We start from the raw sequence: 284,150 nt of genomic DNA, 5'->3' as shown, positions 1-284,150 counted from the left end.
GTGGCTTTTGAATGTCTCCAGAGAAGGAGACTCCTCAGCCTCCCTGGGCAGCCTGTTCCAGTGCTCTGTCAGCCTCACTGAGAAGAAGTTTCTTCTCCTATTTAAGTGGAACCTCCTGTGTTCCAGTTTGTACCCATTGCCCCGTGTCGTATCATTGGTTGTCAGTGAGAAGAGCCTGGCTCCATCCTCATGACACTCACCCTTTACATATTTATAAACATTAATGAGGTCACCCCTCAATCTCCTCCAAACTAAAGAGACCCAGCTCCCTCAGCCTTTCCTCAGTAGGGAGATGTTCCACTCCCTTAATCAACTTTGTTGCCCTGCGCTGGACTCTCTCCAGCAGTTCCCTGTCCTTCTTGAACTGAGGGGCCCAGAACTGGACACAATATTCCAGATGCGGTCTCACCAGTGCATCACCTCCTTCACTCAGTGCTGTGAATGCTGTGCTTGATGCACACCAGGACACAGCTGGCCATCTTGGCTGCCAGGGCACAGTGTTGTCTCATGTTTGACTTGCTGTCCACCAGAACCGCCAGATTCCTCTCTGCAGAGCTGCTTTCCAGCCTCTCAGTCCCCACTCTGTACAGCCAGGGTTGCTGTGTCCCAAGTGCAAAATCCAGCACTTGCCCTTGTTTGACTTCATGTGGTTGGTGATTGCCCAATTTTCCAATTTGTCCAGATCACTCTGCAGGTCTTCTCTGCCCTCGAGAGTGTCAACAGCTCTCCCCAGTCTTGTGTCATCAGCAAACTTACTTAGTGTTCCCTCAATTCATGAGTCTAAGTCATTTATGAAGACACTGAAGAATGCTTGCCATAACATGGATCCCTGTGGAACCCCAGCCACCAGCCAAACATAACCCAGTTTACTAGAACACTTTGAGCCTGGCCCATCAGCCACTTGCTCACCCACTGCATTGTGTGTTTACTCAGGTGTATGCTGGACATCTTGTCCAGGAGGATACTGTGAGAGACAATATCAAAGGCTTTACTGAAATCCAAAAAGATCATGTCAACAGGTTTCCCTTGGTCAACTAGGTGGGTACCCTTACCATAGAAATAAATTAAGTTCGTTAACCAGGACTTTGCCCTCATGAACCTGTGCTGACTGGGACCAATGACTGCATTGTCATTCAAATGTTTTTCGATATCTCCCAGAACAATTTTCTCCATGATTTTGCCAGGAACAGAAGTGAACCTTACAGGTCTGTAGTTGCCACGGTCATCCTTGTTGCCCTTCTTGTCGATTGAGACAACGTTTGCCAGCTTTCAGTCTTCTTAGACCTCTCCAGATTCCTGACAGCATTGAAAAATCAGAGAGAGGTCTCACTATGACATCAGCCAGCTCTTTAAGCACCCTTGGATGAATCCCATCAGATCCTATTGACTTGTAGGGATCTAGTTGGAGTAGCAAATCCAGTATAAGTTCCAGATTGATTGTGAGTTTATAATTCTCACAGCCATGTTTCTCTAATCTTAGGTTATGGGGGCCCCCAAGTCCATCTTTGGTGTTGAAGACTGAGATGGAGAAAGCATTAATGTCTCAGCTTTGTCTGTGTCCCTGTTTATAAGGTGACAATGCTCATCAATTAATTGGCCAATGTTATTTCTAGTTTGCCTTTTGCCATAAACATATTTTAAAAAGTCTTTTTTTTAAGTTTTCCTTCACAGTACTGGCCAGTCCTTCACAGTACTTCAGTTCTAATGGAGCTTTGGTAGCATGAATTTCCTCTCTACAGTGGTGAGCATCATCTCAGTAGTCCTTCCGTGATGCCTGGCCTTGCTTCCACTGACCATATAATATCTTTTTTCTCCATATTTCAAGAAGAAGAATATCCCTGCTCAACTAACCTGGCTTTTTGCCTTGCCTACTAGATTTTCGGCATTTTGGAATTGCCTAGTCCTGTGCTTTTAGTAGGTGGTCCTTAAAAAGCGATCAACACTGATGGACCCCAACACCTTCAAGAGCTTCTTCTCAGGGAATCTTACTAAGTAGCTCTCTGCCTTCTTTGCCACAAGGGCATACTCTTGGCTTGTGGTTAATTTGGTGTCCACTAGAACTCCAGATCCTTTTTTGTGAAGCTTTTTTCTACATGGCCAGCTACCAGCATGTACTGGTGCATGGGGCTGTTCCTCTGCAGCTGCATGACTTTCCATGTCTCCTTACTGAATAAGCTCCTCTCAGCCCATTTCTCCAGCCTGTTGAGGTCCCTCTGGATGGTAGTACAATCACCTGGTGTATTATCCACTCCTCCCACTTTTGTGTCCCTAGCAAACTCTGCACTGTCATCCTGGTCATTAATGAGTATGTTGAATCAGGTCAGACCCACTATTGACTCCTGGGGTACATCACTAGTGACCGGCCTCCAGCTGTAGACTTCATGCCACTGATCACCACCCTCTGGGTGCATTTGTTTGGCCAGTTTCAGTCTACCTAATGGTCTGCTCATCCAGCCTGCAGATCAGCAGCTTCTCCACGAGGATCTTAAGGGAGAAAGTGTTGAAAGATTACTGAAGTCTAGGTCAACAATATTCACAGTTCTCTCACTGTCTACCAAGCCTGTCATCTCATCATAAAAGGTTATGAGGTTGGTCAAGCATGACTTCGCATTGGTGAATCCATGCTGGCTACTCCCAATCACCTTCTTGTCCTTCATGTGCCTGGAAATGGTTTCTGGAATTAGTTGTTCCATCATCTTCTTAGGGACTGAGGTGAAACTGACTGGCCTGTAGATTCCTGAGTCCTCCTTCCTGCCCTTACTGAAGATAGGAATGACATTTACTTTCTTACAGTCCTTGGGCACTTCTCCCATTTGCCATGATCAATGAAAAAATATTGAGAGTTGCCTTGCAATGACGTCTGCCAACTCCTTCAGCACTCATGGGTGTGTCCCATCAGGGCCTGTGGACTTACACATATCTAGCATGTTTAAGTATTCCCTGACCCAATCCTCTTTCACCTCTTTCTGGCTCCAGGCTTTTCCCTGGTCTCTGGGACCTCCTATTCCTTGAAGACTGATGTTGCTAGTAAAGACTGAGGCAAAGGCAGCATTCAATACCTCAGCCTTTACCAGATCCTATGTCACCAGGTCCCTGGTCAGATTCAGCAGTGGGCCCACATTTTTCCTAATCTTCCTTTCATCACTATGTACTTGTAGAAAGCTTCCTTGTTACCTTTGACATGCCTCACCAGATTCAATTGCTTTTGGGCTTTGGCTTTTCTAACCTTATCTCTGCATTCTCAGACAGAGTCTCTGTGTTCTTTTCAGGTTACGGGTCCCTGCTTCCACCCTGTGTATACTTCCTGTTTGTGCCCAATTATTGTGAAGATCAGCTTGTTCGTCCATGTAGGCCTTCCTGGCATTTCTGTCTGACTTCCTACTCATTGGGACAGACTGCTCTGTAGCTTGGAGGAGGTAATCCTTGAATATTAACCAACTTTCTTGGGCATCTGTTCCTTCCAAGACTCTTATCGCATGGGACTTTTCTGAGCATGTCCTTGAAGAGGCCAAAGTCTGCTCTCCTGAAGTCGAGGGTTGTGAGCTTGCTTTTTATCCTTCTCCCTCCCCTCAGGATTCTGAGCAAGACACACCAGCTACAGTTACTTAGATTTAGAAAATCATCCATTCCAAAAGACAATTAATATATAATACCAAAAAAATGTGGTTTCTAATACATTGGAAAATTCAGTTCCCCATTCAGCAATTAACACTCTTCTGAATACCATTACAGCATTCCAGCTATAAGCACAGCTAGCTATTCATGCCACATTCAATCAGTGTGCAGCCATTCATGCCAGATATCCATCCTTTCATATGATGAGATGCATTAGGTAAAGGGGTGGGCATATTCTATGTTAGGTGGAGACTAATGGCCCTCAGATGACGTTCTTGTAAAAATCCAATCATTATTCCCATTCTCCCTCCATGACTGCAATGGTGATTATGATATTAGCATACTGTTTATTAAAACTCATTTAACCCTGACTACTAGGTGTTCTTGGAAAATCGTAGTATTGCATGTGAAGGAAAGCACTATTATCTGGAAGTAAAATGTGAACATATCTAGAATTTATATACTCTACCCAGTCAAGAAGAGGATTAAGATGCTGAGTGGTGCTTCACTGCCAAGCAGTGAACAAGGGAGCCACATGTCTTTGAGTAATAAAGGAGAGGAAAGCTTGTCTTAGAGTTTTAGAGGAATATAGAATAATTGAAAGTGAGTATGCTGTAGAGAAGGCTGGAAATAGTTAAGAGTTACTGAAGGTTAGTATATCTTTACAAACAGAAGTGAGAGAAGATTCATCTGAGTAATGTAAAATGAACTAAAGGGAGAGCCTTGGTAGAAATGGATATACATCAAATTCCAATCAGAGTGACAAGAAGTGGTCCCACAGGCCTTCACACTTTTTATCTCTTTGGCTGTAGGTATGCTTAAGGCATCATTAAGGTAGAAGTTTCTGAACTAGAACAATGAGACTAATATCTCATCTCTGATTTTTAGGTATTTGTTACTGCTGGTTCTTTTTATCTGTAAAGGCTTTCTGTCTCTTTTCCATTTCTGTGTTTGTGTGAATACACTAGGAAGAGAGTTAGCACTCTGCTCTGAATTTGTTTTAAACATTATTTTTTATCCCTTTGAAAAATCTGAACCTCAAAATCTTCTGCATACTCTTCCAGTTCTTTTTCTGCTGATAGTCTCTTTAGATCAACTGGACTGCTGCCTTCTCACAGATCCAGGGATGTTGCTTATAACAATTCTCACTGTAAACTCTTGAGTTAAGATAAAACAGGTACGCACAGTTCTGCTTAGAGAACAAAGAAATCCTAGAAAACAAAAAACAAACAAACAAAAACAACAAAAAACCAAAGAACTAAACCATCTTCTTAAAAACTGTCATGTACAAATTAAAAGAAAAAAAAAAACCCACAAAAAAAAACCCCACAACAATAACAACAACACAAAGTTCTTTTGGACTATCATACATAACTGCAAAATTTTCTTAGTAATTTTAAGGTTTGTATAAAATATTGAAAAACATAACAGCTCATATAATTCAAGTCTGAAGAATCACTCTCCCACCTGCCTTCAGGTCAAAGATGTAAAAAGGAAAGTCTACATATGGGGCCTCATCAAAGCAGAAAATAGCAGTAGTTCCTCATCAGTGGTTTTGTCACTCCAGACATTGCTGGAGTGGTAATTTGGGTCTGGAAACTGAAAGGCAGTGGTTTGCCCAAACAGAAGCCAGGTCGTTCTTCCTAATGTCTGCTAGCCTTGGGAAGTGTAAGAGTTTGCAAGACAAAATGAGCGTGTTTCCAAGGAGACAGTGGAGAATCTTCACTCAAATAAGGTTTTCCAGACCCTGAAGAGGCATCAGTGATCACTTCACAAAGAATAGAATGGGAATTTCCTTTTTTTTCTCCACACTTGGTAAAGGAGAAATACACCAGGTAAGCTGATGAGATTTTACAGAAAAATTAAACGGGTATTCTCCACCTACTGTTGATTATTTTTGTGTAATAAAGATTTTTAAATGTTCGTGCAAGAGAAAAGTGAATTTGGAATAATCATGGCTGAGTAGAAGAGGCAGGTGTAGACAGGCTTTGCAGGAGGTAGGCTGTCTTGAAACAAGTGTTGGTGGCTTCCTGGAGAATTGTGGGACATTTCATAAAGTGAATGGGTTTAAATAGTAAAGCAGTCACTGGTTTCACTAATTTGTTGATTCCTTCTCCTGCTCATACTTCCAGTTTTCTGAGACTCTTTATCTGTTTCGGAGACTCCACACCTAAAAGAGTAATGTAACTCTAAATTTATCTGTGGCTGTATTCTGCCTTGAAGGTTTGCCATTAATGGGATTTTGGTTCCCTTCTCCTTCAGTTCACAGGAAAGATAATGTACAAGAAGACATTAAAAACCACCAGCTGTTTAAGTTCAGAAAACTTACCAGTCCATTCTCTTTGTAGAAAGCTTTGTGTCATCTGTCCAAGACCAACCATCAACTCCATATGATAATCCAATCCGATAAGATTGTTTTTTTTTGATATTTGAGACATACTAATCTATAAAAAATGCAAAACATTTACCACCAAGGAGCTTGTTTTTGTTTGTTTTGGTTTTTTTGGTTTGGTTTGTTTTTTTTTCTGTATCCAAGATCAAGAAAGAACCAAAGGAGGTAATTTGACAACAAACCTCTGAACTCCTCATCAGGCCCACAAACAGGAATATTTTGTGTCTGGCGTCTCTACTAAACATAAGACCAGTGCAACAACTCTTTTCAGACTCTATCTCTCTGACTATTCAAAAACATTTATTGAATGAAAGACTCACTGTTTATAACTTTCACAGGATACATGACACCCATGTCCACTGTTTGGCTGAATAATGTCATCATCACATGTTTGTGGTTAAGTGTTCTGCAGGTCTGCATTGCCTCAGACCTTGAGAACAATACCTCTGTTACTATGTAACATCAAGAGGTACTTACTAACTGCTGAGGAGTTTTAAGTAGTTGATATCAATGCAAAGAAATACCTGTATGACTGGAAACGTACCAACTTGCTTTTCATTTTCAGCATAAGAAGGGTGGCATTCAGGGAGAAGCAAAAGTCTTCACTTTCCTGCCATGTGACCCCTGTTTCTGAAAGGTAGAAACAGGTGTCACCTCCAACCCATCTCCAGTTTACAGGGCAGAGTGAACATGCAGGTCCTAGAATAGAGAGAAACCATCAGTTCCTTATAAAAAAGCCAAAGGAAAAGTAGAGGCCTCTACACCCATAGGCCTGGAAAGTCAAAGTTATGCGGAGCTGAAATGTGTATGGCACTTTGTGGGCCACATCTACACGGATTCTTTTTTTTTTTTTTTTTTAAACTCATTATTTAATCTGATGTAGCATATAACACCCTTGTTTAATCTGATATAAAGCCTGACATAGATTTCAGACTGTGTGAACTGTAGCTCTGCTTACTGTCATTGTCATTGTTTGCGCCACCCATCAAGCATAATTTCTCCTTTAGTCCTTGCAAGTTTTCATTATATCCAGTAGGTGCCTTAGAACCTCTGAGACCTGCAATTTGTAAAGATACTCTTCATGAGACAAATAGGCTGTGATGATGCTACTAAGTGATACATGCTTCATCATATATTGCAAATTCACTTTTTACAACACTGTGCTCACATGCAACTCTGGTCCTACAGTGTCACATATTGTGAGGATATTAGCAGATGAGAAAATGATGGATAAAGAGATTTCCAAATTTTAAATGCAGTTTAATCACAGTGCCTTTGCAAGCCACTTGGTAACCTAATAAAAGTCTAAAATAATGCAAAAAAAGTTATGCTTATGAAGGAGTATCTTGAACAAATCATGCTGATCTTAAAGGAAGTTTTATAAGCCTTTGAAAAAACCTAAAATTCTCAACATACTTCAGGTTGAAAACACATTTTAGTCCTAAAGGCTGGTAAAACTTCACTGAAGAAAGTGAGAAGGGTTCCTCAACAGTATTTAGATATTGGCTTTTGATAGCAATGGCTCAGAATGACTACTTCCAGGCTCAGTGACAGAAAGTATAGGTACAGTCATGTCACACATTATAAAAGCTAATATTAATACGACAGTCTTCAGTTCTCTTGCACATCTTAGATAAACTGGGATGACTGAGTGAAACAGACAGAAAAAGTGACATTTCTTCATGAATGCGAGTGCTAGAAGCATGTCCATTTTTAACCTAGTAGTATGATCTGCTTCAAGACAGTGTTCTACAAACATGAAAGGTTAGTCTCCGAACTTGAGAGATTTATCAAAGGAAGGAGACAAGAAGTGCTGTTTCAGTAGAGTAAAGAGACTCAAACAACAAGAGGAGAAGGGAAACAACAAAATTACTTATGAAAGTCAACAAATAATTTTATAATTTAATTTGAATTACAAATACGTGAGTAATAGATGGATGACGACAGAATCCACTCCTCCCACTTTTTCCAAAATACATCATCTTGACTTCTATATCCTTGATCTGGGCACAGGTCTAGACTTAAAAAAAATGCTTCCCTTAAAGCCTTATGTGCACCAAGATGCACAGTGTTCATCGCAGGCAATTAGGAGGAGAGCAAAGCACAGAATATGTGGGGAGGATGAGCTATAACTCTCCTTGTTGCAGTCGGTCTGCCACCTTTCTTCAATGCAGTTGTTCCCAAGGTGTTAATATGAGTAAAGGAACACCATATATTTCAGCACTTACCTAAAACTATCATTCCGATAGTGAGGGCCAGGCACAGCGCAAACAAAGTGAAGATAGCTGGCCCCCACACAGCAAAGGGAATAGAGCGCCCTGGGAGAAAACAACAATTTACATGAGGGCAGGCACTCTGTTCAGCAGCACTGCCAAACCTCCACCCCTCCATGAAGAGCCATCTGGTGGCTCTCAAAAGAGTTCATCATCCAGTCTGTGTTATATTTTAAGGATCAACCCAAATTCAAGTTGAGAAGATGTGGTTCCTCTGTTAAAGAGGTTTGTTTGAAAGGAAACACTGGACATGGTTTAAACAGAGCAGGTGGGAGATTCCTTGTCTTTGACAAAGGATGGAACCATGAAGCATTGCAGTGATCCTTTGGCTTAGAAGTAGGTGATGCTCCTGTTTTCTTTTGGCAGTACTGTATTACTCTGCTCTGTCCAAACAGAATAAGGAAGCATTTGCATACCATCTTACACTTTGCACAAATCCTTCCTGCTCTCAGGGCAGACAGTGCTCAGGTTGTGTGACAGCTCCAGACTGAATCCCAGTTCAGGAAAATTCTGGAGTCCAAAATATCCACTGAGGTTTGCCTGGATTCAAAAGTTCTTGAGAGTTTCCGTCACCAAATGGTCACGGCAATGCAGTATGATGGACCTTCAGCTGAAGAAATACTTAACTGAGACTGGACGCCATCTTGAAGTACACGGTTTAGCCCAAGCAGAGTGTGGCACTTGAAGATGGGAAATGACACAATCTTTGCATTCAGGCTTGAATTCAGTGCTGCCTCACTCTTTCTGGCTTTAAAGGGTATGAATAGTAAGCGGATTCTTAAAAATTGAGGTCCAGAGGGCAAAGTGTAAAAGTTTTTTTTCCCTATAATATTGAAGTCAGATTGTCCTGTCTCTATAGCCATTTCCTGTGATAATAAATAAACAACAAACGAGAGTAACCACATTAAAGCTGTTTCCTACATTCCAGAGTGTGATCCTGAAGCCACCTGTCTTTTCCTACAGAAATTTAGGGCAAGAAATTGCAGTGGTTCCACCCTGTGCATTTTTACATTCATGGGTACTGGTTTTTATTGGACAGAACAATACAAATAGTGCATTAAACCTATAACATTAAACCTGTAAGTACATATTTTTCTTATTTACTGAGCTGGCCAAGAGAGATTGTTCCTATTGTCATTGTCTACCATAGTACAGAAATTTCAAAGAGCAAGTATCAGTCATGCCTTGGTTGATGTTCAGGGACATGTAGTGTCTGGTTGGATGCTGTGGCAGGTGATTTAAATTAGTGTATCCATCCTCTTCCTCTATATTTGTATGCATTATCTGAAGACTTATTTGTGGTTCAGTCCCCTAAGACAGGCTGAATGATTTGTGAAGGAGAAGCAAAAAGAAAAGCAGAAAGAGGGAGGGGATAGGAGAATGAATCACACTTCAAATACCCTAAGGCAAGATATTAATATTCAAGTGTTACATGTGACTCTTCCTCCCTCAGGGGAAGAACTCCTCTGTTCCCACCCATCACATCTCAGCCTGGATCTGCATCCCCAGCTCTAGAGACACAGCTTTGACATGAGTAAATATATGGTCTGGTAGTTCTCCTCTTTTCCATTTAGCCTTCCTGTGACTTTCATCTCCTTTAAACTTTCCATATTTTAAACCAGAACAAACACCTTTGATTCATCTCAGAGACATGAAGCTCAACTTCAGCGCTGTGCCTTTTGCATTATTCAGTGTTAAGGGTTAAGAATCTAGATGTCTTTATTCAACTGAGAGCTTTATTCAATTTTGTTCAACTAAGAGCAAAGCTTGCAGCTGCAAAAAGCCGCTGAAGGTATTTAATCACACAGAGTAAGTAGGAAATTATGTCCACAGTCTAATGTCATCTTCTTAGAAGGAGAAATGTGAAATTAGTGTGTGGTAAAAGAGACACAGACAGGCTTTAACAAAAAAGAGAAGTGATCCCTTGTGGCAAAGGCTAACCAAGTACTGGACATGACCTAGCAAGACTGTAACTAACAGGCAGAGGTGTGATGATTCTCTTGTCTCCATCCCTTGTGAGTAAGCAGCTGCAGTACTATGTCCAGCTTTGGGCTCCCCAGTGAAAAACCAAAACCATAAACCACATAAAACTAAAACTGGTGAATGGGAGACCCACCAAGATGCTAGGGAGCTGGTGCATTTGATTTATGGAGACAGATTCTGACAACAGAATTTGTTCATCCTGGAGAAGACAAAGCTAAGGAGAATCCAATTACAGTCTCTCACTGCATCAAAGGGCTATGGAGAAGACGGAAACAGACCTTAAGAGGTAGATGGTGAAAGGACATAGAGCAATGGTTGTAAGTTACAGGTAGGGTGGTCAAATATTGGAAGAGGTGCCCAGAGAGGCTGTGTCATCTCCATCCTTGGATATTTTCTGAACTTGACCGGACAGGGACTGGGCTTGTCTGATATAACTTTGAAATTAGACCAGCTGAGTAGGAGTTTGAACCAGATGGTACTCAGAGGTCCATTCCAAAATAAATCTTTCCATGACTCTGTGATCTGTGATCGTGAAGGGAAGATGCACTGCTATTTTTAGGGGAGACAGCCCAAGAGAACGATGGTAGACCACCTAAAATAGCATCATCTGTTCCCCTTTCTTGTAGCTTGGAGATAAAGATTTAGAAAGTAAGAAACAGACTGGATAGTACTTTCTTTAGAAACTCAGATTCTCTGTACCTCCCAGCTACAGTAGGAACTCATTTTTCTTTTTTGCAAAGCTTAGGTTACAGCTTGCTGGCTATTCTGCACAGTGCTGTCCATGGTTTCCTTTTTCCTCTCGAAGTTCCCCTAACAGGAGAGTATAGGATGTATCAAAGTTGTCATATCAAGAGAGAAGGTTCTGAAAGTCTAGCACCTCACCTACTGCATCAGATGTTTCAGATGAGTAGAAGTTTATTTAATTTAACACAAAACAAATACAAAAACTGACCAAGCAAAGGCAGGGACAAAGTGAAGGACCGTGACCCATGGACAAGATAATGCCAGTTGAAAGATGCTGTTAAGGACAGAAGACAGTGTGGGAAAGACCAGACAGGCTTAGAGTGATGTGAATCTGTAACGGAGATAGTGAGATTGTGTAGCTGGAAGCCTGTCATTAGAGATGCATGAGCCAGAGCTGAGACTTGTGTCAAGGAGTCCAGGCACCTCCAAGAAAAGATTAATGGCAGAATCATGGTGTCTTAAGACTTAAGACTCATGTCTTAAGTGTCATTGTTTGGAAGGAACTTCTGGAAGTCATGTGGTTCAACCTCCTGTTCAAAACTAGGGCAGTTTTGAACTCTCATGGAGTTGCCCAAGGACTTGTTCAGTCAAGTTCATGCAGCCTCCAAGGACAGAGATCTCCCAGCCTCTCTGGATACATTTTGCTGTGTTTGGCCACCCCAGCTGTGAAGAATGTTCTCTGTGTGTCTAACTGGGATTTCCCTTGCTACAGTTCCTGTTAGTTGCCTCCATTAGTGCTATAATCAGCCTGGGCGGAGCTTAAGTATGTATATGGGGACAAGATAGAGGGTTCCAAAGCAGCACTTGCTGATAAACAGGTGGACCCATGTCTGCCATTGTAGTTGTGCTCCTGGGCACCTTCTTGTAGTCTTTTAGTCACCTTTTACTGATTTAAAAGCATATCAGTGAAAGATGTTATAATGATTAAATGTTTTAAGGTTCTGATTTGAAACAGAAAATAGAAACAGAGAAGGAAGGTACAGGGACAGATAAGCATCAAATTCTTTGGTAAACTGGCTGACTGATGAATGGTTGGGATATTTGTCTTTGCTGCTTTCTGTAGACAGTGTCTGTGAACATGGATTGACACCATCTTGCTGAGAGTACATTTCAGCCTGTGATCACCAGCATCTACTGGCAAGTGTGAACCCCTCCAGGGCAGTGGGTGTGCTTGTAACAAGGATGATGGAGGCTATTGGGAATGAGAGAGGCTGCACTCGGTGCAGGGCCTGGAGCAGAGAGTGTAGTGTGGGACATGAATATGCACCGTGCAGCAGGGAGTTTGATTCAACTATTTTATTTCTGAACCCACTTTCCTGGCACCCATGAACTCTGCTTTTTTCTGTTCTGTGGCTGACATTTAGGCTCCTCTCATTTCACTGTCTTGGTAATCTCATAGTAGATGGGCAAATGTGAAGCTGTTATGCTCCTTCCACTTCAGAATGGCACTGCAGGGCTCCTTCCCCCTTTATTCACTTCACCTCTAGCTTCTTCACTGTCCATGTCCTGTTTGAAGGGATGTTGAAGATGACAACTTCTCTTTAGTTCCCAAACCTTTCGAGATTTATGATTTCTCAGTTTCTACCAAGGCTTTGGTACTCTCACACTTAATACACAATACTAGGTTTTATTTTCCATACAACACATGCTTCAGATGAACTGCTTCTCTGAACTTCCCAGTGCCATGGAGAGATTGTGGTCCTCCACTGTCCCCAGAGACAGTGGACCTCCTTGAGCAGCTTGTGTCTTGGGCTCCATACGTGTGTAGTCAGCAGAATGCTGACAGCATCTGAGATAGAAGGCAGACTGGATGAAATAGTGGATTTGATTGAATTTCCAGTACTACATACTATAAATTCTTCCCTGTGAAATAAGTCACTGGTAATAGGGAAAAAGCTCTTTTCAAGCTGCTGGGGCCAAGATTTGAGCTGAAACCAAATGGAGTTTACTATATAAAGTTATGGAAATAGTCTATAAAGATCATCCAGCCATAGAAACTAAAGAAATGTACACTGCAAGTTATCACCACTGACCTGACCTTGCTGCAATAATAGTGAATGCTCCCTAAAAAGTCACATCCAGCAGTCAGCAAGAAACCCAGACACTAACATTTCTTTTAACAATGCAGCCACCAAGCCAAGGTGTGTAGCAGATCACCAGAAAAAAAATCAAGTGTTAATTTATGGGAAGAAAAATGAGTAAAATGTGCCAGCTTAGATGCCTGCTGTTAATTATTATTTTTTTCCAAGTTAAATGGGTTGAAACACATGAAACATACCTTTCTTGCATTGTACCTTGCACTTCTAACTGCAATAGAAAGGAATTCTAGATAGTTTAACCAGTACTTGTGCCCATCGGTCATGTCTTGGCTCTGCTGAGTATAATGAATTTCTTCAGTTCAAAAACATATTTTGGCACATTAGGAAGAAGGATTCACCTTTTACCAAGGAAATGCTTCAGTCTTTGAAAATATTTTCCAGGGAAATACTGAATATTAAAGACACCTTATTATTTTTTTCATTTATTTTATGGAAAGTCTCCAGATACTAAGGTGTATACACATGGATGCAAGGTGTGTATACACATAAAAAATATATGTATATGCAATACAAAACAGATGCTGACATACAAAGCTTCAAAGAACTCATGCAATGGAACTTCATCAAGAAAAGTGACTGCATAATTTTATTTCAAGAAGCATGACAAATGCTTTAATAACACACGCGTAGTATGTACCTTGGGTTCCAGAGATCCCAAACAGTGTGGATATAATGCAAGAGCTCAACTACGATCTGTGGAAATAGATTCTGCATCAGTTTGAGTACTGATTGTGTGTAACTCTGAATGGAGCACATAATTATTATCCTCACTGCTATTTTTATCACAATCGATGTTATGACATCACTGAAGTTATTCAGGTAATGTTTTAATCTAACCATGATATTTGACTCTAATTTTCACAGAGATTGTTTCTAGGGATTCCCTGTAGTCTTCTCACAAATGTCCTTTTATCTCTGTAAATATTAATGCATATATGAAAATAATTTTATGGATAAATAGACCTTGTGTTATTTCTGTATCCCTGTAGCTCAAACAGGGGAACAGTTGGAAGACTGGATTTAGGAAAGAAGGCATGCCTAGGCAAACTAATCTAGAAGAGGATTATGTGTGGATGGTAGTTAGTGTGTACAGTACATAATTCAGTAAGTAGAACTATCAAGGATGTAGTTGGACTGGTTTATGACTGGCAGGTGTTAGTGTAAAAAACTGACTGAAGCTCAAGAAATATAGAGATCTGTGAGAATGCGTGGTTGTCAATCTGGAGAGTCATGGAAGGATCATTGTTTGACTGTAGCTAATTCTTTAAAGCTTCTTCCCAGGCATGTAGTTTTTAGCTTTGTAGCTTATTTTCCCTCTCATTTGTGAGCCTGTGAGGGAGAATGCAGACAAAGAAGATTTAGTCCCTAATGACCTGTCCATTTGTGTCACGATTCTGAGAAAATTGCATGACAAACAAACAAAAATATATCTAAAACTTGCAGTTCCTAATGTTGGTATCTCACAGTGGCAAATCCCACATCCCTTCTTGCAATGCTTCTTCAGGTGAAATGAACAGCCCCTTTCTCACAGATCCATAATTGCTTTGTTGAACAGGAGTGGCTGGCATAAATAAACTGTCCGTATAGGGAGGCACAGAAGAAGTTGTCATATAACACAACCCTAGCAAATTAAAAGATATGGGTTAATTATGTCCTGATAAAATAATGTGATCTATATTTGGACCATTTGTAATCATACGTATTTGACACTGGAATGTAGAATTATTTCCCCCCTTAGAGCTATTTTATCTGTGCTAGGTGCTCCTTTTGGGTCTGGTGCCTGTGATAGAGCTGTATTTTGCCACCCATTGTTCCTTATACAGGACACTAATTTGGAGCTCCATAGGAGATACTATGGTCTCCATGCTCCTTTGTCATTGCATGTATGACAAACATGGGAAAGTAAGAGGAAACACAAGTTTCGTATAATTTATGGGGCCCATTGGATAGACCCTCACTGGTCTTAAGTTATGAATGCTTACCAATTTGTCACTTCTTTTGAAAAAGATGTTCCATCCTCCCAGTACCAACTGTTCCTTTCGGATATGTATGATAATCCAACCCAGTAAAACTGTGAATCCTGTGGCAGAGAAATCTGTAGGTATGAGAAAATCATCACAACAATATTTCAAAAATAAGACCTAAGCTCCTGTATCTTCCAGCTGTGAAGGTTCTGCAACCAAAGGAAGTAATTCTTACTCAATAGGAGGGTAACCTGTTGTTTGTGCTTGTATTCCATGAGGCAGTGCTGACTGCTCTGATTACAGGATCATTTGAATCCCATTGTTTATTGAATTGTCACAAGACAAATGTAACACGGATGTGTAAAAACACTGCTTCTTTAAAGAAAAAAACAACCAAACAAAAAAACCCCACCCAGCTTTTTCTAGTCTGCCTTTAGGTGTCTACACTGCCCTTAGTTATCTGTGGTTCAGATGTAGACATGCGAGTGCTGTTTAAGCCCTAATTAGAGTCGGCAGAGATCTGGCCAACAGATCCAGTGGAGCCTCAGAAGTGGTTCATCTCACCCCGTGGGATGTTACTGAACAGTGACTGGCCAGATCTCCCACCGGCTGTAACGGAGCCTGAGGAAGTAGGTCTGAAGTTGCAAATCACTTACACTGTAGGTGCTTGAAGGTAGGTGAGATGAATCCCAGCCTAGAGGACAGAGCCTATTGCCTAAATACAGGCCCCTAGCACCTTTTGAGATTCTCCAACCTGTCTGAGGTCTTTACATATGGCTGACAGACAAGACCCAGAACCTATGGGACAGCTGTGCCTTGCTGAGGCATTATTTGGAGGTCAAAGAGAATACCCCTGGGCATTTCAGATCACCCTGGAAACCTGTGCTTAGGCACCTAGCTGTCTAAGTGCTACCCAAGAGGTTTCTCAGCATCTTAGCCTGTTCAGATCCTCCAGACACTCTACTGTTGCTCAGTAGCATGTTTAGGGACTCATCCAAAATATAGGAACCCTATCTGGCTTAAATTGATCTGGCCTCAGTCTGGCTGCAGCCACATATACAAAACACAGAAGAAAAAGCAAGCACCCAGACATCTGGAATCAAACTAGTCAAAGACTCATATAGCATACCAAAATCACCTCTGGAATTCAGCATTGAAGATGTAGTGTTCAGGTGTCTCCCAACAGTGTGATCTGTGATTCTGTCCTCAGGATGCTGCTAAATTCGATAATAAACTGTTTCTCCCCTTTCAATTTTTCCCTTCCCATCTGATTTTCACTTAAATAAAATAATCCAAAAGGACAGCCTTTGTGCCTTAAAATAAAAATGCTGAGAACCCTCAACTGAAATTAACTTCACCTGGAAAAAGGAGGCAGATTTCCAAGGAAACTTCTTTCCTTTTGAAAGTTTTAGGTAGCAACAAGAAAATAAGAATATTTGGGCTTTGTGTAGGCTTAACAGCTGTTGAAAAAGAGGTTGCCATATATCTGTGTACAAAAAGGGAAATATGGTTGACAGCAAATTACAGATTTTTCATTAGTCAGAAAAATACACCCAAATTAGCAAGTCTAATTAAAATTATTAATTTCATAAACCTTTCCCAGTCATCACAATATAATTCTCTGCTGTCTAGCCTTTATGCCGTCATTACCACCACTCTTTGAGGGTCTAACACAAGGCCAGAAAGCAACCTTTTGTAGTCACATTGCACTGCGATGTGCGAACAGGACCATGGTGAATCATCCGCTCTCCAGATTTTGACACTGGGACCCCTCAGTAATAAAACTTGTGGAAAGAGATAACAAAAACATGCATTCTGTGTGCTGGGTCTCTCCCTCATGCTAATAATATGCATTTTATTTTCTCTGTGAAGTATTAACTAACTAAGGTGTTTTGTACAATGGCTTATTCTGTTTATCTTAATAGATAATTTCACTGCTTCTCACAGCACACAATTTAGGAAGTGTTGCAAGTCATTACAATCTTGCGACTTGCAGGAGGGCTACTTGATTCAGAGAAAACTAAATACAGGCACTGTAAATGACTAAACTATTTTCTGCCTGCAGGATTGCTGTAAGTTAAAACACATGACATAAAAGAATGCATGAAGTTAAGACTGTACCATCTTTGCTTTGTCTTTTAGTACAAGAAGAGTGGAGTTTCTTGAGGAACAGAACTCCTGGCTTTGCTTCCATGTTTTCTTCTGCTTTGAAATGTAGAAGCAGTTGTCAGCTCCGCTGTTTTGCCAGCTTGCTGGACAGAGAGCACAGCTTGTTTCTAAAAATCAGAGAGAGTATTATGCAGAGCTGCAAGGAATACAGGGCCTTTAGCTACTGGTTTGACTGAAAAAAGATTAAGTGCAGCCATGAGTCAGCTGAGCTCTTAAGGGATGAGAGACAAGTTGTTTTGCATGTCAGTGTTCACATATCCATATCTCAAATATTACCACAGTTAAAAAAGATACTAACTGATGAGGCCTTTCCCCTGTGATTCTATAGTCTTTCAGTCAGTGGGCTCTGAAAAGAGGGAGATTTATATTTATTTACATAACAACAACATTTACCATTTTTCTCCTTCCTTTCAAAACACAATGCTTCCCTCATTTCCTGCAGCTTTTTTCCTTCCTCAGGATCTTTGGAAATCTGAAAAACTGAAAGGCATGGAAGTGTTTATCAAAGATTGTTTTTTAAAAATTGTAGTTTTAATTCTAGCTTTAATTTGTAGCTTTTGGCATTTTAATTTTTTTTTGTCTACTTCATATGTATGCCCACCATTGTGCGTACATCATACATTTTCTTCACCAGGAGAGCTGTGCAGCTCTGGAAAAGGTCACCTGGGAAGGTGAGGGCCCTTGAAGATTTTCAATAGTCAGCTGCACAAAGCTACAGATGAGTTTATCTGGGATTGGTGGTAGTCCAGCTTTGAATGGTGGGGAAGAAAGGGCAGGTGTCAGATTAGAAATATGAAGAACTGCTTCTGAGCTAACATTTCTGTGATGACACAGGCCACCTTGAGTGTTTATCTTGGGTACTTACAACTGCTTCCCTCCTGCCAAAAAAGAGAAGCCAGATACAGCCTTTCTCTCCTTCCAAATGTAATGTGTCATCAGCTTTGTTTTTTAATTAAAATGTTGCTGTGGAAAATCTGCTGTAATCGTTAGGCAAATGCATCAGTCAGTCACCACACTTTGATGTCAGGTTTTCCTTCCCTGCAAAAAGCTTGCAATCCAAGAAAAAGAGGGAACTGTAATTACGAAATATTCCGGTATCAGCCACAGGGGGGCACTGTTACCCAGACAGTACGGCCAATGAGGTTAGCTTCTAGCTGTGAAAGCGAAGTGTTTCAGCCATGGGTTAGGGTCAGGGTTTAGAGTTAGGTTTAGGGTTAGGATTAGTCAGCAGTTAGGGTTAGAGCTAGTGTTAGGGTTAGGTTAGTGTTAGGGTTAGGTTTTAGGGCAAGGTTTAGGGGTTTAAGATTAGGACTAGGGTTGGGGTTAGGTTTATGATTAAGGATAGGAATAGGGTTGGGGATTATCTTTAGTGTTAGAATTAGTGTCATTGAGGTTAGGGTTAAGGTTAGAGGTTAGGCTTAGTTAGGTTTAGGTCTTGCATTAGTGTAACCCTTAGGGTTATGGTAGCTGTAAATGCAGATATTACTGAGTGCAAGTTATGTGTGCTGACACTCAGCTGTGGGACAACTGCTGCGGGAGAGCCACACTATTGCCCTTCTTGCTGTATTATTTCTGTTGTGGGAAGAGGGACACCAGGGACAGTCTGCAGGGGCAGTAGAAGCAGTTGTACAGCTGGAAATCGCTCCCACAGCAGCAGTTTGGGACTCTACAGTACTTACACAAGGCCAGCAGGGCTACCAGCCCTATCAGCAGCACCAGGCACAAAGCGAGGAAAGTAAAGGCCACTGGTTGCCATATAGGAGATGTGGCAGAGGCTCCTGAAACAAACCAAAACCACATTCAGCAACAAAACCAGTATCTCTCCTCACCACACAGTGGTATTACCTCCTCTTCGACATTGCCAGTTCATCTTTTTCCCATCTGCAGAGCCTCTTTTTTTTTTTTACTACAGTTTTTGTTATTGCTGTTCTGAATTTCATGCAGTCATTTCGAGAAATATCTATTTATTCTCTGAGAATGTCTATTAACAGTGGCTTTAGTATTTTAAAGTAAAACTTCTCATGAAGGAGGTAAACAGATTAGATTTTGCAGTTTCCACAGTATCTAAGATTTCTCCAACTTGAGAGGGAAAAATTACCGTCTAGCTTTGGATAATTAATTCTGGAACCTGTGATTGGGATTTCTAAATGATTGCAATGTTTGAACACTAAACTGTGCCTATTTCTTCAGGCTCTTTCTCCAGTTTTTCATTGAGGTTCAATGTCAAATCAAGAATAGAGTTCTCAAGAATTTTATAGCTGATTTTCAGCTGATTTTCCCCTGATTAAAATATTTTCTTTTTATATACATATACATATACATATACATATACATATACATATACATATACATATACATATACATATACATATACATATACATATACATATACATATACATATACACATACTGCTGTTTGACAAGAAAAGGAAGAATCTCAAATGGGATCAATTTTGCAAATGACTTGCTTCTATAAAACACCGTAGAGTGTAGCTCACAGAAACAAAATAACAATAAGAAGTCAAACCCAAGAACAAAGTCCTAGAGGCTCTGCTGTGTCATTGATGCAAATAACTTGAAGATCCAAGGCTTATGGAAATTAAAATGTCATGGTTCAGTTCAGTTGTAGTGCTTAAAGTTATGTTTATTTCCTGTTATTTGTTCATGCAATCTTTAATATACTCACAAATGTCAAGGTAAGTGCTATTCTTGTTCATTAAAACATTTTGTGCAACAATGCTTTCATGATACGCAAGGAGAAAACAATCTTCTCCATTATTTTCTGTTTTGACTGACAAATTAACTTGCATACACCTTCAAAGAGATTTGATTATAACAGACACATATCTCTTTTACCATATATTATAAATATTCATTAGAAGACATGAACACACAGTAGTTGTTCATGAGGCAAACCCTTATTAGAGCAATAATTGCAGTGAGAAATATCAGTTAGCCAGTTACTTTATCTGTCTTTTTAACCTGTTACACTTGGAGCTTGGTAGCTCTATAGCAGATCCTCTTCATTATTTTCTTGTGTAGATGTGTATATATATATATATATATATACATGCTTTTTTCCCTTTCATGAAGCAGTGCTCTGAAACTTTTTGTAATACAATTTCACAGGTATTTAGAGTGTTCAAGTTAATTGAAAAGTATTACTTGAGTCCAGTGCATCAGAGCAAGGACCTCCAGAGAACTAACCTTTTGTTAGGTCAGAAGAATTGCCCTCCAGAGGTTCCTAGAAGTCCAGATAGACTTGGCAACTAAAATTTACATTGCCCAAGTTAAGGGAGATTACCTTAACCCTCACCAGTTAAGGTACTTTGAAGAAACTGCAGATAACATCACATCATGGTGGTGATTGATATGCCAAGAGGGTAGGTCTTCCTTTTAAAGTGACCTAAAAATCCTAGGAATGAAAGCAAATGTGAAGACCAGCACCTTTAGTCTCTCTGCACCAGTATCTCTCTGTACCAGCATCTCTCTGCACCAGTACAGGCAGGGGACCGACTGGGTTGAGAGCAGCTACGGTCCTGGAGGGACCTGGAGGGTCCTGGAGGACAAGTTTAATGTGAGTCCTCAAGTGTGTCCTTGCAGCAGTGAAAGCTGATCAGCATTGGGCTGCATCGACACGACTGCAGCCAGTAGATCGAGAGAAGTGACTATTCCACTCTACTTGACAATCATGAAGCCACATCTGGGATACTGTGTCCAGTACTGAGCTTCCCAGTTCAAGAGAAACGTCAGCTAACTGCAAGGAGTCCATCAGAGGAACAATGAGTTCGTCAGGGCCATATAGAGAGGCTGAAGGACCTAGGCTTGTTTAGTCTTTAGAAGAGGGTGCTAAGAGAGAACCTAATTTCAGCCCTCCACTACCTAAAAGGGCTTTATAGATGGAGCCAGACTCTTCTCACAGAGGCACAGCAAAAGGACGCAATATAACAGTCACGTGTTGCTTCAGGGAAACTTCTGATTAGATGTAAGGAGAAAGAATTCTTCCCCTGCAACAATGGAACAAGTCCCAGAGAGGCTGTGAGATCTTCATCCCTGGAGGTTTCCAAAACTCAAGTGGACGAGGCCCTGAGTGACTTGATCAGACGTTAGAGCTGGCCCTTTTGAGCAAAAGATTGGAAAAGATGAACCATAAAGGTCCCTCCCAACCTGATTTGGTCGTAAGACTGTCTACTATACGTGTTCTCTGTGCAAATCAAAAGACCATTTAGAAAGTTTTCTGAGCTTGCCAACCAGTTTCTTTCTGAGAAGCTCTGTCCCTAGATCACACTCCCTAATATTTTATCCTTGGTTTTCTGGCTGCTGCTTCTCAACAGTTTCTCCTCCACCCTCTTCGTTCAAGTCGTCTTCCTCAACATATAGCCCTAGATCTTTTCCAGACAGCACCAGAGTGATGTCACTTTAGTCTTTGCTCTATTCAACCTGCAAATAGCAGAAATGATATTTATATCACCAGTAAGCCTTGTGGTGAATTTATGAGCAGGAGTAACAGTACTCAAGTCATCATTTTACAGTCTCAGGCATTCTATGGGCATAATCCACTACCTTAGTTAACACTCAGGCTCTTTATCAGGAAACGTTAAGTATAAACAAGTAAAAATATATGCCCCTATCAGAGCTTATATTAACTGTTAAGACTGATAAACAAAGCACCTTTCTACTCCCCATAGCTAAGGAAATTGCTTCCATTTCCAGGGCCTACATTATTTCATAAAAATATAGTGCCTTCCTTCCAAAAAGAAAAAAAAAAAAAAAAGTAGGAAGGTGTGATTTGTCATTTGTGTTGAAGCAAATGGACAAAAATAATTGGAGTAAAGATAGGCTTTGGAAAGAAATATCACCTGTCATCATAAACAGCACACAAGACATAATGATTTTTCTCTCTGCTGTTTCTATGTACATTTATCTAAGAACATACTATGAAGTTTAGAAAGATTTTAAAGCAACCATCATGAACCTGCAAATGCATGTTATACCCTGATATAGATAGAAAAGTTAATTTCCATCTGTACTTACTGTCTACTGTAACACAACTGGCTGGAGCCTTAAATGCAGAACATTTCTTGCTGCTCAAGTATCCAGGAGTAATAACTGAAGCTGTGGGTCGTAAATTTAAAGCAGTGTAACCTTCCTCATCCTCCATCTCCAGCCTGTCACACTTCTTTCCTGCAATAGCAGTACTTTGGGAGTAGGGGCACACTGCAGTGAGACCAATGCTGAGGCGATGGGAATGGTTCACATTTCAGCATTTTCAGTGAAACCACAGAGGAAGCTGGCCCTGTCCTGATTACCGTGTCATAGTAAAACTGTAGTATATTGAAATCACATCAAAGAGTTAAAGTGGAACTGTCAAGAATGGGTGTTCTCTTCCCAAATATGAAGATCAGGAGTCTTTGTTCCTGGTTGGAACCTAAGACTATTTCATTTAAAAATGCACCTGATCTGACCCTATAAATACAGCAAACATCAGGATTTTCTACCTCCTAAAAATAAGATGTTCTATAAATAATCACTGTTTTGAGTTAAGGTATGAAAGATATCTCTTGATGTATCAGCTGCACTGAAAGCAATAGGCTACAATTCCATACAGTGCTATGAAAAAAAATTAAATTATTTTACAAAAATTAACTGAAATAAATGCTAAAAGGGGAAAAGCTGAGCTAAAAGGTTGGTGAGGGCAAGAACTTGGCAGGATTCATGCGATCACTCAGCCTGTGTCAGAGAAACCTCTCTGAGGTTCTGAGGACCTCTCTGCTGCTGCGCTGTGTGCAGAAGTGGCTTATCCATCCCCATTCTCCATCTCTGTCTCTTCGCAGTGCCTTGATCCAGTGCTGAGCTGTAGTTCTTAAACATCTCCAGTGACCCACACTCCTTAACAGAGCACTTGCCCAGACATGATGAGTCACGTCATGGTGACAGGCTTGAGTCACAAGGAAATTGCAAGATAGGAATTTCTGGAGTAACTGTTCTTGCTCTTTTGTGTAAAGCTTAGAGTCTCCCGTTTGCAAAATAATATCAACAGACTGGAAATACACTCTAATGACTGGGATATTCTTTCTGCCTTGCTGTGCAGATTATAGATATTTTCCAGAGCAGAAATATATCCGATTGCATGCATTTTTTTAATTATATTTTATCCATATCCAAAGAGAAGGCATGAGGTAAGGGTTGGGAATTAAGGGTGCAAGGAGTAGCATTCACTGTGTATTCATGGTGTATCTATAATATACTCATAAACTCATGCTAAATATGGTGCAAAAATCTTTGTCTATTGAGCCCGAAAACTGTATGTTGGAACTTCAGTGTAAAGAGGGCTTTTCTGCAGAGAGCTGGTAGTCAAGCAAATTTGTTGTACGTTTTTGTGACAGTAACCTCTTCAGTCTTAGCAACAACTTCTCAAGCAGGTAATGAATCTCCTTTGGGGGAAACTTTTCTCCAACATGATTTTACTTCTGAAGAGAAAACAGGAGGTAGAATAATTTTCTTGTATTATTTTTCTAACTCTGAATTCTATAAGGAGTTTTGTTGTGTGGTTGATTCGTTGTTCTGTTTTTTGGTTTTTGTTGGGTTTTTTTTGTTTGTTTTTTTTGTTTGTTTTGTTTTGTTTTGTTTTTAGCTTTTTGGTTTTTGTTTTTTTTGGTAATATTTTAAAACAGATCCTGCTGCAAGAACAGAAGTAGCAAAAGGGTTAAGATGGAGTTTCACCATCATATTCTCTCTCTGTTCTTGCAACGGTCCAGGGCAGACAAAATTTCTTGTTCTTTCAGACTAAAGTTATAAGAAAGGTAAACTAAAGCAGGAAGTTTGGGTCTCCATTTGAACACAGCCTGTATATAAATGTCATCAGGCTGGACAAAACAGCTGTGTTTATTAACCAAAATGTGATCTTGCAAATTGCATTAGATAGAGTTTATGACTGTAGTGGAGGGGATGCTGGGAGGAGTGGATTTTAGACTTGGGAAACGCACTGTTGTATGGAACTGTGACTCAAAAATGCCATCTCAGCCAACACACAAACGATACATTTCTATGTCTCTTCCCCTGTAAGGAAAAGCTCATTTCAATGGAAAAGGGGACACAGTCAGCACATCCTTAAACCCTACCTGGTTGCATCCCTTGCTAGTTGCTAGTCCCTTGCTGGACAAGGTTTTTTGCTGCAGCACTCAAATGCCTGTAGTGAATGGTAGGACACTGCTTGATTTCTCTCTTTCCTTCCTTTCTTCTCTGGGGTGAATTTTGTGTGTGTGTGTGTGTTTCAGTCATTATTTTTGGAGGAGGACAAGAAGTTACCTCTTTCTGTTCCAGTAGCATGGTGCACTGTGAAACTGTACTCAGACCCCACCTGCCTTTAGAGTTACAAATACATTCACTGCACCAGAGATTGCTTTTGGGCTGACTGTAAATTGACCCAAAATGTCAAGGCCACAGCAAGATATGATGTAGCCTTGTGCCTGCCTATCAGTGCAGGGAGATGTCAATCTCAGTTTATGTTTGTTTTCAACAAACTGCTGAAACACCTAGGATTCATGCCTCTGCTCTTAGGCATGCCTTATTAATGAAAAAAACATCCTGGAAATATCTTTCCTGTTTCCTCACAGTCACTGTAATGTAAAAGAGAAGAAGATCAGAGTGCTGTTGTTGTTTTTTTTAATTTTTCTTCCAAATTACAGCAAAGCCATTCATTATCAAGAAAGAATGAGCCATGAATACCACTCAGGATACCTTCCACATGAGATTTCTTACATCAGTGTACCTGGTATGAATGCTGTGAGACACTCTGGGAAGTCACCAAGGCTGTGTCTGCACTGCAGGACAGAAGCAATCTGCATTTTCACCCCAAAAGACAGCAACCACTGGGAGATGAACTGAGAGGAGCAGCTAGGACATGTTACATTAGACATGCAAGTCATGAGTGTAAACAGCAGAGAGGAAGAGAAATCCAGTAAGGTTTACGGAGCATGAAATTGGTATTCGAAAATAACACCAGAAATGCTCGTGTGGGTGATCAGAAACTGCTGTGTAGTGCTGAGATCACTGAGACACTAGAACAGCACTTGAAGGGAAGGACTAACACTTTAGAAGCCCAGCTGTTACACCAGTGGTACATGATCTACGATAAATAATCTGGGATGAAATTCACAAAGAATACACAAGCCTCCAGAGGGGACCAAGCTAGGAGCTCGTGGACTTCTTTCTCAAATCAAAACACTCTTATGGAACAGAGGTGTCTTATTTCAGCTTGACTGTCATTGTTTTATGGAGATGTGGAGGGAGACATTCTGCTCTTTAACAGTGCTTGGGGTATTTTCACCATGGTTGAGTTTGTAGACCTTTGCTCAGTGCATTAAGGTAGAAGTATGGCATTCCAGGAAATATCACAAAAATACATAAGAGGAGGTTCTGTTCATACCTTTGGCTGAACCCTAGTGTAATTCCTGCAATCTTGCAACAGACCAATAAAGTAGAAAATTAGAAAAGAAGAGCAGAAAAACTAAAAAAAAAGAAAAAAGAGAACTAACAGTGCCAGGAAGAATTATAGATCATGGAAGAGAACTAGACATGCGCAGATGAAGGATACTGAAGGATATCTTATCATGTGAAACATGCACAAGTACTTGTGAGAACTATGAATCCCTGCACTTCAGAGCAAATGCAAGAATATTAATACAGTTTGGGAACACCTTGGCCCACCTGAGGATAACTGTGTTTGTGTGTTGTATTATTTGGTCTAGTAGTGTATCAAAGTAATCAGATCAACAATCCATCAGAAGTGTCTCCTAAATAGAGATGTTTAATCCACATAACTTGTGTTATGTGACAGCTGTACAGTTTTTATGACTGTATCATTGGACGCTGGGAGAGGAGCAGTACCTTTACATGTTTGTATAGTCACTGTGCTTTTTTTCCTGGCCATCACTTTTGGTCATTTTGTCCATCACTTGTATTGGTTAAAACTGAGTAATCATTTGGCAGTTTTGTATCTGGAACAACAGACTTGGGTCACTCCTGGAGTCCATCACCATGCCCATTTCTTTAGTATGAAGATATTTTTACGTATGTCTGAAAGAGAATTAAAAGGGGAAATACAATAGGTCCGATCCAACATATTTACATTCTCATGTGATAGTCCTGAAATACAAAATAATATATTCCAAACTTGCAGAATGTCTTCTAGCTTCTCATAGTCATTTTGATCTAATAAACCAGTCCTCCTGCCAATGGTTGTCATGTCGCTGTAATCGGATGGCAGGCTTTTCACAGATATAGTAGAGCTCTTGTTTACATCGTTGGCTATATATGGTATGATAATAAAAATATCCACAGTATTGAAAGACGCTATCCAGTCTTGTCCTAAGAAAGAAAAATCTTCACTGTTACATCTTACCTCATCCAAATGGTGCTCCTTTGTCCCTTCCAAAAAGAGCTGTCTTTGCAAGAATTATTTATGTGGCTTTCACGAAGAATATATACTTCCAAGAAAGAAATAAAGTGTTCAGTGACATTGTGCACCAACTCCTAGGAGGGTGACGCTGTCCTGAACATGCCAACAAGCACCCCTTGCAGACTCTACAGTGGATCCTAAACCGTTTCTTGTACCTGACAGTAAGAAACGCCAACTCCTGGGTACTGACTGGAGACTGTCAGTGGCTGTTTCAACAGAAATGTTAAGAGGAGACTGCCTAATAATGAAAAGGAAAATTGCGAAAGCAGGTTTGGAAGTGAGAAGAAAAATATATTGTATTTCTGAAATAACATGATAAACCAAAGTGAAACTATTCCAGAGAGTGAACGGTGTCTTATATAAAAATAAAGGAGTATAAAATCAGAAAGCATGAAATGAAACACCTTTCCATTGGGGTTTTTTCCATGTGTTCTCACTGAAACAAGATGTCAAATACAAGAGAATCATACAACATCTATGGTCAATCTGAAACTAAATTGCAAAAATAAACATTTCCCACCCCCTGCCCAGTAGTATTGCTTAGATCACCCTCCAAGCAGTCCTGGCTGCATAAAAGTTGGCTGCTCAATGGTCCCTTTGTGTCGGAGAAACTGGGAGTTCCATATGGGCAAGGACCAACTTTATGTACTTCAGGAAAGCTGCCCACTTACCAAGACTTTTGTTCTTTTGTAAGAGCTGTGTTGTCTTCCCAATACCAGTCTCTCTGTTTGTCTCTAAATGTTAATCCAAACAAGAATTGGCTTTCAGGATTTTTTTTTTTTGCCAGTTCCTACGTAGAGTAAGCACAATTCAAAAGAGATATTCAGTAAGATATAACAAATACATGTTTAGGCTCAGAAGTTGCAAACATTGATGGAAATTGCTTAAAGAACATAAGTGCTGTGGGAAACTGCAGCGGGTCTGTGGAATCCTTGACAGAAAATATGAGAGTAGAGATCAGCCTTGAGATATTAAGATTTACCCTTGAGAAGGATGGGAGTAAAGGAGTATCCGGAGAGAGGAGAGATGTACCCGTGAGAAAGAAGGGGATAGAAGAATAACATGGATGATAGAAAAATTAACCAATGAGATGTTAGTGCTGTAACTTGTAACCAATAATGAAAAGACACATGAACTGGTAGAATTGTATAAAAATGCACTTGTAGCAATAAATGGCATCCATTACTTTCATCTTGAAAGAACTTGGTCCATGTCGCTTGTCCGTCTCAACCGCGACAAAGTGCCAAAAATTGTTAATCTGTCAGAACAATATCTACTCTTAGTGGAAAAGTCTAGTATGAAAGGAGAAGGGATAGTAGAGCTGTTTTTAATGGAAGAGAAGATACATTTATAGCTCTGAAGGGCAACATCATCCTCATCAACCTGATCTAAGCCCCCTGGGTGAAACACTGGATTGTTCTCCCCCCTTTCTGTCCTTAGCATTTGTCAACAGTGAAAAGGAAGCCTCTGCAGGAAGCTGTTTGGTTTGATTTGCTAAACTTTCACACTTGGTTCTAGCATCGTTTACTTATTGCCGAAACCTGGACCATGGCAACCAGAGGACATCTTAAAATTAAGCATTTAATGATATCTTGTTGTTAAAAAATACTCTGAGCAGAACAGGTAAGAACGTAATCTTAAATAATGCTGTCTTTCTTACTGCTGATTGAGGGAATTATCTGAAGATAGGAATTGGTTTTTTTCCCTGTTTTTCTCCTCCTTCCTTATTGTCACTGCCAGTGCACTTCTCCATTTTCTCTTTTCCCTCATGCCTCTCAATGCTGTGATTAAGTAAGCTAGAACGGACTGCACCTCACAACCTTTACTGTTGCCAGTTTGGTAGGGTGAGAATAAAGCTGGTCCTCTTTTCTTTCAGGAGAAAACAGCCTGCAGCTCAGTGAGAGGGGAACTGGCATTTGTCAAGTGCTGGAGAGCAGACAGGCCCATCCCTGACTTCTAGCTCCTGGTGCATCTTTTTTGCCTTCGGCCTGCCAATATGTCTGCTGGCATCCAAAGGCAAAAGTGCTATTTCGCTCTATACCTGGCATTTTCTCTTCCCACCTCAGTTTGTTTTCATTTATTAAAAGATTGAGCCAGATTTCAGCAACTCTCTCCCAAGTGTTTTAGTTTTGATTTAAAAGATGAGATCAACTTTTGTGCAAAGAAGTTGCACAAAATGGGGAGGACTATGGTTTGCCTATGGAGAGACCAGGTTTTCACGCTGATGTCTTACCAAGTCCTTGTATGGAACTCTAATACTTGCTAAATTAGTGAAATCATTGCCCTCAACAAAGCAACCATGAACCTGCATTCTCCAGTCATCCCAGTAAGTAGGCAGTCACGGCAAGCCGTGGCAAGATGAGCTGTCTCCAGCTGCCATGGGCTTGAAGGGCAGTGACTTGTGTGGTGATGACCCTAGTCCTAGCACTGCCCAGGACAACCCAATCACTGTAGAAAAACTCCTGCCCGCAGTGCCATTTAAGAACATTGCATGTGAATTGAGTAGCTGATAGGGTGCACAAATTTCGTCCATGCTAAACAGAGTAAGAAGCCAGTCCATACCAGCTTCTCTGCCTCTTTTATCAGAAGAAGAGTAGAGTTTTGTGCGGAACAAAACTGGCGACTCTGTTCCCATGACTTTGCTTCCTTGCCGTAGTAGTAACATGTATTGCCACCTTCCCAATTCCAGTTTGTAGGGCAGAGTACACAGTTCTGGCCTGGAAAAGAAAAACCATTACCTCATTTCTGTTCCCAGGCTGTCCCTCCAAGAACATCACTGTTGGCCTGTGACAACAAGATCTGTAGGGACTGTAGATGTTTGAGACAATCTTCATTCAGTCAAAATCCCACTGTGGTCCAAGAAGGTGAAAGTAATGAAAGAGATGAAAACTGAATCATCCCACTATCTCTCCCATTCCTTTAGCACTGAGAGGATATTCAGGAGTTGCAAATGGGATTTATTTTGCCTCATTTTAGGAGTCTACAAAGGTGATACAAGTCAACTTATCAGGTTGCCCATTTTAGTCAATGGATAGAAGTAGACGTGTTTCACGCATGCTTTTTCTGTCATTTCGGGTGTCTTTCTTGGGAGGAAACAGACTGTATCTTTGCATTACTAATTTCTCTTCATTGACTAAAAGGGAGACCTATAGGCAATTAACTTGTCTGTGGAACAATGTCCAGACAAATGAAATCACCTCTCCTAACAGTCACAGTAGGATGCCTTTGTCCGATGTCCTACTCCTCAGACTATAACTTCTGAAGAGAACTAATTCTGTGGCTGGCTCATTGCCAGATGCCACTTAAATAACCAAGCTGGGCAAACTGACTTCAGAAACAGACCTGCACTGGACACAGTCAAGAGACAGGGAGTGAACTCCCTGGTTGATTTAGCTATGCTTCAGCACACATCACTTCTAACTTTGAGAGACTCCAGTCTTACCTGAGGTGGGTACTAGCATACTTTGTGTGTGGATTGCTGTTCCCAGAGTGCAGTAAGTTGTTTAACTCCCAGGCATCACTGTAAAATTGTCTATGAGATGCAAATGAGCATGTTGTAGAGTTCTCTGAATGAGTGCTGTCAGGAACTGGCATGTCCAGAAGGCAACCCACAGAACCCTTTTCTTATGGAAACTAAATCCTGAAACCCTGGTACCACTGCCAGGCCCCACACCAGTGCACATGTGGCCAGGCTGGGCACCTCTTTCCAGGCACTGTATGAGGCAGAGATGCTCATCGCCTGCTTTCTATGCAGTCACATCCGAGAAGACACAAGCTCACCTCAGGAGACAGACCTGAATAGTTACAGTAGACACATCTCATTTCCTTCCTTGCCATGTTGAAAGATAAGCCCTCATCAAAACTTGTTGATTTACCATTATTTTTAAGGTTGGTTTCCCCTTCCAAGCACAGTTGATTTCCTATTGCCAGTAGCATGCTTGAGAAATTTGCATGCAGTTCATTCTTTGTCATTTTGAGGTCTCTAAGTTGTGTCTTGTAATACTTGGGAATCTGGAAAACTGAAATTCACAATAAGAAATTTTCAGTGCTGTCCTTCAGAAAGGGTGGGACACAGATAGACATGGCAGTTTGATGTTATAGATAGACACAGAAAGAGATGTCAGTCCGATGTTATTTGATAGCTTGAGCCCCGCCCCACCCCCCGCCCCCCGCAAACAGAAACACATTAGTACTTATGTAAAACTGCCAGGGTCACCAGAGCCGCCAACAATGCCAGGCACAATGTGAGCAAAATCAGGACTATTGGCCAGCAAGAACGGGACGAAGTAGAAGGCCCTGGGAATAATTCAGTCATGACAGGGATGTGCAATTCTAAGCCAACAGTGAACACATTAGCTTCATTAAATCACAGCCATCTCTGTGGTGCACTGGTCAATAAATAACTGTTTTTACTTTACAGTTGTATATTTTTGTTGAAGAATCTCTGCACCAGCAAAAGATGCCCAAACAAAGAGAGTGAGAGATCACAACAGCTTAGTGGAGAATGTGGACAGCCTGGGTCCTTTCAAAGGTAAGAAGGACTGTGATAAAAAAGATACCGGGAAAGCAAGATATTGCAAAATCTAGAAAGCTGATTGTTGAAAGCCGAAAACAAATATGTACTGTATGGTTGTAATTTTTTATGTGTGTCATGTATCTGTGGTAATCTGGTTAAACTGAAGGCTATAGTAAACTCCTCCAGTCCCTTATGGTAGCTTGAGATTTCTAGCTAGGAATTCACAGCAAATTTTTCTGTATTAAGGGTTATAGCCTAGATACATAAATTAGCACTCAATGAGGAGAAAAAAGAACAATCTTTTCCTGAGCAAAAGAAATTTTAAGCATGGGGGCCATCCAAAAGATACTTTGTTTATAGGACCTGTAAGATTTCATGGGTTAAGATGCATTGAAGGAGGGAGAAAAAGCATTCCTTTTGTCAGGGAAGCACTAAATCTCACGCACATATTAAAATTGCCACTATATGGACATTGTGGAGAGCTGCAACCAGATTGAGTTAATCCAATAAAGGCAGTAGAATGGGAATGTGGAGAGGAAGTAGCTAGTCTAGAAAAAGTGATTTAAAACTGGAGACTGTATTCCTGAAGGAGTAGAAAGTGAAATATAGTGTGCCAAGCTGAAGGAACAGGAATGGAAACTGTAGTGTGCCTCTTCTACAAATAATCTGTGGTTAGCTTCTGTACTGAAGTGATCCTGGCAGAATGCTGTACAAGACCTCTCTTAATGGAAACTCAAGTTGATGAATTTCACCTGATGAACAGGTGAAAAAAGATTGAGCAATGGATGTTGTCTTGAATGGGGACACAGATCACTGCTGGTTTATATTCAACCTCCCACTCACCATAAAACCCAGGTTCTTCCCAGCAGAGGCCTTTGAAGCCTGCCTGTTCCCAGTCTGTACCAAGGCCTGGGATTAGTCGATCCTCAGTGCCCAAAAACTTGTGGAGCTTCATGGGATTTCTGCTCACCCAGTCCTCAAGTTTCTCAGGGTTCCTTTGTACTGAAGCTCTACCACTTGGTAACATCAGCTGCCACCCCTAGTTTAGTGTAATTATAAATGTGCTGAAGACACACTTTGTGTCATTGTTCAGGTCGTTGTTGAGGATATTAAACAATATAGGCTCAGTATTAAGCCCCAGGAACCGCTGAGAGACTCTGCCACCAAACAGACATTGAACCGTTAGTCCTCTTCGAGCCTAGTAGTCCAGTCAGTTTTCAACCCACCTAACAGTCTACCATCCAGCCCATACTTCCTCAGCTTTAAAACGACAATGCTGTAAGCGACACTGACAAAACTCTCGCTAAATAAGTATTACATCTGTCACTCTCCCTGCAACTGCATTTCATCACAGTATGCAACCCCAGCCTAAGGAAAGTGCTCCAACTGCTTTGTATTGCATAAAAGAGAAATACCTAGACTCATCAGGAAGAGAAAGAACACCTCCCTTGTGCATTATTTTCCCAGGTTATTCTCACAGTTATATGACAGGTACACTCCGAGATAAAGCCTGCACAGGAGAATCACATACCTTATAGAATCTAACAACACTTCAGGATACGTTGACTGCTGGGCTATGTGGACATTTTTAGGGTCAAAGTGCTTCTGTACATGCTCTGAATACTGAATATTAGGTGCCTGGTGAACAACGGTAAGAGAAATCTGACTCCTTGAGGCAGGCTGTTGAATAGACTCATATGAATTGGAACTAAAGGGCAAAAATAAATTGTTCCAACTGCTACAAAGTCCCAGGCCAAGCTCAAGACTGAAAGCTTAGTCCATGCTTCCTGGAGCTTTTAGATGAGAAAAGAAAAAGATTCTGTAATTTGACAGTGAAATTTCATAAACAAATACAAAATATTTTCTGGGCAGCAATATGAATCAAGACCAAGCACTGGTTTTTAGTTTTAGCTGTGGCTGTTTTATTTGAAGTATAGTATAAATAAATCAAGTATTTCTTTAAATTGTTTACCTATTCTTTAGGTAAAAGTTAGGAAACTTTTACTGTACTGTACTTCGTAACCTCTCACTGCTTGTGCTAGATCTAGCACAGCAGAAGGGGCCTTGGTCTGTACTCCTTCATGTACAGTACTCCCATGGTCCAGAAATGGATATATTTATTCATTGTTGTTTTTTCAATTTGTTGTTTATGAAACGATGCACAGACTGTTCTGTGCCCTCTCAGAATGGTGCTTTCTCATAATGAAATATGTGTTGTCTGCCCTGGAACACAGACATGGGATATCTGGAGACATGAGGATACTGGTATTATTGAACGCTACAGGAAAAGAAACCCAGAGCTTAACACAAAGACAGTTCAGATTTATTTTTACCTTTTTTTTTTTTTTTTTTTTTTTTTTAGCCCCAGAGTTATATTTCATCAATGTTCAAACCCATTACTTAACATAATGTTGAAAACACATAGTGTTCAATGACATAGCAGCATTCAAAACCATTCTTTGACACAGAACTGCCCAGACAATTCCTTCTGAACCACAAGCAAGTTGTCCTCTTGCCTGTAAACCTCTTCTCCAGAGTGTGATCCCCACAAACATGTAGTACTTTCTATGGTCTCTTTTCCCATGAGTTGCACCGCTCAAATCTAGAGCTCTTCTTCACAGGTACTCTTTAGCAATTTAACACAAATTAAGTAAAATTAATTTTAAATTAGTATTGAAAATACAGTATTTAAAAAGCATTCAGTCCTTTAACAGATATAGCCATTTCAAAGACCAGTGCCTTAATTGTGGCTAGAACTTCAGAAGTGAAATAAAGTGAGTCAGTTAAAGCTAATTCAGTTCTAAACTTGAATGTAAAAGCACAGAGAAATTAAATGGAACACATTCACTTTTAAAATTAGTTCAAGTTAATTCTTTTGAGGTTTAGACAATTAGGACTATTTGTGGAGATTACAATAACTCTCAGTAATATGGTTTTCCCTGAAATAATAAGATTACTATTTTAGGTATGCCTTTCAAACCCTAAAAAGTTCAGGCAGAAATTATAGCAACAAGAACCAGAATACATTTATAACTAGTATAATTTTTCTGAGAGTAACAAAGTTAATAAAGGCCCTTTGAGCATCTAATTAAAAGTATTTCCCTTCCCATCCCATCCCATCCCATCCCATCCCATCCCATCCCATCCCATCCCATCTACTTTAGCAGGAATAAAATATAAAAGCTTCACAGATACTATACCTTTTTCCTTAGTATTTCCAGGCTCTCTGATATTATCCAGCTCATGACTGTTTTCAAATTTCAGATTGGCATATATTATTTCTTCTGTCATAGCTGGTAGAAAGCATCAGAACAAAAAGGCAGAAAAAGATCTGGCATTTGCAGCTAGCAAGCTAGGAAGAAAATCTACTCCTTTGCAAAGTTTCCTTATAAATTAGCAGACACAAATGAAGCAGCAGAGACATCAAGATACATCTGAGCTTCCTCAGTCACAGTATTGCCAAGAAAATGTTCATCTCTCACTCATTGCTATATTCTCTTTCTTCCTCTTTACCTCACTTCTGCCCTTTCTGACGGTCATTACTGAAGAAAATGCAGCCACTTCTGTATAACTTCTTTTTTCATTAGAACTCTTCTTTTGTATAGACAACATTTAATCCCCGATTATATCAAGTTCAGGCATGAAACACAGAATTTAATAAAATGATTTACAGCTTTGAGGCAGCTGTCCTTTAGTATGAGCATCCATGTTCAGCAGCAGATTTGTGATGATACTCTGGTTTCTGTTTCCTAACAAAATGTGCTCAAAGCAAACCAGAAGGTCAACTTGCATCTTAAAGCTGGCAAATTGTGCTCCCATCCAAAAGAAATAAGCACTTGTGCTTGAGGTTGGCACTTCATCTAGGTTATGTCAGGGTGTTGGCTCTTGCCTTCCATGCCAACTTCCTAAGTGATTGTTTGGCCTGTGAGCTCACAGCTACAAGCCAGAAGGACCTGTTGACAAAGGCTACACCTCAGAATATATTTTCTTCCACTCATTTTTCTGACATTAATGTTTTATTTCCATTTCTGGAATAATTTTCTTTTCTCTTCATTTCTTCTTCAGATCTATGGCATGAGGAAAAGCATACACTAATACTCAGAACTTGAGACTGCACAGAAAAGTGAGTATTCAAGAAAATACATTTCATATCTGTCCCTCACAGAGATGGACACAGCTGTAGAAACTACCCTTCTCTGAGGTGAACGAACAATGCTACAGAGGAAAAAAAAAATGACAGGGAGATTTGGTTAGCCAAGCAGGGAGTCCATGTTTCCTTGCATGAGAAATTGGGCACCTGCTCTACTGCTGTGTGCCTCCTGTGAGTCTATTGGTCACTGCATTTCTCTGGAGAACAGCAGTTCTTTGTTATCCCGGTAGGGCAGGGCTTTGCTGAACTATTGCTATTATCTGAAGAATTGTCTAGGGCAAGTTTTATAACAGCTGGCATAATTGTGACCATGAGACAGGATCTTCTTGAGCAAGAGCAAAATATTCTCTTGATGCCCAAATGTCAGTGATTCTACCTGGAGTAGAAAGGCAGACAGACATACTCCTTAACGAAGACAGGAGCAGGAGTCTAGATATCCAAGGAGTTTTAAACCCCTCTTCATGAGATTTTTCAGCACAATTTCCACAATTTCACAATTTCCACCATTATGAAACCTTAAATGTGCATGATGAAAGCAGGATGTCTGGAGTTTCTGGTACAATTTGTACAATTTAGCAAAAACGATGAATGGAACAGAAGCAGATTACACATGCACATTACTGCCTGAGTGATTAGTATTAACGGATGTGAGGCTTACATACGCTATTCTACCCTACGTTAGAAGTGTAAAGCATTCTAAAAATGAGCAGGAATATAAACTAATCCTCTTTTGTACTTCTGGACCTGCATAACTGAGACTTAGGCCTTCATTTTCCATTTTACTGAGAAAACTAACCAAGCATTATTCTTTATATCAAAGCCAAAATCAGAATGACTAGTCTAAATTAACAAAAGAGACTTAGATTGCTAAAATACTATGTAGATTGAATATGTATTTTACTATGTAAAAGCTATGTAGATGGAACATTTAAAAAATTATTTAATTTAAAATATCCAAAAACTAGCCAAGGTTTCCAGAAACCAAACTCTACTAAAAATCACCCTGTCTTGGGTTTGTTTGTTGGATTTTTTTTGTTTCTTTGTTGTTTTGTTTCTGTTTGTTTGTTTGTTTTTGTTCCACAAGTGTGCTTGTTTACAAAGTGTCATTGGTAAGACAAGTTTATTTGTAAATACCTAAAATGATCCATCAGCTTTGCAAATAATTCTGGAGATTTTGAAAGTTTCACTCTACATCCTCTCTTAGGATTTCAGCTTTCAGAGGATCTTTATTGACTGAAGGGAGGCAAGCCAGCACCCATCACCTCTGAACACTATAACGTTTTCATGTAGTCATTAAGAAAAACAAGAATCAGTATAATTATATCCTGCTTAATTTTTTATTGTGTATTATAATTTAATATTTGACTATTGCTTCAGAAAATCAGAAATTATACTGTTTAAGAAAAAACGTATGTAAGGTCTTAAATGAAGAAAGTAGATAAGATTCTAACAGAAACCCCATGTAGTCATCCTATTGTAGTATGAGTCCTTGTCAGCTGTGTCAACTGACCCTTATACAGAGTGAGAAAACTTCTGTCTGTTTGAAGCATTAAAAAAATGGCATAAATGTGAGAATTTCAGCATTGGTTTGATTTAGGCAGCTTACTCCAACATGAGCTTGGAATAGTCAGAGATAAAGTGACTGCTTGGAACAACAATTTCACGTTGTGGAAATGACTGTGAAATTGGTCACAGGATGTGTATGGACCATTTGCATCCTGTGAGCACGATAAACTTTGGGAAATGTGTTCCTAGCAGAAATAGAGACAAGCTGGTGCTCAGGCTTGGCTCATCTAGAATGCCTTTACGGCTAGAGCATTTCTGTTCAGAAAAGGTAAATGAAAACTAGAGTGCAGAAAAATGCTGTGCTAGTGACAGGAATGTGAGTCCTCTCTTACAGGAGAAAGACTAAAAGTCTTATCTCATTTAGTTTGACAGAATGCTGTCTGGAAAAGGAAAAGGTTGGTCTCTCATAGAGAAAGGAGGACTAAACATCAGTGGAGAATGAGATGTTTAGGTCTGTGTGATCTGACATCTATACAGGCAGTGACCACAGCTGGAGGAGCAGGAGAGGACACTTTCAGCTCTTCTGCTTCTCACTCCCTCTAAGGGCACCACAGTGTGACATGGGCAGTTTATTAGAGCAGACAGAGTCATTGTTATTTCTGGTTTATTCTATCATATGGAAAAGAACCAACGGTAGAGAGAAAGGGTTTCAGTCCTTACTGCTAAGGTTGGCCTTGTATTTCTGAACACTGCTTAATAGCAAGAACATATTTCATCCTGCTCTTCAGTTCTAGAAGACAATTCAGCAAGTGTGAGGCCCTGCTGCCATTTAAAATAACCCTGTTGCAAATTACCAAATCACATTATGACTTTCCAAGGTTCTAAAGGCTTGAAGCCACAGCTCTAATGATGTTCGAGTCTGAGAAACCAAGACTAACAATCAAAGGCTGGAACTTAACGGTTGTAAAGTTTGAGGGCTTCCAGCTCTGATGATTGACCTGTTGATTAACTACTTCAGTTGATGTTTTCTCTTGTACATCTGGGTTACTCTGTATGTTGTAGGCACTGGTGTGTACTGTTAGCTTTATTCTTCACCACGTTTTAAACTAAAAATTGTATTATGCAAGAATATATTTTACAAGGCTGAGACAGAAAGTAAGCAAAGAAAGCAATTCTCAGATCAGTCACACCAGAAAAGAAAGTCAGGAAAGACAAAACCCACAAAGAAATATCAAGACGAGCTGAAGAAAGTATGATTACAGAGCACTATCTTGCAAAACACCCGAGAAGGAGACAGGACATGAAACTGCCTTTTGCAGGTCATTTTGAAGAGAGAGAAGACCAAGATGAGCAGCTCCTCCAGGGCTGTGTGACCCACAAAGACAGGCAGCTGTGCAAAGGGAAACAGGCAGCAGGTATAGGGCCTGGGGCCCAGTGTGTCTGTCTGGTTGCTGTGCTCTAGTATTTGACATATGAGACTGTAGACACAAACAAGGAAGTTTCAAAGCAAAGCAAACCAGTGCAGTTCTCCATGGCATATTCTACAGATTGTTAAAATATATTCCACACTTAAGAAACAGATGGTAGGCATCACCATCTGCAAGGCAGGAGTACACCAAAGAAAGAAATCAGTTGCCTCACCTCTCAGGAAGAGGAATATTAAACAGTCAGCCATAAGAAGGATTGCACATAAGAGTATCACCTTCAAGTGCAAAGAAAGCAGAAACTCTTGTCCCACATCAGCAAGGCAAGGCAAGGCAAAAGCTGTCCCATGTGCAAGGCCTTTGCCAAATCCAGGAGTATGGTCTAAGGGCACAATAAAAGCTCTTGCAATACCATATTCTGTCTGAGGCATGCCCTGTGTGTTTTCAGTAGTGAAGTGTGAAGAGGAAGCCCAGGAGACAGCAACTGGCTCTTGGCCACTGGGAGAGTGCACCCTGGAGTGGGGCAATTCACTTAAACAGCAACACTTGCGCACTGCCCTGGCAGGGAAGTATCTGCAGAGGGACTGCTCAGGGTCCATGGATTTGTTTTGGTATTTGAACACTTGAGCCCCAGAGCAGAAGCAATGTTCTTTTACTCTTGGACTACTGCAGCCTGTTCTGCCAGCTGGAAGGTCCTCTTTGGGGTCCTTCAAGTTGCAGTCTAGTTGTACCCCATAGCAAGCAGCTTCCCTGGGCCTTGGGGGACAGGCAGGAAGAGGGAAGGCGGAATGGGACATGTGGGCAGGAAACATCCTGCCAGATCAAAGGTGGATGTCCTCCTCTCAGGGCACGCATGCATGCTAGCCCTCCCTGGACCCTGTCTAGAGAGTGCTACAAGAAATCAATGACATCATATTGCTGTGGCCAGGACATGACACCTTTTGTGCTGTGTGTTGGACTAGCATCTCCTGGCTGGACAAGGGCACACAGCTGGGCATGGGCATAAAGCTCTTCAAAGTGAGGCTGCGGGCTGCCCCTGCTGAGAAAGAGGGCAGCAACCTGCTTGGAGGGCAACTGGTCCTGACAGGCACCACCTGCTTCCAGCTCTGGTTTGCACTTCGTCTGAAAGCAGCTGAGAGAGGAAGAAGGGATCTGCCCCCAAAAGGGTGGGCAGCCTCAGCCTTCTGCACCATCAGGCTGTGAGGGATGGTGAGGGTAAATGTTTCTGGAGGAGCAAAGGAACCTTCATGTCCTTCCTGCACAGTCCCGAGGGGGAATAGGAGACAATATCTGAAAGAAAATTAGTTCTTCTAATGTTATGTTGATGCAGGCAGGCCCTGGCAACCATTACCATATGGTTATTACAATAAGGGGAGTGCAAGTGGGAGCACCTTGGAAAGGCTCAGGACAAAGCAGGCTCTCAGAAACCTTGTTTTCTCCTTGAACAAACCACAAGTAGCAAGAAGTAGCACTGGAGGACCTGAGGAACACAGAAAGGAGAAGGGAGGCAATACCTCAGACATGTGAGAACAACCCAAGTTCTGCATCCCCACTGGTAGATACCCTTGAAGGTTCCTGGTTTTCTGCCAAAGTCTTTGCTACTCTTCTGTTTGGTGAGGGTTCCTGGCTGGCTGAGCACATTGCTTTCAGATGGATAAAGGGAGATGAAATGGCTTCTCATTGGTACCTCAGCTTTTTGCACCATCAGTCTGGCCATGAGCCCCATTGATCTAAGCCAGTGCCCTGCCTTCCCAGCCTGACCTTGCACCTGCCTCATCACTGTAGACTTGCTTGATGATCACTGTACAGTGTCTGACCCTGGTTGCTGCCTCTGGACCTGCCCTGCTCACACTGCTTGGGTACTTCAGGACTGAGCCATGCTGGCACAGTCATCCCCTCTGCCAGCCGTGTTCCTGCTCTCAGCTCCCGGTACCCTGGCCCTTGCAGAGTGGCTGGCCCTTGCTGCTCCCTGACAGTTTGCACCAGCTGAATTCAGAATCAAGTGTGGTTTTGACACTGGGGTTGCTGACTCTGGCAACCCAATAGAGCCTAGGCTACTAGAGTTCCATGTCCCCAGGTCCAGGCAGTAGGAACACTGAGAATGGATTATTAGCAGGAACACCTACACATGTATACATGATACATACATACCTGTATGCACAGGTGGCAACAGATTCGCACAAACAGAAAACAGCACTCACATAAACATGAGCAGCACCTATGGCCTCATCCTATTCCCCTCTGTGGCAGCTGTACCAGCCCTGGTAAGGTCCAGGGCTTTCAACATGGCAGCCACTGGCTCTTTCATGCCCTTATTTTCATGCCTTCTTCACCCCACCATGGCTGCTGTCACATATGCACTTTGGTGGGTTGCCAACCTCCATGTAACTCTCAGGGCACAGTGACTCCAGGCACGCACACCCCTCAGCTGGGGGAGCAGGAGAGGCAGGACCCTCTGGTCAAAAAACAGAGTCCTCAGACAATGAGGCACCTCATCCCAGGGAAGCTTCTGGACCATGCCCATATATGACCACAGCTTAGATCCAACCTGCTTGTAAATGGGGCCCCTGCTGGAGAACCCCTTTGACTGGTTTGCCTTGGAGCAGTAGGGCTGTGATAAAAAGTTCTCCCTTTGGAACTGGGACACCATCCAAGGAAATGTCCCGGGACTGAGTGTCTTCACCAGCCCCTGTCCCACTCCTCTTGGTGAGTGGTGGTTTCTTCTGAATATATCTTTGAGTGAGCCCTCGAGTCCCCCTGGATGCTCCGTCACCACCCACACCACCAGGTGAGTGATTCTATCTTCTGGGTACCCTAGAGTGAGAGTTTCCCTTTGAGAGCGAGTACATGCACACTTTGGATCATCATTCTTGTGAGCTGTTGTGCAGCAATAATCTCCCTGACTGGTACGCCAAACTTGTAGTGTGTTAAAAGTTGTCGGAGTGTTGTTTGAGTTTGGATTACTCCCTTTATTCATTGGTTTCTGTTTGGTTTCAGTTTTGTGATGAAATAAAGTTTGTTTGAGTTTACCCTTTCTTTGGGTTAGTTTTGATGTACATCTGTGACAACCTCTCGAGCTGGTCAGGCTGAAAACTTGTTAGTGGAAATAGGTGTTTGTGTGTAAAATATTAATATTTATAATATTTACATATTTTCATATACATACATATGAAAACATAGATTTCTTCAGTAGCTGATCTGAGACAGCCAGTCTAATCAGTAGTTGGCTCGGGGATCTCCTGGTCTCCTCAGTTTCTGGTATCTCAACAGAAAAGACCCCATGAGCTGCAGTGCCATTCCAGTTGCTGGTATTCAGACCTACACACATGTATGCACGGACACCATATGGATCCCTCTAATAACTGGCCTCAATCTATGCTTAATCTATTCAGTAACTGGCTCCTGGATCTCCTGGTCTCCTGGTTTCATCCACACACATACACAAACAAGTGGCCTTCCCAGTAGCTGACCAGTCTCTCCGTTAGGTGGCTTGGACCTCTTAATTCGTCCAGTATCTGGCTCTCAGACCCTCTGGCCTCTCCAGTATCCAGTTCAGACTTAGAGCCACTCCAATACCTGGCTGTCAAACCTCTTATCCTCCTTGATGGCTGGTCCAGCCCGATATCAGCTAGTGACTACACACTGACATGCACACAGCCACACCCACGCCATAGGCACACTCTCCAGTCTCCCTAGTTGCTGGCATCTGACACTCAAGACCCTTTTTGACCCAGGGGTCACTCACCAGTGACTGGCACTCAGACCTCCACACACATAGGTGCACACAGAATAGACAGCAAATCACCCAGAAGAGTCAGGAACAAGAGTTTAATAAGATGACAGAAGAGACTGCAGTGACCTGGCATGGCCAGACAGGTGTACTGTTCACAAACAACCAGCCCCTTTTATCCCATTTTTCCTTTGTGGCAGATGCAGTTCCCTCCCATCCCTGAAAGCAACAGGCTGATGGACCACTATAGTCATGCACATGCCCCTTGGTTGACAGACAGGGCCTTTGACCAATTAGATGCCTTGACTGAGAAAAGTTTCTGGACAACTAAAATAAATGGCCACAGCTCAGATTCAACTAGGGTATAAATGGAGCCCACACTGGAGACCCCTATTGAGGTGGTCTTCCTCAAAGCAGTGGGTCTTCAGTGAAAGACTGTCCTCCTTAGTCTGTCCATCTAAGGATCAATCTGTGAGGACTGATACACATTGCCAAACTGGTAAGCAATCTTCTGGGTACCCTTGACAGTCCTCACTTTGTAAGAGCGCGAAGATGCGCATTTTGAATCATTACCCTAGAGTTTTGGGATCTGATCCCCTGACTTTGAATCAGCTGTGTAGTAACTGAACTCCTAACTGGTATCTGAACCTGTGTTTTGTAATGTTGTTGGAGTGCTGAATAATTTTGTATAAACCTAGTTTCTAGTTGTTTATCTGCTAAACAGCTCTGGTTAAAATGAAGTCTGTTTGGAGCTTATTGTCTGCCTAAATTGACTTTTGGGGTGCCTTCATGACACCTTTTCTTTTCCAATTGTTCCTCCCTAAAGCACCTTGATTCCTCCATTAACACCTTTGATTCTTACCCTAAATATCCTGTAAAATGTCTCACACAATCTCAAAATGCTCTTCCCATGATCCAGTAATGAGTTCTGTAGCCCTAGGCAGTCTGTGAGTCCCTACCACTGACTCACCTGGTGGGTCTCAGTCCTCCACAATGGTCACTGTGGCAGCTCTGGGAGGACCCAGGTCAAGGTGCTTTGTGTAGCCGTTGTCAGGTTACCAGGGTTTCCCCACCTGCTCTTGTTCCTTCTTCTTAATTCCATTCATTGTGTTTGTGGGGATGAGTGTTTAATCACACAACTTTTCTACAAGGCAATGCTTTATCTTTCAGCCTAGGGAAGACAGCAGTAATACACCTACCTGGCTGCACTGTGAATCAGTCATGCAGGATGCCTATCTGTGAGACATGAATTAGCCACTATACATGCCTCAACAGATCTGTTTTACCCATTTTCTTTGTCTCAGGCTGTGTGGAAGCAGGACCTGACACCTCCCCTCCCTCCCCAGATACTCTGCAGATGGAAAGCTGCCCACTGCTGCTTCTGACCCGTACTGTGGAAGACCACCGTAGGTCTCTGCTGCCCATTTCTACTACACTGCTTCTCTGCCTTCTCCACACAGCTTTCCTTTGTTTGTCTCAAAAGTTTTGGTCAGGAAAAAGATTGCATCACACCTCTCAGCTAACTGAAATACAGGTTTTCCATCTGTACGGATTTTTCAAATTTACTCCCTGCTAAATTTCATGGGCTCCAAAGATTTGTTTTTCACAAGAAAGCTTTTTTTGGGGGATGCTACTTGTGCATCTTTCTTCCACAGGCTGTACACTGGTGGTTTCAGCAAGTGAGTTACCACTGCGTAGGTGATAGAAATCAGAACACCCTCATTCAGGATATACCCGGGGTTTGAGCTGCAAGTAGATGATGGAGGCACGTCCAAAGTGCTAAATAACCACAGTTAAGTTAGACACACAAGTGGAGAAGGCTTTCCACCTTCTCTCAATGGAAGGATCTTTAGAATGCTGTTGAGAATTAGAAGGGAAGAAAGCAGAATGAAGCAGAAGGACCAAAATACAGGCAAAGCACAAATGAGAAAAATAAGTGTTTATGCAGTTCCTGGCACACACCAGCTTAAGATGTGCTGCCAGAACACAGACGAAATGGATAGTTTTATTCTACTTGCAGAAAGATAAATGATGCATGTCTCTGTTACTGAGAACAGAAATTCAGTCCATGCTGAAAAAGTTGCAAGCAGAAGGCGGAAGCTGTGGTTTATGATGACATAATTGCAAGGGCCTGGATACTGACAAAGATCGTAACCAACTGGTGCTCAAGAGTATGCAATTGGTGGTGTACCAAAAGCCGAGGCAAAAAAAAAATCTAGATAGGATGTCCCATGAAGGAAAGGACCTTTTGGTTTCTTACAAAGTATGCTGGGGGTGGTGACAAAGGTATACTATGTCTCTGAGAAGGGCAGAGCAGAGGGGAAGGAGTACATGGAGAAATGAGGGAACAATCTACCCTTATTATCACCACTATATGAATACTGCCAGTGAGAGCACATGGAGAACACCAAAACCAGCAGAATTTGTGCAATGAAGAAATGAGGAAATCCAGTTTCCAGGAAGAAATCAGGAAGAATTCTGTCATACTGGTTTGGGGGGAGGCTGAGAAACTGTTCCCTCTGCTGCATCCTCAGATTGCAGATGTGGTGGACTCTCAGCCCAGGACCTGTGCTGCCTCTTCTTGGGGGCGCGTTTATGTTTGAAAAACTCTCATGTCAACTGCTAGGGCTGCAGGCACATGCAGGCTGCTGACTATGCCCTGCCCTGAGGTTAAACTAACAACCAAGGCATCAGAAACTACTGGCTATGGCATGAGAAATTGCCCGACATAGCAAGAAACAGCGTGGGAGGTTGAGAAGAGTTACAGACATCACCATGAAGAATGGTTGGATTTCTCAGGTTATTAAGGGGCAGTTTAAGTGAGAAATCATTGCACTTCACCGATAATTGGAGGGAAGCACTGGTGGCAAGAATTTTGCAAAGCCAGCCATCATTAGATTATATCAGTAATAACATATAAGGCAAAAATTACCTAGATAACAGTATCATAAATCTAAAGTTAGGTAACACACATATTAATATTGGGATCAGTGAGAAAAAGTGAGAAAAAGTAATTAGGAGCAGGAGGAAGCAGGCATCTCCATGGAGACCTATGGAGGAAATTGCAGCGGAGAATGGGATGGACAAGGAATGGGATAATCAAGTATGCAAATCATTATTTGGGCTGCCCAAGAGTACCTGATGGGCATCCCTCCCCTCGATTACCACAACCTAATCAGGACCATAAAGTAAACATGTTGTTCTGACACATGTCAAAACAACTTGTTCAGTCGGAAAGATACGGAAAGAGCAGGGTGCTTTCAATGGGTAACAGGAGGATATCTGAGGCAGACGTATCAAGCATACTGGTATCACCATACTGATGCCTGTTGCAGGTCTGACTGCGTCGGCATCCTCCTAATCACTTCTTAAAAAACACCATAAGGAGCTGGAAATCCTAGAAAGATTACGTTCTAGAGGGGACAAAAATGGCACAGTAGAAGGAAATCTGTGTTCAAGCAGTTGCCTAGGAAGGAGAGTTCCAAATACTGCTATCCTGTATGGATTTCTGAAGTCATGCTTCTACTGTCCTCCGTTCACTGGAAGTTGTCTTGCATGACAGTGATTCCTGAGGAGCACTTAATTTGCAGAACATGCTGAACAGGCAAGATTTTGCCATTATGCATTTGATACCACAGCCTTTTCTTTCCATGACATTGTTAGATTGGGTCAGGAGTTCTCAAAAGGTTAAACTAGCTTTCTAAATGAGCCCTAAATATGCTCTCAGTAAACTATTTTTAGCCAAAGGTCTTAAGGGCCAGTTGCATGTTCTTGTTTGTTCAGGATACAATCTACAGAGTTTAACAAGTAAGTTGTTACAGTATAAGTAACTGTCCTGGTTTTAGCTGGGATAGAGTTAATTATCTACCTAGTAGCTGGTATAGTACTGTGTTTTGGATCTAGAATGAGAATAATGTTGATAATACACTGGCGTTTTAGTTGTTGCTAAGTAGTCAAGGACTTTTCAGCTTCTCATTGTCCTGGATTTGTTAAAAAACAAGTTTCTCTTTTAGTGAATCTGCCTGTCAGCTAAAGCCTTCATATTAGCTGCATTTTCCTGGAGAACCAGATACATGTTTTGGTAAACATAGCAATGGAATGCGAAGTTATTGATAAGCATGGATGGACATCTCGTGAGAGGGGCAACGAGAAACAGGTGACCAAGAAACTGACCAGCTGTGTATAACATTCCGTTCACGTGAATACTTCATATAAAAGTGGGAGATCACGAGGATCTCGTCCCTTTTTCCCTTTTTGCTTATGGCTGACATTTGGAGAGGACCTTGCTAGTCTTCCCTGCAAAATGAGGCCTAGTGACAGACTGAATCCAGCTCCGGTTGGCTGCAGAGTCCAATCCAGGACTTTGGGTGCTGGCTCTGCAGTTGCTGAGACTTTCAAGATTGGTTTTGTATATTTTGTATTATTTCTCTATTCTTATTAGTAGCATTAGTAAAATATTTTTAATTTTTCCAACTCTCTTCTCTTTGTCCTTCTTTTTCTCCCGATCGCCTGTCCTTAGTAGGAAGCGGGGAGAGGGAGGGGCGAAAGGGGGAAGTGGGGGGAGGAGAGGAGGTTAACAATACATCTACCAGGGTTTTATTGTCACCCCGCAATCAAAACCTTCGACACATGCTGTGTCACGTGCGCAAGAAGCTGAGAGGGGGTGCCGCGGACAGCTGACCCAAACTGGTCAAAGGGATATTCCATACTGTATGAAGTCATGCTCAATATACATTTTTGGGAAAGCTGGCTGGGGAACCACTGCTCAGGAACTAGCTGGAACACGAGGAACACAGGAACAAGGAACACAGGAACAAGGAACACAGGAACAAGCTGGAACACAAGAGGTTCCACTTAAATTTGAGAAAAAACTTCTTCTCAGTAAGGGTGACAGAGCACTGGAACAGGCTGCCCAGGGAGGTTGTGGAGTCCCTTTCTCTGGAGACATTCAAAACCCACCTGGACATGTTCCTGTGCGACCTCACCTAGGCGTTCCTGCTCCAGCAGGGGGATTGGACTAGATGATCTTTTGAGGTCCCTTCCAATCCCAAACATACTGTGATACTGCGTGTGATACTGTGAATATTGGATGGCAGGCGGAAACCTGGGAAATTTAAACAGGATTAATTCTGTTGTGAGGATTTGATTTCCTTTTCTCATGTATGCAACAAAGTTCTGCTGGAAAGAATGATCATAAGAAATGAAATCATACTATCACAAGTAAATCAATTAGAAAAGCTGCTCTTTTCCCAAATACATCATTGTACCTTGAAATACTACAAGGTTTGAAAATATTTCACACTCTCAAAGAGTCTTCACATAAAAATAGCTCTATGAGTATTAATAGTAATAATAAATTAATATAGTTTCTTATTTACCTGCTGTCCAACTAAGACTCCAGGGGAGTTTAAGCCATGTACCTAATAGCTTTGTGACATGAAGGTCTACATACAAAGATAAAAACTGGGAAACTTCAATGAAAATCAAAGGAAATGAGAAAAACAAAGGCCAATATCTTCTGGGAAGAGAAGGTATTCTTCCCTTTACCCAAAGATTTGTTTTTAAACATCCTTCATCACAGTATCTGTCACATAAGTGCAACTTCTCAGACACAATGTCAACGACTCGTTGAAACTTAACTCACATGGGGAGTCTCTGCATTTCTCTCTCACACACTTGACACAAATAATAGAAACATAGAATAGTTTGGGTTGGAAGGGACCTTCAAAGGCCATCTAGTCCAACCCCCCTGCAATGATTAGGGACGTCTTCAACTAGATCAGGTTGCTCAGAGCCCCCTCCAGCCTGGCCTTGAATGTTTTCAGGGATGGGCAATTTGCCACTTTTCTGGGCAACATGTTCCAGTGTTTCTCAACCCTCCCTGTAAAAAAAATTTCTTATATCTAGTCCAAATCTCCCCTTTTTTAATTTAAAGCCATTATTTCTTGTCCTATTGCTACAGGCCCTGATAAAAAGTTTGTTCCCGTCTTTCCTATTGACTGTCTTGAAGTACTAACAGACTACAATAACATCTCCCCAGAGCATTCTCTTCTCCAGGCTGAAGAACCCCAACTCCTTCAGCCTTTCCTCATAGGAGAGGTGTTCCAGTCCTCTGATCATTTTCGTGGCCCTGCTCTGCACCTCCTCCAACAGGTCCATGTCTTTCCTGTACTGAGGTCTCCAGAGTTGGACACAGGACTCCAGGTAGGGTCTCACAAGAACACAGTAGGGGGGCAGAATCATCTCCCTTGACCTTCTGGCTGTGGTCCTTTGGATGCAGCCTAAGATATGATTCGCCTTCTGGTCTGCAAGAGCACATTGCCAGCTCACGTCCAGCTTTTCATCCACCAGCACCCAAAGTCTTTCTCTGCAGGGCTGCTCTCAATCCCTTTATCCCCCAGCCTGTGTTGATACTGGGGATTGTCCTAACCAAGGTGCAGGACCTTACACTCGACCGTGTTGAACCTCGTGAGGTTCGCATGGGCCCACTTCTCAAGCTTGTCCAGGTCCCTCTGGATGGCATTCCATCCCTCAGGCATGTCAACTGTGCCACTTAGCTTGGTGCTATCCACAAACTTGCTGAGGGTGCACTCGATCCCATTTTCTATGTCATTGATGAAGATACTGAACAGTACTGGTCCCAATACAGACCCCCGAGGAACACCATTTGTCACCCATGTCCATCCAGACATTGAGTTATTGACCACTACTCTCTGCATACAACAATCCAGTCAGCTCCTCATCCACCAAACAGTCCACCTATCAAATATGTACCTCTCCAATTTAGAGAGAAATTGTGGAGGACCGTGTCAAAGGCTTTGCAAAAGGCCAGATATATGACACCTGTAGCTCTTCCCTTGTCCATTGATGTAGCCATTTCATCACAGAAGGCCACTAGGTTGGTCAGGCAGGACTTGCCCTTGATGAAGCCGTGCTGGCTGTCTTAAATCACCTCCCTGTCCCCCATGTGTCTTAGCATAGTTTCTAGGAGAATCTGTTCCCAGGCACAGAGGTGAGGATGACAAGTCAGTAATTCCTGGGGTCTTCCCTTCTACCATTTAAAAAAATGAGTGCAATGTTTCCCTTTTTCCAGTCACCAGGGGCTTCATATAACTGCCATTGGTTTTACATCAGCCAGTTCCCTCAGGACTCTGGGATGCATCTCATCAGGTCCCATGTTCATTTTCCTCAAGTGGTCACAAACCAGATATTCTCTTAGTGTGGGAGGGACTTTGTTCCCCCAGTCTCCATCTTGCAGTTCGTCCACTCGAGAAGTGTGGAAAGAAGCTTGCCAGTGAAGACTGAGGCAAAAAAAGTTATTGAGTACCTCAGCCTCTCCTCGTCCACTGTTACCAGTTTGCCAGTCTTGCTAATTGGGGGGGTTACACCTTCTCTGACCTTTCTTTTCTGGTTGACACATTTCTGGTTGACATACCTGTAGAAATCTTTCATGTTATTCTTTGCATCCCTTGCTAAGTTCAGCTCCAGCTGCACCTTGGCCTTCCTGGCCTTATCTCTGCACAACAGAGCAGTGTCCCTATCTCTTCCCAGGATACCTGTTCCTGCTTCCAGTGCCTGCACATTTCCTTCCTGCCCTTTAGTTGGACCAGCAGGTCTGGACTCAGCCATGCCAGCTTCTTGCCTTCCTTACCTGATTTCTTACACCTGGGAATCTAGAGTTCTTGTGCTCTATGGAAAGCATCTCTTAAAATCTGCCCATCTGTTCTGCTCCCTCATCCTGGGAGCAGTTTCCCAGGGGGTCCTATTGACTAATTCCTTGAACAGCTGGAAGTTGGTTTTCCTAAAATTCAGGGTCCTGACTTTACTCTTTGCCTGACACATATTCCTCAGATCTGCAAACTCCACTGCTGCCTGACCACTGAAGCCCAGGCTGCCTCCAATCTGGATGTCACCAGTTAGCTCACTTGCATTGGTGACCATCATGTGCAGTTATACATCCCCCCCTGGTAGGGCTCTTTATTACCTGGCTTAGGAAGTTATCCCCAATGCACTCCAGGATTGCCTACAGCTCATCGTGCTACTTTACCAGCAGATGTCAGGGTGGTTGAAGTCCTCCAGCAGAAGAGCCTGTGAGCACGATACCTCCTGTAGCTGGAGGAAGGAGGCTTTGTCAATAGGTTCCCCTTGACAGGGTGGCCTGTAGCAGATACCAAATGCAAGGTTCCCTTGTTGCCTAGGTCTCTAACTCTTGACCATAAGCTTTCAACCTGTTTGTGGCTATTCTTCAGAGACATCTCTTTGCACTCTATCCATCTCTTGGTGTAGAGGGCAACTGCTCCACCCTTCCTTCCTTGCCTGTCCCTTCAGAACAGCCTGTAGCCATTGATAGCCACACTACAGTCATGGGATTCATCCCAAAAAATTTCAGTAACAGTGACTAGGCCATAGCTTTCTAGCAGCATGGTGGCTTCCAACTCCTCCTGTTTGTTCCCCATGCTGTGTGCATTGGCGTAGAGGCACTACAGCTGGACTGTTGGCCACGTCACCTTCTCAGAGGAAAACCACTTAATTTCTTTGAGGTGTTTCACTGGTGTTTCCCTGTTGGCTTCAATTACAAGGTATTTTTACAGGAAAGGGGCAAGACTGGAATGGAAGAGGGGAGAATGGATACTGGCACTGAAACTTTTGAAGTCTAGGCTTTGTTACTGCTTAATAAGCCTCTACAAATGACACTTCGGGGGTGATATGTCTTGAAAGGTGGGACCCATGACAGCCTGTGGCTCTGGTATCCCATGACATGGGGAAGGAGATCTTCTCCCCAGGGGTGGCAATATGGGTTTTGGTTGGAGGCGACAGGCAAGTGCTGAAGGAGAGCTGTCACTGGGTAGAGCCAGGGAGAAAAGCAATAAGTGAGAGGAGAGGAGAGGAGAGGAGAGGAGAGGAGAGGAGAGGAGAGGAGAGGAGAGGAGAGGAGAGGAGAGGAGAGGAGAGGAGAGGAGAGGAGAGGAGAGGAGAGGAGAGGAGAGGAGAGGAGAGGAGAGGAGAGGAGAGGAGAGGAGAGGAGAGGAGAGGAGAGGAGAGGAGAGGAGAGGAGAGGAGAGGAGAGGAGAGGAGAGGAGAGGAGAGGAGAGATGGCTATGTAGCAGCTCCTCCCATGCCAAGCCTCTCCCATGCAAAACAGGAGTGGAGCTGCTCCCTGAGCTCACCCACAAAGGGCAGAGGCAGCAGGGAGGATGTCACAAGCGGGGAGGTGATGTCATAGAGCAAGTCCTTTCCTATTGGTCTCTGCCCTAGTAGAACGCTTGTTCCTGCTGCCCAGGTGAGCAAAGGGCCTGAGCCTGCACAGGAGAGGGGCTCAGCCTGAGCTCTTCTTCCAAGGGTCTCGGCCAAAGCGGGGTCTGTCCTGTCCAGAGCCCGTGGGGACGTCCTGCCCAGACAAGGCTTGGCCAGGCCAGCAAGGACAGGTGCAGGCAGCCTGAGCCCAGAGGCAGGAGCCACCAGCAAAGGCCAGCAAGGAGGACAGGTGGGCAAGGAAGCAGGGCACGGGAAGACGCAACAGGGACATACCTGCGGGAGCAAGCTGCAAGCAGCATGTCCGGAGAACAGGAGGTCTGCACAGTGTCTGAGCAGGCGAGGGAGCCTGAAGTGACACGTTCTGAGGAGCCCTCCAAAGGCACTGAAGCCAAGGCCAAAAAGAGCCGCTCCTCACGGTCCTCCCGGGCTGGGCTGCTCTTCCCTGTGAGCCGTGTAGACAGGCAGCTGCGCAGAGGCCACTTTGCTGAGCGCCTTGGAGCCAGGGCCCCCGTCTATCTGGCTGCAGTGCTGCAGTGTGTGACACACAAGACCATGGACGAGGCTGCAAAGATTTCCAAGGAGAAAAAGCAGCAGCGCATATCTCCATTGCACTTGAAGATGGCAATGCAAAGGAGCTTTGTGCTCAAGAAGCTCACGCGAGGCAGCATGCGCAGGCAGCATGGCAAGGCTGGCCCCCAAAGCCAGCGCCTGGCCGCACGCTCCGGAAAGAAGACAACCAAGAGTACAAAGAGGTGCCCCAGGCAAAGGGCTGCACCTGCCACTGCCACCGCTGTTGTCAACTAAGGAGAAAGCAGAAGCTCTTGCCGCACACCAACCAGGCAAGGCAAGGGCTATCTTGTTTGAAATGCTCTTGGCAAATCCATCTCTATGGTCTAAGTGTGTAATAAAAGCTTTTGCAAGGCCATGTGGGTCTTGGGGCCTTTCATGCTGTGTGTCAGACTAATGTCTTCTGGCTGGACAAGGGCACACAGCTGGGCATGGGCATAAAGCTCTGCAAAGTGAGGCTGCAGGCTACCCCTGCTGAGAAGGAGGGCTGCAACCTGCCTGGAGGGCAACTGGTCCTGACAGGCACCACTATGTATCCTATACATTTAGACTGAAGTTAGTTTTCCCTGGAACTCCAGGAGAGTAGAAGGAAGAGAGAGGAAGTGCACATATGCCATAGGAAGCCTGTTGTCTAGTTTCCATAGGTGAGTGCATCCCATTCAAAGCTGTTACAAACAGGTGACACAACTCGTTGAGGGATTTTATAGAAACTCAGGGCACGACGAGCTTTGATTCAAGAATCGTTGAAACACATTCCCCTTTCAATCTTGTTCTACTAACGTGTTCGAGAAGTGGTTTCCCATGGAGACAAAGAAAGACACACATCCATCATCTCCCATTGTCTTTAAGCCTCAGAGACAATGCGTAGCACATAAACATCTCTAGGCAGCAGGGAAATTATCCCAGTGGCACCAGAAACTTCTTCTTACTCATGTCAATGGTACTGACATAAATACTGATACCAAGGGGAATTTACAAAACAGGTATTCCTGACTATTAATGAGTGCTCCAGATGTGACAAAGTCATCGGCTACAACACTGGGAGATTGAAAGTATTTTCAGTATTTAGAGTCAGCCAAAGGATATAAAGAAAACACTCCACACCTAGAAATCTGAAAATAAGCCATGGATAACCCATGTTTTGGTGCTCTCCTTTCCTGATACCTGGAGCAAGGTAACCTGGTATATCCTTTGAGGTGTGTTAAATAACTACACTAAGATTTCTGTCCCGTAAAAGGAGTTTTCAAATTTTTCAAGAGAGAGTAAGTCTCTGACCATTTATTCCTGACAAGGATTTGCTTTCTCCTTTGCTTTACAACCATTTTCTGCACTTGTTTAGTTGCAAGGTATATTTCCTAGCTATGGGGCAAGACTGGAGTAGAGGATGGGAGAACAGATGCTGTCTCTCAGACTTGCAAAGTCCAGGCTTGTCACTGCTTCCAAGGTCTCTGCTAATGGCCCTGTTGGCTCAGTGGCTTCTAGTCCTCTCCCTGAGTTCAGCCCCATTCTATCTTCCTCCAGCATGGCTGTGACAGGAGGAAGCAGGCTTCTCCAAATTAGTGGGCTTGTTCCCAGTGCACGGGGCACTGTGGGAGAACACATGACAGTGGGACTGGGCAGTGAATGGGGCATGTGGGCTTAGACAGTTTGGCAGAGCATAGGGACTCTGAGGGGGCACTTGCAGATGTGCTGTAAATGGCATCAGGCATTTTCAGAGCCTTCAAGGCAGGTGAGGGGAGAGGAAACAGATGCAAAAAGAAGAAGGAAGCAACTTCAGAGAGGAAAAGGGGTCAGAAATGGCACACAGCTGTAGATTCAAGGTTTTGGATGAAAGGGGACCCTGAAGCTATAGAGAGAATTATCACGGCCAACATGGGAAAGTGGGAGAGGACAAGATCCCATATTTGCTGGGGCAAGACAGAGGAAGAGCTAGAGATAATGACTGGGAAGAGCCCTCTGTCTTACCCTTCTCATGCATAATGAAATGTAACGGGGCAGTTTTGGTCTTTCCAAAAGAGTGACCCTTGCTTCTTGATCCTGATTACAGTCCAGTAATCCCAATGACAGTAACACAGCTTTGGATTCAGCATAACACCAGCACGAGCTGAGCTTTTATTCCTGACATGTTGCCATTAAAATAAATGTGTAGATGCATTTGTGCATGTGTGTGCAAACAGAAGAAGGGTTACATTTATTACAGACATGAGAGTGGACGAGGCCAATGTTGAGGTGTGTTTGCACTCTGCACAGGCATCATGAGATCAATAAGGGTCACTGGGAAGGTAAACAAGGAGGAGCTACAGCAAAAGCTGGGGGCTTTCTTCCCCCACCTTGTCTGCCATGCCCACGATCCCTGCACCCATGCCTGCAGCAGCTGTGCTGAGAGACCCTTGGGCTGTGGCAGGAGGAGAAAGCTGCAGAGCAGGTGGTGCTGGCTGTGCATGGCCAAAGAAGGTCAAGAAGCAGAGGTCATCATCTGTCCTTGTCTTGGGGAAGGAACTGTCTGCTGTTGCGCTGGCTTTGCTCACATCCCAGGGTCTTCACCTAGTAATGTCTGGTGGCCCTGTGTGGTCAGCCAGTAACATCGTCACCAGCAGACGGGTAAATGCTTTGCAATAGAAGTCTTAACTTTTAACAACCCCCACTGTGGTTTGTGTCCCAGCAAGACAACAGCACTGGGTATTCACCTGCACCACTTGCAGAAGCCCCATCAGACTTGTTAGCATTGAAACACTGGCTCCTTAATGACACTTTGTGAAGCTCCTCTTGGGTGCCGTGGGACCCTCCCCTGTGCCGTTTGGGCAGGCAGAGCCTCAGCCTGCTGGCTTCACTGCCCCAAGTGCTGAGTAGGGCTGTGAGACCCACACGCTAGGTTCAGGCTCTGGCAGGGTGTTGCCTGCATGGCTGGTCAGGCACAGCCACCGCTACTGCTGTAGCATTTGTTACCCGTTTGCTGTCAGATAGAAGCCGGGATTTTACCCTTTACTTAGCTCAGGTCCAGTTCCCTTCCTAGCCATTGCCTTCTGTGTTCTTCCATCCACTTCTCCATCTATAACTGCTCCCTGGAAAAGCCATTGTCACCTGCTCCTCCCTTCCCTGTTGTGCTCTTCAGCTCTGCCTCCCGTGACATCCTAGTGATGAAGTGACTCCTATCAGATACCCACACTGAAATCCCTCCCCAGTTCCAAACCCTAGGCCCCAGAGGATGGCCCATAAGGAGCAAAACAAACAAGAGATTACTGCTGAGAAAACCACAATGGACTGTGGGATGTAGAGATTGGAAAAAAACACCTGATCACTCAGCATACCAAAAATAAGCTGCAAGTTGCATGCTCAGATGCTCTCGTGGACCTGGCCTTTGTTGAAATATGACAGGTGAAGTTCCTGTAGACCTCGCCTGTGATGGCGATTATGCCCTGTGGTTTGGTGGAAGGTCTGGAAAGAAAGAGGCCAGCATTTTGTGCACTTGGCTTGGATCAGCCATAAGGAGTCCACTGGGACATAATGGCAGGGTGGAGCACAGGCTCACATTTTGTGGCCAAAGGGAGACACACTGTCAAGGATGAAAGCTCAGGAGGGATTAAGCTCACAGTTACTTTCAGAAGAAAATGTCATTAAAGATAAACTTCCTTTTAGTGATGCCTGTCACTTATCCTAATGAGTCAAGGCTAAGTTGTGCGGCAGTCTTTAAAATGGAACAGGCAAAATCTTGAGGGATGCTTGGAGCTAGCAGAAGTGCATGCTCTGAGAGAGTTATTCTAATGTGTTTTGCACTGTGGTTAGAAGGGCATTTTAGCTGGGCTTAGATTGCAGGTGTGCAGGAAGGAAGAAATTCGGATTCAAACACCCCTGTTCTCAAATGAGAAAAAGGTACTTACACAGGTGCCAAATGACTTGATGTTTGCTCGTAATCTTGCTGAATCTGACCAGCAAGGAAGATATGAGGGAGAGAAGTGGAAATAAGCCTTGGGAATGAGCAGGAAAAGATCCAGCCCCTGAGCAAGATTTTGGATCCACATCCTGCAGATACATACTGCTCCCTCAAGCTCTATGATGGGTGTATGCAGGACAGTGTTTTGCTGGGTGGTGTAAATAGGGCAGATGCTTTCCTGTTGAGGAGCATCAGAGATACATCAGCTCCCTGGCTGGACTTAACAACAACTTAGTCTCTCTCTCACCAAGACAATGGGCACAAATCATAATAGCAAGACCAAGTCACAGTCATCATTGTCCTTTTCTCTGGCTGTGTTTCATTTGTTGACTGTAAACTACTGACATAGAATGGAAGGGTATAGGAGAGCCCATTTGTTGAGAGAACCGGTACGCTCCAGATGAACAAGGTGTTCCTTGATCTCACACCAAGAGCCAAGAGGAGAAAAGTCACAAACTTAGTCGTGTTGTCCAACTTCCTCAGCTTGAATGGAGCAAAAAAGGACATGGACCTAATAGCCACCAGCTTGAGGGCCCAGGGGCACACTGTGGTCTGATGAAACAGCAGGAGCTTTTGTTCCTGGAGGAGAGGCCATCATCAGCTGTGCTGAAGCAGAGTTGTTCTTCACTGAAAAGCTCGACACCCACCTAGGCTGTAAAACAAGACCATTCCTCTTCCCTACACAGGGTGGTACAAAATGAGGAACTGGATAATGTTCTTCAGGACCACGGTGGTGTTGTCAGGGCCTGGCAAGAATGACACAGACATGCAAAGGAGTGTGAGTCAGGGGGTACCCTGCTTCTGAAGTGGGAAGCTGGGCCAGGTGACTCCCAGAGGTCCCTTGCAGTCAAACTTCCTCTATGGGTCTGTGTGTGCAGGAATTCTCTCTGGATCTGAGGAGAAGGCAAATGCAGGGATAAGGAAGGACAATAAAGGCCATGCAACTCTCTTACAGGCCAAGTTATCCAAGTGTTGTAGGTACCATCTTGATGCTGCACTGTGAGGGGAATGACAGAAGGAGGTGGTGTGGGGTTCTTTCTGTATCTTGGTTAGAATGATTTAACAAACGACTTCTTCTGTTTTAATAAGATAGAAGAAGAAGAGGCAGGTAGGCAGCAAGTAAATCTTACGTCCCTTCAGATGCTGGGAAGATCCTGACTGGTAGAAATATCCTGGAACTGGGGAAGATTCAATATGAATGCATTTCAATAAGGTAAGCAAGGGATTAGAAATGCTAGTCGGTTTAATAGTAGAACTGGAATTATTTTGTGAACTGTGCGTTCATTTTAATGTAGACTTAATTTAAAATAACTGTTTTCAAGACATTCTGTTTTCACCCTAATTGACACTTGTCAACTTCATCATGACGGAAAGTTGTTATTTTGTCCAACACATAACCTCCCCCCCAAAAAAAAAGAACCCCACAACAACCCAGAAAAAGAAAGACAATAAGGGCAAGCTATACAGTAAAGTTCTGGAAAATTATTCAAAACTCCTCAAAGTTTGTGCAGATATTAGAGAGATTAGATCTCGCAATTCAGATCTACATTGCTCACTATGGTGAATATGGGTAGTATTCACCTTCCACTGGAGTCAGAGGGAAAAAGAGGGAGAACAGAACTGCAGTGTGAAAAGTAAAGGGAGGAACATTCTTAAGAAAACTTTCAATTTTCTTTCTTCCAGATCTCTATGGTTGCACTTTGTGCTGCCTTGCCTCCAGCACAGCATGCAGAATGAAACATCTGTCACAGAATTCATCCTGCTGGGGTTCTCCAGCAACCCAGCCCTGCGACTCTGCCTCTTTGGCCTTTTCTCTGTACTCTATTCTGCCACTCTGATGGAAAATGTACTTGTCTTTGTGCTTATCTGCCCGGACTACTGACTCCACAGTCCCATGTATTTCTTCTTCTGCCACCTCTCCATTGTGGACATCTGCTGTGTCTCCAACAATGTCCCCCGTATGCTGAGGAACCTCCTTGGACAAGGCAGAACCATCTCCTTTGCTGGGTGTGGGACACAGATACATCTTTATTTAATCTTTGCACTTACAGAGTGCATACTGCTGGCCATGATGTCTTATGATCGCTATGTGGCAATCTATCATCCCCTCTGCTATGCCCTCATCATGAACCGAAGGGTGTGCCTCACCCTCGCCACAGTTTCGTGGGCTTTGGGGTTCATATTTGGTACACTACAAGCCTCTCTGGCTTTACACCTGCCTTTCTGTGGCCTCTGTGAGGTTGACCACTTCTTCTGTGAAATTCTTGCTGTCTTACGGCTGGCCTGCACTGACACTACTGCCAATAAAATCCTGATCTTTGCTGTTTGCATATGCTTTCTGCTCTTCCCTTTAGCCTTAATTCTAATTTCCTACCTGCACATCCTGTCCACCGTTCTGCCCATCCACTCTGCAGCAGGATGGCACAAAGCCTTCAACACCTGTGCCTCCCACCTGACCGTGGTGAGTCTGTTTTATGGAAATGCCATCTTTATGTACATGTGGCCTGGGAGCAGTAACTCACCTGGGCAGGAGAAAGTTCTTTCCCTTTTCTACAGTCTCGTCAGCCCCAGTGTGAACCCGCTGATTTACAGTCTGAGGAACAAGCAGGTGAAGGAAGCCTTGCTGAAGCTTCAAATGAGGAAAAGAGTGTTTCGTTCCATGTAGTTCCAGCTCTAGGCTTTCACCTGTCTCTTGTCTCTCTGCTTTTTCTTCCTGAGCCCTTTGGGTATTCCTCACTGAGTTTTAAGGGGTTAAAATGTAACACAAGATATGTATCTCTATACGGTCTAATGAATACCACAACACAAAATGTCTAATTATTATTCCTTTTATCAGAGATAACTAGTTTTTCTTCCTCATATGTGGCCATCCTAGGTAGGTTGTGTGTCTTACCAGAACTATTGACTGATCTGGGAAAAAACAGTCTATCTTCTTGTTTCTAACTAGCACTCAGAATAAAAATACTGTTGTAGTGGGATTTTTTTTCTGAGTATATCAGTTGACCTAATTTCTATTAGGGTGAGAGGAAATGGCCTCAAGTTTCAGCAGGAGAGGTTTAGACTGGATAACAGGAAAAAATTCTTCACGGAAAGGGTTATCAAACATTGGAATAGGCTGCCCAGGAAAGTGGTTGAGTCACTATCCCTGAAAGTATTTAGAAGACATGTAGCCGTGGTGCTTAGGGATATGGTTTAATGGTGGACCTGGCAGTGCTGGGTTAACAGTTGGACTCCATTATCTTAAAGGACTTTCCAAGCAAGACAATGCTATGCTTCTAATAAGACATTATTTTTTCCTATCATATTTGTATTTCCTATATCCTTAGGATGCTACATCTTCAAGTCTATTTTTAGAAAGAAAATAGGGAGAAAATAGAGAAAAACCCAGTTCACAAAATAATTCCAGTTCTACCATTAAACCAACTAGCATTTCTAATCCCTTGCTTACCTTACTGAAATGCATTCGTATTGAATCTTCGGTTGTTTCATCCATTATTCTATACCTAACTGCACTTCAGATTGCTGAACAAAGGATGCCTTGTGTAGGATGGCAAAAGGCTGAACTAAAGAAAGCCCCAAACAGAACTCCACCAAACAGGTCTCCATCCCAGCTCTGACAAAGAGAGCATGAGAGCGCAAGAAGATCCTGACTGTCCTTCAATAGGAAGCATGATGCTAATGGCATGGATTATTATTATTGATCAGTCTGGATGTCAGTCAAGCTCTGCCCCATCTATGCCCCCCTTCCCAGCTGCCTCACACCTCTGGGCAGAGTGCTCAGTATGTCCTTGGCTCTCAGACCAGAGCAATTAAAAACATTAACTCTGTCCTGGGGTATTATCTTTTTCTCTCAAACTAAATTCAAACAACAACTGTGCTAGCTATGGAAAAGAAAGGTCTCTAACTGCATGAAGAAAATTAACTCATTTTAGTCAAACCAGCACAGAACATTACTAACATTTATACAGAAGAGTTCCCTTACCTGTAGCATTTGGAGAAACGTGATTTGTTTAGCTCTCTGTTTTTGATCAGGGAAACCTTTATAGAAAGTTATGTGTATTTTCTCAAAAAACAGGCAAAACAAAGAGCTGTTCCACTCCTTATATTCGTTTGTTTTTAAAAGCAAAGTTTTCTGTATAATATGTCTGAAGGGACACTGTTTTGATTGCCCACAGGCAATATGAAAATCAATCTCGAGTATAAATCCCCAGAGTTCTATACCTGAACTCTGGAGATCCTTCCTGAAGTAAACACCACTTTATTCTGAAATGGGCATGGCATTGTACTTACTGGCCCTTCATTCATATGGGTTTCTTTTCTGTTAAACACAGTCTCCTCCATCACTTTCCCCTTTATGCCTTGGCTGACTCTCAGAATTTCCCTGCCTCCAACAGCACACAGAGCTTTTTGTTTCTGACATATTAGCATAGGATAAATCCTACTGTTAGGAGTTAACAAATCCAGTATCTAGATGCAGTACAACACTCCTGCAGCTCCATGTCCCCATATTCAGCCAAGAAGAGAGGCTGAGCAGGTTATCCAACTGGCACACATACACATGAATACATATACCCTGTCACATAGATGCATATTGATTGAAAAAAAAGCACTCACACAAATACAAACAGCACAAAAAGCCTTGATGATGTCCCCTCTCAGGCTAATCAGGATGAAGATCACTCAGTGGAAAATACATACATACGGATACACAAAGTCATATGGGTCCCATCAGACAGTTGAACTATTCAGTACTTGTCCCCAGGATCCAATTGGTCTCCCAGTTGCCTCAAGTTCAAAAACACATCCATACAAAATGGTCTCTTCAGTAGCTGTTCCAGAACTTTAACCTTACCAGATCCTCTGGTCTCTCCTATAGCTGGCTTGGGCCTCCCAGTCCCTCTAGTATCTGACTCTCAAACCCTCTGTTTTCTTCAGTGTGTGTCCCAGACCTATGATCACTCCAGTCCCTGGGTCCCAAGCCCCTTATTCTACTTGCTGACTAGTCCAGCTTGATGCTTACTAGCAATTGCACACACTGACATACACATCCTCACAATATGCACACACTGCAGTCTCCACAGCTGCTAGTGCCTCAGGTCCATGGTCTCCTGTTGCCCAGGGTCCCCTTCCCGTCACTGGCACTTAGACATTACACACTGTGCTGGTTTGAATGAAAGCGAGTTAATTTTCTTCATGTAGTTAGAAAACTTCCTTTTTCCTAGCTAGCAGGGTCATTTTTTGGATTTATTTTGAGAACAAGAAGATATTGCCCCAGGACAGAGTTAAAGTTTTTAATTGTCGTTTTCTGGGAGCCAAGATCTTTCTGAGCACTCTGCCCACAGGTGTGAGGCAGCTGGGAAGAGGGGCATAGATGAGGCAGAGCTTGACTGACATCCAGACTGAACAATAAGAGTATTCCATCCCATTAGCGTCATGCTTCATATTGAAAGAAAGTCAGGATATTCCAGATAGGGGTGTAGTCAGGATACACAGAGACCTGTTCTGGTTCTGCTGCATTTCAGTGGAGTTCTGCTCATGGCTTTCTTTAGTTTGGTCTTTTGCCATCCTGCTGTTTTGCAGAGGCCTCTGGGCCTTTCTGCCTTTTTCTTTCCTCTCTCTCTGGGATCAGGCACTGCTTTCTGGGACTGGATGCTCAGAGCAGACGGAGCTTGTGAGGAATTGCATTGAGTATCTTTTTTTTATATTCTGTTTCCATTTTATATGTAGTAGTAGTAGTATATTAGTGTTATTTTGTTATTTTACGGAATTCTGTTTATCTCAATCCATGAGCTTCTCCCTTCACTTTTGATTCTCTCCCCTGTTTCAGGGGGAGTGAGCAATTGGCTATTGTGGTTACATTGCTACCTTGGGTTAAACCACGACACACACAAAGTAGGGACCTCATTCAGAAAAAGAGAAATGTTGTTTAATAAGAAGTTGGGACAGATTGTGGTGATAGCATGAGCAAATTTGGGTTCTGGCTTCTATTTAACATCAAACAAGATTAGCCCCTACTTGATTATTTCTTGCACACACACATGCACACACACACACACCGGGAGGTTACTGCAGGTCTGGGAAGAGTCAGGCAGAAAGTTGCCTTCATTCCTGCTGTGCAGCTGCTCACCGTTACCAGTTTTGGAGGTTGCTGGTTGTCCTGGTTTTGTTAAAAGACAAGTTTCTCTTTTAGTGAATCTGCCTGTCAGCTAAAGCCTTCATATTAGCTGCATTTTCCTGGAGAACCAGATACATGTTTTGGTAAACATAGCAATGGAATGCGAAGTTATTGATAAGCATGGATGGACATCTCGTGAGAGGGGCAACGAGAAACAGGTGACCAAGAAACTGACCAGCTGTGTATAACATTCCGTTCACTTGAATACTTCATATAAAAGTGGGAGATCACGAGGATCTCGTCCCTTTTTCCCTTTTTGCTTATGGCTGACATTTGGAGAGGACCTTGCTAGTCTTCCCTGCAAAATGAGGCCTAGTGACAGACTGAATCCAGCTCCGGCTGGCTGCAGAGTCCAATCCAGGACTTTGGGTGCTGGCTCTGTAGTTGCTGAGACTTTCAAGATTGGTTTTGTATATTTTGTATTATTTCTCTATTCTTATTAGTAGCATTAGTAAAACATTGTTAATTTTTCCAACTCTCTTCTCTCTGTCCTTCTTTTCCTCCCGATAGCCTGTCCTTAGTGGGAAGGGGGGAGAGGGAGGGGGAAGCGGGGGGAGGGGAACAGGAGGTTAACAATACATCTACCAGGGTTTTATTGTCACCCCGCAATCAAACCCCTCGACACCGGTCAAGGTCCCTGAGCATCCCCTGAGATTTGTCTCCATGCAGTTCTCTGGTCTTCAAGATCTTCCCCAGTTCCAGGATATTTCCAGCAGTCAGGATCTTCCCAGCATCTGAAGGGACATAAGATTTACTTGCTGCCTACCTGCCTCTTCTTCTTCTATCTTATTAAAACAGAAGAAGTCGTTTGTTAAATCATTCTAACCAAGATACAGAAAGAACCCCACACCACCTCCTTCTGTCATTCCCCTCACAGTGCAGCATCAAGATGGTACCTGCAACATTTGGATAACTGGGCCTGTAAGAAAGTTGCATGGCCTTTGTTGTCCTTTCTCATCCCTGCATTTGCCTTCTGCTCAGATCCAGAGAGAATTTCTGCACACACAGACCAATAGAGGAAGTTTGACTGCAAACCCAGCATACATCATTGGCAACACTCAGCGTTTGAGTGCCAAGAAAGCCCTGGAGCAATTGAGACAGGACAAGCCCAGCTCTGAATCACCACTTCTGAGAAAGCTGCTTTAGCTGAGGGCAGTACCTTCATGTCCCCTGCCATAATTTTCACAGTTACATTCAGAAAACTAGACACCAGGGACGACAGTTTCTGGAATACTGAAATGGCTGAGAAACCAAACTCCAGCTTCAAAGAAATCCGTGTCACTTACAAATGTCCTTGTTAAAAGTCTGCCAGAATCTTAAAACTGAAAAAGTTGCTAGCTTATTGCCATCTATATGCTTATTTTTCTCTTTAAATGAACAGTCCAATTTTCAAGTAGGAAGAACTAGGCCAGGCCACCCTTACACTACTTGGAGATTGCCCTGCTGACGTTCGCTTTTGGTTCTCAGATGAAAATGCTACAGTCTGGCAATAATGTAGTGCATTAACAGCTGTCTGACACACCTTATTCTGTGAACACAAGCTCAGCAGAAATTATTTCCTGTGTTCCTCCTACCTTTCAGTTCCATCTTAGAGAGACAACAGCTGAAAAGGTAATTTTATGTGGTCCAAAGCAAAGCCTTGCTTGTCTAAAGCTACAAGTGAAGAACTCAACCAGTGTCACACATGTTGAATAGAGACAGAGTGGCTTGTTGTGTAAAAATCAGAGCTCAGCTAACTGGCATGTGAGTTTTCTTTCTCCAGCAGGATGAAGAAATCAAACTCCAGAATATAACTTGGTATCATTAAGTCCCTTTGAAACCATCTTTGCAGCATCTTTTTGCTGCATGTGAAACAGGTTACAGAAGTAGCTTTGAATACTAAATACAAAATACACTTGGATTCTGGTGTGTTTCCTTATGGCTGATTCAAAGCTGTTCAAAGTACAGAAGTCAAGAGCAAGCTTTAGAATCTGCAGAAAGCTGGTCAGTTGGAAAGATACTTTTCCAACTTCCTTCAAAATGCTGCAAGTAGGAAAATCTATCCTGTAAATCTTCAGAAAAACTAATTGGCCTATCTATTATGTTTGCTATTTCATGTGACCAAAAGCATCTTATCAAGGCACACAGTGATATAGCTCACTTCAGTGCTCACTCCTCCTGGAAGTGCATCCCACAGCAATTCAGTAGCATTGAGAAACACTATGGAATAGCTCGTAACAAGTTGCAAATTCAACGTTCTACTGAAATTTCAAAGCAGACTGAGCAAAGGCTGCTGTTTTATTCTGTCTTCTCTGAGACACACCACTGTCTTAACTCCTAATTCAGCAAAAGAAGAGGGACATCACCTGCAAGAGACAAAAGCTAACATTCAAGGGCTGTGCAAGAAGGTTTAATAAAAAGCACCACAACAAAATACATAACGTAAACTCCAAGCCAGCATCAGCCTGGAACAATCTTCACCTGGAAAAGTGAAATTACAGGAAAGCTCTAGAAAGAACCAAATATCCTTTTAAGCAGGCCCACCATTACAGACTGAGGCTTCAGGAAGAAAAGTACACATGGAAATATTAATAGCCTGACTCAAGATTATCTTGATAAACTGCAGTAGAGACAAACTTACACATCAATTTTGTTTTTCTAAATAATGACATGCTTTTAACCTGCCAGAACAGTTTAGTGCAGAGCTATGAATTAATGATGGACTGCATTTTCCTGAAAGTAGCTGATGTCTTGTGAGAGCTGCCAGAGACATTTAAGATAAAGTGCATCATATAATGAGAAAAATGTGTAAATTATCTGAGGAGTGAGCCTTTCTACCCCACTCACAACTTTGGAAATTATGGTCTGCTTATTTCCAAGACCTGCTCTTCTTTTTCACTGAAATGCTCCCTAGCTCCCTCTCTAGCACAGATTAAACCAACTCTTACTCCTTGCTTCAGCATCTTGTGTCATGAGTTTACAGAGCATTTTCATGTTGGATATGACATGACATGCTGCTTGCCCACTCATGCCAGAAAGGTGCATTGTAACTTTGCTAGCAGCACCTCTGGGTTTTTAGGCTGGTTTGGCTAGCAGAGGCACAAGAGCTATTGCAGATCTCCTCACAGCAAGGAAATACATTTAAAGTTACAATGCATTGCTTCCACACCACTGGCTGATGCCCACCCTCCAAGCCCTCATTTTGGCACTCTTCAGTGACCTGGCCACCCCAGGTCACCTTGCAAAATCCAGTGTCCTCAAATTTTTGGTAGTCCTGCCGAAAGAGACCCCTGCAGCGGCTGACAGCACATCATAGTCAGTACAAGGAGAGGAAGAAATAAAGCCAATGAGGAGATGCTCAGCGGCGTGAGACACATGGTCTTAATTGCCAAAGCCCATCAAGGGGACTAGGCTTTCATCATCACTGCTGCACTGACCACAGAATTTCCAGGTACACTTCTTCCATGATCCTCAGGAACAGGGGTGCCTCATAATGAAAGCTGCTTCCCCTACTTGCACGAGCCTTACCTCATCATGCCAGGGCCTGGCGGCACAAGAGGAAGGCAGCAGGGTGCAGCTCAGGGACATGCCAACTCCAGAAGGTCCTGTCCCCTCAGTTGTGCTGAGAACCAGAGCACATGGGGCACAGATTACCCTTATCAGCACTGACCACCCCAGCCTAGCCCTTCCATGTCCCTCCCCACCAGCCCAGTTCTGGGCACTTCCCCACTGTGGCAGCCAAGGCAGCTGGCCTGGGGTCACCTAGGGAGTCTGCCTGCCTGGCCATTTGCCTGTGACTTCCATCAGGCTCTGTCCCCTTGGCTCTCCTCAGCTGCCAGGGGCCAGACAGGGAGGACCAGCACATTGAGTCTGGCAACAATCTGCATCCCAACAACTCCCTTAGGGGGAAAAAAGTAACAGAGAAGCAGATAAATGACAGAGACTACTGACTCCATGTACTGCTATGGTAAATTGTGCTTCTCTCTTCTGGCCAAAGCTCTTTGCCTGCTGCCTGGAAAGACAGAGACTCCCTATAGGCACAGGATAGGGAGGTTACAGGTGCCATGTTCTTGTTGAGGATGTCTTCAGGAGGCTCCTGGTCTCTCTGAGACATCAGTGCCCCCCTGTGCCCTCTAACCTGCTGACAGAAAATTTGCCTGGGGTCATCTCCACCAACGTGCCAACATTCTCTCTCCTCTGTCTCCTCAGCATGCTTTCCAGTCTGTCTTCTTATCAGCCTTTGTGTTCTGCGCTTGTCAGTATTTGCCCTGCTCTGTTTGACGCAGGAACATTGATCCAGTGACAGCTTTGCATTTAGTTTCCCTTTGCTTCCTGATTGCTTGTCTGTGCACCTCATGCCACACCCTTGGCTGCCACTCCCGATTCCTGGCAGTCCCAGAATAGCCAGGGACGTCATTTGAAGAGCTGTGCATGATTTATCTTTAATTACTGGGTACTCATCCCTAGATTTAATCATTGTTTATAATTATGCTAGTCCTGCTCATCGTGCAAGAGTGGTTTGGCACTGCTGTCCAAGGGCCCCTGGCTGCAGCATCACCTTCATACCATCTCTGCGTTGCATTGTTGGAGGGGCTCATGCCACTCTGTGCAGGAGAGTCTTGAGTTATGTGGCAGGACCCATTGTTTTCTTCCCTCAGGGACTGCTATTTTTATTTTTTCCTATGCAGCCTGCACAAAGGTTGGAACACTGTAACACAACAGTGTAATCCAGGATTATAAAGAATATACAACTGACCTTCACAGTACCATGGGGAAACCATAGAATCATAGAATGTCCTGAGCTGGAAGGGACCCACATGGGTCATTGAGTCCAGCTCCTGTCCCTGCATATGACAACCCCACAGTTCACACCATGTGTCTGAAGGCATTGTCCAATCGCTTCTTGAACACTGTCAGGCTTGGGGCCATGAAACCTCCCTGGGTAGCCTGTTCCAGTGCTCCACCACCCTCTGGGTGAAGAACCTTTTCCTGATGTCCAACCTAAACCTCCCCTGGCACATCTTCCTGCCATTGCCTTGCGTTCTGTCATTGGTCACTAAAGAGAAGAGTTCAGTGCCCACCGCTCTTCCTTCCCTTGTGAGGAAGCTGTAGACTGTGTTGAGGTCTCCTCTCAGTCTTCTCTTGTCCAAGCTGAACAAATCAAGTGACTTTAGCTGCTCCTCATACGGTTTCCTCTCCAAACCCTTCACCAACTTTGTAGTACTCTTCTGGACACTTTCCAGTAGCTTTATATCCTTTCTATACTGTGACACCCAGAACTGCACACAGTGCTCCAGGTGAGGCCGCACCAGTGCAGAGCAGAGCGGGACAATCACCTCCCTCGCCCGGCTGGCAATGATGTGCTGGATGTGCCCAGGACACGGTTGGCCCTATTGGCTGCCAGGGCGCACTGTTGGCTCGTATTAAACTTGTGGTGGACCAGATCTCCCAGATCCTTCTCCACTGAGCTGCTTTCCAGCATCTCAGTCCCCACTCTGTATGTACAGCCAGGGTTGTCGTGTCCCAGGTGCAAAATCTGGCACTTGCCCTTGTTGAACTTCATGCACATGGTGATTGCCCAGTTTTCCAATTTGTCCAGATCCCTCTGCAGGTCCCCTCCGCCCTTGGGAATGTCAACAGCTCTCCCCAATTTTGTGTCATTCGCAAACTTACTAAGCAATCCCTCAAGTCATTTAGTTCCCTAAGTCATTTATAAAGACATTGAAGAGTGCTGGCACTAAGATGGATCCCTGTGGAACCCCACTAGTGACTGGTCACCAGCCCAACATAACCACATTTGCTAGATCACCTTGAGCCTGGCATGTCAGCCAATTGCTCACCCACTTCATTGTGTGTTTACCCAGCTGTGTGCTGGACATCTTGTCCAGGAGGATACTGTGAGAGGCTTTACTGAAATCCAAAAAGATTGCATTGACAAGCTTTCTTTGGTCAACTAGGTGGGTAACCTTGTCTTAGAATGAAATTAAGTTGGTCAGGCAAGACTTTCCCCTCATGAACTCATGCTGGCTGGGACCAATGACTGCATTGTCGTTCAGATGTTTTTCAATAACTCCCAGAACAATCTTCTCTGTGATTTTGCCAGGAACAGAAGTGAGGCTGACAGGCCTGTAGTTGCCAGGTTCATCCCTGTTGCCCTTCTTGTAGATTGGGACAACTCTTCAGATTCCCGAGAGTGTTGAAAAATCACAGAGAGAGGTCTTGCTATGATGTCAGCCAACTCTTTAAGCACCCTTGGATGAATCCCACCAGGCCCCATCGACTTGTAGGGATCTAGCTGGAGTAGCAGATCCCGTACAAGTTCCGGATTGATTGGGAGTTTTTTGTTCTCGCAGGCATAGTTTTCCAGCCCTGGGTTATGGGGGCCCTGAAGTCCATCATTGGTGTTGAAGACTGAGGCGAAGAAAGAATTGAAAGTCTCAGCTTTGTCCACGTCCCTGTTAATAAGCTGACCGTGCTCATCAGTTAATTGGCCAATGTTATTTCTAGCTTGCCTTTTACCATTAATATATTTTAAAAAGCCTTTTTTATTGTCCTTCACAGTATTGGCCAGCTTCAATTCTAACTGAGCTTTGGCAGCACAAGTTTCCTCCCTACAGTGGCGAGCAGCATTTCTGTAGTCCTTCCATGTTACCTGATCTTGCTTGCACTGACCATCTACTTTCTTTTTTTGCTGTATTTCAGAAGAAGATCCATGCTCAACCAAGCTGGATTTTACCTTGTCAGCTAGATTTTCGGTATTTTGGAATGGCCTGGTGCTGTGCTCTTAGTAGGTGGTACTTAAAAAGCGACCAACACTGATGGACCCCAACACCTTCAAAAGCTTATTCCCAGGGAATCTTACTAAGTATTTCTCTGAGCAGCCTGAAGTCTGCTCTCCTCATATCTAGTGTTAAGGTCTTGCTGGAAGTTTTCCTCCCATTAGCAAAGATTTCAAACCTGACTTCTTCATCGTTGCTGTGGCCAAGGCAGCCACCAGTTGCCATATCTCCCATGAGACCCTCTCTTTTAGTGAGAATCAAATCTATGAAGGCACCTTTCCTGGTCAGTTCCCTTAGTACCTGCACCAAGAAGTTATTGTCCAGATGCTTCAGGAATCTTCTGGACCTGTTGGTGTCAACTGTGTGATATTTCCAGTTGACATCTGGCAAGTTGAAGTCCCCCATAGGACAAGAGCAGATGATTTGAAGGTTTTACTTAGTTCCTTAAAGAATAACTCATTATTGTTGTCATCCTATTGGGTAGCCTGTAGTAGACACCCATGATGACATCTGCTTTATTTGTCTGACCCTTAATCCTCACCCAGAGGCTCTCAACTTTGCCATCACCAGCTGCCAGCTCCATGCACTCCAGCCCCTCTGCTACATACCGCGCCACTCCCCTCCCATCTCTCCTACCCTGCCTATTCCTTCTGAACAGCCTGTAGCTGTCCATCATGGCACACCAGTCACAGGATTCATCCCATCAGGTTTCGCTAATGTCAGTTATATAATATCCATGGGACTGGGCCAAGGCTTCAATCTCATCCATGTAGTGGCCAGTGTCACTGTGCTGATAAGGATTTATTCTTTCAGTTTCAGGATGTCCTTTTACTTTACACTTGACAGAGGGGCTCTGAATTCAGTACGTTCTTTTTCCATGGCAGCACCAGTCTGCAAGTAGACTGTTGTAGACTGGAAGGCGACAATAACCAGTTCTAGGGATCTTTACATTTTCCTTCAGTTGTCAGTGGTCTAAAACATTTGCTTTCAGCACTGATCAAACTGTATTTACTGCTTCAAGAGAGAAATTCTTTGTTCCTATCAGATTCAGCCATACTGAAAATTGGAACAATTACTAATCTAAGGCTTTGGGTCTTCTTCATACAATTAAAAAAGCTTCTACTAAAAATAAAGATGTATACAATAAAATGCAGACTTCGGCCACACCTAGACTTATTATATTTTTCTAGTTGTTGCTGCAAATGTCTTTGTAAGGTTTTTCTCAGCTACGAAAAAGTAAAGCTCCTGCTTACTGGTATGCTGCCTCCAGACATGTAGTTTTCAGTATAAGACCTCCCCATGTTCAGTTGTGCAGTTACAACAGAGTTCTCTAGGAATACTGTTTACAAATTATATTGCAAAGCATTTCTTTGCTAATTCAAGGAACCTTTTTTTGCACCGTGGCCTTATTTTTAGAAACTCAGCAGCTCAGAGTGATAATAAATTCCTAAGATTTACACTGGTGGATAGAGAGAGACTGGGACACTGGTGCTTCTTCTCATCTTCTTAGGAAAGGACCTGAAATATGAGTTTACAAAGAAGTAGTTTTCAAATAATGTAATGTTTTGTTTGCTTTTGCCACAGACTTACAGTAGGTTGTCTTTCAATGTACTGCATTTTACAGAGATCATATATGAACACACTGAAACATGTTTTGTGCAGTGATTGGTGCAGGTAAAACTGAACTACAGACTCTCACCTTATTCCTGTATAGCCAGAACAGCACAACAGTTGTTTCATATCACCAGGAATAAGTTTTCAGCAGGCCATAAGCCTTTGTTGAATGAAATGACATGCCTGAAAAATATCTTGTACTAAATGGAAGTCTTGGAGTTGCAAGGCATGTGTTGTAGCCATTACTCATGCATTGCTCAAGAGACTAGGAAAAACAGGTCTTAAAATACATTATGACATCATTTTATAAGGCATCTCTTATGTGTCTATGTCTCTTATGTCTCCTGAACCACTAGCAGTCCATAACATTGTATTAGCTCGTTCTTAGCTTATCCATAAGATCATCTAGTCTTTGTTGTGTTTCCAATTAGAAGTTTCATAATCAAGATGCCTGATTACCTGCACGATGTAGTCCACTTGACTTTTCATTGAACCATGCAACCGGGGAGCTGTCGCTCATAGACATCTGTTTTGGTTCTATTGTAGCTGATGCTACAGAGTCAGCACTGAGAGTCTTTCCTGGCTAATGGACCAACTGCAACTTCAACCTGTACAGGACTTGTGAAATGGTGTACCTCTCTATTGGCAAAGATTATCCCTGAGCAGGAAAAGCAGCAATATTTTTAGGTTTCAAGCCTGGCTTTCCTGTGATTGCAAAATATATTTTTGAGTTATAGAGTTTGGATGTTTCCAAGAGGGTGAAATCAAGAGGATTCCAACAAATGGGAGATTTCTGAGTGAGCCAGTGCGGGGGCTGGTGTATTGTTCTCTTAAAAAAAAAAAAAGAAAAAAAAAAAAAAGAAAAAATAAAGGAAGCAAAAAAAAAAAAAGAAACAAAAACAACTACTGGATATGAAACCAAAATGACTGCTTTCTCCACAGGGAGATAAATGCTATTTAGAATCTGAATCTGGAGGGAACCAATTTGGATTAATTTTCTTTGTAATTGTCACCATTTAAGACTGGGCTGGCAATTAGTAGGTGACAGATTTTTTCTATTAACCCCCACCATCCCCACCAGGGAAAGAGAAAAGAGAAAAGGAAGAGAGAATTATAGGTTGAAAATTAAAACAGCTTTACTACTACTGCTACTAGAAACATTGCAAAATATGCAAAATCAATACATAGTCTCTCTGATGATATGAAAATCTTGGAACTGTGTGCTGCCAGGGCTGGTACCATCGATGCTGCAGGGCAGGCACTAGGAAGTTGTGGCCTGGACTAATCAGCAGATGGGTACCAGATTCAGAAATGCACAGGTTAGGATCAGATGCAGGAAAACAATGAGCAGGGTCCTCCACGGGTGCTGGCCATGGAAGAAGAGAGTGAGACCCTAGTGATGCCTCAGTTTTAAATGGAGTATGATGTGTATGGGATACAATACTTCACAGATCAATTTTGGTCACCTGTTACGGCTACTCCTCTTACAAGTATGACCCTTTTATGACCCTTTGCTTGTGGAACACAAGGGGTTTGTCAGAGACCTTTGTTTCTGTAGAAAAAAGTATAAGCAGGAGCCTTCTCTGCATACCATTTCAATGGTTAACCTGTAAACATTTGACATTATCAGTTCTGGGAGCAGACATTGTCTGAAAAAACATGTAGCCAACTTCAGAAAGTGTAGTTACTTAGAAGAAACTTAAGTGAAAGGAAAAAATGCTGAAAGGAGAATTGGTCCTGTTCTAGCCAAAACCAGAACAGTAATAGAATAAAAAAAATTAAGATGGTGACATTTCAAAAGGGAAGCTCTCAATTCTGTTTCTTTGTTTTAATTAAATTACTGTTTGCCTTTTTTAATGCCCTGTGCATCAGTATGCCTGTCTCCACCTAAAGTAGCAGAACAATATGACTAAGGGAACAAAGAAAATAATGAAGACAGGAAAACTTTTCTACTGAAGGAAAAATTCTTTTTACCCTTTAAAAGGCTTCCTGACACATTTTCATCCCTTGTGATCTGTGAAATACGCGTTCACAGTCTCTTAATGCAAAGGTCTATAATAACCAAATCTTAAGTTAAATTGATATGTCATTGATTCAAGGTTTTGAACCAATTCAGAGTGCCAACAATATAATTACTGCACCAGAATTACATCATCCATAGATTTTTGACTATTTTATTTTTTGAAAATTAAAATTTTATATCAAATGGTTTATTTAAGTACAGTAATATTAAATACTTGTTAATAAAATAATAGGGAATAATAGTTATTGTTTGTACTGCTCCTGCACTCTTCTTGATTTCATCTTCTATCCTTCTCATTACATGTTCCTATGGATTCTCTGGCTGGCTTTGTTTTCCTGTTGGTTTTGAAGACAGGTTGATTATTAGATTTGTTTGCCTTTGCTAGTATTTTTAGAATATTTTTTCTGGACTGTCTTGCTATGTTTATGTCCCATTTTCATCATTTACACACAGCAGGGGGTTTTCAAGTATGTCTATATACATTACACTTTCTAGATCAAGAAAAATAGATTATATGTTTCATGCCATATGAGGTTGCAATACTACAGTTCTCATAGGCAAAGCCAAAATATGTTCCAGAAAGATAATGTTGAGAGAATACTTGTTAGTTCACTATCAGTCTGTAACAAAGATCTTGCAGATACTGAGCAGTGTGCCATTTACTCTTCTCAGTATAACAGTGTTCCAATAATTAATATTACCTGATTTTTATTATTACAGAATATGAGCAATATCAGAAAAATATTCCATCCATTCAACATGAAATAATACAGCATCCTCTACCAAATGCACTATAAGCTGCCCATTGCCAGCAATCATTTTGAGAAATACCTTCACTTGCAAACCTAAAAGCTTGCAGATGGGGACGTGCCTTGGAAGAGTGGAAGTCTGTGAAGGCAAATTGATCCAAAGTATCCAGACTCTGAGACATACATAATGCTATTCAGAGATAAGTTGTTTTTTTGAAACAAGATGTCTTGTCAGAGTGGATTTGATAAATGTGTCATGGGGAAGGATTTCTCATATTGCAGTAGAATTTCCTGAGGAGATCACAGGCTAGCAAATAGCCTGTTAATGGGGGTATTTTTGTGTAAGTGAAATGCTAGCTGAGTCTCTGACTCCATATCTACCTGTTTTAGAGAAAGAAACCAGACAATAAAACAGGTATTGTAGTGTGGGATGAACTGTTTGTACTTCATCTCAGGTGAAGTAATGACTTAGAAAGTACTCTCAGTCCTTAGATATTGTGCAACTATAAAGTGAAGCCATAGAAGAGAAACAAGTGATTATGTATTACTCATTCTTCTGGAAAATCCAAGGCTTCACTGCTGAGAGCTGCTCATATTTACACTACACTTTCTGCTATTTCTCTGACACAAAGGAAAACAGACATGATTTATATCCATATTGACCAAGAATTTGAATGTCTCAACTCCACTTTCAGATTATGCAGTGCTCTGAATGGCAAATGGACATTCTTTGTTGTTTTTATTTTCTAATTTATGACTACATCTAGTGTCTAGATTCTGGACATACAGCTATACTGGGCATTTTGCAACAGCATAGGGACTCTGAGATGTTCTATACAATCTAGCTAGGTATCAGAGGTTGGCTAGTCACAACCTCATAGAATTCTCTGTTGTGAGTGCAGTGTATGTGCGAAACACTGAACTTAACTGCTCTCAGAAAGTGAGTAATATCAGTGTTAGTTGGAAAACTTTACATTGCCATGCCACATATGTGTGGCCAGTGTAAAAGGAAAAAAGAGGATGGGTACATCTGATGTGATAAAATGGATAGGCAAAATCAGTTTATTTAGAGGAAAACTGAATTGTGAAAAACATATTTCCAATGCAACTGCACCAATCATCCCTCTGACTCATCTAGACAAAGAATGGGGAAAAAAAAACCCTGTATGTGTATATACAATTTCTTCATTACAGAGAGTAAATGCAGTAACTTTCTAAAGTCTGGACTGAGTGAATTGAAGACATCTTTATCCTCTGCTGTCCAAACAGCCTGCAACACGAGTCTGCTTTGAAAACCAAGTATACATGTGATACTTAAGTCTGTATTTGCATTGTTTTGGTCTTGAAGGGCATTTGGCACTGTTCCTTGTTTCATCAGTTTTCTAGCCAGACAATGATTTCAAATGACATCTTTCCTTATGCCAATACAAAGCAGTGCCAGTCTAAAATCAACAGATTGGTTTATTTTACATCCAGTATAAAGGTACCTTCATTTTGTCTGTCATGTAACAACTGTTTAGTGTGAGGTTCATTATCTCCCCCATGTTAAATCTTGATCTTCATGCTTCCAGATGATTAATAACCCCCTGCTCCTAGCTTCTTAAACGTACAACCCAAAACTTCTACTTTTTCCCTCCTACAGGAGACAACTGGAATAATTTCCCCATTATGCTGTGGTCTTCTTAAGAATTTTCCCTGACATAGTAGTGATGTTCGTAACAGACCTGAGCTTACTTTTTTATCACAATGTTGATACAATACAAAGAGTTCCTCTAGGATCAGTAAGTTCATAGAAACATAGAATCATAGAATGCCCTGAGTTGGAAGGTACCCACAACGATCATGGAGTCCAACTCCTGCCCCTGCATAAGACAACCCCAAAATTCGAACCATGTGCTGAGGGTGTTGTCCCAATGCTTCTTGAATATTGTCAGGCTTGAGGCCACGACTACCTTCATGGGGAGCCTGTTCCAGTGCTCCACCATCCCATCACCCTCTGGGTGAAGGATCTTTTCGCTAAAGTAATGAATTCAACAGCTTGTTTCCAGGGAAATATATGCACTTTAGTTGATCTGACCATCATGGCTTCTAAGATTTCAATTTCTCAAATGCTTTATCTTTTTTTCTTTTTTCTTTTTTTTTTCCCCATGTCCATGTATCAAAAAGAAAACCCTCTTACATTCATGCTAAAGGAACACTGTACTTAAAGGATGAGCTTTTGCACCAGGGCCCTGGAATTGATTTATATTTCCTTCTTCCTCCTTAATACTTTTTTTGCCTATTACTTTAAATAAAATAAAATTAAAAAAAAAAATAAAACACAGAGTCTGAGGCATTTCAAAGCTGAAAATATAAACATGTCGGTGACATGCTCTTAGCTGTCTTCTGCCCTTACTGCAACTAACACAGCGACTTTCTTCACAATGTGGCCACCCTGTTTGCACACGATCCATCTGCCATGCAGCATTGTCACTTTAATGTTGGGTTGTTTTGGAAGCTGTGTGCAACATTCCTCACTAGTAACCCAGTGGGAACAGACAGTAACTCCAGCAGCACCCGAGGCAGTTTTCTTTGTGCCCTAACTTGGTCAACAGAGAGCTTCCGGGAAAGATGGGTAGGCAAGCTGGTTAGGCATGGGCAGTTTTGGGTATCGCCTCTGCTAATGGAAAGAATAAACCCTGTACAGCTGAATCATCAGCAATAAAGTATTACATCATGAGAAATGAAACTGGTAGAATATGGCCTTCAGTAATCCCACATCCATTTGAACCACATCATGATAACAGTCCTCATTTCCTTCTCCTACCCCTTACCACTGAAATAACTTCAGGCCTACTCTGCATTGCCTAACCTTTTTCAGTGACTCTAGCTCTCTTTTATGTCCCTGGTTACTCCTACTGTACACTCAGCTTCCTCTTCCCGTTCATCACCTGTTTGACCGAGAAAGGGAAATTGCCTGTTCCTTCTTCTAGGTTGCAGTTACACACATGTTGGTAGGCTATGTTATTTTGTTTTATTGTTTCTTTTGTTTTGTTTTCTTTTCTTTTCCTGTGTAAGAGTGTGAATACAGTCCCCCATGACATGGTTGGTTAAGCATGGGAGCTGATGTCTAGAGATGATGTGAATTCTCCATCCTTGGAGACATTAAAAATATGACTAGACAAGTTTTAAATCTAGCTCTTCTTGAAAGAACAGATTGGACCACCTAATGTCAGGAGGTCCCTTTGTGCCTAAATTATTTATTATTCTATTTCTTGATTGTTCTGAAACTTCTTCACAGCCAGATTTACTTAAAATGCATCAGTAAGGCTTACAAGTTATTTGATGGAGGGAGCAGGAATAGGGAGAAAAAGCAGACTAACAGACAGAGGAGTGAAAAAATTAAGTAATGCTGTAAGATTCCTTTCCCTAGAGATATGCTTGTCCTGACCTCTGACAAAAATGATAGACAACCAGCCAACACCATTCCTTGTTAATTGTTACTGTGTGCAATAAGAAATCCAGATTACAATCAGAAGTTTTTTTCTGTGCCATACTGAATTCAGATATAGTCTGATGCTCTGTTATTACTGCCCAGGCCCCTATGCAGCCATACAACAGCACTGTGTTATGATTGCTTCTGCTTTGTGAGATATATCTGTGGGAGATCTTCACAGAACAAGGAAATACTTGAACAGTGGCAAATACAGGTTGAAATATTAAGGAACCTTCAGTCAATGACACAGTAATCAGAGAGGTAAGCGTCAATAAAACATTCAGATGGGCAAGAACCGGTTTGGCTTGCAATACCTCACAAAGCTATGTGAAATATGAGAGCTTTCCTAAGCTCCAGTTTGAGAGTTCAAGGAGTGTGAGAACAGACAGGAGAGAGGAAGATGAACCTATGCAAATTTTATGTATGTATCTCTTGTTAGAACATGATTGAAGCCATGGAGGAGGAGCTCCATCTCACACCAGTTTAAAAACCAGTATACAGGCTGTCCACTTGAGATCAGTTGTCTTTCTTCTTCACAGACAGAGATGTGGTCAAGAATTCTTCTGAGTATTCTGTCCTTGAACTGGATTTCCACAGTGTCTTCTGAACTGTAAGAGATCATACATTCTATGTTTTTATGATAAAATATTTTATTATATTTCCTAACAGTTAATTTCTTCTAGGACGTTGCTATATAATAAACAGAATGTTTGAGACATAGGTTCTGAAATGTGTCTGGAAGGGAAGTAGAGGACATTGAAGGATGATTTGGAATTATGTTCTCCATCATAAAACTGCTATAAAATCTGTTCTGAATGGCAGAAACCTAGAACTGGAGTAGATAAATTCTGAATTGCATGGATAAAGTAAGGAGGAGATTCAAGACTCAACTAGCAATTAATACTAGTGATCAGAGTTTATATGTATCAGTAGTACAGAGAAACCATGGTGTATGAGCAGATGCTGCAGGCCAGATAATGTCTGATACTAGGGACTATGCTGAATGGCAATCTTAGCATGTATTAGTATTAGTATTAGTATTAGTATTAGTATTAGTATTAGTATTAGTATTAGTATTAGTATTAGTATTACGCCTGCTGTGCTGTCACAGCTTATACAGCACTGTTAATGTCCATGGCTTTCTTCAAACAGAAGATTTCAACCACAGTTTTCAAAATTACACCAACATTAGCCCTTAAATCCCCTTCTCAAAAGTTCTAAAGGAAAACACTGTGAAAGTCAGAGGGTTTAGCTTACTCAGGAACAGTGTTGGTTTTAATTATTTTACTTTTGGCCTTTGAATATCGTGCAGTCTGAACTGCGCAAGTGAAAATAACAGTAACAACAGTACGAGCAAGCAAAGCTGTGGGAGGAAAAAAGGGAAAGGATTAGATTACCAAGAAAAGATTGTGCCATTCAAGTTGTGCTGCAGAACCAACTCATCAATTCTGTCACACATTGTTTGCAAAGAGCATTTTGGGCAGCAGAGAGCCAGAAGCCAGCAACAGACCCTTAGCCAAATATATCAGATCTGAAGGAATGTTTTTCAGAGGAAGAACTTGGGGAAGGAAGACTGCTCTAATTATAGATAGTAGTATAACTAAAAAAGCCCAATGGAAGAAAGAAGCAAAGGAAGCAACACAGGTTGAGGCTGGAAAACAGAATAGAGCATGCGGGTTAGATTGGGCATTCCATGGAATATTCTGCAAAATTGAAAAGCAGGATAATGTCTTATGTGTTATGCTGATTGACGTACGATATGTCAGTTCTTATCTGGAAGGGGAAATATCCAGAGAAAAAGAAATAAAAAAATTGTTGCAAATATTAACCAGTATTTTTGTAATTGATCTCAAAAATAAGCTAAATATCAGTCCTCATTATGGGAGTTTCCAGAGGTTTAAGTAGTACATATAAGTCACGGGAGGATAAATGTAGCTATGCTTGTCAGATCTTTAGACACTTCAGCAGCTGGAGCAGCATAAATACCAGGAATGGAAAGATGTAGTATAATGCTGGGTGAGAGACAGCATAGAATGATGCTGGTCTCTCAGCACAGAAAGAACTGCAAGGGACAAAAAATTTTTGTCTGTAGTTTCTTAGCATATTGTTCAGAATTCATTGAAAGAAATGGAAATCCTTCCACTGGTTTAAACTAGCTTTAGACCATGTCCTCCTTCATACGTATGGCATTTCTGCAGTATTTTTCTCTTGTGTTTTGACTTTCCTCCATGACTGCACTCCCTGGTCTGGTTTTGACTTCCTACAGTCAGTATGTGCTGCTGGTCCCGACGGTAGTGCGGAGCGACTCTCCACAGACTGCTTGTGTGCAGTTCCACAGCCTCAGCGAGCCTCTGTCCCTGAGCATCATCCTGGAATATGGCAGCATCCGGAAGACTCTCTTTGAGGAATCTGTGACAAGGAATGATTACTTCAAGTGCCACGAGTTCAAGGTATTTTCTCTTTTGAGACTACTGAAGAGCATGTAGAAGCTGGAAATACTTCTGAGTGCAACTCTCCTGGTCAGTGAGGGCAAGAAGATGAAGAGTGTGGTCAGTGGATGGGACAAAAAAAGATAAACTTCTGGAAATACTGAAAATATAGGCAGGAAAAAAGAAAGACATACGAGTTGTAGGGAGGAGCTGAAGACAGACTTTCCATCTCCATTCATGGAGTGAATAGAAAAAAGCCACAGGTGTATGTGGCCTATGGGACTATCACAATTGTCAAGCTGGAGAACCCAGCTGGGACATGCTTATTCCCTTTCATCAGACTCTGCAAGATTTGGACAGATACAACAAAAAAGTCGCAAGGTTAGGTCTTGCAGAATGCAGCAGAAGAAAACACTTCAGAATTGAGCTATATGGCAGGGGCAACCTGCATATAGGCAGGTAGCTACATGAAATAAGGAAATATATAGGACAGGGCATAACTTAAAACCCTAGTATGTGCTGACAGATTATGGGACTTGCACAGCAGAAATTCCCAGAGACTATCTCACTGGCAAAGATGAGGCTTCTCGTGACTTTGCACAAGCTATTTATGATTCATGTGACAGTCAGCATCTTACTCAAGAACCCTGGGCTTCAGGGGACCTCAACATATCTCATTTACCACTTTTCCTCCACGTTTTTTTTCTCTCCAGGTTCCTCCTGCTGCTTCTGACCCCCTGGCATTCATTTCCTTCTCTGCCAAAGGCCCCACAGTCAACTTAGCTGAGAGAAGATCGGTGGCAATTCAGAATGTGGATAGTACTGTCTTCGTCCAGACGGACAAACCCATCTACAAACCAGGGCAAAAAGGTGGCTGGGGAGTCTGAATCTGCTTGTGAACTGGGAAATTGAGTGCAAGGGTGGGTCCAGAATGACAAGGACTTCCCCTTGTGCAGGAAAAGATCATGGACTGCAACAGCCATGAACAATCCTTCAGGCAGTGTATAATGGTCATCTGAGGTTGGGCTCATCAGAAGTCAGTGAAAAATAGAGCCAATTCACAAAATTGCAACAAATGAGTAGAATTCATGTGTTTTTATTGAGTGAAATGCATTTACAGGATCTTGAGTTCTGCAAGGTTTACTGAGGCCAGTCACATCATGTCCTTAAAAATTCAGAAGCTTGGTATTAATAAAATTCACTTCCTGTGAACAGCTCTTTCTACTCAACTGCTAATCTATTTCACAGCACTGATTCCATCTTGATATTTAAATGAACGTACGAGCTGTGGTATATTTACTTATTTCTTTAGTATAATTATACTTTAGTGCTGCACAGGGTTTACACTTAGAATAGAAAAATTCTTCCTTCTCATTGTTTTTTTTCATTAAATTGCTTTTGTATGGACAGTTTTTTTAGGGAATGCTCCAAAGAACGGAGTCCTTCAAGAAGAATTTAAAGCAATACAGAGTATTTTTATTTACTTTAGATGTTACTTTAGTTGTAGTGGGTCAGAATTGAAGATCTTTCAGCTGACAAGTTTATTTTGGTTTTCTTTTGCACTTGCTAAGATAATAAAATCCTTTCTAGTGCTCCAGGGACTCTTTAGTTCTCCCTAAGAGCCTGGGAAAACTTCGTTTTAGTTGTATGTTGAAAGTGACTTACCAATGCTGAAGTGTATGATCCTTTTGTGTCCTACATCTTATTCAGTGATGTTTCGTGTGGTCGCTTTGGACAGCCAGTTCAGACCTGTTCAGGAGACAGTAAGTATGAGTGATAGTCAAGATTTTTCAAGCACCTTCTTTGGGTACCTGTTTGCCGAGACTCTTTCTCTTGGAAATTGAATAAAAGCCTGGGGTAGGCCTTCTGATGTTTTTGGAGAACTGCTGTAATTCCTTACACTCTGTCCTTTACCTGCCTTTATAGAGGGCAAAAGGTCTGAAAGCACTCCTGGAAATCTCTCACAGCACTCAGATTTTATAGTCACCTCAGTTCACCTGCCCCAGATATGGAGAAAAATACTAGATGTTTTTTATAGAAAACATAAATTCACAAACAGGTTATACTTTAAAAAATATCTTGTTAATTACAGACATGAGTTTCCAAGTGTTTCCTTGACCCAGTTTTCTGTATCCAGAGAAAGCTGTTCACAGCCTTCTTTATGTTCTGGTATTTTTTTAACTTCTACAGTTAATTTCTTGATTTTTTTTTTTTTTTTAATTTTTAATTTTTAATTTTTATTTTGTTCTCTTTTTTCCTCTTCTAGTATCCCCGAATCACCATTGAGGTAAGATATGCAATATAACATTAAAACACAAGTTGCTTTGGAAAGGCTATGTATCCTTCATCATTCCCCGTAGTGTCAATAGCTAATGGACACCCACTCAAAGCACACCATCTAAAGCCAATGGATTTGAGGTTGAACAGTGGCAGTACAAATTATCAGACACTACAGGAGAAAAAATCAGCTGGACTGGAGATGTTATTCAGAGATTACATGGGGTTGTCACTGTGTCTTTAGGATTCACACAAGAATGTTCAGCGTAGTCTTACTTTGGTAGGACTACAGTAAATTGGCTGGTGAAATAGCCTCATTCTCATACAAGCAGAGGAATAACAACTTTCTGAAATGTCATGTTCTGCTGGGGGACAGGCTAACAATGAATCAGTTTCCTACTGCTTTTCACATCACCAGATCTCAAAGCACTTTCTAAAAGAGGCCAGTGTAATATTCATAGAATCACAGAACCGTTTCAGTTGGAAGAGACCCTCAGGATCATAGAGCCCAACCATAACCTAAACCTAACTCTAGCACTAAACCATATCCCTAAGAACCTTGTCTAAATGCCTTTTAAACACTTCTAGGGATGGTGACTCCAACACTTCCCTGGGCAATTCCCATTTTACAGAAACAGTTGAGTCAGAAAGACTTACGCTAGAAAAGCTACAGATAAGCAACCTAAGTCCCAACCAGGTACTATTCCTGTATGATCTGAGATCATTTGGCAGTGTAGCTAATTTCCAGTTAAACATAAATTTAGACTTCTTTAATACACAAATAGATCTGAAAAATTAATGGGAAGTCAGAGCATATGTCATCAGCCCAAACTCACAGTCACACTGTGGTGCACTTAGCCTATATGCTAGGACACTAAACTTAAAAGAAGGCAACAACAAGAAACAAGGTGATAAACATTTTGGTGCATCTCTTTCTTCCACTCTCCAGGATCCGGAGCAAAACAAGATATTCCAGTGGCTGGATGTAGCACCTAAGCATGGAATTGTCCAGCTCTCCTTTCCACTAATCCCAGAGCCTATTCTGGGGTCCTACCACATCATGGTGGAGAGGAAGTCAGGTGAAAACAAGTATCAGTACTTCACAGTGGAGGAATATGGTAAGCAATGGCTGTGAACTACCCTGCACCAGCAGTGAGGTTGGCTCTTCCTAAGTCTAATGCAGAGTCTAAGGGCTTTGAATTCTCTACTTCATGCCTTGAGAATGAAAGGCTTGAAGAGGGCTGGGTGGAGAAAGTGAAGGCAAGAAAGAGAAAAAGGAAATGCTGAGAAGGCAGCATTTTTCAGGAATTAAAATAGGAGTCTAATTCTTTTCCGGACTTGGCATAAAGTCACTGTGTGACTTTGGAATCCAAGTCCCATCACTTGGGCCTTACACTTCCCATCTGTTCAGAGGCAAAATGAGTAAGTCAAGCCTGTCCTCTTTCGTGGCGGTCATCACCATATGAAGAGCACTAGGCTAAAATATGCAGAACAAATCTGAAGATATCATCTATCAGATAGATTAAATATTAATAACAGGTACCAGATTGTTACTAGGGGAAGCTGGATAGCCAGTGGAAGTGCAAGACAGAAAACAGTGGGTAATGGAGGTGCCAAAGCCCTCATAGTGATCTGTTTACTCTCTGGAACAGACCATATCAAGGGAGTTGCTAAATTAATTTTAGCTTTACAAGTTTTTTCATCTTTTAGTGGCAGGTTTTCCTTAATAGTCTGCAGAGGAGGCTTGACCAACAACTACCAGTTGTTTAGTTCTTTTTGTAAGTGTAATAAGGCACCTTTCCTGCTTACTTTCCAGAGCTCTTTCATACCTTCCAGTCTCCTGTGTACAGGTGTGCCAGAAAAATGCCTTTTCCAGCTATATTGTCATTATTGCTGGTGACCTGGGGCAAAGGATAAGCTGAAAAGAGGGAGTGACAGTGACCTATTTGATTTTACTATTTTACTTTATCTGTTGCCTTTCTCCTTCAATGGGGCTGGATTGCATTATAACTTCTGTTCTCCAGGAGATAACTAGTTTGAGACATCAGCATTACTCCTACATTTCTCTTGAGGAAAATGTATAGCAAATTAAAGTGATTTATTACCATTCTTATAGTGGCTGTTATCAATATCAATATGATTATTATTGCATTTTAAACAAGTTATTCATCTTACCACTAAAAGTTATTTTTTCTCTGATGATATCCTACAGCCAGTTCCTAGGTAGACTTTTCTTTGAACCATTCCCTCTCCCTCGTTGGTGAAAATGCCATTACCAGCTGGTTTTATACTGTTTTACACACACACCTACTTATGGCATGCAGCTGCTGATCAGTTGTATTCATGTTGTGTCCCCAGTGCTGCCAAAATTTGAAGTGATAACCAGTGTGCCACAGAGGATCTCTTTCTTTGATGAAGAAATCAGGGTGAATGTTTGTGCTTCGTAAGTATCTGAGCTGAGAATGACACATTCGTGCACAAGAAACAGCAGAGAGAGGATGTTGTGCCATGCTGGAAAGCTGAGACCCTGCTGCTGATTCAGAGTTAGAGGAATTCCTTTAGCTATGACTTCTATGACATGAAATGTGATAACTCTCCTCCTGCTACATAGAAGAATTAGAACTGTGAGAATTTGTGTGTCCCACAGTTTGAAGGTATCAAGTGGTCCATACTTGGTAGCGGTTGTTTTATGTTATTACAGAAAAGGAGAGAAGGAATACAAAAGGAGGGTCTATCACTGAGATTGCCATCTGTAACACTGCCAAAGGGCAGGGTCTCATGAGCTAAAAGGTTGAACAGGGATCTTTCTGCAGTATGTACTGCTTTGCATAAAGAACTAATGAGAAAAAACAAGCAGCAGGGAAGCCAAGCCAAGCCTCGAGCCCATCACCACTTTCCAGCTTCAGGCATTGAAGAACGACCACACAAAGACAACAGCAAAGCAGACTTTTTTTAACAAGATGCCAGAAACAGCCTAAAAATAGCTGAAGCAAATTCTGCTAGGGCTAACTAATCCCCAGCTGCTCTTCTGTCTGTGGTCTGGGTGCTCCTGAGGGGTTTAGAGTCTTAATTGCTCTGCAATTTTTGCAGATTTCATGCTAAGTCCACCTGATTGGATTCTGGTGTCTCTTTCTCTCCTAGGTACACTTATGGCCAACCGGTACAAGGGAATGCCCAAATTAACGTGTGTCAGCAGCACTTCTATTATCCACGATGTGAGCGAAAACAGAAAGAAGCCTGTGAAGCTGTCACTGGACTGGTAAGACACAGCACCAGGCCTTTCTTCCCATGCAGCTTTACTAACCAACATGTAGAATGGTGTTTAGTGGTCTCATTCTTTTTCTGGACAACATGACAGAGACAATCCCAGAGGCATGTTTTTTTCTCACTATTTCACAGGCAATGCTGGAAGATCATAAAGGTAGTTTTTACCAATGACCTTATTAGGGGACTTTGGGTTTTCCCTCAGAAGGAGTCAGTAGGAGGGAAGGAAGCTCATGAAGCTGTAAATTTGTGACCATTCCAAAAACACCAGAGCTGTGTTCTTACAAAATGTAATTAGCAGATCTGTACTGGGAGTCTTTGAGGACACTTAATGTTAAACTACTAATTAATTTCTCCACTAGATCAGACTCAAAGTGCTCTGGTCATATAGTCCAGGCATCATGCAAAATGGGTTTGAAAAGGGATGTGATCACAGAGAGGACTACAGGGAGTGAGAAGGGAGATTCCCAGGTGCAAGGGTAGATAATATTGAAACAATGAGCTGGGAAGGGAGCCAGGAAGTGAGAAGTGTATAGTAGGAGGTGAGCGAGTAGAAAGTAGGAGCTGAAGATGTGAGAGGAGGCATGAAGCTCTTCCAAGAACCAGAAATACAGATTCAAGAGCAATTTTCCAAACCTTGAGAAAAATGGGCTTTCCCCTTTGTGCTCCTTTTTCAGCTGGGGAAGGATGGCTGCCTCAACACTGTCATCTCCATCAAAATATTCCAGCTTTACCGCAGATACACCAGGATGTATGCCAGCCTCAATGTAGAAAGTATCGTCACTGAAAATGGAACAGGTAACACCAAGTGGAGACTAGGAGTAGCTGATTAAAGCTAATAGGTGGTACTTTCTGAGAGGAATCTCCTGGATCCCGCTCTGTGCAGCAAACAACTGACAATCACCATTTTCTTGTTTAACTCTCCCTCCAGCGCATCTCTACTCCTATAGTTTTCCAGAAGAAACAGTTTTCTGCCCATGTCTGATTTCTGTTTCCTCCCCTTTATACCTGGTGTATCTTAAAGGTATCCAGATGAAAGGCTATGACTATGTTGCAGTCAATGAAGAAAATGACAGAGTGATCTTCAAGAATATGGATCTCTATTACAAGAGAGGAATTCCTTACTATGGTGAGGTGGGTACCTGAGATGGTATATTTAGATCAAATCTCCCTGAGGTTCAGCATGATGATCTCTGTGTTGTTCCATTTACAGATGTCACCTAACACTGTGCTGACAACTTCTCATTATAATGTTTTATAACAGTGACTGCTGCATAGTTCTTTCGCTACATTAGGTGCTCCTAGAGAAAATAAGAAAATCGTATTATACCTGCAGTTTTAGGATCTCTCTTTTGCCATAATTAGAGAATGCCTAAAAGGTGGTAAGTGAAAGGTCATATGAATAGGGGAGAGTCTGCAAGAAGCTACTTCAGCAACAGTTGTGCCTAAACTGAACATAGAATTTACCCTGCCTTGCATCACCCAGTCATAGGGATTTTTACTTACAGCAATATAGGTGTTGGAGCACATTTCAAATCCTTACCAACCTTCACATGCAGGATAAACCCAGGCAGAGAAAAGAGGATGAGCCATACAGCATCATCCTGATACGCAATGGGGACAGAGGTATGCACAGGTGCCCAGGAGATGCGAGGTGTTACTGAGCTCCACAGGTTACCTGTGGCCACAAAGTTATCTGATTGCTTTAGGCTTATTAATCAGTGACCTCCAAAGAGTGTGTCCTCTGGAGTTCCCCTGTTTCTACTTGCTCAGAGCATGAGGTAAGAATTTAAACCATCATCTCTCACTCAGTAGTTTTTAACTTATGTCGTGGTGCACTGAATTAACCGTCACTGAAGAGAAACAGAGGACTGTTCATTAAAATAATCTTTTATACAAGATCACATTTCTTCTCCATCTATGAGGCATAATTTTTCCTTACATTAATGGGAATTTCCTATCTTTGCTTGTCACAGAGCTCCTGCTCCTTCAAAATACTGAGGAGCATTTGCCTCTTATATATGTTTCACTCTTGATTTCTATGCCCTGCACCTGCCCTCAGTAATTAAGTGAGCATCCTCTGGTGAGCACCACATTTCCAGTTTGGTTTTGTGTGTGTGGTTTGTTTTGTTTTGTTTGGTTTTGCTTCTGTTTTTTTTTTTTTGTGGTTGGTTTGTTTGTTTGTTTTTTTCTGAATCCCTTGGGTGTTCTTTGTGTTCAGATCTCTGTGACTAAGATGGATGGTGAGCCCATTCCCAATAGGACTGTCCTTCTGGAGCTCAACGAAGAATACCTGGCGAACTATACCACTGATGAGAATGGCACTGCTGCTTTTTCCATTGACACATCCAACTTCTTTGATCCCAATCTTAAGTTGCGTGTAAGTGGATACAGGTTTCAGTCTAATTCCTGAAAAAATACTGAATTCGAAAGAAGGACTAGAAGCAATCAGTGGGTACTGGCAGGATTGTTTCAGATGAGGAAAGTAGGCAGTCCACCAGCACCTGCAATCTGTATGAAATTAATATGAGAAAGAATCAGTGTTAAAAAGTGGCAGACTGTGTTCCAGGTGTGTTTGGGCTCCAACAATCTTCATCACCTCCCTACTTTACCCTGTGCTCAGAAGCCCTTTCTCCAGCCATCTTCCTTCTCTTTATTCTGTGCACTAGAGGACCTTCCTCACAGACTGCCCTGCCTTCCCCTCACAGCCTGGAAGCACACCAGCTTCCTGAGAGCAGTAGCGTTCTAGCTCCTAACAGTTTATACAACCTGTCCTAACCCTGCAATAATCTGAAATAATCTCTTTACTGCTATGTGCCATAGGTGTCTGGATACATTAAGGTGTCCAGAAGGCGCCCCACTCTGGGCTGATGAAGCACAAGTTTTTCACACCAACTCTTGCTTTTGGCTTAAACAGCCCCACAAAATCAACTTCCTGATAAAATATTTTAGAGGGAAGATGCGTTTGCCTCTCACCTTCCTGTCATTTTCTCATTTTCCGCTTTGTTGATTCCCCATCTATGGCTCTTCTGCTTCACAGGTCAGGCAGGCACCAGATGACTGTGAAGACTTCCTCATCTGGAGCAATGATAATGAGCCCCAAGCCTTATTCTTTGTCCAGCGTTTCTACTCACGGACCAACAGCTTTGTGAAAATTGAGCCAATGAAGGAGCAGCTCAGCTGTCACCAGCAGCGAAGGATCAAGGTTCACTATGTCCTGAACAGAGATGGCTACAGGAATGCCAGGCACACAAACTTCTACTATGTGGTAAATATCTCTTTTCTTTTATCTTCTCTTGAACACCATACAAGGCAGAAATCTCTAGGCCAGACAGTGGTTACAGATCACAGCTTGACTTGATGGCCTTTGAAGCGTCTCAGAACACTACTCAAATCCAATGACTTCGTGGAGAAAGGGAGAATGTGCTTTTCTGTCTCATAAGTTTTTTTTCTGTGTCCAGGTGACGACAAAAGGAAAAATTGTTCTCAGTGGCCAGAAGCAAATCAACATCTCTGGTGGTAAGTTCTAAGCTATATTACAACTAATACTTCAGAGCATTTTTCTGAGTTCCAGAGCATTAGTAAGTTTTGTAAGAAGGGATGAAAGCAGAGAACTGCATCTTAAACTCCATGACCTGTCACCACTCACAGTATCATTTGCTTTTGCTGCAGCATCTAGACAATCCCCCATATCATACTGAAATTCATCTTGTTAGTTGAAAGATGAAAATTTCTCTGCAATTGAACAGCAAGAAAACTAAGCTTCTTCTCTTTTATTTCTTGCCAAGGAGTATTTGCAGTTTCACAGTTATTCTATGACATCCAGGTCTCTCCAATTAGAAGACTGAAACATTTTGAAGTTTGAAATAGGTGTCCCATTTGAAAGGGGTATTCAGCAGTTAACTGCTTGGAATTCATTGCATTTTTTGAAGTCTCCAAATACCCACAAATGACAATGAACCTACCAATCACAACAAACTGAAATTCATTCTTTCATTGTTAAAAATACATTTTCTTGCAGAACCTGGTCTTCAGTAGGTGGCTTCAGTAAGCCTCACTCTACCTATATAACTTGTTCCTTAGTATTTGCCATCTTTGGTCTTTCTGTGAGTATTCATGCACTGTGACTGCATATGTTCCCCTTTGGTTTAGGGAAAGGCAATCCCATTCATCAGAAGACAGCTATGTCACATATTTTCCCTTCATGAAATCACCTTGCAGCCATGTGTTTTTTCCATATTATTGGGGGCTAACACGAAGGTGTGTGGTAGTGTGTGATTCATCACTGAGTGAAAGCTTAATTTCCTGTTCCTCGTCTAGTAGTTGTCATCCATGTAGATAAGAACTTCTTATTTCCTAGTGTTAAAAGAGCTCTCCCTTAGTTCAGGAGATTAGCCTATCTCCTTTGATATAGGACATTCTAGGCTTGAGGACCAAAGGTAATGTTGTGTTCTTCTCATAGCAATCATGCACAGATTTACCTGTCCAACTTCTACTCAACTCAGACTCCTCTCTGCAAAGCACCCTGTTCTCAGCATCTTCCAGTTTGTATCTGTTGTCTTGTTGATGGGAGTTGTTCCTCAGCCACTGGGAGATGAATCTTGCAATATCCAACTTCCCTGTTCTTAAAGGTTCTGTTAGATTATGGATAAATATGTGGTACTTCCACTAAAGCTGAGTTTTGTTTAATGTCTTTTGTTGGCTTCTCCTTCCCTGTTCCATGTTACTTCCACAGCTCCAAAAGGTACATTCTTCATCACACTGACTGTCACTGAGAAGCTTGCCCCCAGCTCCAGGCTGTTGCTCTACACAGTGCATCCTCATGGGGAGATAGTGGCTGACAGCTCTTGGATACGCAGCGATGTATGCTTCAAAAACAAGGTTAAAACCTTCATTTTCTTATTAAGGGATATATCAGCTGGTTCTTTGTTTAGGGGACAATGATTTTATCAAGAGCCCTGCACTTAGGACGGCCTTTAGGAATAGAAAAGGTACAGATGTGCTTGGGAATATGAGGAGCCATCTCTAGAATTGACACATATGCTCTGACTCAAACTAAGGTCTTAATGGAGAGTGGAGAGGGAGGTGACTAGGGGGTTATAAAAATTGTGGTGTTTTACAGAAGAGGGATCCAGAAGGGCCATCTAGCGGTAAGAGCTTTTCCCCACAGAGAATATAGTGCTGGTGAAAGGTGAGATTTAGATTTATGTGCCAAGCTTATTCTCCTAATTTCTGTGTATTTGTCTTGGATTTATTCATTTCCAGCTCCAGCTTGAGTTCTCGGAGAAGCAGGGTCTCCCAGGCTCTAAAGTCAGTCTCCACCTTGAAGCTGCTGCCAACTCCTACTGTGCCCTGAGAACTGTGGATCAGAGTGTCCTTCTTCTTCAGCCTGAGCAAGAGTTATCTGCTGAAAGTGTAAGCCACATCCCCAGTCCCGTGTTCTTTTGACCTAGGAACATCCAGAATGACATTCTAATTCCCATCTGTGATCTCTCTGCTGCTGGCTGTGTTTTTATTTTTCCCTTGGAAATAGACATCTCAGTGATCAAAGAAAGGTCTATTGCAGTTGTACACTTAAAAGCCAGAAACTGATAGTGGAATATTTACTTTTGGAAAGTATGGCAGTGTAAGACATGTCCTAACAATATGCCTAATGTAAATCCTTAAAAGCGTACTTCCTCCTGAGGAGTGATTATATCAAAATTATATTTTATGACTCGCACAGGCCATGGGCACATAACAAAGCTGTAGATGTCAGCTAGTATCTTGTTGGACTCCAGCCTCCTCTCTGCATAACTCAAGAGTATATCTGTTCTTTTTTTTTCTTAAGTTCACCCCAAAAAACCATTACACCTCAGAAGAAGGGGTGTAGAATCTGCTGCTTCTTGTATATCAGCCAAATTGTTCATTCATCTCTAGATAGGCATCACTAGGCAAACTCACTGCAGTCCATGGGATTGCTCACGGGCCACCCCATAACTTTCAATATATGTGATTTTGCACCTGCCTGGGACCTTTCTTGTGCTTAGACTAATTGTTCTCACCTCCCAGGTGTACTACCAACTTAGTGTGGGTGATTTATACGGCTACTACTACAATGGGATCAACCTGGAAGATGACAAGCCAGAGGGATGTACTCCAGTCAAAACCACCTTTTTTGATGGCTTGTACTATGAACCTGTAAATGTCAGTCGTGATGGTGATGTCTACAGGATTTTCAGGGTATGTTGTCTGTGCAGTTTTTTAAGTGGGAGATGTTCCAGTAGAATTCATGCACATTAGCATTAAACTTTCACAGGTGGTGGTTTTTACTGCTAAGAGAAGGCAGCTGATGCCTGGAACTTCCTAAAGTCTCTGATCACTCAATTTCTGTCTTCTCATCCCCACCTCTTATTCGAGAGGACTGAGAGTCACTACTAGATATATTTGCTGGGATTCTCCTCATACTTTAGTAGACATTTCCTAAGCAGGACTATGGCCTTGACTCATGACCTCAGGCATTCCTAGTAAAGATCTGAGTCCATGATGCAGGCTACTTGGTTCCTGATACATTTGCCTTCATTTCCACTGGTCCCATGGCCTAAGACCTAACATAAGTTCCATCATTACAGCTCTTCACAGAAAACCAGGTGTCACTGCTCTGTAAGAAAGATATGGAGGTTGGAGAGAAAGAGTGAGTCGTGACATTGAGTGTTGAAAGAGTGGGATATGAGGAGGAAGGAGAGAGATGAGGTGTGATAACCAAAGTGGAAGAAGTGGCATGCAGTGGTAGCTAGTGCATGACCTGAGTGACATGATTGATTTTTTCATATTCAGGATATGGGTTTGAAGGTTTTCACCAACTCTGTCCTACGGAAACCAGTTCTATGCAATGAAGACAGATCAGAAATAGAAGACCACCCTGTCTATTTTGACCATCGTGTCACCCCTTTCAATGTCCATGGCATAGGTAAAAGAAGGTTCATACTGTATCTCCAGTTCTAGTCTGCCTGATCTTCAAAACTGTTGCCTATTTAAATAACAGCCAGAATACTGAGGTTTTTTTGGGGGGAATAGGTCTATGTGTCACAGTTTGCCAAACTCTTTCTGACAGTCCTTGTAGTAGAATGAATTCTCTCACACTTAGGTATAGGGTGCACATAAAAAAAAGACAGGGAATACTGGTGTGCTACTTTCTTCTTAAACTGGTGTCAGTTTCTTACCGTTTTTCAGGTTTCATCAAATCACAATTCAATTAAGTATTTAAAAGGAAATGTAAATGTAGAAAAATAATGGCAATTGCCAATGTTAAGAATCCATACAGCCCTTAGCATAGACTCCAAAGCACTTTATACATCAGCACGAGTTATGATTATCTTCCTCCAAATCAGATTGATCAGCATAAGAGAAAAAGTAGCAGTCATAGGTTACCACAAAGGAAAGTGCTATTCAACACTAGGAAACAGTTATTCTCCATGAGAGTTGTGCTACTCTAGGAGGGGTTCTCCAGGAGGTTTTGGAATCTCCATCACTGCAGGTGTTCCAGCCTGAGCTGGACAAGACCCTTGAGTAACATGATCTGACTTTGTAATTAGTCCTAATTCAAGGTGATTGGACTAGAGAACTCCACATATTCCTCCCAACCTAGATTTTTTCTATGATTCTGTGATTCTATCATTCTAAGTTCAGCAAAATAAGGAAGTATTGTTACTTTCATGATATGGGTAGGAAATCTGAGGTACCTCCATGCTAAATGTGTTGTTGGACATCACAAATGAGCATGTGTCAAAACTGGAAAGACAACTTTGCTTCCTAATATCAGACCTGTAGTTTGATTATGTAAACAAAAGTAGTTTTCCAATCGGCTGGATATTCAGCTCCATTTTTTAACTACTAGGTAAGAATGATTGAATTCTGAGGGAGGTTTGCAAAGCATTATAACCTTTCGTGACAATACTGGCTACTGTTGTCCATTTGCATATCAAAGAGAGCCATTGGTAGAGGAGGAGGGACGTGCCTTTCTAACTGGATAATGAGACATTTCAATATTAAATGACATGAAATGTCTTGTGAAATAGCTACATTTTCTAGTGTTTTCCCATGAAGAAAAAGAATAGTTAAGAAATTCTTTTTTTCCTGTGCCTTATATCCATTGCAATTTTTTTAATGGGGAAAAAAATGGAAAAATGCTCAAATGAAATACTTAGTATTAATTTCTTCTGTTTAGCATGCTTCACAGCAGTTCAAATTCTTCTGGCCTGATGTTTCTAATATTGTACTTTAACTAAACACAATCTTCTAGCTGAGTCAAAGATCATTGGTGGAAGTGCTGGTGGTAGTAACACTGTTCGGAAATTCTTCCCCGAGACCTGGATTTGGGATCTGGTTCATACTGAGTGAGTATTTTTGTTTTCACTTCTTACTTTTCAAGTGGATTTTTGAGTTCATACATGTTGCTGAAAAGAGTTATGGGAAGAAGCCATGGAACATACGTCTGCTTTGTAGATGCAGGTCTCCTTTTCCCATGTTGCTCAATGGCCATTGAGCTCCTGACCCTGTACACTGTGTAAAATCTACTTGAACTTTGAATGACATCTGATCTGTACTCTGTCGCCCATCCTTCTGATGGGAAGAAAGAATACGGGCTAAGAGTAAAATAAGAGCATCTGCTTAGGAGAGACCAGGAGCAAAACTTGTTATTTTTAATCATATTTTTAACTCAGCAGCAGAAAACTCAGGTCATTTTGTTTTTCTTTCCAAGATGTCATAGCATATGCAATGAGAACATCTCCATCTTAACTATGCATCCAGGGTCTGCTCTAGAACATTAATCCAAATTTATAGGTTCTAATCTCTGTGTTTGGGCATTATGGTATTTAAACAAATGCTATTTCTAGATTTAAAAAGCTGAGTGTTTTTCCAAGTACTTTTTAACATGCAATTCACTAGCACATTCATCTTTACTTCCAGCTTTATAATACTTTTTAAATTTAGAGCAGTATCTTGCAGAAAGTGAGATGAAACCAGAAATGCTGTCATGGTTTAACCCTAGCCAGCAACTAAGCACCACACAGCTGTTCACTCAGTTCCCCCTAGTGGGATGGGGGAGAGAATCAGTAGAATAAAAGTAGGGAAACTCATGGGTTGAGATAAAGACAGTGTAATAAGTAAAGCAAAAGCCACACACACACAAGCAGAGCAAAGCAAGGAATTTGTTCACTACTTCCCATGGGCAGGCGAGTGTTCAGCCATCTCCAGGACAGCAAGGCTCCATCACGTGTAACTGTTACTTGGGAAGTCAAACACCGTAACTCTGAATGTCCTTCCCTTCCTTCTTCTTCCCCCATCTTATGTACTGAGCATGATGTCATGTGGTGTGGAATATCCCTTTGTTCAGTTGGAGTCAGCTGTCCCAGCTGTGTCCTCTCCCAACTTGTTGTACACCCCAGCCTGCTCACTGGCAGGGTGGTGTGAGGAGCTGAATAACTAAAACATCCCTGTATTATCAACACTGTTTCTAGCACAAATCCAAACCACAGCCCTGTGCTAGCTACTGTGAAGAAAATTAATGTTATCCCAGCCAAAACCAATCCACTAATTCAAGCAGGAAGCCTATTCTACAATTTGGATTTAAGAAGCTAAAGAACATCTCTCATTCTGTTTGTTTTTGTTTTTTTTTTTTTTTTATTTTCCTCAGTTCCAGGGGAGAGGTCAATGTCTTTTACACCATTCCTGACACCATCACAGAATGGAAAGCCAGTGCTTTCTGTGTGCAGGATGATGCTGGCTTTGGCATCACCTCACCTGTTTCACTGACAGCATTCCAACCATTCTTTGTGGATCTCACCTTGCCATACTCTGTCATTCGAGGGGAAAAATTTAATTTAATAGCCAATGTCTTCAACTACCTCAACAAATGCATCCAGGTACATCAAGTTCCCTTTTACTTCCTACATAGTTTGTCTATTCCCCAGAGATCCCAGCATTCTCCTGCATAATGCATCAGAAATGCAGAAATAAGTGTTTAACTTATGCTTTAGCCTGACATACTCCTTTCTCACCCTCTCTCTCTGGACCCATCCCTGTGTCATAACATTAGGAAAATGTGGCCGATGATAACTGTGGTTGGTCCAGAGAAGATAAGAATTTCCTCCTTAACCCTATCTAATTTAATTCTTCTTGCTCCAAGGATGAACTTGAGTAGAGGGTATGGGTCCTATGCTGTGCAAAACGGAATACGTATTGGTTATGCTGCATGCAGCAGGAACTCATAATAAGACTTGACTAACGAACACCGACACCTAGGTATACTTCTGTCAAAGCCAGACAACAGTGGGCAGAAAAGAGACGGGATTTCCATTTCCTCAGAGAAATGCCCCATCCTTCTGTCCTGATAGCATCCCACAGATTCATATGACAAATAGCTTCTCCAGCAAGTCTCCCTTGCTCTGCAGCCTAACTTTAGGGGCAGCCTGCTTCATTTGTAAACTTGCTGCTTCTTTCTTTGTCTCAGATCAGTGCCATACTGGCAAAGTCGAGTGACTACAAGGCAGAAATCGTTTCACCAGAGGGCAACACAGCAAGGGTGTGCACCAATGAAAGAAAAACCTATATTTGGGCTGTTAGCCCAAACAAAATTGGTAAGTTTGTCTTTTCATCACCCTGTTTAATCTTTCTACCTCTGTCACTCCCACCCTTTAATGCAGCATCAATAGTGCACATGCAGGCATTTTAGGACAGTTCCATTACTTGCTCCACAAATGTAATATTGGACCTCTGCTAAAGTTCCCTTAGATGCACTGAATAAGCAGTCAGTTGTTCTGGTGTTTTATCTCTTCCAAGTTTTGGTAGTCAATTTCCTGTCCATTTTAGGAAGAATTCTTCACTTATCACATTATGTATGAAATACTGGCAGAATTTCATGTGCCTGTGGTGATTCAGCTGGCAGTTTTGCATCTGACCAACTGTATTCAGTAAAAATTAAATTTGCTAATAATTTTTGACTGGATCTTCAATGGGCAAAGAGGACACTGCTCCTTCTCAATTTTACATCTGTTTTAATTCACACTGCCTTCAAGTCAACATTGTCTTTTAAAAAAACAGTTACAATGGCTTGCATATGTAAGTGCCCCAAAGGTTACAAAACCTTTTAATTAGCAAAGATTCTTCTCAAAACTAACCACATATTGACCTTTTCTTTACAAGGTTTTTTCTAAAACCCTATAATTGATTTCCTTCAAACTCACTGAGAAAGATTCAAACTTATAGTGAGGTGAAAACTGAATGTACAGTGAAATAATACTGCAGAGCTGAAAAAAAGAAAGCTGGTGTCTCTCCCTGGTAATGATAACGCATTCTATTCCAGATAAAAAATTCCTTTGGATTTCCAGTTTGCAATGTTTGCAGGGGTTAAGTAATGCCTGCAAAGCTGATCACTTCAGGGTTTGGTTCAAATTGGAACACAAGAGGTTCCACTTAAATTAGAGAAGAAACTTCTTCTCAGTAAGGGTAACAGAACACTTGAACAGGCTGCCCAGGGAGTCTCCTACTCTGGAGACATTCAAGACCTGCCTGGCCACATTTCTGAGTAGCCTCATCTAAGTGTTCCTGCTCCAGCAGGGGGATCGGACTAGATAATCTCTTGAGGTCCCTTCCAAACCCTAATGTTCTGTGTGCATGTGTGTGTGTGTGTGTGTGTGTGTGTGTGTGTGTGTGTGTGTGTGTGCATGCTCCCCAGTCTTGCTCCTCAGTGTTGTCCTTCAGTTAATTAATTCCATCTGAATGAAAGAGGCAGCAGGACTATAACTATTGCAACACTGCCCTAGGCCAGCAAAAACTCAACACAAGGCCAAGAAGAAGTGGAAATTGGTAGAGAGTACTTCCCATTGTTTGGCCAGGATCACCCCTATTTTGTTCCTCATGCTAGGGCCCCAGGCAACCACTCCTTGCCACTAGCAGACAGATGTGGAGCCTTAATGGAATCTGTTTCTATTGAGCTGCCTGCACAGAGAATACTTTTCTCAGTAGTCCATCAGCCTAGTAGAGGTGGCAAAAACCAGGGTTAACTGTAGTAATTGAAGATAACTTTCTTTTCTTGGGTGGCTTTCCAGGTGAAGTGAAATTCACAATTACTGCTGAGGCCAAACTGAATACCATAGGTACTGGAAGCAGCACATCCTCAGAAAATGAGACAATTCACAGGGACACCCTGATTCAAACTCTACTTGTTGAGGTATGGTAGGAAATCTGTCTGTGCTTTCTGCTTTGTGGAACTGCAATTCCCATAGCTGTGGGTTAGAAGCAGTTAGCTAATGTGAGGAGGCAATACAGCTGACACAGATGGAGCTATGTACAGAAGGCTTCTCCAAGTGAAAATGATAGTGTAAATCACAATGATCAGTGGCATCCACTGTCCTTCTGTTGCTGTCTCCTTCCTGGGACTACAAGCATACATGCCTGTAACTCCATGGATGTCAGCAGAGATGTAGCCAGAAGCAGGGAGGTTCCATACCTTACCTATAAATGCCTTTAGCCTGTGACTGTAATACTGAGGAGTTGGGTGGAGGGCACATATATAAGGAAAATTACTTATCTTGAGCATTATAAAGCAGCACCCACCTAGGATTAGCTGGACAGAGGCCCTCTCAGGGGCTGGAAATGTCTATTTTATAACTGCTTTCTTAGAAGGAAGGTTCTCTGGACAGGGTGTTGGGTAAGAGAGGGAGCCATTGACCAAGAGATATTCTAGCAGACATAGGGCAGGACTGGGTACAAGGGGTTCACTGTCTAGATAGACACATGCTGTTTTACACTGCTATCTTGCTCACAGTTTTATGCTGATGTTCTACACTTTTTTTCTCTCTCTCTTTTTTTTTTTTTTTTTTTTTTCTGATCAATTCCCTGCAATCAAACAGCCCGAAGGTATTAAAAAAGAATTGACTCAGAGCTCTCTTGTCTGTACAAAAGGTAAGGCAAGTTGATTTGTTCATTCCAGGGAGCTGGAGGACCTGCTTCACTATCTTGTAGTTTTTGTGCTACAAAATCAGAGACCCTTCCAGGGGAGGAAAGAAGGTCTCAGGGCAAAGGTACTGGGCTACAGTTCATGATTTTCAGAGATAGCTGTGAGCCATTGGGCAAGTCTCTGCAGGAGTTTCTTTATCCAGACTGCAGATCTTAACAGTCACTATAAGTAATGCTTACAAAGTGAAGACTTCCAGAAAAAAACATGATTTTAACAATTCTTGTTGTTACATTTTCTCATCAGACATAACGACTTCAGAACCAATTTCTCTCAGCCTGCCAGGAAACATGGTGCAAGGATCAGCCAGAGCTTATTTTTCTCTCATTGGTACGTTTAGCATTTAGGTTAAAAATAAAACTAAATGATGATGTTTGTCTTGTGGTGCACCATGTATACGTATGCAAAAACTACTGCAAAGTTGAGGAGATAACTTAACCTTGACTTTAGAGAAGGTGTTTCCTACTTTGCAAAATGGCAATGAAAGACAAAAGTTGGTCAGAATTCTCTTATATCAAAAGAGGACAAAGTAGTCAAATCATTTCAATTTATATTACATTTCAGATTATACTGCATTAGCATATTGCATTCTGTATAGTAAAACAGTTAATTCAGCTGAAAAGTAAGATAAAGCAGATTTCATTAAAAAAAAAGGTATTTTGATTTCTTGGAAAGAATACTTCAGAACTTTGCTGACTGCTTAATTTCACATTTATGTTTTCACGTAATGAAAAATATTTGTCATTTTACTAGTTCCCATAGAAAAGGACTTTCAGGTCCAAATCAGCTCTGCTAACCTTAAAGTAATTATTAAGACTGACAGTTCTCTTCAGTGAAAGTTTTTTGAGGTCTGAACTGAGATTGCTTTCTAAACAACTGTTTTGTGTACCAGGGTCAGTGTGAGGTGTGCTGATAGTGTGCAATACAGCCTCTGTATCGCACCATCAACACCATACTTCGCATCTCGTTCTCATATGTACATACAAAAAGGGGAGCAGGCTGTAAAGAGCAGGGAACCCTAATCCTTCTAAAGGTTCATAGAGTTTCTCAGAACCTATGCCAGCCAGTATTGGTGCTCATTTTTTTCTCAAATTCTCAGTTTCTCCCAGGTGTCCAGCATTAAAATGAAAAATTAAAAAAAAAAAAAAAAAAAAGAAAATAAATGGGGGCATTTCAACATTTCTTCTAAACTGTCTTTGGTTACTGTGATTTATTCTATATTGGTTATTCCCCTTGGGTTCATAATAAGGTGATATAAAGCAATGTATAATGCTGTGTAATAAAAACATATTTAAACTGAGCTGACTCCTTATATCTTATATCTTATATCTTTCTCCAGGAGACATTTTGGGTACAGCCCTGAGGAACATGGAGAACCTCCTTCATATGCCTTACGGCTGCGGAGAACAGAACATGGCCTTGTTCACACCCAACATCTATGCCCTGGATTATCTGAATAAAACTGGTCAGCTGACTGAAGAGATTAGACTCAGGGGTACTGGATACTTATCCACAGGTGAGAGGCTTTCAGGTTCCTCCGTCTAATATTGTGATTGTCTAGATTGAACTCTAAAGTTCTATGTGGTGAACACTGATCTCTAAATTCTAGCACCACATTTATTGCATAGGAGTAGACAACAACAGCACCCCAAAGAAGCATGTCATACTTCCAGGAGCAAAAGCAGCTAGACCAAACATACTTTACTTAATATTAAATCCAAAATTCTTACTGTTTCAGTTGAATAAACAAAAAAACTAGTTCCTTTCTGTGATTAGAAAATACATTATCTCTGTTGTGTTTTCAGGTTACCAAAAACAGCTGTCATATAAACACCGGGATGGATCCTACAGCTCCTTTGGGACACGAGATAGGGAAGGGAGTGTATGGTAAGTTATGACACTTTCTGTTTCCCTCATGCAGGATCTTAGGCTTTGAAAAATGATCAAACTATTAATTGATTCTTATTTTTAGTACACTAAATGAATATAGCTCAATACTTTGATCCTCTAGTAAAGGAGAGATTAATAAACTGAAGAGAGTGCAAGAAAAAGAATTATAAGATGATTGGTGCCTGGAGTACATAATGTTCGAGAGGAGGCTGAAGGAACCATGTTTGTTCAGCCTGTAGAAGAGTAATATAATGGGGAATCTGGGTAAAGCTTTCCACTACCTAGACAGGGACTGTAGAAAAGACAGATTCTTGTCAGGGGTACACAGAGTAAAGGCTAGAGTTTGTCCTTACTCAAGTTGCAATAGGGAGAACTCCACCTGGGTAGAAGGAAAGAAATCTTCCCCAGGGGAAGGCTGCAGCACCAAGACAGATGCCCAGAGAGGATATGGATATCTCTATCCCTGGAGATTTTCACAACATGATTGGACAAGAGACAGAAACCTGACTGAGCTTTGAAGCTGGCCCCAGTTTGAGCTGGTAGTTGGACTGGAGACTTCCAGAGGTCCCTTTCCACCTAGTTTATTTCATAATTCTATTAATGAAGATTAGAAATTACTATCATCAGTCATCAAGCTGTGTCTATACCCCTGCTCTGAAAGAATGGTTTCAGCACAGTAATGGAGAAACTTCTGGTTAGTTTTTCGTATCAGGATTTCAACTGTCTTATTTATTTAAAACTTATGAAACACTTGTTTCTTTTACTTCAGACATTCTGGAGTTCATTTTATGTCATTTTCTATGCATATCCATTTTCTGGTAAGCCTTCTTGGTCTTATTCACACCTTACCCACTTTCTATTTCTGGTTCACCTGCAGGCTCACTGCCTTTGTGTACAAGTCATTTGCACAAGCCAGACGCTACATCTACATTGACGACAATGTCCAGTCTCAATCTTTGATCTGGCTGGCAAGCAAGCAGAAGTCAGATGGCTGCTTTGAAAATGCTGGTTCGCATTTCAACAATGCTTTGAAGGTAATTGAGACAAGTTCAGTCCCAAACTTCCAGTCCTGGCACTGGGATTGATTTGGATTATTTCTGCCAGACACAAGCTTATCACCACACACTCTTCCTAATACTGTTCTCTCATGTCTCCAATATGCAAGCGAGGCATGATTCTTTTGTCTGCTATTGATGGTGAGGTAGAAACAAGTATAACATTCTGAGTCAGAAGTCTCAGATTTTATTTTTCATCACTGCATTACGCATTCAGCCATGTGCTTTATTATGTATGTGCAAAAGCAAAGAAAATGTGTAAAATAATTCTGGCTTTATCCAGTGTCAGCTTGTTTGTTTTCATTCCTGTACACACAGGGAGACAAAAATTACTTCTGATCTCAAATCTAACTGTTATCTGAGCTATGAGTTAATTCATAATTTGCTTCTTTCTAGGACATCTGTACTGACCTATTCTTTGCTTGTGCTTTCTTCAGGGTGGAGAAGAAGGTGAATACTCACTCACAGCCTATGTTGTGGCAGCGTTGCTGGAGGGTGGACACTCTGCTGCTGTGGGTATTTGATGCTGTTATGCACTGTTAGTCCGATCAGCAATTTGTCGGTGCCCAAGTCACAGTCTTCACATCTATATTCTTTTACAATGTGTTAAGTACTGATTGTAGGACAGTAGGGGCAGCTGAGAAAATCCAAAAATGTTTGCAGAAGTCTACAGTTGCCATAAGCATTTGATGAGTCTTATAAATTAGTTATGTATCCAGTTCCTATGGATTAATTTGAAAAAAATTCTTAATTGAAGATATCAATTGAAAAGTAATTTAAAATTCCCTTAGGAATCCAGTTGTGTTAAACAATGGTAGTCTATGTAGGTGTAAAATCCAGAATTAATTTCCCCATTCCATTCAGAATCCAGTTTGGAATTTTCTCTGAATTCACCCAGTCCAAAGTCCAAGCTATCCAAATCTACAGTCCTACAAACTTTCTGTGCATTTAGTTTCAAGCTCTGTTTCCATTTCCCTTTATCACTGTTAATAATAGAAGGAAACTATGAGTTGTTTGTCGGAATACTTGCTAAGCACAGCTGAATGAGAGCCTAGTTCTGTTCTCAGAATACACTTCCTGTATATCCTTGAGACCCCATCTTTTTGCTGATTTTATTCTTTGTAAAATGGAGAAGGTAAGAACTGTTCCAAATTTGCCACATATGTTCTAGGCATAGTGGGTTTTACAGGTCACTCAGATACTATGCTATGGGTCATCATTTAAGTACCTGAGACCAGCAGGATAAAACATTGTGCAGAATCAAATAATTCTTCAGCAACATGAACTTAGTTCCCAATATCTTCATAAGAAGTTCCAGAACCTAGTGTCACATCTGTAAGTGAAGCTGCATATACAGGACATGGTTAGTAGTGTGCTGGTGATATCTGAGCTGAACTAGAGCTCACAGAGATAGTCTGTAAGGCTAAAAGGGCTGAAGAGATTTCTCGATAGCTATAACTAGCAAGTGAGAAAGAACATTCATCTAAGAGAGCCTGCCTCATCATGAGGTCTCAATACCCTCTACATAGTTCTGTAAAAATGATCCACATTTTAGAACTAAATCAACCAAGAGACAAGGGGTTCACCTGCATAAGGTCATCTCACAAGTCAGGAAAACAATAGTGCTCTGTTAGTCTGGCCATGCTGCCTCTAAATAAATGCAGAAAGAATGCAGCACCACTGGAAGGGGATTTTTTTACAGGATACATACTGTAGGCCCTTAAACATGCCAGAGATGATGTGTATTTTTAGCATGAAGGATCAGTGATGGTAGCTTAAGCAGTGATGGAAGTGCTTAAAGAGAAGCTGAGACACAGTGTCTGACAACCCTACCATGTTTTGCATTACCAGCATCCCATCATTCAGAGCGGCATGAACTGTTTGGAGACTGCATTTGGCAATGGGGTCAACAACCTGTACAACCAGGCCCTCTTTGCCTATGCTTATGGCTTAGCTGGCAAAGAGAAAAGACGCCAATTCTTCCTTGAGAAGATGGACAAGACAGCTACCAGAGATGGTAAGTGCAGTATGGCCATGATACAGACAATACAGTTGATGGAATGGCCTGTTGTATGATGTAAGCTATTCTGATAAACAGAAGAAGAACAGAACAGCTGTAGCTGTTTTCTCATTCATGCTACTTGCTTCCCATTTCATTCCTGCTATGTTACTGAGTTTGTCTCCATTAACTTCTCTGCCTGTCTCTTTTGGCTGCAGAAAAGAGTGAGGTGTGACCTGATTATTTTAGAATTATGAAATACTGTAGGTGGGAAGAGACCCCTGGAAGTCTCAGTCCAAGGTAGTGGAAGATTGCACCTAGTTACTCCATTAGCCTTCTCTTCTCCATGCTGAACAAACCCAGTTCCCCTGACTATGTTGTGTACTCCAATCCATAACTACCTTAGCATCCTTCTGCTGCACTGCCTTCATTTCAAACCCTCTTTGACTTATACAGCCCCCTTTTATTAGTTCCCCTTCCATCCCTTCCTAACTTCTGGGTAAGGGCAGAGAGGGAATTGTATGCCTATCTCCCACGTGATACTGTAATGGCTTAAGCAGCAAGTAATTTTTCCATGCTTTTTACACACCACTTTTCTGTTTTCAGGTAGTTCCATTCATTGGCAGAGAGAAAATAAGCCACCAGCAGAATATTTCCCTGCCTTCTACTCCCGTGCCCCTTCTGCTGAGATTGAAATGACCAGCTATGTGCTTCTGGCTATGCTCAACAGAACCAAACTCACTCCAGAAGACTTATCTTACATTTCTCGTATCGTGCACTGGATTGTCAAACAACAGAACCCATATGGTGGTTTCTCCTCCAGCCAGGTAACAACTGGGTGTGGTAAAAAAAAAGCTTCTGGGAGCAGTCCAGCCTGCAAGATGGATCTCAATAGTATGACTGCATATTTGCTTGAATAATATTTGATAAATGGTGTTTGCAGAAGTCTCCTTGTCAGGGCACATCATGCTCTTCATTGGCAGCTTCATACATATTTGAGTTTCAGGAAATGAGAATTTACCTGAGTTTCAAGTTAGCAGTAGACAGCAGTCACTGTTGACAGAGCATTATTCCAGGTTTTATGGGATAATTCCAATCTATTGCCTCAGAACTTGTATCTTGTCTCCTTTGCTTTTTGCAAAGTCACTCTCTAATTATGTGCACTAACAAAGCGTCAGGGAAATAGGAGCTGTGCTAATCTCATACTTCATCTTACAGCTGGGTATCTATCTAATTAGGAATGGTTTTATTTGTTTCAGGACACTGTTGTTGCACTCCAAGCTTTAGCTCAGTATGGGTACCTCACCTTCTCTAAAAAAAGTCTTAACACAGTCAAAATCAACTTCATGAAGTCCCCCAGTGAGACTTTCCAGGTGAATGACAACAACCGCTTCTTACTGCAGCAAGCTTCCTTACCCACTATTCCAGGGAATTACAGTGTAGAAGTGAATGGCACTGGCTGTGTCTATCTGCAGGTAAGCAAGCTGGAAACTCAGAACCACCCCTCTGAGAACAAAGCAGTGGGTCCTTCATACCTCATTCCTCTCTATACCTCAGTCAAAAGCCACAAAAGCCTGTAAGTTTGTGACCATCCCACACTTCACATCTCTTTTAGACTACCCTGAGATACAACGTCCATTTGCCAAAAAAAGTTGCAGGATTTTCTCTCTCTGTATGGACAGCCAACGTATCCTGCACAAGCAACTTCCCACCAAAGTTTGACCTTGTCCTCTCCACCAGGTAACTACCTCTTATTTACCTAACCCCTTGTATTCACAGTTTGGTAAAGCATCCAAGGAAGTAAATTTGAGTACAAGCAGTTAACTGCTTCTGTGCAGCTGCAGGAAGACAAATAACATCATTGGGAGCTGACAGTGTAATTCACTGGTCTCTCCATTTACAGACCAGACTAACAGAACTTTTCTCATTTTAGTTACACAGGAAACCGCAGTGTCTCCAACATGGCTATTATTGACGTGAAGATGCTCTCGGGTTTTGTTCCTATAAGATCTTCCCTGCAAAAGGTAAAGAATGGGAACACAGTTAATGGTAAACCCTGGAAACATAGGAAGTTGATAAAAATAAACTCTGATTAGCAAATTGGAGTTCCATGGGAATTCTGCAAAGTCCCTGGGCGCATCCTTCTGTCACATTTTCTGTGTCTCAGACTCGTAGGTGTTCACCTGTTGAAGACAAATCTGTTAGGAGTTGCTGAATCCAGTTGCTTAGCAGAAATAAGACTACTGCAGCTTAGTATTCCCAAGTCCAGCCAGCAGCAAGGCCAAGTGCCTATTCCCAATAGGCAGACAAGTATACTATATGTACATCATATATGTATAAACGTATATACATGGCTGGCCACACAGATCAACAGAGGCTGAAAAGACAGTACTTACACCAGCACAGATAGCACAAATGGCATTATCCTTTTTCCCATTTCTGGCTGATCAGACTGAAAGCCAAATTTTGGAAAAAATAAATAAATATACGTGTATTCATACACACGCACTTGTATACATGCAAATACATGTGGACCCCTCTGGTATCTGACCTCAGACATTCAGTCTGCCCTGTAGCTGCCCCTGGATCCTTGTTGTACCCAGTTGCTGGTATCTGGACATATGCACCCTTGAGGCCACAGCCAATGGCTGGATCTGAGACCCACAGCACCCAAACATACACATGGTATGTACCTCCAGTAATCAGCCTGAGACATGCAATCTCTTCAGCAGCTGGGCTTGGATCCCCTAGTCTTCCAGTTGCCTCATGCAGACACATATACACACTAGGCACACACAAATGAGTCTTTGGTAGCTGGTCCAGCCCAATGACCCGACCAATATCTGCTCCCAAGACCTTATTGTCCCTCCAGTAACAGGCTCACATCTTTTGATCCCTCCTGTAGCTAGCTCAGATTCTCTGGTATCTTCCATATTTGGCCCAGACTTCTTCTTCAGTAGGTGGCTGCCAAGCCACGTAACTTACTAGCTAGACCAGCTTTAAATTCACTAGTGATCACCCACTGATATACACACGCACACACAACAGGCCTGAAGTCTGGTCTCTCAAGATGCTGGCACTCCAGACACATGGTTCCTGTGATCTGTGATCCCCTCTCCAATGACTTGCACTCCATGTGCACAGGTGCACAAAAAACAGAGAGCCCCTCACCAAGGAAAGTAATCAGGAACAGAGTTCAAAAAGAGAGAAGAGACTGCAGTGACCAGCTGCAAGGCATGGAAAGACAAGCATACCGACCACCAACACGTTTATGTGCAACTGTTCCCTTTTTTTCCTGTTTTTCCACCCTTATATCCCATTTTCTCACCTTTTTTTCCCTCCCAGCCTGACTTTATCCCTCCCTTTGTTAGTCCTAGTTTTCCCCCTAAATATCCTGTTTCTCAGGCCCCAGCACCCCATGCTCAGCCCCATGTCCCTGTAGGCAGCATTCCCCTTAAGTCACTGAGGTGATACAGGGATACTCTGCTGTTGACTCAACTGGTGGGTCTCACTCCCCCACAATGGGTCTGGTCACTGCCGTGTGGCAGCCCTGGGGAGAGCAGGGTCCAGGTGCTCTGGTGGGTCTTCTCATGTTACTGGTGTTTCCCCACATGAAAAAAAGGATGCAATTCATTGTAGAGTCTACTCATAGCTAGGTGTCTTCAGAGCCACTCAGTATTCAGGACTGAACTTATTTTTTATTAGAACAGTATGAAATGAGTAACTTTTCTTTGGAAGTTTTTTTCCATTGAGATGTGACACCGTTTGGCATCCTACTCCTGTACTTTATATATACTTTTTGTACTCATATGTACTCCTTTTTCTATATATGGGAAAAATTAGTAGGTTTATAACTTTTGGAATATTTTATTTTTGCATACTTTTACAGTAAAATAATTTTGCTCATGTGCTTTTCTACAACTTTTTTAAACTTTCAGTTTTTAAAATATGCAATGCACTAGAAAGTGAGTTAACCTGAGCTGCAGAAATGGTCATGTAATAGTGAATTCTCAATGAAATGAGAGCACCCTTAAGTTCTTTATCAAACTCACACACAGCAAAGCTGAGTAGTAGAACTGTTTTTCATTGTGGTTGGTTTCCGCTCGTCATGTTATGAAAATACTCAACTTACATTTCTTATTTTGGCCACGAGATGTCAGGGTGGCACAAGAGGAGCATGGCAGCCGCATTAAACATCTTTCGCTGTGGAATACCGGTCTCCTTGCAAAGTTTCTTATGTTAACATTGCTATCACTTGCCTTATTTAAAGCTCCAGTACCAGAATTCTGTTGTGGATCGTATAGACACCAAGGACAACCACATCTTCTTCTACTTTCAGAATGTAAGTTTGAGACGTTTCTTTTTGGTTTTATTGATTTGAATGTTTACAACAGATAGATAAAAGAATAATCTCATTAATAGCAGATTAGCAATACAAGTCTTAGAGATGTAAAGGGACTTCACTCAATCCAACATCAAATATATACAGTAGTTTTAGTCTACAGTGAATAGAGATGCATTTGTTGTTACTTTTTTGGAAGATGCTATATGATGAAATAGCATTTCACAAACACAGCTAAGTTGCATTCCATATTGCAGAAGTTCCCAGTCTACATAATATTCTCCAGCCCCTAAGTGATGCTTCTCATCAGTTGATCTGAGAGTGGTTTACAGGCATCAGTATCATCCTCTCCCTTTTAGAGAGGTTTCTGTATGAAAAAACAGCCCTCCCACATCAATGACTTTAATAAAGGGAATGAGAGAGAAGGAAGATGAAAATCAGAACACAAGGGATCTTAAAATACCAAGACAGGAAGGAGAGAGGAAGTAAAAACAAACAGTAATAATACCTACCTCTCAAACACTAACTTTTATTAGTTGGTCTCCAAGGATCTAATAAGGAAGACTGGAGTCAGCATTCTGAATTCACAGAGAAGCTGAAATACTGAGATGTGAAAAGTTTACCCAGCATGGCACCAGTGATGCAGAAAGCTCTGCAGAGCCACTGTCCATGGCTCCATTCCTGTAGAGATCAGCAAGATAAAAACAAGGACAAAGGGAGAAGAAAGCAGGGGCACAGTGCCAAGCATGCAGGGGAAAGGTTGAAGATGAGGAGGATGAGCAAGGAGGAGAGTTTGGAACGTTTGGCTGAAAGAGTGTGAAATGAGGAACTGAACCACAGGCAAGGATAGGGATCTTGAGTTCAATGTGATTAAAGAGAGAAAAGTGGGGAGAATATTCATAGGGATGCTGAAGGTGATGTTAGCTGGGAAAAAGGAAGGAAAGAAACTAACAGCAACTTTCAGTGAAAGGGTGCATGCTGATGTGCTGAAAGCCACATTAACCAGGGAATTGTTGGGGTAAATGGCAACGGAAATATGAAAAGGAAGAAAGAAAAGAGCACACAATTTTAACAACAAAACATATTTACAACAGCTTTTAAACAATTATCTGACTCAGCCATAGCCTCAGGGGTAGGTATGATGCATTTTCTTGCCTTGTCATTTCCAGGTCTCCCAGAAGGAAATCAGCTTCTCCTTCAGCGTGGAGCAAAGTCTGCCTGTCTCAGATATCAAACCAGTGCCAGTACATATATATGATTACTATGAAACAGGTAGGTGACCTCAGTAGGCTGGAGAAAAACCTGTAAAATTGAAGTATTTATCTCAGCATTTACAAGTTGTGGACAATGTATTTCCCCTTGCTCTATTTGTGCAAACTTACCTTCACTTTTCTTCATTCGGTGCCTTTGTTTCTCAGAAGAGACAAGATGAGAGCCAGCTAGCAATTCTGCTGCTTTATATTATTAGACTGTAAAGGGTTTGCAGTAGCATAGACTGTTCCTGTTCCCCTGTCCTTTCATTTCTTGCTTCATTTCAACATAAAGCATTTTAGAAACTTATATGTCAGGAGCTGTTTTCTTACAAACTACATGCAGAAAAAAGAGTGGTTTCACCTTCTAGAGTTTGAACATGATGGTTAAAATCAATAAGTCAAAGGCAGCAATGTTCTTGACTTCCCTGCTCTGGCTTATCTCATATTTTTGCTTTACATTGCCATAGTAGGCTGCAGTCAAAGAACTGACCCTCAGGGGAATTTAAATACTTAAGTAGAAATGACAGTCCCATTGAACCCAACAGGAGTTTAAGCACCTAACATGAAAATTAAGTGCCTGGCCACCTTTCCCCATCTAGCTTCAAGGAACTAAAATCGTATCAGATATTACCCAGTTGCGGAATTCATGTTATCAAAACAGTGGCTTAGGTTCCCCCATGCTTTTCTCAAGATTGGCACAACCTTTGCAAACTGCATCCTAGCAGATTAGCAGCAGTAGCCAGAGAATTGACCCTGAGTGCATGTTCTGCCATCTGATCCACCTCCTGCGTGGTCACAGCAGTGATGTGTCCAGACACGCATGACCAAAGGAGTGCACTAAGATCCAATTGTGGACCCTACAACTGTGTGCCCTGACAGCTGGAAGATTACCACAAAATCTATCGAATGTTTTTTTTTGTTTCATAATGTGTTAATTGCAGGTGCACATGGGCTGGGGTCAGAATGATTTCTTACTGTTATGCAAATGTCACCTTCCTTTCTTCTTTCCAGATGAATATGCCCTTGCAGAATACAAAACACCCTGTTCCCCATTTTCCAACTGAAAATAGATATGTGCCAGAAGAGGTAATGGTTCAGAAGGTATCAGGCAAGCACTTGTACAGGAAGAAGAGGATGAGAAACTTTGTCATTTCTGGGAGGGCAATGAAAGCACATAGAAGAATGAGGAATAAGCAAATCCCAAACTGCAGTAGATCAGAATGACCATTCTGGCACACAATTCAAAAGAGCTTCGGGTCAGTGTGGATCAGGAACTCCAGATAAAGCGCTTTTCCTAACAAGGGAGATACTAGGCAATTGTTAACCCTGGCCATCCATCTTTTTGGAAACACATGACACATATTCCAGTGGGAGCTTTTTATAAAGGTAAACTTCTGAAACATATATTCTTGGTCACAGATTCCTTCTAAGAAATCCAAGATTAGGAGAATAATCTGCTTCTGCTGCATCTGTATATTTTATTTGTTTTGGTCTTTTCATTTATCCTGAAGGAAGAATCTGAAGAAATTACTCTGATCCTCACCTTTTTCAGTGATTGAACTGTATCATTTACAGATGATAGAATTCTGCTCACAGCAAGACAACTTTTATGCAGTTTTTGCCTCTTTTTAGAAAGTTTTCCTTCAGATTAACATCTCATATTTTACTGTTCTTTGTAATAAAATCTTCTGACTGGCAATGCTATTTGTCCCAATTTCTGCTTCTATTGTATCTAAAACTGGGTGCTGTAAGGTGTCTCATAAGCTAAAAAACTCACACTTCAGACAGGTCCATCAATGACAATCACATCCTGACACTATCAGTGACATCTTGTGGCACAGACAGGTTTGGGGCCCTGAACTATGTGACAGAAGCCTTCTACCCAAAGCCGAATGGTGGGAGAAAAATGGGAGAAAAATGGTGGGAGAAAGCTGTAACACAGAAACTCTTTGAAAAGGGGTTAAGGAGGAATGGTGGATCCAATGGAGCCCTTCAGAGAGATAAATGAGAATATTTGGAGGGAGAGAAAAAAGAAGAGAGCCACAGGGATCTTATGATGGGGTGGCAAAGTACAAGAAATTTCCTGTTGTGCTTTCTGCATTTATTGAACAGGTACCACAGACAGCCATACACAGGGGCTACTGTTCCTCACAGGCTGCAGTGAACTGACATGACCTTCACCCTGATCAGATCACACTGGTGGAAGGACACAGAAACCAACCACATATCTATAACAAGCTGAGCAGACATTTGCCAATTGAATCATATCACTGAGCTGCTGTTTCTTTAGTCGGGATGTTAGACATAGTCCTAGTTACAGTCTTGGAAGAGACTAGCTTATTTATCATGAAAATGGGCTTCCCAAAGCAGGTTTTGATTCCTACACTTTACCCAACAGGAACATGGCTGCTATGAGGCAGACCACACAATAGCACAGGAGGTGGTAGGAGAGGAGTAACCCTTTGTGCACCCGGAGAGCACTGTTCAGTAGGGTGTCAGGCTTGCCCAGAGGTGGCTCAGGTGAAACTCATCCTACTGCACTGAGCAGGGCAGGAACCTTGGTGCTAAGGGGTAGCCACGACAGAGATCCACAGGCTTGAAGTAATCCCAGGAAGATGCAAAAGAAATTTGGAAGCTGTAGAAGCACATAATTGTTGGTTTGGAAGGGACCTGTGGAGGACATCAACTGAAACATCCTGTTCTAAGCAGAACCATCCAGTAGAAACCTGCAACTCAAAGCAGGAGAGAGCTACAAAGGAAGAATCTTCACTGTCTTCCCAGGACCTCAGCACTGGCTTGAGGGATGCTAGCTCTGTGAGATGAAATACAACTGTGAGCAGCATATCAAGATGCATGACTCGGGCAACAAAAGACATCCAGGCCTGCAGGCAGATCAGTCTATCAGTTCTTCATTTCTGCACTGCACTTATCACTGTGGTTCAAAACAATTTCCTAATGATAGTTCTCATTGGAGCCAAAAGTAATCATGTGTAGGTCCTTCATTGCACTGTAAAAGGCAGTCATCCAGGAGATTCTCTAAAGAAGACCCAAAGGATGAAGAGAAAGAAATTGAAGACATTTTATATGAACATCATAAAAATATAACCTATCATCCCCAAAACAACTTCCTTTCTTCTTTATGTCTTTCACTAGCTTTCACACACTTAAAAAAAAAAAAAAAAGACCTGTAAAATGATTTAGCACTAGATATTTCCACTGAGATATGATTCCAGAACCCAAAGCCCAAAGGTCAGCAGAGGCTTAATGACATCACCTTTCTTGTTGCATCCAGGACAGTAAAGTGCTACTTGTCCCTGACCAGCTAAAGCACAATTCTAGGGACTATCTAGGCTGAACTTCCAGCCATATTGTGTGAAGCAATACTTTTCTTCAGGGGGTTTTCTCCTGAGTCACACATTAACATATGCGTATGTACACATAACCACAGATAAAGAGCCTACTCATCAATCTGTTACTCCCAGTACAGGTATTTCTTGGCTTGTTGCTCAGAGTTTTCTACAAGATCAGACATGCAGTAGGATTCCTGTTCTCTGACATGAGTAGGATTATTACAGCTATCTTTGGTTTACCCAAATACAATATCCTTCATTACAAACCTTACCACTGCTGTGAGTGAAGGGATTGTGGGGATGCAAAAAAATCTCTGATCTTGTCTTGGACAGTCCTTGTGAGTCAACCTCTGCTCAGGCACTTTCACAGGTAAAAGCCAAAGCCAGGAGAATGCAACTTCATAGAGAAGATAGACTTTTCCTAGAGAAGCTACAGATGGGACCCCAGTCCTCTGGGACCCCAAATCATGCTGCAGTGACACCAGCCAAACAGGTCCTGCTCACCCTTTTCTGTCTTTGCTCCCTTCCGTGCTCTTCCAACCTGTAGGGTGGTGCTTAACTTGACCCCACAGAGAGCAGGTCAGAGATAGGGATGCAACTCAAAACTGACAAGATTTAGGCAGAAAGAGTATGTTTCTGCCTTCTGTCTGCTTGAACAGGTTTATCATGGGGGCAGAGAAGCAGTAGGAAGCAGGCAGGAAAAAATGTACTGTCTCTTTCAGCAAGGTATGGACACAGCTCAACTATATCAGAAAACTGTGCTGTAAATCTTAGGAGTTTTTGCAGAAAACTGAGCAGGCAATGTGTCAGTACTCCACCTCATACCCCTACCGACCTTCTTATGGCACAGCCCTGCCTCTGTGTGTGCTCAGTGGCTCCTGCTCAGGGTCACAACTATGGCCTCCAGTTTGGCTTCTTGTAACAAGTCTTGGGTCTATTCCTCTCTCCATCCAAAACCCCAGCAATGGGATAAGATTTCGTTTCCATTGCTATAATTTGCCTGCTTGTGTTTGTGGACCTAAAGACAGTGTCCTGACCCAACTTAACAAAGCCGGAGATCTTTAATCTCTGACTGCTCAGATCACAAAGGCAGTAATGGGAGTGTGCCTTACCTAACCTTTGACAGCCTTGATTCCCAAATACTAGGTACTACTGAGAATGAGAAATAGTCTGAACTGTGGCATTTCTAGTCATATGAAAGTCCACTTGTATTACCTCACATGTCCTATGAAGTTGTAGCTGTAAGCAATTTGAGCAGTGCTCTGAAGACATGAAGCACATAAAAATAACCCACTCTATCAAACAATTAAACACCTCTTCTCTGAGCATCCCAGTTTCTGCTGAGTGTCGAATTTCAAACATTTCCACAATCTTCTCTGTGAAGATGGTTTCATACACTGAGACCAAAACATATCTCTGGCTGTTTCCTAGATGTGTCTGCTTGGACATGCATCAACAGATGCAAACAAACCCAAATCCTTCTGCCCAAGTCTGGGTGGGGAAGACAGGAACAAGCTGAAATCTTGAGGTTAACTGGCCTCTTTAGACATGTCCATAGTCTGCTTCATGACCAGCTACTCTGATTCTTGTGTCAAGTCAAAACCAGATTCAGGTCTTCTGTCCAAAAACACAGGCAACTTCACAAATAATTTCTGTCACAGACAAACACCATTGTCACTGGATACCTAGCCCAGTGGGGGCACAAGCACATATAACAACTCCAAGAACTCTCTTTCTGGGTGCCTTTTGTCTGCATTTGGAGGTCTGAGGCAGAGGAAGAGTTTCTACAAATCAGCTAGCAGGGGCATGTTCAACTTTAGAGTAGCACTGGGGTCCAGGAAAAGAAAAAAAGCAGACTTCAGCAAGTCAGCAACACCAGGACATAGGAAACATTGGGTAGCAGCTGGAAAGTTGCTCTAAACAGCCAAGGAACTGGACTCTTTGTGAATTTAGATCCTGGCTGATGTGAGCTAAGTGCCTTAACACCCTCGAGAACCTGACCCCATGCTCTCACACTTCTCTCAGCTTTCCAAATACACCACCTGACATTTGAAAGCACCAGGCATGTAGCAGCTTTTCATGTGGTAGCACTGTGCATGCAGGCAAGCCTGAATGGGAACTTTGATGCACTTTGGTGAAGGGTTTGGAGAGGAAGCCGTATGAGGAGCAGCTAAAGTCTCTCGGTTTGTTCAGTCTGGAGAAGAGGAGAGTAAGAGGAGACCATATCATGCTTCCTCACAATGAGAGGAGGAAGCATAGGTGCCAAATTCTTCTCTTTAGTGACCAATGACAAAACCCAAGGGAATGTCAGGAAGATGTGCCAGGGGAGGTTTAGGTTGGACATTAGGAAAAGGTTCTTCACCCAGAGGGTGGTGGAGCACTGGAACAGCCTACCCAGGGAGGTGTCATGGCCCCAAGCCTGACAGTGTTCAAGAAGAGACTGGACAACACCCTTGGACACATGGTGTTAACTGTGGGGTTGTCCTGTGCAGGGACAGGAGTTGGACTCGATGATCAGAACACTGGAACAGGCTGCCCAGGGGGGTTGTGGAGTCTTCTGCTCTGGAGACATTCAAAACCCGCCCGGACACCTTCCTGTGTAACCTCATCTAAGTGTTCCTGCTTCGGCAGGGGGATTGGACTAGATGATCTTCTGAGGTCCCTGCCAATCCCTAACATTCTGTGATTCTGTGATCCTTGTGGGTGCCTTCCGACTCAGGACATTCCATGATTCTAAGCTGTGAATACCTAGTGACAGTTCATCATCAGTTCATCAAAACAACATTTATGAGTACATGTCATGCCATAAATATTTTTGGGTACTCTCCTTAGGATGGACAGAAATATGGGAATGGAGCCCTCTGCTTTCTTTGGGTTGAATTTAAGCTCTGCTCTATTGAGGGACAGGAGTAGTTTCTTCCCTGACAACTCTGGTGGAATTCTACACAGTTCAATTCATCAGAGTTTCTATCTTTTGAAAAAAGAATGACATTTTGAGAAAATTATTTCGTGAGTTGAGTAGCTTTCACCTCTTCCAATTCTCTTCAAAACCCAGAGTTCCTATCCCCAGCATTTGTATTCCCATCAGAAGTATCACAGTATCACAGTATATTCGGGATTGGAAGGGACCTCAAAAGATCATCTAGTCCAATGTCCCTGGAACGCCTAGGTGAGATCTCACAGGATCCAGGCGGGTTTTGAATGTCTCCAGAGAAGGAGACTCCACAACCTCCCTGGGCAGCCTGTTCCAGTGCTCTGTCACCCTTACTGAGAAGAAGTTTTTTCTCAAATTTAAGTGGAACCTCTTGTGTTCCAGCTTGATCCCATTACCCCTTGTCCTATCATTGTTTGCCACCGAGAAGAGCCTGGCTCCATCCTCGTGGCACTCACCCTTTATATATTTATAAACATTAATAAGGTCACCCTTCAGTCTCCTCTTCTCCAAACTAAAGAGACCCGGCTCCCTCAGCCTTTCTTCATTAGGGAGGTGCTCCACTCCCTTAATCATCTTTGTTGCCCTACGCTGGACCCTCTCCAGCAGTTCCCTGTCCTTCTTGAACTGAGGGGCCCAGAACTGGACACAATATTCCAGATGGAGTCTTACCAGGGCAGAGTAGAGGGGAAGGAGGACCTCTCTCGACCTACTAACCACCCCCCTTCTAATACGCCCCAGGGTGCCATTGGCCTTCCTGGCCACAAGGGCACAGTGCTGGCTCATGGTCATCCTGCTGTCCACCAGGACCCCCAGGTCCCTTTCCCCTACACTGCACTCTAATAGGTCATTCCCCAACTTATGCTGGAACCTGGGATTGTTCCTGCCCAGATGCAGGACTCTACACTTTCCCTTGTTAAATTTCATCAGGTTATTCCCTGCCCAACTCTCCAGCCTGTCCATGTCTCTGGATCGCAACATAGCCTTCTGCCACCCCTCCCAGCTTAGTGTCATCAGCAAACTTGCTGATAGTACACTCTATTCCCTCGTCTAAATAATTAATGAATATATTGAATAATATTGGCCCCAGTACTGACCCCTGAGGCACTCCACTAGATACTGGCCTCCAACTAGACTCCGCACCATTGACTACCACTCTCTGGCTTCTCTCCTTAAGCCAGTTTGCAACCCACCTCACTACTCTATTGTCTAGACCACACCTCTTCAACTTAGCTGTGAGGATGCTGTGGGAGAGTGTGTCGAAGGCTTTACTGAAGTCGAGATAGACCACATCCACCGCTCTGCCATCATCCATCCATCTTGTTACATTCTCATAAAAGTCAGTGAGGTTGGTCAAGCATGACTTACTCTTGGTAAAGCCATGCTGTCTGCCCCTAATAACCCTCTTATCCTTGATATGCCTTGAGATGGCACGAAGGATAAGCTGTTTCATTACTTTCCCAGGGACAGAGGTGAGGCTGGCCAGTCTATAATTACCCAGGTCCTCCTTCTTGCCCTTTTTGAAGACTGGAGTGACATTTATTTTCCTCCAATCCTCGGGCACCTCTCCCATTTCCCAAGACTTGGCAATGATGATGGACAGCGGTCCAGCAATGACTTCAGCCAGCTCCCTCAGCACCCGCAGATGCATCCCATCTGGACCCATGGATTTATGGATGTCCAGACTATTTAATTGCTCCCTAACCCAGTCCTCATCGACTAAAGCAAACTCCTCCATTGACCTGGCTTCATCCGGGGTCTCAGGTTTACAAGGCTCCCCAGGACAGCCTCCGGCAGAGTAGACAAAGACAAAGAAGGCATTCAGTAATTCTGCCTTCTCTGTATCTTCTGCCACCAGGGCATCCACCCTATTCATTAGTGGGCCTACGTTGCCTCTGGTATTAGTTTTATCTGCTATGTATTTGAAAAAGTTCTTTTTGCTGTCCTTGACCCCTCTCGCCAGCTGCAGTTCTAAGGAGGCCTTGGCTATCCTAGCTGCCTTCCTACATCCTCTAACAGCAGTCTTATATTCCTCCCAAGTGACCAGCCCCTGCTTCCATGACCTCTTCTGCTTGAGCATACCCAGCTGATCCCTATTCAACCACGCAACGCCTCCTGGCTCCCTTCCTTGACTTCCTACATGTGGGGATGCTCTGATCCTGAGCGTGGAAGAAGCAATCTCTGAATGCAATCCAGCTATCTTGGGCCCCTTTTCCTTCAAGCAGTCTTGCCCTTGGGATTTCTCACAGCAATTGCTTGAAAAGGCCAAAGTTAGCCCTGCTAAAGTCCAGGGTTGCAGTTCTACTTGCTATTCTGTTCCTGCCACACAAGATGCTGAACTCCACCATCTCGTGGTCACTGCAACCCAGGCAGCCCTCAACCTTTACTGCTTCAACCAGACCCTCCTCGTTAGTGAGGATGAGATCCAGCAGTGCACCTCTCCTAGTCGGCTCCTCCACCATCTGCATGAGGAAGTTATCGTCAATGCACTGGAGGAACCTCCTGGACTGTGGCTGGCTGGCTGAATGGTCCTTCCAGCAAACATCAGGGAAGTTAAAATCACCCACAACAACCAGGGCCTGTGACTGTGAGGCCACTCTCAGCTGCCCATAGAAGGCCTCATCAACTTCCTCAGCCTGATCTGGTGACCTGTAATAGACGCCCACAACAGTGTCACCCCTGCCAGCCTGCCCCGTGATCCTGACCCATACACTCTCAACTCGCTCGTCATCCGCTCCTGGGCAGAATTTAGTACATTGTAGTTGCTCTCTCACATAGAGAGCAACTCCACCACCACGCCTGGCTGGTCTGTCTTTCCTGAAAAGGGCATAGCCATCCATGACCACATTCCAGTCATGTGAACTGTCCCACCATGTTTCTGTAATTGCCACCAGATCATAATCTCCCGACCAAACATAGGATTCTAACTCCTCCTGCTTATTCCCCATGCTGCGCGCATTGGTGTACAGGCATTTCAGGGAGCGAGCAGAGCACACCAATTTCTCCCTAGGGGCATAGGAGGCCACCCGGTCCTCATCAGTTTTAGAATGCTGCCCCACTGGGACAAGCCCAGCTACAACCCCATCCCCTTTTGAGCCTAGTTTAAAGCTCTCCAAATGAGCCCAGCTAATTCCTGCCCCAGCATCCTTTTGCCCCTGCCAGATAAACCTTTCCCGCATAACACTGTCCGGACTGGAGTCTTATAAAACCAACCATTATCAAATGTACCCCCTGAGGACAACACTTGACCCAAAAAGTCACACTGAAAGCAATGTTTCTGTGTTTGCATGAGACTTGTGGGTGACATTTTCTACAGACAGACACATTCTGAGCTATGATTCTGAAGACGTTAAAATGCCAAGTTACTTTTAAGTGACCCTGAACTCCCCCCTTGCTCTCCTGTCCCTGTCAGCAGAAAAGATTGTGCATGCTTCAAGAGGGGTCAGTCAGGCTAGTTCAATCCACCTTCTTCAGCTGTGTACACTCAGCCTCCTGCTAAACAAAAGCCTTTGTTTCAGTGAATGGCCAACTGCAAGCCTGGTCAGATGGAAACTGATATGAAACACAGACTCTTTCCAAAGAACGGCATTTAAATTTTGATACAAATTTCCCAAACATTAGGCTGAGAGGGAGTGCCTGGGACAAATCCAGCAGTATCTAGCAAAATCTGCATTTTATAGCCTTCTTTTACATCTATAACTCTTTTACCTCCAGCACAACTAGTGATCCAATTTTTTTCATCATCATGTGAAGATGTTGATGCAAGAACTTGGGAGTTTGCTTAGCCTCAATGCAAGTCAGAAAAGTTGAACTATGTCCCACACTCTCACTGTATTGAGATTATTTGTTCACCAGAGGTAAAAACAGAACTTTGAGGCTGTCTGTTTTGGGTTCACTGTGATATGTCTGTATATATTTCTCTAACTCATGCAGTAAATTTGAGAAATTTGGCTACTTAAACATTATGCTGTTTTACATTCTTCTCCCTTACGTGTTACTACCTAAGAAATTTTACTGAGAATTGGTCTATGAGCTCCATAAGAAAGCTGTGATATTTAAATGATGCAAAATGTCAGATGTTGCACAGCAGACTACAGCAGAAGTCTATCACATGCTGTAACAAGCATGACACCTTGTCATTGTTCAGTCAGTTGTGCACTGCAATCCCTTTTCTTATGTGCTTCACCTCTTCTCCCTGCAGCTGAGCCACCCAGTCCTTACCATTGCCTCATCAGAGGGGAACTCTTCCCTGTGGAAAGAACTGATGAAACTCTTAATTGAAGTGGTGAAGTAAAGAATAGAGAAAAATGCAAAACAGGTACAGAAGGAATCTCTGGAAAAGCCACATGAACCTGACAAATCAATTTGGGAGTGCCAGAGGATTCTCACTCTCGATATTTCAGATAAGTTGGTAGAAGCCATGCTAATGTCATCCTTTGGCACAAGTAGAGGATGCAGCTTTTGGGTTGTATCTCAGCCAGTTTATGAAAATGTTCATTTCCATGTTGTTTGCAGTCCTGCAACAACACCTGTGAAGGTCTTTTTTTCCACCTCAAGCACTGGGAAGGTGCAGTAATCCTCACCACTATTTGAAACTGCAATAAATACATGAAAATCTGAGCCAAAGGATCTTCTTGATAAAATTCCACATGAAAAGATGTAACGATTGACAGGAACTTCAGATACTGAGATTTTAGGATCATGTGGATCAATCAGACAAAATGGTAAGGGACACCACCCATGTCCAAAAATGCCAAGCATCTTGGTATTAAGTGCCAAATACAATATGTTTACTCTCAGTTCTTTAGTTTGAACACAGGCACTAGTCTTCTGTGTATGCATATTTTCCTATAAAAACAAGTCATTGAAATGGTCTACCTGTCTAAAATCCTAAACAACAATCTGATCTTTTTAGGAACAACATCTGGTTGCCAGGTAAAACTTCAAGAAATGCCTCCAACTCAGTGACCGGCAGCATGAAACCTTCAGCACCTTTTGGAATCTGTTGATCAGTGCTGGAGGCTCTGGTGAACTCATAGCTAGTAGATTTGACCTGCTCCATAGTCTGTCCCAGAGCAAACACACGCAGCATTACTTGCTCTGTTTCACTCTTCTTGATTTCTGCAACTTGTCTACAACAATTAAGTTGCAGGTTTTCTTTCCTTTAACATTTATGGCTTGATGTAGTCATCTATAATTACTTTTTTCATTGTTGTCTCATGACTTTTTCATTCTTGTTGACACTTGCTTTGGTTGAATATGAATGCTTGGAGGGGATTCAGTGATTTAGCATTGTTCAAGTTACGCTCCTCCTGTTTTTGCCTCAAACAAACAGCGATGACACGGATTAGAATGATCTGAGACGTGATCCTGTAAACAGTGGGAAAAGTGAAACCATACATCCATACATGCCCCTAGCTTTCACAGTTATATAGACCAGGAAGACTAGGTGAAACTCAGAAAGAAGACATAGAGCACTGAAACTAAATAAAATTATCTGGGGTAGATTCTTCCTTGTTTCTTGGTTGTACACAACTCCTACCTTTGATTATCAGAAGAGGCCAGCCCCTGCATAAAGTGGTGTAAAGAATGGCCACAGGTATTTCAACCATTTCAGTAACAAGCTGGTCACTCTGTTCTGACATTAGGTACATTTCTGAAACATGCTTCATGATTTGTAGTCAGCCTTGGACTCAAGTTATGACTAACAGGCTTGCTAAATAATTATGTTCAAACTCATTCCAGACCTTTTCTGTCTCTACCAGGAGTATAAAGTCCTGATAGTGTCAATGGAGGGCTCACAAAATAGCTCAAAGAATTATAAGCCTGTTGGTATATGCTGCAAGGAAAAAGAATTACTGAAAGCCAGAGCAAAAAGAAGCCAGAAGAATTAAGAAGCCAGCAAACTATGTTGAGGCTGAGGCCTTGCATGCTAGAGGTGATAAAGAGAGCACATCTGGGGGATCCTACAGTGCCTAGCTGCTCCTGCATTTTAGTTTTGTCAGATAAAGCAAGAAGATTTACAGTGACTTTACTTTTTTATCCTCACTGCATCTCTAATGAAGCAACATTAGAGCGTTCTGAACTCAGAGCAGTTCCTGGGCTGCAGCCATCGCACATCACAGAGACTCTGTCTGTTCAGCACAGCTTAAGGGAGTCACCTCTCCTAGGCTTCAGTGTTGCTCTGCCCATCCAAAGTCTGGATCCTACCAAAGCCAGTGCAAATGTTCCTTTCTACCTCTCTGGGATTTGACAGGATTCAGAGTCTGCTGAGCCCCTACACAGGACTGATAGGACCCATGGCTCTATTGTCACAGCCAAACGTGCCTCAAGCTTTGTTTCCAGCTGACAGGCTCTGTCTTAAAATTAAGTCAGCTGAGTCATGTTTTCTTACTCTTATTGCTGTAGTTAGAAAGATACTCGAGAACCCTAAAACTGCTGTGAATCAATCTTCCCTTTAACTTTCAGTGTAAGAGATGGTCACCCATCCACTTCGACTTCTTCCAGCAGTTCCTATGGGATCCATCTGCTGCAGCCCATGGGAACATGACAGGAGAGACTCTGGAGGCTTTCCTCAGAGGCGTGAGCAGCCAGGACTCTGCCACTGCTTTACATAATGGCAAAGTGCTTGCGCTCCCCTGGGGCTAGCAGCTAGGGGTGACATTAGACATGGATGTGATTCTCCAGTCACTCTCTCATCCAGTGCCCTCCAGCACACAGTTTTGCCTAGCACTGGTCATTTATGAGGCAGTAGCCTTGAAAAACACCTAGTTCTTTAAAAGGGAAAACTATGCAATGAGGACTTTCTCTGACTCCCTGCTTGCCTGAGGTCAATTTGTTTGCCTTGACTTGGAAGCCTCAACTGTTTATAAAGGTAATAGAAGATAATGAAGAATGACAGCTCTTCATCAAGGACACATCCTCCATCTTGTTTTGTACAGTGCTCAGTAGTTCAATATACAGATGCAGAATATATTATCACTGGAGACAAAGCAGAAATAGCCTTTGTGTGTGGGGAATTAATCCAAAAAACCTTTCAGACATAAGGTCAGGGGTTGAAGGCACAAACAGGCTCTCCCTGGGAGGGATCCTTAAAGTAGTGCAATTAATATACTGGGTAACACAAGAGTATTGTGTTGCTGCCAAGTAGATAATAATAACAGATAAAGCAAGGGAAAGCTGCAGGCTCTGAATGGGATTTGTATGCCTCCCATAATGTATCTGGAACAAGTTTAATTTCTAGTATGTCATGGTGGAAAGAAAAAGTCTTTACAATTAAAAAAAAAAAAAAAAAAAAAAAGGATTTAGAAGCTAAATACTGGTAAATGGCAAAAAGCTCAAAGTAATGCCATCATACTTAGAAAGGGACTGTAGTCTCCAACATTTGGTGTTATCAACCAGTTGCAAGAGACTCCATTCCTCATTCTATTTTTCACATCTGAGCCCTAGGAAGATCATGCCTACACAGGAGACAGAATTGAAAGAAATGAGAAGAGATAGCACCTGCTCTTGAAGATGTAAGTCTCGTTTCTCTGATGAGCTCTTAAAACATCATCTTACCACCTTGAAGTGACTACACCAAGTTCCATAGTTTCCCCATCAGAGCATCTGGAACAGCCATACAGTATTTCCCCCCAAAAAAACATGTTTGAGAAATGAAGCACAAAGCCTGGCAAAGTGGTATTTCATTTGGCCCAGGTCCATACCACAAAGCCACATGCATTTTACCATGTCCAAAGGAGCATGTAAAGACATTACTCCTCCACAGTTCCCTTCTCACAGGCAGCCCAACCTGCTCTTCAGAGAGACGATTCACATCTGTTATGTCAACAGTGGCTGCAACTCTATGAAAGGACTTTAGGGGTACAATTATGTCAGTAAAGTCCTTGTAGGCTCTGTAATCCGATGGCTGAGATCCCAGGTGCAAAGCAAAACTCCTGGCTGACCCCTCACAAATCACTCTGAAGAAGGACAATCAGCCAGGGAAGGCTACTCTGTTGTTTAAAAGTGCAGAGAAGGGAAGGTAAAGAAGAGGCACTACCAGTCTCAAACACTTCTAAATCTTTTGTTACAATGTATTTGTGAGACATTTCTGCAGAATGAAATTAAAAAGTAGGCTTTCCTTAAAGCAGAGAAAAGCCATTGCACCATGAAAGCCTCAGACAGCTACTTCATTCTACACGTGACTGGCACAAGTTCTCACCTGAACTTAAAGCAAATGCTTCTACCTGCAGAGTGCAGAAGTTGCAGGTCAGAAGAGAGGAGACTTGTGTGTCTCTGTGAAATAGCAACAAAGGTTTAGGATTTTCCTCAGAGTCTGAAAGGTCAGAGAATGCATTTTGCAGTCTTCAGCATGAAAGAGATGTTTTGGCCTGCCTTTCTGGTAGCCAGAGAGCAAATACATGGCAACACTGTGTGCAGTTTGTGTCAGCTTTTGGCAGACAAGATCATTTCTCAGTACCAGCCATGAGCTCATTGCTAGTATGGGAAGTTTAGGGAGGCCAGCCTAGTTGTCCTACCAGAAGAGATGGTTTAATTACCTGTGTTTTCAGAATTACTTGTAAAATGTTCCCCTCTTGATACTTCTTGTTAAGCATTTTCTTCCCCCCTCTGATAAAAACTTTATTTACATTTCAAACTGTGAAGAATGAAATTACTAAGTATCAGAGATTTTTCTGAGGCTTATACAGATATTTTTTAGTGACTTCTTTCTTTAAATTTGAACCCAACCCTTGCTCATGCCTATCAAGACCACAAAGAAAAGAGGGTTGAATAACCCTTGGTCCTGCCCATACAAGGACAGTAAAACTGCAAAGAACTCCCAAAAGAACTGCAGACTAACTTGCTAGTCTAACTGTATCACTGTATGTACAGCTTAGCCTGAGCTCTGCCAGGCAAACTGTATAACTAGGAAAGTTAATTTCATTAGTATAGCAGCACCCAGTCCCAGGCTTGTGCAGGTGCAGTGACAAAAGTCAGATTCCACTTTCACCCACATTTGACTGGCACTTTTGCCACCAAAACTGCACAGGAAATACAGTCTTAAAACTTTAGTGAACACAGAGCTATTCCTGCTCAGACCTCAACCTTTTCACATAGGAGAACAAAGGTCCCAGTTTTGGTTCTGGATGACTCATCCACACTTGCACGAATCAGCTGGTATAACAGAATCCTTGAAACTGGCTGACCTTCACATATCTTCATCTTTTACACCATTGCATTCTCCAGGAGTGAAAACATCATAGACCACTGAAATAAATTGCAGTTCTCCTTCCACCACTCACTTCAGTGAGAGAAATTCCATCACTCTTCAAAATCACTGCAAGCTGTGACTACTCCTCTAGGGATATACTTATTTTCTTTAATGAGCTTACCATCCTCTGAGCTTTACTAAGGTCCACGTCTTAGAACAATGAAAGAAACCTTGCATGCTTGACTGGAGACCCTATTGACTAAGCAGGACTTTACCTGTAGTTACTATGTTTTAGCATTGTTCCCCAGCCACCTGGGCCAAACCAAGCATTTCGACCTTTACTACGCCTTAGCAAATTGTTACAATCTAATATGCTTAAAGAAGGTTTTATAGGAAGCAGTCATATTCAAAGTCACAGATTGCTTTGGTGCTTTCCAATTAATTTTTGTTGATGATCCTCTTTTGAATGCAGCAATTAACCCATTTACAAGAAAGGTGTCAGTGTCTACACCACAAAGGTATGGCTACAGGTCTTGCAGACATATCCAAGTTGTACTCAGACTGCCAGCGGGGGTGCTGCTAGTACAGCAATCATGCATCTTCTCAAATTGGCTTTGCTAGAGGTCATGCCACTACCTACTGCAGTGCTGAGCTATGTCATTCAAAGTTGCTCTGCTAGGCTGTGCAAACTCACAGAATTACTACTCTCCTCTCCCCCACTGCTCCAGTAAAGTATAAGGAATGGTTGGGTGATGACAATAAACTGCAAGATTAAGTAGTACCATAATGAAATGAAATGTGAGCAGCTACAAATACTGCAAAAACAAGAAAAAACATGGAGGTCCAGAGACTACTGGAATTTTCCTAGAGCCATTTTATGACTCCCACAGGAAAGCAATAGGGCTCTTTGCAAGAATAGTGAGTGAAATTTGAGGTAAGGTCATTTCTTGACACAGAAATCACTGTGAAAACGAAAGCAAAACACCAAAACTTGCAGTTGAGTGGTATTGCTATAGTCTATCATAATCAGAGAGCTTTTATTCATAAATATAAACTTTTACTGATAGAACACATCTAGTGCTTCAAATATCCCAAACCACAACCATAAAGGCACAATTTTTAAAGTCTAACTATGCCTGCAGCAGGGCTGTTTAAGTGCCAGAATTGGCACTGGTGGGTCATTTCTTAACGAAGTTAACTAAATCAATCAGCTTGTTCTAGCATTGTAAAGGCTTCCTCTCATTGCTCTCCATCTGCCAACACACAGATCTAGCCAAGTGTGGTGCTACTACCAAACAAGGCTAGCTAAGGTCTGAAGTTATGGCTTAGGTGACACTCGAAGTTGGGCAGACAAATAACTCATTTGGAGTCAAGAATGCAAGATAATCCATCTGTATACTGCTATTTCTTCAACATTACTTCACAGTTCTTAATATATATGCTCAGAAAGATCAACAAGTTCTTCCAAAATCTCCTGGAAAGAGAGAAACCATTTTGTTTTATCAATTGGAATGTTTTACATTTCTGTGAAAGACGAATGACTGTATATTATAGCCAAGAAGATGGGATGACCTCTAGTTTCCTTTATTGTGATAAGATGTAGTGACTTTTTTTAATCCAGGGTATTTGATTGCAAATGTACTAGTCTATTAACTTCTAAGTTCCAGATAATTGCACTTTATTGTTTATTTCATTACTAGATGCACCTTATCTGTTCTGGTGAGTGAAGAGTTTAAACCAGTGTAGTGAGTTACTGGGATGTAGGACACATGGATCAGTTTGGTTCTACATTTGGTTACCATTCAAAAGGCATGTATGCACAGAAGACATCATGACTAGTGCTAATTCTTGGAGATACAAGTGTGGACTTTTTACCAAAGCCACAATCCAATATATATTTGGGACAAAAACCTGTTCATTGTAAGACTAAGCTATACACAGCTACCCTCTTCTATCTTTACAGCCTTTGAATGTCACCTAACCCACTTGATCTTTTGATTCAATTTTAAAAAGTAGCCTCAGAAAACTTCTTGCTGCATAAGGATGTGGACTGTGACATTTATCAAACTGGCTTGTTTGGTATGAATAATTACTTATGTTGCAATAAATTCATAACTACCTGGGAAAGCCAGGAAGAACAAGAACATGCAATACTGATCATCTATTTTTTTTACAATGGCAACTCAAGTTCAAGCCTTTGTCAGTTATTTTCTGTTCTTGACAGCTCCTGGTGGGGGGTATCTCATTGCAAAGTGAATCAAGCCTGATCCCTAATGAAATTCCCAAGCTGCAGAAGCTGGTAGAGACCCTCTTTAATAGAAATGACAGAGAGCCAGGCTTTCAGAGAGGAACATCAGACTGTTTTCTGTGGTCGAAGCAACCAAAGCATGCCACCTCTGGGGGACCACCTGTTACTGCTGCCCTGTTCTCATATGGTTTGACACTTCTGTAAAAATCTGAAGACATGGGTGAAAACAGTTTCATAGCTGCCCTATGTGGCAGGTGCTACCATTGCCTGCTCAGATGCTAGCAAGAAACCAGAAGAGACAGTCACACAACCTATTGGGAGATTAGAGAAAAGCATGCTCCCATGCAGTTAGTCAGCCTTTGAAGCCATATCTCTCTGGTTTCAGATCTACAAAATTTAATCACGTTAATAACATACAGTGGTGGATTGACCCCAGCCAGCAGCAAAGAACCCACCCTACCTTTTGCTCACTGCCCTTTTCCTGGGAATGGGGTGATAGAACGAAGGCAAAAAGACTGGTGGGTTGAGATAAAGACAGCTCAATAAGGAAAGCAAAAGGTGTATGTGAAAGAGAAGCAAAAAGAGGAATTTATTCACTACTTCCCATTGTCAGCCAGATGTCCAGCCACTTACAGAGAAGTAGGGCCTCAGCACATGTAGTGGTTGCTTCAGAAGACAAACATCGTAACCACAAATGTTCCCCTTCCTCCTCCTTTCCCTTACTTTTTATTGCTGAGCATGATGTCATCTGGTATGGGATATCTCTTTGGTCAGTATAGGTCAGCTGTCCCAGCTGTGTCCCTTTTCAATCTCTCATCCACTTCCAGCCTGCTAACTTTTGGATGGGAGGTAGGGGAGATAAAAAGCCTTGACACTGTGCAAGTACCATTCAGCAACAGCCAAAACACTGGTGAGTAATGAACACTGTTCTAGCCACAAATGTGAAGTGCAGCTCCATACAGGCTACTATGAAGAAAACTGACTTCATAACTTCATCCTGGCCAGACCCAGTACCAATACGAATGGAAAAAACCAAATTACAGTTATCAAACAACATTGCTTTTCTTGTGAGGAGCAACACACAGAATGCTTTGTATTCTCTCAAGAACACAAGAGAACAAAAAAAGGAGGTAATCTTTCTTTATCCTAAAAGAAGTTCTTTAGATGAAAGCAGATTTTTTTCTCCCTTAAAAAAAAAAAAAAAAAAAAAAAGAAAAAGTTTCCACACAAGTATGCAAACAAGAAACCTGGGGCACTAGCAAATTTACATGGATCCATCAACTGGCTAAATTCAAGCTGAAATGAATCAAACTTCAACAACACTGTAAAGTGCTCAATAGCTAAGGTAGAAACAATTAGGTCCTTTCCGTTCTCCTTCTGTTTCTGGCTGCGTTATTATCCCATTTCCATTTCAGTGATATTCAAAATACTTATGAAGCAAGGGAAAAGGGAGACCAATACGTTATTTTAACCAGAAACAGATGTCAAAGTATAAAGTCAGTCTACTTCACCCAGACTGTCAATCCAGATGGTAAATTTCAACAACCATGGGGAAAACTCTCAAATGTTTATCTGGTTGGACAGGCTTATTCTGCTTTAGGTCACTTTGTGCTTTTCTATGCTGTGCCAAGCTTCAGTGTAAAAAGTAAGAGTGTTGCCTTGAAAACAAGACCACTAAAGATATTTTGTGTAGACAAGTTCAGACAACTGCCATAAAGTGTTACAGTCTGAAGACAGTGGGTTGGTTTTGGTTGTAGTAGGGTTAGGGGAGGTTCCTGCAAGCAGTGGAATAGACTGGGATCTCCACCCCTTGCTGCAATTATAAAGGCACTAACATCTAAGGAAGGAGATGGGGAGGAGTTGAAGGGCCAACTCCTTTTCTCTGGAGTTCTTGGTGAAGAAAGTTGTAGAGCTGTTAAACTAGTAGGCAATGAAGTGTTTATTGGGAAGAGAGCTTATCTCTTCCTTCTGTTTCCCAGTGAGAAAAATGTGGCTGAAGTTTCTTTTGGCTATTCTTCTCCTGCATGTAACAGCTGCAAAGGAACCTGAGCCGTAAGAACTACCATATTATTACTAATAGTATTCAAGATAAGGCTTTAAAGACAGTGATAATTAGTGCCACTAATTTTACTTCAAGTATTATATACTACCAGGACTCATCTTTTATATCTGAAGAGCTAAGTTAAGCTGGAAAGTGGATGACAAGTGAATGGTTCTCATTTAATGCGAAGCAGACTTTCTGCCTATTGCAGAACTTCTATAGGAGTTGACCTGTGTGTTCAGAAAAGATAATAGCAGTAGTAACAGCAGCATACTTGCTAAAATGAGGTGGGTCCAGGACTCAGATAATGAGCAAAAGGGCAAGAGTGGGGGGCTCTGTCAGAGCTGTCTGGGGCATCCAGGGCTGGGCTCGCTGGGAGCTGCAGGGCAAGAGTGAAAGGCACTGGCAGAGTGTCCTGCATTTAATCTAAACCATTCAGTACGTACTGAATAATATCAATGTTTTGTATTTGCTTCATTTGGCTGAGGCTGTTTCTCCTTTCTCTATGTTGTGGTCACTTTAATATTTGGATCTCACAGGCAGTATGTCCTGATGGTGCCTGCTGTCCTCCAAAGTGACTCTCCAGGTCAGATTTGCCTGCAGTTCCTTGATCTCAATGAGACAATATCCGTCAGAGTCATCCTAGAATATGGTGCTGTTAACACTACTATTTTTGAGAAAACCATGACAGCAAGCAGTGGCCTACAGTGCTTCAACTTCACGGTAAATTAATTTTAATTTATGTCCTAATGGAGAAGAAATGTAAGGAGGGACAAGAAAAATAGAGCAGAGAGCAGAAGAGAGCAACAAGCAACAGAAGAAATAAGACTTGTTGAAGGGAAAGGGCATCAGAGGAGACATATATAGTAACAAACAAGGTGGTATTTTTAATAGACATAAGAAATAAGAAAGGTCCAAGAAAGGTGATGGAAGGTGAAGTAGGTGGTAGAAGTGAGATGGGTGTCTCTTTGCAAGATCCCAGGCCACAGGCATAGCTGTTCAACAGGCTCTGGTGAAAATGACTTCAAGAATAGCAACCCCTGCTTGTTTATCTGTTTCCTCACAGATTGTTCCTGTCAGTTCTGTCCCACTGGCTTTCATTTCCTTCTCTGCCAAGGGTATCACAGTCAGCCTAGAAGAGCGGCGGTCAGTGATGATCTGGAACATGGAGAGCATTGTCTTCGTGCAGACAGACAAACCTATCTACAAACCAGGACAGAGTGGTGAATATCTATTTAGTTTATAACATGTCTTTTAGGAAGTGATTTCTTCAGACAGAATTTCTCTGATGAGTGTGTTTCAGACTCAGCTACAGCATAGGCAGTTTCTTCAGTTCCTGCAGTTCTTTTACCAGCTTCTCTTAAAACCATTGCAAGTATTTCCTGTGGAACTCAAAGAGTCATCTTCAGGATGGCAGGAGACTCTCATCCCACAGTCTCTATTACTTTCTTTGTCCCTTCCTCCCCTCTGATGGAAAGGGGGAGCTTTTACTGTTGCTGTTTCATTAATGGTGACAGGTCAAGATAATGGAAAGAGGTGACTAGGTCACTACTTAAATGCCTGGCATAAAACAGTTCTTCTATCTGTGATGCTGGTCAGCATCAAAGACAGTCTGAAGACTAACAGTGAAATCCATTATTTTAAGATTAATTATAAGTTTTTAAGCACAAAATCATGCTATTTACCTTCTGGGTTCCGATGGTTTTGGACTTTATTTTTTCATGTTGTTTTTCCTGCTCTTCAGCTCTTCCCCTGTCCATACTTCTCATCCGGCCATCAAACAGAGCTCCATGTATGCAAAGAACCATATATCTAGATCCATTTCTTAATTAATTTCTAGGCTTTAAGGTTTCTAGCACACAGCTAGAACACTGTTGGAAACACTAGGAGAATAGTTCCTTCCAGAGGTCAGCCAATAATATAGCTATTAGACTGGATCAGCTATACTTTATTTAGGGATGTGTTCTATCTACATAGATACATAGCATGAAGGAAAGTTTACCGATCAGAATGTGGTGCCACCAAGGTATTAATGAAAAAAGTCTTGATTATTTGTCAGATGACTTGGTTTTGAGGTGAGGGAAACAGTAGATTAAATTAAATTAAGAAAATGTAACAATTTACAAGGACATTTTTGAAACATGTTTTTATGTTTTTCCTTGTGCAGCAGCTCATTGTTCTCCTTTTAGTTTTCCTCCTGCTAAAAAAAAACAAAACAAAACAAAACAAAAAAACCCCCACACAACTCAAAAAACAACAACAACAACAACAAAACTGTACAAGATGAGAACAAACTGAACCAAGAGGAATTACACTGCATTATGAAAAACTGACACTGCACCTACTTCCAGTGATATTTGGAACTTTCATATGTTCAAAGCAACAAACCTTGCTTTAGAGAGGGGGAAATTAAGAGGAACAAATTTGCCTACATCATGCTGTCCACTGAAAGAGTTAGGACTGTCAGTGGGGACTGCATGACCTGCATAGGAGTTCTTATTCATTCGGTCATCCATTTTCTCTGACATTAAGAAAACTTTCACGAAAGAATGTGAGAACTCAATGCTTGGAAAAAGTCCCCTCAGCAAAGTCTGTGTTGGATTCTTTTACCTTCAGATGTATTTTATTACATGCATCGTGTGCAAATGGGACCGTTATAAGATCCGGTGAAACTAGGAGTACTAATGAATGCAAAACATCATGCTCAGCCATACAAACTACTACTACTACTACTCAGCCATACAAACTACTACAAATGCCAGCAACCTGTTCCTTGTCTTTTCAGTGATGTTTCGTGTTGTTGCCCTGGATTTCAATTTTAAACCTGTTCAGGAGATGGTAAGTAGCCAGTAATATTCCCCTGTTTTTAAAATTACTGGGCGACAACCTCTTCTCAAAGTTTAGATAAACAGTTGCTGTGGATAAAATGAGATATTGAAGAATCTAAATGCCAAATAATTAATATGATTTCCTAAGAACAAGCTATAAGCCTCCCTTACGTTAGAGTCACAGGGAAGAGTACAAGTGTGTAGCAGGTTGGATTCCTGACACAACAGCTCCTGCTGTTGCTGGGACAGAGGCTCAAAAACCCCTCCACTTTGTTGCTGCAGACATTATTTTAGCTCTGACCAGAAAGCCCACAGTTCAATCTCCTGCTATTACCGTTCAGCAATTGTTGCTTGCAAAAATTCTTAAGTCATCCACCTGGTACTTTGTTCATTTTAGAAATGGGGAAATGAAAACGGAAGTTGTTACCACAATCCCTTATCTCACCAGAGGTACTTTTTCGTTGCCAGCAAGCTGTCTTTATGTTTATATGACATAAGCCAAGAGATGGAAGGGTATTTACCGGCCACCTCTCATGTGGCTGTAATGCAGAAGACAGCACAATATTACCAAAGAGCTAGTGTTAATAAGCAGAGCAAGAATATAAGATCAAAGAAGCCTGAATCACGGTTTACATGCACCTTTACAACTCTAACTACTCAGCTGCTCTGCATTAAATCCAGTATGAACAGAAACTGCCCCAACATTTCTATCTCTTCCTTTCATGTAATCTTATTGAAGTAAATGTGCTATTAAAGTGATTAAAATAAAAGATTAGGATCTGTGATTACTGGTATTATACTGATTATTTTTTATACATTTCTCACAGTCCTACAGAAAAATAAATTTTGTTTGTTCAGCCACCTAATCTCTTCTCTCACTTTGTTTTTTACTCTTTCAGTATCCCTTGATTGCAATTCAGGTAAGAATTTTTTTTCTCTTTGTACTGTGTTATGCATCTAAAATTGTAAGGCACGTGTGTTTACGTTGGTTTGTATGTGTCACATAGCCAAATCTTCCTCCTGAGTACACTGGCAGAAAGTAACAGAAACTTCATAAAATCCTAGAATGCTGTTTAAACCTTACTAACATGGAAACCATGCCTATGTTAATTTCAGCAGTCAAAAGCTGTACTGTTCCTATGTGTGCCTTTAACTCCCCTCCACCTCCTCCAGTTTGTTCAAGTTATTTTGGGGTAGAACTTTTTGTAACTCAAGTGCTGTTTATGAACAGAAATCAACTTTCCCTGTTTCCTTCTTTGTTTCTGGTTTAATGTTCTAGTAGCAGTAGATTTCCAAGGTAAATAATCTGAGTCTGTATTCTTTTTTTCTTCAGGATCCACGAGGCAACAGGATCTTTCAGTGGCAAAATGTGACGTCAGAGGTGAACATTATCCAGATTGAATTCCCACTAACAGAAGAGCCTATCCTGGGGAACTACAAAATTGTCGTAGTAAAGAAGTCAGGAGATAAAACAAATCACTCATTCCTTGTGGAGCAATACGGTAAATGCTACCCATTGTTTTCAATGAACCCTTTTGATCGCTAAAACTTCAAACAGATTCCTGGTAAAAGAAACTTCCATTAGCTGTCATTAAGAAATGGAAAGGAAACAAACAAACAAACAAAACCAGTAAAAGGTCAAAGAACAAAAATTAACCATTTTGCACAAATTCAGCTAGGAAAATAATCTATACAACAAATCAGTAAGTTGATTGCAAATTTCACTGTGACAAACTAACCTTCTCCTAGCCATGTCCATGAACTTGCTTGACCAAAACTCTGCAAGTCATCTAGACCTCACAGGATTCACCTCGTAAGTCTTGACTTCTCTTCAAAGCTTTGTAGAAATATGTTAGTAAGCCTTCACAGGTCAGGCCACTTCTCGACAATGTTGGCACTCCCATTCTGAGATCCCATTCCATCTGTGATTAACACTGATGATATATTCTCATTTTCTCTTTCATTTCAGGAGGTCCTGCAAATTTACGATATGCCAGTATTGGGTTTTTTTCTTTTCATTCTTTGTCCTAGTGTTGCCGAAATTTGATGTCACAGTCACTGCACCAGAAAGCCTTACAGTCCTGGATTCAGAGTTCACAGTGAAAGTCTGTGGAGTGTAAGTACCAGGTGCAGAGTGGTTAGGAAATATGATAAAGAGCAAGAACTTCCCAAGGACTGGGAAAGAGACAGAGCTTAGAGAAAAGACAAAAATAAATAGGGCCTCAGAAAAGGTTGGTCAGTGTTGACTTGGTGGTTGAAGCTTTCATTTACTTGTGTGCTTGTGTCATTTTATTGTATGAATATTCTCTTCCAGCTGATGTTTGGTGGATTGAATAAATATTTTGAGTGATAGACTGCTAAAATGGAATGTGTCCGCTTCCAATAATCCATTTCAGAGAGAGACCTTCATATAGCACAGCATTGTAAATTCCAGCAGGGGTCTGTCTTTAACTGTCTTTAGCTGTCTTTAACTCCCCCTCCAAGCTTAGTCCTTCAGGATTTTGCTTACTCTAACACCAAGATCTCATAATTTTGAATCTGGGTTGAAATCCTTATACCCTTGCAGATATGAGGAGATTTGCTTTGATTTCAGTGAGTCTAGAACTCCAGTCTAAGCTGAAGAGTGGAGATAACAGTCATAATTTGGTCAGTAGCTATGTCTGTCCATCACGCTCATAGAGGTATTTTTTTTTATGTTTAAGGTGTCGTTTTGCTTTATGGGTTCAGGGGTAAATAGAACTCATTAATACTTAAACTTCTGAGTCGTATTATCTTTTTGTAACAGCAGGAGAGTTATGAAAAAGCCTGTTAAACTATTCCATTCTGTGGCTTCCCAGCTCACTGCTTGGTTTGGGTCTATTCCTGCATATATTAGCTTAAGTCAATTTTTCAAGCATCAGTTCATGGGCCTATTTCCTCTTCCCCTAGGTACACCTATGGCCAGCCTGTTGAAGGGAAAGTCCAGCTTAGCGTGTGCAGGGATTTTGATTCATATGGGAGGTGCAAGAAAATGCCAGTTTGTCAATCATTTACCAAAGATGTATGATATGTAATTATTATTCTTCTTTGTGCTTGTCCTCTCTCCTGTGTTCTTCCTTCTCTCATTTTGCTCATCACACTTCTCTTTCTCTCTTTGTTGCTTCACTTCACTCTACTCATCTATTTGCTTAGATCACTAGCTAGGAACTCAAGATAGCTCATTTCTCTTCTTGGTTTCCCACAGATCTGAGTTCCTTCCTCATGTCTCAGTTTCCCGTGTAAAAAGTGTAGACAGTGATGTCTCCATCTGTCCTGTATAAATCACCTTAAAAGTAGGGGGAAAAGACATCACTCACTGAAGAAGGCTCCGTGTATTCCATTGAGAGCAGTGATCCTTGGTAACAGGATTTTTTTTTTTCCCTTTTCACAGCTGGAGACAGAGGGTTGCCTCTCCCAGGTTTTCAGCTCCAACACCTTTGAGCTAAATCGCATTGGTTACCTGAGGAATCTTGATGTGAAAGCCATTGTCACAGAGAAAGGAACAGGTAATCCCTTCTCAACAGTCAGAAACAGCATCAGTGTTGTGGTCAAAAAGGAGAGTAGGAGATACTCAGCCTCTGCCTGCTGAGTACAAAGTTGTCTTCCTGAAGAAGATCCATTTTATAAGCGCTGTGACCATCTCTAGGCAAACGTTAACTCTGATGAAGCCATATGCAAGACAAAGTATATCTTCTCTTGACTCCGGATGTGTCTTACAGGCCTGCAACTTACAGCCACTCAGTCCATTTCCATAACTCGGATAATGAGCAGTATAGAGTTCGAGAACATGGATCGCCACTACAGAAGAGGAATTCCTTACTTTGGACAGGTAAGCAAGGGCATAGAGAGCTTGCATTGAAGATGACTGACAGGTATAACATGACAACGTTGATGGGAACATTTGGGGGACTGCTTGGAGTGCGGGTGTTCTCCCAAAGCTTTTTCTTTACATACAGTGCTCTGTTGGTAATTCTGAATACTGAAGAGTATTAGTTTATTCTAAGTTTGATTCTGCCAGAAATGCTTTCAATCAAAACAATCCGTTAACTGGCATTTTTCTAACTCACTTTTTAAGCTTGATAGAAATCACTGCCTATCCCTTCAGAATTGACCATCATATGACAGCCAGAGATGAATGAAAAAAAATGAGGAAGAAAGAGTAAAAGCAATTTAAGGAAAAAAAATAAGAAAATAGCAATTATTCCTGTCTCAAAAAACTTTTTCACTGTTGTATGTTTCATGACAAACGCCACATCACTCTGTCAGCAGTTTAAAAGGTAGGGATAAGTATCTCTCTCTCCTTTAGTTTAGCTTTTTTTCCATGAGAAAATATAAGGGAACATCTTACCAGCCTCACTGAAAGAAGAGAAGACATTGTCTTTGAAAGATTTTTTTTTTCCCCCCTCTGGGAGAAGTCTATATAACTTTCTCACTTGGTTTCCACTCCCACTCTGTTCTTCAGACTGCTGTGTACCTTGCCACTCCTTACTGGAGAATGAGGGTCAACAGGTTTCCTGGGGAGATGTGCCACAGTGAGTTCCTCAAACACACACATTCTCACACGTGCTAGAGGTTAAACATGCTGAAAGACATGTGGTAGAAGTCTAGAATGTCACATCTCAGAGATAAAACTGCTGATGACAGTTTCAGGCAGGTTCTTCACATTTGTGCAAAAAAACCGAACCTACCAAAACCAAACCAAACCACACACACACACACAAACAAAAAAGTCCATGACGATTACAATATAAGTTTAAATTCAAAGACTTTACAGTTATTCACATTTTGAAACAAACGAACAAATAAAAGCTAGAGGTGATCTCCTAGCTGTGTTCTACTGCTCAGCATTGAAACTCATCATAGTAATGATTTCTTCCTGCACTCTCTGAAAAGTCTCTTCCAGACTCATACATTTCTTTAATCTCTTTTTAGATTAATGGTTTTCCCTACATGACTTCTAGCTTTGTCACAAACACTATTCTCCTAATAGTCAGTCACAGAATGAAGGCCAGGAAGGACTATCTCCTGAAATTATTTTTTTACTTTCTTTCCCACTTGTGTACACGCCTTTTTCTTGTACTATGTCAATTGATACAAAGCTTTGGCAGCTAATAGTTCTTGAAAATCTCCTCAAAGTAATTGGTTCTCAGTCTACAACTGTCTTGCATGTTCAGCTGCCTCACCAATATATCTTTCTAGATAACCTTCTCGTGCAACTTAGAAACAAATTCTTCATTTTTCTCTGTATTCTCCCAATTTTTTTAGTTGCTCTAGCATCTATATTAATCAATAATGCAACTCTAGCATATTTTCTAATTATGTTGTTTCCTGTTATTCCCTCCTTGCCTGTCCGCAGCACATGCTACTATGCTGCCAGTTTCATTTATACATTATCTCCAAAATCCATGTCTTTGAATTTCCATTGTGAAAAGTCCTGTCAAGACTCAATAAACTGTCACATTGAGTACTATAACTCCATGTAAAGAGATTGCCATGGTCATCCCTTTGGATGACCCAAACAAACAACCCAAACAAACAACCAAACAAAAACCCACACACAGACAACAACAACAACAAACACTTGAGGATCATATCAGGGAACTACTGCCTGGAAGCCACTGATACTCATACTTTCTCAAAATGCAGCAAATCCCGGTACCTGTCCTGGTGCCACCAGATGCTATTTATGCTCTTTCCCCGCACTATGAAGCATTTGTTGCTGGCTACATGTTGTATGCCTTCACTTTTGTTGCATCCACCTGAATACTTTTAGTTCCCTATTGTTATTTTTGTTTCAGATGTCGTTTGTCTCCATGCTGTTTCTGCCCAGTGAGGATAGTCATTCTCTTAAGCTTGTATTTAGTATTTTATTACTTCTGTCGCCTTTTTCTGAAAATAACTCAAAATGAATGCTCTGTTCTAGCAACCTAGAATTTACTTAATGGTATCTGTTATTTTATGATTATTATTATTGTTGTTAGTAGTAGTAGTAGTTTAAATGTTTAACACATAAACACCAGAGGCAGTAAGGACAGAATCAGAAAAGTGTTCAAAACAAAGATCTGGAGAAAAGGCCTTCTGATACTTAAAGGTATCAGCAGCAGACTCTCAAGACTAAGAAAGGAAGAAACAGAGGAAAGGAAGTATATCTCTAAACTGGGAATTTGTAATCAGAAGGGACTGACCAGGGAAGAGGTGAGTTCTTGCTCTACAAAATAACATTATCAATGATGTAGCAGATGCTGAGGAAGTTCCTGCTCTGAACCTCGTAAGATAGCTGAGACAGCTGCCAGAAAGTGAAGACGGCCATTTTTGTTCTTAATTATTGCTTTGAATTAAGAAGAAAAATGAATTCTACTGTGTGGAGAGCAAAGGAGTGCAAAACATTAGTATCCACATACAGAAAGATAATTTGCTGAACATGTCTCATGTTCTCTTCTACAGGTCAAACTGGTAGGCAAAGACAACTCTCCTATTTCCAATGAGGTTATTCAGCTATTTGTCAATAACAAGAATGTGGACAACTTCACCACTGATAATAATGGAGTTGCACCATTTAGCATTGACACATCTGAAATGTTTGATCCTGAGATCAACCTGAGAGTGAGTATAAAACAAGGCTGAATAGAGACAGAGAGAGAGATTACATCTCTCAAAGTAAACCTGCAAAAGATGAGATGAGGTTTGAATTCTGGTAATAAAATTGTGCTTTGTCCAGCTTATTTAATGTTGTAATGCTCTCAAAAGAAGTGAGGAAAACAGCAGTTGCAATGCAATGGCCTGCTGCAAGGCTGCAAGATCATTTTGCTACTTTTTCCTTAACAGTTTCGCTTTAGATGCCATTCTTAAATATATGCATTGTGTGAACTAATCATTCTGATGTCAGTATGTGATGTTTTCCCTAGTGACCTATGTTTATCTTCCTTTTTTTCCCCACTCCCTCTCCCGATCAGGCAACTTATAAAACCAATGAGCAGTGTCACTCTGAAGGCTGGATAGAGCCTTTTTATCCTGATGCGTCTCTCTTCATCCAGCGCTTCTACTCCTGGACTAGCAGTTTTGTGAGGATTGAGCCTTATTGGAAAGATCTGAGCTGTGGGAAGAAGAGGATGATCACTGTGCACTATATCTTGAATACAGAAGGATACAAGAGCATCAACACCATAAATTTCTACTATGTAGTGAGTGTGCGGTTGTTGCATGGTTTGTTGAAAGGGTTTGACCAGGCAGCTATGTGCCAGTCCATCCACAGCAATCAGGGCAGTGAGTGCTCTTCCATCTTTTGGTTTACCAGCCAGCACTCAGCCAACAACCCAAGGACAGAAACAAATAGAGGTGGTTTTGCAAAACTACCCCCTCAGGAAAAATGAACTCCATTTCTTGCCATGTTATGCCATTTCACAGTAAGGAACCACCTTCACAATGTCTCAGGCCAGGTTTCTTGTCCCCTCCTAGAAACTCTTTATGGTATTCTCTGCCTCCCTTTTCTCTTCCTTTTCCTTCTGCTTCCTGATCAGTGACAAGGACCCCAACAGTAGCAGTGGCAGCACCCAGCATGCCCTAAGGCTGCTGTTCAAGCATTTGAAATACATGCCTTGATTGTCCTGTCAATGTACATTAAACCTGACTGCTGTTTTCTCAGACAACCTCTACCAACCCACAATGTGTTGCTCTTTTCTGCACAGGGCATGGCAAAAGGCAAGATTGTCCTTACAGGGGAAATTAAAGTTAATATCCAAGCTGGTGAGTTAAGTGGCTAATCCATGTTTCTGCATTAAAAAAAAGTGTTGGGGGATAGTTGAACTGAGGACTGAGGAAAGACTTCCTGGATGTATTCAGCAGCTATTGTGAGGGCTGTATCTGTCTCCATCCATGCATGTGTGCATGATACTAGCACTACCACTAGAATCACAATAAAGTCATATTTAGTCCAGCAACTAGTTCATTTGATATGAGTTAAGAATTAGTGTCCTGTAAAGATCTTCCCAAAGGATAATGTAGGGAATGCAGAGTGTCTGTCGTAGGGGGCTATCTGAATCTCGCCACTTGTTCAAATCCACAATAAATCAGAGAGCATCTGGATCTAAACCCAGGCATGTTATCTCCTGGCAAATCCAGTATTTTTCAGTTTATCATCTAAGTAGATTGCTTCACTGACTGGTATAGCTATATGCCAGTTGAGGATGGCTACTACTGCAGCAGATCTTTGCACTTCTCTCCTTATTGGTCCCTTTCTCTGTTCTAACAGACCAAACTGGCACTTTCATGATCCCACTTATGGTCAATGAAAAAATGGCTCCATCCCTTCGGTTGCTGGTATATACTTTACACCCTGCCCGGGAGCTGGTAGCAGATAGTGTCCGATTTCCAGTTGAGAAGTGTTTCAAAAACAAGGTGAGAAACACTTAGATACAGCAAGTCTTACCTGCTGTCAGATAAATACAAATTCTTTGTGCACACATTCACAACAGATTTCCAGTTTTATTTCTTGTTTCCACCCACTTATCTCAGGATTAGTCTGCTGTCCTTATGTGTCTCCTCTAACACCACCTCCTGATGTTATTGTCAAATGGTAAATCCTCTTTTAATGTTAAAATCTACTTTTCAGGAAGCCCGCACTACCCCCAGATTGTTCCTGCCTTTCTTGAACTATATTAGTGTCTTATTTAGCTTAGACTGTTCTTTAGCAGAGCGAAGACACTTTAGTCTTATCCCACTTCAAAATTTAATGTAATTTTTTACACTTTTTTGTTGAAAAACACAATTTGTGTTTACCAGAACTAAATACATATAGAAAAGAAGCAAAAAACCACAACCTACAGTTTGAGTTTTCCTATGCTTTCTCCACTGAAACAATTTCCTCTGTGATTTTGAAATCAGATTTCACCTTTAAGATTTTTCTAACCTTCAGGTCTTCTGGCCTTTCTAATTTTCAGCTAAAAAGCCCCATGACACATTGGGAGAAGACAAAACAAATGAGGTTCAGTAAAATGTTTCCACTTACCTGACGTGGTCTTCCCCTCCTGCTTGTTCTGTCTTTTCTAACATGTGTGAATAGATACAAACCAGAATCTGTTCTGTATTTCCTAAGGTGATCCATGGATCTAGTAAAAATCTGATTTGCTCACTGTAGTGTTTTTTACACGCAGTCTGTGTTATAATAAGATTTGATTTAATAACAGAATATGGCAGAATCACACTTCATTTTAAATCACTTCAGGTAGGCTTCATTTAAACTATTACAGGAGTCCAAAAACACCCATTACAGGAGTCCTAAGCACCCATCATAGCAGAGGCCTGGACAGCAGAGCCAGTGGAGACCAGATGCTCTTCTCCACACAGACTATCTGTCCTTTAACAGAAGCTTCTACTCCTCTTCTTGCCCTCCATTCACACACACATCCAAAGCAGCCCCGAGCAGAAGGGATGAGCCATAACAATATCTGTTTGATAAATTTCAGGTCCAGTTGCAATTCTCTGAAAAGCAGATGCACTCAGCTTCCAAAGTCAGTTTAGTCATTGAAGCTGCTCCCAACTCCTTCTGTGCTGTGAGTGCAGTGGATCAGAATGTGCTGCTCCTGAAGTCTGAGACAGAACTGTCTGCAGAAATGGTGAGCTGCCCAAACGCATGTATGTCTGAATGGCCTAACATGGAGTGTCCCCTCTCCAGGGAAGGTTTAGATAGGATATTAGGAAAAATTTCTTCATAGAGAGGGTTGTGAAGCACTGGAACAGGCTGCCTAGGGAAGTGGTTGAGTCACCATCCTGGAGGAGTTTAAAATATGCATAGTTGAGGTTCTCAGGGACATGGCTTAGAGGTAGATTGGCAGTGTTGGGTTAATGGTTGGGCTCGATGATCTTAGAGGTCTTTTCCAACCAAAATGATTCTGTGATTGTGTCCTTCCCCTGAGGCACTGCTTCCTCCTCCTCCCTTGCAGTGTCTTACCACTTGAGACTGTTAGATGGTGTTAGACTGCCATTGCCTTTTTCATGTGCTGTTCATAAACCAGCTATAATAGGCAATACACAGCCCTTGTTTCTTGACAGATGGAAGTTCTCTTTCATGTGGTATTTGGTTTAACCAGTGACTGGCAGCACAACCCTCTGGTATACCAGCTACTACTCCAAGTTTTGTGTCATTAGCAAACTTGCTGAGGATACACTCTGCCCCATCACCCAGATCATTTGACAGGATTGAACCCAGTATTGACCACTGGAGTACACCACTAGTTACTGGCCTCCAACTAGACTTCATGCCACTGACCACCACCCTCTGGGTTTAGCCGTTCAGCCAGTTTTCAATCCAGGAAACAGAGTATTGTTTCAAACATCTCAGCTCTGGGAACTTGCAACCTGATGGTGTAATCAGAATTGATCTTTCCACATACACGAGTTGTGTGTTTCCCTCCCCCTTACAGATATACAGCCTACATCCCCTGCAAGACTTTCAAGGCTACATCTTCAATGGCCTCAATCTAGAAGATGACCCCCAAGATCCCTGTGTCTTACCTGACAACATCTTTCACAAAGGCTTGTATTACACACCTGTAATGTCTGGATTAGGCCCAGATGTATATCATTTCCTCAGGGTAAATGTTCTGTACACTACTTAAGTCTGTTGAAGTGAGTAGCTTTAGATATTTCTGCAAATGCAACTTTTACTAAAAGTCATATACCACAAACTCTCTTCATGGACATCTATTCTCAATTGGCTCTGGCGCTTACTGTGATTCTCCAGCATGCATAAAGGTCCTGCAGGTCTCTGCATAGATGTCTCTGGGCATCTCTGTGGTGGGAAGGCAGTAATGGGAAAGAGGGAGGACTAAAATAAACCTCAGCTACAGTATGGTTATGGCTAACCCTGAAATGTATTTTTTACAGGATATGGGCATTAAATTTTTAACCAACTCAAAGGTTCGGCAACCAGCTGTGTGTACTAGTGAGACTGTAAGACCTCCACCGTACTTCTTGAATGCAGGATTCATGGCTTCTTCACACCATGTCAAATCATCGGGTAACATAGGGGACAGGAAAGAGATTTTATTTTACTCCTTAAATGATCTTCACGTGACATGGATATGGACAGTACTTACGCAACACATTGGTACTGATACTGAACATTGGTCCGGCACAGAATGAAATTGCTTAGGATAATGGCCAATCCCCAAAAAAGCCTTTCAAGTCTACACTTCTGACTCATGTCCAGTTTCATGCTAGGAAGTGTTGGCAATTGGTAAAATGTCCCACAAAACTAACACTGTTTATACTGATCCTCTTTTTACCAGAGCTTGTTTGAATAGACAGTGTGACAGTAGATCTAAGAGCCAAATGACCTGACTTCTAGTTCTAGGTCTCATACTCATATCTGCAGAACAAAGCACTGTCTTCTTTCTCTGTGATACCAGGTTATACCTAACTCACAGATACATTAGTGGCATTAATTAATATTTGTGTGGCATTACCAATAGTCTCAGAAAGAAAGGAGTAAAAGCTAATAATCCTTCATACTGGACCATGCTAAAACCTGTCCTTTCTGAGAGTCTTTGTTATACAAACCTGATCTGACTGAATTCCTATTTTCTTACTAGCTGAAGTTGCTAGAGAGGAACGTGAGAAGAGACTTGTCCTTGAGACTATTCGGCAATTCTTCCCTGAAACTTGGATTTGGGATATTCTCCTAATTAAGTGAGTATTGCTCTCTTAACTGAGTACTGCCCTCTTTGCCTTGCTTTTAATTGTTACTAAGCGTGTCCCCTGATGTCCTGCAAAGTGGCAGTTCCTTGCCACCTCTTCTTACCTTTTGGCCTGGAAGATGTAGCTTTTTCAATCACCACCTGACCACCTGCCCTCTTCTTTTCCATGGTAAAATTACTCTGTTCCCAAGGACATCTATTCCCACAATGTGTGTACCATGAGTTATACTCCCTTCCTAGGAAGAGGGTCACCTCTATTTAAAATGTGATTCTGCAAAATGAAAATTCTGAGTTTTCTTTCAAAACTCAGGGAAATGATGGGCAGAAGAACTTTCAAATGGACTTTTCTCAGAAGATTTGGGTGATAAGTTCTGTGGGGACATGGATGTGGGATTTCTGCAAACAGAATAGGGATAGTGCTGATTTTCAAAGCCCGTAGCCTCTAGTGAGAAACAAGGTATATGAAACTTTCCCTTTCTAAACTTGTCCTTTATCCATTCCCATCAGCTCTACTGGAAAAGCCAGCATCTCGTACACCATCCCTGACACCATCACTGAATGGAAGACCAGTGCCTTCTGTGTGGAAGAGTTGGTTGGATTTGGTATATCTGCGCCTGCCACCCTGACTGCCTTCCAGCCTTTCTTTGTGGACTTGACCTTGCCATACTCTATCATCCGAGGAGAAGATTTCCTGCTTAGAGCAAATGTCTTCAACTACCTAGATCATTGCATTAGGGTGTGTACTTCTGCCCTCATTCTTAGACTTAACCCCATCTCCAAGGAAGCTGCAGCTAAATGATTGGTGTAGATGACTAGATCTGCCCCTGCTCTTGTTTGATCCACTGCTCATTCTGTCTGATGACAGATTATCCTGACCAGATTTGTCCTCCACTGCCACTACAAAGCAGAGGGAGACCTGTGTGAGCTGTGACTAGGATGGATGTATAAGCACTGTTTCTAGAGATCATTAGATGAAGGAAACAAGTGCTTTGTGGAGTATCATTCACCATCCACAGTCATGTAAGCCATTGTTGGTTTTAGTGGGTTCTTTACTTTAGATGTATACGGAAAAGTGTGGAGAAGTGAAGGGCTTGTACTTGCCAAACAGAAGGAAGTGGGAAAAGCAAGAAGTGTAGAGCAGACAAACTCTTCCTCTCCGGGGTGAAAGTACCCAAACATGGAGCACAAAAGTCCAGTACTTGCCCTACAGAGTTTCTGTCCAGCTAAAGGCTCTATCGCTCCCAGACACTGAGGGGTTGTACTCTCAATATTCAGTGCTTTGGAGGGAAAATGCCTGCAAACCACAGATGCATTGCAACTCTGGATGGAGGAACCTTACACACAATTTAAAGGATGCTTGAAGAAAGAAAAGGAGAAAGCTGGTTGGCTTCTTGTTTCTTGTGTTGTATCTAGAAATCCTGGGGGAAAAAAAAAAAAAAAAAAAGAAGAAGAAGAAAGTCTGAAGCCTAGATTTCTTCTGCTTGGTTTGACAATTAGGAATGCTCTTTTCCAAACTCTGTTAACAGCTTGGCCTAACAAAATAAAAGGCCTAGGGTTTTAAACATCCTAGAAAAAAGATCTCCATTATTGAGGCTTTCATCTTGCAACCTCATTTTTAGAGTATTCTTATAGCAACTGAAGGAAAAACCACTAAACAATGGTTTCCTTTGCAAATTAGTTCAAAGCCATTAGCACCAGCTCAACTGGACATAACATAACTCAATATTCTGATCAGGAATCAAATGTATGCATGGGATATTTAACATGTCAATCAAGAATGTCATAAGAAGCAAAAGGGAGTACTGTTAAGGTTACATCTGATGGATGATTCATCTAACACCATCATCCCAGGCCTTAAACATGCTCTACAATGTTTATATTGGACATAAGCAGAGACTATCTCACCCCCTCTAGCAGTAAAACACCATTTTCATATGGTACAACATCTTTATCTCATCACACTTCTCTTTCTGTTCTCAGATTAATGTTTTGCTGTCAGATTCCCTTGCTTATCAGGCCAAACTCATCTCCCCAGAGGATGATGGATGTGTATGTGCAAAGCAAAGAAAGACCCATGTCTGGAATATTTTCTCCACAGAAATTGGTAAGTGCCTTTGAATCTACCTGAGATTGTTAATAAACAATTTATACCTCACCTGCAAAAAAATAATCCTCTTCCAACCTGGAGAACTTGGTCCACCACTGGTGTTTCCAGCTGTATGGGCTAAAGAGTTCCTCCACAACTGCAGTGTGTTTATCTTTCCCATTTTTAGACATCAGCTCTCTTCCCATATGCCTGACCTAGAATAACTGACTGTTCATTATTTTGCACTATTTAATATCTGTAGATATTCATTATTAGATAAAATTTATTACTTTCATCATCAATCTGCATGAAAGAGGTCCATTTTTTTTTTCCTTTTCTGCCATTATTTAAGGTAATATAGTATTCAGCATTACTGCAGAGACCAAAAATAGTGGAGATTGTGGAGACAAAGCACCTAGAAACATCAGTATTGACTACAGAGACACCCAGATCAGAACACTGTTGGTTGAGGTACTGCTGACAGCTCTTACTGTTTGCCCTGTATTCCCTTCCATCAGGAAAGAAAAATGCAGCAAAAGTACCAAAAGCAAGTAAAAGTTTTTCATGTTCCCTAATGAACTCCTGGTTTGCCTCCACCTTCATCTGGCTGGGACAGGGTCTGGCCATTCAATCTAAGACCAAGTCTGCACCCATCTGACATCCTCTTCTGTAAGGATCAGTGGGTGTTGGTAAGTGCATATCTTCCTTATGCACAGGAGACACTGGAAAAGAAATTAGGAACTCCATCTGATGGGAACTCCCTTTTAGTAGCAATCACATCAAACATGAACCTGTAAACTGTTGCTTCAAACCAGCTGTCTAAGGATGCCGGAGGATGGGGTGGGGGTGGCTCTTCTGTCACTGCATTGCTTCTGCATGCTTTGTGCTCATCCACTGCATGTGTCTCTCCTTCCCATCACCATGCAGCCTGAAGGCATCAGAAGGGAAAAGACCCAAAACTCCCTAATCTGTACAACAGGTAAGGGTCTTATATACTGCTGTCTTGTGAGGAACTGAAAGGCAGGCTGGAGTTTGCACTCTTTCCTGCAGTGCTTATTGATGATGTCCTTCCTCTTTTCCCCTAAATTGCCCAAATGGCAGCTAGTGTGAGCACTTACAGTTCAATTCCCTGCTACAAACCTCCTGTGTGATCTGGTGCATGTCACTTAGTGTCTGTGCTGCAGTTAAAAGTGCTCAGATGTTGAAGAAGGCTTCTCTGGATCTATCATAGGGAGATGACCCATTTGTGTAAAATCTATTATGCCTTTCACACACTCAGCTGCTGTCGGCTATTGCATGAATAACTGTAGCTTGTAGCTTTCCACTTCTAGTGGGAGTGGGAGAGGGAATGTAATGTTCCCTTCCACACCACCTCAGTGCTGACAGCAAACAGTTTCCAAGGTTTCCTAGAAGCTCTGCTTAAAAGAAGCAAAAAAAACAACCCTGACCATCACCAACAAGCTTTTCCCAGTGTCTCACTGAAAAAATTCCCGGGGTTCACAGACACTACAGCCTGTGAGCACCAGCCTTGCCCTGTTCAACTGATTTCTGTTGAGCAGTGACAGTTAATGTTCCATTTAATCTAGTTTTCACAATTTTGATTTTGTTGTGCCCCTCTTTCTCCTTATGTTCTCAGAGACAGCTATGAGTTTCTGTCTATTGCTGTCTCTTGTGTGCAGTTTTGTGCAATTCCTACCAGGAACATTTCACTGCTATAACCAATGTTCCTATGCAAATGAGCTTAATATTTTTCTCCACAGATGATGTAATTATTCAAGATGTTTCTCTAGATCTACCTACAAATGTGGTGGAAGGATCAGCCAGAGCTTCCTTTTCTGTTGTTGGTAAATACATAACTAATAAAACAGAAAAAGAAAGATAATGTAAAAAATAAAAAATGAAACCTTTTTCAGGATTCAAAATGTTTGTGTAGGAAACTTGTGAGCAAAGAGACTGATTCTCATCCTGTCTGGCAATGCTCTCTGCTGCATCAGAGAAAACAAATTTAAATATTGGTTACATCCTTCTTCATTTTTCTGTTCAGATTTCTTGTATTTGAATGTTTTGGTCTGAAGTAGCACAGTTCTGAGTTATGACCTCAGCCAGACTCAGGTCAGTAAGACTTTTTTCCATTGACCTCCCTGCAAATCAGATATACCAGTGGATTCTTTTCGGTTTCTTCCTGGAAATAACCTGGAATTGGTTACATGACTACTAGTCATAAAGTCTTTGCTTTGTAATATTGGTCATTTCAGCTCATTACAGAAATTGCTTGCTGGGTCTGTGCTATCTTTCCTAAAGATAGCAATTAAGAGGTGGTCTATGATCCATCTGCATAACCAATGTTCCTTCTCAGCATTAGTTGTTAATTCTGAAATACATGGTTCACTGTAGCATCTCTGGGCTGTTCCCCCTCACTCCTCTGGAAACAGAATTCTCCTGAAGGTACTTCTTTTCATTTCTAATAAGAAGTACCTGCTTGAAGTGGCATTAAAATAGGTAGTGTTTCTGGTGTGGGCAATTTAGACTAAGGAGAGAAAGGGAAGGGATTTCTTTATTGACTGCAAAGCAGAACAGAACAGATCACTCATCACCAAGAGTTTCATGCTTGTTGGAAAGGCTTGCAACCACAGCTAGGCTTTCCATGACTCTGCCTACAGAACGGAAATTACTGTTTATTTCAGTGAACATGAGTTGTGTTAATACCCACTGGCACCTCCGCTTTACCAGGCGACATCATGGGCACTGCTATGCAGAATGTGCACCAGCTCCTCCAGATGCCATTCGGCTGTGGAGAGCAGAATATGGTCCTGTTTGCACCCAACATCTACGTCCTGGACTATCTGAACAAGACAGGGCAGCTGAGTGAGGAGGTCAAATCCAAGGCCATCGGATACTTAGTAAGCGGTGAGAGCTTGGTGCTTCCCCTATGATCTATACTGAAGATCCCATTGAGGCACAGTGAGCAGAAGCAGCTGTATGGCTATCGTAGCAGTACGGCACTGCTGCTCTGGCACAACTCAGTGACCCAAGGGACTGCCCTCATCAAGACATTTTCTATCTTTGCTCTATCTTCTTTCTTTTCTTGTCCTAATTTGGTAAGACTCAACTGTCATGTTTCTTTTGAGGTTTTGCCTTTCAGTCTCTTTCTCCTTTTCCATCCAAGCAAAGCATTTATCCTAATCCTGTTAGCTTAGTTGGAGCAGAGAGCTGATACAGTTCTGCCCATTCTGTGACCCAGTGTTTCTGCAGGACAAGATGTTCCATGCTTCCATCTAAGCTTCCTTGAGGCTCCCCTGCCCACTGTGGTTTCAGATAAATCTGATAGCAAACAGAATAGTGTTTTGTTTTTAAATCAGAGAACACTTTTGTGTTTTTTGCAGGCTACCAGAAGCAGCTGTCGTACAAACACCCTGATGGGTCCTATAGCATCTTTGGCACCAGAGATAAAGAAGGGAACACCTGGTGAGTGACTGGGAGCAGAAATGGATCAGAGATGAATTTGCATTGAATTGACATGATGCAGTTAAGAGGTTTCTTTACTAGCTAAATCAGATATACAGAGCTGGTTAAGACTGGGACTCTGTAAGTACTAAGAAAAATGGCTCTCTACTTCCTGTCAGGTGGGGTGGGCAGAGAGAAAACAATCCCTAAAGGCCCATCTGATCTGACATCTTGATTTGCATTCCTGCTGTCTCCCATGAAACCCAAGGCACTGCAGTACTCTGTGGCCAGGATCAAGCCCAGAGTGTGCTGGACAGCCTTCCTGTGTCTCATCTAGCTATTCTTCCTTTAACTACTTTCTCTTGGAGGAGCACACAGAGACAAACGAAGCCACCAACATGTTTATGTATAGCATGAAAGGGAGAGACTTTTTCTGTTCCTGCTTACAGTGCTCATATCACAGTTTCATCTTTCCCTTGCAGGCTCACTGCCTTTGTGTACAAATCATTTGCACAAACCAGTCACTTCATCTATATTGATGACTATGTCCAAGCTCAAACCCTGATGTGGCTGGCAAGCAAGCAGAAGCCAGATGGCTGTTTCCGAAGTGTTGGAACACTCTTCAACAATGCCTTGAAGGTGGTTGAAAATTACTTCTTCTTCAAATTTCCACTCTTTCCATTAATGCTCTCTCCCATTACTGTCAAAAACTATACTTTACTCCAAACGTCTGTCCTCTGCCAAGGGCTAAGTCTCCACACCTTACAGTGATTATTTTCAGCTCAGTCACCTTTCCTGCACCATACTTTACATCTTATGAACACTTCAGATAGGGTTACAGGACTATAAACTTGAGGGAGTGATGTTTTTTGGGGTGGCAGCAACAGGCTTATCCTTACTCAAAAGCTCTTTAAGAGATTTGTTGATGCTTTTCTTCCTTTTTGGACTGCCTCCAGAGCTAGCCACACTCTCCCAGCTGGAATAAAACAATTCATATTTAAATACTTCTCACTCATGGCATTTACTGATTATTCCTCTGTGTTCTTTTCAGGGAGGAGTAGATAATGAGCTGTCACTTTCTGCCTACATCACCATTGCCATGCTAGAAGCTGGGCACTCCAGCTTGGTAAGGAGACCTTCAGCTGCTGGTATGCACCTGGAATTGGTCCCCAGCTGTTGACTTGGTGCGAGTGTCTGCTGCAAACTGGATAGCAGACTAGGTACAAACTAGGTAGTAAGGAGAGAGAGAGGGAGGGAGAGACAGCTCCCAGGGAATGTGACCCTGATCTGTATCTGTACAAGTTCCTGTGATAGATAAGGTCACCACTTCTTAAAGCAACAGTGTTCAAGTAGAAATTGCACAGACCTCTGATCTTCTATTTGAGAGACCCAAGACATTTAGTGACACATTTTAGTTTCAAATAAAAACATCTTGACAGGTAACAGCCCATACACTATGGTTTAGCTTCAAACATGGCTCAGTCAAGAAAGTAAGTTATTGCAGGTAAATCCATGAAGTCTACAAATGGAACTAAAAGTTACATTGAAAAGACAAAGTTCCAGCACAATGAAAAGCTGATCTGTCCTTTTTAAAAAGTGGCCAGTAGAAAGGAGACTATAGTGGAGATGTTAGACTTCAATATAAGAGTTTCTCTGCCTCCTATTCGTAATATCCTTTTTGAGGACCTTCCTGACTAGTGTATGAGTGAGGACACAAAATCAAACTATGTTTTTACTTGGTGTAAACCTAGTGCAGCTCCACAGAATTAAACTAAAATTGCACCAGGGTCACTGAGGATAGAGACTACTATGTTGGGTTTGTTTGAGACAAGACACTCTAGACTAAAGAAGTACAAGAGTGAATTGTTCTCATGGAGGTAAGCAGAGGAATTAGCTGTGAAAGAAACAGAAGAGTCTTGTGTTTATACACCAATATCTTCAAGAACACACTGAAAAGCTACTTGATTTGTATGATGTTCCAGTCTTAAATCCCTCTTTAAAGAATTCTGTATTCTCTCTGCTGAAGTATCTACACAAACTGAGGTGCCATTCTCATTACTGTGATAGCGACAGGATGAAGAACAGGTTTAAAGAAATTAAATTGTTGGCCAGGTGACGACTACTGTTCTGAATTAGACCCATATGTTACCTTTTTATTTTTAAAGCACCCTGTAGCCCGAAATTCCTTTTTTTGCCTGGAGACTGCATCTAAGAAGAATATCAGTGATGTTTACACTCAGGCACTCATGGCCTATGCTTTCTGCTTAGCTGGCAAGGCAGAAAAATGTGAATCATTCCTTAGAGTGTTACAGAAATCGGCAAAGGAAACTGGTGAGTTTCAGCCATTTGGGCAATTTGGGAGGTGGGAATAGGAAACGGGTCTCACTGGTGATATGTGGTCTAACCTTTACAATATTGAGAGTATATGCACATGAAGCAACCTCCACAAATATTCTGTGGAGTTAATTTACAGACCACCTGTTGCTCTGTGGAGAGTACTTGTGAGAAAGAGGCCTCTGAGGCAGCATAGACCTGTGACACCTCCAATCTATTCTGGTTGCTCCTCACCCTCTCTTTGCATATTCAGATGGCTCACAGCACTGGGAACAGGAGGAGAGATCTCCATCAGAAAAATCTCCCTCCTTCCTCGACCATGCTTCATCAGCTGAAGTTGAGATTACCAGTTACGTGCTGTTGGCATTGCTCTACAAACCCAACCGGAATCAAGATGACCTCACAAAAGCCTCACAGATTGTGCAGTGGATCATCAGGCAGCAGAATCCCTATGGAGGTTTCTCTTCCACACAGGTGCTGCAACTCCCTTCTACTCCCCAGGCAGTCCTAGCAATTTGGGCACTGGTTCAGGGTGCCAGTGGGGCTTTGACTCCCTAGTTTTCTTTTGTGTCTGCTGTCTCAAACACACAGAGACCAAGCCCTTCTCTTAGCTCAAATTCATTTTTTTATCCTCTTCTTCAAAACTATAGAAAGGTTAAGGACAATCAGGAGTAATTTTACTAGCAGCAAATACAGATATTTGTGTTGGGGATGTTCTGCAGTTCGCCAGAAAACACACGCTTCACCATAATGAAAAACTCTGGAAGTGTGCTCTAGCACTCAGACTTATATTCTGAGACCTTCATACGAGTAGAAAGATTTCTTCTACCCTAAAACACACATGCCAGAATGAAATGGCTCCTTATACATGGGAACCCTGGGATTATACACAAATTCAGAGTTTCTTTACACAGGATGAAGTGATGACTGTGCTTCATATTGGAACCATGACTTTGACTTCTTCTGCTCTGGTAATAACTTGTAGTTGATTTTTATTTTTCTTTTCCTTCAGGACACAGTCATTGCTCTTCAAGCCCTTGCTGCTTATAGTGAGGCCACCTACAATTCTGTTACACAAAATGTAGTCATGATTACTTCCAAAAAGCCTTTTGAGAAAGTATTTATTGTGAACAATGTGAACAGGCTCCTGCTGCAACAGAGCCTTCTTCCTGAGGTCCCTGGGAAATACAGCCAAACAGTGAATGGCAGTGGATGTGTCCTTATGCAAGTAAGTGCCTGCTCTCCTCTTCATTGTGTCTCATATTCCACATACAATACAGCCACACTTTTGATGAGTGTATATCCAACTTCTCTTTACTTTTTATTAATTATTTAGTTTCCCTAAACTATTTAAACACTCTTTTCCACATCCCACATTCTAACTCCTGTGGATTCACAGCATGATGAAAAAAGAAAGAAGAGTCCTTTCTGATCAGTAATTAGTTTCCTTCTGGGAAGTGGCTCTGGGTACAAGAAGCACCTTCATTGTTGTAGAGCAAAAGTGTGATGTGTCCACCATTGATGTAAGCAAGGATCTTCCATATAAAACCAAACGCAACATCGCCAGGAAGCTTCACTAAATGTGACACGTGTTCTTTGGAATGTCAAGGAAAACCCTTGACTGAACAAAAGGGTTTTTTCCTCTTTCAGACAGCACTGAGGTACAATATCCACCTTCCAAAGGGGGCCTTTGGATTTTCACTCTCAGTACAGACATCAAATGCTTCCTGCCCACTGGATCGACCAGCAAAATTTGATATTGTCATCATAAGCAGGTAATGAGCTGTCAACAAAGCAGCTGCACAGATGACAAGACATGCTGAGAAGATACTGTGTGTATTCAGTTCTGCTTATAAAGTCAAGAAACATGAGCTGATCAATGTGTTGATGATATCGGCCTGTGAGTCACAATATCCCAAAAGACCTTGTGACAGTGACTGATGGTGGTAGCATATACTTGGACCCTTCATAACAGGGGCCCCACAGTGTCTCCCATTTGAGCCAGTCAGCAAGTGCACATGATTCACACCAGCCTCCCTGTGCTTTGTGAGGCCAGGAGCAGAGAGTTGAGATTTGCTTCCCCAGGTATGGTCCAGACTGATGGGGTCCTCTTTTGTTTCAGTTACACAGGAAAGCGCAGCAGCACCAACATGGTTATTATTGATGTGAAGATGCTCTCTGGCTTTCTTCCTGTTAAGTCTTCCCTGGATAAGGTAAACTATAGGAGCAAGATTAAATGAGTCACCCCAGGTACAAAGGAGAAGACTGGTCTGAATGAAAACAAAGACCTGGTTAATAATCATTCATCCACAAGCCTTGTGAGCTGTTTGCATGGTTGCACTGTCTTCATTACTGGAATGCCCTATGGGGAGCTGTGAGCATGCAGACTTTCCTGCGCTAAAAACTTGGAAGGGTTCCTGCTATAGCCTGACCAGCTGGCAGCAGTAACTGCAACATCATACAAATTTATTTGTATGGTGTTCCCAAGCAGGGAAAGGTGGGAAATCCATCAGACTAGCTCTGAAACCCATACAACACTGGAGGCAGGCCATATTCTCCTAATGAACTGCAGTGCATCTCATGCACTTAAGAAGTGATCATATACCCCACAAAGTGGCAGGTTTTGCTGAGTCCCCTCTATCTATCCAGCAACATTTGGACTCTTAAAATCAGCTTCTGACCCTTGATACTTGGCTATGAAAAGTATTAATTCCACAGCCATGTGGTGGTAACATCTGAAGTAGCACTTGTTTTTTAATGGATTATAAATCAATCAATCAATCAATCAATCAGTTCATCTCCATTTCTTTGGTTTTAAGCTCATTGATGGTCATACAGCAATGCAAGCAGAAAGCAAGAAAAACCATGTTCTCCTTTATCTGGAAAATGTAAGTCCTGATCACTGATTTTCACTGATCATTGATTTTCACAAAGGATGCAAACAGTATGTAACAGATGCATCTACAGAGAAGACACACTCTATAAAGTGCATTTATTATGTTTCCTTCCCCATCAATTTTCCCCTGTAATCACTAAGCTGCTTAATCCTCAAACTGCTTGTAAGATCCCAATATTCCAAACACTTTTGAACTGACACCTGCCCTACTAGAAACTAGAAATAAGTTGATACAAAAAAGCACATAAAAATAGTCAGTATTCTTTCTCCTTTCAGTCAATAGCAAATCAACGCTGAAAAAGTTTGTAAACTTCAGTCCTTCCAACAGGACTACTTCTCTTACACTAGTTCATTCCCCACTCTAACCTCTAATCTAATCCCTGGATCAGAATTTACATATTGAAAGTACTTTTGCTTGGGACCCTGCAGAACTAACAACAGAAGCCAATATCCCAGTGATGCATGTATACTGCTTCCCAGTTTCTTAGTGACACGTAATGTTCATGTCTGAAATGGGAGGGGTTGGAATGTGAGTCTATCATCTTGACTTTTGGGGGATCCTGGAGAATTAAGCTGAGTCCTTTGGGACATTTTCTCCCTCTCTGGTAAAAGGATGCATAATAACTACAGAATCAGGCAATAGAAGCAAGATAAGAAACCTACAACTCTTCAGTTTCACTTCGGACTCTTCATTCAATTTCTGATCTCAGTTTGGCAGGCAGATAGTGGATGTCCCACATCTTGTTGTACAAATAAAAATACGTATGTATCCCTCCATTCCCAGATCCCACAGAAGAAAAGGAAACAAATAATTTTCTCGGTTGAGCAAGACTTCATAGTGAACCATCCCAAGCCAGCTCCTCTGCAGATCTATGATTACTATGAAACAGGTAGGTCTTTGATTTTAACCAGTATGAAATGGTGGGGAGGGACAGGGACAGCAGAAACACTGTGTGCATTACGGGAGACCTAGAACTAACCCTCCTGGAACAAACATTCCTCTGAACTCTACCAATAACTGAAATAGCATTGGGGGAGAGACTTATTGCATTTCAGTGAGCTTGGTCTCATGCCCAAAGTAACAAGTAGATGTGACTGAAAAGTTATGAAAGTGTCCCAGAATGGAGGAGATTTCAAGGATCTCCAGCTTAAGCGTGTATAGGATATATCCACCTCCAGGGAAAGGAAGTGGTCTCCGGGCTAATGGGAATGTTTCTTCCCTTCTTCTCCAGAAGAGTATGCTGTTGCTCAGTATACGTCGCCTTGCAAAGAGTCTGTTGCAGAAATGGACTAATGATTAGAAAAGGTAAGCGAAAACCAGGAAAAAAAAAAAAAAAAGGCAGGTGAGAAGGTGAAGTATAAAGCATGAGCAGAGGGATTGGCAGGGTGAGCAGTAACTATGCTCACAGACAGAAATGGAGTCTTCAGTCTCCAGCAGGTTTCTCAGGGAGCAGATAGAGACAGTAGCCAGGTCCTGTCCCATGACACGTGCTCAGTGGACTCTGCTGTTAATATGAACAGCTCAGTCTCTAGGATGAAAGCCAAAATGCGGATTAACGAAGAGACTGGGAAACACTGCCATGTTTTCCCAAAAACATCGGCACTTAGCCAGGAATAATCTACCTACAGCTATCCTTGAAAGCCTCCTCTCTGAAATCTGTGCTTCATGGGCACAGGCAGGGTGCTTTACCCCAAACCTACAGAAACCCCTTCTGGGCCAGCTCACACATTATCTGAGGAGAACACTTGGAGTGAAACGAATCATAGAAGTGTTGTGCTGGCTAGTCAGAGGTATGGTGCTGTCTTGCTGTAGGGAGGTCCAGGTCTGTGTCCTGCTCAGCACAGCAGTTGTGCTGGCTGTTATCTGCTCAGCAGCTCCCAGGAGGTAGGGGCACAGCTTTTTGCCAACCCTTGATCCAGCTCTTGTCTCTCTTGCACAGAAGAGGCTGACTACCCAGTATCCTGAAACTATATTTCATATCCTGCAGCTGTTGGTTTGTTCTCATTGAGGCCATTTTCTTTTGGATTTTCCCCTGCAGGACCATCATAAATGTTGAACAAGTGGTACATCACGCTATTTTCTTCTGTCATTAAGTCCTGGAAAAGGGCATTTCACCTTACTAATCACAGTGGGAGTTTGTGACCTCGTTTGAGCTAGTGTCTGATTCTGTTTCCTCTTGCGGGACATCTCTCCAGATCTGTATCATAATCATGTATACCTTTCCGTCAATAAACCTCACTTTTACATTGGTCATTGGCTTTTTCTCAGTGTCATAGAACAAACATTTTAATGGTATTCCACAAGTTATGACTGCTGGCTGGCAGAGGATGAAGAGAGAAAAATATCTGTCCTGCCTGCAGCACTCAGCCTGCTCTCCAGCTACAGCTGATAACCACTGGCAACTACTGTAACATGCAGCACAGTCAGTCCCTTCCAGCCACCTCCAGAGTTGCAGGGCCCATTGCCCATGGCTGCTGAAGAGACCCTCACCTTTCCCCAGCCCTGATAGGGTGCTGCCTTTGCAACTCTGCCATAAGAGTAGAGGTTTACATGAGGACATCATGCAGTGGCACTGCATCACATTTAGTAGAGGAGAGGGTGAAGAAAGGAAGAGGTTCTAGTCCAGGCTTGGTGACTGACTGGTCTCACATGCTGGATCTCCCCCCGACAGGCCCTCCAGTCTATCAGACTGGACAGAGCTTGTCCAAAAGAGAAGGTGACTCTGGATCAGGATGCCCTGTCCTAGCCACCAGTGACAAGCCTCCCCATTTTCCTGCATCTCTTGTCATTGTCCCACTTCCTAACGCTTAGAGTCGTGGTGCTTTCTGCAAACACCAAACGCTCTCAGTCTGCATCATACCGGAGTTAGTGGTTGTGTGGGAAGGGCGTGATCCAGGCACTACCGGAGCCCTGGCAGAGGGGACAAAGGGACAGGGAAGCATGGCTGGAGACGAAGGAGCAAAGCAGCACTGGGAGGACTGGATGTGGATTCTCTTATCCAGGACAAACCACCATGCCAGCAGCCCTTGTCCACCCAAACTGGGCTCCCATGGCCGCGACCGGGCATTCTGGGCCATGGGGCCAGCCGTGCCACAGCTGGTGATCAGCGAGACCTAAGCCCATGGTGGCTTGTTTGCAGGGTAGTGTGAGGTGACCGTCAGCCACACTGGAGTGGAGAGAAACGGATGGATCTGTCACGGAATGGGAAGGGGGGAAAGGACCTGCCACGGCAAGGACATGAACAAGCACATAAGCTAAGATGCAAGCTGTTCAAGTGCTGAGGACAAGTATGTGCTTTCAAAGGATGCATTTCACCAAGCAATTTACTAAAGTCATGCGTGGACTTGCATTTTTTTTTCAGTGAAAATTAATCATCATGTCTACATGAATTATCCCTCTTCCCAAGTATGTGTATATATATATATATATATATTTTTTTTTTTTATATATATATATATTTTTTTTTTTTTTTTTTCCAAAATGTACTAAATAATTGGAGTCAGTGGGGATTTGTGCTTCTGAGTTAGCCTGGCCTGGATGCTCAACAAATCAGATGTCTGAGTGTCTGCAGGCAGCAGAGTACAGCACAGGATTCATCAGTCATGTGTTAGTTTTAGAATTACACAAGGCTGGCCAATGATATGCATGATACTGATTTTGTAAAAAGCCATTTCATTAAGTTTCACAGATGAGGATTTCGTGGTGCATGAAATTGCTTTGGGTAGAGTGCATGTTTCCATGCTAAGTTACAAAAGTAAAACTTCACTGACAGTAGGAAGGAAGTAAGAAAGGCTGTGAATTTACTTTCCTGACACGCCCTGAACTGTAGCACCTGACTGGATTTACACAAGCATCAGACTGGATTAAAGCAAGAGAAATCAGTATTTACAGTAACAAGGCTGAAGAGGAGAGCAGGCTGAGAGGATGTGGATACAAGATGTGCATCTTTCTGGGGGATGTGAGGCCAGTTAAGCCAAGGCTTCAGGATCCCACATGGAACTCATAAAAATCCCCTCAGGTCTGGCCAAATGTTATTCTGTTCAGCCAAACATCATTTTCTGGGAAGAAACAAGGTCCTGGGGGAAAAAAAATCCTGCATTTTTGTCATTCTTTTGGAGCCTTCTTTTCCTCTTAGGCTAAACCTGAACTATTAAAACATTAGAAGCATATATCCCAGTGCAGACTCTTCCTCTGTATGCTGAAAATGTAATATTTATGACCTGAACTTATCCTGTGACCCAAACAGCTAACTGCCAGTTGCAGTCCAATCCAATAAATACCACAGGCTTATACTCATTTTTACATGTAGACCATGTTCTCCCTGGCTCCCACTCCCACAGAGAACAGCAATACTCCTTAAAATGCATTCCAATGACTCCCAGATTTCTGGAACCTGGGTGTCTTGTTTCAGCTATATGTTTCATGGCATACACCTGAAGCTGAAGCAAGTTTATTAATTATTGACTAAGCAAGACAGGGATGCCCACTAGACTGAATGTCATTTCTTCCTCTGCAACCGAATAATCATATCATTCAATCCCAGAGACTTGCTGAGTGTTCTAGGTCTCAGAAGGTCAGAACTTATTTCATTTTGGCAAGACATACAGGATAAGCAAATCTCTTTCCTGAGTGCGAGAGTATCAGGCTCACTGGCCCAAGAGGTGCTCTGAGCTACCACACTGTTGCCTCTTCGAAGGCACAGACACTGATTTACTGTGCTCAGTATTGAATACCTAAGTTTAAAACAGCTGCCAGAGAACAGAGAGAGATAAGCACCCACTGAAACTGTTGTGCAGGTCCTAGCACATAGTGTCAGCAACACTATCAGAAAAAGGAGATTCAGAACCTCGCTATGGGTGTCTGCCAGTGCCCTTATGCCCGCTCTGCAGCTTCTGGGTCTCACATTATGTGCTTTAAGAAGCACAGTAAAAGCTATTCTGAAATGCAGGTACTTACAAATAAAGAAGGGATAACAAAGAGAGAATGTCTTTGACTAAAATGTTCTGTCAAGCTTACTTTCCTTTGTATTAAAGCCTTCTCTGTAGAGTTTATTTGTGTCATGGGGGTTGCTTTGCTGCTCCTGTGGAGTTCACACTGAAGGATCTGTTAAAGGCTTATGTCACAGCCTAGTTGAAAAAGAAGACGACTTATAACAACCACACTTGCTCTGGAAACTGAACACAAGCTTTTCTTACTATAGGTGATGAGTCTCATCAACAATGTGGTCAGTAGGTTGCAAAATCTAGAGAAAAAACAAATAGATATCCTCAAAAAATAAGCTCCAGCATAGCAGCATTCTTTTGTTTAGGTCTCTCAGTGGCTTAACCAGCACTCCTGTTAGACAAAGGAGTCCTTGATCCAGGGAACTTGGTTGCTCCATCTTCTGGCTCAAATACTCTGTGATCCCTGCAGTGTCACAGGTAAGAATGCCAAACTATTAAGCAATGGCAGAGCTGTATGACTTCCAGATCTTGTTACCTTCTTGTCGATGTTCACATCTTCTCCTCGCCACTCTCCCTCTATTAAATATAAAGTGTTCAATATGAATGTTAGTGTTGACCAACCAATTCACTGATCAGAGAAGATGAGAAATGTGGCATAGGAATCTTCAGTCAAGAAATTATGATGTGTCAAAATGCTCTGAGGAAACAACTCAGCTGTGCTCTCTGGTTGTTCCTTTGTTGAGTTCACCTGCCACCTAGCTGGGAGGTGGGCAATTAGAGAGGTAGGACTATGTCTGCAGTCAAATGACCCTCACCACCTGATTCATCAGACAGGTGACACAGAAACATGGTCACCCCTCTGGCACCACTGGCTGTGAAATGCGTAGCATCAGAGAAGGGCTTCCTGAGAAACACCAGTCATGTGCATTTTGATTTTTTTATTCGGAGTCACAATGAAAAGTTTTCTAAAAAATTTTTCAAATGGAGAAGCAACATTATGGCATCTAGTTCTGTAGCTCTACACCAAAAGGCAGCTTCTTTCTGCTCAACCTCCTAAAGGCTCACCCTTCGACGGCCAAAAAAAGCCTAAAAGCAAGACATTAGATTGAATACAGGACCTACAAGCCTTCAAGAAAACTTCTCATTCTCCCCCTTTCTAATCCTTTGGCAACCTCAACAAACTGATCTCCTGATATGCCTTTTGATGCTGCCCTGGATTCCCCCAAACCCCCTTCCTGCCACATCCATGTTCCTGCTGGGAAAACCAGGACCTCCCTTAGACCATAATTTTAGCAGGTCTTCTGGACCCCATGTTGTGACACTGTGCATATAACCTGGCAGCTGGGAGACTTAAATCTTATTTGAGAAAGAAAGGAGGATAAATATGAACAAGGCAGGCAGCACTGAGGGAATAAAAATCACGTACTGTGTATGGACAGGGCTCTTCATGCATGCTACTAAAGTGCAAACCTGGCACATATTTTTCAGCCTCTGGCTCATTGGCTCAGTACCCACAGGGAAGTGAATGCTGGGTTATTACTGGAGGCAACTGCATAACCATGCCACGTGTTTTCTACTTCACGTTACTGGAAGTGACTAGCTCTAACCCTCGCTGGTTCCCCTTGCAGTCCCTCCTCTCAAGGCAAGGTGTGTCCACACTTACTTGGTTATCCGAGATCTGTGCTGTGGTAAAGCTCTGGGAAGCCCTGTGCACTGAGTGTGGGATGTACAGCTGGCTCTCTCCTCACAGCCCCTCACTGCTTAGGTGATATCTTGTCCTGTTCCCTTCTAACCACTTGTGTCCAGTGCAGGGTACCCCAAAACAGGAGGGAAGTACAGTGGTGTAATGCAGCCAGGGCAGACTTTCTAGCTGGACAAAGGGTCCTAATAAATGGGATGTTCTCCAGCTGTGTTACAGCATCACAGCTCACGCCCCTTTCCCTGACTCAAAGGGTCAAGCATGACCAGCTCTGCCTTGCCTAACAAGGTGCAACAGAACAAAGCAGAGGTGCAGGGGACAGGGTTAAACATGCAAATATCTGATTTCCTTGCCTTGTACTCCATTAGGACTTCTAGTCTTGCTTTCCTGTAGCATCCTCCATCTCAAAAATCTGGACAAACACTTATCAGTGGAATCCCAGCTCCTCTCTGCAATGGGAAAAGACACGTGTCTGGAGCACCAAATGACATCTGGCTTAGCTGTGGCACACAGGGAGGCCTGGACTTGCCCAGTGTTACCCAGCAAGTCAGTAACTAAGCTAAGCATAAAGCCCTTCTCTTCCACTTCAGTTCATCCAGTAGGCTCTGTACAGGCACCACAGCAAGCAGGTGTTGCACCGGGCAAGTACAGCATGGTCCATCCGGCAAGCTGCACTGTCACAGTCCTCTGCTGCCTTCTAGCATGGTCATTCAGAAAAGAGCAGTGATATGGGGTTTGATTTTTTATAGCTGAATGAATATCAAATCTAAATGGGAAAAATCTTTGAAATGCCTATGCCATGTAAGTACATTCTGTTTCTCTACTGGAACTCTTGCTCATGGCCTTGTGTCATGAAATTTGCATGGTCTCTGGGAATGGCTGTCCCATGGCACCTCTGGGCACTTGTTCTGTTTTTGTGTAACCCTTGAAAGAAACATTTTTTCCTTCCATCTGCTCAGCCTTTCTCTGTATGCAGCTTCGTCCATTGCCTCTGCTCCTGCCACTGTGCACCTCTGAGAAGAGCCTGGCTCCAACTTCATCCCACTTGCCTTGAACATCAACCTCAGGGACAGCAGAAGGTCCTTCATGAGATGCCTGTACCTCATATTAGGAAAGAGGTAGCCCACACAATAACACCACAGTTAAGCTAAAGACAAACAGGAAGTCTATATGCATTTAGTATGTCTTTTTATATGGTAAAAAGTTTTATCTGAAAAGATAAGTCGTATGACTCAAAGAGAGTATAGTTAATTGTCCCAAGTGTGTTTGCAGACACATTTGTAAATGCTTATACTTCTTCTCCCTCCTTCCTTGGCAACAGTCTGGGAATTACAAATGTATAAATGAAAATAACTTTTCATTCTTTACTATATCAGGGATTATCTTCATTTCTCCTTAATATAAAAAAATATATGTGAACGTGCAAATAGCTAGTTTCTTGGTTTTATGTTTTAAAATTATTAGACATTATTCACTAACTGCCTTTAGTGGATTTAATAGTGGGATTTCAAAAACTGATCTTAGTTTGTGTGTGCTGTGCACTATAAGTATCAGACAAACACACTGCAGATTTCTCTTGCTGCCCTTTTTGCAGCATAGAGTATAGATCTTTTTAAGGAAAGACAAGATCTATAAATAGAGGTCATGTTTGTTATATAGCTGGGAAAGGTCAATAAATTCTACTTTGTATAGGGCTGACCCTACAAAGGGACTAGCTTTACATCACACAAAATTTAGTCACAGGACTACTTATAAAACTCAGCTACCGATTTGGCTTGCAATTTATTCTACAAAGTGCATTAAAATGAAAGTAATTAATTGATGCATTTGCCATGCGTGAATCTACTCATTTGCTCATATGACAGCAAAGAAATATGAGCTATATTGAGCAGCCCAGCTGTCCGTGCCTGGGAAAGGCAGTTCATCTCCCACTAGGCCCTTGTCTTAGGTTAAGGTATTCAACAGGCCACTGAAGTGGATAATCTTTATTTACTCTGATATTTTCAGTTTCATTTGAAGTTTAGCTGATGAAGCATTTTTCTGGTGTTTCATTTCCTTGCATATCTTCCTTTACCTGCATGTTGCAACTTGTATAATGTTCATATTGCCTGAGGCTTTCTGACAGATTAGCTTCTCTTCACTATTGCCTGTGGAATATTTTGTCCCCTTCACAATAATAAACCCTTTTTATCTCTCCGAGTATTGCTGTGACTCCTATTAATTTATACAATTACTTCTTCTTGTAATGCTTTTTGTCATTTGAAATAAATTACTTCGAGTTTCTTTGCTTTAGATACATAGGCTGTGGAAACTAATATTGTTATTTGGATTTCCTTTAAAATAAAAATATTGATTTTTTTTTTCTTTCTTCTGAAGGATTTTTTCATCCTTAAGCTGCACATTTGACACAATTTTGTTAACTGGAGCTGTTAATATAAGTCTCGGGTTTTACAATGATTGTTTTCTCACCTGTCCCCGTGTACCACGTAGGTACTGAAGAGAGACATTCCTTTGCTAGAGTCACTGGTTTCCACTGGGGGTTCTTATGTGAAAGTGTATGAACCACGTTAGGTGTGATACCACTGTTGCTAATAACTGTTTCCTCAGCTTTTTCTTTTAACACATGCCTCTTCTTGAAATCCAAAGGTTGAAGGTCAGTTTGTTGCTTTGGTTTGGCTTCGACGGTTGAGCATTGTGCTACAGTCTTTGAGGAGGCAGAATGGGAAAATAATGAAGAAGCAAGTGTTTTCCTTGGGATTATTTACCTTTGGTTACAGTGGTTGCAAAATTGCTTAAGACTGCTGGGGCAGACAAGGATTTCTGCACATAGTAGTATTGTGATAGTACGAAGGGTATTTACACCCCCCCACAGACACCTTTTCTTCCTGCAACTGCAGTGACGGGTGAGCCCACTCTGTTATTGGACAATTGGTAGTCCTCAACTAAGTGGAACAACAGAAACTAAAGTAAAAGGAAAACATACCAGAACTGAGTTAAGGTAATTAAAATTGCACAGCTCAATATCTTACTTTCTTTTCATGGGAAAATATGTTTTATATAGTGGTGTTGAGGGTTAAGATTGCGGGGTGACAATAAAACCCTGGCAGATGTATTGTTAACCCCCTTTCCACCCTCCACTTCCCCCTTTTTGTCCCTCCCTCTCCCCCCTTCCCACTCAGGACAGGCGATCGGGAGGAAAAGAAGGACAGAGAAGAAGAGAGTTGGAAAAATTAATAATGTTTTACTAATGCTACTAATAAGAATAGAGAAAATAATACAAAATATACAAAACCAATCTTGAAAGTCTCAGCAACTGCAGAGCTGGCAACCAAAGTCCTGGATTGGACTCTGCAGCCAACCGGAGATGGATTCAGTCTGTCACTAGGCCTCAGTTCGCAGGGATGACTAGCAAGGTCCTCTCCTAACGTCGGCCATAAGCAGAAGGGAAAAAGCAAAGGCAAAAGGGACGAGATCCTCATGATCTCCCACTTTTATATGAAGTATTCACGTGAATGGAATGTTATACACAGCTGGCCAGTTTCTTGGTCACCGGCTTCTCGTTGCCCCTCTTGCGAGATGTCCATCCATGCTTATCAATAAGTTTGCGTTCCATTGCTAGGTTTACCAAAACATGTGTCTGGTTCTCCAGGAAAATGCAGTTAATATGAAGGCTTTAGCTGACAGGCAAAATTCACTGAAAGAGAAACTTGTTTTTAACAAAACCGGGACAAGTGGTCATAAACTTGGAGATGTAGAACACTTCACATTTTTCTGTCACCTTTTCTAGGCAAAGTGAAGACTGTGTAGCTTATAGGAACTTTATAAAGTTTTCTGTGACTGGAATTTATCGGCATTTATGATGGCCTATATTCACTTCTTAATTTCACCTTCTTTGTCAGTCTGTCCAACTCAAAATAACATATTTTTAAGTGCTGGTGGAAAGGAGCCTGAGAAGGGAAGTAGAACTGTGAGAAATCCAATGTGTCAGCACATGTAACTTACCGATACATCACTGCAACCTCTCTGAGAATTGTCTAGAATTAAGATAATTTTCCCTAGCGTTCTTTGGGACAAAATGAAATTTTAGAATAACGTTATAGTTTTAATTAAGCAGTGGAAATAAATAAGTTTCAAAAACCTTCTATGGAACAGTCAAAAGATGTGTTACCTTTAAAAATGAGAGTAAATATATGTAATCATTCATTTTTAAGCAGGATGAACCAAAATAAATTGCAATCATTTGGAATAGAAATCCACTCTGCTTGGAGGGTTGTAAGAAGTTAGATGTAGAAATTTTGGCTATATCAACCATGATGTGGCCTAATTTAAATTCTTTGTGTTGTCTGTGTGCTACGTACATGATTCACTTATGTTTTGTACCACCCTAATATGGAGACTAGTTACTGAAGATATTAGGTACATACAAGTTTTCTCTTGGTCTGCCAGGTGTTCAGTGACCTCAGACATGTATGAAGTTATTACCATAAGAGGAAATTCTTCCCTGTGGTTAAATCATGACTGCCAGTTCACTGACACCATCACTGTGTGCTGCAAAGATGTTGGACTCAATGATCCTTTTGGGTTCCTACCAACTCAGAGTATTCTATGATTCCATGATTCTATGTTGTATGCCTTTTTCAGCAGTTGTATCATCTATTAGACCAGCTAGCCTTGTTGGAAGAAGTAGACAGTCTTTCAGACACACAAGTCCCAAAAAGCACCCAGAAGCTTTCAAGCTCAGTACAAGTTCAGACCACTTGTTCTGAACTCTGTGAGAGAGGAACCAGCTGAAGCATCAGCTGCCTGATAGTGCTTCTGGAGCAGAGTGGGCCTTGGGGTGTCAGAGAGCTGGTAAGTGGTTTCTGAGATGCAGGTATTTTATACCATGTGGAGGAGGGAAGAAGATGATAGTGAATAGGATCCCCATCGAATGGCTGGTTTTGATGGCCCTGTAGATCTATGAATTTTAGTTTTACATGCTCATCCTTAAAGCGTACTTTGCCTGTGTCCATTCAGATTTCTTTTTGGTTCCAGTTTACAGCAGCCTGAATGACAAGTAACTTGGGATGAGTCATATTTTCCAGCAAATGCCCAGGACACTATTGCTTTGAAAACTGCTACTTGCATGAGTTATTTACTGGAGAAGTCAAAGACAGAAGTGAGAGGACAGACAACAGGGGTATTTCTGGAGAAAGATCTGTGTGGATTTTATTACTTGGTGGTTACACAACCACATTTTTTTTTTACCAGCATTTCTATCCGTAACTGATAATCTGCTAAATCTTTCGGTTTGTGTGAGTATACGTTTACCCTTTCTCCATGTGACATTCATCTAACACTTCCCCCCAGCAGACACTGGCTGCCTCCAAACTGTTTTCCTAATTTCCGTGCTTTACAAAAGGCATTAAATTTTATTCCATGAGAGATTATGCCTGATTTTTGAATACCATTCTTAAACTTACTTTCATCCCCAGACATTTCTCGTGGCCTTTTGCACTGCTACTCCCTGCAGTTTTCTGGCTTAGTAGCCAGAAAAATCAGAGCCAAGACACGCTGTATAGCTAACATTCAGTCTTAACATTCAGTCTTTTCTAAAGCTTAATCTGTAAGCAAAGAGCAAATAGGACTGCCTGTGCTCTTGTAATCTAATAGGCTCCCTTGCACAGAACAGAGAACCTCTGCCATCAATGTGGCTTCACAGACACATTCAAGGTGGTTTATGATGAAGCATTTTCTCTCCTGGGTTATTCATACACAACACAAATCTTCAAAGGGATCATGAATCTCTATAAAGAGTGTTACTGAAACCTTTTACTGCACAGGCACTGGAGGGCATGTTGACAGCCCCACAGCTGCAATTTTGCAGATTTCCGTGGACTGGTACAAACACCCCACCTTGTCAGGCTTCTCAGGGAGTGCTTATAGTTTAGACTGAATATTTCTGTTCAGTGATTTGAAGGTATTTTGCAAACCTTTTTCTTAGTAGATTCAACTTCTAGATAAGCTGCTACACCTAGAGGTTTGCAGAAGACCAAGTCAAGTGAGCAGCACTATTTCTGAGTGACTTTTGTTACAAATGTGACACAGCAGCACAGATCTGAATCTGGCAAAGGGAAGGAGGAGTCACCTGCAGCACCTGGAACATCAGCACTCCGGGTGACACTGAATGACAGAGGTGATCATTGTGCTAGGGAAGCAAGGATGTCTCCCAATGGCATTTTGTAATATTTGTGCATGTTCACAGTGGAAACAGAACTCATTTCCATAAGTACTCCACCTCATTTGGGGTTATATTTCTAACAGGTTAGTTGTCTAACCCATGGTAGCTCTGTTAGTTACTGTGTCAGCAAACTACTTCAGTATTCTGTTAACATGATATGGACAATATTTCTGGCTGTGGGTTTCCTTTTATTCTTAAAATACCTATAAACCTGGCTTTTGGCTGCAAAAGATCACAGTATCCCACATTAGAGTGCTGTGATTAGGTGTCGCCCACAAAGAATATTACGTTGTGTTGAAGATGGCTCATTTCCCCAACACTGTGGATTTCTGATGGGTTAAAGAAAGCAGGGTCTGAATCATTCAAAGATTTCTAATATAAGCACTATCCAATAAATACCCTTCCCCCACTTGGAGAGCCTCTAGCTAAATACAGTCCCTCTGTTCCAGTTCCTCCTTACCGCCTCTCCCCATTTCCGGATGGGTCCTGGCCCCCAGCCCTTATCTCCTCCAGCCCCTGGGCTGTTTACAGAGAGCAGTTATAAAGAGGCTGACCCAGCAGAGTGGAAGGGAATTACAAGGTGCAGGGAAACAGCAGCACCGGGCCAGACTGGGTGTCTGCTTGACTCACCGTGACCTGCTCTGCACCATGGGGAAGGACAGGCTGCCCAGCAAACCAAATATCTTCCTCCTTCTCGTCTTCATCCTTCCTGGAAACACATTTCCCACCACAGAACCGTAAGCTACACATGTGGAGGGGGGAGGAAGGTCTTAGTGCTCTTTTTTACTTTCAATTTTATTCCTTTCTGTTGTTCTTCAAAAAGCTGTGCCCATTTCTTCCACTTCTGCTCTGCATCCCACTACTAGCCAAGCCCTGAGCTTCCTGCACATCTCTACTGGTGGTCCCCACTCTCAGTCTGCAGCCCCCTTGTTGTCCAGCCCTGCAAGCCCCCTCCAGCTCTGCAAGTGCCCACACTCCTGCCCCGCAGCTGCCCGTTTGTCCAGCCATGGACCATCACAACACCTTTGCCTAAGTATATTCCTTTCTAGAAACCTTCAGGTGCCTTGTTTTTTTTGTGAGCATGATGCCAGAATCCATGTACTTACCTTTCCTGTAGTATCCTTGTTTCAATCACTGAGTTATTTCTCCCCATTGTCCTGTTGCTTTCAAGACACTTTGCTCCCCTTTCTCCTGTTTCTTTCAAGTCAGTTTGTTTCCCTTGGCAGCATCAAATGTACTTGTTCCCAAAGAGGATCTGTGACCTAGATTCTCCTCCTCCAGCACAAAGCCTGGTGCTGGCACCCTCCCCTGGGGCATCCACCCCAGGGCTCTGCAGACCAGCATCATGTCTGCAGTGCCCCCTCTGCTGAGGGCCCCAAGAGCAGGGGCAGCCTGGGCTAGTGGCATGGGCAGACTGGAGTCTCACCCCAGCCTTGCCTACCAGAGGGTTGCTCCAGAATCTCTAGTCTGGTTGGGAGCAGCCTCCTTCAGATCCTGGCTGCTGTCATGCTGTGCCTCTTGCTGTGCTGGCAGAAGTGCAGTTCTCACCAGTGCAGATTTTCTAATGCTTGCTACAGAGATTTCATGCCCACCAGCACCATGGTAGTGCTGGCAGCTGCAGCAGAAGGCACAGCATTACTGCTGCAGCTTACTGTGTGGTCAGGGGTGAAGTGATGACTGGCTCAGGCTGTGGATGACCTTTGACTCACGCTGTACCATCAACCCTTCATTCATTTGCTGTTTGGGTTCTTCTGGTGTGGATCAGCCAGCCAAGTCTGCTTTGGGGTCAGGCAGAAATCTCTGGTCTGCCTACAGTAATGTGATGCAATTAAGTAATTAAGAAATCTTAATTCATCCCACCCAATATCAGGGTGAAAGGGCATGAAGGAGTACTGTTCAGACCTCTCCTACTGTGAGCAACGTGCTGCTCTTTGTCTCTGACTTGAGCACCATTTTGGGAGGGGAGAAGGAGGAAGAGCTGAGAGAGGTGGAGGAGAGACAGGTGTAGGTGGGATCCACAGAATGAAGATGGGAGCCCAGCAGGGAGGCAGTGGAGTCTGGGCAGGTAGTATGAGGGGAGCAGTTTTTTTAAGTGCTGCAGGGTAGATCAGATGCTATGTACAACACAGAAGGGAACCTGCCCTTGAACTGAAGACAGAATGAAGCTTCCAACCCAGACTTGCTTACTGTGCCCTGTGCAAGTAGGGAGATTGCTTCTTTGAGCAGCAGCAGTTGCTGCTATTCCTGTTTCAGATGTGGCCAGCTGCACAGCAGACACAATTAAGGTTCAGAATATATATTAGAAAAAATTCTTGCTCACCAAGTTAGTGCAGCACTGGAAGAGGTGGCCCAGAGAGATTGTGGGAACTCCATCTATGCAGACCTTCGCAAAAGCCCTGTTTGAGAAGAAAAGTTTGGCTTGAGACATCCAGAGGTCCCTTGCAACCAAAACTTCTACGATTCTGCAAGATACTGACAGCAAGTTGGTTTTGTTTTGTTTTGTTTTTTTTCTTGCTTTGGGTCTGTTCTGGAAAAATTCCATAGGAAGTATTGTTCTCATATTCTGGTATGTGGTTGTTCATTCAAGCTGGTTTACAACATAGTAGACCTGCATGGGTATACACTGCAAACGGTAAGAAATGCAAAGTCATGATGGCAGTTGAATTTTCAGGTATGGATTTGGACTGATGGAGCTGATGAAATCCACTGCCTTCTTTGGTTGGGTGTTTGTTCCATGAAGTAGCTGAGAGTTAATAGGCAGACATTAGGCCATCTTAAGCTAGAGTATTACCTTCTGTATATAAACTCATAATTTTTGCCTCAAGCTCTTTCTCCAGATTCTCCTATTCCTTCTTGATGCCTGCTTCCGACAGCCGTGCCTCTGTTGTCAGAACAGTCCATTGCAAGCAGGCAGACTGCTGAGATCTCTTTTGGCACCCCAGATGCTTTTTGTCCTGGAATGTCTATACATGGATTTGAGATCCAAGTTACTTAAAGCTCTCATGGTATTTTAATTCATCTAGCTCTTTTCACCAACACATCCCAAACCAGCTAAAGGGAGGTCTACAAACAACGTATTTCATATCCTTGTTTCAAAGGAACGGACACTGGTGTAGGGAGAAGTTCTGTGTGTTGGCCAAAGTTTCAGTGGAACAGTGAACAGGAAGAGGAATCAGGCCAAATTCCCCATGAACTAGGTCATGCTGTCCTTTTGGTACACTGGATGTTATAGTCAGGTTGCCAGTGCCACTGACAGTGTGCAGGGGAAATGAGATTAGGGTGAAGCTGTGGTGAGAAGGCTGTGAAGGAAGGGGAGCACTGGAACAAGCAGATAGGCACAACCTGTAAGTCACTCCCTGGGTGGCTGGAGCTCCCTCCTTTCCCTGCTTCTGCAGCAGCATGGACTAACCAGAGCTGCTGGCTGTCTTCTTACCACGCTTTATCCTGTTGCCTGGTGGTGAGGGAAATGGAGGTACTGCATGGGTCCCACTGTCTCTACAGTAGCTTTAGGACTTCACAAAAGTTTAGAGCCCAGGCAATCACATAACTCTGGATGGGCCCAGCTATCTCTTTCCCCAGGGCTGGCACCAACTGGCAAGGTGCACATTAGCCTTCCCCAGTGGAGAGCCCATGGAGAAGTGGCATGAGCAGTCCTGAACACAGGTTTCATCCCATGCATACAAGGATTAATATGCCCTGCAGCTTGAATTGTCACCAGAACCTCCTGTTGCTTACATCTGGATAGCTTGAATGTGCACATGGAAAAAGGAATACTAGGCCCATAAAAATGGTCCAGCATAAGACCAGAGGACTACATTGGCTCTGTATTTTGTCTGCGTTGGTGGTCAGTCGTGGGTGCTGATGGACAGAGTAAAGGAGCAAGGCAAGTACTTTGGAAATGAGTTTCCTCTCTGCTGTAGACTTATGGAGCTTCTATCAGTGGTTCAAGGTCTTACTGTGGCAGGGATTCACCTGGGCTGCTGTTTTCTAGTCATTCCTTGGCAATGAATTTACCCAGGACATTTTAATGACCTTCATATAAAAAGTAGCTATCTTCTTGCCCTTATGAGCCTCAACCAAATTTTATGTAGCTGGTGCCATAGGGCAGACACGGTGCGCCTTGGAAAATTACTAGCAGGTGGGAGTGACAGAATCATAGAATCACAGAATCATAGAATGGCCTGAGTTTGAAGGGACCACAAGGATCATCAAGTCCAATTCCTGTCCCTGAATCGGACAACCCCAAAATTTACACCATGTGTCTGCGGGCATTGTCCAAATGCTTTTTAAATTCTTTCGGCCATGACTACCTCTCTGGGGAGCCTGTTCCAGTGCTCCACCACCCTCTAGGTGAAGAACCTCTTCCTAATATTCAACCTGAACCTCCCCTGGCACATCCTCCTGCCATTCCCTCAGGTAATTATGTAATTTTGTGCATTAGTGAAAGAGTTTCTGCTCCCTTCTATTTTTAAGACAGATGCTTAATATTTTCCCTTGGCGTTGTTTACTACAAATTTTGTCACAGGTGATGAACAAACCATACTTTCTTTTGTGCACATTGTGACTTTATAGCTTTCTGTCATATCTTTTTCCAAGCTAAAAAGTCTTAATCTATGTAGTGTCTCCTCCTATGGAAATCATTCCATATTTCAGATAGTCTCTGCTGTCTTTCACTGAATCTGTTCTGCTAAATCCATGTTTTAAATGCATGCCATTTGTGTGATGTGGAAGTATCTTGCAATTATACAAAGGCAAAACTATGTGTTCTGATTTGTCCTCTGTTCCTTTCTGAACACTTCCCTACAGTCCATTTGTTACTTATCATTGAATGAGAACTTTCCAAGCGTGATCAACAGCACTTATGCCTGAGTGGTAATAGCCCACTTAGTGATACAGCATATACACAACAGCAAATATACTGTTGGGGTAATTTTTTCTTCCTCTATTGATTATTTTCTCTTTGTGAACAGTTCATTTGCCATTTTTGCTATACAGTCCTACCATATGACAAAAGTTTTCTACAAATAGACTCATAGAATATATAAGTCAGTTTTAGATATTCTGTTATTCTGGACAGTTATCAGAAAATGGTACTTCCCAGATCGTTCAGAAGTGGACTGAACAACAGGGGTTCCAACACAGATGGAGATTTTCACTGGTTCCTACACTTTGTGTCCTACATTTTAACTAATTAATCCAGCTCAGACTTAATAATTTGATTTATTAGTAAAATGGTCCCTTTCATTGAATGACAGCTTACTTTAAGGTTCTTTTGTGAGAAACCTTTGTCAAAAGCTCTTTGAAGATGCAAGTATACTTGTGTTGCAAGAAAACACTGCTCTCTGAAATCCTTTGTGTGCTCATCTTAATAAGGTCCCAAACTGAAAGAGCTCACATTTTTGCTCAGCGTGAAAAGGATTTGGCAACCTGGATAGGCAACAGGAGAAACCAGACAAGTGGATAGTTTTTTCAACCCTAAAACTGCTGAATTTTCAACCCTTTTTAGCTAATGCCTTTGAATCTGAATAGGAGATTGTGGGGATATTAAAAAATCAGTTGACAGCCTTGAACCTTTCACACCATCCTTACTCCCTGTTGTGAAGCTGAACAAAAACATCCTTTGTAAAGGACTCTATATTAGCATAGAAATTGTTTCTTCCACTGCAAGCATTTTCCTGTGTTTAGGCTAGTTAGTCAGTTTAATATGTAAAAACCCAAATTAAAATGAATGCTCATGTGTATATGCACTGCAATACACAGGGACAGTACTGGATTAGGCATGCTGATTCTTTGATTTCCTTTCAATTAGTAGTTTCCTTAAAACTGTTTTACATTTCTGATACTTCTGATTCTTGCTTCCTTCTCTTCCTAGGCAGTATATGGTGCTACTGCCCTTTCTGATACATACAGATTCTTCTGAGAAGGTCTGTGTTCAACTGACCCACCTGAATGAGTCTGTGACACTGAGTGCCACACTCGAGTATCAAGGGGAAAACAGGAGCTTGATTGATGATGTGATGTCAGAGAAGGATGTGTTCACCTGCATCCCTTTTTCTGTGAGTATCTCACCCCTGTGGGATGACCCCTTGTGTTTATTGATGTGGCATATCAGATCTAAACAGGCAAGAAATGAGAAATAAGACATGTTGCAGTCAGAGACTTCGAAGCTAAGCCAAACAAAAAATGAATTTGATGTGGACAACTGACTGTGGTAACCTTATTAGGAATAATTTTATACCATTATCAAATTCTGTGTCCCACATATTTCTATGCATGTATGGCTTAGAGAACTATTTTTGGGATCCTTCATCCTATAACTTTGATGGACAGGACATACCCCATGTTTGTTTGATCTGTGTAAGCTTCAGAAGTAGAACAGTGAAGTGGAATGAGAACTATAGAAGCTGGAGAATTGTTAAAGACAGTGAGGTTCATTAGGTCATTTGTCTCCTTTCGGAGCTTACTCATGATTGTTTCCTGTAGAAGGCTGGTTGGTGAATAATGTAAGTAACTGGTCCCACCCTCTAAATAATTAATCTGGGTTAATTTCAATTTTAATAAATCATATGATGGAACAAGGCTAGATTCAATATTTCTCTAAGGAAAGTATATAAACGAAAATTTAAAGAACTACAAATTAAGGGAGGGAAAAGGCTTCCAGTATTGGAAGGAGAAAAAGAAGCATGTAGAAAACCAAAGGAAATGGAGAAGATCTCTTATTTCAACAGTTCCTGAAGGAAAAAAAAGATATTTTCTTGAGACAGAAGAGACAAATAATGTATTTCTCTTGCTTCCAGCACTAAGTCTTTGGTATTGCTTTAGGGAACTTTTGGACCTAGCTAATACTCAGTCCTTCAAAGGCTTAATGCAATGGGGTGAATTACTAAAGCAGTTCTCCTCTTCATTTTCCTTAGCTTCCAAAATCCAATAGCACATCAGTGGCATTTCTCACTGTGGCGGTGAAGGGGGCGACACTGAGGTTCAGAAGCCGCAAGTCAGTGCTAGTCAAGAATTCTGAGAGCCTGGTCTTCATCCAGACAGACAAACCCATCTACAAGCCTGGACAGACAGGTACAGGGAATTGGGTTGGTGTTGACTCTGACAGCAGAAAATCTTTCAGGATTCATTCCCCAGAGGCCCCAGACGTCTTCATGGTGGGAGTTAAAGTACTCAGTAAATCTTATTTCAGTCATCTGAAATCTAGGACATGTGGTACCTTCATCATTCCTATTCTCCATCCTTCAGCCACAGCATCTCAGCCAGATGTAGGCATAGGCTCAGATTCATTTGACTCAGCTAGATGCATGAATCTGAGATGACTTCAAAGCATAGTCTCCCTTGGCTGCACCTGAATCAACAAAGCAGGACAGGCACTCTCAAGGGACAATTCAGTTCAGCCAAGATCTGATTGTCCTTCTAAATTTGTCTACCTCTCACCATCTGCAAAAGAAAGAGCCTGAAATAATTGCTTCCATAACTTAGAGATCTCTATTCAAAGCCTGTTGATACATGGAATGAATCTGAGTCATAAATTACTGAAACTGACATTTTCTGATAATGGCGACGAATTTAACAGTGGAATTTTCTTCTTTTCCATTACACTCTTCAGTTCTGTTTCGGATCGTCTCTCTGGACAAAGACTTCTACCCGCTGAATGAGAAGGTAGATCCATCATTCCTTGTTGTTAACCAGGAGGTTAATTCCCAATTAACACCATTACTGTCATCACCCAGAACCACTGAAGACAGCCTTTACGGCATATGATACTTTATTACTCACACCATCCTTGACCCATTCCATATCTTGTCCTGGGACAGATTCCACCTGCCTCTGTTGACTGAGGAACATATGTCCTTTTTCATAGGGATATAGGTGTTTAAAACCAGATCTGCAAAGGATGTATGTGGCTACACATGTAGGCAGGGATCTCCTTATTGAATAAATTACCGGGACAAGTTTCCATTGGAAGTGACAGATGTGCAGTTGTTTCTGCAGTGAGTGCAACCACATGCTTAGAGGCAGAGAAAGCAGCATGACAAGGTCTTGGTTTTAAGGAACAGGTTAGGGGTATAAGTCAATCTTTTAGTTTATTTGGCAATCATCTCCTCATGCAGATAAGTTCTTTAAAAGCTCTTACTTCATCACATTTTCATACTGTGGTGAGATAAAGAAGCTGGGGCTCTGAAATATTATAGAAGAGATTCCCTTAACCATCAAGAACTATGGAAATAGAGCACATACACAAAAGAAAGAACCCAAAGGACTTCTTAGAAGGTTATTCTTCTGCCCTTCAGTCCAAATCTGGGAAATACTTCCATCCATATGTAACTAATATTTCTAATGCTGATTTTCCTTTGTTCTTTCTCCACAGTTTCCATTTGTGTATGTTCAGGTGAGTGGATAAATATATGTCTATTATCTCAGCAGAATGTGCAGGCACAGAGGTAGTAGTCTCCAGCAGTGGTGTCGTCAGGCTGAGGTGCAAGGGAAAAAATATGGGCACATGACCTTTTTCCTTTGTGTAAAGGAAGGCTGAGTAGTTGGGCATCAAATAAGTTCCAAGTTGGGCATCAAATAAGTTCCAACAGTGGTTCTTTCATTAGGGAATGTGCTGTAGGAACAGAGCAGTTAATCAGTGCAAGCCATGCTGTGAACAGAAATCTTGCATAGAGGTCATATCAGAATGGTTTATTCCTCTTGCCAAGCAGAACCAAGATTTTGTGTCTGCCAAATATGGTTGACACCACAGAGCTGTGTTAAACAAACTAGCAAAACAAAAGAAATAAAATCATGTAAGTAGAGGTCCCCTATCTTCCCAAGCACGCCCTTTTTGTCTGTTTTTGCTTGTTTGTTTTTGTTTTTGTTTTTGTTTTGGTGGTGGTTGTTGTTTTTTAACAGTTGAACTTCAGTGACAGACAAAAGTTAATAGGAAGGATGTTTCTGTTAATGATTCAAGTGCTCACATTGTCAGCTGAGAAACCAGAATTTACAATTATTATCTGGGACATCTAGTGGAAAACTGATGGGAAGGACTCAGCAATGTACCCTGAAGCCATGATAACAGCACAAACAGTGCTGAAAGTAGTATGCACAAATCTTACATTGGTTTGTGTGGTTATGGGTCTGTGTAATCAGTCCTGTCATTGCTCCTTGCTGCTTGGGATTGCTGTCAGCATTCTGCACCGTGTCTCTCTAGATCTGGGGCTATTTTCACAACAGGGGAGGCAGAAGGTGGGCCAAAACCAGGCTATGCTCCTCTTTTCCACCCTCCTGTCAGAGTGCTTTCACTCTCCCCATCAGCAAACTTCCAGAACAGAGCTGCAGAACTGGTGGGCCACTGGTCATATGTGAATATTTGGAGAAAGAACAGTAAGAGAGTGTGTGTTGTGGAACTGCAGGTGGAGAAGGGCATTTCAGAACTACCTTCTGCTGAGGCTCTCCCATGAGGTTGTGGAACAGTTCCTTTCCCTTTCAATTAGATGATATTTGTCCAATTCCAGAAATTTCATTAAAGGAGAAAGAAGAAATAAATTCTATCCACTACCTTGAGAAATCCCATCTGCCTTTGCCTAACCAGCTGAATAATTTCATAACATTTTTTAATTTTTTTGTTAGTACCAATCAAAGGCTTCAATTCCAAATCACTAGGAAGACCATCCTGCGTTTTCAGCTCCAGCCTGTGAGGCACGGTGTTTGTCCATGTTGTTGATGCCAGTTTATGTAGGCCTGCTCCTCCACCCCCACCATCTTCTTCAATTCTCCTTCTCAGTCCAGCACTGCCCTTTGTTTTGCTTTCACAGATGTCTACAAGGCAGTCTTGTAGAGTGGGAAACTCATTTGGCAGCAAATTCACCATTTTTCTCTACTTTTTTTTTTTTTTTTTGCCAGATCAGATCTGGCAGTGCAGTTTGCCATGTGCTTGCATGAAATTTGGGCTGGCCCAAAGGAAATGGTGTCATGAGTGAAGAAGGGTGATAGCTTACAGTCAGCAGTGTTAAGGAAATAAATGTTCATCAGTCTACACCCTTAATATAACTAATTGATCACAGCCTGTCACAGAGGCAGAAGCTAGTGTGAACCTATTATTTCTGAACTATCATCCTGACCCATTGCTTCTGTCATAAAGAAAAGAAAAAACACACCTTTCTGAGGAAAACCAAACAAACTGGCTTTCAGGCCTTCCCTATAAATACATCACAGAAATGGCAACAAATTCACAAGCCCATCTGTAAACATTTTCTTGAATTCCTTCTCCAAGGAAGATCAGTGGTGTCTCTCACAATAAGTGGTGAGCTTTTCAGCAAGGTTGAAAGGTGACAATGAAGATGGTTTGGTCAGAGCTGTGGGATGTGTTATTCTGACAGTGCCCTTCTCCTGAGGTGCCTCTTGGGAAGAAGACCCCCTCTTCTGACCCCTGACTAGTGAACTCCAACTGGGGGATGTCATTCACGTCCCCTTTTCAGTAAGCCCTGAGATAAAATCTCAGTAAAGTAAATGCACAGTCACATATCTTGAGCCACATACCTATCTAAAGTAAACAGACTTTTGGTGACAACCAAGGTACAATGCAAAGATCAGGGAGAAAATGAAAGACTGTAAACATTAACCATCCTGATGAGGACACTGGAAAGGGTGCATGAAATTATGCAGCACCACTGCACTGGTTCAGTGACTTCTGCAAGAAATTTGGGGCTGAGCTGATGAATTTGGAGCATGGCCTATTGATAGTCCATTCATAATGGACAATACTCAGCTGTAGTAGTGATGACATTTCAGCTCCAGCATTAGGAGTGGGGAGAGATAAGAAGGGAGAGCTCTCAGCTGTATATGCATTCATGGGAAATACTTTACTCTGTTCCTCTCCCCACTCCCCCACCACACCGCAACCTTTGGACTCTTACAGATGTACATTTCTCAGTCCCATAGACAGACCAGTTGTCTTATTCCTCAGCAGATTATGCACTAGTACCCAGACAGTCTCTATTCTAGGCGTGGAAAAAATACTTTTGGCAGGCTGTATAGCGAGTGAAGAAGACTGAAACTTACCTCCTGCTATCCATCTCCTTGCCTTGTTACCTTACCAGTCTGTCTTTCCCAGCTTCCTGACCCCATCCTTCATAAACATGCAGTTAGAGCTGAGGGGGGGACAACACAGGACCTCCAGTGTTTAAAAGATTTATTGCATGCTAATTCTGTAGAACTGACAGGTAAGTGCTCACAGATCCTTACAGATTATTGAATAATTACAGGTAGGCATTTCCCAGCCAGGATGTATGTGCAATCCACTCCTCTGTCCCTGGGACTCTCCTGTGCTGTTTTGTACCCTTGACTTATCTTCACCTGCAGGATCCCCAGAGGAACCGTGTGTACCAGTGGCAGGGGGTGGAACTAGAGACTGGCCTTACACAGCTCTCCTTCCCCCTCACCTCAGACCCTATCCAAGGCTCCTACAAAATAGTCGTGCAAAAAAGCTTCTCATACCATGTGGAGCACTCCTTCAGAGTGAAGGAATATGGTAAGGAGAGGTGGTATGGGGTGCGAAGTTGGCAGCAATGCCTTTTACTTTGACCTCTCAATTTGGGATTCCCTGGGAATGGCATGGAGAAGAGAGAGACTGAATACACAGGCAATGAGGTTCAGAGAGGCTGACCCAGAAGGTGCAGAGCATCAGAGGTGGTTGCTCGCTTTATGGCACCTCTGCAACCTGCCTGAGCTTCTATTTGCTTATAGTGCTCTTGGGTGTACAGGATCTGACAGGCTTTCTGTGAATGGCTTGTGGGACCAGTTTCATTTGACTTGGTTTTAGTCACTTTTTGATCCAGCAGCTTGTTGCAAGTAGCACTAGATAGAAAGTGAGAGATTACAATATTTTGGTGACCCTATTTTGCATCTCTCATCAGCTGCACTAGTTTGGTTTTCCACTTGTAGTCCTCTCTCATCTTCCTCTTCTTCCTTGTTTCTGAAAAAGCTTAGAAAACACGTTTGGTAGAAAACTTCAGTTTAAAGAACACTCCACAAATGCTACTAGCAGACACAGTCTGGTGGTAGAGACTGAGTAAGGAGAAATGTCCTGCCCCAGGGAGTAGTATAACCCCTAGTTCTGTAATAAAACTTCTCTGGTGTTTATTAGACATGTACTCTGGCTAGACCCAAACAGTAGTGAAGACTGAGAAAACCTAGGGAAGGAGTAGCAGAGCTGTACTAAAGACCATGGAGAGGCGATTGTTCATATTAAGATGATCCTGGTTCTGTGTTTGGGTTGCTGCATAGTATACAGCTCACCTTCACTCTCGTCATATCAGACTTTCTCTCTCCCATCTAGTGCTGCCCAAGTACGAGGTCCTGGTGAAGCTGCCCAAGATGATCACTATTAAGGAAAAGGAGCTTCCAGTGTCCGTCTGTGGTTTGTGAGTCACAGAGCTGGAGTAAATCTCTCTTTCTCAACCTACTCTCCTCTTTTCTGCTGAGGACCGAAAGAAAAACTGGGGAAGGCTTTTCATTCTTTTCCCAGACATGTAGTGCATGATTGTTCCACCTTCTCAGTCCTGAGTCTGCTACTTGGCCTGAACAGTCAAAATGAAGGGTCTTCTCTGTGTTCTTTAAAAGATAATGTCAAACTAATCTGCAGGTTGCTCCTCCCAGTTCACGGTACATTTTCTGTCTTTACATTTCTTCAGTTAGAGCTTCTCTGCCAACCCTGAATCCTCAAATACTCAGAGCTGTTGGGTCAGACATAATTTAAAAAGGTGGTGTAAACCAAGTGTTCTCATTTTTAACTCATAAATTGCTCCTTCTGAGCCCCTGCTTGCCTTTCTACTTTTGCACTGAACCCTGAGCAGTTTGTGATACAAGGATACTCCTGGCTGAAGTAACTTTCTGTAATCTTTTTCTGCATTCCTGCAGAGACCTTCTACTTAGAATAGATTTGAATGGATGATGAAAGAATCTTACCACGGACATGATGGAAATATAATCACTAGAATCATTAAAATACCAAGTTAGTCAGCCTTTAAGATGAAATATTAGGAAGTCATCCACAAAGTTCTTTAAGAAGATGTTTCTGAGTGTGATTCTGACTGTCTCATCATCTAAAATATTGTTTAACGTTTTGTGATTAAAGGTATACCTATGGGAAACCTGTTCCTGGTTTGGTGAATGTCCAAGTGTGCCGAAAATTTTCCCATTCTGCTTCAAATTGTTATGGAAAAGAAGCAGAAGCTGTATGTGAAGAATTCACTAGGCAGGTGAGTCCCAAGATTAAAATGTAGGGGTCTTTCTTATGGGTAACAGGCAACGTTAAGGGTGGCCAAATTCGTGGTGGCTGGGAGACAGCACTCTGCCCAGGGTAAAACAGAGTAAGGCATGCTTAAGAAGAGGTGAGTCATTAAACTGGAAACAGAATTTATGAAGAAAACCCCACAGGTGAAATTCTGACCTGATTGAAACTAGTGACAGTTCTCCAGTTGTCAGCTCTGAGGTCCCTGCTATTGATCCCGAAACTGAGAAAAGGATCTGTGAAAGAACTTTGTAACTGTGGGAGCAACTGTCAGGGAGCAAGGAGCAAAGAAGAGGAGCAGGAAACAAGAAGGTAGTATTGTATATGGGTCAAGCACAGGAGAAAGGAGAAAGGAGAAAGGACAATGAGGAGAAGAGTGAAGACAACAGGAGAAACAGGAAGAAAAACAGAACTAAGGTAGGATCTTGTTAACAAGGAAACCAGTGTGTGCCTTGGAGAAGTGAGTGTCAGGTACCTCACAAAACACAGAAAATGTGTGGATGAAACACTAGGAAACAGACTGTAAACAAGTTCTGGTCTTGGAGACAACACTAGAACGTAAGGCTGGGATTTCATGAACAGAAGTTAAGCACGCTGGATTTGAGGTATCTATTCCTGTCTCACAGCCACCAAATTTGTTCACAGAATTCCAATTTTGTCTCCAATCCCCTGCTTAGGCAGACACTCGTGGCTGTGTTTCTGGTGTAGTAAGGACCAAGATATTTCAGCTCCAGCGCAGGGGATATGAGATGAGCATTGAGGTACAAGGCAAGATCACAGAAGATGGCACAGGTATGTACCACATGGAGATGTCAAAGTGATGCCAGGCCATAACAGGAGGGCCTGCCAAAGATGAAGAAGGTGGAGTAACATGTCTGGAAATGCTGCTTTTGCTTAATAGTCTCTCTTTACTGTGCCTCCTTTCAGGAACAGAGATGACTGGAACAGGCTCCTGTGGAATCACACCTATCATGAGCAAAATCAGCTTTGACCTGCTGGACTCTCAGTACAGACCAGGGATCCCACTCTTTGGGAGGGTAGGGAACTTCTTCTGAGACCCTGGACAATGAATGGCAGGGTATTGCAGACTTGCAAGTGCACAATCCCAGCAGATGGAGTAGCAGTGTGTGCACATGACATGGTCCATTTTCCTGTGCCTTTGCACAGACAGATAAATTACTGATAGTTGAGGCACTCTGACAGGCACATGGCCCTGAACCTTCTGGCACCCAGCCCAGTAAAGAACAGAAGGCCTGTTGTTCTGACACATGGGCATAACATGAGAGAGCAGCAAGTCTGGGCTATTCCACGAGATAACGTTACCCAGGTGCAAAAGGTGATCACAACACAGGTAGGCATAGTGACCTGCTCAGCAAGATCCCACAGTACCCAACCAGACTGAGCAGAGCAGGGTTGGTTCCACCAACAGTCCAGTGTCCACCAGACAATGTGATGTCATGAGTCAGGGCTGAGCTCAACTGAGGAAGTTCAGTTAACCAGATGGGAACAGCAGGAGAAAGAGCTGACTATAGGTCTACCTCCAATGTAGCTTTAGTCAAGGACTGGGGAAAGGCACAAGTCTGAACTTGGAGTTCCCAAACCAAGAAGCAGATGATAGGTGGTGGAGGTCCCAAATGAGGCTGATCAGGGGAATGAAAATCTCCTGAGGAACATGGGGCCCTGACAGATAATTTCCCTGGGCCAATTAGATGGTCTGCTGCTTCAAACATTTCAGGACTCACCTCACACATTTCCACATTCATGTCTTTTTTTCTTCTCTGTAAAGAAACAACCTGCCTGGCAAGGAGGAAAAGAGGGAAAAGGCTTTAGGACTTGGGAATTGTTTTCTGGTTTTGGTCTAAAACCTGAAGTTTGCTTTTACTCTGTTAGGTGAAACTGGTAGATGGCACTGATGCTCCAATTGCCAATGAAACCATCACAATTTCTGTGGATGGAGACAAATACAAAGGAAATTACACTACGGATGAGCAGGGACAATCCTGGTTTTCCATAGACACTACCACCTTCACACAAGCCTCCCTGGAAATCCGAGTGAGTGACAGAGGCAGGGCAGAGGGACTGGGGTGAGGCTCTGTCTTTCTTACCAGCAGGGGAAATATCTATCCATGGGTTATCAGCCTTTCTGCCAGTGGAAAACAAAGCAATTTTCTTGGCAGGTCACCTCCCTTCTCTGACTCTCCTGTGCACGCTCTTTACCTTCTTCTAAGAATGGCAAATACAGAACATACCCAGAGTTTTCCTGTGGACTTTCATGTGACTTGTTACCTGGTTTTGGTCAGCTATTAAACTTTTATTCTTCATTATCAGGCTGATCATAAACCTGAGCTGAACTGTTATGACAACAACTGGATCACACCTTCATATGAGCATGCCATGCGTAGAATAAGTCGGTTTTACTCCCCCAGTAAAAGCTTCCTCAAAATTGAGCCAAAGCCTGAGACATTGAGTTGTGGCTCCCCCACAGAGATCCATGTGCACTATGTCTTCACACCAGAGGCCATAGGAGAGCAGAAGAAAATCGTCATTTACTATTTGGTAAGAAGTATTGGTGGTTACTTTGATCTATGGTCACAGAGAGCACTGTGACATACATAGCTGCTCTCCATGCTGAGCAACCACAGCACTGCTATACGCTCAGTCCTTAACCAGTAAAGACAGAGAGAGTTTGAAATGGAAAGCATGTCCTGTGGCAATGGGATTTAAACACATTTCCATAACGTTTCTAATGTCATCTTCTGTGTGCAGACATGAGTAATGGTGTATATGTTTTATTGACAGAATAGAGACAAAATGTTGATGCAGAGAGCACTGTCTTGGGCATAGCCATACAAGATGCACTTCATAATATTCCACTCCCAGTTTCCTCCTTTCCAAATTCTGGTTCATATATGGTCACAGCTCAGAAACCAGCATCCTACAAGAAGATGAAAGATGAGGAAGAAAGCTGCCTCTTACTCAGTTTTGTCCTTTGGTAGTCATCAGACCACTGAAACTAAAGCGACTCCTCTAACTACAGTACTAAAAAAGCCCAATAAGCTTAGAGCTTAGGTCGTATATCAGGCAATGATGGAAAGTTTGGGATATCACAGGAACTGGAACAGGGTATAAAATACTGGCATTGAAGATCCACAAATTGGTTCATTTAGGGGGGTAAGAAGAGAGACTTTTTCAGCTGTGACTGAACAGTGATCTATCAGTTTTGCTTGGGAGAACAGGAAGAATCAGATGAATATTCAAACAAATTCTTTCCCCTAAATTTGTGTTTCTGGTTATGCCATGTAATGGCACTGGCAGAAGAAATGGGAGTAGTCTTGGAGAGCTAGAAGAAAACCATGGAACAGATAGTAATGTTCTGATGGATTGTACAGAACACCAGGGTGGGGCTTAGACTGAAATTACAAAAAATATAATAGAAACCTGTGGTAGACATGGCCATGTGCTTATTTTCAAGACTGCTAACAACAAATTGAAGCATAAGACTCCTGTTTATTTTTGTAGCCTGGGAAAGCTGGTCTTAAGTATTTACATTAGCAGGTAACCAAACAATAAGGGAACTTACTTTTTTATAGGTGTGGATCCCACAACATGAAATTGAACTATGTTGCTATGGAATAGATATCCTACATGGAAATTAATTGCATAAAAGGTGGTTTTGACTGTGAAAAAGTAAACATTTACTAGAAATTAGGAAATTGCAGGTAACAGTCACGCTGTTGCTTACTGTCTGACTTCGGGTACTTTATTGAGGCTTGTATAATTTGCAGCCTGTGCTCTTCTATTCCATCTCTGTGTGAGTTATGAAACTAGTCTGGACTATGTTTTTCTCCAGGCTGTTTCATAATACAACTGAGAGTGGAATGTGTAGAACTTTTGATCCTCAGTCTGTTGCAAATTGCTAGAAATGTGCATATGACCTCCAAACTTATGTGTGCTCAGAGGCAAAGCCCATTTGAATTTGGTCTATATATGCAATATGTACAAAAGGGAAACCAGGTCTGACTAATAAGGAAACAATGGTTCTCCTGGAAGTGAATATTTTTGTCTCCAAAGACCCAGTAAATTCCAGTCTGGTGCTTTCTTGGTATCTTCTTGGTTTTGCTCACTGTTGGCAGTGCTATTCATACTCATACTTTACAGTTAATTCATTGAATATTCATTCTCCTTTTCTGCAACACCAGTACCGACAATTACAGGAAGGTTTCTCTGTCACACAGGTGATGGCCAAGGGAGGCATTGTATTAGCAGATACCTATGATCTGAGTGTGAATCCAGGAGATGGTGAGCAGAACCGTGCATTTTCAGCATATCTGATGATAATTTGTGGATGGGAGGATGTAGAGAAATTCCTTCAGTTCAAACATAAAATGTATTCTTTAAATGAAGTGGCTTGGGTTAGTTTTGTTTCCTTTGAGTTCTGTCAGATGCTATTTTTTTGACAAGAAAATGTTAGAAAATTCAACCAAAAATATGCATAAAGTTTTGGTCATTTTTTCCTCAAACCAAAGTTTTCTGCTGACAACTCTACCCTGTTCAGATTGTGGATGCTTAACAGTGTTGTGAGACTCATATATACAGTGAGCAGGAAGAAGAGCATGTTTCCTTTTATTTATCTCTCACTTTCCTTCATTTTTTTGGTACTGTTTCTCCCTTATAAGCATGCAAACACATACAAACCTGTATTCTAACGAGTACATTTAATTTTATTCATATAAATGTCCAAGGGTTACACAGTAACTGAGACTGGCTATGATGCATCTTTAAAAGTCTTTCAACAATAAGACTGTTGTCCCCAGGGAGACATTTTGGAAGCCTCTGAGAAGGAGTTGCACTGCAATGAGTGCAGACAGTATATGGAAAGATATGGATCTTGGTGTTGCATGTTAATAGAAAGTTCTGCATCCTTACTAGTAGCAGTGACTAAGCTAGCACCCTGGCTCATATCAAGAGATATTCTATCACCTTGTCCAGACTGTGACATGAACCATTACAACGGTCTCTTATTTCTATGTTTTTTCCCTCATCTATTTTTTGTGGCTTGCAGAAAATCTTGGAATTTGAGGAAAGAAGGGATTGGGAACACCAAGAAATTGTGCCAGATGTTAACGGGGGAGAATCTAGAAAGCAAGTTGAGGCCCACCAAACTCATCTCATTTGGCTATTACACAATCTGTTTGAATACAGGTGTCTTCAATGACAGCCATAGACTCCTGTCATGTGTCAGTATTCCTGCGTCTGCTAACTGAAAACCTTCAGCATGAGTGAACTTGGCTTTTTATCTGGATAAAGAAAATGCATGTACCAGAACTACTTGTATGCTGCTTAACCTTTTCTCTCTCTGTTAGGCTATGGGACATTTCAATTGACCTTCCCTATTGAGGCATCAGTTGCTCCCCTGGCACAGATGCTTGTATATACCACTTCACCCAGTGGGGAAGTTATCGCCAGTTCAGCAGATTTCCAGGTTGAACTTTGCCTCCCCAATAAAGTGAGTATAAGTCAGGGTTTATGCAATCCATGTTTGTCTTGTGGCCAGTAGTTCAGTTACGAGTTCCAGAATGGAGGCAGAATTCACAATGGGCTCATGAAATGGTCTGACTGGATGTTGAATGAGGATTAGTCACTGAAAATCCGGAATAAATTACAAAGCCATAACTATAAAAAGTGGAGCAAGACAGAACAAGAAAGAGAATCACTGGTGGATATTAATTACATCGGTCAAAGCTGAATATGTAATAGAAGAACTGGAAGGCACTAGCAGAGCTCAGTTCACAAGGCTAGATGCTTCAGTATAATAGCATGTAACAGTGTTTAGACAAGTGGCTACTTTAACTTCCTTCTGGGGTTGCAGGTCAGATTGAGTTTTGTACCCAAGGAAGGTCTTCCTGCCTCCAACACACGCCTGCAACTGCACACCTCATCAAGGTCCCTGTGTGCCCTCCGTGCTGTGGACAAGAGCGTTCTCCTTATGAAGCCTGAAGATGAGCTCTCTCCCAGCTCTGTAAGTCTTGACTATTTCTGCAAATGAGCAAGTACAAGAACCAACCATGTACCTATTAACACCACTGTAGACATGGGGACACATATTTTTATAGTTGTATATACTACACTTATTTTTTAGAAGCTGGCTTTTATCGATGGAGTGTTAGGTAGTGTCTGCATACCTGTAAGTGCTGACTTGCACGTTTTTCCCTGGTTCTTTGCATTTCCCCAGGTGTATGATCTTCTCCCACTGAAGGAAATGCGTGGTTACAGCTTCAAGGACTACTACCTGGAAGAAGACAATGTAAACCCTTGTGTGTCACTTGACAACATGTTATTAAATGGATTTGTCTATGTACCCATTTCTCCTGATGGCGAAGGTGATGCCTATGACATTCTCAAAGTAAGCAACAGCTTTTCACATTTCCTTGTTTTTCTTTTTTTCTTTTTTTTTTTTTTAATTCAGTCTCTTCACCTTTCTTGAATGACTTTTTAATGAACTTTGCTCTGAGCTTGCTAAATTTTGTATGCAAGACAATTACCAGGCCCAGGTTCTGCATCTATGTAACCCATCACTGGTACCTGAATGCTTCTCTGAAGCATTACAACTTCGAAAAGTCTCCTCCTTGCTCATAGAGATACCTACAAACGGGCTTGAGTAAGGAAACACTCCTGAGAAGTGACCTTGCATGCCATAATATTAGAAGCACTTCCTCAGTTATGCATATTCTCTCTCTATCTGGTGTAGATAGATGTTTAATAAACTGCCAGTTACTTTGATAACACATATATCCACCTATACCCATCTAAAGAGTCCTGCGCAAGACTTTTTGAGTACTCTCAATCCAATGTTTTTCACACATGTCATTTTCATCCAGGCAGATGTCCCCAAGGTAGACCTGTGGCCTTAGCCTTCCATCTGATCATGCTAGGATTTAGCCTTAGGATTAGTGTAACATGATAAAGCCTCAACATCGGGGTTGAACCAGTCTATCTGGCATCTATATACAACACTTTGTTATCGATACCAATGGTTTATTTTCAAAAGTGTGTTTACATATTTTTTGTTCTTCTCTTCATTTACTAGGAACTGGGCTTAAAAGTCTTCACTAGCAGCAAGATCCGTAAGCCTGAAATCTGCCAGCATTACCCAGGACACATGATGGAAAGGAGTTACACTGGTTCTAGTACCTTCTTCATTTTACCTCCCACACAACTATCTAAAATTTGCCACCCTGCTTCTTCCCTTCCATCTACTTCTTTGAATATTAATTACACCAAGCAGATCAGATTCTGTTCAGATATGCTGACCTAATTCAGAATCACTCCCTTCTGGGCTCAGTCCTGAAATATGAAACTGATACACCTCTGCCTGCTTATCCCCAGCTAGACAGATGTGCCTGGCTAGAACTGTGTGTGTTCAGTGACTGCCACACCAGTCACTACAGCAGGGATCCTGTAGACACTAAAACAGTCTGCCAGCAGAAAGTAGTAGGGGTTTTTTGCCATCAGATCTGAGTCCAGCTACAGAAACCTAAAAAAGGGTGTCTCTAATTCTAGTTAGTCACATCCTAGCAATAACTAGAGGAGCAACTAGGGCAAAAGTGGGCCAAGACAAATGAGGTGTTACCATATGTGGGTAGATGTTTTACCACTGGAGGCTGAGAAATTTGGTTCTGTTCCCAAGTTTCCCACTCACATGACTATAAGAGGCTGGGTAGGTCATGTCACTTCTGTGCAGTTTCAGAGACTGTGAAGATAGAATAGTGATATTACTTCTTTTTTTTTTTTTTTTCTTTTTCTGAATAGTTCTGAGATTAGAAAGACTATACAAAACACTCTTACCTATGTCACTTCCAGTCACTGACTTTTCTGGTGCAGTATCCCAGTTTCTATTAAAAAATGATAGGTTTTTGGTCCGATGACAGATTCTAGACTTCTATTCATAACAGATCAGGTAGTTTTGAAATGCAGGATTTGTCTTCAGAGAATGGCCTGAGACATCTGGCTGCTTTTAGAAGATATAAAGTCTCCTAAGGCTGATTGAAAGCCTTTCATAATGTACAACACAATGCAACACTGTGAGAAAGCATCTCCTTGTTCTGGAACTGTTTATTTACTAATGACCAGAGATGTAAAGACCCATATTAATCTCAAAAGAATCTTAGATGGAGCTGGAAAGGACTATGTGTGGCTTCTGTTTCTGGTCATGTATAAACACAATCAATTCTTTAACCCAATTTCATAAACTATGTATTATCTAGAGGCAGTAAGTTCTACATTTGACTTTGTATTGCAATAGAAATGTACCCTCAATAACATGGCTCCTTTGGCACCGCTGGGTTTGCTGGCAGTGGGGGAAAAATGCTCAGCCCCATCCAATCTCTATAAGAAGAGCAGCAACATTAGGAAAAATGAAATATTTAGACGACAACAGAGAAATACATTTGTTTACCATGGCCAAGATTTCAAAGTTGTTCTTTCAATTGTAAAATTTTAGCTAAGAATAACCACTACCCAGAAGGAAAGTATCCTTCTGATTTAGAATGGAGTTTGACGTGTCTTTTTCTTTCTTCCATCCTTGAACAATCTTGCTAGTCACTGCAATGAATCTGCTTGAAGATTTAGACTATGAAATAACAGAACATATTAATGCTGACAGTCCTGTGGAGACCATCCGGAAATACTTCCCTGAGACATGGATCTGGGACATAGTTTCAGTGAAGTAAGTGTTTATGGGAATGCAGAGTGTGGTCAAGAGGGCAAAACTTTATATGATATTTAAGCCTCAATGGAAGTATCAGTATTTCAGCGAGAGGAGTATTTCTAATAGCTAGCGGGATTTTTCAAGGTCACTAAGTATAGGATGCTTCGGGAGGACATGTGAAAGCCGGTGCCCATATCCCAGCTGGTCAGCAGTTTGCTGTCAGCAGATGTTGTTCAGTAGGCTGAAAAAAACATAGATGATCACCAGAATATAACTGAAATTTTGTTATCTGTCCCTCGCCAGCTCTGACGGAAATGCTGATCTAAATGTGACCATCCCCGATACCATCACTGAGTGGAAAGCCAATGCCTTCTGCACTTCGGCAGACACAGGCTTTGGCCTGTCCCCGACAGTGTCCCTCAGAGCCTTCCAGCCCTTCTTTGTAGAGCTCACCATGCCCTACTCTGTGGTGCGTGGTGAGTCCTTCACACTGAAAGCCACAGTTTTCAACTACCTGGCCGCCTGCATCAGGGTAAGAGACAGTCACAACTTTGCTCAGTCTGACAGTTTAGGGAAAGCTACATGGGCCACCTATACCATGGCTTCCCAGGACAAATGACCGATTTCTGACTATAATTTCATGTATGTGTGTGTATGTAGGAGTTCTTATATACTGAAGGGGGAATAAGGTTCTCCAACAAAGTTTTGAGTGCCGTGTTGGATTCAGAACACAAAGCTCTGCTGCTGAGGTCTCTGGCCTTGTCATCACAGATTTATGTTGTCCTACAGAAATATGAAACTTAGGTTATTCACAAACCACAGTGTCATTGCATACCCATATAGAAACTCTGCATTCACCAGAGTGGATACCTGTGTTCAGCCTTTAGTCTTATATAAACATGTCACAAAGTATCACACCAGATTTGCTGGAATATATAGGCTTCCTGTGTTTTATTACATCTGCCCCTAAGTCACTGAGCAGTGATAGCTTCATTATTCTTGTCTGCATTCTTCCACCAACAAAAATGATAAGAGGGAATTTGGGAAGTGATTTGAACAAAATCTAAATCACCTTTGCTCAATTTATTAAAAATACAGTTTTCTTATTCTAAAAGAAATGAAGCTGAAACAATAAAGAGCACTGAGCCTTTGCTCACACAACTGATCCATGCTCTCCATTTTCCTAGAATCTATTTCCTTTCCAGAGGTACGCATCCTGTTCTCTACACTTCCCCAATCTCTTACAATTGTACACATCTCAGTCTTTTCCCACCTTATCACCTAGTTCTTTATGTGCAATATCCATAAGGTGCTCAGTCCCACAGTAAAACCAACTCCACTACCCATTTCCATGTACTGCAGTCTCCAGTTTCTCTGCAGTTCCAATGTTCATGACACCTCTCTGTACAAACAACAGGTCAGTGTGTCTCTGGCTGAATCCACTCATTTTGTGACTACGCCAGTAGAGATGCAAGAAGAATCCTACTGCATCTGCATGAATGAAAGGAAAACTGTGGCTTGGGCAGTAACACCAAGATCTCTAGGTAAGAAGTCAAACAACAGGAAAATACTGGGATCAGATATCTGTGGATGACATCAGATCATTGGTGTGAGGAGTTAGCTGTCTGCAAACCTGTCTGGAAGGACCTTGTGCATGCCAGAAGTGACAAGTCCAGTCCTGCAGTTGAGACACTATACTGGGATGTAGTTTCCAGGTCCTAAACAAACTATTTAAGTGTTATGGGCCATAGTTTCCTTAACATTTGAACAGAAATCACAAATTCCCTGTGCAAGTAAAGTGCTCAGGCATTCCTGTTGTGGAGCTGAGAATGTCTTAGCTTAATGTGGCTGGGTCTGAAATATCTCAATCAAAGACTGCTTTCTGTGAAGCCTTCCAGAACAAGACCGTTTGGCTAACAAGACCTGCACCTCCACTACTCTTCTTGCTGATGGACTAGCACCTGCTAGGGTGGCCATCACAAAGGAGGTAGCCTGGAAGGCTGCAGCTGGATCAAGATAAAACACTGTCTCAAGTTTAGTTCTCCTCTTGGAAAAGCTTCTCTGTAATGCACCAGAGAGTAACCAGCTCAATCACAATCTCACATTTCCCTGGCGCTGCCCAGCAGGGCTGGCTGACCCTTGTTTCCTACAGGGCAGGTGGAGCTCTCGGTGGGCACTGAGGCCCTGCAGAACCAGCAGCCCTGCGGGAATGCCATCGTGGAGACCCCTGAGAAAGGGCGGAAGGACACGGTCATCAGACAGCTGCTGGTGGAGGTATGTGGGCTGCTGAGTTTGGGGGCACAGAAAAGGAATAATAATTTAATGCTCCATGGCAACAGTTGCTGTATGATAAAGGTTTTGTGTTTTAGTCATGATAGCAGCACTTGTGGTTTGTGTGACTCTTATTCTGCATGCATTTATAAAAGAAACATTGATAAATCTCACACAGGCCAGTAGAGCTCATAACTCAAAATGTTGCCATCTCATAGTAAATGCAGGGTATTACATTACATTGTGGGACAAACATAGTAAGGCAGGCAATAATGACAGATTTATCCCAGATACATCATCTGGGAGATAAAAGAGAACTCCTTAATTTTACCTGTAATAAATCACAGGGGTAGGTTGCAAATGGAAGACTTGCCAGAAAACTTCCTCCAGCACATGGCCAGTACTCTGGAATATGGAGCAATCACCACAGTCTACAAATATTTCCGAACAAAACTACCATCATTGTTCTGAATTACTTATATTACACTTTCAAGAATGTTCAAAACAGTAGGAACTATTTTTTTTTATTTTTGCAGTCTTTTTTACATTTTTTTTCTTAAGCAGTGTTTTGCAATGGTAAAATCCCATGATAAATAGCCAGTCATAAAATTAATCCACAGTATAAGACTCCCTGTGATATTAATAGCAAACTAGCTTGTTGTATAGTGAAATCTATATAATATCACATCATAATATTGTCAATCTTATGCATAACAGGAAGGAATAATCATATTTAACAAAATTATAGTCAGGAGGAATAGATAAAATTGCAACTCCTCCTTACATTGCAGACATTCCAATTTTCAGCAAGGCAGAACTAGAATTCATGTAATATACAACTTCAGAAAATGTTTTGCTAACCTGAATGTAATGATGGAACAACAATCCTGTTATGCATTTTTTTTTTTAATTTCACTTATTTACAAATAAATTTGATTGTATAGTGCATTTTGTATATCAGGGCACAAATAACTTTAATGTTTCAGAAAACCTTCCTAATTTCATATGTGCCTTCAGGAAAAAGTGTGTTTACTTTTTTTTTTGAAGATCCTGGAAGATCAGGACTGCAAAGTCTTTTTTTTCTCCAAGATGGCAAGGGAGTGAACATAACAATAAGCAAATGACTTGTGTCAGAGTGTCTCGGAGATTACTGGTTTTATCCTGTTAGTGTAATGAGGTAATTAATCTACAGCAAACCCTGACTAGATAGAATCAGAGATTAGAATCTAAGGCTAAACAATTAATTAGCAGGGGTGGATACAGTGTAACTTGCTCGGGGTGCAGCTGCATTGTCTCAGACACATGGATGTCAGTATCCTGTGCAGCAGACAGTGCATCCCGGGGAGAGAGACAGGAATGTGTCAGAGCCCCCGGGGCATCCTCCTGCCCCTCCGGAAACCGACCCTTGCTGAGACCTAGCTGGGAAACGGGATGCTTTTTCACCTAGGAATTTCTCAGCTGGAAGGGAAAATCTCTCAAATAGTTACAGCTTTGGATGTTTTAATTTCCTGTTGAAATGTTCAAAATCAAACAAAACCATGGATTTGTCATTTAGTTGCATTTCAGAATGACATACTGAAACAGACAAGAAGGTGCCTTTTCAAAACAGAAGCATTTAGCTCTGTCATATTTTATCCAAAAAAGCTTTTTATTTTTTTTTTCCTAGTCTTTTAATCTTTTCCTGTCTTTTCACACTGAAGAATGAGAGACAATGTATTTTAACTGTGTGAGAAAGAGGAGGTCATACCATTGTTTACATGCTGGAAAAAAAATTCAGCTGGCAATAGTTGGGAACCAGTAATGAAGCGATGGGAACTCTCCTATTTGGAGATTTAAAAAAACAATTTGGGTATCTCACTGAAATAAACTCTGGCAAAATATGTTATCTAGTAAATATTGGATTACTGTGTTTTATGCAAAATGCTTCCAATCAGCCCAACAGAAAACAGGGCTTCTTTTCCGACTTCAAAAATTAGGCTAGAAGAGGGATACAATCATCAGTTGACTGGCATATATTTTAATTTGGGCTGTTTTAACATCTCACCTATGGGTCCATAGGAGGGCTCTAGTTGTCACTTGTCAAAGCTCTTGCAGACATATCCTACCAGTGTCCCAGGCACTCAGCCATCATCACAGTCTGAAGAGCTCTGATAGACTGTGCCAAGGTGGGCAGCACCTTGGAAGACAGAGCTCTGTGACTCTATTAGCACTGTCAGTAACAACGTCTTGCATGTTACCCGCATTATAACTGTGAAGCTGCAGGGCCTCTTTCAGTAATAAGAAAGGAAATAACATGTACTAAATCTCATGCTTGTAATTAGCCAATATGTTATAGTCCTCGATTACCCTCAGTTTAGCACACAGAGGAAAATCTTTGTAAGTGATTTCTAAAAATTTTCGGTACAATCAAGTTATTACAATGGGAGAATTTATAAGTATTTAATTTTCCTAGAGTCCCATTTAGTTTCCCTCTTAATATTTCTTCCTTTTCCTTTTTGTTGTTGTTTCTCATTCTTTGCTTTTTTTCTTGCCTTTTTCCCCCAAGCCAGAAGGAACTGAGGTGGAAACTACCTACAACTCTGTGCTCTGTGCATCTGGTAAGAGCCTTTTGCTTTCTAAGACTTTTTTTGCTGAGGTAGAGACTAAAGACAAAGGGAGAAGACAAGGCTGGTTAATGCTTCACTCTGAGAAGAAAGGTGTAGGGATCTGATGAATTTGAACAAACTTAGATGTATGTTCAACTGGTAGTGAAACTAATTCTTCCTAAAGGAGAAGAGCTGAGGCTGTAAAAGTATATCTCTCAGGAACTGAGGCTGGCCAGGTCCTTGTAGAGAGAGAATATCTGGGATTTAATAGTGTTATCTCTAACGTCTTTCATTCAAGGGGTGTGAAATCACAAACCAGACCATGCAGTAAGACAAGTCTGTCCACCAAAGCAGAACTGGCCAGATAAATAGGCTGGAAAGTGTCATGTAGAAATCTGTGTCAGTCTGTGTGTGAGGGTATTGCAGGGAAGCTTCCACAACAAAATTACAGAGGAATAGATTTTTTGAAGGCAGGAAACCCCTGTGCAGGCGATGGTGTTTCACTCTCTTAGTTGCTACCCATGCATGTAGATATATCTGGATCTGTAATCAAATTGATCTGGTTTATTATCCCAGAAAAGTCAGTGTCAGAGCCAATCTTGCTGGTTCTCCCCGAGACTGTGGTGGATGGCTCAGCCAGAGCTTGTTTCTCAGTGCTAGGTAAGTAAAGTGTCATGTGCTATTTTTAAACACTGCCATGTTTCTTTGGGCTATGCTTAATTTACTGGTAAGCCTTGAACGGTGTTAATTTACACTGGTAATTGTCTCATTCCCCAGGTGACATCATGGGCACTGCCATGCAGAACCTGCACCAGCTCCTCCAGATGCCGTTCGGCTGTGGAGAGCAGAACATGGTCCTGTTTGCACCCAACATCTACGTCCTGGACTATCTGAACAAGACAGGGCAGCTAAGTGAGGAGGTCAAATCCAAGGCCATCGGATATTTAGTGAGCGGTGAGCTGGAACACAGCTTTTGCTTCTCTGTTCATCCCTTCCCTTGGCAACTGAATAAGGACACTATTAGCCACTGGTATGTATGATTGGGGGAGGCTGTCCTGGTGCGTTCTCTGGAAGGCAAAATGATACTGTGATAGGCCAGGTATGTATAGGACAATATCTATAAGAGAGAATCCTGTTCTCACATGGAGGTGCAAGGTGAGAGAGGACAGCAACCAAACAGGAACATAGAAGAAGTCTAGGACTGGCAATAATTCAACAGTTCTCTCCACAAGAAACGGGATACATTAAATCTCAATACATAAATCAGATTGTAACTGTTAATCATGGCAGCTCCTTACATAGATCTCAAACCCTCCTTAGGATTAAGATTTAGAAAGCATAGCTTCGCCTTTGACTAGTCCAGAATTTTAACACACTAGCTAGGACATGTTGGCAGACATAACACCATACGGACATGGTGGGTATCTGCTGACTAACAAGGGACTGGTTTTACTCAGTTATTTCACATAAAAATCATACATTCTCCAAGGAAAATCATCCTGTTTTCTGCATTCCCATCCTGTGTGGGGCTCGCCTTTGTATTCAGTTCCCCTCTGGGAACCATTTCCCGATTTCTCTCAAGTATGGGATACATGTACCTCTCCTCATCAAGCCTAGGGCAGAGAGTGGCATTGATCACAGATACCCAGTTTCCATCTGGTTTGGGAGAGAGGAAGAGGACAAGGATAGAGGTACTCAGAGCTGTGGGTTTGCCTGAACCTCCTTTGTAACACTGAGCAGTATAGCTCACACTTGTGTCATTAGAAGTGTGACTCTGTCCCATCTCTGCTACATATCCTCTGCATGGCTCCTTGAAAAGTACTGTGGCAACTAAAATATTCTTCCACTCTCCATTTCAGGGTATCAAAGGCAATTGAAGTACAAACACTGGGATGGTTCTTATAGCACCTTTGGGCCCCGTTATGGGCAAGCTGGGAATACCTGGTAAGATTTCAGTACTGCTGACTTTTCATTTCTGCTTTTCATGCTCTCCCTTTCTTCAGTGTTCTCTTGTGCATTGTGGAGCTTGAAATGGAGATAGAGATGAATTGTAATCATGACAGGAAAACCACATGGGATAATGAAACAGGGAAGGATGCTAGAGGAGGTGCCTTTTAGGTTTGCAGTGCTACACTGATAGCTACTTACCTCCTCTGACACCCTTCTTCAGCTCAAGTGAGGGTGACCTGCAGAATGCCCTAGCTAGTTCTTGTTAGCAGAAGATGCTGATGAATCCCCAGAGTGCCACTGCCTACCTACCTGCAGCCCCCAGGGCTCTGAATGGCAGGCTACATTTAGCCTCAGTCCCTATGTCACCGAGTCACTAACCTAGCTCACAGTTTCCAGCCAGCGCACTGTGATGAAGTCCTGTAGCCTCTACCGCTTTCCTTCAGAACAATGATGCCCACATGGGCCCTCTAACCTTTGGTGGATACAGGGGCTACTCGGAATGTCTCAGTTCCTTCTGTCACTTTCAGGCTCACAGCCTTTGTCCTCAAGTCTTTTGCCCAGGCCCGGCCTCACATCTTCATAGATGAGAAGCACATCCAGGATGCTTTGGTCTGGCTCACTCAAAAGCAGAAGGAGAACGGCTGTTTCCGCAGTTCTGGGACACTCATGAACAATGCCATGAAGGTAACGTGGCTGCCTGGTTGGCTCCACATGGGCTTTGTCTGGCTGGAACTTGACCATAAGTCATTCCATGACGAAAAGAGCTATTTCAACACTTGTGGGTTGGGAAGCAAGGGGTAGTTGTGTATGTGAGCTATCACAGAAACAAGGAAGAAGCCAACAGCCTCTTCTGAAGGACTTACCATGAGAAAGAGGCTAGGAAGAATTTGTCTCTGCAAGATGTAGATATGTAGCACAGGGAGATGCCAGTGGTGCTGTGTGGGATCAACATCTACTTTTGTGGTTTGCTGCAGGGTGGAGTGAATGACGAGGTCACGCTGACAGCCTACATCACTATTGCATTGCTGGAGATTCCTCTGCCTGTAACTGTATGTGTCTGCACCCCAACCTGAGCCACAAATGGTACTAACCTGCCCTGCTAGTGGCCCCCCAGATTATCAAGTCCTTTTACCTTTTGAAAGGAGAAATCCTGTCTGAACACTCTTTCCATTCAAGCCTAGACTGGAATAACACTTCTTCTCCATTTTCTTACCCTGTCCAATCCTGTCTCCCGTATGCACATTTCACTTAATCTTCTGAGCTCTTTTGTGAAGAATCATACTTTTGTCCCGTTAAAACAGTACAGCTTGGATAAACAGTTAAATATTAATCAAATCTGAAATGAGCCAAATAGGTTTCATAGACAAAAATCTCCTTTTACTTGTTGGAATAGTACATTCCTTTTGAACAATTTGTATGGGCCTATTGTGTTGAAACAACAGCAAAAGCCTGTAAAAAAAAAAGGAGCCACACTCAGGGATTCAGTCTCATTTTCTCTGCCTCATCTAAATTGTTTTATGGGAAATCCCCATCCTAATGCTTGAGGAATAAGGTATATCTATACGTAGTAAGGTGTACCTATATGGAATACCATAAACAGTAGTCTGTGAAAAGCCTGAGGCCTATTTAAAAGCAATGTGGGTTTGGTCATTCTGATCTCTCAGTCTGTGATCCCCTCCCAGTGAGATAAGCCTCTAGTGCAGGTAAAATTGGGGTGTGAATTGCAGCACAAGGACTGCTGAGCCAGGATGGCTGTGGGGCTGCTGCAATCCCTCTGCTCCAAATGTAGGAGTGGCTATTTTGTGTTGAAAGTTTTTCCCCTTGTACTAAGAACAAGCAGAAGGAATTATTTTGTAAGTAGGGTGACACGAATGGCATGAATGCCACCAGAAGTGTATTCTTTCTTTGGTATCTGTTGTGTTTAGAAGGCAAGTTCTCAGGCATAACTATATTGAATAATAAGGATGTTTTTATCTCCCTGACCGAGTCTAGAAATACCCCTGAATGTGGAGGGGGTTGTCAGAATCTGATTGGGATATAGGTGCATTTCAAGTTAAGCTGCATAAACTCCTGAGCGTAGCACAGCCCTTAGGTATTTATTGCTATTGAAAAACATACAGATTGGTCCTGTAAGTAAAACAAGCTATATTAGACCCCACATAAAAAACTTATTAGTACTGTCCTGAGCATGTGTTCTGTCATTGGACTCAACTCCTCCCTAACACTTACCCTACAAACATAGGTACAGGAAACCTTAGGTGAGGCATAGATCAAACCAATTTTGGTTTAATTATTAGTTTTCTCAAACGCAGCTAAATTGCTTCTCCAAAAGTGACCACCAAAAAATAATCTTCTAATAGACATCCAGTGAAGGCAAAGTACAAAGCCACTGAAAAATAAGTCTTTTTCTTCTAGACCATTGATTAAGCTGTAAATGTGCTATTAGGCTTCAGGCCATGGCATGCCCCCCTGCAATTTTATTGCTTCAGTTTTATGGCAGTTTTCCCATCACAAGTGAGGAATAGTGATGTGTCGGCCAAAAGGTCACGAGGTCACAGTATCTGCTACTTAATGCTATGTAAAGTAGCTACATTTCACTTTGCTGTAGTGATTGCACTCTTAAACCATACTTGAGATTCTGGCTCCAAAAAAGACATGCATTGTTGATGTCCAGAAAATAGAAAAAAAAAAATACATTCTTTCTTGTACAGAGATAGAACTTACCTCCAAACTAGAACCTACATTATCAAATTCCAGAAAAATGAACTTTTTTCAGAAGGCCCTGGAAAAGGGGATCTAAACAACAAAAAGGAGAGGGTGAAAGCACAGAACAGTCTCAGGGCGACAGCTAGTGGAGGAAAGCAAGTATCGGGCATGTTTACAGACAGGAAGTATACCAGAGAACTGCCCTTGCCCTGAGATGCAATCAGGGCAGTAATTCTTTTCAAGACAAAGGACTGGAGCCCTGCTTCATGGTATTTAAATCAATTTGAGAAAAAAAAAATCACAAGATTTATTAAAGAAAAGCAGATACAAGGTAAGGAATAGCCTTTGGCTCCCCACTCATTCCAGGTCCTACTGGACCTGGATGGGAAGGGACACACAATGGTACAATCATTGTCAGACTAGAGAGGGAGGATGTCAAGGGTCCATAGGTACCATCTGCCCCTGTTGTTCTAAGACAGACCTCAATGTGACCTCAGCTTGCTCCAGCTCAGACTCTCTCCCTCCCCAGCACTCAGTGGTGCGTAACGCTCTGTTCTGCCTGGAAACAGCAGCAGATGAAAAAGAAAACCACGTGTACACCAAGGCACTGATGGCGTACACCTTCGCCCTGGCAGGCAAGGAGGAGAAACGGAAGGCATTGCTAAGCTCACTTGAAAAGGAAGCCGTGAAAAAGGGTGAGTGCTCCTGGTGGCACATCTCTTTCTTCCAACCCACTGGCCTTATATCTTCCTTTGATAAATTGGTGGGGCAATGGCTTTAGGAAATGGCTTCTGTGGATAGGGACAGGGGGTGGGAGAGGAAAGCCTTGTGTAAAGGGGTTGAGTTTTTGAGAACTCACTCTCAGTGCCCAGCCCTACTTCTCTGCTCTGAGGGAGTTCATCAGGTAGCACCATGCACCATCCCCAGCTTAGTTAGAGGACTCATCGTAGTTGTAAATGTGCAGCAAGTGCAAACCTGACCCTTCCCATTTCATGCTATGTGACAGATGTATCCTGGGGGCTCTGGCCTCCCAGCTGAATCGGCAGCAGATCAAGAACTCCCTTGCAATAACTACTAATAGATGGTTGTTGTCTTCTCTCCACACGCTCCCTGGCTCCCATAAAGATGGGTCTGTTCATTGGCAGCGGCCAGGGAAAGAGCCAGAGGTTCATCTCCCATACTTACGCTACCGAGCTCCCTCTGCTGAAGTGGAGATGACAGCCTATGCGCTCCTTGCTCACCTCACCACGCAGCTGACGCCTTCCCAGGAGGAGCTGTCGTTCGCATCTCTTATTGCGAAGTGGATCACGGGTCAGCAGAATCCCAATGGAGGCTTCTCCTCCACCCAGGTGAGCTGCTTCCCTCCTGCCACCTCACGCATCAATGCCAGAAGATGGGAAGCGTCAGAGACCTAGGTGGGAGCACAGTAAGGTTTGCCAGGGCAGGGACTGCAGCACTGCAGTATCTCGCTGTAGTATCTACCATGGTTTCCAAAGTTCCCAAGAGGCAAGAGGCTGGTATGCACCTCTGGGAAATACTGATATTTTGCTTAATGACCTGGCTTGATTGACACTACAGTGGGGCACCACGGTAGGGACGCGAGGGACTGTGTCATTGGAGAGGGCTCCCACTGCAATTTCTTTCTGCATCTGAAGCTGCTGCTTCACCCTGTGGCGAGCGAGTGGAGGCTGCTCAGAGCTGCACACCAGGGAGCTGAGGGAACATGCAACTGCTGTGCAGAGGACACAGGAAGGGAATGGAAACATGCAAAAGCTGCTCATTCCCTGTGTCCTTTGTTCTTAAAACTGGAGAAAGCGAAGAATGGAGGGGCGGGTGTCTCCTGGCAGCAAAAGGCAGGCTGTGGAAAGGCTAAGTCTGTCCCCTGGGTGCCGGGACCCGTCTCTTCCAGGACACAGTGGTGGCCCTCCAAGCCTTGTCCCTGTATGGAGCTGTCACCTATGCCAAGAGCGGAGCAGCTTCCAAAGTGACCCTGCGATCTGGAGGGGACTTCCAGCAAGACTTCCAAGTGGATCCCACAAACCGGCTGCTGCTCCAGCGTGTGCCCCTGCCCCAGGTGCCCGGGGAGTACAGCATGGAGGTTTCTGGCGATGGATGCGTCTACCTGCAGGTGAGGGTGATGGGGGAAGCAGGTGGCACCCCTAGGAGGGGAGTCCTTTGCCAGGCAGGAGCCAAGGAGAGGGCAGAAGGGACAGCACAGAGGGTAGGAGTGGGAGGGAAGGTTCTGGGAGAGGGAATAGGAGAAGAAGAGTAGAGGTGTGCGAAGGAGAAAGGAAAGAAGGGAGGGAGGGAGGGAGGGAGGGAGGGAGGGAGGAAAGGAAGAAAGGAAGGAAGGAAGGAAGGAAGGAAGGAAGGAAGGAAGGAAGGAAGGAAGGAAGGAAGGAAGGAAGGAAGGAAGGAAGGAAAGAAGGAAGGAAGGAAGGAAAGAAGGACAGAAGGGAGGAAGGAAGAATCCACTGTGTGGAGGAGCTGGGAGAGTGGGAGAAGTGGGGAGGCTGGACAAGGAGAGGATTGTCTCTCTCAAGTGCTGAGCAGACACACACACACTCTCTCCTCTAGACAAGCCTGAGGTACAATGTGCAGCCCACACAGGAGGATGCACCCTTCATGCTCCACGTGTACACGATGCCAGAGACATGTGTGGACTCCAATGCTCACAAGGTCTTTGACATAGGTATAAATGTCAGGTGAGTCTGCATTTGGGTCTGAGCCTTCCTGAGAAGCCATGCCATGGGAGCTGGAGGAGGTCTGGCTGTCCAGGGTGAGCCACTGTGGAAGCCCTGCAGGAGCAATGCCTCTCTGGAAAAGTGGGCAGGACACAGCTGGGCTGGGAAGAAAGGCTGTAGAGGAAGGACATGTCCTGCAGTCGTGGAGCTGTGTGGGCAGCCGTGGCTGGGCTACCGAGAGGCTGCACAGCTGACTAGGAGGCCGTGGCATAGCTGGAGAAGGTGCTGGACTGTCAGGATGTGGTGGGGTGGCAGGTATGATGGAAAGGTGGAAGTGTCCCAGCCTCCATTTGAGGTGCACTGAAACTTTGCTACTTGGTTCCTTAGTTACACTGGGGAGCGCAATGTCTCCAACATGGTGATTGTTGATGTGAAGATGCTGTCAGGATTCATCCCCATTAAATCCTCTGTGACGAAGGTAGGATCCTGTTTGTGTAACAAGCAACATCCAGCTTCTTATCTTCAAGCGGCTTCCAAATCTGTGTTGCAAGCTAGAGGCCTTCAGGGTTGGAATCAACCCGATCTTGCCACTGTCATCTGCACATTTTCTGTGTAGAGCATTCTCTTTTCACACCTGGCTCATGGCCAGCACAAGGGGGAACAATGTGTTGGATTTAGGAAAAATACAGCATGTATTTTTTTCTTTAGACTGGTCATGGGCACCTTTATTATTAATGAATGCTGACAGCTCTCTAAAAGCTTTGTCTGTGCATAGGACATGCAAAAGTAGTGCTGTTTCTTTTTTCCCTCTGCTGACCTGACAACACCCTGTAGCATTTTAACTGTTCAGATTCTGGGTCACTGTTTGAGATGCTGAGCAGGTGCACGGTTTGGAAAACAAACTCAGTCATACGATACTGCAATAATAGCAAGCCAGAAGGAATGTATTTTCATGTAATCACTGCATCACTGTGCTTGAACCAGTACTCAGTCTCTGCTGGAGCCAGGCTGTACTTTATCTGTTGGGCTGGCAAAGGGACCATGATACCTGGGAGCACACCAAGGAGGCAGTTCCACGCAGCAGTACCCTACTGTTTCATCCACAGTACATCTGATCCATAGGGCTGGGTAAGGGGCACAGGAAGACCACCCTCAACACAGTAACATCTTGGCCTTCTTTGTTCAGCTGGAACGTGACCCTGTTATTGAGCGCACAGAATTGAGTACCAACCACGTCCTGGTGTACCTGGAAAAGGTAAGTATCCATCTGGGGCAAGGATGGGTCAGAAACACAGGCACTGGGACATTTGGCCACATAAGTAAAAAGATCTGGGCCTCCAAAGTACCATGGATCTCACAAGATTAGTAGGAAACATCATACTGAATTTTGCTGACCTTTCAGATTTACTGGTACTTTCCTCCCAGCGTCAGCAGCCTTTCCCTCTGCCCCACGCACACATCAGGCCCTGACCTCCCCAGCAGCCAGAGCCTCCACCAGTGTGGGGAAAGGCCCCAAGGTTTCCCCTGCACCCAGCCAGGGCTGCAGCTCCTGCAGCCCCAGAGCCCGGGCACGGCTGGCAGGGGAGCCCGGGGTGGTGCGGAGCCGCCCCTGAGCTTCCACCGCTTCCCTTCCCCAGCTGGGCAGCGAGACCCTCAGCTTCTCCTTCACGGTGGAGCGGGACGTCCCCGTGCAGGGCCTGAAGCCGGCGCAGGTGAAGGTCTATGACTACTACGAGACAGGTGAGTGCGGGGTTGGGGCTGCCCCGGGCAGCGGGACGCGGGGAGGGGCCCGGGAGCGGCGGGACCTGCACCTGCCCCTGCCCCGGCCGGGACCCTCGCCCGCCGCGCTGCCTGAGCTCTCTGAGCACAGAGGCACCCGGAGCGCCGGAGCCACCACCCTGCCCTCCTGCTCCTGCCCGGGCGGGACCCACGGAACACCGAGAGGCAGGTCCGGGCGGCGGTGACGGTGTGCAGATCCCTGCAGGGCTGCCCCTCACGCCGGCACCTGCTGCGCAGCCGCCCTCCCCTAAGGGAGAGAGAGCAGGAGGCCTGTGGGCGCTGGGATCCCGTGTACAGGGCCGGTCCCAGAGCGCAGCCCCGCCTGCGTTTCCAGGCGGTCCCTCCGCTCCTCGTCCCGGCTGCGGCGCCAGGCGGCAGCGACAGAGCCGGCCCCGGCCCAGGGTGCTGGCAGCAGGTGTCTGAGCAGCTCTAGGGCACCCTGGGGTGCAGACCTGCCGGGGCTGCTCTGCGGGGCAGCTCTGCCGGGCAGCTCTGCCGGGCAGCTCTGCCGGGCAGCTCTGCCGGGCAGCTCTGCCGGGCAGCTCTGCCGGGCAGCTCTGCCCTGCGCTGGGCTCCGGACAGGCCGTGACCGAGGCTTCCTCCCGCCCGGCTGGGATCTCTGGGGGGAAGGAGAGGGTGGCGGCAGCAGCGTGTGTGGGACCTGGGAGAAGTGTCTCCCTGGCACCCGTCCCTCTGCCAGGAGTGCCGAGAGCCTCTTGACCGGCTGCTCTCCTTTCCTTTCTGTTTTCCAGATGAGTTTGCCACACAGGAGTACAGTGCTCCTTGCACCACAGGTAGGGTATTGAAACCCCTTCTCTTCTTCACATTTATCTATATCTTCCTTGTATTTTTGGTCTTCCAGCCAGCGCTTGCCTCCTTCTGCTTAATGGGTAATTTGGATGAAATTGGCCCAACTCACAGGCACAGATTTTGTATACAAAACTGAGAGTTCAAGAGGCACAATGTTATTGTCTCGTTCAAAATCCATCATCTCTGAATTCTCAAAGTGGTTTCCTTAGTGAAGTTCTCCTGTCTTGAATGAAGATTGTGTCTCTTTTGTTGTGTTACTGCCCCTTGGACTTTTTCTTTGAGTTGAAGTTTCTTATATTGTTTTTCTTTTCTCTGATTTGAGGTATTCTCTGGTCCTTCCTGAGAGCTCCAGCTAGTGTAGCTGTGGGATCATTGTGAGGCGACTTGACTCAAACCACCTAGCACATTCCTTCCCAAAAGTGCTCTGTCTAGAGCAACAGAGCAATTAAGACCACCAAAAGATAACCCATAAAAGCACCATGTCATGGTTTGACCTACCATGATTTCATGCTGTGCTCCAGAACCTCCTGGCATACCTTTTCACTAAAGCTGTAATGCAGTGCTGCTCTTAGCCCTGTGCTTCCTCCTCTGAGCACAGAACCATACCTGCAGTAGGGACTCCTCATTACGGAGGAATCCCTCCCTTGCTATTGAAGAGGTAGTGTTTGGCTCTTGTAGGAGCTTGGGCTTTCCTCTCTTTTGTGGTGACAGAAAACTGCCGTGGTGGTAGATCCTCACTTGTGCACACAGCCACATCACTCGTCTGTGTGAGGAATCAGTTCTCCAATATGGAACCCTAGCCTGCTTAGCAACTCTATGTGGCAAAGTCTGTGGTCATTTTGGCACATTGCAGCATGCCTTTGAGCAATGTCATTCTCCTTGGATCCCAAGTGATGGCAAGTTTGCCTTTGGCAGCTACTGTCTGGAGCAACAGCTGCTTCCTGCTCAGCTCCCGTTGCCCAACAGGGGTCTCTCAGGAGGCAGATGTTCCTCATGACCCTAGGCAGCCAGCCCTCTGTCTTGGTTTGGAGTCTTGAGCTGGTAGAGAGGGGTTCTCTGCAGTACAAGGCCTTGAGGCTTAGGAGCACAGGTAATGTAGGAGCTTCTCTGCAAGGCCCTGACCAGGGATACTTCTCCTGTCCTATATGGAGTCTTCCAATATGAAGAGTAGCAGGTCTGGCTTCCCATCAGTTGCCCAGTTTCAGGTGTTTGGAATATGGAGGCTTCTGGAAAGCACTGAGACCCTGGGAAGTGGTTTTTCACAGGGCCTCACTGTGTCATCTGAGAGCAGAGAAAAAGTGATTTGGACTTGCGGAAGGCAAAAGCATTATCTCTTGCTAGTGGTACATGGTGAATTTTTTCCCTTTTTATATTCTTATCTGGTGTCCAGGAAAAGAGCCTGAGCTCCCACGCTTTTACTCCATACTGCTTGCTAACCTGGGTTGTGTCTGTAGGTACAACTGCGTCCGCCGATTCTGGCATACAGCCTCCCTTCATGGAAAAAGGGTGCATAAGTCCTAAGACAGACTCTGAGTGGACAGTACAGCATTTTCAAAGGGTCTGTTAGTGTGGTCTGGTTATCCAGTCTGAAACTAGTGGGGAGGCTTTAGATTTTGGGCTACTCTTCCCCATGTCTGTTGAAAGGTAGAGGCCCACCCACTGGTCTAGGTGTCCAAAAGTGGTCTGCACTGACTAAAAGGTGGATCTCAGTTGCAAAGCAGAAAGCTTCCTTCCCTGCTCTGAACAGTACTGATGCAGCAGATTCCTTCCACTCTCTGCAGAGAAATAAATACACTTTGAGAACATGCCTCATTGCTGCAGTGAACACCGTTGCTGCCTGTTTGCACTGTGCTCCTCTTTCCACCCCAGATGTGACAAATCCTATTCTGCTTATCTCCTAGTGGGTCAGAAAGAGTCTCAGCCCTCTCTCAACTTCACACAGAATCACAGAATGTCAGGGATTGGAAGAGACCTCGAAAGATCATCTAGTCCAATCCCCCTGCCAGAGCAGATGAGGTTACACAGGAAGGTGTCCAGGCAGGTTTTGAATGTCTCTAGAGAAGGAGACTCCACAACCTCCCTGGGCAGCCTGTTCCAGTATTTTGTTACCCTCACTGTGAAGAATTTCAACTTCACATAGCTTTGAAGGTGGCATGAGTGTTGAGTGCTATGGATGATCCTCAACCCTGGTCAAACAGCAACTCACTCTCCTGTAATGTGTTTCACACACAACCTGGCTTCCCAAACCCACATCTTGCTCTCCCTGTCTCTCGGCCCAAGAGAGGGAACTGGAATATCTCTCTCACTCCTCTACCCTTCCCTCTTCTTCAATCCTTGCAGAGGAAGTAGACCAGGACAATGCATGAGGAATACTCCCAGTTGCTGGAATCCACCTGCCTCACTACCACCACCACCATCAATGGAATGACAGATTAATAGTGCCTGCAAGGAATGGGAAATTAACATGACAAATAAACTAACTGTACTCACCAATGATTTTTGAACAGTTTATTTCCTATTCTGTTTTTTCCTGCTTAGCCTCCAGTCACAGCATTAATCTCCCTAGCTTCTTAGGCTGAAGAGCATCCCATCCAGCCATGCCTGTGTGCAGGACAGTAAGGCTGACAAGTGAGGGGAAAAAAACAAAATAGGACAGAATGATTTAAGTTGGGGGCAGCCTTTCTTAACATAGCCCTCTTAGTGTTATGTAGCCTGAACTTGTTATCTGAGATCCTGTCAAATCAATAGTGAAGTACAGGTACTTATTGAGAATAAGTTCTCTCCCTTGGTTTAGAAACCGTAACTTTGATTCAATTTGTGTGTCTCCCACCGGTAGACAGCCTGGATGATCAGCTAATGTTACATTAAATTGAACCTGTGATGTGCCCCATAGACACCCCTTCCAGGGTGATTTCTTGTCTGTAGAAGAGTGGGAGGAGATACACAGACTGCCCTCTTCTAATATTAGAATGTGCAGGGGTGGGCAGGAGGGATGTGTTCATGCATTATGCCTTCAGCTGCTAATTTGTAATGGCCTATTCTCCAGTTGAAGCTTTGGCCTTCTTGTGGAAACTTCCATATCTTGTGCCTCCTGCTTCTGGGACATTCCCAAGGAGAAGCTAATGGAATTTTCTGGTAACCTACCTAAGTTTAGTTTAAATGGCACATTTATTTAAATCATAGAGTTGCTTTGGTGAAACTGTCTATAGTCCTTTTAGCCATCTCCAGAAATGCTCCCCTTCTCTTGCTTCTGTCTCATTAATTTCCGGTTTTAACCTTTAAATGGCAGAAAGATCTTACGTAACTGTTTATTCTCATGCAATGCTTATTGTTAGGTATCATGGCTTATTGTGTATCCAAAGCGTGCACAGCTAGTTGTTCCATCCAATTTTTTTGTGTGCCTATCAAGTGTTTTTGAGAACAAATAAAGTTCTTCATCTATTTTGCTAGATATTAATATTATGTCACTTTGTCTCCTGTAGTGTTTGGTGTTTACTCACTCAAGACCTGTTTCACACCTAATATTCAAAGAAGTCTATGGAATGAACTGGCTTCAGCAAAAGCTGAGCAAGATTTCTAATCAAGCATGAATACAAATTGTGTTTTGTTTTGATTTAGTAGTAAAACCATCTCATTTCCTACCATGAGGCAATTTATTTTCCAAGTTCTCGAAGCAACATAGTTTTTGGTTTGATTTCAGACCGTTGTGATTTGCCTTCAGACATTCCTGTACTTCCGTAAGGCAGCCTTGCTAAAGTTTTCTATGTGGTATGCTGTGGAGGACCTGCAAGTATGTGACTTCGGTGATTCACAGCCTACACAAGCAGAGACACATTAAATGGCTTTACAGATAAGGACTAGCCAGGGAGCCCAAATGACAAGTGATGTGGCTGCCCATGGCCAATAGTTAGGCAGCAGAAAAACGTGTCAACTCTTTCCATGGTAGAAAGCAATTATCCAGATTTTGTGAACTGAATGTACTCCAGTGATTTCATAGACTTTTAAATTAAATTGTCATGATGATCACTTTCTTTCATTTGAGGCAGAAAAGAGCCAACATCATAACCATATAGAGAACTGACCAGAAAGTAATGAAAATGAAGGAGTTGTTGCCATCCATTTACAGACTGACATAAAGGAGGGTCTGTATTTGCAGACATGTATCTGTATGCACAAGTTTGCAGACCTGGCACTTTTGAATCTTCTTGTCCCTAATTAAGTCTCAGCTGGGACTGTGTGTCTCCACTACAGTCAGTCTCTCATGAGCCCATAGCAAGGGGACAACTATAAAATGGGCCAGAGCAAACTACTACTTTCCTCACACAGTAACGAATTAGAGCTCATGAAGGAGACAGAGGGTCTTGAGATGTCCACATTGATGATGACAATGCAAAAAGCTTCAGCATCAATGAAACACGTTCTTTGCTGCATTGGTGACCTGGGTCTGTGTACGTGACAGAAGCTACATGAGGGACTCCTATAGGTGTGTTTGCTTAAGCTTATGTTGCTGGCGGGGTCAAAGGCACACAGAATCACATAAATAAAATACACAGGGTGCCATATGACCTACTGAGCTAAGGCTGATTGACTGCATCCCCAGGAGAGATCTAGACTAGAGAGAATGTGATCCTTTGGGAAAGTGACAGGCAAAAACTTTAACCCAAACTACCAGATGGAAATCCAAGGCCTCACCTCTGAATTCTGCTGAAGGACTGTAAGCCTACTTATGAGGGAGGAAAAAACAAAACAAAGCAAAACAAAATAAACACACCACCAACACACAAAACAAAATACCACCAACTGTTTTAAAATTACTCAAAAATCCCAAAATAGATTTATAGGCCTCCACTGAGGCTAAAAGGAAAAAGTTCTCATGAACAATGCAAGGGGTTTGACTCATAGGGTGGTTCTTGGTTTAAATTCTGACTAATGATACTGTTAAGCTCCTAGTCCCTCTCTTATTTCACCTCAACTGTTTAGAAAGAGCAGTGTCTTCACTGCCAGTATAGGAGAGTCCACAGGTTTTCCCTTCACTTCTATCTGGCCTGCTGTGAAAGATCAGACTGGGCAGGTTCACACTGTCCTTCCACCTCACAGTAGCCATTTCACAGGGAGATAAAGCAATATGTGATCACTGGGTTACGTCCAACAATTACCTTGCGAAAAACACCCACTTATAGAGGCAAGAAACCAAGCCTCCAGTGCATAATGGATCATGTAGGCTTTCTTTTTTTCCTGGAGAACTGGCAAGCATGGAGGCAAACCTGCCAACTGCTAAAAGCTGTCTGCCTCCTGTTGTTCCTGAGGAATTGCCAAACACCGCCTTGCCGTGGATGGCTCTGGATTTAAGTACTGGGCCATTACACAGTCTGAGCTATGGACAGAGGGGGAGACAAGATGCAGTAAAAAAAAATAAGACCAGAGGCATCTGATGAGAATGAAGACTTAATTTATTTACAGTGTTGCTTCCTTTTTGGTGCTGAGGTGTCCTCCTCTAACATTTCAATAGGCCCCTGCAACAAGAACTTCTAGGGGGAGAGACATGCGTGTTGTTCCAGCAAGGTTCAGACAAGATGTGGTCTTCAGGCATTTCCCTGTTCAGCCTTGGCTGGAGGTGGGAAAAGGACACAGTGAGATAAGCATCCCGGTGAAGCAGTGTCCAGAGAGAGCCCTGGACATCTTCTCTGTGTTCTGGTGGCTATGGGAGTTCAAGCCCTGCTAAAAACTGGGAAACTTGCTCATCTAAAAATACCCAGTTGCAGACAGATAACTGAATGGAAATGGCTGGACACATTGAAGATATATATCCATGCTACAGAGAGAGGACGGGAGGCAGAGGTACCCCGGAGATACATGAGCTATCCCACTACACATTCTCTCAGCACCTGTATTTCTCAAAGGAAGGGAAAAAATAATCCAGGGCACAGTCTGAAAGGTCCCCATCAAAGACATGTGAATAATATAAAAATTTCACCAAGACGTTTGGTGGACAATTCCTCATTACCTTTATGTCTGAGGCATAGCAAACGTGGCCCTGAAAAGGGCAGAGACACAACTGCTGAGTGTGTTCAGTCCCAAGGGAGATTTCAGTCTTATTTGTTACAATGTGACATACACACACAGCAAAACACAAGTGCGTCTGTGTGAATGAAGTCAGCAATGCTGGGATTGCCGTGCCTAGTGAACAAAAATGAAAGCTTTATCTGATCCTACACAAGACATGGGGTGGCAGCATTGCTCTTCCTCTCAGTACTGAGGCATGCCTAGAGATTGCAGTAGGCACAGTGAGGATAAATGCTGACAGCACACACAGGCTGAGGAAACCCAGGTCTGCAAAGACATTCAAGGCAATCTGCAATAGGCCATACTGGAACATCTCAGTTGTTCCTGTGCAACCTACCTGTGGTGCAAGGAGCACTGTACTCCTGTGTGGCAAACTCATCTGGAAAACAGAAAGGAAAGGAGAGCAGCCGGTCAAGAGGCTCTCGGCACTCCTGGCAGAGGGACGGGTGCCAGGGAGACACTTCTCCCAGGCCCCACACACGCTGCTGCCGCCACCCTCTCCTTCCTCCCAGAGATCCCAGCCGGGCGGGAGGAAGCCTCGGTCACGGCCTGTCCGGAGCCCAGCGCAGGGCAGAGCTGCCCGGCAGAGCTGCCCGGCAGAGCAGCCCCGGCAGGTCTGCACCCCAGGGTGCCCTAGAGCTGCTCAGACACCTGCTGCCAGCACCCTGGGCCGGGGCCGGCTCTGTCGCTGCCGCCTGGCGCCGCAGCCGGGACGAGGAGCGGAGGGACCGCCTGGAAACGCAGGCGGGGCTGCGCTCTGGGACCGGCCCTGTACACGGGATCCCAGCGCCCACAGGCCTCCTGCTCTCTCTCCCTTAGGGGAGGGCGGCTGCGCAGCAGGTGCCGGCGTGAGGGGCAGCCCTGCAGGGATCTGCACACCGTCACCGCCGCCCGGACCTGCCTCTCGGTGTTCCGTGGGTCCCGCCCGGGCAGGAGCAGGAGGGCAGGGTGGTGGCTCCGGCGCTCCGGGTGCCTCTGTGCTCAGAGAGCTCAGGCAGCGCGGCGGGCGAGGGTCCCGGCCGGGGCAGGGGCAGGTGCAGGTCCCGCCGCTCCCGGGCCCCTCCCCGCGTCCCGCTGCCCGGGGCAGCCCCAACCCCGCACTCACCTGTCTCGTAGTAGTCATAGACCTTCACCTGCGCCGGCTTCAGGCCCTGCACGGGGACGTCCCGCTCCACCGTGAAGGAGAAGCTGAGGGTCTCGCTGCCCAGCTGGGGAAGGGAAGCGGTGGAAGCTCAGGGGCGGCTCCGCACCACCCCGGGCTCCCCTGCCAGCCGTGCCCGGGCTCTGGGGCTGCAGGAGCTGCAGCCCTGGCTGGGTGCAGGGGAAACCTTGGGGCCTTTCCCCACACTGGTGGAGGCTCTGGCTGCTGGGGAGGTCAGGGCCTGATGTGTGCGTGGGGCAGAGGGAAAGGCTGCTGACGCTGGGAGGAAAGTACCAGTAAATCTGAAAGGTCAGCAAAATTCAGTATGATGTTTCCTACTAATCTTGTGAGATCCATGGTACTTTGGAGGCCCAGATCTTTTTACTTATGTGGCCAAATGTCCCAGTGCCTGTGTTTCTGACCCATCCTTGCCCCAGATGGATACTTACCTTTTCCAGGTACACCAGGACGTGGTTGGTACTCAATTCTGTGCGCTCAATAACAGGGTCACGTTCCAGCTGAACAAAGAAGGCCAAGATGTTACTGTGTTGAGGGTGGTCTTCCTGTGCCCCTTACCCAGCCCTATGGATCAGATGTACTGTGGATGAAACAGTAGGGTACTGCTGCGTGGAACTGCCTCCTTGGTGTGCTCCCAGGTATCATGGTCCCTTTGCCAGCCCAACAGATAAAGTACAGCCTGGCTCCAGCAGAGACTGAGTACTGGTTCAAGCACAGTGATGCAGTGATTACATGAAAATACATTCCTTCTGGCTTGCTATTATTGCAGTATCGTATGACTGAGTTTGTTTTCCAAACCGTGCACCTGCTCAGCATCTCAAACAGTGACCCAGAATCTGAACAGTTAAAATGCTACAGGGTGTTGTCAGGTCAGCAGAGGGAAAAAAGAAACAGCACTACTTTTGCATGTCCTATGCACAGACAAAGCTTTTAGAGAGCTGTCAGCATTCATTAATAATAAAGGTGCCCATGACCAGTCTAAAGAAAAAAATACATGCTGTATTTTTCCTAAATCCAACACATTGTTCCCCCTTGTGCTGGCCATGAGCCAGGTGTGAAAAGAGAATGCTCTACACAGAAAATGTGCAGATGACAGTGGCAAGATCGGGTTGATTCCAACCCTGAAGGCCTCTAGCTTGCAACACAGATTTGGAAGCCGCTTGAAGATAAGAAGCTGGATGTTGCTTGTTACACAAACAGGATCCTACCTTCGTCACAGAGGATTTAATGGGGATGAATCCTGACAGCATCTTCACATCAACAATCACCATGTTGGAGACATTGCGCTCCCCAGTGTAACTAAGGAACCAAGTAGCAAAGTTTCAGTGCACCTCAAATGGAGGCTGGGACACTTCCACCTTTCCATCATACCTGCCACCCCACCACATCCTGACAGTCCAGCACCTTCTCCAGCTATGCCACGGCCTCCTAGTCAGCTGTGCAGCCTCTCGGTAGCCCAGCCACGGCTGCCCACACAGCTCCACGACTGCAGGACATGTCCTTCCTCTACAGCCTTTCTTCCCAGCCCAGCTGTGTCCTGCCCACTTTTCCAGAGAGGCATTGCTCCTGCAGGGCTTCCACAGTGGCTCACCCTGGACAGCCAGACCTCCTCCAGCTCCCATGGCATGGCTTCTCAGGAAGGCTCAGACCCAAATGCAGACTCACCTGACATTTATACCTATGTCAAAGACCTTGTGAGCATTGGAGTCCACACATGTCTCTGGCATCGTGTACACGTGGAGCATGAAGGGTGCATCCTCCTGTGTGGGCTGCACGTTGTACCTCAGGCTTGTCTAGAGGAGAGAGTGTGTGTGTGTCTGCTCAGCACTTGAGAGAGACAATCCTCTCCTTGTCCAGCCTCCCCACTTCTCCCACTCTCCCAGCTCCTCCACACAGTGGATTCTTCCTTCCTCCCTTCTGTCCTTCTTTCCTTCCTTCCTTCCTTCCTTCCTTCCTTCCTCCCTCCCTCCCTACCTCCCTCCCTCCCTCCCTCCCTTCCTTCTTTCCTTTCTCCTTCACACACCTCTACTCTTCTTCTCCTATTCCCTCTCCCAGAACCTTCCCTCCCACTCCTACCCTCTGTGCTGTCCCTTCTGCCCTCTCCTTGGCTCCTGCCTGGCAAAGGACTCCCCTCCTAGGGGTGCCACCTGCTTCCCCCATCACCCTCACCTGCAGGTAGACGCATCCCTCGCCAGAAACCTCCATGCTGTACTCCCCGGGCACCTGGGGCAGGGGCACACGCTGGAGCAGCAGCCGGTTTGTGGGATCCACTTGGAAGTCTTGCTGGAAGTCCCCTCCAGATCGCAGGGTCACTTTGGAAGCTGCTCCGCTCTTGGCATAGGTGACAGCTCCATACAGGGACAAGGCTTGGAGGGCCACCACTGTGTCCTGGAAGAGACGGGTCCCGGCACCCAGGGGACAGGCTTAGCCTTCCCACAGCCTGCCTTTTGCTGCCAGGAGACACCCGCCCCTCCATTCTTCGCTTTCTCCAGTTTTAAGAACAAAGGACACAGGGAATGAGCAGCTTTTGCATGTTTCCATTCCCTTCCCGTGTCCTCTGCACAGCAGTTGCATGTTCCCTCAGCTCCCTGGTGTGCAGCTCTGAGCAGCCTCCACTCGCTCGCCACAGGGTGAAGCAGCAGCTTCAGATGCAGAAAGAAATTGCAGTGGGAGCCCTCTCCAATGACACAGTCCCTCGCGTCCCTACCGTGGTGCCCCACTGTAGTGTCAATCAAGCCAGGTCATTAAGCAAAATATCAGTATTTCCCAGAGGTGCATACCAGCCTCTTGCCTCTTGGGAACTTTGGAAACCATGGTAGATACTACAGCGAGATACTGCAGTGCTGCAGTCCCTGCCCTGGCAAACCTTACTGTGCTCCCACCTAGGTCTCTGACGCTTCCCATCTTCTGGCATTGATGCGTGAGGTGGCAGGAGGGAAGCAGCTCACCTGGGTGGAGGAGAAGCCTCCATTGGGATTCTGCTGACCCGTGATCCACTTCGCAATAAGAGATGCGAACGACAGCTCCTCCTGGGAAGGCGTCAGCTGCGTGGTGAGGTGAGCAAGGAGCGCATAGGCTGTCATCTCCACTTCAGCAGAGGGAGCTCGGTAGCGTAAGTATGGGAGATGAACCTCTGGCTCTTTCCCTGGCCGCTGCCAATGAACAGACCCATCTTTATGGGAGCCAGGGAGCGTGTGGAGAGAAGACAACAACCATCTATTAGTAGTTATTGCAAGGGAGTTCTTGATCTGCTGCCGATTCAGCTGGGAGGCCAGAGCCCCCAGGATACATCTGTCACATAGCATGAAATGGGTAGGGTCAGGTTTACACTTGCTGCATGTTTACAGCTAAGCTGAGTCTGCTGAGGCTTTGTCCTCAGGACTGGATACCACTTTGTCCTAGACTCCAGATTGACACAGGTATTTATGGGCTTGGACACCTCGAGGTATCAGTGACCTGAGCAGGTCACCAGGGCACCAGGCTAGCACACCTTCCCTTTTAAAGTAGAGATACCAGAGTCAGGCAGTGACAAGCTCCGTGAGGCAAAATGACCCTACGACTGTCAGCAGGGCTGGGGATGCTTCCTCTCACAACCCTACTGCCCATCACTTGGGCAAAACCCACTGTCTGGCCCCACTTTACCAGAACACTTCCTGACTTTACTCAGGGGTTACACTGTAGCCTCTGAAATGACCTGCATGTTCATTTTCCTGCACGGCTCATGCAGCTTTTCTCTGATTTATCATGCCTTGTGCTGTGCAAAGTCAGCTTTGTTTGATGTTGAGCATGTGTAGCCATAAACATTGCTAAGACCTCGCTAAGCAGTACCTGGTGTGGCAAGAGAAGTGGACTGAGGATGGACATGAGCACAGTCACCTTTTACTTCAGGACCAATGGTGATGGTGCCTGGTGCTACCTGATGAACTCCCTCAGGGCAGAGAAGTAGAGCTGGACACTGAGAGTGAGTTATCAAAAACTCAACCCCTTTACACAAAGCTTTCCTCTCCCACTCTCTGTCCCTACCCACAGAAGCCATTTCCTGAAGCCATTGCACCACCAATAAAAGCCATTTTATCAAAGGAAGATGTTAGGTCAGCAGGTTGGAAGAAAGATGTGCCACCAGGAGCACTCACCCTTTTTCACGGCTTCCTTTTCAAGTGAGCTGAGCAATGCCTTCCGTTTCTCCTCCTTGCCTGCCAGGGCGAAGGTGTACGCCATCAGTGCCTTGGTGTACACGTGGTTTTCTTTTTCATCTGCTGCTGTTTCCAGGCAGAACAGAGCGTTACGCACCACTGAGTGCTGGGGGGGGAGAGATACCCAGTGATTAGAAGGGTGGGGAGAAATGAGGCTTTTGCCCTACTAGTGACACGTAACTCCACTGAACTTTGATGAGGGGTCTGCCAGAATGAAGTCTAGGGATAAGTAGGGAACGATTTTTTCCAGTAATGCTAATATTGTCAGCACGTAATTCTTATATCACAGGGATCAACAAACAAGTCCTTTTTACAATGTGGAGGAAATTCTGGGCAGTAAAGTGTCATCATCGACTAACACAACATAACTGACTCAAGTTCAATTGCAGCCACATACTGTTACAGGCAGAGGAATCTCCAGCAATGCAATAGTGATGTAGGCTGTCAGCGAGACCTCATTGTCCACTCCACCCTGCAGGAAAACACAAAGGTAGATGCTGATCCAACCATGCTTCTTATATTCAGTCTTTTCTCCCACTCCAGTGGGAATACTTTATTCTGCATTGTAGGCCACTGGCTTGTCTCCTTCCCCTTGCAGCTGATGTGGATATATCAATATCACTTATAAAGTTCAAGTTAGCTTTTATTCTCCTTCTTTTTGTGGTGATCACGCAGAATCATAGAATCATTTTGGTTGGAAGAGACCCCTAAGATCATCAAGTCCATCTAGTACTAAACCATGTCCCTAAGAACCTCATCCATACGTCTTTTAAACACCTCCAGGGATGGTGACTCAACCACTTCCCTAGGCAGCCTGTTCCAGTGTTTCACAACCCTTCCTATGAAGAAATTTTTCCTAATACCCAATCTGAACGTTTCCTGGCACAACTTGAAGCCATTTCCTTTTGTCAGATCCCTTGCTATTTCAGAGAAGAGACCAACACCCTCCATGCTACAACCTCCTTTCAGGTAGTTGTAAAGAGTGATAAGGATGACCCTGAGCCTCCTTTTCTCCAGGCTAAACAACCACAGTTCCCCCAGCTGCTCCTCCTAAGACTTGTGCTCCAGATCCCTCTCCAGCTTCGTCACCCTTCTCTGAACTCTCTCCAATGTCTTTCCTGTAATGAGAGGCCCAAAACTAAACATAGTATTCAAGGTGGGGCCTCAGCAGTGCCGAGTACAGTGGGATGATCTTTTTCCTAGTCCTGTTGGCCACACTATTCTTGATGCTCTTGGCCTTTTAGGCCACCTGGGCACACTGCTGGCTCATATTCAGCTGGCTGTTGATCAGCACCCCCAGGTCCTTTTCCCCCAGACAGTTTTCCAGCCACTAGTCTCCGAGCCTGTAGTGCTGCATGGAGTGGTTGTAATCCAAATGGAGGACCTGGCATTTGGCCTTGTTGAACTTCATACAATTGGCCTCAGCCCAATGGTGCAGTTGGCCCAGATCCCTTTGCAGAGCCCTCCTACCCTCCAGCAGATCAACACTCCCACCCAACTTGATTTCATTTGCACACGTACTGAGGGTGCACTCGTTCCCCTCATCCAGATCATTGATAAAGATATTAAACAGAACTGGCCCCAACACTGACCCCTGGGGAACACCACTCCTGAGCGGCTACCAACTGGATTTGACTCCATTCACCACAACTCTTTGGCCCTGGCCATCCAGCCAGTTCTTTACCCAGCGAAGAATGACCTTTGGCTCCCAACTTCTTGCCATTGATGTGGGCATTTCCCATCTGCCTGTATACTCAAGAAGCTCAACTGGACCTATCTGACTTAGGGTCAACTTCTAGCCTCACAAAAAAAACCAACCAGGCAGTCATGTTACCTTCATGACATTGTTCAGGAGTGTCCCAGAGCTGTGGAAACACCCATTCTCCTTCTGTTTGTAAGACAGCCAGACCAAAGCATCCTGGATGTGCTTCTCATCTATGAAAATGTAACGCCGGGCCTGGGCAAAGGACTTGAGGACAAAGGCTGTGAGCCTGAAAGAGAGAAAGAGCAGTGAATGAGCCTTAGCATGCCTGTTATGTGTCACAGGTGACAGGGCCCATGTGGACATCATCTGCTTGGAGAAAGGCAAGGCCTGGGGAACTGTGGGCCAGTTAGTCAGCCCACATGTATATTATATCTTCACCTCAAAAAATCTGTCAAAAAACTGCTTCACAACTGGATTTCTTGTCCCTCTTTTGGCTCATGAAACCCTGTGACCCCTTTCTATTGAGGCTACAGTTTGAAGGACAGTTATTGTTCTGTATCTAAAAAAATCGCTTTAGAAAAAGTAGGGAATAGCATTCCAAAACATGTGCATAATAGTAATACTCAAAATGACAGGGAAGAATAATTAAATCCCTGCTAGCTCATGGTCTATTGGCAGGACTCTTGCATTAGAAATCCATGCCTCACGGGCTTCCCAGAAGTCCCCAGAGTTTTAGGGTAAAAAAGAACATGTTAAAAGACTGTTTGCTAGAGTTGTTACAAGCAGTTATGGAAAAGAAGCAGGCATGAGGCGAGAAGCCAGCATGCTACTGAGCCAAGTATTGTTGCAGAAACTAAAACTGAAGGTGATGAAGTCATCCATTCTTACTCTTACCTGAAGTTGAAAATGCATGGCAATGATATGCTGGAGCAACTCAAAACTTTGCAGTAAGTCACACTGACAACACACATCCTCCTCCAGGCTGTGTTTGCTTAGTAATACACAAACGCTCTTGAAAAAAATCATACGACACTGCTCTTATATTATCATCCTTTCCACTTATATGGAAACACCCTTCCCAGCAGCCTTCTCAGCAGGTGCTGGTCTAGAAGAGCTGCCACTGCAACTCTTCGGCCTTCCTCAGTCAGGATGTGAAATCCCTGCTCCCTTCATCCCCAATTTATCACCATTTCTTTCATGTTTGTCATGGTCCTCAGACCTGCTGGTGGGAGAATGTGCTTCACAGAATCACAGAATTGACTGGGTTGGAAAAGACCTCAGAGATCATCGAGTCCAACCCTTGGTCCAACTCTAGCCCGTTTACTAGATCACGGCACTAAGTGCCATGTTCAATCTCAGTTTAAAACCCTCTAGGGATGGCGAGTCCACCACCTCCCTGGGCAGGCCATTCCAATGCCTGATCACTCTCTCTGTAAAGAATTTCTTTCTAATATCCAGCCTAAATTTCCCCTGGCAGAGTTTAAGCCCATGCCCCCTTGTCCTATTGCTAACTGCCTGGGAGAAGAGACCAGTCCCCACCTGGCTATAACTTCCCTTCAGGTAGTTATAGAGAGTGATGAGGTCACCTCTAAGCCTCCTCTTCTCTAGACTAAACAACCCCAGCTCCCTCAGCCTCTCCCCATAGGTCTTATGTTCAAGTCCCTTCACCAGTCGTGTTGCTCTTCTCTGGACCCGCTCCAGCACTTCAATGTCTTTCCTGAACTGAGGGGCCCAGAACTGAACACAATACTCCAGGTGTGGCCTCACCAATGCAGAGTACAGGGGAAGGATCACTTCCCTTGTCCTGCTGACCACGCTGTTTTTGATACAGGACAGGATACTGTTGGCCTTCTTGGCCACCTGGGCACACTGTTGGCTCATGTTGAGCTTCCTGTCAATTAGTACCCCCAGGTCCCTTTCTGCCTGACTGCTCTCCAGCCACTCTGCACCCAGCCTGTAGCGCTGCAGGGGGTTGTTGTGACCAAAGTGCAGCACCCGGCATTTGGCCTTATTGAACTTCATCCCACTGGAATCAGCCCATTTTTCCAGTCTATCCAGATCCCTCTGCAGAGCCCTCCTGCCTTCCAGCAGGTCGACACTCCCTCCCAACTTGGTGTCATCAGCAAATTTGCTGATGATGGTCTCAATCCCCTCATCTAAATCATCGATAAAGATGTTAAACAGGACTGGACCCAATACTGACCCCCGGGGAACACCACTAGTGACTGGCCGCCAGCTGGATGCAGCCCCATTCACCAGCACTCTCTGGGCCCGGCCCTCCAGCCAGTTCTTAACCCAGTGTAGAGTACACTTGTCCAAGCCATGGGCTTCAGCTACATAACAGGCTGGTGCAGCCTATTTTATTAAGGCAGCACAGGGACCACACCAGCTCAGGAAAGCCTGGTGGTCTACAACAGAATTTCATATTTACTGTCATGCTGCACTTATTATAAATGTGTAGAGGAGAAAGAGGAGCATATATATAAGCATATAAGCATATAATTGACATGAAAATCACACCAAGTGTTCCCTGGTTGGCCATAACGTAGTCCAAAGGTACTGTAAGAGCCATCTGGGTGCTTGTAGTTCAGCTGCCTCTGATAACCTGTAATGGAGAGTTAAGCAAGATTCAGATGCCAGAGGAAGTCTACTGAGGGACGGGGAAGTAGAAAAACAGCTGTATCAGCAAAGGCAAAGGAGAGGAGAGTAGGTCAGCCCTATCCTAGCCAGTAAGAAGTACTATACATCCCCACTTCCATGCACTGCTTGTATTTTGTGAGGTGAAGCAACACCTGCATTTCTTCAGAAGGGAGGACATATTAGTGACAATGGACAAGTCACTGTAGCAGGCCACCTGACAGCTCTGCACTGCATTGCAACCCAATTACGGAGCAAAGAAAAGTGGGTGCAATGATCAGATACGCTAATGCTTAAGCAACAGAAAATAATAAAGCAAAAAACAGTGAAGGGCCTTCTCAGGCATACAGCAGAGACCATCTGTGCATGAGAGAAGCTCTCTTTCCACATTTGGCCAACATTTGACAGAAGCACCCCAGGCAGGATCTGGAAAAAATACAATGAAGAAGCAAAAGCCATGTCCCAGCTCACCGCTCACTAAGTATCCAATGGCCTTGGATTTGACCTCCTCACTTAGCTGCTCTGTCTTGTTCAGATAGTCCAGGACATAGATATTGGGTGCAAACAGGACCATGTTCTGCTCTCCACAGCCGAACGGCATCTGGAGGAGCTGGTGCAGGTTCTGCATGGCAGTGCCCATGATGTCACCTAGGGAGCAGGAGATACCAGAGGTATATTAACAATGCTCAGGGTTGTCTATCAGAATCAGAGGTGGCTACTGAATGAGAGAAGCAGGAGATAATGAAGAAGAACAAAAGAAAATCTGAATTGATAAACATCTTGGAATGAAATGCAGAACAGCAGAGAAAAAGAGGGAAAAGAGAGGGAAATGAGAGGTTAGGGCACTGGCAGAGAACGCTGAACAAAAGGACATGCAGAAAGGGCAAAAGAAAGATCACAACTGGAAGGGAAAGTGCTTGAGACAGAGGGGTGAAAGACAGGAATATGAGGTGTACTGGAAACCAGGAGAAAAGACTGTGAGGTAGGAGGCCAACAGAGAGGGGCAGAAACAGTATATGGTTCTTCTCCAAGCCTGCTCACTCACCCAGCACTGAGAAATATGCTCTTCCTGAGTCTTGTACCACATTTGAGGGTAGCAACAGGGAAAACTTCTCTTTTACAGGTACTCCTGAGAGGGAAACAAGACCCAAACAGCTTCAGTGCAGTGCCAAGAAACGGCTAATGAAAGGGGAGGGGGTCTCAGTGAAACAAAAGGATCACTTCCTATTAGAAATGCCCTGACTTCAGTCTCTTCGTTCTTCCCTGGCTATAGGGCAATCTCTGCATGAAACCACGCTCACCACTGTTAGGCGCTGTAGATCACATCTCTACAGCTTTTTCCTGGGCATGCTAGAAAACAGGAGACAGGGCTTGTAACTCCAATGTCAGCACACAAGAGAACAGGGATGCAAACAGGCATGCTAAATCTGTCCTAGTTCATACCCTGACGCTTAGGCAGGACTATCCATTCTCTAGGGCCTTCTTCAGTCTTACATCTCAGGCTCCCAACTGATGAGGCATGTTTTGATTATCTAAAAATATCAGCCTGTGTGGAATACAATAGAGGCAGCACTATCTTCCTTCTCCAGACTTGTCCCACCCATCAAACCAAACAGGAACAAATGGAGAGGGTGGGGAGAGACGGCTTTACCTTTTACACAGAGCACAAAGTTCTGGGTTGTTTCCTTCTCAACTCCTTCAGGCTTGGGTGGGATGAAGGAAAATGAGAGAAGTGAGAAGTTAGTGAGACAGGAAGTACAGACAGACAGAGGAATCCTCAACAAGGACAGAGAAATTTGCCTATATGAGATTATATAGCACTTTGTCCAATTGCATCACAGTGTACGGTCTAGCCTGTGGAAAGCTCAGTCCTCTCATTCCCACAACCCACATACCTCCACCAGCAGCTGTCTGATGACCGTGTCCTTCCGCCCTTTCTCAGGGGTCTCCACGATGGCATTCCCGCAGGGCTGCTGGTTCTGCAGGGCCTCAGTGCTCACCAAGAACTCCACCTGCCCTGTAGGAAACAAGGGTCAGCCAACCCTGCCAGGTAAACAGGAGTCACTGCCACTTCCAGGAATTTCAATCTGCAGGCCTATGGGTGGGGACTTCCCTTCACACCCGGGCTCTGCTTATTTCCCACAAGAACATGGCTATCTATATCAGAATCCATCCTGGAGCAGATAAGCTGCACCGCCATCAAAAGGTGACTCTTTTCCAGAACTTAGGACACCACAGAGGTGGGACTCACCAGCCCCACTGCTGTTCAGCACACTGCTGCCTGCATGCACAGCACAGCTGCTACCACAGCACGTAACAACAGTGAAAACAGTGAAAACAAAGTCATCTAATCTCTGGGAGGGATGGAGACAACAGAGTATCCCCACTGGCTTGCAACATCTCTGGCTTCAGAAAATGTTGTCCAAGGGCTGTAAGGCTCGATGATACTACATGTGGTACCAGACAGAGCCTTGGACACTGTGAGTCTGCCAGACTTTGCCTCCCAAATAACCCCAAATGAGACAGGTATTCAGCTTTAATGCTTGCCAGGAAATTGTGTTGCTCTAACACCAAACACTGAATGGGGAGAACATCACAGAGAAAATCTTTTTCAGCAGTTTTCAGCACCCTGAGACCTTTACCTAGAGATCTGGGAGTCACCAGCCAAGCCACGGTTTTCCTCCCGTTCTCACAAAGACAATGAGATTCTTCATCCTTTTCTACCGGAGCAGCCAGGAAATGAGCAGATTGAGCCAGAGTCATGCTGATCTGCCAGTTGTAGAGAAGCACAATCAAGGAAGCGTGATCATGACAGACAGGGAGCCAGGAAGCAACAGCAACAGCTGCTTCTTCAGAGGCAAGGGAGCAGGGAGCTGGAGTTGTGGGTTCTGCATTTGGAGTACATAGGAGGAATAACAAGAATTTTGGGATAGAAGGGTCTAGGGCTACTCAAAGATATAAGAAGGCTAGGTGAAGGTAAGAGGTGTACAAGAAGGTTACACAAGTACAGAGAAGGATTTAAACCTTCCTTACCCTGATGCAGGCAGTCAGGTAGTTGAAAACTGTGGCTTTCAGCATGAAGGACTCACCACGCACCACAGAGTAGGGCATGGTGAGCTCTACAAAGAAGGGCTGGAAGGCTCTGAGGGACACTGTCGGGGACAGGCCAAAGCCTGTGTCTGCCGAAGTGCAGAAGGCATTGGCTTTCCACTCAGTGATGGTATCGGGGATGGTCACATTTAGATCAGCATTTCCGTCAGAGCTGGTGAAACACAGAGAGTAAGGACAGAGAGTGATTTTTTTATGGCATTTTGGTGACTATCTGTGCCCCTTTTGACCCACTGAACAGTACTGCCTGTGTGAACTGTATGTTTGTTACTGTAGGGCCACCCCACCTCTTCTTCCATATCCATGATCACTCCTTGGACAAACCTAACCATGGCTGAAGGTAATTCCTTCTCAGAGGATTGCCAAGTGATCTCCTCAAACAATAAAAAATGTTTTGGCATTGAAAAAGTTTGGTAAACATATGGGGATTCATGTTTTTACCTTATAAAACCAGTTTTATTAAAAAGGAAGGAACTAGCCCAAGGTGCTTACCTTATAGATACTAAACTCCAAATCCAAGTTTCTGGGAAATACTTTCGGACTGTCTCCGTCACCTCTTCAGGAGTGCTTAATGTGGCATGAAGTCTGTCTGCCTGAAGGCCTGAATGCGGTGAGATGCTATCAACTACTGACAATTCCAAACAAGCAAGATCTACGTCAGCATCATGCTTTGGTCTGAGAAAGCGTCAATCTACATGACAATTAGAAGCCTTACTGGCAGCAGATGTTTGCTGTGGTTGTAGTGAGTACTAGTATCCAGAGCAGTGAAGTTTCAGAGTCAGGTCTTATTAGCAAGAGCTAGCCTTTCAGCATTTCCTGCTAGTCTCCAGCAAACCTTAGAGTACGCGGGGCAACACTTCACAGGTTAAAACAAGGATGTTAAAGCAAAGAGCTATTTATTACCTTCTGTGCAAGCAGCTCTGTCTCTTTCAGGCACAGTCTTAAGGTGACATCCTTCTCTATCCTATCAGGCCAAGTAGCAATGGAATGTCCCTCTGTTGCAGTGGTTTTTGTAGGGTCATTATGATTCAGAAAACCGCCTCCCTGCTGAATTTACAACTTCTAAAGAACTAGGCTAGAGATGCTTAAACTAAAAACATGCAGTTGGAATTTGGGAGGGATAAAAATAGACTTTTTCCCTAAACCAAATTTTTCACACGTAAAAATTATTCCCAAGAAGATATTCTGAGTTTGGGATGAAATTGGATAAAAAATAAGCCTTTGTTTGACTTTAGTTTTGAACAGCTGACAAACAGAAGGGTCATGAGCAGGATGGGACAGTTGGTTTGCTTGGCTTTGACAAAAAGAAAGAGAAATCCACACAAGCAGATAAAGAAGAAAAGTTCTTAACTGAATTCTAGTTTTGGTCATCTTTACTTTGCCTAAATTAATGTCTCTGTTTAGATAAAAATTGTGTAGCTAGCAAGTATCCATACTATCTCTGCAACAGGCACCTCCGAAGTCGGGGAAGATTTCAGAGCAGGAATGAAAGATGCTATCAGAGCTGTATCACATAGCTCCAAGCAAGAGTGACAGTGGCTTGCTTGTATTGTCTATCATGATATTTCAGTCTTATGACTTCTGCCTGTTTCAGTTTTAAAATAATTTAAAAGCACCTATCCTGCATCTTATCAACCTGAATTAGAAGTTGAGATTGGCACACTGAAGTGTGCCAATGGAAAACTTTCTAAATCAGTTGTCCAGCTAGAATAATCTAGATTTTCCAGGATATTTCCCTTAATATGAGACTCTGGATGATGACATGGCCAATCCTGTCCCTCAAAAAGCTACCGTTCAAGAGTTGAGATAGCCTTTAGAACTAGGGTGGGTCAATTTCAGGCTGGACTTCACATCTTACCACTCTCAGCCTACCAGCTTGTCACTGAAAATTTTCTCACCCGCTTCTTCTGGTTTTGATGATACATAAAACTGGATGAGTCAATGAGGGCAGACTGAAGATGGTATTGGAGACCCCTTAAGTGATACCTAGGAAAAGACATCTAGTACAAAAACCTAGTGAACAGTTCAGATGCCAAATAACATCCTCTGTTCTGCCAGGGTTTTTGAAAACTACTTGGTTCTGCTGACTTCTAATGTGGAATTATGAAAGCTTGTCTTTAGATCTTCATAACCCAGCAAAAAAGATATTCCCCACACTCATGCACAAGCTGACATCTGTGAACCCATTACTTCAGTATGACTTCCACAACACCAGTTTTTGTTTGAGTATTCACCCCAAAATACAGACAGGATCTCAAATACAATAACAAGACCCAGTTCCTTTACCACCTGTCCTCATTGCAGACATACGTCCTCCAGATGAGAGTGGAGCCGATTCAAGGCGGGCTGCTGCTGGCACATAAATACCAGTGCTGCAATACTGTGGTTTCCTCACTTTGGTATTTGTGAAAACCTTCAAACCCATTTTCTATGGGAGAGAAATCCAACATGTTTTTTTGTTAATGAGTCCTGTTCAAGTCTACACAGCAGACCTGACATTGGTATTTTACTGCCTCAAAAGGAGAAGCCGTTACTGACTGTGGATTGGACCTTGAGATGAACTCCTTAACCCTGGGGTCTGGGTGCTTGGGTGGCTCAGACAGACCAAAGTATAAATCCCCTTTGTCTCTAGGGCACTTGTTCTTGTCCAGTTCCAGCCTAGGGGTCAGGATGAGCCAGGAAGCAGATAGTTTTCTCTCTGGAAGGAAATGTCTGTGGCTATGATGCAGCTCAAGGACTTTATTTGGACTAACTGTAATGGCACAGGATTATTTACATCCTGTTAGAACCTCACACAAAATCAGCCTCAAAGCTTTTCCTGTAAGAAGAAAACTTTGGGACTGATCACTTTTCCACCAAGTCAGGAGCAAAGCTGGCAAGACAGGTGAAGCATATGACTCTCAGTGAACTTGCCTCTGGATAAAAATTAGTGTCAGATCATTCAGACTGACAAACCCTTCCCTTGATATGTTGCATCATGCCACAGAAGCTTAAGTATTCTCAGTCTGTCTCCCACTCCACTCCCTAACCATGCAAGAGGGCTATACCTTTAGAATGCTGTAAGTGTCGTCTTCGTCCATCTCCACTACTGGAGAATAGGTGATCCCATTCAGAACTATCTTCTTCAAGGGGATGCAGTTTTCCAGGGACTCCTCCGAGAGAATGTCTGGACTATAGGGATAGTCATGCAGTCCCTTCCCTGGCAGCAAGTTATACACCTAGGCAGAAAGAGCCAGAGTATCCAGCATTTTCAGTGTCCACTGTTACAACACACAACTGAGGGATTTGGATGCAAAGACCATAACCATAACAGCACATACATCCACATTGCCATGGTCCTCCCTGTGGTGGGAGCAGTGGGAATTTGGGAATCAAAAAAGAAATGCCGATTTGGAGATACCTCCTCTTCTGTTATGAGCAGAGAGTGTTACTCTGGTTATTATGGCTCAAATACATAAAAAAGACATTTTCAGTCCTTTGTCCCTACTCAAGGATTGTTGTTTGCTGCTTAGCATGAGAATAAACTCTCTTCTAGATGCTACTCCCAGAAAATTAATCCATGACTGGAGAGAATAACTGAAAAACCATCACCAAACTCACAATGGTGTTTGGCTCTGGCCAAGAGAAGCAGTCACCTTATAAGGTTTTCCTCAATGTCATCCCTATAGTTGGATAAAACTCCTAAGAAACAGCTGCTTCCCAGTTCTCATCTTTTTGCCCACTGAAGAAAGAAGAGAAACAGCACAGGACAGCTTTCCTGTGTCAGCACGGACAAGAAGGACTGTTCACTGTTTCTACCCCAGCACCAGGCTGCATTTTTTCTGACTAGGCTCCAAAGTTGCTCCACAGACCAAGCACTTACAGAGCTGGGTGACAGATCAGCTTCTGGCTTCATGAGGAGAACACTCTTGTCTACAGCACGGACAGCACAGAGGGAGTTTGGGGAGGCTCTGAACAGCAAGTGAGCATCAGAAGAAGGCAGGCCTTCAGAAGGAGAGAAGCTCAAGTCCACCTATATCAACAGGAAAAACTATGTCACAGATGCCCTGCCCTTGCAGGACTTTTCCCTTCAGTTGACTGCATCAGTTCTAACCTCACAAAAGCCCACAAGTGCATAAACACACACACCTCTGTGCTCCCTCTGTGCGGCTGCAGAGCTGGGTTTCCTCTCTGCAATGCCAGACAAATCAGCACTAATGGTTCTTGACAACTTTCATCATCACAATTGCTCATAAAACTTTTGAGGCAGTTTTGGGGGTTTTATGGCCACTAGTAAATCTCATGAGATAATCGCACATAGTGATTCGATGTGTTCAGGCAGCTGGGCATGGTGTTGAACCAGGTCCACTCTCTGTACTACACGCAGATATTGTGTGTGGAGAGAAAACAGGCTTGCAAAGACCTTGCTTAGCAAATTTTTCGGTAACATGAGAAGCAGTGATACCCTGGAGTAATATTGCAATATCTACTGGCTGTCAATTCTGAAGAACTGGCTTGTTGGTTGAGGCCTCCCAGATTTGCATGCCTTCCACAAAACCTAACTGACAACTCTAATGACTCCTCTACTAACCTCTGCCCTGGTAGTACTTGCTAGCATAAGTTGTCGTCACCATCTAACATGATTTTGTAATAAGATGGCTGACCTGCATAAATCTTCCCTCTCCTCAGCAGTACAAACCCTCCCCTAACACTAAATGATCAAAGCATCCTCAGAGTAAATGTGTTGCCTGACAAAGTAGCATCAGTGCCAGTCTTCCTCATGTTCCAAGCAGACTACAGCATGCCTTCTGCTGACACCCCCCACCTCTCCAGGCTGGACTCATAATCTTGAGACTGCAATAACAATATGCTTCAGGAAAGGGCAGAACAAGGGCTTGTAGCAAGATTGCTGCTGCTAAGAAAACTGTGTAGCATAGAGATAGCTCAAAGTCTGTCTTATCCAGTCTGACAACAGCTTTGAATACAGGATACTTTCAGAGAGGAAAGCAGTGTCTAAGCGTGTAAATCACTTGGCTGGCACCTAGACCTTAACGCAGTGCATAGCATGACTTTTAATATATGAACAAAATGCAGGTGACCAAGCTCCAACAATAACACTAGTCTCAAGAACTCATTTAGCTTGGACTGTAGCAGGACAATGGACTGCCTTTAGCAGTGTCCTGACTACTGTTCTGAAGTTCTGACAGGAGTTTTTGAGGTTATTCTTTTCTTAGGGCTGCTCATACATCAGTCTGATCTTCTCATAAGGAATATGTGTGGCTATAAGACAACAAAGGTCCACATACTCGCAGAAAGGCTTTATTGTTCCGCACTCTTTCAGTCTCGCCATTGCTATTGAAGCACCACTGTGCGGTGCTCAGGAGGTTCAGGCAAGGTTTATCTCCATTTACATACAACAGAAGTTAAAATGACAGGGTAAGATGTGCAGGAGCTGAAACATCTGAAAAGTATGAGCTTCAGCCACTGGACTGGGGCTGTGTGTGTTTTATTTTTGTTCTGTAACCATATAAGCAGCCACCTCATTGCTGGAATGAGCTTGTGGGAAATAAAGTGAAATACATGGGTTGCAGAATGACATAAGACATGTGTCCTCCCTTTTCTTTACCCAGGACCATCTCTGAGATCAGTGGTTGTGTCTAGTTGCTAAGAGGAGTTTTATCAGTGTAGTCCCTGCTAGCACCTTTCTTCCAATAGTTGATCTCTTCCAAGCTAGCGCAAACCAGTAAGCAGTGAAGCTACCTACAACAATTAATAAGTGGCATGTCCAGTGTTAGTAAATCTTAATCAATGAGCTTAGCCAGGCTAAATCTAAATAAATGAGCTTGACTATGCTGCAGTCTGACAGCTGCTCCCATAAGAATTGGACACGTACCTTATTGCTGAAACACTTTTCTACATTGAACTTGGTTGAATCAGCGATCACCTGTCTGCTGGGGGCAGTGGTGTAGACAAGCACTTCAGCCACTGGAGCAATATCAGCTTGTACAGGCAGTTGTAGCAAGAAGACCCCATTGGCTAGCAAACAAAACGAGAGCAAAACGTTACAGTACAGGAAACCTGTTCTTGGAGCAGCCAAAATGCTAGGTTTGACTTCATGCTGAACTTCATCCTAGCAATGATGAAACTCTGGACCTCCAAGTGGGATGAACTGGTGCTCACAGAGATGTATAAGTCTCACTGTCTGCCTGAACAGTCCTGTTTCAAGTCTTGTTTTCCAGTGCATGAGCATGCTGAACTTCTGTTCAGTTTCTAAAAAGAGACCATCAGTCTGTGTCTCCTAGGAGCACTGAAGCCCCAAAAATACAGTGTCAGAAGAAAGACAGCTAGCACAGGGGATTTGAGCAAATCCATGCAAAACCTAAATAAACACAGAGAAAAGAAATCTCAAACTCTTCCTATATCTTAGAGGACATAGAGATGAGGATCCCTGCTTTTATATGGAAGCAGCCTCTATGTCTGCCACAGTTGCCTAGCCTCCCAGGACAGCGACAATTTGGCAGGAGAGAGGAACTCACCACTTTCCTGGTCTAAATCCAGAATGTGGGTGCCCGCTCGCTTAATGATGCCCTTGGCCATCACCTGAATGGAAAGAGAAACTCTGCGGTGATTGAGGTTATGCATGATCCAAACCTGAAGGACAGGGAACCTGAGAGGAGAGCAACCTAGCTGTATGTCTGCTGCTCACACCCTGCTCAGATGCTGTATGCCTTCTTGTAGCAGAATTCCAGTGCTCACCCAGGGGGTACTGGGACATCCTTACCCTTCTGCTCCTAAGCCAGTCCCTCCTTTTTGTGGGAGAAGAACATACGAAGGATGATGGGAAAGTGTTTAAAGCCTCCTGCCACAAAGCCACAATTTCCATCTCCAGCCTCACTACAATTATCAGTGACAACCTCACTGTATGGCAGGTGCAAGCTTACCAGGTAATAAAAGGCGATTTTCTTCTTCTCTTCTGTGGCCTCTGGAGTAAGGATATAGTGCACCCGGACCTCTGTGGAGAAGCCACAGCTGAGTGTCTCAGGCTTGGGCTCAATTTTGAGGAAGCTGTTACTAGGAGAGTAAAAGCGCTTTAGTTGGAGATAGCCTTCTTCATGGCGTGGAACAACCCAGTTACGGTCATAGCAGTAGCGGCGTGCTTTGTGAGTTGCCTGGAAAATGAGAAAAAAAACACACATAGATCCTTAAACACAGGTGGCTGAACTGTAGCCAAAATTCATGGCCTAGTCTTAAAATTTTGGTATTTTTTGTATTTAAGCAACAAGGTAGTCTACAAGAAAAGACGCATGACAGTGTGGTTGTATCATTAGCAAATCATTGGGAATTATCTCACTCCCAGAGAAGCTGGAGTTTGTCTCAAACAAGCTGAATCATATCAATTGTTTGTTTACTTCAGTTTCAGCTCAAGGGCTAACACCTTGCACTTTCTAATACCCTGTTAGTTGAAAAAGAAGAGAACCTGATTTTCATATTTCTTCTCATTATTGGTGCTGGAGAAGCAATAGTACTGTTCAGAGATTACTAGAATCAAAATCAAGCTAAGGATGCTATGGAAAAGGAAGAAAAGTCTCCACCTGAGAATTCAAAACCTAAATTGAGTAGAAGTTTAGGAGCTGCAAGAGTCCAGGTCTTCTCAAAAATGAGAGCAAGGGGAATATATTTCACATTTAGAAGGATGCTCATCATTTCATGTGCCTCACATGCCCTTGTTTCCTTATCTTTCTCACTATACTTGGGAATTCTTGCCTTTACCCTGCAAAATTCTGAAAACTTCAAGCACCTAGTGGTAGCTTCTGCATAGTTTTTAATTGTTTTATTCTGTGATAAGAGAATTGTAGGGAGAAGAGCAAGTATAATTCTAGGCAATATACCCTATTCCAGGGTGAGATATTATGAAATGTGCATGCTACACACATATTGCATTTTCCACTAAAAAAAAGGATGCTCAGCAGCACTTATTTTCCCAGATAAATAAATTCCACACCAGGGAGAGAATTTCTGTGAATGTTTCATATTCTTTATGACAAGGAAAAAAAAAGAAAAAAAAGAAAGAAAAAAGAAGGAGGACAACTTAGAAACTCAGAATGCTAAATTAAACTCTGAGAGCTGCAGATTGCTTTAACTGACCACAAAGGATATTTAGATGAGACACTTGGGCAATCATCTCATTGAAAAGACAGCAAAGCACTAGCATTACTCCACCACGGGAGTCAGACCCACCCCTGAAACAGATTTCTCTAGGTAAGGAGAATGGACTTGCAGCAGAATGGACTGCTATGACCTCTTGACATTCCTTCTAACCCTATATTGCTATGGCCAAGCAGAAATCAAATATTTGCAAGCTAAGTGCAATTGTGACATGGCAACCTGGTTTGTTGTATGGCTATTTCCACTACACTGATGTCAAGGTCAGCACAAACAACGAAAAACAAGAAGCTAAGTGCTTTTGCATATATAATAGAAACTTCAGAGGTGTTCCCCTTCTGGCCCTGTGGGTCACTTCATCACCTCCTCTGCCCGCAGGACTCACCTGAATTCCAACAGAATCGAAGAAAAACATAGAAGTGTTCAAGGCAAACCGTGCCCTGCCCTCTTCATTTGTTGTGTAGTTGTTTTGCTCGCCTCCTTGGAAAGAAATCCTCACAATTTCATTGACAATTGGAGCACCAGACCCATCCACTAGTTTCACCTGGAGGAGCAAAATCAGTATGGAAGGAGAGGAATGCCTGTCACCTGAACAGACTGATAGACCACCAACCTAAGGATGTTGGGCTCATGTCAGACAAGGAAGCCTCCACTGCACTTTAAACATGTATCATCTATCTCTTTCAGAGAGAGCCACAAGCTTTCTGAATCTTATTTCTTCGGCCCTTTCTAATCTCTGTCTCTGAGTCAGAGGAGTAGATGTGGAGACTGACATACACTCACACCCCTTAGGCCTTCTATTAAACAGGAAACAGGAAAACCAGAATTTTACTTGACTGGAGAAGCAGAAGTGCAAGGACAGAGAGGTAAGCAGAATGAGGGCTGTGCTCTCAGCTGGTCTTCCCTGGTCTGAGAGCCTGCAGGGGAGAGGAGGCCCACAGGGATTAGCAGCACTGAGGTCTAGCATCTTTGCAGAGTAGGGTATGCATGGTAGGTCCAGGAGGTTCAGTAGCATGATCTTTTGGTCCTCATGGCATTCCATTCTCATGGCTTCCCTACCTGTCCGAAGAAGGGGATTCCAGGTTTGTAGTAGGAGTCTGAATGCTCAAAGGTGATTTTGCTAATGGTCGTCGTGATCTCAGAGAAGCTTGTTCCAGTCAACTCCACTCCTGCAGGAAAAAGCATGAAGAATTAATTTTTCTCTGCCTGACCAGCATTACTTTTACTCCATACCAACCCTCCTTTGTTGGGCAAGCAATTTGTTGATGATTCTGTCCTCCAGGCAGGAAAGCTTTAGGATTCCAGAAAAGCAAAGGTCTGTTTTTCTTCCTCATTCCTACTTGGCAGGCTGGTCTCCCCTGGGCTTATTACATGGGTCTTCAATCCAGATAATTCATACCTGTCTCCTCCTCTTTAATTTTAGCCTCTACACGGAGCTTATTCTCATATCCACTCCTCTTGAGCTGGAATAACTTGGTCTTTACCATTTCAGAAATGCAGCCATTGTTGTCTGTCTGTTGGAAGGAAACAAAGAAGACCATTGTAGTCTCATGTATATAATGTTTATCCAACTCAGTGAATCCATTGCAATTTGTTGCTCTGAACTGGAAGAGAAGCCCATAACCTCACAGATTATTCCCTCTGTTGTTTTTATCAAAACTGGAAAAGCATACAAATATCTTGGAAAGGCACAATTTTGAATTAATTGCAGCAACATCAGAGCAAAGAGTTTGCAACCTAGAAGATTTTTGTGTATGTGAAGTTTAAAATTCCAAACACTTGGTACAGAAGCACAGGGGATTATTCAAGTGTATGCCACACAGGAATTGTTTACCAAGCATCAGGCACGTAGAATATAGCTGCTGCCTTAAAATGCACAAGCTGTATGAGTGATACATAAACCAAAGCCTGTGTATGCATAGAAAGATGACAGCTGAAAAAGTATTTCCAAAGCTTGCCACCTCTTTTCAGCATCCTCATGTGGAAGGTGGGTCTCCAAATAAAAGGGAAAAGATGCCTGGAACAAAGGTTAGCACCATGATGTTTGTATTTTCTCCTAGCATGGGTAACAACAGCAGTGGCAGAGGCAATTGTGGGGATCATAGTGTAGCAGACCTCAAGGATATCTTCTGCTTGCTTTTTTTGTCCTGGGATATAGCCACAATAGCCATTACCTCAGCTTCTGTCAGTTAAGCTAGCACTGTTACACCTGTCCATGCTCCAAACACCATTCAGTTCTGCCCTTGTAGACTTGCCAGTCTGAAGAGTGAAAAAATTGATATTTTTTTTCCTGTCTGTCATAATCACTGATGCTGAAATCTGTATTCCTTTCCTTCTTGCTCAAACCACATCACCTTTCCCCTGGTTTCTGCTCCTTTCCTGCTTCTATCACCAACTTCTGAGCCCACACACTGTCTCTAGTGTAAGCCAACTCCACCTCTGCTCTCATTGCTCATACCTTTTCTATCTTCTCTTTTTACTTTCTGCACTCAATCTGACCTTTTTTTGTTTTTTTCATCTCTTTCTCCTCCATCAGCTTCTTTCCTTTACACACCTTTTTTACTGCACGTACCTTGCCTCTGTTTTTACCTTTCACATTTTGTCTGGCACCCAATCTTCTCTCCTTCTTCAGGCTTCCTTAAAAAAAGATTTTTATCTGTCCCGTCTTTGCATTCACGCTTGTACATCTGCAAGCTTATTCCTACAAGGCAAGCTCAATAAACTACACTTTCTCCTATCACTCTACCCACAAGAGTAACCATGACTCACCTGTCCAGAGAACTCGTCACACACTGCCTTAGCCTCTTCACCATAGCAGGTGGTGGCTGCATGTTCAAACTTCCGGCAGACACGGAAGCTCACGAGGCCAGGAACAGGCTTCCCAAATGTGTATCTACCAGCAGGGGGGATTGAAAGAAAAACAGAGCCAATGGGAATGTGAAAGGGATGTAAAAAAATAACTAGCTGACCCCCAGTGGAGTCAGGACTCTGCCCTAGAGCTGTCTCCAGGATACAGCAGGGTCATCACAGGCAATAAAAAGTAGAAAGAAATTTGCGTTTTAGGATCAGGCTTGGCAACAGAGGCAGGAGCACTGAATCTTATAGTCCTGATTGCTACCCTGGAAGTAACACACAAGTCCGCAGTAAACATTTACCCTAATGCTGACTTAGTTGTGATTACCCCTCACCTTGGAGGAACATGATGCGAGTATCTAGCCCATCGCCCAATTCTGACAGAACCAGTTAGTGTACATATGTGCGTTGGGTCTTTTGGCTTGTTCTGTAGCCCAAGCCATAGCTCTCCCTGCAGGAAGCATGGAACATTGCTATGCAGAATCAACTGAGATGGCCCAAAGGAAAGAGGGCAGCTGCATCACTTATGGGTTCCTCTCAGGGATGGCAAGCAGAAACCACAGTTCAAATGTCATTCCCAGGTAAACTAAACTGAAGACCTCTTCCCTAGAACTGTAGGTGGTCTGAAATACCTATGACTCAAAAGAAAAAAAAAAAAAAAAAAAGAAGGCAGGCAAAAACATCCTCCCCCAAAAAACCCAAAGAACAATATGTTTCTACATGTTAAATACAAAGTGCCCCAAGCAATATTTGTTGCCTTTTGCCTAATGGTAGATGTAATCTGTTTGGTCCTGGGACCCCAAAATGATTGAGGAATAGAATGAAGTATCATATATATCTCAGTCTCCCAACTGGACTTCCAGCAGCAGCTGAAGAAAAACTGAAACCAAGAAGGACATGAAAGAATGATACTCACAGACCACAAACTGTCACTTTCAGCTTCTCATCAAGAATGGTGATCACCTTGGGCATTTTCACTGTTACTTCAAATTTTGGAAGCACTGCAGAAAAAAAAAAAAAAGGAACACAGTTTGTGGGGGGGGATAACATAAAAATGAGACATGAAGGCTGCTCAAAGGCTATTCTTACAAATGACCTGAGACACTTTTGCATGTCAATGGTCCGATTTTAGAGGCTTCTGTCACCTGCACATCCCACTGAAGTCAGTGAAAACCACAGGCACTCAGACAACCACTATGCCAGGTAAGAAGACAGGATTTTTGCACCAGCTAATAAAATACAGCAGCTTCTTACATAACACCTGGGTTATCAGTCCCACAGCAGTAGGATACAGTAAAATATAAAGTTAAGTCAATAAAGGTCTCCCACAAACATATGGAGCTGGGACTGCAGCCTGGTCTCTGCACTTCCAAAGCATGTGTGTCTTAACAATTTGAAAAAATAGGAAGACCCTATAGCTTCCCCACTAAATTAGCACACGGTGGCATTACATCAAAACCCAGCTATGGGAAGGGAAGTGGATGGTGACTGTCTTGGGAGAACTAGGAAGGACGCAGGGCACAGGGACAATCTTGCAACTGAAAGAGGTCAAAGGACTTTCAACCACAAGCCAGATCATGTCAGACCATGTAACCAAGGCTGCAGCTGGCTCAGTGGGGTGGGAAGATATGTTGGTTGCGACCATGTACAGGTGTATATTTGGATACCACTTTCTAGCCAGGCAGATGGAACTTGCATAGGGGTGAGAGTAACAAAGAGAGGTTAAGGCACTAAAGCATCATGCAAGCTACGGACTTAGCTTGTGGAGGAGGAAAGATAAGATCTGAATTCACAGAGAGCCCCAACCTACACCAAAAGGTCAGAACTTTGGGCCTTAGGTAGGGGAGACCCAGACTGATAGCATGACGCTTGACAGGTGTGTAGCCAACTGGAGATGAGGCTGTGGCCTCTGAAAGGAGGTGAGGCTTGTGGTTACCAGCACAGACTGATCCAAGCACATTGCTCCTCCTGATGGGACCCTTGCTGAGGTGGGCAGTCAGAAGAGCCACACTGCATGGCTTGGGGCTTAGGAAGGAGTGGAGACATGTCACTCACGTCCTTCAGCCTTCCCTCTTCAGAAAGGGACGATGTTTGGGAGGGAGAGGACAAAGAGACATTTTTCCAGCCATACTGGACATCCTGGCCAGATCTACTACCCTGTTCAATGAGGCTTTCAGGACCCATGGAACTGTTAGGAGCTTGAAAGTGCAGCAATAGTTACCATACTCCTCCACAGAGAAAGGATGCCGAATTGTCCTCCCAGAGGCCTTCTGTGCCACCACTGTGTAGGTCCCTTGCATAGGTTCAGAGGCGAGGTTGAAGAACAGCTGTATTAACCCTGCCTTTAACTCTGCATTTGTCCACTGGTATAGACGGTTGTTCTTTGGGTCCTACAGGTAATGAGAACGCAAGGAGATTGTGAGAAGAGTAGGAGTCTGCAACAAGACCTAAAAAGCGCTCCCAAAAGTGTGAGAGTAGGCTGAGCCCCAGTGTTTCAGGAGGCTGCAGGGCAGGAATGGGGGTCAGTGCAGAATTGTGTGGGGAGCCCAGCCTGGACAATAGAAGGACCTGTAACCTGGCCACATAGTACGATTGCCATCATATGAGTTAAAGCTCTGTGTATTTGAATTAATGTAATGGGCCTGCTTAATAGAGAAAATAGACAAGAATCATCTTGAGTTAGTTATTCTTCCTGGGTTGACGTGCAATAGATGTGAATATGAATTTAATGATTGTACATACCTGGACATACACCAGCGGAAACTAGACAAAGAAGAAAGAAAACAGCATACTTAGAATGCACATTTAGACAGAATGCAAGCAACCCAGTCAAATGACCAGGGATATGACCATGTTTCAGGGAACAAGCTGGTCATCCAATGGGATAAGCAAAAAACTTCCTAGTATAGAGCAACAGAGCATTTTGAGGTACAGCTGGTAGGGAGGGCAATCCTTTGTCTCAAGCAGAAAAGTCAGCTGAAATTACTGCAATACTAATAAGAGCATGTGGCCTGCTCACTGCTGAGGTGTTCACACCAGCACTGTTTATTTGTAGTTTGTCAAACCTTTCCAAAAATGCAGAAGGCAGCCTTACACAGAAATTTGAAGAACAGGTCCTGTTAACAAGATCTGAGCAAGCCCAGGAACTGCACAACTATCCCAGTGTACTGAGAGCTCTCCCCAAAAGACACTTCTTTCCTTCCTTTCACCACATAGATGACTTAAGGCCAAATAACTAGTCAAAATGAAGGATCATACTTACCACTTCATTCAAGGGACGAAAGTCTTTATCCAGAGAAACAATTCTGAACAGGACTGATGGAGAAAGGCAGACAGTGAGGTTCCACAGTATACTCACCAACCAGAATACATTAGTTACAAAAAATGGTATAACAGAGAACAGAGCTATTATCTTCTAAAGAAATTCCATTCACTAGAAAGCAAAGTCACACTAGAAGGCTACCCATGGAAGAAATTACATGAGTAAGAGGATGTTAAGAGCAAATCCATGGCAGTGTGAATGTCTTACTGATCACAGACAACAGAATCTCATTAATTAGAACCAAAGTTAAATTCAAATCGCCCTTGCCTACTTTGTAAGGATAAATTTTCACATTGGAATTCACATTGGTCTTCTAATTTTGCTATAACTAGACTGACTTCTTAGAAAGGATGAATGCAAGCAAATTATTTCAGCACTTGGATGCAAGTTTGTGTTGGCTCTGGATAGACAGAGAATTCAGTGCCTCTGTTAGGACCTTTGTTTCTGTCCAGACCAAATTTAGGACATCAATGGCCTAGAAGAAATAAATGGCTTATATAGTTCTCTCTGTCTTAATTGAGCAAAATCTGCCTCTTTGAAAGCTATTTCATGGCTTAGTTTGAATTTTGGCCCTGTTCTTTGTAGGACAAATATCCAGTCTTTCTCTGATTTTAATACTGACCCTAACTGCATGGTCCCCAGTGACAGAGGGTGTGTGTGCAGGTGCCTTAAGATACATGCATGTATCTTAAGGTTCCCCAAATTGTTCCCACATGGAGCATTTAAAACCTAAGCCTCCACCATAAGGTTGCAGTTCTGACTCCCAGTGAAAGCTGATGACATCTAGCCAGCATAGTCCAAGAGGTTTAGTACTAATTTTTGCTTCAAACACAAATCTTCACCCTTTCCCCGGTACCTGTCTGTCCAGGCTTGTAGATGGGTTTGTCTGTCTGGATGAAGACCAGGCTCTCAGAATTCTGGACCAGCACCGACTTGCGGCTCGTGAACTGCAGTGTCGCCCCCTTCACCATCACAGTGACAAATGTGACTGGTGACTGGCTATTTGATTTTGGAAGCTGGAGAGTAAGAAGCCAACTATGTTATAGGCTACCTTTAAAGGCTTCCTGAACTGAACTGGCCTTTATGAAATATGATATCTAATATAAACCTGAAGGACCCAACACAGAGTTGAGGAGAACTATAATCAGAAACAAAAGACTGATCTTTGTTTGTCCCACATTCCTACTCATCCCTACTGCTGTGCAGTGATTGTGCAGGTATTGTGCAGCAAAATAACTGCCCCCTCTGCCACTTGATGATTTTAAACAATTCTTACTGCCCTGACCGAAACTTTTCTGTTCGTTTCCTTTGACATTCACTGGGGCAATGGAATAATTCCCTTTCTCTTTCAGATAATGTCCCCAGTCCTTGCAGAACATTTCCTTTTCCAAACCAGACATGCTAGAATTCTATACATCTCTCTCCAAGTGACAGAATTCAGTCTTCAGCCTATATCTGATAAACCCAGACATGGATGCCAAGCTCTTCAGTGTCCTGAAAGACAATACCTCAGGGCAAAGACATAATCTATGCTCTGAGCTAGATGGCCAATTTTTATGGCTGCTCATGACTTGTTATAGTCCCTGGGGCTATCAGTTACACTAAACTATTAATTTCCTGCTTCACTCTCTTTTTCAGACACAGACAATCACAACTCTATGTTCTCACTTCAATTCAGTGTACTATATCCACAAGGCAAAAAGTATCTGAGATCCAAAAGCTCTACTCTAATTTGAAGACACTCAAGTGACAATCTGTGGCTGTTGAAGGATGATGTGAAGAGCCATTTGAGGAAGCTGTTCACCAAACAGCCGTCATCAGGAATGTCAATACTAAAACTACTCATTTCTCCTGGCCTTTCCTCCTCCTGTCCTAGATGTGCTTGCTTTCCAGGATTCAACATTCAGGTAGCATGCTAAGGAGATCTCAGCAGTGAGATGGTGTTGAGGATGGACATGAACATACCTTTGACTAAGAAGGAAGTGAAACTACACAGTGTTACTCTGTTCATTAGTACTCAGTGTCCTTATAGTTTATCCCTAACACAAGGGATCATCCCACAAGGGTGAGATACTCACAGAGAAAGGGATGCAGGTGAACACGTCCTTCTCTGACACCACATCATCAATCAAGCTCCTGTTTTCCCCTTGATACTCAAGTGTGGCACTCAGTGTCACAGACTCATTCAGGTGGGTCAGCTGAACACAGACCTTCTCAGAAGAATCTGTGTGTATCAGAGAGGGCAGTAGCACCATATACTGCCTAGGAAGAGGGGAGAAGAATGGGTCAGAGGAAAAGGAACAGGTAACAGGAGCTGTACAGGAAGAGCAAATAAACCAGTCTGATGATTCCAGCTTTCACTGTACAGGGAGAGAGATGCATTTTCTGGGAGTGTAACAAGTTTTCCAGCATGTCTGTAGACAGGTCGGTCTGAAAAGTAAAATACCACAGGAAATCCTCAACACAAACATCTGGAAGGGATATATTTTTCAGGTTCTGGCACAACAGCAGCGGTTCCTCCTGAGACCCTGAATAATGGCAGTGGGGAAAAGTTGATCGTCACCTTTCTCAGATGCTGTTAGTAGGATTCAGCAGCCACACAAGTACCAGTACTTCATGAATAAACACTGTTGACTGCACACTACAAACCACCTGTAGCACTACTGTCATTCCTCATGGAGACCCAAAACTGCCACAGCGTGGTGCCAGATCATAAGCAAAAACACTAGAGCAAATTCAGTTTGTTTGCAGGGAAGCAAGCCCTGCTCGCTCAGGCCGAGCATGGGGTCCCTGCTCAACTCTGTGCAGCCTCCCTCCCAGCAGAGCAAGGTGCCAGAGTCCTGCTGCTGAACACTGCATCTGGGAATCAAACCTGATCAGTCTAATGGCAACAGTGCTCCCTTTTGGGTGGGCAAGGACTGGCCTCTGACGAGCAACCCCAGAGCAGTGAGCAGCTGGGAGAAGAGCCCTCGACACCTCAGCAGTGAAGCGGGGCATTCCCTTTAGCAGCAGAGGAGGCTCTCACACCTTTATGTCCAACAGTTGGTCTGCAGGGAGAAAGCTTTGGTCCCTCAGATCCCAACCCTGCTGTCTGCTTACCCCACTTTTGATGAAAGTGCTGCCGCACAGCCTTGCGTCGCTGGGGAGGAAAAGACATTGCCAACAAGACAAAGGAAAGAGTCTCTTGAGATGTCAGGACCCCTTGCAGACTGCTTCTGCTGTACACATACACACATACACACAACACACACTCCCTTCACATACAAACAGGGCAAAAGGGGGTGAAGAATGGATGAAGCAGAATATACCTTCACAGACCTTAACAGACACAATCTTACACTGCCACATAACCCTGCAAGAGAAGGGAATTTTCATTCCATTGGCTGAGCTGAAATAACATGAATTTATAAATGAAGCCTTCTGTTGTCATGCCAGATCCGTTATTTGTTCCTTTTGTATATATATATATATATATATATATATATTTTTTTTTTTTTTTTTCTCATTGTCAATTAAAAAAAACACCCCCATCTCCTGGGCATTTCAACCTGGGAGTAGGTTAGTCAACCCAAAATGAAATCTTTAATTGTCTTCTGGAAAAGTCTGTCTCTTGAGAAAAACTGAATGTGTAAACATTTATAAAAAGCTGCCTTTTAAGTAAAGAAGCAATTTTGTGCAGCAAATTTTTTTAAAATGCTTTCAGTTCTCTGAGGCAGCAAAAGATATTCTCATAGAACTTTCCTTCTTTTTTTTTTTTTTTTTCTGAAGCTTTGCTGATATCTCAGTTTCACAGGCTGTTTTGGGTCTCCCTGAAGCACTAGAGCTGCTGCTTGTAGAAGACACTTTACCCAGCCCAAGTGTCTTTATTCCTGCATAAAGGAAAGTAGGCAGAAGAGACAAACAACAGACACAGGAATTCAAACCAGGTCTCCTGCCTGCCCACAGATCCCTCTGCATAGCTTACGGTTCTGTGGTGGGAGAGGTGTCTCCAGGAAGGAAGAAGAGGAGCAGGAGGAAGATGTTTGGTTTGATGAGCAGCCTGTGCTTCCCCATGGTGCAGAGCAGGTCGTGGTGAGCCAAGTGGACACCCAGTCTGGCCTGGTGCTGCTTGTGCTCCCCCTCCGCTCTTCGAATCAACCCCTTTATACTCTCCTCCAACCCCTTTATACTCTCCTCTGCAAACAGCTCAGGGACTGGAGGAGATAAGGGCAGGGGGCCAGGACCCATTCGGAAGCGGAAAGAGGTGGTAAGGAAGAGCTGGAACAAGCAGCTCTGAATCCGGGCAGAAGGCCAGAAGCTGGGGGAGGAGAGGGAGGGAAGGCTTCCCAGCAGATAGGAGCTGTCTCTCTTTTGAGGCATGGCAGTAGGCACTGAAGGAGGAAAGGTGGTAGCTAAAGAAAAGAAGGGCTAGCAGCAGAGAATAGGGGGGAAGTATCTATTTCTCGTAGGGCTCCCTGTATGGAGCTGGCCAGAACACTGGTCTTGGAGGCTTCTGGAGGAGCAGAAGCAGTCTGATGTCCTGCAAACTGGGGGTGGGAGATTGATGTACGGTTTTGGAAACAAGTGTGGGTGTGCCTAACCACCACTTACGAGCAGGATCTGAAAACAGAGAATGCAGACTCTGAAAACCTTCACCCTCCACCCACCCTGCTCTCTTGTGCTCTCCATTCCTTGTCCCACCAGAGCTAATGCTGGGAAAGGGGGCCAGAGAATGTCTGGACAATCAAGTTGTCTAAGATAATCTGACCTTCACCCTGATGGTAACGGGGACAGTGACATGATGAGAAGCTGCCAAAAGTTCAACCCGTTAACTGCACGTAACACATTAACCAGTTCCCCAGAGCAGCAGTTGCTGTCACGTAGCAGAACAGACATGGCCTGAGTCTTGCTTTGCCTGTGTTGATGCTTATCCAGGTCAAGTTATTGGCACATCTAGATCAAATTATTTCCATTAGATTGAGTCCTTCCTGGTTTCATGATGTGAAAATCCATGTAATGCACTGTGATGGGCAATGTTCTGTCATACAGAGAAATTTTGATTTTACCATCGTCTTTACTATAGTTACCTTGGTCTGCAGGAGGAGGATCGATAGCTCTGGTAATTATTACCCTTGAAAGTAGCAGTGGAATATCTGTCTTACTTCTAGTCCTAACCCAGACTCCAAAGAATGGAGATCTATGTTAGAGGATGTAAAGATTTATCTGAGGATTAAAAAGGGTGCAGGATTATCTGTCTGTCCTTCTCCTCACCTGTCATCATCAGAAGTTTGTTAAGCTCAGGAACTTTGGAGTTAAGAAATCCAAATGCAATGAGATAATAAACCTTAATTACAGACCTCATTCTGCCCTGCAGTGACCTGTATGGGAAAGAAAATAGGATAGTCATGCATGTCCAGTTTCCTTGGGGACTGCACAAAAGAAACAGCCTAGGCTTGTGCCCTGCCTTCTCCATCTGACGCCTGAAGGTTGCTCTGCCTGCCCAAAAGAATTGTAATTAAGGGAGATCTGCCTCACCCACAGAGAAGAGAGGATTTGTACACAGGATGGTCAAAGCCTTTTTGAAGATGACTCTACATAGGTTTGATCATGTCAGGAGCCAGACTGAAGGCAAACCGTACAGGAAAGAGGTGCAGAACTGCACACAGCAAGGGAAGCTAGGGCTGCCCTTCTGGAAAACAGCCAAACAGCCCAGATACTCACAAGTCAGTGATCGTTAGAACCCTGGTCAAAAATGTGCCTTGTAGCTAAAAACCGAAGAGAAAGGCTTCAGTCAATTGAGGGGGACAAGATCTTAAAGGCTTGAGAATTCCAGCAGGTACCAATGAACATTCACAGATACCAAACTGACTTGAAATCTGCCCTCAAGCTTCTTGGCCTCCACTTCATTCCCAGTAGCAACTTTGGGCCCCAACAACCTAATTTCAAGAGTCTCTGCATGGCCCATGTGATTCAGCTTGTAGGTAGTGGTACAAACAAGGCAGTGGCAATAAATTTTCCCTCTCCTGCCATTTCCATCTGCTGTGAGTACAACTGAAAAGGTCAACAGGCTCTCTAGAGTTTTTTTACTAGATTTTCAGTGGCTATCTCTAATCTCCTGAGAAAACTTCTGCATGGTGTTGGCCTATCCATGAGGAGAGTGTGTTTTAGGGAACTCTTTCCTGGATTTCTTAGTAAGTCTGAAGTTCTGTCACTTAGCATAGCTCAAAGAGACAGGTGCCCCAGTAGTGCAAAAAGAGCATTAAGCGTCCTGTAATCTGAGCCAAGAATCCTGCTGCATTCATTGATAGCATCACAGAAGTGCTGGTTGGAAGTGAGCTCTGGAAGTCTACTCTGTCACTTAATGCAGGACTGCTGCCAACGCTAGATCAGGTCAGCTGTGACTTTGTCTAGTCAAATCTGGAAAACCTCTAAGGACGGAGAATCTGCCATTTCTTCAGAGACCTGTTCCAATTTTGCACCAATCTCTGATGAAGATATCTTTCTTCATCTCCAATCGAAACTTCCTAAGCTGCAGTTGCAGAAATGCCATTGAAAATGAGGATTGTAACTTACCTCAATCTGCTGGCCATGCTCTTCCAGTATTTATTCATCGCTGCTTACAGAGTTCATCCAAGCAGAACTTACCTCCAAGAAAATGAGTATGTATCAATCAACTATATCAATGTGCTCTAGACAGAAGATTAAAAGCTCTGCCAAAGATTTTCATTCATCTGCTTTTCAAGGAAATGAATATACTTGCTTCCAATCCCTTTAGTATTATTGCAAAAACTTGAACCCAGAGAAGAGTCATGTGCATTGTTAAAAGTAAAATACACAGTTCAAACAATGGTCAACTTTTGAGGTAACCTAGTATATATATTTATTTTACAGTTCCTGAGTATCACTTTCATATGAGATTGAGAGGCCGTGTTTGAAGAGCTAAAAAGTTAAATAGTCTACCATGGGCTACACTGTAAAATCCTAAGGGAAGCAACTGTTGCACTATTTGCAAGGCAAACTGCACAAGCTTTGAGACATGCTCACAGCACCTACAGGCATCATGATAGCATGATTAACTGTTCTCTCACGGAGATCTCTGGTAAATTAACTGCTAGGTTTCTTTCTGTAGATGCTATCACAATTTTGACAGAGCAGGCAAAGTCTCCAGCATTATTACATAGAGCCTGGCAACTTTCCGGGAGTCAGGGACAGCACCTTCTTTTGATCATTGAATGGACTCTGGCATAGACAAAATTACACACACAAAGTAACCCTGACGATGATGAAAACTTGAAGTTTTTAGGTCCTAGTACACTGTGTTTTTCTCAGTTTCCCCAGGTCTGGCTGTTGCAGGCATGGTTATTGAAAAGCAGGCCTACCCTTGCTGGGTAAACAGATAATAGTAAGTAGGAATGTAATGTAAATGTATTAGGATAAATAGGATAAATTGGGAATTAATACAATTTCTCTTCTTATGTTGGAACAAAACCTCTGTGTGGAAAAGAGTTTTTGAGGTGTGTGGAAATGCAACCTGCTGTCTTACTCTGTTCACTGTGGCTTTGTGCTGTTCACACTCATAGCCTGTGACTGCTCTATTTGAACTGAAAGTTCCTTGCAGTAAGGAGTTGTCTGCTGCTTCCTCTCTCTGCAGTACGAACCTGCAGAGGTGGAGAGGGAAACATGTTCTTGGTTGATTCAATAATACAACACAACTGGCTGTATTCCTTTGACTCCAGAAATCCAGCCTCTTGACTGCTTGCTTTGAAGCTGGCCTATGCAACAGTGTGCAGTTGGTTCCTTCCAACAGAGAGACGTAATGACATGGGTACACACTTTTGATCCAGTGCAGTACTGAAGGTTTGTTTTCGTTGCTGGATTTACTGAAGTTGTAGTCTCATTTCACACTCTTCTCTCCCACTTACAGCATGGGATGCAAAAAGAGAGGCTGCCACTGGGAGAAGTCAGTTCATGTGTTTCCAGCAGTTAACAGTAGGCTTCGTTTTCCTGGTCCTGCTGGCACCAGACAATGAAGACAGCAGGGAATGAAAATGAAATCTGATGCTCAGGAATGGAGGAGAATGGCCAGCTCACCTTCAGAGATCTGAAGACCCAGCATCTGTTGTGACAAAACTTTTCTTTGCCCTTATAGGACAAATAAGGAAAGACTAGGGCAGGGGACATGTCCCAGGTCTCATCTGGTCACAAACAGCAGTAATGCAACAGATGTGGACTGAGAATGGATCTGATACTGAGGATAAATTGCCCTTATGGGCAACAAACCCATCACTGCAGAACACCTTTGTGAGGGTGTGGAAAGGGCAAGTCCTTGGTCTTGTGTAGAGCTTTGTTTTGCAGGACAATGGTCCACTTGTACAACTGATGAGATGGTTATGAGATGAAAATGCACATGGGATTTATCTAAGAGATTTCTCACAGATCCATGCAGCAGAAAATTCACAGCTGGAGGCCTGCAACTGACCTTTCATCAGGACACCACAGCATTGCACAGGGCTGTTAGAGAGGACCCTGCAAGAGACATGGAACAAAAGTGAGACTGAGAGAAAATGTTGAGATTGTCTCCTGGAGGCAAGAAAGAAAAAACATCTGATTTTGAAGGGTGGAGTCCAGAGGAAGTGAAGGAACCCAACCTCCAAAAGGCAGGTTTTAGAAAACAAAACATACACCAAAAAAATCCCTATCCACCTGAAGATTACACATCTAAGTAACTTTACCATTGTGGAACCCAAATCAGAACCAAACATAGACACAATGTCCTGCAGTGGCAGTGATGCCCCCCAACATGAGAATGGCAGTGCTGAGAATTTAATGTAAAGATGATCACCTGCAAGGAGCTTGTAACAACTGGATTTAAGAAGGGAACTAAGCCAAGTGCTTGGTGTACCAACCTACTGACAGAGTTTCCTTGTGGAAGAAGTGCTAGAGACTAACTTATTGTCTTAACTGCCACAAAAAGGAAATGGACAGGCAAAGTCACTGGACCAAATCATAATGCTTTCCCTCATGCAGAATGCTGAGTTTTGTCCCAGAAAACACTATGCCAAAATTAATGTTCTGACTTGGGTTGGCACCAGTGAAGCAGCAAATAACTGGTCCTCACACCCAGTGACACCAGCATTTGGCAGAATGGGTGCAAGACGGTTAAACCCAGTAAAGCCAAGATAGACCATATGCTTTTGTGACTGTGCATCTGTATGGGCAGTGGAGGTAAATAATAATTGGTCTGAGCAGCTGGAGGGAACTGAGATACTAAAAATAGCCTGCTTTTCAGAGGTACATGACTTCAGAAGGTGCAGTGCAGTAAAAAGCAGACCCTTTTGAATTCAGTGCTGTACAGGTGACAGTAAAAAGAAAATGTGCCCAGGAAGAAAGCTCCTAAGGTCTGGTGCAGGAACTCTGGGTGTTGTGGAACACGAGGCAATCAAAATTAGCACTGTTGTTTTTAAAATAGAATGAAACTCACTTGATGCCATTTAATTCAGAGCCATCTTCCCAAATCCATCCAGATCCTGGGCTGTTCCTCAGTCCAATCCAGAAACATTCTGTTTGAATACTCTTGAACAGATCCTAGAAATGGTGACAAATTACAAAGTGACTAATGAAAGCCAGCCTGAAAATGGAGGTAAGGATAAGTAAAGAGAACAGAAAGAAAGATACATCCCCTCGCCTGACTGTTCCTTAAGTGGTTGATAATAATGCTTTTCCACACCTGATCTGCAGATCAGCTCTGCAGATCGTGCCTGGAATAACAATGTGTACACTCACAAGGAAGTAAGCATGCTTTCAAGGGTCCTGGGCAGATTCTTCAAATGACATTTCTCAGGGCAATATAGGTGAACCAACTGCACCCAAGCCTCCTGGAGTATCCTACACACAGCTTTATGTAGGAACATATGCTATTAGTATTAATATTAATGATCTACCATACAGCTAGCTGGCATGCTAATGTAAAGTACTAACAATTAAAGGTAAAATCAGGTCAGGGCAGGAAGTGCTGGCATGACAGATCCGTGTAAAGAGCCCAGTTCCAAAGCTCATTAAATTTTACACAAACTTCCCTCCTATGTGTTTTCAAAGTTCATTTCCTTTTACCTAACCTTTAATTCCTGTTTACTGTTAAAATATGAAGTCTTCAATAGAAACTCAGCCTTTAAGTAAATTACCCCACCCCCCCCACAAAAAAAAAAAAAAAAAAAGACAAGAGAGAGAACTTTGTCTTGCCCACATTTGCAATGAAAACAAACAACAGTAAGCTTTCAGTGGTATGGCTGGGATCCATCCGTATATCCTGCTGCCATAAACTGCAGATGTCACATCTTCACAATGATGCATTAACAAAGCTGGTTTGGTAAAGTGGTGGGAATAGAAGTAGCTCAAGGAATGCTTGAGTGTTGCTGGGGGTTTGGAAGGTGACTGTGCTTCCCTGACAAAGGGAGACCGAACAGTCACAGCCTTTGCAGCACAGGGCATATACAGCCAGGAAAGTCCTGCTTACATGGGGAAGTCTGAGCAGGGATAACAGGTAACAGTCTAGTAGCAGAGACAGCAGTAAGAAAGCAGCTGGAGCAGGGAAGCTTTCTTCGTGCAGAGAAATGGGTAATCTGGGGAAGATGGGTATTTGCCACGGAATCAGGATATGCCTAAGCAAGTGTGAGGGCTTGGTACCTACTCCCAGTTGAGCAGAGACCTGGCTTTGTAAGCCCCCACAGAACATTATACAATGCAACTTCTGTCCAGGGACTGGAAGCTGGCCACGTTCATTGGACCTGAGCTAATACGCCATGGCTTTCACAAAACCAGACCAAGTACTTCTGCTCTACTTAGGCAGATGTGCCTCACCTCCTTAGTGAACAGCTCTGCCCATTTCTTTACTGGCCATACACACCCCTGTCTCTGGTGAGCACCTGCTAGAAAATGAGCAGCTTCTGATTTCACCAGCAAAAGTAGGTTTTTTTGGCAGAGAGAGGAAGTGAGCATTGAAAACAGACCAAGAAAGAAATATCCATGCATGAACACAGGGAGTGGCGAGGGATACTGAGCAGAAGCAGCTGGAGCAGTTGCAGGGAGGAGAGGCATCACTTTTGCAAAGAAACCATTTCTGGAGAGTGGTGATGTATTGGTTTGTAGGCAGTGAGTACAGTGACTGTACTAGTGCCAAAGTCTTTTCCTGTGATCATTCATATCAGCCTTATTTGGGATAGGAAGGGAGATGGAGAGAGACAGTGGAGAAGGCAGCCTCCTGACATCCTTCATAGGATGATTCTGAGTACCTAACAGTGATCCTCACCTATCCCTTCTCCCCTTTGCTTCTTTGTGTATTGGGAACTTTCAAGGTGTATAGTGAAACTGGAAGTGCACTATAACCTCAGTTGTAAATCCTTCCCCTCCTTTGAAGTCAAAACATTGCACTGCTTGGATGTCAATCACTGAGGTATCTGCAGGGAAATGGAAGATCCTCAAAGAATAAGAAAACCATTACCATTTCCCAGGCATCGCTGATCACCAGGAGATGGGCACCCTTTGCCCAGCAGGATTCCTGGCTGGAATTCCAGTCCTTCTTCTCCTTGGAGAAGGAGTAGCAGCTCCCTCTGTAGGCCACCCACTGCTCAGGGCAGCGTGGGTGGGTGTCGCCTGTAAAGGAATCAAAATACCAGCTTTTCTCTACCATTAACCAACAGAAAGACACTTGTCAGCAAGGAAAAGCAACTCTCCTGGATATATGCAATGCAGAAAACGCAAGTCAGGATAAACATCTAAAAGTAACAATGCGTGAAGACAGAAATTCAGATCCTCTGTGCAGTTTCCAAGCCTTTGTACAAGTGTCACATGCACTCTGATGCTGGTGCAGCCCCTCAGCCTGGGCTTCCTCTGAACTACTCAGATACATGAGAACCAAAATTTGCTATCTGAAAGCAGACAACACTCTGGGTGTGCAAAAAGTGATGGAAATAATTACATCATTTTGTGGGTACAATGTGATCATGCCACACATGAGGTGAACGGATTTTAAGCAGCAAACAGTACGCTCTCCCACATGGTCTAGCACCTTCTGCATGCATGCAAAAGTGTTATAGACCTTACGTATTTGTTCTACAGTTTACCACTATAATTACAACAGATAAGCCTATAGAAACCTTACAATATATTTCACAGTTTTTTGCCACAGGATCTGAAACGGATTGCTTGGGGTCTCAAAATATTCTGGATAGGCAGTAGGTACTTAAGGCTGGTAGATATCCAGAATAGCTTCTCGTTTAACCCCATATAAGGAAGTTCAGGATGAGACCTCCTGTGCTTAGATGAGCCTCCAGTCCTTTGCTGTTGGTTGCTCATCCTCAGCACCCCTTTGTGCACTTACTCATCTTCCAAATCAAAGCAATTGCCAGGGAGATGCTCAGTATCCCAAAGCCTATAGCCAAGCCCCGCACAACTGCTGGCCACAGACAGGGAGCTGTAAAAGAGAAAAGAAACCATAGTGAACAGGAGCCACATGAAAACTGATGGTAGTTTTACATGGTTTGTGTCCTGGGCATTTCCATAAGGAGCATCCCTGTCTCTCTATACTCTGCACATCGCTGCCATCACTATCCCTGCCCAGCCACCCCGGGGCCTTGCACACTCCAGCCCACTCATCCAGGGCCCCATTTCATCTGATCTTGGGACCCTCAGTCCCTGCCTGAGCTTCCCAGGAGATGTACCTGTCTCCAGAGCAGCCACAGCTCTGCCCCTGCCTGGCCACAGAGCCAGCTGGTCCAGCTCCTGCAGTGGCTCACCCCAAGAGAGGAAACATCCACCTCAAGTCAGCCAGAGCCCCCCAGGCACCCTATGGCATCTCATGCTGGCAGGAGCCTCCTAGCAAACCCACTTTGGTCTCAGCATTGAAGCTCTGAGTGCAAACACTTCAAAAACTTCAAACACAGATTGCCATAGCTATCATGTTCCAGCTGAAGTGCAAAAAGAAACCCAAGGCCTTTCCCCCAGGTCTCTCAGCAACAGAGACAGGTTTAACCTCAGCATCCTGTTCACAGGCTTAGACACAGGTTCATGTTACATCTTCCCAGGACACTCCCAAGTCAGTCCTATGCTCTTATCCACCTCTGCAGTGGTGGGATAGCAGGATGTGAGGGTCAGCCTTGAAGACTTTGACATGCCCCTCCACACTTTCACCACCATCTGCTGTTCACTTGCTGGCAGTGACAGAGGGTGAGTGTTTAGGCTGCCTCCACCATAGCCCAGCACAGCTTCCTTTCAAACAGCAGGGCAGGACTGCCATGTAGAGATTTACAGCACAACAAGTTAACCACCATGCTACACATTGCTTTCTTATTGTCATCTCCTGGAGCTGTGTTTGACCCAAGAGGCATTCACTTTCCATAAACCATTTGAAATCTCAGCACTAAAACCTTGTCTCCCCGAAGCCGAGTAGAGGATGATATTTAACTTCCACAGATGAGCTCCATGGGGTTTTGGTTTGCTTACTTTACTAATCTCAGGGTGACAGCTGCACAGACAAAAGGACTTTCTAAGAAACACCTAATGTGCAGCTAATGGTTACTGGTGGTGAAGAACTCAGGATTTCCATGTGCTTATCCCTTAAACTTATGTACCACAACCTGCTCTTGTGGTGCTTGAGAATCTTCTATCCAAATCTAGCGACAAAAGTCCTCAGTGAGGCTCTTGACATCCAAGGTGCTTCTCTCAGTCATGTCACAAAACCCAAACAAACATATCTGTAGTTCCAAAAAAGGGCTAGCAGTCTAAGGAAAAAGACGGAGGAAGGGGAAAGCTAGCTTTAACCAAAGACACCACCACAGCAACCACATAAAAAACTTGGCAGAAGAGCTGTGAGCAGGATGTCATAGCAATAGGATACAAAATACACAGGCAAGACAGAGGGGGCTGATCTCTGCTCAAATAAAATTATGGTCAAATTAGATTAAACAACTACATAGAGAAGTAACAGTAAGAGTAATTGCCTGCCACCGACTAGGCAAATACTACTAAATGCATGGGGGTTCAAATTATATCATGGACTGCCAGATAAGGATGGTGACAGCAGTCATGAACCGTCAAAATAACCCAGAGCAAGTGTGAGGGAAGCACAGTGATGAGGGGTATCAATTAATCACATGAAACTACACAAATGCCATGTAATGGCATGACGCTGAGACTGAATGCTTAGACATCATCAACAGGCACCTCACAGAGTGGTGATCTGGGAAACACAGAAAACGAAGCAGCTGGTGACTGCCCTGAGCCTTGCTTGGGCCACCCGGCTCAGCATGGCTCCATCCAGCAGTTGCTGTGCTGCAGGGAACACAACCACACTGAGATTCAACAGAGCCAACAATCAGGAACTACAATGACAGGCAAAAAAAAGGCACTGTAATATAATAATTTCAAAATGGGAAACTACAGGAGAATGAGGAAGTTTGTCATTGAGAAATTAAAAGGGATGGCTAAAAGAATAAAATATTTATAAGCAGTAGGGAAGACTTTTTTTAGGATCTCTAGGTGGAGACTGAAAACAAATGCACACCACATATCAAAAATATTGTGAGAAGGACAAAGAAAGCCAGCGCTGAAATAGAAGGGGAAGGGACTTTGCTTAAGAACAAGAATGCATGCTTTAAGCATCGGAAGCTTTGTCCAAATACAGAAAGTAGGCCAGATCAATAAATTAATAAAAATGAATTGATTTTGATCTTAGAGCAGTTTGCAGGCTCATCAGTCTTAAGACTAGGTTCTGGTTTTATAGCAATATACTGAGATCTGTGGGCTTGGTTACAATAAGTGTCTTGGGTCACAAGGGAGAGGACGAGAGAGCTCCATTGTAAGCATCATTCTTCTGGTAGAAAGATCTTTCCTAAGTTAAAGGTTTTGTTGTGTTGCCTGAAGCTTGCAGGACCTTCTAGCTGCTGTACTTGTAATACTTGTAATACCAACATTTACATCTTTTTTAATCATTATTAAAGAACAAAAGCCATCTCTTTTCAGTTACAAAAGACTTCTCAGTTACAACCTACTCCCCAGCTTCACACAAGGACAATGGGAGAACTGAAGGACTTGAACTGCGTACCTGTTCTCTCTGCCTACTCTCTATTCCTCTTGTAAGGTCACTTTCCTGTCTCTGATGACATGGGGTTTGCCATCAGATTAAGCCTCAAGAGAATGGAGTCAGATGAGGTTAAGGGTGGAGCTGCTTCTCTGCAGATTACAACTGAAAACTAGGTACAAGGGGATAAATATCTGTTGAAACCTAATTCTTTGTTCTGAGACCACATTTCTAAGGATTTGCACTTTTATTTTCCTTTCTCTCTGGCCTCTCAAAGAAGTTACCTCCTGCACCTTCCATATCACTGTTCCTGATTTTAGGGAAAAGATCACCCAGCTGGTGCCTCCTGGCAATGAAGAGAGAAGTTCACCCTCTATTGTTCGAAACAACAGCAGAAAAAAAGGGAACTGACTCAGCATGAAAATAAAATCCCAGGGCACCTTCACAACCAGAGCATTGAGAAGTTCACTTCAGTTCTCAAAAATGAAAAATTATGCCATTCGATGATTTGGGGAGGAAAAAAGAAAATGAAGAGGGAAAGTCATATTTAACCATTTGAGGTGAATTTAAACCCCACTTGAACTGAAGCAATCAAACCAGGAAAGTGGAATAAAAACTTTCATAAATCTGGATTTTTACCCCTTGCAAAAGGGGTTCCCCACAGTTGACCCTTTTTAAAACAGGTTCAAGGGTTTGTGCTTGATTCGCAGCCCCTGGACCACATGTGAATCTCTTGTAGAAGAGGATGGGAGAAGTACCTGAGATGAGTTTGAAACAGGAGGAAAATCTGAATGGACCATTCAGAACTACTTTCATGTAGTTGTCTGAGGAACTGTGGAAGAGTCTCCCCAAGGGAAGGGAAAAGTGGACCAGTGGACATTTAACATAAATATCCAATGTTATAATTTTCTAGTACACAAAACACCCTGTTAGGTCTCTCAGCGCTCTGGAGAAATGACTGTGATAGGCTGTATTCATTTGCAAGCAACGTGACCCAATACTTTTAGGTTTTGGAGTCCAGATTCAGTTCAAAAACTAAAAGCTGTTAGCATTTTATAATTCAGGTCTTCTAGGACAACCTGAAGAATGTCATTGCAATGTCCTAAATGGCTCCCATCAGCTCCTGCCTACATCAGTATAGAAGCAGCATTACTACCTATAGCCAGGGAGGAGGATTTGAGAAAGGAGGATCCTGTCCCTGGCTATGGCACAGACCTGGTTATTGCTATCCCTACAAGCATGCCACACAGCCTAACACTCTCTTAAGTGACTGCTGGACTGACATTTTGGTAGTGTGGTGTATCTAAGGCTCTCTGGAAGCCAAACAAGACAGTCAGGGCAACTGTTCATTTTCAAGGAGACCATGAGAGCGAAAACCAGCTGGTTTGACCAAAGGACTGCTCTATACACCTGTGACACTGTGTCACAGGGATGAATTGGTAGCAAGGGCAGCATTTGAAAACAGACAATAGATATCTGAGAGCACATCTCTCAAAAGTGATGGAGCTGGGGACACAGCTGAAAATAAAGATCTTCTAAAGAAAGGTACTTAAACTGTGCTCCTTAGAGACTCCTTACATGCAGGAGAGAGCTGGGAAATAATCAAATTACATCCACAGAAATTGTGTTCAAATATCAGATTCCTTATTTTAGGTCCTCTAACTTTAACTCAAAAAGATGAGGGTACAAAGAGAAATTTGGAGAGGAGGAATATTAAAAAGAAAACTGCAATCATCTCAAGAGAACATTGGGTAATCTCCACCTCCAACAAGGTGGGAGTGAACACAAACTGCAGGGAATGAAGGAATGTGCTTGTGTTTTCTGATGCAACAGAAGACATCATTTCTGATGAAAACACATGCAAAAGCAAGACTGCCTTCCAAGCAGATGGTGTGTGATTACCAGATAGGAACTTGAGGGTTTCTGTGCTGGCTTCATTTGCACAGTGCAGCAAGTGACCAAGCAGCAGTAACAACCACATATATATGAAGTTATTCTGCTCGGGGCATAGGAATCTCCTTTCCCACAGTGAAACATCCCTTTGCTGTAACAGCTCTGAAAAAAGCTAAGGTCAACCATTAGTGTTACAGCCAATGCAACACAACTCATTTAAAGGACAGGAGCATTTAGAGGAAAAGCAATCAGCTCATCAAACAGAGACACTTAAAGAATCATCAGCAATGCAAAGTCTCACTCTTCTAGGGCGGTATTTCTCAACTAAGCAGCCAGAGAAATTGCTACGTGTGACATTTGCAAGGCCTGAACAGGGGTAATGGAGCAGAAATAAGGAAAGAGAACATTTAGGGATAGCACTAAGAAAATCTCCTGATAGTAAAATGCCCTGCAGAACTGTCTCAAGGCAAAAGCTGAGGAGGTATGTAAAACTAAACAGTGAAAACACAGGAAAAAAATGTATCACAAAAGAATCCTGCAGAGCCCCATGGGAGAGAGACTGGATGATCTCATATGCCTCCTCTGATCTCTGATTAGCATATGCCTTTAATTTATCTGTACATGCATCTTGCCTGACCTTTGGAGGACTATGGCTGACAATCTCTTACTGCTGACAAGCAGACAACTTTAAAACTGCAAACCTCTTTTGCAGAAATGGATGCCTGGATTGAATGCCCACAAGTAGACACCAAAAGGGTACCGATGGAGAGAGGGAGAGGAACAACGCTGCGTCTCTGACCCACTGGCTTTTATCACATTCAAATACAGTAATTTTAGAACCAAAGCAACAGCACCATAAGCTGGCACTCAAAATCAGTGGCCAGCTTGGACTGGTTTTGATAGACCTTGCTTTCACTCAAAACAAAATTTTCTGTTGACCTACCTCATCCAGCTTCCTTACCTCTTTTTTCCTGTGCAGCTTTGGCCCTCAACGGAGAGAATTTAACAGAAGTATAAATTATTTCCTCACTCGCTTCAGCTGCAGAAGTTTCTGATCTGCTTCCCTCCATGCCAACGCAAAGAGTGCGTATGACAAGATGTTTCAATCAGGCTGTTGAGCGACAGGGCTCAACGCCTGGGAAACAGGAAACCTGAGGCTGCATTCAGAAGACAAGAAGTGTGAAATGGCAACCTCTATCTCCAGCTGATCAAAATAACTAAATTTATAACAGCATGGAGAGCAGTGGAAGTGAAACAACTTCCATTTCCTGACCTGTTAAGGGATGTCTTAGAGTAGATATCAGTGGAAGAGGTGATTAATCACAAAGTGTATGGGTATTCTAATTGTTGCTAATGCAAGAGGCTGTGAGAATGTGTCACTCTGAAGAGCTGCCTCCCAGGACCGTAGCAGGTGAATAGTGAGAGTACAAGGTGGAAAGAGGAATAAGCAATGGCTATGGCAAACTGGCAGCCCAGCTCCTGTCATTAGGAAAGCAGAAGTGGACAGCACGGGTTTGAGAAGGAAGCCTTGTGACCACTGGACACTTCTACTAGTCACTCTTTCTACACCCAACACTCAGTGTGGAAGTGCTTGAGACACAGGCAGGCATTGAGAGCTGGCATCCCCCGATATCCTCTGCATCAACATATCAACAGCATCAGTACAAGAGAGACATGGACATACTGGAGAGAGTCAAGCATATGGACACAAAGATGATGACAGGACTGGAACATTGCTCCTATGAGGAAACGGGCCTATAAAGATGGGGACAGACTTTTTAGCAGGGTCTGTTACAATAGGACAAGGGGTATTGGTTTTAAACTAAAGGAAGCGAGATTCAGGTTAGGCATTTTGTACAATGGGGGCGGTGAAACACTGGCATAGATTGCCCAGAGAGGTGGCAGATGCCCTATCCGTGGAGACATTCAAGGCCACGCTGGATGGGGCTCTGAGCAAACTGATCTAGTTGAGGATGCCCCTACTCATTGCAGGGGGTTGGGCTAGATGAACTTTGAAAGTCCCTTCCAACCCAAGCTGTTCCATTACTATAATTCTATGATCCCGTGACTTAGTGGCGGCCACTACCGCCTCCCACCGTTACTGACGTGCTACCGTCCCTGTAGGTGATTCCAACACGAACGGTAAGAGCTCGGCTTCACAGTGGGGCAGACGGGCCCGGCAGCCCAGCCCACGGGGCCGCTCTGGCCGCCTGGCCCGGGGGACGGGGCGGCCCGACGGGGCGTCCTTCTCCGCCATTGGGCGAGCGGCTCCCGCCTCGGGCCGCACTCCGCAGAGGCTGTCTGCGGGGAGGGGTCAGCCGGCGGGCGCTACGGGGCGCCTTTCAGCTGGCGCTCATGGCTCATTGGAAGAGAAGCGAGGGAAGGCGGGATCTTCACGCCTCTATTCATCGCCTATTGGATAGAGAATAAGAAGGAGACGGGTTTCGGAGCCGCCTTCGTCATAGGCTAGGGCGGGCTTTAGAAGCTGCTCCTTTCCATTGCCGCTTTCCATTCGCTGAGGAATTGCCAGTGGGCGTGGAAATCTCGCCGGCTCCTTTGCTTCTATTGGCGGAGAGTGCCGGTTTCACTACGCCCTTCCTGGTTCCGGTTCGCGGGGTGGGCCACGGGAGGCGGCCGGGGCCAGCCGGTGTCGTCCGCACCTGCGGCCCCCGGGCTGCCCCGTCACCGCTGGGCGCGTAGGATGGGATGCCTGTGAGCGGTGGATCGCTCTTCCGTAGGGGCGCCCGTGCCTGTCCCCGTGCGCGGCGCGGGGAGGCCGGGCGGCGCGGCCGCAGGTGGGTGCGGTGGCGCGGGGCTGGCGGCGGCACGTTGAGCCCGGGGCCGCGAGAGAGGTGGGGAGCGGCGGGGTGGGGGAAGCCGGGTGGCACCGAGGCCGCTGCGCCCTGCCCCGAGCGGCCCGAGCTGCCCGCCGGAGCAGTACCGGCCGAGGGCACCGTCGTCGCGTCGCTTGTTGCTCCAGGCGGTGCGTGAGCGGAGCGTTTGGCAGCCGCTGCCCGGGGAAGCGCGAAGGGCGGGTTGTGCGCTGGGTCTCGTGAGAGGCGAGTCACGAGCTCCTGTGTCACGGGCCGCCCGCGTGTCCGACCCCCCCGCGCCTCAGCTGAGCGCTGGCACCGGGGGCTCTGCGGGGCCTGGGGCGATCGTGAGGTGCAACCGGACAGGCTGTCCATCTGGCGGGCTGTCTGTCCAGCTGCAGCCAGGGGCTTGTTTTACAGAATGTTAGGGATTGGAAGGGACCTCAGAAGATCGTCTAGTCCAATCCCCCCGCCAGAGCAGGAACACCTAGATGAGGTTACACAGGAATGTGTCCAGGTGGCTTTTGAATGTCTCCAGAGGAGGAGAGTCCTCAGCCTCCCTGGGCAGCCCGTTCCAGTGCTCTGCCAGCCTCACTGAGAAGAAGTTTCTTCTCAAATTTAAATGGAACCTCCTGTGTTCCAGTTTGTACCCATTGCTCCTTGTCCTATCACTGGTTGTCACCAAGAAGAGCCTGGCTCCATCCTTGTGACACTCACCCTTTACATATTTATAAACAACATTAATGAGGTCGCCCCTCAGTCTCCTCTAAGCTAAAGAGACCCAGCTCCCTCAGCCTTTCCTCATAAGGGAGATGCTCGACTCCCTTTATCATATTTGTCGCCCTGCGCTGGACTCTCTCCAGCAGTTCCCTGTCCTTCTGGAACTGAGGGGCCCAGAACTGGACACGATATTCCAGATGTGGAATATTCCTCCTTTAATTGTGGGTCTACCCGTTGCATTCCATCAGCATCTGGAGCTTTACTGAAACCTGTGATGGGAGAAGCGGAGGGGAGTGTGTTGTGCCACTCTGGTTGCCTGGTGCAATCACTGGATCTTTCCAACGTGATTTTAGCGTGAACCTGAAAGCCAGATAATCTAGAATATCTTCATTACTGCCTCTTTGGTTGGATCTTACATAGAATGAATGTCTCAGTTTTGCCCTTCCCTTCTTGCCCTGTGTAAAGAGAAGAAAACTGTTCTGTGAAGTTGTAGCTTAGTATTATTAAACACTTTCAAATTCTCAGCTAAAGCAGTACTAGAAAGATAATGTAATAGTTAATATATCATAATTATTAAGTCACTTGAACAAACAGAGCCTGACTAATCACAGTGGCTCTTCCCTGTAAACTCTTTGCAGGAGAGCTGCAAAGAGGGTCGATTAGAGGCTTGGTAAATAATTTTCTGCTGAACGGCTTCTCAGTGCAATGCAATAACAAACAATAGCTTATGCCTGAAACTTACTCCGGCGTTCAGCCTGCTGGGCTCTGCTCTGGCTGAATCAATGCTAATTAATGTGCTTAGCAGCAAAACTTTTTGTGACCTCCAGGCAAAACCTGGAAAAGAATCCTAAATCAGCCCAGTGAATTGACTTTGACTATGCAAGAGATTCAGATTTTGTGCTTTTTGGGAACTGTGAGATGTTTCCAGATTTTGACTTCCCCTTTTTGCAGTCAGGACTGAGGAAGTGGCCAATCATTGACTCCATGACCCTGAACTTAGTTTACAGGGGGCTGAAACAGTCAATCCTCTGCCTTTTCTGTGTGTCCAGGATGTCATCACCTTGCTGTATCTCTGCTGTGCTGCTCGTCTTTATGGCCCTTGCTGTCGGTGCAAGGGCTGAACAGTCGGGAGAGAGGAGCTGCGATGTGATTGGTGATAAGAGCAGTGAGTCGCAAATGGAAAGAGCCTTGCTGAAGAAACTAGAGCCCCTGAGCCAAATGAGGTACAGTACAACACCGCGCAGACCTCAGGGCTGCACAGTGCCTACCCTTAGCCCAAGAGAAGGGGAAGATTTGGGGTCAGACCACAGAACACTTGTCCCTATTAGTATGGTCTGTGACTGACTTCCAGGTCTTGAGTGTCTGCTGCTCTGAGCCTTGTTCTTTGTAATCCTGTGAGCTGTTTGTTCTGTCCTCTCCCTGCTGCAGGTTTAACGTGACTGTGGAGAAAGGCAAAACAGAAAACTACATCTACCAATTCAGGGTGTGCAGGGAGGTCAACAGCACCTTGCAGGATTTTGCTGGCCTGGTGCAAACAAATAGACAGAATGGAAAGACTACAGTGATAGGAAGAATCAATGAAACCCAGGTCTTCAATGGAAGTAAGATTCTGCTCTATACCTTTCTTACTCAGTATCTGCCTTTTGCCTCCTGATCTGGATTTGCAGCCTATATTGTTCCTCTCTTGGAAGGTGACTGGATCATGCTGATTTATAAAGGAGGTGATTCATATGGCAGCCACTGCAGTAGTGAGAAGAGACGAGCTGTGATAATGATTTCTTGCAAGCAGGGAGTTACAGCGGTGAGTGACACATGAGATGGGAGGGGGAGCAGGACAAACAGTTGTTTATAAGCAGAAGGGCTTTGAGGAGGCAGCAAGGTTCTCTGTCCTCCAGTGTCTGTTGCCTAGCTGCACCAACAGCAATAAAACTGTCTTCTGGTGAAGTTCAGTATGCCTGGGCTTATTTTCACACAATTTAACTTTTTCCAAATTGCAGAGTTCATTCAGCATTGTTTCAGAAGAGCGGGAAAAGGAGCAAGACTGTTTCTACCTCTTTGAGATGGACAGCAGTGTGGCTTGTCCAGCTGAGGATTCCCACCTTAGCGTTGGCTCCATTCTACTGATCACGTGAGTCAATGGAAGAGCTGTTCATGTCTGGGCCACAATCTCCAATGCCATTTAGAAACACAGCAAATGCTATACTGGACTAGATAATTGTAGTATACCTATCAACAGTCACCATTAGGTGTTACTGTGCCTCTCAGCTTTTTGGACAGAAACTTGCTTAAAGCGTGATGCTGCAGAGCTGCTCTGTTCTCTGTAGGCGTTCTGCTTCATAGTTTACAAACAAGTGCACTGAAACACAGAAGACATGACTTCCTAAAATTATACAACTATTTGCCAGAGCTGGGAATTCAGAACAGGAGTCTTTACTCATTTTCTGTGTTTGTGCTTACAGGCACTACTTCTTGTAATGCTGCTGCAAGATTTATACTAGTAGATGAATTTTTTTAGAGGCCTTTTCTGGTCTGGTGTTTGTTTTTAGCTCTGTTCTTGAGTGGTGTTCAGCTGCTTGCTCTAATACCAATCTGAGGCAGGTAGCTGGCTCAGAAGAGGTTATCTGTAGGATTTCCTCAGTTCTGATTTTTAATTCTGCCCTCCAGGTTTGCTTCACTGATTGCAGTCTACATCATTGGTGGGTTCCTCTACCAGCGCCTTGTAGTGGGAGCAAAGGGCATGGAGCAGTTTCCTCACTTTGCCTTCTGGCAAGATCTGGGCAATTTGGTGGCGGTGAGTGAAAAATCCCTGTATATTTCCAGCCTGACCCATATGGTAGGACAGGACATGACAATTGCCTTGTCTTTGTGGACTAGGTCTCTTGCATAGACCTACCCCACGAGGATAGCGTACCTTGAGGCAGAAGAGAATATCTGTGTGGGCTTTTTTGGTGGTTTGAGTACTCTGTTTTCGAATCCTTGCTGAGTCTGATTCCTTGCTGATATCCTGTGATTACTACATAACAAACTAGAGCATGTGCTCATTAGCAGTTAACACATTCCAGGTAGGAATGTTAAGCTAGGGACTGTGAAACTTTTGTGTCCAACTCCCTGAGGCCTTTCCTTAGTCACCTTTGGCAGTGCCATTTATTGTCCTTGCTCATCTCAGCCTGATGGTGCTACTTACTGTTAATCAGTACTTGCATTCTACCCCAGAGCTTTCAAGACCAAGCTGGATTTTTGTATGTGTGTGCTTCTCTTGTAAAGACAAGTTTTGGGGTCCTGTCCCAGATAGCACATGGGTGGGTGTAATGCCTTTACAAAAGAGAAGTCACAGAAGCTGCTTTGCTTTGGGTTGCATACAGTCTGATTCTGGTGCAATGTCCTCTGCTTGTAGGATGGCTGTGACTTTGTCTGCCGCTCCAAGCCTCGAAATGCACCAGCTGCATACCGTGGTGTGGGTGATGACCAGCTGGGTGAGGAGTCAGAAGAACGGGATGACCACTTGCTGCCAATGTGACAGGCTTTCAACACTGAGTTCTTTTCTCCCCATCTTCCCAGCACTTGTTTAGCCAGGTGTTTCTCAGCCAGTTCTCTTTCTCTCACTTCTGATTTTCTTTACTTACTTCCGCTGCTTTCTGGTATGTCAAGTCCCCTGGATGCCGCTGGGTGTGAACAGCACTGGTCCCTGAGGCCTTACAAATACAATGCTGGTTTAGGTTTTTAAAAATGCAGCAGAGCTTGGGGGTGGAAAAGTGCTGAGGGTTGAGTAGAAGATGGCAAGGAAACTACAAGCATTCAGCACTACGCAGGAATGGGAGATGATTCATTGAGAGAACAGAAGGGTCACAGATGGGTGCAGAAAGGGGAAGTAAAATAAGGCAGTGGGTTACAACATCTGAGACTGTAAGAGGGATATTTTGTGTCTTTTTTTTTCCTTAGGGTTTACAGAATCTGTAAGACACTGGAATAATTTTTCTTTGAATGCATTTTTAGCTTTTCTAGCTTCTGCACCGTTACACACTGTTTCTGCCAGCATAACCTGCACAGAGGGCTCTATGCCAGACTCTGTGGGGGTGGAAGAGGCATTAGCACCTCTGCAGTCTTTTCTTAATGGCAATATGTTGAAGAGTATACAACAGTTTCCTTCAACAGTTATAAAGGGATGCATGCCATTCTCTCAGACTGGAGAGAGGCAATGCTAAAAAACTATAGGAGTTAAATACAGGCTCATGACTTTCCAGTTAAGTCAAAATACTTAGTCTTCTCAATCATTGAGAAACAAAAGGAAATTATGTAAAGGGAACACTTGCTGCAACTGACATCAAAGCAAAATGAGAAAGGTAGATGCCACTTGAGTTCTGTCACAAGCTTCCTGAGGTAACAGCCCACACAGCCCAGTCACTGGCAACATTGTGATTTCACATTATCTGAAAGTTCCTTGTTTGGCAGAGCATTTTCCCACAGAGCTACCAGAATTTATTTTTATAAAAAAGGAACCATGGAAGCCAAGGATAAGAATGCTAACATATTAAAAACTGCGTAAGGATTCCTGCACTTAAAGGGTCAGCTTTCATAAATCACTGTCCCCCTAAGCATGGTGCAGACCAGTCTTACAATGCTTGCCCTCTGCAGATGGTACTTGCATACTGATACTGGCTGGGAGTGAGAGACACCTCCTGAGGCCCTGGTGAAAGGCAGGTGCAGCTGAGTTGTAAGACTTAACAGAAACCTTCAGAAACTTGGCCATTTGATTCCTAATTGCTTTTTATGTGAAGGGGCTAGACTCTGTCCTGTCATAAGATGGCAGAGAACTGTCCTCAGTCTTGAGGGCAGAAACTGTGAATAAGCAAGCCACTACCGCTAGTAGCAGAGTACAGACAAGGTTTGTATGTTTTAATACTATCAAAGCAGTCTGAACAGTGACATTGAGGGACAAGGGCTGGCCCTGCTTTCTTGCTGGGTTTAGAGTGAGCAAACAATTCCTGCTTGCTTTGACTTTTGTTACAGTCTCAATCCTTCTCATAATGTGGGAAAAATAGGAAGTCAGTCTGTTACTGTTTTTCATGGTGGTGTTTAAGGTTTTGTTGTTGGGTTTGTTTTTTTGTTTTTTTTTTTGTACAAAACACAAGTTTCAAAAATAAAACAACTGAAAAACCTGGTAAAGTGGTGTGCTGATTTAACAAGAGCTTTCTTTGGTGCCAGAGTATCTTATGTATCCAAGGTGAAGGGTCCTTAGTATGTAGTGCCTTGTGCCTGAACTTCTTTTGCCAGGAATGCATCTCTTTGTATTAGTACATGTTTTTTTGCTGCTACCTTGTATCACCAAGTTCCCTTGGGACTTAAGAGGCAGAGGTATAGACACATTTCAAAACTGAAACTTTAAAAGGTCAAGTAGTTAGGGATGGGAGAAGTTTCCTATGCAGCAATAAAAATAAAAAGAAACTTTTTGATGAAGTTTGTACTTCTCAAATGTTACTGTTCAGGTTGAGGGGAAGGGGGGTTGGTTAAAAAGCAACCAGACTTAAAAAGCCTGAACAACTGTAGTTGTGGGGTTTTAGTTTTGGTTTTTTTTTTCAAATTAAGAACATTGAATGTGAAATAAAGAGAAACCTTCCCATTTGACTGAAATAAAATCTGGTTCTCAGAAGCAGTAAGTAACATAGCTAAACAGGAGTTTTACCACACCCAGCTTGCTGAGGATAAAACGGTTTAAGGGCAGCCTACCTCTGTGGATTGCAGTTAAGAGATTCTAGCCTACCCCTTCCCTGCCCACACATGACACCAGACCAAATACTGTTATCATGGTGAAAGCAGGGGCAGTTTCCTTTGAGCCTATTTTGATTCAAGAAGCCTCAGAAGTCTTCACTCATAGGAACAGGGATGTCATTAAAATGAGATTCAACAGTGAAGACTAAGCAGCTGCTGCTATGTTTTATCCATCTTCTAAGCACTTTCCAACTTCTCTTTTTCTACCATGGATCAAGAGCCCATTACAAAGATATCTGTTTTCTAGCCTATGCTATTAGGCCTTCTCTCATGCCACTGCAGCCTTCCTCCAACAGTACAGTCTTATGTTTTACTCAAATATTCACATGAAAACTCTGAAAACAGAAAACCTGAGACACATGGTTTAAAAATCATCTTTCTTTTCAGGTATTTGGCTCCATGGGGTACTTAGCTCTTCATGCTTCGTGGAATTTCTTCACGTTTTTACTTGTTTTAAGCAGAGGTGCTTCTGGAAGAGAACTCGGCCCAGTCTTTCACCTTTGCCAAACTGGTTACAAAACTTCAGAATACCACATTTGGTCCTTTAAAAAACAACAAAAAAAGCGCCCAACCAAACAAAAAAACACACCAAAAAACACCCAAACCTGGGGGGGGGGGGCTAAAAGGGAGGGACTCAGCCTATAACATAATTCTCCCCCTTAGAAAGGAGAAGTAGTGTTAAAGGATCAGTATTCAGTTGTTGGAGGCTATGTTTTTGTTTGCCTTTTCTTTTTTTTACCTGAGGAAGAAAAAGATTTGTTTAACAACAACAAAGAGCCTGACAAAGGAGATACAATCCTGCCAACTTTAACTTTTACCCATAACCTCTCCTGAGGGCAATGAATAAAGACGCAAAAATAATACAAACTGATAAGAGAAAAAAAAAAAAAAACAAAAAAACAAAAACACACCCAAACAAAAAACAACACAACCTGGCCACTTTTATGAAGGGCCTTGGTGCTTCTGAAGGCTGCTTTGGATCTGTAAATTATGCCCTAGCAAAATGGGGAGACAAACCTAGTGCTGCAGAGTTCTGTAATGCAATACAATCCCCCTCCCTTTCACTTGTCCATCACCTTGTCATAACTACTCAGCATAAATCCTCTGACCAGTTCAGAGAGAAACATCTGGAGTGAATAGCTGCCACAACACTTCGTCTTCACTCTGCATCTCTACAGCAGACAGTAAAGCTCGGGCAGGTCCTTTTGCCACGGGCGTTCATGTTTGGTGTGCATGCTAATGGCTATTAAACCCAGTTCATGAACGGCCTTGGTAATTTTTGAAGAGTGAAACAGCAGCAACCGCTTTTGCTTTAATTCTTGTATGTCCACTTCTGTCACTTGGAATTCACTAGTTCCCCTTCTTAAATGCCCCAAGCACAGCTGCTCCCAATGTCTTGTGTGGGGCCAGGTCTTCCTATGTCTCAAGTTCTGGCACAGCAACATTCAAAACTAAGATCTAGCAGACCTGCTGTAGCAAAAATGGGCAAGAGCAGTTCCCTTCCAGAAGTCTGCAAAGACAGAAAGACATCCCCTTCCTGTCTTTATGTGGGTTATGGGAGAGGCATATTCAAAAACAGGAAGAAGGAAAGATGTTTCAAGGCCCCAGGTGGGAGTTTTTCTCCCCCTTGTAGCACCATTAAGAAACTAAGACAGGGGCTTGTGCATGGCAGTTTCAATCGGTTGAATTCCTTCTGATTCTTGAATGCAAGACCACAGGGGACTGTCCCATTCTTCCCCACCCCAAGATGATGCTCCAGAGCTGGCAGCTGCCCTGAAGTCAGAGCAAAAGTGAGACCTCTGACTTCAGAGCTGTTAGGTCTCCTTAAGGACATTGATCTTGGCACAGATCTTGAGAGCTGGTCCCAGCTTGATGTTCATGGCACTCATGAGGTGTTCCTCCTTCAGAAGCAACAGGGCCTGGCCGTCAATTTCCTGTGACCGAAACTCCTCCGCAATCTCCTGGCACCCTGTGAAACCAAAAATCAGCACTGAGAAACAGATGTACCCTGGGCATTACCCTTGTTCCCACTCTTCGGACCTCTGGCAGGTACAGAAAAAGCAAGCTAGGAATCTAATCAACCCCCCTCCCCACTCTACAGGCTGCCTGAGAAGTTACAAGTCATCCATCTGTATGACCTACTCCAATTCAGAAACACGTGCAGAAGTACAATAAAAGAACTAGGCACCACTGACACCACTTTCCAGCAACAGAGGCAAAACTTTCCCCATGCTACTGGATCACAGGAGTGCAGGAGAGGATCTTAACTTCACCTTGCAGTGATGCAATGAACTCATACACTTCCTCCACACTCCAACGACTGGGATTGCTGGACAGGAAGACTGGGTTGATGCCATGTAGATCTGGGGTAGGTGGGGCCATACTAGAGTTTGCCAAGTCCCTCTCTCCATGACTGGCCCTTACTGACAGGGGTCCTGGAGATGTAGGGGACAAAGCTTCATCATAGCTGGAGTTATCAGAGCCTCGACTTGAGTCTTCCTGGCCCTACAAGCCCATAAGAAAGAAAAGGTGTTTTGTAATACACTGACAATTTCCAGGTGCAAAACAAGACATTGGGAACAGCAGAAGTTGTCCCAACAGTCTGGGACAACTGTCTCAGGTTGTTGGTCCAGGGGCAGCTGACAGAACAGCTCCCTGATGTCAGAAAGGAGACTTTGCTCTTATTTTCCTTCCTCTTCCTTCTCCCCATCCTCCCCCAGTCCATTCCTCTTTCTCACATCAGCTCTGAAGCTCATTCAATTCTTCATAATCACATTCAAATCATTCATGTGGAAGAATGCTAATCAAACAAGAAAAGTGGTTTGTTTTCTACCAAGGGTGTCAGTTGGTCTCACTCACTGAGACCTCCGAGACACATATGACAGCGAATACAGAGTGAACAGAGCAAATAAAAACATGGATCCACTTTTTCTAGCCAATGAGCAATTAGAACAGCTTACTGTGCCTTGTGTAACAACTGTATCAATGTGCACTTGGCACATCCTGTTCCACTCTGTCCACTATAAGAAAGTGGTACATCCAGCAGTGACAACTTTTACACTGAGGTCTGCCACAACAGAGGCAGACAGGACTATGTCCTTACCCTGTGGCGCTTCCCCTGGATCTTTGTTCGAGCAATTTCAGAGCTGCTGCGCCGTGATCCCCGTCGCCGCACACGGGCATAGTTAGCTTCCTGGAATTCCTTCATCTTCTTTCTCTGCAGCCGAAACTGATGGCTGCAGCTTACATTGTACCTCAATTAAACAGAAGCAGAGAAGCAGTTATGAAACAGCAACTACCTGAACCTACTGCTTCTCCTGGCTCTACATGGGGATAAAACTCCTCTTTTTAACATCATCATTTTAACATCTTTTTAACATCTTTTTTTTGTTCCTCTTCCTTCTAAGACTTCCCCTTGGAAGGAAACAGTCCAGACTTCTGACACAAGCAATATTTGGACACCAGAGTCTTGATCTAACATCTGAAGGGTCAATTAAGATATTCCCCTAAGGGGAAAAAAACCCCATGCAAGCACTCTGTTATCAACAGGAGGCAGCAATGGCTAGTATAACTACTGCTGAGGCTTTTTCCCCCAATGCCCCCTTGTGTCTTTGTCTAGTACCAGTGCAGCAGATACCTACCAGTACACACTTGTTTAGTCATTCAAATGTACATTTGTCTGAAGAGTGGTTCTTTGGAGCTCAAGAACTTCCCTTTTTCCATTTCATTTTCTAAGCAAGTCAGAAATCCTGTTTACACTCAAGACCACATCCACCTCTCCACATCTAAAAGCATTCACAAATCATCTCTGTGGCCAGTGCATCCCAACAAGGGAGGATCAGATGTACTGAAGTGTTGTACACTACCTGGAAGAAGGGCACCTGCCCAGTTCCAGGGAATGTATAGTCAGAGAAAAGGAAGATTGTGTTGCTGTTACCTTTTAGCACAGGTCATGGAACAAAACCTCTTGGAGCCACGAAACTGGGTTGCTGGGGCATACTTCCCACAGTATTCACACTTCAGCAAGTTTGCCTTCTTATCAAGCTCTGGTGAGACAAAGATACACACCAGTTGATGATCTGAACTGAAACAGATCACACATAATTATTCCCCATTCCACTATTTTTCTGAGCAGACAGATTCCAAGCACTACTCTCTAGTGAATCTATTAAACAGTTAGCTTGGGGAAGAAGCTGGGAGAAGAGAGGCAGAAGCTCTGCTAAATAGGACCCCTGGATATTGAACAGAGCAGCTTATTTCTCCTTGTCAGTACTGTTTTGCCAAACAAGGAAAAAATAGCATATCCCTCATGTCTTACAAGGCTGTGGAGAAAATCTCCATCACTGCACTCTGCTGCATCCACACATCCTTCACATTCATTAGAGACAGGTACAACTCAGATTCTCCTGCTTACTATTGACACAGGGTATGTTAGATCATATTAACAACAAAAAAGTATTGTATTCTGACACTCAAGAAAAAGAGATCCTAGGTCCATAGCTTGAGTCTCTAAGGAGTTAGCAGGAAGGTAAAAAGGGATTCAAGTCCCTCATGCATAAAGTTAGTAATGCAGTATCAGAGAGCAGAATTTTTCAGTAACACTAGCTAGGCCTCCTGGTGCTGAAACTTACCCCCAGAAGCACTATCCCCTTCCAGAGAATTACTGGACAGGTTTTCACTCTGGCCAGAAGGAGCCTCTCCCTGCAGCTGTTTCTCAGATTCTTTCAGCAGCTGAGAACAACCCACCTGGACAGGAAGAGAAAGAGCCAGGCCCATCAGCAAAAGATTCTCCGTGTCCACCACCCTCTGCAACATATATGACACTCATACCTTATTACAGCTCAGAAAAATAGCCCTGCCTACCAGGGAAGGAGTTGCTGGACAAAGTTATTGCTCCTTCCTGACTCACAGGCTTGGAGGTTCATTCACAGATCACAAGGTACTATCTGCCTCGAATATCATGCAATTCCGTGTAACTGCATTTTCCCTTACTTGCTTTAACTTCACTTGCTGCTTGTTCAAAATGCAGTGCATCTTTCCCTCACTGAAAGTCAGAGAGAAGAACCTTCTTACAATTCATACATGAAGGATTGCTTTGAGGACTAGTGGAGAAAACAGTCCCTGTCACACTTCTTTTACTCCTTCCAACCCATTCTCTTTCATGCCACCACTTAATGCCTTGTTTCATGCATGACACCTCCCCCCTTTCCCTTCCTCTTCACTGTCTGTGTCTCAGGCTAAAAATACTGACTTGAAACATAGGGAAAGAAACTCCTGTCTAAAGACAGAAACCCGCTACCCTCCCAAGAGAGCGCTACACCTCCTTCCTCCACAGCAAAGAATCCCTACCGGAAAGGGCTCTGCTCCCTCCTGGATGACAAAGCCTTCAATGATGTGTGTGAGTATCTGGGGTTTGACGATGGCTTGCGGGGGTTTGGAGTCTCCAATATGACGTGACACCATTGCCAGGTTAGGGGTGGGAGCAGAGGTGGGGGTGATTGATGTTCCTTCACTCGAGGTGGTATTTGGGATTGCAGTGGCAGCAGGATCAGATTTATCTGGAATATTAACAGCATAAGTGTCAGTAACCTTTGCTCCATCTACTTCAAATGGAATATGAGATCAGATCATTAGTACATACAAGCAGAACTCTCTTTTGTAACCTCACCTCCAAGGCCACTCTTGTCCTCCATGTTTTTGGGACTGTCTGTTACAGGAGAGGACCTGACAGGCAGGAGTGCAGTGACACTGGGTGACTCCTCCTTTTCCTCCTCTGACTCTGCCTTGCGCTTTACTGCTAAGGTCTGAGACTTGCCCTGCGTGAATAAAAAGGAACATGTAAGCAGAGTCAGGGGCCCCAAAGCAAAGGGCGAGACAGACTGAAGGCAAAAGGAAGATGCATCCTGACCCATCACACTTCAGCTCCAGTCTGGTTCCTTCTCATGGAAATACCTCTAGCTCCCTCACAGTACATACCTCTATTTAAAAGCATTTGCCTAGCAAGGAGCAAAGCTTCATGTATCAACATGAATGGGGACATTGATACAATACCAAGACACAGTGTGAGCCTCAAGGGATTATTCCAGGAAGAAAGAAATGGAATGGCAGTCACCCAGCAGTTTCCAAACAGGCTTTTGGCTAGATCAGATGAGTTTCAATAAAGGAGAGTCAAAACAGTAGGGGAAACATGTTGGATGGGAGCAGAATTGTCCCCCCACTCTAGCAATCAGACAAATCATGCAACACCTTCCTGAAGAAGCAGCCAGAGTTTAGGAACAGTCTCAGCTAAGGATATCTGAGCTGGCAAAGTGCTGCTGTCTCAGGAAATTAAGCAGGCTCTAGCTGGACAACTCACAGCAGCCAGGCTGAGGCCTGTGGAACATGAGCCATCTTTGCTTTCCTCGGCATAGCCTGTTGCTAGGGGATTCTCTGAGGCCCAGAGTCAGTGGCTGGTGTCACACAGAAAAGGGTCTCTGACCCAGAGGTATCCACCTAGTGAGAAGAGGTTCAGTCTTCATGGCCCACTCAGCTCTCATCTCTCTCCTGAGAGAGACCACAAAGAGAAGAGGTGAGTTATTGTTTGCATTTGAATTATGTGGCAAGGTTTTGGTAGCATGGAGGCCACAGGTGTGACTTCTGTGAGGAGACACCAGAAGCTTACCCACATGTCTGACAGGGCCAGTTCCAGTGAGCTCCAGGACAAACTCGCTACTGGTCAAAGCTGAGTCCATCAGCGATGCTGGTAGCAACCTTTGTGATATTTAAGAAGGGGAAAAAACTGCAGCAGAAGCTGGGAGAGAGCAGTGACAAATAGCCCTGCAGACACAAGGTCAGTGAGGAAGGTGGGCAGGAGGTGCTCCAGGCACAAGAGCAGAGATACCTTGGCAGCCTGTGGGGCAGCCCATGGAGGTCCATGGTGGAGCAGAGATCCACTACAGATGCTGGAGGACTCTATGCCAGAGCAGGTAGATACCCAAATGAGGCTGTGACCCCATGGAGAGCTTGCACTGGAGCAGGCCCCTGGCAGGACCTCTGACCCTGTGGAAGACCCACACTGGAGCAGTCTGTTCCTGAAGGACTGCACCCTGTGGAAGGGACCCACAGTGGGCCAGTTCATTAAGAACCCCCAGCCTGTGGGAATGGCCTACATTAGAGAAGTTCAAGAAGGAATGTATCCTATGGGAGGGACTCCATGCTCCAGCAAGAGAAAAGTGTGAGGAAAAAAGGAGCAGCAGAGACAAAACATTATGAACTGACCACAACTGTCACTCCCCATCAGCCTGCACCACTCAGTGGTAGGAGGCAGAAGATCTCAGAGTGACATTGAGCCCATGAAGAAGGGCAAGAGGTGTTTTTTAGATTTGTTCTTATTTCCCATCAGTCCACTCTGATTAATTGGCAATAAATTTAATTAATTTCCCTAAATTGAGATTATTTTGCCCATTATGGTAATTGGTAAGTAATCTGCCTGTTTTTATCTCAAGCCAGAAGATTTTGGCTGTATTTTATTTCCCATCCGGCTGTGAAAGGGGAGTGATAGAGAAGCTTGGTGGTCACCCAGCAACCAGCCAAGGTCAACCTACCACATTGTTTTATGTGATATTTAGTACGTGATGTGAACACCTACCCCATTTGGGGCAATGTCTAAGTCTCAACTATTTACTTCATGTAAGCCTTTGAATGATAATGTGGAAGATAAATGCTTGTAGTCAGTAACCCCCAAGGGTTGGACTGGAATTAGTGTTTTTGAGAGGAAAAAGTCTCCACATGACTTTACCCAAACCCCTTACCCACTGACCTGGGCCTGGATGGCGATTGGTGCCCTAGGAATGAAAAAATAAAATCCGTATGCTATTCTCCTTCTCAACGGTATCACTTACTGGCAACTGGACAGACTGCATGTAGAATGCTGCTGGCATCTGAGCCACGACTGGAGAGGAGGCTGGGCTCTTCACCATGTGGGCTGTGCCTTGAACTTGTGCCAAATTCAATCCTGTGGTGAGAGGAGGAGCTTCCTGTGATGATGCTGAAGATGAAGATGATGATGGGGGAGCAGCATGGGCTTGGGAAACAGGCTGGACCACGGCTGGCATTCCCCGGGATGTCGGCACTGCTGCAGCAATCTGAGCCAAACCAAGTGCTTGGGCTTGGCCTGAGCCCTGCTGCCGAGTACCCACCACCTGTACTGGGATGTGTGGTGGAGGCTGCTGTGCTGCTGACATTTTGGCAGGCCCAAGCTGAGGTGGTTTGATAGGGGTGACCAGAGATTTTGACTGAATTGGAACAGGTGACTTGGTGGCTGGCTGGCAAGGACTGTCCTGCTGGAGCTGCACAGGCTGTGGCTGGGACTGCAACATAGGTTGTACCACAAGTGTCTGAGCCTGCTGCTGGTTTTGAGGTGGAGCCTGCTGCTGCAGAGGTTGAGTTTGCTGCTGCTGTTGGGTCAGAGATGGTGCTTGCTGCTGTTGCTGCTGTTGGGCCAGCTGGAGATGGGTGGCTGTGTGGAGAAGCTGGGACTGGCGGTGCTGGAACTGCTGCTGGTGATGAATGGCAATCTGCTGCTGGATCACCACCTGCTTCTGCAGGTGTATCTGCTGCTGCTGCTGGATCAGTGAGTGTGGCTGGATCTGTGTATATGTGGCTATACAGAGTAGAAAAACAGGAGAGCACAAAAGTTAGCAACAATACAGCTGGGAACAACAACAACAGGCAGCCACTGTACTGGTTTGAGTTATTAAGCTCCAAGATGACTGACAGCTTACTGTCAGAGGACATGTGGGACTAAATTAACTTCTCATGCTAACAGAGAAGGATAAGCCCTAGAAATCAGCCTCTGGGAGTGCAGAGGCTGGGAGGTGAGTTGGGAAACCTCTCGCCAGTGGGCTTTCAAATGGCACTCTCTTGCGAAAGGCCAGTGGGCTTGAAGAGAAGTTCCACAGGTCCACACTTACCTGAACTGATCAACGTCTGGCTGGGCGCTGGTGTAGCAGTCCTGGTAAGGTTCATACCCACTGTTTGCTGTCCGCTGCTGTCCATTTCGCCCTTCTTTGTGGCTGCATTCTCTGTCTCCGTCTGGCTTCCCTGGCTGACAGTCGCGGCCTGGGCAGCCGCTACCGGTAATGGCTGAACCACCCCTGTGCCTTTCCTTTGGCAACTGCCAGCAGTGCCTGCCGACGAGGTCTGGCTCAATCCTGTCGAGGTCTGGCTCCCACTGCTTGCCACCACACCCCCAGAGACACCATTGCTGCCAGCAGCCCCTTGGCTCAAGTTGAGGGACTGGCCTGCGCTGCCAGAGGAGGCCTGAGCCACTGCCAAGGTCTGGCCCGTGCTGGTGGCCTGTGGTAAGCCCGAAGCCTGGGAGCTTCCTGGCAGAGCTGCCTTCTGAGCAGAGCCTTGGAGCTGGGCATTAGTGGCTGAGGTCTGCTGGCTCCTCACAGCCAAGTTCTGCACCTGGAAACACATATACAAAACAGAATCCATTTGCTTTAGGTAGGTTACTTGCTGCAAGTTTTGTAGAGAACACAAGCAACACAGTCTACTGGGATGCAGGCTTCAGTCAACACTTCAAATCTCATGTGGAGAGCTGAATAAAACTGCAGGGCAAACTCAGGTGCGGCCTTCTCCAGGAAACATGTTATCCTGAACTCCCTCCTGCCCCATCTCTGATGGAAGTTAAAGATCTCATGGCACTTTCTGAAGAGCACATGAGGACACCACCATTCTCTGAAGCATGGGGCAGTCTTCAGATCTGCCTGCCGTGCCCTTGCATTGGGAGGATCCAGTTTAGCACAGCACTAAAAGCCCTGAGATACCCTTTTTAAAGGCCAGTCATTTGTTTTTAATTTTTGTGCCACCTGCCTCCTCCCTCTGTGCAGGGCTTCCCACTCAGGAGGCCCATGGCCTGCAGCTCTTCTGATTTCACTAATCCCTCTGCATTTCGATCTATGTTTACTCCCACTCCAAATGCAGTTCTATCTTCAAGTCTGATCATGGCTGACTTTCCTTCAAAGAAAGGGTTCCATACAAGAAAAATATGAAGTAACTGTAAATTCCAATAACGATTGACATAGGACAAAGAAAATGGGAAGTCATGGCAGCTCCCTGACCTGGAGAATTATTTATAGATTAATGCAAGAGCTAAGACACTATGGCCTGTTTGGTCTTTGGCATCCTTAAAACAACAAACCAACTGGGTGAAGGAATATTGCTGCTGGCCAAGACTCTTCATTGCCAAGTAACTGAGAACTGGACATAGAACTCAACAATTCTTTTCACATAAGGACAATCGAGAAACTCTGAAGACAGGACTGATCCAGCCTGTGGCTCACCCCCCAAATTATAAGCAGAAATGAATCCCATCTCCGGAGGCAAAAAGCAAACATGAAAAAAATGGTGGCAAGAGAGAACAGAATCTCCTGCTTGCACAGGAACATAGGATGGGGATAAAATAGAGCTAATCTGCTACACAGGGGTGGCTGGAGCAAAGACCAGAATGTGAGGTGATGGAGAGCAGGGGAAGGGGAGGACTCTGGGAAGGGGTGTCACTGACCTGGTCTGTGTCTGCATGGACCCCAGGAGACTGAGTGGGTGGTACCTCCTGCTGGACAGCGGCCACAGCCCCGTTGGGCATCAGGATGAGTTGGGAGGCAAGAGGCACATTGCGGCCCAAGGTCCGGTTTACCTGCAACAGGTTCCCCAGCTGTGGCTGTTGAGGGAGGGTCAGGTGATATGGAATGAAAGGAACGGAGGAGAAGAGAAAAAGAAAGCGAACCACAAGCAAACAGATTACAAAGCAATACTGGGCTGCAATGTCACACATTGCAAAAACCCAGCCCTCCCTGCACTGTAACACTGAACATAACCCTCAGGAGCAAGAAACTGGGAACAATTTCCTTACAGAAACAAGCACTCTTCTATCTAACATGGGCCAGGGCCAACTCCTCCATTCTGCCCAAGGCTGGCTAAAAGACTGAGGTATCATAGAATTTTCAGACATATATCCCGGGCTGGTTGAGAAACAGTGATAACCAAGACCAGGGTTGCTTGAAAAGAAGGGATTCCAATCTGTATCTAAATCAACTGAGACACTGAAAATATTTTTTGAGTAGGTAACCAAACCCCAGACTGACTATAGTCAAACCTAATGTTTTCTATTTAGCAGCCCTTCAAACCAATTAAAAGGATTACACATTTGCTCATGTTGATTTGTTTCTAGACTTAGTTGAATTCTTACTTAGGTTTCAGAGCTCAGTAGTAGTAGAAGAAAGTAATTTACCATATATATATATTCTAAAATTGAACCAGAAGAATAGCTTTATTTCTGTGAACTATATTGAAGTCTAGGACATACATTTCACATTTAAACTCTAGTGGGAAGTGCCATGGGATCTTTAACATCTATGCAAAGCAGAGACAAACACAGTTCTTGATGATCTCACCTGACCCACACAATACAAAGATCATTTACCCTCAAAAGCTGAGCCCAGAGTCAAACTTGTGGTTTCAGAGATAGGAGCTTCCCCACCTGAATTTAAAATATAGTGCATCATCCTTAAAGCTAGAGTTAGTTCGAAGGTGTTGGTAATCCGTAGCAGTGAAACACTGAAGTGGGGTTTGTGGTCAGGACACATTTCGCATACACAGCTCTTACCCGGAGATACATCTGGGCCTGCGACTGGTTGAGAGGTGGTGAGGTGGCATTCCCAAGGAGCACAGACTGCGTCAGGGTTGTGGCACTGGGGGAACTCACACTCTGTGACCGACTGATCAACTGAGCAGCTGATGTGGTGGCTAGGTTGATCTTAAAACAGAGAAAAGCCCCAAATCATATAGGAAGTGACAGAGGCAAAGAAATAAGTACAAATTCACTTACTGGGGTAGAGCTAGAACAGACATTTCACACTTTTTTCCTGTATCCCACAGGGGAGCAAGAAGAAAAAAGTTCTTGTCTTAAGGGGTGGTGCAATCTAAACTAGCCACAGCCCTAGATGCTAATCTCATTTGTATGCTGAGCCCATGTATCACTGTTAGCATGCAACTGTAATAAGAAATCCAAAAGAAATACATCATTTTCTCCAGCCTCCCAAGTAAAGGAAAAAACAAACCACAAGGTAATCTCTACCCTACCAACTCACCTACTCATTGAACAAATCCCAGTTCCTCAATACTCACTACAAAACAACCAGACTCGCTCTCATTCAACAAAGTACTACTTAGCCCAAAAAAAAAGAGCATTCCCTTTCAAGCTGTCCATGACTCCTTCTCTTCCTTAAAAATTCCAGTCCTTTCCTAATCTATGATGATGTATCCCCAGAGCCTCAGCAAAGGTAGATCAGTGTTGAACTTTCCAGCTAAGAGGCCTCTCCCACTCAGAGACTTTCTCTGGTCTCCTCAACAGCCATCAACAATGATAGCACCCCAAATCCCCAAAGTTGTCTTCATCTTGTGTATTCCCAGCATTCTTAGAAGCTGTGCTTCCCTGGCTGCCTGACTTCCTGAAAGACAAAGAGGAGAAAGAACATGGCAAGAGGTGGGAGGGAGGCTTTGATACGTGTGTGAGGGAGCAGTTACTTACTGAGGGCTGGGTGGTGGTGGTCTGTTGTGGGGTGCTGGTGTTGGGGGAGCTGGCCTGTCTACTGGCTGCAATTGTAGCCTGCAAGAGAGATTGACAGAGAAATAAGTACCTGGAACTAGCTTTTCAATCCAGTCCAAATATTTGGCTTTGTCACAACATCTACTGCCAAATCATCTTCTGTTCCTGAGAACAGGAGCACAATCTCTCTACCACAAATCCCTGCCATGCCCTACAAATTCGGTGCAGCAACCTCCTCTTCTCCAGCCAGCTCAGTCCTATATAATACCCAAAGCAGTGGACAAGAGACCATTATAGTGCACAACCTCAAGTCCTTCCACCCACAGGTATATACGTCACCGGTGCCCCAGCTTGTCATGCTACATACTACAACCCTCATCCCGACACCGCAATCCACTCTGTCAAAACCCAGACATTCCCCTCAATATTAGCAATTGCTGGGTTAATTACGCAGTTTAGTAACAATGTAATGATAGAATTCCAAGTAATACATTTTGGATTACAGCACATACGGTTCACGGAGAAATGTAAATATTGTTAGATGGTTTTTTTCCTCCCTCTATGTTCCCATGGGTATTACACTGTACAAGTTTAGTTAGTTTTACAACTAAGATTTGTGTGAAACTGGTGAGATGATTCTATTCCCTCTATGCTATAAAACTGCAGGTAAGAACTTGAGAACAACTAAATCCTGGACTAACAGCCAAGGAGCACAGTGGCTGATGGAGATATTGTTACACAGACAGAACTGTATTCACATCACACATAATGCATCTTCAACTGATGATAAGGTCTTGCAGGTAAGGAATGTTGCTAAGGAAAAAAAACAAATTGCTCAACAGTTATGTATCATAAAATACCTGGATTTGTATAAACATATCTCAGTTAAAGAAACACCCACCTGCCTGGACAAAATCTACCTCAGATCCCTCTTGATAGCAACAGGTAAAGAAAACCTGGGCTACTAAGTTTCAAGACATAAAATTCAGAAGATACTGCCCGAAATCTCATGCACACAAGGCTATGTTTATTCTCAGAGAAATAACAATCCATCAGTCACTTTAAGACAGTGTTTAAGTGTCACTGCATCCACTGCTGACTTAACCACCCATGTTTTATTTAAAGAAGGCACAAGGACTAGCCACATGCTTCTGAAGTGCAAGCTTCCTTACGGGGATGCCAAATTACATATTCCCCTGCTCTGTACATGAAAACCAAACAAATCTTTGCATCAAACTTCCAGTTTACTAGCTGTTTGTATTAGCTTTAAACAATGTGTTTAGGGACTTATTGTTTAATCATGGATCAGATGGACCTTGGTATGCAAGTCACTGTATGAAGAGAGCATCTCTGGAACTTCCTCAGGGAACAATCCAGTTCCTCTCCTTCTGCCCCTTGGCAACTCACCTGCTGGACAGCAGCCAGGCTGTGAAGCTGGGCACTGTTAAGCTGCTGCTGGAGCATAAATTGATGAAAGTACTGGGCTGCATTGGGCTGTCTCTGGAGTGCCTGCAGGGCCTAGAGAAAGAGGAAAACCTAATTGTTTAAAACAACATGCCCTTGAAATGACTAGAAAGCAAAGAAGAAAGAAATAACAGTCCTGAGACCCCATGAAAAAAAGCTAAGTCACTAGATTAGCACATCAAAATACATAGTATAGCTACAAATTTGGTAGCAGACTGAATCACAGCTGTATTCCAGGACAGCAGGAAGTATGCCTGTAAGTCTTTAATAAACTCCAGGAATTTGGGGATGTTTGTGCTCAAGAAGTCAAAGAAGAGTTTTAGTACAGTATGTATATGGAGGATATGTGTATATAGAGGAACTGGGATGATAAACTGAATTAATTGCTCTAGAACAGCATGCTAAAAATCAATGTGTTGAATCACAGCACAGATTAAATCTAAGAGACTGAACACTGGAGGACTAACCTATAAAAAAATGAAGCACTGTGTCAGGCTACAGGAACTAAAGATTGAGCCTAGCACAAGAATTTATAAATCTGAACAAAACAGTCCTTCGAGTATGCTCCCACCCTGACACATGATAACGCAGAGACACACAACAGGGCTCACCATCACATTCCACTGATGTACATCCCATACCAGAACATAACTGCATCTCACCTGCACTGCCTGTCGCTCATAGAGAGACATCTGTGATATCTGAGGACGGGTGCTTCCTCCAGAGCTGGAGCTCCCACTGGTGGAGCTGGAGTTCTGCTCACTTTCGGTCTCCATGGTGACAGGATCCCAGGAGCTCAGGCTGAGACAGACTCCAGATCTACATCAAGAGAACTGGAAACTAAGTCAGGCTAAAGAAAGAACCAAACCGTATTTCACTGCATTACACAGCTTTTTTACTGGAATATCCCAGTACCAGGCTCCTTGCACAGATTTGCTACATCACAGGGGTCTGGGGATAACAGGGGTCCAAAATCACTCAGAAATTATCCTCACAGTTATTACCACAGTCACAAAGGTAACATAAAAATTCTCATATTTTTATTGCCATGCTACAGTTGGAAGCTACAGCATCCTGAATTCTTAAAAAGGCAGCAAAGTGAAGTAGCAGCTGCAGCTCATTCAGACAATCATTTGGTTACAGACCTGGCCATCTCTCCTTCAAAGCTAGTGAACTGAGGTGAATTGCACTGTGATTCCCCATCTCCTACTGCACTTTGGCAACTTCTGATCCTCTTCCTCCACTCCAACAAGAGGTATAATATAATTATCCCACAACTCTGCTGCCCTACTGCAGATACACCAACTTGGTCCCTCCTCCTCGCAGTTCAGCCCCAGCTCTCGATCACTTTTTTCTATCTCTGATCACATGGACTTTCTTGCTACTTGTTTTTTCTGACAGATTGTAACTTGAATATTAGACTGGAGGCTGGTATCTTTGGTGGTGAGTTCCTTTTAGGAGGAACAAAGTCAGAAGAAGAGTGGATGGCAACTAGCAACACTTGTGAGGGGGAAGCTGCTGAAGAGGTCATGCAGAGCCAGAGAGATCTTCTAGCAGCAGAAAGATGAGTTGCAGTGAACAACAAGACTAAGAAAGGACTGGGGAAAACTTTCATCAGCCAAGAGGAAGAGAAGTGAGACTGAAGAGAGCACTTAGTAGAAGAGTAACACATTAGGTTGATCATGGAGTTTCCTGCAGCAAGAAACATGGGCTACACAGGGGGTAATGGTAGGAGGGATTAGAGTCAGAAAAGGGAAAGTACAAAACTGATGATTCAACTGAATTGCACTTAAAAAAAAAACAAAAAAACAAACAAAAAGACTTTTTAGAAGGATAGCACTTCATGTAACATTAAAAAAAAAAAGCTTCTGGTAGTCTCAATATCACTGACAGCCTGTTTGTTTCCAAAACACCAGACAGCTCCCCTGCAACCTATTTAAGAGACCTCTAAATGAGACCCCTAGGGTTCCAGGACCCCGCAGCACCAACACAGCTCCTGTATCTCAACCTTTTCAAATCCAGAGATGTCGAGCTTCACAGCCTTCAGGAAACATAACTTTTTCCAGGTGCGTAAACAAACAGACCAGCACAGCAGAAAAAGAGCCAACTAGACAACTTTTTAAATTCTGAAATGGTGTTAAGGGCAGCAGATGACTTTAAAGTAGGGTAACAGCATTAACGCTGCAGAGGATTGATGGTTAAATCAGGGAACTGCTGCTCCTCAAAACCTGCAAAAATCTGTAATTGACAAGCAGATTCCTGCTGCTCAAGTTCTGGCTTCCCCAGAAATCTTTTCCTCTGCCCTCAAGTCCTGCCCAGGCATCTCCATGCTAATCCAGCACTGGCTTCCTGCACTGCTTCAGCAGTGGCTCTGCAGTCATCATCTCCTCAAGTGAGACACACACCCTCCCAACTGGCTGCTGCTGCCTTGAGGCACAACTCTGTAACATCTAGGAGCAGCTGGTCAATAAGCCTACCTAGAACATTAAAGCTCTGGAGAAGACAATTGCCTCAAATATCTTCCCCAGGAGACAGCACCACAAAAAGTAAATGAAGCCTGAAAACAAGTAAATTGAGAAGGGAGAGAATACAGATGTTTTGAAAGAAATAAACTGGTAGATAAATGAAGTACTGCAAATAGGGTTAAAATGCAAGTCAGAATGAAGCTATAACACATTACACTAACTTATCTAGTAGCTTCGCTACCATTAGGACATACTTTCTGTTCTCCCATCCACCCTCAACCTTCCTGTGCAGGTTCCTCCCAGAATTCACCTTGCTTCTGATGCTCACTAGTTCAGCTTCTTAACTTTGCAGAAAAACTACCCTAAACATCATTTTCTGCCAGATCACTGAGTTGAATTAGCTCATTTGTGATGCCACGAGCACCAGCGAGAAAGAAAAGAAGGTAACTAAGGTTCAGCCTAGCTGTAGCACATACTCTTGCCCTCAACAGCTGCACCAGGAGAAATCTTGTTTCCGACTTGGTGCTCTGCTCCACCAATCTGTGTTTCCTCATTAAACAGCAGCATTGATTTGTAAGATTTCCAGCATTTTTGAGGGGCCCACATCAACCTAGATCTTCTTAAAATCAGGCCCCAACACAAACAGAATTGTACTCAAACACTTCTGGGATGAGAGGCATCAAAAATTTTGGTCTCTGTGTAGGCAAAACGCCCTTCGGTAGCATGGATAAATAAGCATACTCTCCTTTTGCGGAAGGGCAGTAAGAATTTTAAGTCGCTCACAGCAAGCAGGGCTATCCAGCAAAACCATTTCCAAACACAAAAATGAAAAGACACAGTGCTTCCCCATGCAAGTTCATTTAAGAACGCAGCTCCATGTTAGTGTAATCTGATCCAAACACAGGCTATTTCCACACAAAATAGCACAGATTTCACTCTCTCCCCTCCTCCAAAAGCATCTTCCAGCACTCTTCTCTTGCAAAAATCTAGTGATCATCGGTCTGTCAGATCACTTTACCCAACTAGCTGCTCCATGAGATGGATAACCTATCAAAAATGATTAAACCATGGCTTTCCCAAAAGATTGAGTTAACCAACCCACTTTGCAAACAATCAGTAGATTCCATCACCCACCTCCCCCCCCCAAAAAAAAAACAAAACAAACAACCACCACAACACAGGGTAACAATGTGGCCTTTACTGGAAAGTAACCTTTGAACAACAGCTAAATTGGATTAAGCTTAACACAGAACTGCACCCCAAAGAGGCAGACATGGAAAGATACAAAGGCCTATTAACACCATAGCAGGAATGACAGGACAGCAAAAAGGCAGGTCAGGAAAATGGAGAAAATGAGCTCATACAAGCATGAGAACACAGGCCAGTCCAGAGCCTGACCCACACTGCTGAACTCAGCACACATCAAGAACACCACAGGTGGCCCATCTACAAGTTCCTGACCTTTCTTAAGTGCAAGGGCCAAACATCTACCCTATTCATTGAACACTGTTTGGAGTGAGGCAAAAAAGTTTTACTTGCCTCACCCTATCCACTCCTTCTGGCATGTGACTGCTGCCTGCAGAACATTTTCTAGCCTTACAACTGGTTTTGTCATTTCATTCCCGAGAAACTCAGTGAACATGATTTGCACAGGTTTGCCGACAGGTTTTAAGGAGAAAAATGAGCAACCAGGACTACAGCAGTCTCCTCACCCTACAAGAAAGACTCCAAGCTACCCAAGCAGAGGTATGAAACCGCCGGGACATGCTACCTCTGCTCCGGGATGCTCTGGAGGCAGCAGTACATGCGTCTGTCGAGCAGCGCCAGACCTTCGCACCACCTGTTCCCCACCCCGCCGCCCACCTTTCCCCGTCAACAGGGCCGCAGGCTCCCGGAAGCAGGGGTGGGGGGCAGCGCGGCGGCAGCCCCCCAGGCCGCCGGCAACTCCGGCAGCAAAGTTGAGCCGCCACGGAGCGTGCGGGCGCCCTGCCCACCTGCAACATGTATGTACCGTGCCGGCAGCCCCGCCGCGGCGGGAGGCGGGAACCCGCCGCAGGATGCCACCGCGGGGAGCTGAAGAAAGGCGCGTGTTTCACGCCCGGCCAGCGGCTGGGGGTGCGGCGGCGGCTACTCGGGAGGCGGGAGCAGGGCTGCGAGGGGGAGCTGCTCCCGGCCGCCGCTCCCGGGGCCGGGCCGGGGAGACAATGGCTGCTCCGCCGCCGCTGTCAACTTCCAGCCCAGCCCAGCCCAGCCCAGCCCAGCCCGCCCCGGCCCCGGGAACTCTCCCCGCCGCAGCCGCCCGGGCCCGGCCTCACCTGCAGCCGCCGCGGCACTGCCCTGCACTGCTCCCCTCCACAGCCGCCGCGCCGCCCCGCCCTGCCGCGAGCCCCCGAGGGACCCGCGCTACCAGCGTTACCGGAGCCCCCCGGCCGCCGCCGCCTGCCACGCCCCCCCGCGCGGGCAGACAGGCCGGGCCCCGGCCGGGCGGGGCGGGGCGGGGCGGTGCCCGGGGGTCCCCGTTGTTGGGGGAGGGCGGGGCCGGGGGCGTTACCTGGCGGTGGCTCCCGGTGAGCCCGGCCGGGCCCGGACTGGCAGGGCAGCCCCGAAGGCCCGGCGCGGCCGCGCGGGGCGGGGCGGCGGGGGCGGGGCCCACGATCGCGCCTCTCACGGGCCCGTTCCGCCCCCCGTTTTTTGGTTTGGGTTTTTTTGTGTGTTTTTTTGTTGTTGTTGTTGTTCTTTTTTTTGTTTGTTTTTGTTTTTTAATCTTGGCCTCTGGAGCTCCCCGACGTTCCGTCACTTCCTACCTCGAGGCGCTTCCGGTCACGTGACCCGCTTCCCGGGGCGCAGCTTGCCGTTGCCCTGGTGACAGCAGCCGGAGCCCGGCGGGACGCGGCGGAGGGACGGGGCCTCGCCGGGGGCTGGGGCTGCCCGGGCCCGCCCCGTTCACCCGCCCGGCCTTGCTGGGGAGGGGCGCTGGGGTCCTCGGTCGCGGCCGCCAGCTGGGCCTGCAGGAGAAAGGGACTAATTAATCAAGATGTTCCTGAGCGTCACAGCCCGGCTGTACGGCAGGCGCCAAGGGCTCTTCGCCATTCAGAGAGGGTGCCCTCTGTGCTGAAATACACTTGCGATCGATCCTTCTGGGCATTGGTTAAGCTTGCTAAACATCGGTAGTTTTATATAGTGTAAGGAACTTTTAACGAAGAACTGTTGTTTTTACATAATTGAGGACCTGACGCCTCACCCCAGCAGGGGGGAAGGACCGAGAGACATCGGACTATGAATCCTTAGTGTAAAACAGTCTCTTCCCGGAATATATACTGATGCCTGTATGCATACTGATACCTGCATTTACAAGTTAGTTTAGGGGGAAGGGTAGCCAAAGTACCAGGAATCCATATCTTAAATAGATTGATAAGGGGAGGGTTTTGTATGTAGACTGAGGCAGGCACCGGGTAGTCTGTAAACCCTGAGGTACCCAACCAATGGGGAACAGGGGAGGGAAATTGCGGCCGGGAGTTGGGGGGGATATAAGCAGGGGCTTTTTGCCCTATTATGTGTGCCTACCTTAGGTAGAACACCTGGTGTTACAATATCGTTATTGAAAAAAAATTGCTTTGCTGAGACATCCTACCTGATCCTATTATATTTGCAAAATAATTGTTTCCTACATATAGGGTGTAAAATGTTTGTCTTAGTACCTGGAACAAGCTTTGATGAGCAGACACGACATAGTGGTAATAATAGTGCCTCGGGGGTTTCTGTCCAGGTCATAGAGAGCACATGTAGAGGTTCACAGTGGAAACTTGCATAAACAGGGTGAAGAAACCACAGTGGCAGTTTGCTGGCAACTTTCAGAAGAGAGGCTGCACTGTGCAGGCACTTAGACATTACTTTCCTTGATCACTCTCCAAGAACATCAGATCAGTTCAAGAAGGACAGGGAACTGCTGGAGAGGGTCCAGCGTAGGGCAACGAAGATGATTAAGGGAGTGGAGCATCTCCCTTATGAAGAAAGGCTGAGGGAGCTGGGTCTCTTTAGTTTGGAGAAGAGGAGACTGAGGGGTGACCTCATTAATGTTTATAAATATATAAAGGGTGAGTGCCATGAGGATGAAGCCAGGCTCTTCTTGGTGGCAAACAATGATAGGACAAGGGGTAATGGGATCAAGCTGGAACACAAGAGGTTTCACTTAAATTTGAGAAAAAACTTCTTCTCAGTGAGGGTGACAGAGCACTGGAACGGGCTGCCCAGGGAGGTTGTGGAGTCTCCTTCTCTGGAGACATTCAAAACCCGCCTGGACATGTTCCTGTGCGACCTCCTCTAGGCATTCCTGCTCCAGCAGGGGGATTGGACTAGATGATCTTTTGAGGTCCCTTCCAATCCCAAACATACTATGATACTGTGATACTGTGATCTTCTGTCTGTTGCCTGTCTTAGTTAAGATTAGTCAATTAAGGTAAACTTGTTCATTTGTAACAGTAATGTTGTAGTCAGAATGACTGTTGCTAAGATCACAAGAAATGCTCTATCAGATCTGATCAATGGCTCATCTTGATGAGACCCAATGAGTTCCCTTGAAGGATGACAGGTCATGCACCAAGGAAGGGTAGGAAGAAGCAAAAGACAAGCAGAAACTAATCATACTCCATCTATGTGTGCAAGGTGCAGAAGCTCAAGTACTGCTGAGGCTGTGAGCATCATAAATTTCCCTGCAAATGACATGACTGAGCTTCATGTTGCAAGACCATTGCATCTGACTCAGTAACAAAAGTGCTGGGCTATCAGTTTGCAGGAGATCCACTCCCATTGACTTGGAATCACAAAGTAGAATTTGCTGCTGCACAAAAAGCAGCAAAACACACTGTATAGGAGAGTGTTTGGTCTGTTACCATACACACCTGCTCTAAATGTTGGGGATTCTTTTTTAATTCAGATGGAAAAGTGTCTGATTAAAACAAAAACAAACAAACAAAAAGCTGAAAGATGTATTTAAGGCCATTCAAAATAAGCCAAAAGCTCAGATAGTGATCAATGGAACAATGACAAGGCAGGGAACCCAGCCAACTAATCCGTGTGAATCAACCACTACTTAAACCCCTCAACGACTGGATGAACGAATAAACCAATTATCTCTGTTGCAAAGCCCGCTGAAGTGGATTCAAGGGAGGAAACCCTCAGTGGCATCCATGCAAATGAAGGGGAACTACTGCAATAAAGAAGCTTTAGGACTTACTGGGGTGTACTTCGAGGCTGCTGATATTATTGTCTCCCATAACACCCGCAGTAGGTTCTTAGAGTATACGTTTTGTGTTTGTTTTAAATGCATTACAAGCTAGTTTTATCATATGCCCCTAGTCTGCCATGGAAAGATTTGCTGAAGAACAGTTTTCCATTCCCTTCATCCACTGCCTTCATTATTTTTGTAAATCTC

General features: G+C 43.6%; 10 protein-coding genes and 3 long non-coding RNA genes across 28 annotated transcripts; 6 read left to right on the top strand and 7 right to left on the bottom strand.

Moving 5' to 3' along the window:
* Positions 1-13,669: 13,669 nt before the first annotated feature.
* On the bottom strand, positions 13,670-23,117 carry LOC135578138 (natural killer cells antigen CD94-like). Of its 2 annotated transcripts, none has more exons than XM_065048424.1 (6): positions 22,274-23,117; positions 18,919-19,017; positions 17,633-17,719; positions 17,192-17,346; positions 15,089-15,201; positions 13,670-14,727 (listed from the first exon to the last, which is right to left on the bottom strand). In XM_065048424.1, exons 1-6 carry the CDS (start codon positions 22,398-22,400, stop codon positions 14,607-14,609), a joined length of 702 nt encoding a protein of 233 aa, XP_064904496.1. In that variant the 5' UTR covers positions 22,401-23,117; the 3' UTR covers positions 13,670-14,606. The 2 variants fall into 2 exon arrangements, with proteins under 2 accessions (XP_064904496.1, XP_064904498.1); XM_065048426.1 differs by having other exon boundaries at positions 13,670-14,435; positions 22,274-22,461.
* A 3,061-nt stretch (positions 23,118-26,178) lies between these two features.
* LOC102096693 (uncharacterized) lies at positions 26,179-30,830 on the bottom strand. Its single transcript, XR_010469486.1, has 4 exons — positions 30,575-30,830; positions 29,262-29,416; positions 27,371-27,489; positions 26,179-26,317 (listed from the first exon to the last, which is right to left on the bottom strand). It is a non-coding gene; the product is annotated as an uncharacterized LOC102096693 (long non-coding RNA).
* A 246-nt stretch (positions 30,831-31,076) lies between these two features.
* On the top strand, positions 31,077-109,777 carry LOC135578136 (ovostatin-like). 2 transcript variants are annotated; one of them, XM_065048405.1, is made up of 37 exons: positions 31,077-31,230; positions 35,281-35,338; positions 77,112-77,182; positions 78,839-79,022; positions 79,715-79,871; positions 80,712-80,764; positions 81,268-81,288; positions 82,228-82,396; positions 83,637-83,721; positions 84,420-84,537; positions 85,220-85,340; positions 85,567-85,676; positions 86,764-86,922; positions 87,583-87,810; positions 88,004-88,061; positions 89,278-89,423; positions 89,808-89,957; positions 90,594-90,764; positions 91,359-91,491; positions 92,824-92,917; positions 94,219-94,447; positions 95,035-95,161; positions 96,632-96,753; positions 97,436-97,487; positions 97,786-97,869; positions 98,879-99,055; positions 99,345-99,426; positions 100,307-100,463; positions 100,922-100,996; positions 102,336-102,501; positions 103,090-103,310; positions 103,743-103,958; positions 104,099-104,223; positions 104,417-104,507; positions 106,754-106,825; positions 107,995-108,097; positions 109,090-109,777. In XM_065048405.1, the coding sequence occupies exons 3-37, from the start codon at positions 77,118-77,120 to the stop codon at positions 109,140-109,142; spliced, it is 4,374 nt and encodes a 1,457-aa protein (XP_064904477.1). In that variant the 5' UTR covers positions 31,077-31,230; positions 35,281-35,338; positions 77,112-77,117; the 3' UTR covers positions 109,143-109,777. The 2 variants fall into 2 exon arrangements, with proteins under 2 accessions (XP_064904477.1, XP_064904476.1); XM_065048404.1 differs by lacking the exons at positions 31,077-31,230; positions 35,281-35,338 and adding an exon at positions 76,938-76,993.
* Positions 50,753-52,205, top strand: LOC102086681 (histone H2A.v2). Its single transcript, XM_005509785.3, has 2 exons — positions 50,753-50,771; positions 51,324-52,205. Exons 1-2 carry the CDS (start codon positions 50,753-50,755, stop codon positions 52,082-52,084), a joined length of 780 nt encoding a protein of 259 aa, XP_005509842.3. The 3' UTR covers positions 52,085-52,205.
* LOC102096873 (olfactory receptor 2A2-like) lies at positions 52,297-59,419 on the top strand. Its single transcript, XM_013369477.3, has 2 exons — positions 52,297-56,991; positions 57,462-59,419. Exon 2 carries the CDS (start codon positions 57,673-57,675, stop codon positions 58,441-58,443), a length of 771 nt encoding a protein of 256 aa, XP_013224931.3. The 5' UTR covers positions 52,297-56,991; positions 57,462-57,672; the 3' UTR covers positions 58,444-59,419.
* On the bottom strand, positions 62,530-62,962 carry LOC135578134 (uncharacterized). Its single transcript, XR_010469471.1, has 2 exons — positions 62,850-62,962; positions 62,530-62,687 (listed from the first exon to the last, which is right to left on the bottom strand). It is a non-coding gene; the product is annotated as an uncharacterized LOC135578134 (long non-coding RNA).
* Positions 109,778-127,631: 17,854 nt separating the features above from the next.
* On the top strand, positions 127,632-155,391 carry LOC102097046 (ovostatin). 2 transcript variants are annotated; one of them, XM_005509755.3, is made up of 36 exons: positions 127,632-127,853; positions 128,382-128,565; positions 128,909-129,065; positions 130,628-130,680; positions 131,570-131,590; positions 132,004-132,172; positions 132,702-132,786; positions 133,599-133,710; positions 134,080-134,194; positions 134,408-134,517; positions 137,133-137,291; positions 137,642-137,869; positions 138,374-138,431; positions 138,937-139,082; positions 140,150-140,299; positions 141,107-141,277; positions 141,570-141,702; positions 142,277-142,373; positions 142,889-143,117; positions 144,362-144,485; positions 144,820-144,938; positions 145,395-145,446; positions 146,228-146,311; positions 147,198-147,374; positions 147,851-147,932; positions 148,394-148,550; positions 148,963-149,037; positions 150,077-150,242; positions 150,499-150,719; positions 151,258-151,473; positions 151,896-152,020; positions 152,368-152,458; positions 153,065-153,133; positions 153,926-154,031; positions 154,374-154,447; positions 155,181-155,391. In XM_005509755.3, exons 1-35 carry the CDS (start codon positions 127,732-127,734, stop codon positions 154,433-154,435), a joined length of 4,425 nt encoding a protein of 1,474 aa, XP_005509812.2. In that variant the 5' UTR covers positions 127,632-127,731; the 3' UTR covers positions 154,436-154,447; positions 155,181-155,391. The 2 variants fall into 2 exon arrangements, with proteins under 2 accessions (XP_005509812.2, XP_021153297.2); XM_021297622.2 differs by lacking the exons at positions 130,628-130,680; positions 131,570-131,590; positions 132,004-132,172.
* Positions 155,392-163,003: 7,612 nt separating this feature from the next.
* LOC135578139 (uncharacterized) lies at positions 163,004-167,653 on the bottom strand. The gene is made up of 3 exons (XR_010469485.1): positions 167,111-167,653; positions 166,635-166,713; positions 163,004-163,478 (listed from the first exon to the last, which is right to left on the bottom strand). It is a non-coding gene; the product is annotated as an uncharacterized LOC135578139 (long non-coding RNA).
* On the top strand, positions 166,515-206,234 carry LOC102087055 (alpha-2-macroglobulin). Of its 4 annotated transcripts, none has more exons than XM_065048397.1 (36): positions 166,516-166,741; positions 171,877-172,060; positions 172,919-173,075; positions 173,614-173,666; positions 174,376-174,396; positions 177,351-177,519; positions 178,327-178,411; positions 179,125-179,248; positions 179,958-180,072; positions 180,208-180,317; positions 181,171-181,332; positions 181,609-181,836; positions 183,516-183,579; positions 184,644-184,786; positions 185,150-185,299; positions 185,513-185,683; positions 186,368-186,467; positions 187,879-188,005; positions 188,291-188,519; positions 189,405-189,531; positions 190,140-190,261; positions 192,804-192,855; positions 193,420-193,503; positions 193,621-193,797; positions 194,703-194,787; positions 195,321-195,477; positions 195,768-195,842; positions 198,029-198,194; positions 198,625-198,848; positions 199,409-199,627; positions 200,077-200,204; positions 200,571-200,661; positions 201,370-201,438; positions 201,821-201,923; positions 202,715-202,756; positions 205,113-206,234. In XM_065048397.1, exons 1-36 carry the CDS (start codon positions 166,653-166,655, stop codon positions 205,136-205,138), a joined length of 4,428 nt encoding a protein of 1,475 aa, XP_064904469.1. In that variant the 5' UTR covers positions 166,516-166,652; the 3' UTR covers positions 205,139-206,234. The 4 variants fall into 4 exon arrangements, with proteins under 4 accessions (XP_064904471.1, XP_064904469.1, XP_064904470.1 ...); XM_065048398.1 differs by having other exon boundaries at positions 166,517-166,741; positions 186,368-186,461; XM_065048399.1 differs by lacking the exon at positions 181,609-181,836 and having other exon boundaries at positions 166,515-166,741.
* Positions 206,235-208,204: 1,970 nt separating this feature from the next.
* LOC102095554 (alpha-2-macroglobulin) lies at positions 208,205-240,328 on the bottom strand. Of its 5 annotated transcripts, none has more exons than XM_065048391.1 (36): positions 239,919-240,328; positions 238,033-238,216; positions 236,811-236,970; positions 235,895-235,947; positions 235,375-235,395; positions 234,854-235,022; positions 233,549-233,633; positions 232,549-232,672; positions 231,179-231,293; positions 230,839-230,948; positions 230,165-230,323; positions 228,558-228,785; positions 228,153-228,216; positions 227,510-227,652; positions 225,500-225,649; positions 224,685-224,855; positions 223,924-224,065; positions 222,130-222,265; positions 221,563-221,791; positions 221,172-221,298; positions 220,425-220,546; positions 220,181-220,232; positions 219,575-219,658; positions 219,001-219,177; positions 218,413-218,497; positions 216,022-216,178; positions 214,585-214,659; positions 214,128-214,293; positions 212,943-213,166; positions 212,164-212,382; positions 211,660-211,787; positions 211,203-211,293; positions 210,426-210,494; positions 209,941-210,043; positions 209,173-209,214; positions 208,205-208,380 (listed from the first exon to the last, which is right to left on the bottom strand). In XM_065048391.1, the coding sequence occupies exons 1-36, from the start codon at positions 240,311-240,313 to the stop codon at positions 208,355-208,357; spliced, it is 4,785 nt and encodes a 1,594-aa protein (XP_064904463.1). In that variant the 5' UTR covers positions 240,314-240,328; the 3' UTR covers positions 208,205-208,354. The 5 variants fall into 5 exon arrangements, with proteins under 5 accessions (XP_064904463.1, XP_064904466.1, XP_064904464.1 ...); XM_065048394.1 differs by having other exon boundaries at positions 222,130-222,238; XM_065048392.1 differs by having other exon boundaries at positions 223,927-224,065.
* Positions 240,329-242,689: 2,361 nt separating this feature from the next.
* LOC102097712 (killer cell lectin-like receptor subfamily G member 1) lies at positions 242,690-254,980 on the bottom strand. Its single transcript, XM_005509759.3, has 5 exons — positions 253,861-254,980; positions 248,310-248,402; positions 247,431-247,582; positions 245,415-245,518; positions 242,690-244,459 (listed from the first exon to the last, which is right to left on the bottom strand). Exons 1-5 carry the CDS (start codon positions 253,967-253,969, stop codon positions 244,348-244,350), a joined length of 570 nt encoding a protein of 189 aa, XP_005509816.1. The 5' UTR covers positions 253,970-254,980; the 3' UTR covers positions 242,690-244,347.
* Positions 254,981-255,481: 501 nt separating this feature from the next.
* LOC135578137 (cation-dependent mannose-6-phosphate receptor-like) lies at positions 255,482-261,887 on the top strand. Its single transcript, XM_065048423.1, has 7 exons — positions 255,482-255,694; positions 257,482-257,655; positions 257,861-258,033; positions 258,124-258,233; positions 258,430-258,560; positions 259,097-259,223; positions 259,827-261,887. The coding sequence occupies exons 1-7, from the start codon at positions 255,606-255,608 to the stop codon at positions 259,947-259,949; spliced, it is 927 nt and encodes a 308-aa protein (XP_064904495.1). The 5' UTR covers positions 255,482-255,605; the 3' UTR covers positions 259,950-261,887.
* A 674-nt stretch (positions 261,888-262,561) lies between these two features.
* Positions 262,562-281,616, bottom strand: LOC102097235 (polyhomeotic-like protein 1). Of its 6 annotated transcripts, none has more exons than XM_065048417.1 (15): positions 281,524-281,616; positions 276,917-277,073; positions 276,198-276,308; positions 274,773-274,850; positions 273,849-273,998; positions 272,748-272,903; positions 271,150-271,648; positions 270,079-270,839; positions 267,867-268,014; positions 267,548-267,756; positions 266,830-266,944; positions 266,136-266,244; positions 265,302-265,452; positions 264,472-264,703; positions 262,562-264,167 (listed from the first exon to the last, which is right to left on the bottom strand). In XM_065048417.1, the coding sequence occupies exons 2-15, from the start codon at positions 277,028-277,030 to the stop codon at positions 264,013-264,015; spliced, it is 2,988 nt and encodes a 995-aa protein (XP_064904489.1). In that variant the 5' UTR covers positions 277,031-277,073; positions 281,524-281,616; the 3' UTR covers positions 262,562-264,012. The 6 variants fall into 6 exon arrangements, with proteins under 6 accessions (XP_064904489.1, XP_064904493.1, XP_064904491.1 ...); XM_065048421.1 differs by lacking the exon at positions 281,524-281,616 and adding an exon at positions 281,271-281,499 and having other exon boundaries at positions 276,917-277,087; XM_065048419.1 differs by lacking the exon at positions 281,524-281,616 and adding an exon at positions 281,271-281,499.
* Positions 281,617-284,150: the final 2,534 nt, after the last annotated feature.

Source organism: Columba livia, unplaced genomic scaffold (genome assembly GCF_036013475.1).
Source record: "Columba livia isolate bColLiv1 breed racing homer unplaced genomic scaffold, bColLiv1.pat.W.v2 Scaffold_82, whole genome shotgun sequence".
Lineage (NCBI taxonomy): Eukaryota > Metazoa > Chordata > Aves > Columbiformes > Columbidae > Columba > Columba livia.
This window is presented reverse-complemented; position numbering and strand designations above follow the sequence as displayed.

Excerpts from the sequence above, each read along its gene's own strand:
- LOC135578138 (XM_065048424.1), bottom strand. The coding sequence starts at position 22,400 with ATGGAGGATGAGGAAGGTTACACTGCTTTAAATTTACGACCCACAGCT. Across the intron at positions 17,720-18,918 it reads GGTAGCCCTGCTGGCCTTGT|TTTTTCAGATTTCCAAAGAT; the intron begins GTAAGTACTGTA and ends CATGCCTTTCAG. Across the intron at positions 17,347-17,632 it reads TGAAAGGAAGGAGAAAAATG|AAACAAGCTGTGCTCTCTGT; the intron begins GTAAATGTTGTT and ends TCTGATTTTTAG.
- LOC102096873 (XM_013369477.3), top strand. The coding sequence starts at position 57,673 with ATGTATTTCTTCTTCTGCCACCTCTCCATTGTGGACATCTGCTGTGTC.
- LOC135578136 (XM_065048404.1), top strand. The coding sequence starts at position 76,973 with ATGAACCTATGCAAATTTTAT. Across the intron at positions 84,538-85,219 it reads GTGAAGCTGTCACTGGACTG|CTGGGGAAGGATGGCTGCCT; the intron begins GTAAGACACAGC and ends CTCCTTTTTCAG. Across the intron at positions 100,997-102,335 it reads AGGGTGGACACTCTGCTGCT|CATCCCATCATTCAGAGCGG; the intron begins GTGGGTATTTGA and ends TTGCATTACCAG.
- LOC102097046 (XM_005509755.3), top strand. The coding sequence starts at position 127,732 with ATGAAGTGTTTATTGGGAAGAGAGCTTATCTCTTCCTTCTGTTTCCCA. Across the intron at positions 134,518-137,132 it reads GAATTCCTTACTTTGGACAG|GTCAAACTGGTAGGCAAAGA; the intron begins GTAAGCAAGGGC and ends TCTCTTCTACAG. Across the intron at positions 152,021-152,367 it reads GATATTGTCATCATAAGCAG|TTACACAGGAAAGCGCAGCA; the intron begins GTAATGAGCTGT and ends CTTTTGTTTCAG.
- LOC102087055 (XM_065048397.1), top strand. The coding sequence starts at position 166,653 with ATGGGGAAGGACAGGCTGCCCAGCAAACCAAATATCTTCCTCCTTCTC. Across the intron at positions 174,397-177,350 it reads TTCCATTTGTGTATGTTCAG|GATCCCCAGAGGAACCGTGT; the intron begins GTGAGTGGATAA and ends CTTCACCTGCAG. Across the intron at positions 201,924-202,714 it reads CTATGACTACTACGAGACAG|ATGAGTTTGCCACACAGGAG; the intron begins GTGAGTGCGGGG and ends TCTGTTTTCCAG.
- LOC102095554 (XM_065048391.1), bottom strand. The coding sequence starts at position 240,313 with ATGCCTCAAAAGAGAGACAGCTCCTATCTGCTGGGAAGCCTTCCCTCC. Across the intron at positions 235,396-235,894 it reads TTCGTCCCTTGAATGAAGTG|TTTCCGCTGGTGTATGTCCA; the intron begins GTAAGTATGATC and ends TTCTTTGTCTAG. Across the intron at positions 225,650-227,509 it reads AAAAGTGTTTCAGCAATAAG|GTGGACTTGAGCTTCTCTCC; the intron begins GTACGTGTCCAA and ends CTGTTGATATAG.
- LOC102097712 (XM_005509759.3), bottom strand. The coding sequence starts at position 253,969 with ATGGAGGGAAGCAGATCAGAAACTTCTGCAGCTGAAGCGAGTGAGGAA. Across the intron at positions 248,403-253,860 it reads AGCTGCACAGGAAAAAAGAG|CTCCCTGTCTGTGGCCAGCA; the intron begins GTAAGGAAGCTG and ends TCTCTTTTACAG. Across the intron at positions 244,460-245,414 it reads TCTGAATTAAATGGCATCAA|GGTCCTCTCTAACAGCCCTG; the intron begins GTGAGTTTCATT and ends TGTCTCTTGCAG.
- LOC135578137 (XM_065048423.1), top strand. The coding sequence starts at position 255,606 with ATGCCTGTGAGCGGTGGATCGCTCTTCCGTAGGGGCGCCCGTGCCTGT. Across the intron at positions 258,561-259,096 it reads GGCTCCATTCTACTGATCAC|GTTTGCTTCACTGATTGCAG; the intron begins GTGAGTCAATGG and ends TCTGCCCTCCAG. Across the intron at positions 259,224-259,826 it reads ATCTGGGCAATTTGGTGGCG|GATGGCTGTGACTTTGTCTG; the intron begins GTGAGTGAAAAA and ends CTCTGCTTGTAG.
- LOC102097235 (XM_065048417.1), bottom strand. The coding sequence starts at position 277,030 with ATGGAGACCGAAAGTGAGCAGAACTCCAGCTCCACCAGTGGGAGCTCC. Across the intron at positions 267,757-267,866 it reads GGACAAGAGTGGCCTTGGAG|ATAAATCTGATCCTGCTGCC; the intron begins GTGAGGTTACAA and ends TTAATATTCCAG. Across the intron at positions 266,945-267,547 it reads AGGGAGCAGAGCCCTTTCCG|GTGGGTTGTTCTCAGCTGCT; the intron begins GTAGGGATTCTT and ends CTTCCTGTCCAG.